This window comes from Equus asinus, chromosome 2, assembly GCF_041296235.1.
Source record: "Equus asinus isolate D_3611 breed Donkey chromosome 2, EquAss-T2T_v2, whole genome shotgun sequence".
NCBI classification, from domain to species: domain Eukaryota; kingdom Metazoa; phylum Chordata; class Mammalia; order Perissodactyla; family Equidae; genus Equus; species Equus asinus.
In genome coordinates, this window is record NC_091791.1 from 174677381 (window position 1) to 174965738 (window position 288358).

The 288358-nt window shown below is 35.9% G+C and overlaps 1 long non-coding RNA gene across 1 annotated transcript; it reads right to left on the reverse strand.

Moving 5' to 3' along the window:
• Nucleotides 1-15522: 15522 nt before the first annotated feature.
• LOC139046368 (uncharacterized) lies at nucleotides 15523-216682 on the reverse strand. Its single transcript, XR_011506338.1, has 4 exons — nucleotides 216467-216682; nucleotides 151110-151236; nucleotides 75503-75593; nucleotides 15523-18694 (listed from the first exon to the last, which is right to left on the reverse strand). It is a non-coding gene; the product is annotated as an uncharacterized lncRNA (long non-coding RNA).
• Nucleotides 216683-288358: the final 71676 nt, after the last annotated feature.

Sequence of the window (288358 nt, forward strand, 5' to 3'; positions counted from 1 at the left end):
TTAGTAGTGGAGAAGGCCAAGTGGAAGCTTCTGAAACATTTCATGCCCTCCAACCCTCCCCACTAGGACAGTAAATTAAGAACATTATCATACTCTGGGGGAGATAGTAGAGATTATGCTGCAATTAAAGACCTAAAGGAATAAAGTGTGGTTGCTCCTATCAATATTTATTTAATTTACAGGTTGACCCTTATAGAAACCAGATGGGTGCTGGAGAATGACTATAGATCTCAACTGTAGGTATTATGTTGGAGTTGGTATCATTGTTAGAACAGATGAATAATGCCTTAAGTACATGGCTTGTGGCTAAAAGTTTAGCAAATGCATTCTTTCTTATTCTAATTTGCAAAGAAAATCATACGTAATTTTCATTCCTGTGTTATAGATAACAATATTGATTTGTTGTCCCAGTGCTACATTAATTCTCCCATCCACTGTCATAATGTAGTCCAAAAATATCTGAACTGCCTGGACATCTCACAGAACATCATGCTGATAAATTACATAGTGACATCATGCTGATTGGTCGGGATAAACAAGAGATAACTAATAACAGGATACTTTGGTAAGACACTTATTTTCCAGAGGGTGTGATATAAACCCCATGAAGATTTAGGGATCATGTCAGTGAAGATTTTAGGTGTAGAGTGGTCAGGTGCATGCCACAATTCCCCTCCAAGGAGAATGGCAAATTCTTGAATCTTTCGCCCCTACCACAAGTAGGAAGCATATCACCTAGTGACCTCTTTGGCTCTGTAGGCAATAGATTCCACATGTGGGGATACTTTTCTGGTCTACATATTTCGTGGCATGAAGGCTGCCCACTTTGAGTGGAATCTAGAGCATTGAAGGGCTATATAGTGGGTCCAAACTGTGATACAAGCTACTCTGCTGCTTGTGTCATATGATCTTGCAGACAGACCCTATGATTTTGGAGGTGTTATTGATGAGATAAAGAGTGAAGTTTATCAAAAGTCCCAGTGGAAAAACCCCACTGCAGCCCCTGGTATGTGGACGAGATCTTGTCATTCGCAATGGAAAATTATGTGCCTTTTGAGAAATATCTCCTATCATCTTACTGGGTCCTGGTGGAAATAGAACACTTGACCATGGGGAATTAGGTGACTATGCACCTGAAATTGCCCTTTGTGAGTTGAGTTCCATTGGACCTGTCAAGTTGTAAAACTGCAGCCAAACTACTCAGGTCACATGACTTCAGCAGCTTCTGCCTTTTGCTTGGCGGGCTCACTCCCTCTTCCATTTTGTTTTAGAGACTTTACTTTTTTATTGCAGCTTCAGGTTCACAGCAAAATCGAGTGGAAAGTACAGAGACATTCCATATACCCCCTGCCACTACAAATTCATAGCCTTTCTCCAATCCCTTATCAGAGTGGTACATTTATTTTACAATTGATGAACCTACATCAATCCATCAATATCACTCAAATTCCATAATTTACATTAGAGTTCACTCTTGATATTGTATATTCTATGGATTTAAACAAACGTATAATGATATGTATCCACCATTATAGTATCACACACAGTATTTTCACTACCCTAAAAATCCTCAGTGCTCCACCCGTTCATCCCCCCTCTCTCCTCTAACCTTGAGCAACCACTCATCTTGTTACTGTCTCCATAGTTCTGCCTTTTCCAGAATGTAATAAAGTTGGAATCATATAGTATGTAGCCTTTTCAGATTGGCTTCTTTCACTTAGCAATATACATTTACGTTTCTCCCATGCTTTTCATAGCTTGACAGCTCATATCTTTTTAGTGCTGAATAATATTGCATTGTCTGGATGTACCCTCTTCATTTTTTAAAAGTTGTTTTATCAATATGTGTGTATTCCTATTGTTTGGTTTTTCTTGCACTGAGTTTTATAAGAGTGAAATAATTATCTACATCATCTTCTGCTCCTTGTTTTCTTCTTTTTTTGGCTGAGGAAGAATTGCCCTGAGCTAATATCTGTTACCAATTTTCCTCTTTTGTACATGAGCAGCTGCCACAGCATGGCCACTGACAGATGCGTGATGTAAGTCTGTGCCTGGGACCCACACCCAGGCCACCGAAGCAGAGCATGCTGAACTTAACCTCTAGGCCACTGGAGCTAGCCCTTCTTGCTTTTTTTTTTAATTCAACAGTATCTTATTAGAAATAATTTATGTTGATTTGTGTAGTTGTTCATTTATTTTCACTTCTCTGTAATATTCTATTAAGTGAATCTAACACAATTTATCCACACTCTTGTTAACAGACATCTGGGGGATTCATAATTTTTATGAATTTTGGAGGTCTCAGATACTGTCTTTGCAAAATTGCCTCTCATCTATTCTCTCTCTTTTTCTAAGATTTCAATTAATTATTTGATATAGTCTAATTCAACCCTCTATATTTGGAACCTATCATTCATATTTTTCATCTTCTTGTTCTCTGTACTGCATTCTGGATAATTTCTTCCGATCCATCTTCCCACTCACTAATTCCCACTTCAGCTCAATCAAATCTGCTATTAAACATGCCCTTTTGGTTTTTAGCTTAAAACTTATAATTTTATTTCTAAAATTTGAATTTGGCCTCCTTTCAAATCTCTGCTCATGTTTTTGTTACTCTTTTGTATTTTTGTGATTGCATCTTCTATTTTCTTAAACATTTCATTTGTAGAAATTTTATATTTTGATCCTCAGAATGTCAATATCTGAAATCCTTGGGAATAAATCTGTTGTTTGTTGTTTCTACTGATTCACACATGATGGCTTGTTTTATTGCATGCTTGGGGATCTTTGATTAAGAGCTTGTATTTGATCTTAATTTGTGAGAATCTTGGATACCTCTAAGCAACCATAACATGTTGTGAGTGTTCAGCTTCTCCTTTTAGAGCAAACTGTATTTCTCTTTTTTACTGTTGAAGCTTGAGTTTCTTCACAAAAAGTTTCTACCAACCCTGTCTTCTTTCCTTCATTAAATAAGCATTTAATTATTTAGGAGGGGATTATCAACCTGAGATCACTTCAGTTTTTTTCTAGAGTCCCTTTCTAATACAAGAGTCTAAGTTTCAAGTCTCTTTCCTTGGAGTTAGCTCCTGATGACAAGGAGACTATCAACCTGAAACCATTTAAGCTCCTTTCTAGAGCCACTGGCTAATGCAAGAGCCTGAGGTTCAGCTCTCCTTCCCTGAGGCTTGCTCAAGGCTTCCTAATGGCAGTGCTAATATTGGCGTTTACTTTCAGGGAAGCCTCATAGTTCTCATTGGCTTGCTGCTTGCTGACTCCACTCCAAGTTCAACAAACAGATATTTCCGCCATAGGGGTTGCCGTTTGTAAATTCCCTTATTGCCTGTGACCTCAGTAATGCATAGAAAATGCAGTTCTAGCAAGTATTTGGTTGTTTTGTAGCAGAAGGGTCCTTTGAACCATTTTGGCTCATAATGCAGTACATGGACTTAGCGCATTTTTAACAAGGTCTTCCCCATATATTACCTACGTACACCAAAGTAAGAGAATCAGCGTTATATGAAAATGAATGGCACATACTAGCAATGGTGAGAGTTCCAGTCTAGCTGAGCACCAGACTGTGTAAGAAAGCACATTAAACTGCAAATGTTGTTTAGATTCAGAGGCTTTAATGACTTTAAGTATAGTTCTAAAGAGTTTGGAAGTTTTTCTGGCTATGGAAAGTAATGAAAGTGTTTTAAACACTTATATTTAAAAATCTGTGTACTACAAAGATAAATTAGTATTATGAAAGAGGCTCAAAGAAGATAGAGACCAGAGGCAGAGAGGCCACTTAGAACAGTGTTTCTCAACTTTGGCTACATGTTAGAATTACTTTGGGAAATTTTAAAAAATACTGATGTGTGGGCATACCACTGAATCAATGAGTCTATTGTACTGTGAACGTTGTGAACCACTTAGCTAAAAGGCTTTAGTCTATGTGAGATTTCATAAGGAAAGTGGCAGTGAGAATCAAGAGGAGAAGCTAACTGAGGAACATTGATAGGACTTGGTGACTCATTACACACGAGAGCTGCAGAAGTCAAAGATGATTCGAAGGTTATACACAAAACTATTTTCGAGGTACTTTTCTAGTTGGCCTACATTTAACATTTCATTTGCCATGATTTGATTATATTGGGAAGAATTTTGTAATCCTCTCCCTTTCTCTGTTTGTCTCTCTTCTGTCTCTCTCTCCCTCCCCCCATCTCTCTCTCTATGTGTATATCAATATTTCTATCTCTATTTATTTCTATGCAATGAGTTTTTCAAGTTCAAAGCACCTGAGATAGTCATCATATTCCTGACAAGTTCTGGAATAGGATCACTTTTACATTCACTTTCTCAGCCACCATAGGAATCCTTATAAACATACATAGTCAGGTTCATATCTATTTTTTAAAGAGCATTTTTAAGCTTACAGAAAAGTTGCACAGAAAGTATTACAGTCCCATATATCCCAGCATCCCTGCCCAAGCCCCACCTCCAGGTTCCTCTTAACATCTTTCGTTTGTGTAGCACACTTGTTAAAACTGAGGAACCAATATCAATACGTTATTATTGACTAAAATCCATAGTGTGCATTAGGGTTTACTCTTTGTGTCTTACAGTTGTATGGATTTTAAAAATGCATAATGTCATGTATCTACCATTATAGTTTCATACAGAATAGTTTCATTGCCCTAAGAAATGTTCTGTGCTTGACTCATTCGTTCTTCCCTACCTTCATCTGGTCCTCTAGCAACCACTGATCCTTTTACTGTCTCCATAGGTTTACCTTTTCCAAAATGTCATATATCTGAAGCCATGTATGTAGGCTTTTCAGATTGGTTTCTTTCTCTTAGCTATATACATTTAAGTTTCTTCCATGTGTGTTTATGAATTGATAGCTAATTTCTTTTCCTTGCTGATTACTGTTTCACTGTATGGATGGATCATAGTTTATTCATTTACCTATTGAAGGACATATTGGTTGCTTCCAATTTTTTTCAATTATGAATAAATCATATATATATATATTTGATGTAGCTTTTTTGTAGATATAAGATTTCAACTCATTTGGAAGTGTGATTGCTGGATCATATGGTAAGACTGTTTAATTTTATAAGAAACTACGGAACTGTCTTCTAAAGTGGCTTCCACTAGGAATAAATATGAGTTGATTGCTCCATATCCTCACCAGCATTTGGTGTTGTCCGTGTTTTGAATTTTAGCCATTCTATTAGGTGTGTAGTGGTATCTTGTTGTTTTAATTTATAATTCCCTAAAGACATATGATATTGAACATCATTTCATATGTTTATTTGCTCACTGTATATCTTTATTGGTTAAGTGTCTGTCCAGATCTTTTGACTATTTTATTGAGTTGTTTATTTTCTTATTGCTTAGATTTAAGTATTCTTTGTATATTTTGGATACAAGTTATTTAACAGATATGTGATTTGCAAAGAATTTTTCTCCTGGTCTGTGGCTTGGCTTTTTATTTTCTTAGCAGTGTCCTTTGCAGAACAGAAGTTTTTAATGTTAATTAAATACAGCTTATCATTTTTTTTCAGGGATCATGCTTTTGGTTTTGTATCTAACAAGTTATTATCAAATCCAAATCACCTCTATTTTGTCCTGCATTTTCTTCTAGGAGTTTTATAGTTTTGCATTTTACATTTGTATCTATGACACATTTTGAGTCAATTTTTATGAAAAGTCTGAGTCTAATTCATTTTTTAAAAAATATGAATATATAGTTATTCCAGCACCATTTATCGAATACAGCAACCTTTCTCAACCGAATTGCCTTTGCTACTTTGACAAATATGAATTGACAAATTTTGCATGGGTCTATTTCTGTGCTTTCTTTTGTGTTACACTGATCTATTTGTCTTTCATAAATACTGTGTTGTCTTGATCACTGTAGCTTTATAGTAAGTCTTGAAGTCAGATAGTGTCAATCATCTGACTTTATTCTTCAGTATTGGATTGGCTATTCTATGTCTGTTGCTTTTCCATTAAAAACTTTAGAAATAGTTGTGGATATCCACAAAATAATTGGCTAGATTTGGATTGGGATTGTGTTGAATTTATAGATCAAGTTGGGAAGAACTGATATCTTGACAATATTGAATCTTCCTATCCACGAAGATGGAATATCTCTCAATTAATTTATGTCTTTTTATTTCCTTCAACAACACTTTGAAGTTTTCCTCATATAGAACTTATACCTTTTTTTTTTAGTTTTATACCTAAGTGTTTTATTTATTTATTTTTGATGTTAATAAACATGATGTGTCTTTATTTTTAAATTCCAATTGGTCATTGCTGATATATGGGAAGGCAACCGACTTTTTTATATTAACTTTTCATCCTGCAACTTTGCTATAATCTCTGATTAGTACCAGGTGGGTTTTTTTGGTTGTTGATTCTTTGGAATTCCTACATAGACAGTCATGTCATCTATGAAAAAAGACAGTTTTATTTCTTCCTTCCCAATGTATATACCTTTTATTTTCTTTCCTTGTTTAATTGCATTAGCTAGGAAATTTCTATTATGATAAGGAGGAGTGGTGAGAGGGGACATCCTTGTCGTGTTCTTCATCTTTGGAAGAAAGCAACTAGTTTCTTACCATTAAGTATAGTGTTAACTGTAGTTGTTTTAGTTTTGTATACATTCTTTATCAAGCTGAGGAAGTTACTATCTATTCCTAGTTTGCTAAGAGGGTTTATCATAAATGAGTGTTGGTTTCTTCAAATGCTTTGCATGAATTGATATGATCATATGGTTTTTCTTCTTTAGCCTGTAGATGTGGTGGATTATGTGAATTGATTTTTGAATGTTGAACCAGCCTTGCAAACCTGGAATAAATCTCTCTTGGTTGTGGTATACAATTCTTTTAATACATTGTTGAATTTGACTTGCTAATATTTGGGGATTTTTGTACCTATGTTCACGAGAGATATTGGTCTGTAATTTTGCTTTCTTGTAATGTTTTTGTCTGACTTTGGCATTATGGTAATGTTGGTCTCATAGAATGAGTTAAAAAGTTTCCTCTGCTTATAGTTTCTGGAAGAGATTTCAGATGCTTGGTATCATTCCTTTGAAATCATCTGAGCCTGGTGTCTTCTCTTTTGCAAGATTATTAATTGTTGATTCAATTTCTTTAGCAGCTATAGGCCTATTCAGTTTACCTATTTTTCCTTGCGTATGTTTTAGTAGATTTTGCCTTTTGAAGAAATGGTCCATTTCATCTAAGTTATTGAAATTGTGGGCTTAGAATTACTCATAATATTCCTTTATTCTCTTTTCAGTGTCCATGGGTTTGGAAGTGATGGCCTGTCTTTCATTTCTGATATTAGTAATTTGTGTTTTCTTTCCTTTTTCTTGGTTATCATGGCTAGAGGTTTATCCATATTTTTCAAAGAACCAGCTTTTATTTCATTGATTTTCTGTATTAATTTCCTGTTTTCAATTTCATTGTTCTATCCTCTAATTTTCATCTACCTGCTTTGGATTTAATTTGCTCTTCTTTTCTAGTTTCCATAGGTGGAAGCTTAGATTATTGATTTTAGATTTTTCTTTTCTTGTAATGCATGCACTGAGTGCTACACATTTACCTCTAAGCATTGCTTTGGCTGAATTCCACAAATTTTGCCAAGATGTATTTTCATTTTAAATTTAAATTTAATTTTACTATACTCATATGTGTTGAAAAATGTCGAGTCTTTTTAAAAAATGTTTCTATTTCTAGATCTGATATAAGTTTTCTGTGTGGTCCAATCTTTGCTGGGTGTTGAAACGAAATTTAAAAATATTACATTTTATTCAAATCTGTGAGCTTAATCTATTTCAATAATTTAATTAGGTGCTTTAAGTCTGTACTTTATTTATGATTTGTTGGATCAGATAAATGCTTATTTTTTACTGAGATCTTAGAGATGAACTTTCCTCCTAATGGAGCCTACGAATACTAGAACTGGCATAGCAAGGCTCTTCTGACTTGGACTTCTCTGCATCTTCTCTGGTCCAGCTGGGAATGGTTAGTCTAAGCTTTACTCTGGACTAGGCCTGCAGAGTTCAGCTGGTACCATTTCGGGCATTCCTTCAGCCCAAGTCACTGAATTCAGCCATTACTATAACTCATGATCTGGTCTCTTTGCTTGATCAGGACCCACTATTTCTCCCTGGCTGAACCAAGTTCCACCTCACCTTTTGCCGTGTTGTAGACCTCTCCGATTATGTGTCACATCCTCCATTCAGTTCCTGGTCTATTATGCCCACATGGTAGCCAGTGTTGTGGGGTTATTCTGAATATCTCTACATAGGTCCACTTATAGGCATCTACCTATCAATTCAACTTTTTCCTTTTTCCCTATCAAAAAGTTATAGAAAATCCTGAGTACTTTTCATGTTATTCAGCAGCTGAGAATGATTCTGAGGCCACTTCTCTATCTCCGTGCTGTTCTATGAAGTTTTGTTCTTCTTGTGGCCATCTCCATATTGGCATGAGGACAGCCTTTAATTCCATTTCTTCCCAAATAGGATGCTTGGCAGAAGCTCCAGAGAGTTTGAATGACTGACAACATCCATAGAACATATATTCCAGTAGTTTGTATCCTTATATTACAGAGGGTATAATATTATTAAACAAATTTTTAATGTGCTTTTCTCAGTTCATTTAATACTTGGACTCTTGCCCAAAGAAAAAGAAGACGTATGTTTGACTATCTCCTTCGTCTTGCTTTATCTTTCTTCTTCATTCCACAATCCACTCTTTCCAGAAGGGGCAGATTTATCCATAGTCCTCTTGTCCCTTACATTAAACACTGTGGCCAAACTGGCACTGCTTTCCCTTGAAAAGTCAAGGGATAAAATAGAAAAATTAAGAAAAATATTCTCTTTCCTTTAAAGTCATTGTTTCAAACCTACTTTAAAACTTAAAATATTAATTTTCAAAAATATTTTGGAATTAAAAATTTTATTTGTATTTTCATAGCTGAAAACTTTTCTCTATGCATTTCTGTTATTATAGTTATTATTTATTATTCCTCTTTATCTATCATTCCCCTTCCATCCTCCTTGCAGATGGTTTCCTTGGTTCTACTGGAAAGATCATCTGCAGAAAAGTACAAAACAGAAGAACATATTAACATACTTAAAAAAAATGTTAACCCCTGTAGTTTATTTACTTTTTTATTGGTGAGGAAGATTGTTCCTGAACTAACATTTGTGCCAATCTTCCTCTTTTTTGTATGTGGGGCTCTGCTGCAGTATGGCTTCATCAGTGGTATGTAGCTCTGCACCCAGGATCTCTGAACCCGTGTACCTGGGCTACAAAAGTGGAGCACACAAACTCAACCACTATGCCACCAAGCCAACCCCAAGTCCTATAATTTAAATAATTGAAAGTACTAAAATTTATATTCCATGGATGTTATTAGTTCTCCAGTGTATATAGCTAGAGATACAGGAAAAAGAAGTTTTGGCCATGTCACCATATATTTCTAAGTCTGAAGACTAACAATTTTTATTTCCTTGAATAGGTTTAGATCATCTCACTGTGACCCATTGTGCTTTGGGTAAAGAAAATCAACAACTTTCTCTAATAATTAGTGATATTGAACATCTTTTATTTGCCTGTTGGTCATCTGTATATCTTCTTTGGAAAAATGTCTGTTCAGATCCTCTGCTCATTTTTAAATTGTTTGTTTGTTTTTTTGTTGTTGAGTTGTGTGTGTTCTTTATATATTTTGGATATTAACCCTTCATCAGCTGTATAATTTGCAAATATCTTCTCCCAATTCTTAGGTTGTCTTTTCATTTTTTGATGACTTCCTTTGCTGTGCAGAAGCTTTTTAGTTTGATGTAGTCCAAATTACTTATTTTTCTTTTGTTTCCCTTGCCTGAGGAGATATATTCAAAATGATACCGCTAAGACCAATGTCCAAGAACATACTGCTTATGTTTTCTTCTGGGAGTTTTATGATTTCAGGTCTTACATTCAAGTCTTTAATCCATTTTGAGTTAATTTTTGTGTATGATGTAAGATAGTGGTCTAGTTTCATTCTTTTTCATGTGGCTGTCCAGGTTTCCCAACACCATTTATTGAAGAGACATTCCTTTCTCCATTAAAAAAAACCCCACAACAACAACAACAAAAAATACGTAGGTACAGAGAACAGATTGATGGTTACTAGAGGCGAAGAAGGGGAGGGGAGGGCGAAATGGGTAATGGGGGTTATTTGTACAGTAACATATGGAAACTAGACTTTTGGTGGTGAACAAGATGCAATGTATACAGAAGTTGGATTATAATTATGTACACCTGAAATCTATATAAAGTTATAAACCAAAGTTACCTCAATGAAAAAAAATCTTTCTCTCTTTAAGAAACATCTCTGAAGGGGAGGAAAGTCATTTATCAATCAATTCATATAGAATGAGAAAGCAGATTTAATGTGTATAAGCACATTCTGGAGACAGGTTTGTGGTTGAATCCTACTTCTGCCACTCACAAGATGTGTGACCTCAGACAAGTTATTTGAACTATGTGTAACAGTTTTCTCATCTGAAAAATGGGGATAATTTAAGAGGATTGAATGAGTTTGAGTCAATCTGTGTGAAGTACTTAGAACAAAGTCTGGCACATAATAAGTGTATATATATATATGTATATATATGCTATGATTATTGCTAGTGCTATTGTACAAAGGATTTGAGAAAAGATTGCTAATTGTGAAAATATGCTAAAACAAGCTAAAAGGATCTTGAAAAGTGACCCTTTTTAGGATTATGAGATATCTTTTTAATCTTTTGATGGATGTTTGATTTATTTTAACTAATAGGAAAAAGTTAAATTATAAGCCCTGTTGGGATACGGCTTATCTTTTCTTTAAGTATTTAACACATCCTGATCAATCACACCACTGTGTACTAAATAATAGCATTATTTAAAGAATAGAGCACAAAGATTCAGTACTGGCTCTGCAGTTTGCAGGCTTGAGTTTGAATTTCACTTCAATTCTACTTTTAGGTAATTTGGGGTAAGTTTCTTAATTTCACTAGGATCCATGTTTTTCATCTCTAGAATAGTAATAGTAATAGAATCTACTTCCTAGAGTATTTATAGTGATTAATAGATATATGTGAAACTCCAAGCAAATACCTGTGCTTGTTAACTACCACACTAATTCTGCTAATGACAAACATTGTAACAGAGTTTATCAAGAAAACCTGTGAAATCTACTTTAAAAAATTTCCCTCTAAACTCAGTTGGAATAAATCTACAGAAAATGGAATGAAAAATTATTAGACCCATATCTACAGATCCAGTAAAAGTGCTGCCATACAATTATTTGGTTTATTCACGTGATGTAGTCTTTACATGGACCATTTTACCTGTACTTTAAAGAGACCAGATCAAGTTTTCATATTTAGCTTCCTAAAGCCGGAACCTAGTCAAGCTGGCATTCTGGGACTCCTTCCATCTTTGGTTTGACTTTATGATTCAGTGAAGTACATGCTGTTTTGCATCAGAAGTAGCAGTGTTAATTCCTTTATGCCAAATACTTTCACAGGAGCTCAGGCTGAATTCCCTGGAGGATTGCTTATTGCAGAGTCATTGAAGCAGCTGGTGGAAAAGTCCACGTTGATCCCTTTGAGACCTGTGCCTTTGGAAAACACTCTAGGTTGTTCTGCATTTTGGAGGAGCAAGTAACATAACACAAAACTACCAGAGAATCTCCATTCATTCTGTCTTGTAGGAACTCCATGGACAGTTCTTTAGCATCCTAGACTTAAGTTTATTGTGAAAATTTTCATCCAAGGGACACTTTTGAGAGTGAAAGGAGAGTATAGTTAATAATTAAGTTGGGGCTCCAGGTATAAGATGGGACTGTTCTGAGTAAACTGGGTTGTGTTGTCACTCTACTAGAATCTACAATCCCTGATCCTGTTATTCTTTTTTATTTCATTTCCAAATCTGAATAGCCTTGTTCGTCTGCCTGTTGTGTACTTAGGAGAATGTTCCAGAACAGCCTTTGACCAGTTTTTGTTTTCCTTCTCCAGCATTACTTTTGCTACTGCAAGAGAGGATTAATATTTCTTCTTGCTTCTCATCAGCTAGTCTAAAACTTGCCTCATTTCAAAGACAATGATGCAGATATCTTCTAATAGCCATTCTAATCATTTATTCATTCCACAAGTGTTGATTGAGTGCTTGTTTTGAAGCACGAGCTGTTCTAAGTGCAGGGAAGCAATAATGCACATGACTGATAAAGTGCCTGCCTTATTGAACTTACATTCTACTAGATAGACTCAATACCCAATAAATAATAAGACACATATTTTAGATAGTGAAAGTTATACCGAAGAAACTAAAACAGCGATGGTGTCTGAATGAATGGAGATCATTTTAGATAGGCTGGACTCTGAAGGCCTCTGAGACCTGAAAGATCAGGAGCCAGATATATGGAGGTAATCATCTAGAGGGAAGAGTGTCGTAGAAAGGACAAAGAGTAAGCGTAAACACACTCAAGTAGGAATGATATTAAGGTGCTACAGAAATAGGAAGTGAGTCAATGTAGAGAGAATAAGTGGAAGAGTGCTGAGGGGTCAGATCACGCATGACTATAGAAATGTGCCGTGTTACAAGATCTGAGGGTTTTAATACTAATTGCAGTAGAAAGCTCTTCAACAGTTTTAAACATGCAAGGGGCATAATATGATTTATATATTTTTAAAGATCACTCTGATTTTCAGGAGAAACTACATTGTGAGGGACAAAAGTTGAGGGTGATCAGGTAAAATACTATTGTAGTGACCCTGACAAGAGATGTTGGAGGTTTGAACTAGGGTGGTAGTAGTGGAGATGGTAGCAAATGGCCAAATTCGATAAGTATTTTGTGTGTAATGCCTATAGGAATTGCTGCTGATTAGATGCGAGCGTTGGGTAAGGAAGGAAAGATGATCCTACATTTTTAGTTTGGGTGAATGGGGTTAACTAAGTTAGAGTTAACTAAGACAGAAAAATGTGTGTGTGCGTGCACATGTGTGCATACTAGAAGGAAGTCCAGTCCTCATGCTAGAGGAGATACACCCATTCTACTCTCTATTAGAAAACTTGCTATATATATAAAAAAGAAGCTACTATCCCTGTGTATTTTCCCTCTGAAGCTTCTTTGCCTTCTTCTTGTTTCATAGATTTGTGATCTCCATGTTTTACACTTACACCACAGTCTTTGTGACTTAAACAACTGAATGATTGTTAACTAAATGCAAATCTAGGTTCTCTGTTTCTCTCTCACACACACACACAAACACACACACTTACACAATCCTTCGACTCTTTTATAGTTTTCATTAACAAATGTTGAGGATTATTTCCTCAGGTCACTTTTTAGGTTAACCTTTTCCAGAGTCTATCTATCTACAACAATTTGAATTGAAGATATCTCAGCTCTTTAATTCAACATTCTAAAAATAATCTTGTTTCCAATCCTTTCTTTTTTGGAAAAAACTTATTTTACATACAATTGTTAACAATCTCTGTCAATTATTGTTTTCATAATGCTTCTTCAGCACTTTCTTGCTCACTTTCAGTGCTTTCTAAATAAGAATGTCTCAACTGTACTCTGGTAGACACTACTGGCTGTCTATCCCATATTCAAACTCACGTTCTTTAATACACAACTCTGATTTGTTGAGAGTGGCAACAACTATAAGAGCAGCCTCCCGTGTAGTTATGGGCACGGTATGGTTCAAAGAAACATAACTGGGAGTCATAGGATTAATCCTTCATGAAAGCTCCTCAAAAGGGCAAGGGAAAATGGCACTGTCACCTCTTGCTCTCTTTCTTTTGGCCTGGAAGACAGTCCCAATACTTCTTGGCTGAAGATGTATTGTGATTATGAGTTCTAGAATTTCACACTGTGAATCACAGAGTGGAAATAAAGAAGGAACCCAGGACACTGATGACATTTGGAGTTTCTGATTCATAAGCTCTCAGGACTGAAACCGTTTCTAGCTGATGCATATGTTTTCAAGACCATCTGTCAACTGATGACCCAATCCTGCTCTTCTCATTAACTAATTAGTTTTTATTCTTCTATATGAAATCTTTACCGCAGGCAAACAAAAGTCTCTCCATTCTCTGAAAATTTTTTGTATGTTTCCAAGCCTTGGCATGTGCCATTGTTCTTTGCCTCTATGCCTCCATCACTAGACAGAGAGATCATGAGGGCAGGCACAGTGCTTGAGTCTTGTGCATATCAACCAAGTTCTTGCACAAAGAAGGCATTCAATATTTGTTGAATGACATTTAATTCTCTTCTGATGAGCTTATTTAGCCCCTCTCCTTCCCATTAAATATTTCTTAATTACTTCAAAACCTGGCTTAAAACTAATTTCTCTGAAAAGTTTTTCATGATTAATCCCACCTGATTGTGATTATGCCTCCATTTGGCATTTTCTTGGTAGTTAGGTAACTCTGGCTAATAAAAGTGTCCGTCTAAGTCTTCTTGATGTATGTCCTAATTTTCCAATATATACTAAAATTCTGTGTGGAAGGAATCCTGCAATCCACTGTTCTTTTTGGACTATTCCTATATAAAACCTGATATAGTGTTCTGTTATGATGTAAGTGCCTAATAAATATTGTTGACTAAAACTTGGAAATTCACTTGGGCCAATCTCCTCCCTGATGTTATAATTGCTCCCCCCAAAGGAATAGCTTCCTGTAAGAAGAATCAATTAGTCAGATAACCATATTTTAAATTTCCAAACAAATAGCCCAACAAAAATGACAATCTATGATTTGGGAATAAAGGAGCAGTTTCATTCTAAGTGCCGCATCTATGGTATTATTATTGGTTATAATGAGATAAATGTATATGTATACCCTATGTAAATATTTATTATTCTCTTGTTATTTTAGTTATAAAATCCCCTAGGATACATCACCTACACTGATGACACCTATGTTAATTGGAATGAATATACTTTGCCTGAAGACTAACATAAACTGAATTGAATCATATGTTTGATATTCAGGAATAAAAGAATTACAAAGAAATATTAGTGAATGAATGAGAACAAGCTGAAAAAGCACAAATCATTAATTTTTGTCAGTGCAGACACTAATATGCTATGGCCTGAAATATTCTTCATTCACAGACAATTGATCATTAACTTACTTTAACTTTCTGAAGTTACTTGAGCCAATGGCGGTTGTGGATTGCAGTATATTACAATATGTACCTAATTCACTGGTTTGAACATTTTTGAGTGAAGAAGGTATAGTATAAGGCAGAATAAAAGAAATTTAGAGAACAAAGCATAATTTCCACTTAACAAAAACCTAAAGGTTAAATGGATGAGAACTAAAGATTTGCATTCATTTCCCAGAACAGTGCTTTATTACCAAAATAAACTTGAGACCACCACTTAACTGCAAAAAGAAGTCAACAAAGACATTAGTCATTAATCATCCTAAATAAATAGTACTTTTAAAGTATCTGATTGACATTGTTGGCATAAATTTTGTCCTTAGGAATATGCCTCAGATTTCTATCATATACCTACACAACTTAATTCAACGCTGAATCACTCCAGGATTTAATATTTGAGAGCAGAAGTTGGTAAGAAAATTTCTAAATCTAAGAAGAAACCAAAGTAGCCGTGAATATTTTGAAGCCATTCTTCATTTTAATGCGAAAAATTTTGTTCTTTTGTTCATTAAAAGGGTCTTAGAAATTTGGTTGTTTTTAACTGACTAAAGCTACACATAGGTGGTTTCAAAGTTCGTATTAACAAAGTATGTCAGTCTTAGTCTCTTTCTTGGTATATTTTTCCATGGTAAATACAAGGTGCTGCTGTTTACTTACTCCAATCACACAACCACAGAATCAAAACTTTATATTTTTTAACATGCAATTTCTAATGAATGATATGGGTTGATTAGTATTTTCTCATGAATCTGTAGCAATCATGCCTTTTATAGCACTTGTCTTATATTTATTTTCATATTTGCTAATGTTTTACAGGGTTCTATATTTTACAGACTTACCAAAAAATAAAAAGTCAGTTCTTGGAATTTTATCTTTTTCTCTCCTAAAATACCTAATCTCCTTTTATTTATTGGAGTAATGCCACATCCAAATACAGCATGCCACACATGGTTTTGTGTTCTACATGTTATTCCTATTCACCTCATTTCCAATTAGAAGGCACAATAAATATAGTCTGTGCAACAATTTGTAATTGCAATGTATTGATCTGAAAAACTGATAAACATCACTGCCGTAAGTAACAAGAATTGGTATGATCTGTTAAGATACCATATATTTGTAACTTATGTCTTGAGAGCCTCAGTTTATTCAATTTAATGAATATTTACTGAACACCACATACATGTTTAATGTTGGCTAAGAGTTAAATGAGACATTTATCCTGTCTTCAGGATCTTACAAGGTAGCCAGTAAAACATAGATCTCCACATCTGTGTTGACCAGCCCTGGAAATCATAATCCCTTGACATGAAATTTTAGATGTGATCTAAACTCTAAAGAGTATTGAGTTCTAATTTTGACTTAGCCATTAATTTTTTCTCCGTGGAGTAATCCTCAATGTTCTTTTATGTGATAAAAATCATATTTGTTCTCAGTAACATTAAAAATTTAATTAGGACGTCTGGTACTCAAGGTATTGAATGTTGAAGGATACAGTTCAACATCAAATAACAGGCGTTGAGCTCTTTGGAAAAACATGCTATTGATATACAAATTATTCATATCATTATGTGTGCAAGTCATTATTATGTACCTACTATTTAAATACACAAAAGTTAAGTAATATATGCAATAATAAGTCAAATCATTGCTATCCACAATAGAAGGGTAAAATACTGTCTAACATTTAGCAGAAGTCATTTTCATTGAATCAAGGTAGTAGGAAAACCTCACTGAAATGTTGACAAATGCTTTAGCTTCTAAAAAAATAGAGACGGAACTAATTGGGCTGCCATTATGCAAATGAGACATGATAGGAAGCACAGGGCATGAAAAAACAACAGGGAATGCAACTTTGTCAACTAACTTATCTATGATATATTCTTTTTAATGAATAATATGCGCTTTTATTGTATGAACAAAATTGGGTGCAAATTTTGTAGCTATTCAGTAAAAATAAGTGGCTGCCATTGCAACATATGCATCGCACGGCACATGTGTTACTCCTCAATTAAAAGTGCCATCCATAAGGCACTTACACTACCTACATTATTTTAAGGGGACACATGTTTGGAGGAGATGACCGTTTTAACAATTACTTTGTTCCTGTCATGTCATGCAAATATCTTTTTTTTAAACTTTATTTTAAATCTCAAAGTTGAATTTGCTGATGGAAAACAGGAAGCAAAAGGTTCTGTTTGTGGAAATAGAAAGGAGTGTATATGAGGGGCAGAGTGTGTTTTGCTTGGCAGTTCTTTTGCTACAATTTTGTTTTTGTTTTTAGTGCTGGAGGGCAGCAAATTGGCAGGTGTAAATAAGGCTCTAGCTAGTTTCATACTGTATTTACAATCAGTTATTGTGGGTTCAAATGTCTGTAGTGCATAGGGAATTAGGCACACAACTTCTGCTAAGAATAATGGAGCTTAATGTCTAATTTGAAACATCACATGAATATACTTCTTCAGTCTAATCCTGCAATAATTTCCACCAACACTTAAAGTGTACACAAACAGATTATTAGGGATCCTCCTTTTTGTGTGTTATTTTATACTTGCATAATGTTTGAAATTTTGAATATTTTTGTATCTAAAATTCTAATGTAGCATATAATTTGCCATAATAACAAAAACTGTTAGATAAGGATTAAATATTCCTCTACAACTAACTTAAGAGAGAGAGATTCCTCAATTTAAAAGATTATTTTATGGTATTCATAAAGCATATTATCATAACTTTTAATTTTTGAAAATAGCAAATAGCTATTTGCCTGTCTAACTTGATGTGAAACAGAATCATTTTATGATATAGTTTGCACTTTTCTAGGATTTGCATGTACCACATGTCAAATCATGTCCCAGAGACACAGCAACCACTAGAAGAGAAAGTCTAATGTCACATGATTACAGAGAACACAAAGGTTATAATGCTTGTGCAGATACTGCTTTTTCTTAAGGAATTTCCATTTCAAGGAAAAGAAAGTAAGAATAGTTTTATAAAAAATTCAGAGTGGACAACATTTCCACAATACACTGATCTGTAACAACTTTTGTGAAAGCTCCTGAAAACATGAACTCCCTATGTCTCTATATTTGCACTGTGCATTCAGACAAAGAGCCAAGATAATCTTGACTTTGAGGAGGAACAGTGGAAAAAGATGACAGGAGAGGGTATGAAATAAATAATAAATAAATAAGCGACTGTTGAATAAAGCAATTAGTTTTGCCCCAGGCTTCTGCAATAGCTTATGAATTCTTACCAGCATTAGTTTACAGCTGTAACTTCAGGATATAATAGGAGATTGAATCTTATACAGGCAATGAAACAGATGATCAAATTCACAAGGGATTGTGTCAAGCTTTTTCCAGTACTAAAGAAACATATTAATCTTTGTCACTGTTTTCAGAAATGCTGTGACAGAAATAAACCTGTACTGTAACTTGGCCCTTTTAATGAGCTTCTGGAGTGTGGGCTTTCCACTCAGCACCTGAAAAACACAACAAAACACCTTTTATATTAAAGATGTGAGGTTTGCTGCTGGCTAAATTTGTACACAGAAGTCTATAAACCAGGGCTCAGCCAGCTGGGAAGCAAGAAAGCAAATTCAGATTCTGCCATGAACTTCACAGACCAATTATCTACTTGGAATCATGGGAGTTTAACAAACAAATACCAGCCCCTGCTGAGCCTTTTCAGACCAGCAGCTTATGGGTGATTCAGTTGCGTCCGAGGCTTTTAGACTGATCAATTCTTAATCACAAAGCGCAAAAATTATTCTCAGACTCATGTCAGTTTCTTTGGACACGTTTGTTAACAATCTGCTTCAAATCATTTTTTTAAAAGAAACTGCAGACACTGTTTTTATTGACTCCCCACTTGTAAAATGTTTATAGCTTGTTAATTTATATTTACCCCTTTACTTTTGCCTGCAAATCAACATCACTTAGCACAGTTTGGTTACACTTTGTCCAAAGGAAATTACAGAAGCCTGCTATGGGGCTAAAATGAAGGAAAGCTGCGGAAAATCAATACACTGCTGATTAAACAGATCGTAGCAAATTCACGGCTGCATGCTACAGCATAGAGACATCAGTGCGATGCCTATCTAGCAGTTAATGTGCTTCCAGTCAGGTGAAGGAAATTTCAGAATAAGGCAAAATCACCCAGAAAAAACAAGAGCCACCTTACCAAAGAATGTATGTGCTTATATGAAATCTACATTTTGTGTGAGGTAGTATTTCACTTAGAGAATAAATAGGACGCATTTATTTTATGAAATAAAGCAGCGCAATATCCTTATTATGACATTTACCCTTTGTATTATGAAAGGAACTAATGACATTGCAAGATACCGCCTATTTGCTGCCACAGGTCAAGTTTTTCTTTCTTTCTTTTTTTTTTTTACAGAATATTAGGTTTATCAAAATTTTCTTGTATAATTTCATTTTGGCAATAATCAAAATGACTGAAAGGTAGATTATTTGTAGAGGACGTCCAAAAGTAATAGTGATATCCAATGGCACATTCTAAACAATTCAGAAAGAATGATTTAATTTCCAGTTTTAAGAGTAGAAGAATGTACATGAAATAAATCCGGTAGAAAAGGAAATGCAGTTCATACATAATTTTCTTTAACGTAGTGGGGAATGGATAATATTAACACAGCCCAGTTGTAAAGATCAACATTTGTTTGTAAATCATAGAGGAAGGCAGCTTTGGGTTACAGGAAAGATTTGTGGTATCCTGACTAAAGCAAAGAGACTCTGAGTTAAAACATGAACTCTCATTTTCATGCTACCCACTTCCTGGGCTTTGCAAATCAAATACTTTGAGCACTGTAGGAAACTATGCATGTCCTAAAGACTGGTTAAGAGGTGGTACTTCGTTTAATACAACTTGGAGAATTGCACTGCACCGTATTGCATGTGAATTAAGGAAATCAGAAAGAAACAAAAGTTCAAATGTAATCTTTTTGGAAAAGTGTAGTTGAAGAAATTTTGTTTCAACATTTTGTAAAGCATTTTATTGAACATATACATTTATCTATTTAGACTACCATACTGGTATACCATGAATTTTTTTTTTAACTTGATACACCAGGGTAAAGTTTGTGGCTCTACTTACAATCGTTCCTTTAGGATAACTGTAGCTTTGATGTTATAGTATTCTGGCAGATAAATTTCAGTAGTAAATTCTTATACTAAAAAATATACTTGAGAAAATTATGCTCTATACACAAAAGCCAAGTTAAGTTTCAATCTCTGTTGTTTTTAATTCTCTCTTTTTCAAAATATCAAAGTCTTTCAAATGGTAACATGGTTAAGTTCTTTGCCAAATCCCATGTGTTAAAATGAAGGTGTTTTTGAGTCATCAAAGCTTATAAAAAGACCTTTAACAAGTAAACAGCTTTTCTCTTTTTTTTTAAACTGGAAGATGTGGTATAAGAAAACACATTCATGGACACCATATGTGAACCAAGTTTCATCCCAAGATTTTGAGATTTTTGAGAATTCCTAGAAAATGAGGGTTTTAAATTTATATTCTGAAGAGGCTCACTCAGTGACACTATTTTCATACTGATATGTATACACTTATATATATATATATATATATATAAAACTCAAGGTGCTATAGTTTGGTTATTCTATTTAAAAAATCTTTGAGAATCTTGTTTAGAAATAAAAGGTCTTCAATATTTTAGGAGTATGAAAAAATAATCATTATTTCAGTATCTCTTTTAGTGTAAATATTAACTTTGCTTTCTTGTTTTGTGGTAAACTATCAACTTTGTTCATATATAACTTTTAAAAATGAGATCATTTTTACTTTATTAAAAATGATTTTGCGATGTTAGGAGAGCAGAGCAGTGGATATCAATAGAAAGAACAAGTATTATGGAAAAATATCTGTGTTTGAAATACTTATTGGTTTGCTAGGTTAATTTGCTTTTGAGTATGTGTTTTAAGATATTTCTTTCTTTGCCGCATTGAAAGAAAACTAAATTGAAGTGACGGCTTAGAATAGAAGGAGATAATGGAAGAAAGAAAGATCGAGTAAAGCATATATAAACTTCTGAGCGAAATCATTTTCTAAGTTTCACAACTTATGTATATATTTTCACATTTCATAGTTCCAAAAAGTTAACAATGGTTGTTTGTAAACATGCTTTACTTTATTTAAAATGCGTATACTGCATAAATCTGAGAGTTGGCAGGGCTTTGAATACCCTTTGGTAGAAACCAACTTTTTCTTATTAATACATGGTAATTTATCACAATTAAGTATATGATCCCTCTAGAAAAAAATTGATGCACATTGCTCACCAGACTGTAATTTCAGTGTTCATGATATTAATCTTTAATTAAATTATAGTTATTTTAGAAATGTATATCCTTAATTAAATTATACCATGCACATAAGGAAGAAATGACTATGGCATGATTAAAACATGTTTAAAAATGTACTACTGGATTTTGAACGCTGTCTGTCATCTCCAAAGTATGACTAGGCTTTAGAAATGACTAGAAAGTCAACTGAAAAATTGCCAAGTAAAACTGTTTGGCTCTTTAAAGAACTGTGCCTTAAAATTTTGGATAGTTTCTCTATTAAATCTAAATATACTTCTTATAGTATATACAGTATTACATTTCTAAATTAATTGCCATACTCCCATTTGTTAAAGAATTTCACCCCGTGTGAAAAGCAAAGTCTCAGTAGATGTGAATTTTACACTGCGCTCGATCAATCCCAATACCAGTAAATGGATATTATTAAACAGCATGGGGTAGTGCAAACTGGGAAAGAAAACTTGTAGTGTGCTGCCTTTGAGCAGACCTGGCTTGCATGCTGTGACAGGGCAATTGTCGACATGCTTTTTCATGCCAATCTGCAGCTTTTTCAACTCTAGATGCTATGGCAACCAGGGTTTAACAGACTAAGCAGCTAACAAGCTTCCCTGATGGAATTGTCTGGTTGTGTGATTGCCTTGTCTTAGGGAAAATATAAAACAGAATGAAGACGCTTGTGGACATTTGTCAAACTGATTATAATTTGGACAGTTGAATCATAATTGTCTGTTGTGTACTGTACAGTAGTGACATATGTTATTTTCCACGTTCCTTGCAGAGCACACCATTGCATTCCCGCATAGGCTACGCTTCCCTTGGGAACAATGGGTCCTGGTGGCTGTGGGTTTGGTGTAACATGGCCCTCCATGTCTCACACCAGATCATCTGGGAAAGAAAAGAACAGGGAACGATTCTAATATTTTTTCTGTTTGAAAAGGCTTGTGTTTGATTTGAACTATATTTGTGTGAAACATAATGAACGCAAGTTGATGTGGAAAGGTATTTCTCTTTTATAAAATGTTCGTGTTCATAGGGAAAGTTGCAGATCAAAATATGCAGGTGAATTAATTTGTTATTTATGATTGGGCATAATTTTAGTTCTTTGGGAATATTGATTTTTTAAATTTGCAACCACTTAAACATGTATTTGTGTCACCAATCATATGCATAATTTAAAACATTGAGGAAATAATCAAGCTTCTCTGATGGAATGGTCTTGCTTTAAGACTGCCTTGTCCTACTGCAAATGAATAGAAGATACTCTCTTTATTGTTTTAAATGATTAAAAGCCTACTAATAAAATTTCGGCCTCTTTAAACAGTCAAAGACATTGTATTTTCAAGATCATTTCATATCAAATCTTCATTTTTCCTTGAAAGGGATGCATCCTTTTAAAAATTAAAATTATTAGAATGAATATTTCAGATGAAATGTGAATTATCATAAAATGAAATCTAGGTTTCCGTTTTATAGATAGGCAAATAAAGTGAACTATTTTGCAAGAAAACCTCTCCAATTGTTGTATAGAACATTGTGAAATCGATTATTTTGTACTTTAAAAAATTTCAGTGTTACGTCTTGAAGATAAAATTTGATGATATTTTCAGTAGGCTCTGGACTAGTTGCGATTTGTTAAGTATAAGCTGATGGTAAGATTTTAGCGAGTTCACAGAAAGGGTGCAAATGATTACGTTAGCACACTCATTTTGGCTACATCTCACCAACCACAGAGTTCTGCTGTTTTTCTGTTTTCTTATTTAAATTTCGAAATACTTCAAATTGATGTTCTTGGTTTCAGACACCAAGGCCTTCAGAAAAAGCAGAGTTCTTCCCTCCTCTTCATTTCAGTAGAACCGGGGGGCAATACATGTTGTCTTTTAAAAAAACCTTCAAAGTCTCATACAGTGACTCATGTCTGGATGGTGCGTTCCTAGAACGGGTCCACTGCCAGTCTGAGACACTTATTCTTCCTCTTCAATAGAAAGATCTTGGAGTGAGAACACCTTCTTCTACAATGAGTGGTGCACACAAGAAGGGTGAGAAATGAGACTGGGAACATTTTGCTTTCTTCATAAAGAACCTTTCCAGACTAAGATGTAAAAAATATTTCTTGCAGAGTTATAGTGTAAGAAAATTAATAAGCTAAGAATTCTTGTCATAAAAGCTTCATTTTATATGAGCATTAATCATTTTTAACATGCAAAAGCTTTTATTCATTGGGCTGTTAGGTCTTCCCCTCTAATTCTATCTTACTTTTGAAATTAGCCTCCTTTATTAGGCACCTCTGTGCCTGTCACTTTCCTCTTGTCTGCTAGTGTTGCACTAGAGAGACCTCTCTTCCATTTATTTCCCTGAAGAATGCAATGTGGGTTGGCCTTGTGGCATAGTGGTTAAAGTTCGTGTGCTCTGCTTCAGTGGCCTGGGGTTTGCAGGGTTGGATCCTGGGCACCGACCTACACACTGCTTATCAAGCCATGCTGTGGTGGCATGCCACATACAAAATAGAGGAAGATTGGCACAGATGTTAGCTCAGGGGCACTCTTCCTCAAGCAAAAAGAGGAAGACTGGCCATTGATGTTAGCTCAGGGTCAATCTTCCTCACCAAAAAAGAACAAACAAAAGAATATAATTTCTTCCCTAACAGGGAGCTTACTTGACCCACATGGTAAATTAATATCATTTGAAATTAAGGAAGATCATATATTTTCAGTGGAATGTGTATTTTGACTCTACTTTTTCTTTTGAATATCAAAGATTCAGATTTGATAGTTTTTACTTTTGAATTCATAGAAACTCCTCCTTATGCAATAGATTCAAACTTAGAAAATGATAGGTAGTACCTTGTTTGGAGTTTAAAGAACTATGCCTGAAGGCAAAGCAATTCTGTCTGTTGCCACAGAGCAGAGGTGAGTGTCAGGGTGCTTTATATTAGTTAAAGAACAATTTTCCAGAGGATAAGAAAATTATAGTTCAAGGTGCAAGTATTTTCCTTCCTGTTTAGGAGCTAAAGGCATATAAGAAAATAGTATTTATTCAATTACTAAGTTCCAGCAAAATCAAGAGGTCAACCTTCCTTTGTGAAACATCTTATATTTATAAAATGTGCTTTCTACTCATATTTGGAGTTATTACTATCTATTATTTAAAGTAGGCAAATACTGATAAGCCCACCTTAAAGCTTAGGATAGAATGAAAATCTTGTTTATGGACTCACTCAAAAGTTACTAAAAGAGGGAAAGATGAGCCTTCACTTCTCTCTTTTTTTTTAATTTTCTTTTTTCTTTGCCAAGAACTATAAAACTTCATTGGTTCTGTAACAAGGTCACTTCTCCATTTTGAAAGGCACTAAAGTTTACACCATCCATTCAATCTCTTACAGCGGCTTTTTGGTGAAAATTCTCATGATTCTTCTATTAAACCAAGGCATAAATTACTTTATTTACAATGAAAATATTATATGGAAAGCATTAACATTTTAGTACATATTAGTTTAAGGCATTATCATCTTGGTAATATTACCAAAGTTCCATTTGGAGTTTGGCAAAGGGCTTTCTCTGAATGCCCTGTCAGCTAAGACTTCTGTGCAAATTCACATCTGACTGGTGGGGGCATGGAGGACAAAGGCAGCAATAATGTTGGTGTGCCGTCTCAAGCAGTTTACGAGGACCTGACTTCTGTGAATTGAGCAGAGATTAAAAACAGAAGTAAAACTTGTTCCTGGAAACAAGTGAAGCTCCTCCTTGAAAATGTCACAAGGGAAGATTTGAGGAAGATGAAGTGTGCAATAAAATGTATGCACTAAGACCCAGCAACAATTTAAGTATTTTTGTAAATGTGACCATTCTCATAGTCACAGGCAGCTGAAGTCATATTTAGGTTTTGACTAATCTTTCCCGTAAGGTATAGTTGCACTGGGCTGGTATTCACTTAGATTAATAGACCTCTGTTGACCAGGAAAGGCTACCACTATGCTGTAGAAAGTCATGACTTTAAAAATTTTCCTGCTTTAAATTCCATATTTCTCTGGTAATAAATGACCGTATATTTTAAGCTGATTTTTGTTTTTGTGTAAAATTCTCATTTGAACAAAACTTTCTGAAAAATAGTGAAGTAGAAAAATTAGCATTATTTTCCCAGAGTTTTGAGTAAGCTTTCTTGACTGCACAGTGCTGCTTAGCTCCCTGGCAACTTCTTTCAAATCTAGGGTTTCATATATCACTGAAATAAGGAACGGGATAAAGAATCTTGCGAGAATCCTGGTCAGTAATTGGCACATTTGGAGTGATATTGGAAGAGACTGCAGGGAGATGGGGAACACTGAGGACAGAGGGCTGGAGAGGCAGGGAGCATGATGGCTCTGGGACACCACCACAGAAGTAGCTATTGGCCTTTCATTTTCCCTCAGGGCTTTTTGTTCAGATTGTCCTCAAATGGATTAACAGTTACACATCTTTGTCCAGATTCAGACACTCTGAAACAGGTTTTGACATTTCTAACTCTGAAATTGACCTACGTATAACATTTGGCCTCTTTCTCAGACTCTTCTCCTTTTCAAGTTACTAGGGGTTAAGAATACACTCTTTCCTTATTACTCCTAAAATAATTCATCAAAAAACCACAAAGGAAATTGTTTAAAAATATCACCTAGAACTAATAGTGGTATTTTTTGTTTTACTTTCAAAACTCTTTTTCCCTCCAAAGAAAAAAAGCAAAATGAATATAATAATAATAATAGTAATAATCACAATCATGTTAATGAAAATAGCTAACATTTATTTAGTGCTTACTATATTCCAGGTGTTCATTTAATTAATATGTTAGCTAATTTAATTCTCCTAATACCCCTAAGAGGAAGGTACTATTATTTCTATTATATGGATGCTGAAACTGAGGCACAGAGAAGTTACTGATTTGCCCGATGTAACACACCTAATAAGTATGCAATCAGCATTTTAACCCAGGTTATCCGACTTCAGTATCAGAACTCTTCACTCTCAGAAATCTTCCCTTGGTAGTTCAAAAGATGTAGGTTAATCCTAGGTACTGATAAATAGATTTTATTAGTTCCATTTATTACCAACATTATACTTGATGAAGATGGCAAAATTTGTCTCCTGAAATCATCTGATTGTATGTCCTTCATGCTTATACTTATGTACGACACTTTGCAGAGTTCTAAACAGAATGAGCGTTAGGAGGTTCAGTCCTAGAACTGTATCAATATAATTACATTTATGTAGCATGGAGTGATAATAGCATTTTTTGAGTACCCACTGAGTATTTGATATTATGCCAGGTGCTTTAGTGATACTCACACCAATACCATGAAGGAGGCATGAGTATCCCTATTTGCATATAGGAAGACTGAGGCATAAAGAAACTTTCTCACAAAACTAATAACTAGAAATGAGATTCCAACCAAGGCGTATCTGAATCTGCATCTTTCTCCAAAGGTTTATTATTATTAAGCCCAAGGTTCTTTACATTGCAGAATTCAAGAATTGTGGAAATGAGAATTTAAGCCTTTCTCCAATCTTATTTGTGGTAATGATAAAAGAAGAAGACATGCCATTAGTGACTTCATAGAGGTAGTATAGATTCGGTCTTTTAAAAAGTTATTTGAGAATGTATATGGTCTTTTTCAGCACCTTGGCTCACAATAATCTACCTTTACCCTATAGCAGGGGTGACAATTTGCACATAACATATATAAAAATGTAGTTTCCTTTATTATGTGCTGATCTTACTTTGGAGCTTAAGCCCTGTTGGTGAAAGAAATAAATTTTAGTTTAATAATTATAGGTCGCTCATCTCCTTCAGTTTGAAACAGCTGTCATTATTTTAAAATATGCCCACATATTCTTTGATACTTCTCCCTTCAATAGGCAGATCTCCCCTTGGATGTGGGCTTCCTCAGTGACTTGCTTCTAAAGAAAAGAACATGGTGGAATTGACAATGTGTAACTTCTGAGATTAGGACATAAAGGCATTGTAGTTTTTTCTTTGCTCTTTCTTTGATGTCACTCACTCTGAGGGAAGCCAAGTGTCATGTCATGAGGACACTTAAAAAGCCCATAGGGAGATCCATGTGGCAAGGAAATGAGGCCTCAAGCCAATAGCTAGTGAGGAAGTGAGGCTTCCTGCCAACTGCTGTGTCAATCGGCTTGGAAGCAGACCCTGAAGCCCCCATCAAGATTTCAGATGACAGAAGCCCTGGATGACATTCTGTTTGCAATCTTACGTGAGACCCAGAGCCAGAGCTACCCTGCTAAGCCATTCCTGGATTACTGAGCCATAGATAAGTTGAGATAATAAATATTTGTTGTTTTAAGCCACTAAGTTTCAGGGTAATCTGTTATACAGCAATATATAATTAATACAATACTTTCTGTAAAGGAACATTCAATGCATTTTACATTCAAACTCCCTGATAGGATTAGCTCTCCTCAAATTCCTTAGAGTCTCTCCTTCCCCACCTCCCTTCCAAGTTTTCCTTTGGAAAGCTTATGATGGAAGTGTTTTATACCATTCCCTGGGCCTTACTCCCTCTGCGGAGAGGACCCTCATTCTATCTGGACAGCTGTTTTTTTTCAATGGAGTCCATTAAGGGACTGGTCCCATTTGCACATCATTCTGGAATCTACTTCTGATTGTGCACTTGGTCATTGTTTCTAGTCATGAAATGCTTGCACCTTAGTCTTTGCCATGGCCCTGGTCCTCATTTGATCTACTTGTATTTTCAGTAATTGAGCATGTGGAAACCTTGAATGCCCTACATATCAGATATGAGCTGCAAGGAACCTGAAGGTCCAACACCACAGATTGTTCCTAATCTGTAACTCTCGTGGCACCATACTTTCAGTGCCCTGTTTGATATGGAGTTTGTCTAAGATTCTTGAAGTTTTCCTAGGCTATCTCCTGATGATATAGGAACAAATTCTTTCATTGGGAATCTCTTAAAATTTTCTTTATTATACTTATAAAATATTGGAAACAGCCTAAATGCCCATACATAGGAACGTAGCTGACTAAACTATGGTACATCTGCACAATGGAGTGCTATGCATCTGTAAATAAGAATGAGAAAGGTCTTTTCAAGATATACTGTTCTAGGGCTGGCCCAATGGCCCAGCGGTTGGGTGCGCACTTTCTGCTTCTCGGTGGCCCAGGGTTCGCTGTTTCGGATCCCGGCTGGGGACATGGCACCGTTTGGCAAAAGCTATGTTATGGTAGGCATCCCACGTATAAAGTGGAGGAAGACGGGCATGGATGTTAGCTCAGGGCCAGTCTTCCTCAGCAAAAAGAGGAAGATTGGCAGTAGTTAGCTCAGGACTAATCTTCCTCAAAATAAATAAATAAAATAAAATAAAATAAAATAAAGCTATAAAGAAAAGATATACTGCTCTGTGAAAAAAGAAAAGTTCAAAAAGTACCTATAGTATGTGACCATCTAAGCAAGAAGGAAGCATAAGAAATTATACATGTGTCTGCTCATTTGTGGAAAAGACATACAGGAAGGATAAAACAGAAACTAAAGAGATTGGTTACATACAGGGGTGAGCGGGAAAGCTTAGAAATGAGGAGGCAATGGGAATATAGTACAGGGTTGAGGAAGAAGCAACACTTCTGTGAATATACATTTTTTATAGTTGCTATCCATAATATTGTTTCACATACCTCTCAAATAAATAGATCATTAAATAAACCAGGGTGTGAGAAGAACCCAAAATGCAACCATAAGAAGTGAACCTAATTGTATTATAAATGAATAAAACAACTGCACTAGTTGGGGGGGAGGTAAAAGAAAGCAGTATTTTGACTAAATGCTGTAAGTCTAAAGACCAATAAAGCAAATAAAAAACCAAGCTTTCCACAAATGTTGTACTCTGTTTAGTAAATTTGTTTTGGAGATGGGCAGAAGTTAGCAATTCTGAAACTATTTTGTGTTCACACAAGGTTTGAACGAATAAGCAAATATGCTGATAATAACAAGAGCCATGTTGTGCACTGTCAGAGAAAGAGGTTACAAATGAAAATGAGGAAAGACTAAAACCTCATTTAAAAGACTAAAACCAATTTAACCTGTCATGTTAAGCCGGAATAAAAGGTATCAATGTGAACGCATAGTTTTTAATATTTATACAGATGGATAGATACAGAAGTAAACAAGTGTGTATAATCATGTGTTCTTACACACATATATATTTCCTAGCACTGTTGTCTGAGAAGGTTTAGAAAAATTGACACTCCAGTAGCAGTAAGAATACTTAGTTTTAGGTCTTGGAATCTAAATATTATTTTCCAATGAAAGGAAAGGGCTCCCTGGAGAAATGGTTGATGCCAGGAAAGACAAGGGCAGAGAAAATATAAGATGAGACAGGAACATCTTAAGGTAACAGAAAGTATAGAGGTACTCACAAAATGATGGAGCTACCTAAACAAAAAAGCAACAACCCACAAAAACCAAGTTTAAAGGGCTCCCAGAGGCCAAAGTTGGGCCAATTAGATAACAACCTAACTAATGTTATATTTGAATTATAATTGTTAAGTTAAAATTATTATCAATGACTGAATAAAGATATAAATATATAAATGGAAAAGTAAATAAATAGAAGAGAGTACTCTCCTTTACAATAGAATATATATTAATAAATCTAACAGGAATAAGGGAAATAGAAAGTCACTGTTAAACAAATACCATAGGATCTATCCACCTGTATACAATTGTTGAAACCGTCAATGTAAGAGCTTGCCTGGTGGTGTAGTGGCTAAATTTGCGTGCTCTGCTTCCGCTGCCTGGGGTTCACAGATTTGTATCCTGGGAGTGGACCTGCACATCCTTCATCAAGCCATGCTGTGGTGGCATCCCACATACAAAATAGAGGAAGACTGGCACAGATGTTAGCTCAGGGACAATCTTCCTCAAGCAAAAAGAGGAGGATTGGCAACTGATGTTAGCTCAGGGCCAATCTTCCTCACCCTCCTCCCCCCCCCAAAAATCAATGTACGATAAAATTAATGAATGATGAGAAATAAGATATTTGCGTAGTTTTAAACTATTTCCTCACAATATACTTATTAATTTTAAAGGGAAAATATTAACATTACAATAGATAAGGCTGGCAGACACCATTTAGCCATGTGATCAGAGTTAACATTACCAGTAAGAAGATATAATGCCATCATTACCACACTATATGATATACTGAGAAGGATATATCACTTCTATTTTATTTTTGCCAAAAAAGCATAACGTCAATCTAATTATGAGAAAGCATCAGACAAACACAAATTGAGGGGCATTCTAAAAAATAACTGGCATGTACTCATGAAAAGTATCAAGAACGTGAAATACTGTAGAACTGTCACAGACTGAAGGACCCTAAAGAGACATGAGAACTAAATGCAATATGGGGCCTTGGATAGGATCTTGAAGCAGAAAAAAGGATATTAGTGGAAAAACTGGCAATATTCTAATAAAGTCTGTATATTAGTTAATGATATAGTATCGTTGTTAATTTATTGGTTTTAATAATTGAACTATGGTTATATAAGATGTTAACCTTATGAGGAGCTGGGTGGAGGATATATAAGAATTCTTTGTACTATTCGTGCAACTCTTCTGTAAGTCTAAATTTATATTTTTTAAATGTTAAAAAAAACTTGGCAGAAGTCAAACCCTAGTGAATTTGCCTCATCTAAGATAATCCAAGTATTCTGAGAGAATACTTTCAATCTCCATTAAAATTAGTTCCAATGGCCTGAAAAACAATATCATAACAATCGAAGTCAACAAAAATTTCAGACTACCACAACATAAAATAGTGTTCTGGCCAAATTGAAATAAATATTATATGAGACTCACGTACACACACACACACACACACACACACACACACATGCACTGTTATGTACCATTCCTAACTCTCCTAATGGATGAGGAAATGTTAAGAAGGGATGCTTTTGGTTGACTTCAGGCCTTTTCCTTCATTCTTCTTCCCCATCAAGGGAAGACCTTTTTATTTTCCTATTCCTTTTCTCCCTATTTGGACAAAGCAGCAAAAGAGTTGCCGGGAAAGAAATTCGGATATCAGTACCTCTTAAGATGAACTGAGGGGTACTTAAAATTATTACCTCTGGCACACTTACAGACTGCTTTGTGCACTTTAATACCTAATTATCCTTCCAAGTTAGTGCCCCAAGGTTTAACTTTATCTTCCTGGTTACATTGCAATGTTCTTAAGGGCCAGGTTAATATCTTACACATCATTTGTATTCACATAGCATGTAACAAACACCAACTAGTCAGTGCATATTGTATGTTGTTGATTGTTTGAAGCAGATGAACCATAGATCACTTTGAGTATAGTATTAAAGATGTGTGGAGGAGGGATCTATGAAGAGCAAAGTCCATCACTGTCTCTCCTGCTTGTTTTTGAAAGGTTTGTCAACACTATGGGAGAGTTTGCCCATAGTCCACCTTAAGTTTGCCACTTTGCCGTTCTGTGCCATAAATGTCCACAGCTATGGAAAATCATCATACGTACCTTCTACTTAAAGATCATACGTATTACAAATAACTTCAGGATCTTTTAGGAGAAAATGACAAAACATATTCCAGTTTGAAGGCATATGATTGAAACAGCTATTCTTGGTTTGAACCTCCATGCTTCAAGAAATTCTTGGAGAAAACACTATTTCTATCACAAGCATCCTAGCTACATTCTTTGAAATTTGAGAAGTTTAAAGAAATTTTCGTTTAAATCTAAGATGGGATCAAGACTTGAGTGTAGGCAAATGGAGCAATATGTGTGAAGATTTAATAGCAGAATATAACTCAGACAATATTAGAGTTAGTTGAGAAATCAAAGCCTTAGAGCCAAATATATAGGCATTTTGAAGGTAAAGGAAAGAGAGAATTCTGAAAATGTTGTTTACTTTGAAAATATCATGATTTAATTTTCTAATTTTTATGTGCATTTAACCACAACTTTTAAACTGCGATTTTTCAGTCTATGCTAAGAAGCTAAGAATGGACTTGTAGATTTTTTTAAAAGATTGTATTTTTCAATATTATTGAAATCCCATTACTGAACAAAATAATAAATTAATTAAATTCATCAGAAGAAAAGAACATCTCATCTTGAAGGTATCTGTTGCTTTTACATGCTTTCTTGAATACATTGCTATTTTTTAATAAAAACTTTTCTGTCTTTTTTTTCAAGATTACATTATAGGCGATGAATAGTGATTTTTTCCCCCAATTTTACTTACTTTGGAGTTGAGCTTACTGTAAAAATACAATTTTTGGACAATTTAATTTCTGGTAAATAGTTGCAGTTTGGATATTTATTATATCTTAAGAGACAAAATAATTGTTGATTCTTGTGAAATTCTCTTGCCTAATTATGGGTGATTATGCTTAAGAAAAATAACAAAAACAACGTATTTTGGCATTACAGGATATTGTCTATGTATGAAGATAGCAATGTCGATCCCAGAACCATTATTAGATGTTCTTTCAATTGAGAAACACAGTTTCTCTATCTTATATCTCTGGTAGCCAACTGAATGCTCACTGAATAATTATTTTTAATGTTAAGTGTTACAGTAGCAACATTTACATTATAAACATTATTACTTATAATGAAGAAAAACATTTGCTATTACTATGTTTACAGACTTAAACATAGGAAGAGATAGATTGTTATCCATCATGTTGCAGTAACAATATATAGTAGAGTTATGATTAAACTAAAAAGGGACATATTTGGGTGAGAGCAGAGTCTGAAATTAACCAATTATTCAACATATTCCCAGTAGGCAAAGCAAGTGTACCTTTGAATCACTTGATCAAGAAGTTCATACTCAAGATGGAAACAAATCATGAAAAAATAACATTTTTTATATAACGATGATGACAAGTGATAGCTAACATATACTAAGGGCTTACTATGTGCTAGACAGTATGCTAAGCCCTTTTCATACATTATCTTATCTAATATTTTATATAGTACTTATGTAACACGAAAGCTTCTTTCAAAGAGTTGCCTGAAATAAATTCATTTGATTCCATGATTTTTTTCACTGCTCATATAAGCAGGCATAAGTATGTTTTTTCAGTGTATTCTTTTATATGGTATTTTTTCAAGTTATCCACTCTGTATTTGAAAATTAGCTTTAGATCTTTAACGAATCTGCTCCAGATTAAATATATCCTTGTACTTTTAAAAATTGATTTTTCTAAAATGATAATATCAGCATAAACACTAATGATTGCAATGTCTTTAACATTCAAGAAATAAATAAAAAAAATGCTGAATTTTCTATTAGATCAAAATTTGGAGAAAAAAATTACAAGAAATTACATGCTCAAAGTAAATAAGTCCCCAAAATAAGCTCTATCCAGCTTGTAAAAAATTAAGTCAAAGTTTAATGGATAAACCAGAAATAATAGCCTCAATATCTTAATTTTGAATAATAGCAAGAAAAGTAGAAATGCGCTTTATGCTCTTGAAACCCCTTTAATTTCAAAAGGTTTAGTCATCCTGCCTCAAATCTTAAGAATTTGTAGACTTCCTTCAATTATGATTTTCATATAAGCTTTCATTTGATATTATACTATACATTTTATATTATATACTATATAAATGTATATACAATTGTAAGCAACCATGATTGGTTTTAATTTTCAGGGTCTTCTGAGGTAAGATATGCAACCGAACAATTTATAATTTGAAGGTTTTTTTGTGATATTACAGATAGTAAAATTCTCCTTTCAAACAAGATTATTTCACTGCACTATCTACTCAACTCAGTGTATTATTTCCTAGTTAGTTTGTGAGGATTAACTCAGTAGTTGCGCTGAGTTGAATGGATTTCTGATTTACTCTAGCAAAGAAGGTACTAAAAAGGTTGGAGATGATGAAGCCAAACATGTTAAAAATGAAAACTCACTTGTATTTCAGTGCTTAATATATGCCAGGCACTCTTCGAAACACATTGTATGGATTTTATCAGTTAAATCTAATCTTTGGCAAGTAATTAATATCACCATTATCATCCCCATTTTATAAATAAGGAAAGGTGTTTAGAGAGGTCAAGCAATTTTCCCAAGGAGACACATAGTAAAAATGCTAGAGCAGGATTTAAATCCAAGCATCCTAGCTCTAGAGCGCCTGCTGAAATATTGATACCTTATAGAATATATGCAAGATAAAGTCCTTCTAGGGCTCAGATGAGACACACTCATTAAGCGATCGTCTGCAGAATGTCTCGGCTTGTGTTGCTGTGGTATGAGGGGCGACTTAAAGCTACGGATAGAGTCTAACAGGGTTGGTCATTTATATCTAAAAAGTTGCATTCATACCAAATAAAGATGCTTTTTTCATAAGTAGATGATAGCTTTAGGGTAGCTGTTGAAATTGGCAGTTTCAGTGAAATGGGTCTGGAGAGGCTGGGCGGAGTGACTCTTAGCAAACTCCAGTGGTGTGGGATCATGTTGACCTCAGTGTATAGCAGATCCCAGAAATCAGAATAGTCTGCATTCTCCTCAGATTTGGATCCATCTGCTTTAGACAAGGCCAATCAAAACAAGGGGAAGTCTTAGGAGGATGTTTCAGATATTCTGGATCAATTTCCTGGAAATAGTATGGTATCTAGAGTTGTATTTACAATGTATAGCATCAAGATAGTATCTCCCTTAAGAAATTTCCCTGTTCAAATTGCTGTATTTTGCTCTTCAGGGTTTCTTGCCTGAAACCAGTTGATGTGCATCTGAACAATGCCAGTAATTTGAAAATGTAATTTGTTTACATTAGTAATTCGTGCAATGCAGGTATGTATGAGAAGTTAGAAGAAAAACTAAGGTAACAACAAGTTTTCAGGTTTAGAAATTCAATAACATAATAAATACTCATTGGAAGTTCTTAGTCATATGCTTAAAAATGTACAGTAGAATCCTCCAGTGGGGTAATCTAATCTCCAGGTACTGGGTCCAGGTTTAATGGAAAATATAAATTCTGGTTCATTGCTCTGCAAGCCAAATGTCTGATCTCTTTTGAGAGTAGGATTTATCCGAGAGTCTTCACATTTGGTTAAACATAGATTCTAGTGATGGAGCATGGCCATGTAACGTGTGAAGAGGAAAGTGGAAACTGACTCAAGATCTATTCGGGAAGGAGATATTACAAACACACTTCAGAGATTGCATTCTGGAGTGTCTGAAATATCTCAAAGCTCAGTAATAAAAGATGATGGAAAGTCTGAGGCTGCTTTCTTGTTCGGAGCTTGCCAAATTCCACCCCCGCTTCTGTGGCATTCCCCCTATATAAATAAGTTTTTCTTTAATTAGGATTTCATTGTCAGTGTCATTAAATACATTTTTGCTAAAAATTGGGGAGATGGACTTGTATTTTGAGATTGAGATTCAAAAATGATTGAATTTAATGACACTTTAAAATTGCAACTTTAACGTGTTAGTCTCTCGGTACCAAGAATTTATGTTTTTATTCAGTTATGTTGTATAAAACCCATTATACTCAATACTAGTTAATAATAAACATGTTAGCAAAGGCCATAGTAAATAAATATTTGATAATTTAAATAGGCCTGTTATTTTGATCATATATGAGGGCAAAAGGAAAGAAGTACCTAATATTACCTTAATTCTCTATATTTTCATTGCAGATATAAGTTAGCTTTATATTATTAATATGTCATTTTATTAAAGATACCGTTAAGTTTTAAGTCACATGCAAGTACGTGACAGGATAGCTTTTTAATAGACGGATTTTATATTTCTCAATTAATGTTTGGCAAGAAGTGGCTGTTTCACTTTACAAGTTAGAGCCAAATGAATTCTTTTTGAGACTTATTTTCTATACGCACACTGAGAAAAACACTTGAAATTTAAAATGTAAGTAAAAAATAGGTGAGCCAGCCCTGGTGGGCTAGTAGTTAGAGTTTGGCACTCACTGCATCAGTGGCCAGGGTTCGTTTCCCAGTCACGGAACTGTACCACCTGTCTGTCAGTTGCCACACTGTGGCAGTGGCTCACACAGAAAAACTAGGAGGACTTACAACTAGAATATACAACCATGTGCTGGGGCTTTGGAGAGGGAGAAAAAAGAGGAAGATGGGCAACAGATGTTAGCTCAGGGTGAATCCTTCCTTGTGAAAAAAAAAAAAAGCTAATGTAGGATTGAAATAGTTAATCCCTATTGAATCAGACCAATTCAGTCACTCAGTCAGTCAGCAAACATCTACAGTGTATACACTATGTTCCAGGCACAGTGTGATGATTAGGAATGGAACAGTCTGTGAGAGACATGGTCCCTACCTCAGTGGAGCTGGCAACACTGACTGGCTATTTAATCTATTTTACCACATGTATTCCTTTTAGAAGGAGTAAAATAAGGATTTGTATGTCTTATAATACACAACTGTTTAATAAATAGGATATATTGCATACTGAAAAAATATTTGAGACTTTCTGAATTGTACTTTTCTTTAGGTATATTGGTGCCACGAATAGAGTTGAAATTATGCAAACTTCTTATTTTATATTTTTGAGAGAACGGCAGTATTAAAATGCACAGGTAATATTCTATCAAAAATTAAATGTGTGAATATAAGTTACATCATCTGAAAACTCAACTTGTACTCGATTTTCTGGGGTAGCTGGTGTACCCTGAGCCCATGTGATATCAATATGCTCAGAGATAGTGAAGAAGATTGTAATTGCATACTAAGGGAATTTGAGTCGTCTTTTGATGATGTGGTCAATTACTTGGACTTCGGAAACATTCATAGAATAATTGGTTTTATGTAATAAGTCCATTTATGAAAATAGCCGCTATTGCACATTGGTGCTTATCAAAAGCATTTTTTCCTTGAAGAGATTGCACATGTAAAAGCATCAAACTACCAATTAATGTAATTTGTTTAGAGCTATTTTTCTTTCTGTATCATCAAGGCATTAGCTATCAAAGGTGAATGGTAAAATATCCAGCCAAAAATGGGTTGTGTGGCTACTCCAACAACTTAAACAAAGGAAGTAAGAGAGAACACATGTATTACATTGACCCAGATTTTTTCTTAAACTGAAGCTTTTAAACTAAGATTGATAGAAAACAGTGTTTAGGAAGAAATAATGCAGACTGATTTATATAAAATGCTATTCGCTGTATTTTTCTTTATGTATTAGCTTTAATGAATAGATATGCCTTTTTATTTTGTGGTACCCTACCATTAAATGATACCATCATTTTTTTTCTGCCTAAATAAATTCAAATTCTTGTCATCTACTATCTGTACAGGAAGATTTGAGACATTATTCCTAATTGAGATTTTTTACTGAATATCTTTTAAAGATAAATTTGTTTTATTCTTTCACCCACTATTTAAAAGGATTTTCACATTTTTATCTTCTAAAGGAATTGTCAATGAGAAACTAAAACTGTGTAGACTATACATTAAAATCACTTTAGTTTTTAAGCTGTCATGAACTGTTTCAAAAAATGCTAAGTTGCTATTGTTTAATGTCTGTCATTTTATAATGCTTTAGAAGTTATCTATCCTGTAAAATTATTAACTGATGCCAAAATTGCCTTGTAAGTATTAGGACAATAGCAATTTTGTAACAGCTGGGACACTGCCAATGTAAGATAAGTACATTTTGCTCTGTAGATTCATAAAGTGCTTTGAAATGGTTTGTAACTGATGGATGGATGCATTTTCTAAGTGTAGAAAGCAATATTTTGCAGAAGGAAATGGCTTGAAAGCTGACACATGCATGCAAATGCCATTCTCTTCAGTAAGTAATTTGCTTTTTCTTTCAAAAGCATAAATGGCATAGTTAGACACATTATTTTGTATATTGCACATAACAATACAAGATGCACAAAAACAGCAAGTACAAAACATTTCATATTGATAGAAGAACCCATGGCTGTGGTATATGATTAGCATAAATGTATACACACTGAAGTAATGCCTTCAGGATTAAAAAGTGAAACTGAAAAAAACAGGAAAGTTCTACTAAACTTCAGGAAATGGTAATATTTACTATGCTTTCCCCCTTTCAAGTTAATTCTGCTATTTAATTGGAATGCTGTATCATTGTAAATGGCTGTGTTTTCCTTAAACCATTTTATATTATTCACGCTGCCAGTGCAAGGTTACACACTTATCATATTGTTCTGCATCCCTGCTTAGGATGGCTAACACATTTCGGCTTTTTAGAAATAAAAGTCAATAATACCTTTTCCTGTATGACAGGTGTTCATATGGGACTAGTTTTTGTCAAGTTAAAATTGTTCTGTGACCTGAAATGGATGTTTAAAAATTTTTTTGAATTTAATTGCTGTTGTACACCGAGTACCTAAAATGAACCGGCAGAGAGTATGTAACCAGTAAATACTTGTATTAGGAATTTCTGAAAACATATTGAAGGAAGACCAAGTTTGAATTGAATCATCTTTCAGAAACACTTGATTTAAAATCACTCTTAGCAACTCTGTGTTTGTTAAAGAACACGAGCTTTGGAACCAAGTTGGTTGAGTTTGAGTCCTGGTATCAATATTATTCGCTGTGTGAACTGAGGCCAGCCTTTTAACTTTGCTAAGCTTCAGATTCCTACTATATAAAGTGAAAAAAGTAACATCTACCTCTCAGGGTTGGTATGAGGAGTAAATCTATATAAAGTGCTTTTGCACAGTGTCAGACACTTAGTCCTTGATAAGTTATTGCTTTTGCATATGATTATTGTCACAACTCCATCACTATCCACATTATTATTTTGTTCATTGTATCAATATAGAATTGCCTCAGTTCTTTAAAATGGCCTCAGTTTCCTCATTGATTTGTACAATTTATATGAAAATCACTTACATTAATGCCATTCATTGATGGGAGATGGGTGCAATGAGAGAGAAAACCGTATGCTCACTCTTTAACATGTTTTTACTTTTATTTTACTGAAGCAAAATTTTTTCCTCTTTGATACACATTTCACTAAACATGTTCAAAGGAAATGTAGAAATTAATAAAACTTACTAGTTTGGTGAGTATTTTGGATGACAGTAAGGCAAAACTTCCAATTTATACTTTGGAACATGCCCTTTTTCGGATATTTTTCTGAAAGATAACATATTAGGGCATCCAGGCATCTTGGATCCATCGGTCAGTAGAAGATGTTATACAGCATGGATTAATTCATTAATAGACCTGCAGTTTATTGAAATTCTCTCCCTTCTCAAAAGGCACGTTCATTACTTACCTGGAAGATTTTGTCACAGATATGCCGGAGGAATGCTTTTTAGACCACAGGTGTTTACATCTGAATTATTTCCAGTTGAGGACATCTCTGATGGGACTGCTTAACTGGCAAGACTCCCGTGATAAGATTTGAAACAAACATTGGTCTTTTGATTGAAAATATTATAGGCAACTTTTGAAGACTTCTAAATTTATGGATTTTGTGAACCATGAAGCTTATTAAATAGTTACAATATTTCATGTTTAAAAAACTTTGCTATGCCTTTTACTTTGTTATGGCTTTAACTCTTGGTGGGGATGTCTGTGTTTATACACACATTTTTGGTTAGAGCTGTGCCACTTGGTGTTTATGATATAACATATATTCATTATGATAGCTCTCCCCCAAATCCTCTGTGGGTAAGGATGACAAGAGAGCATTTTCCTAACTTCTTATCAGATGGGGGTCATACAAATTTCACTACCATAAGCCCAAAGCTCCTCAGGAAGAAATACCTGAGGCGTTGGTGACATCCCTGATTAGGGTCCTAGAGATGGGGCCTCATCCTACCTTTTCTCTCCTTGGTGTGGATCCACATTGAGGAATAAGCTGCTTTTCTATTGGCCATCTTCTTCTCTCTTTAGCAAATTCATTCAACAGAGAAAGATTACATTCCCCTCACAGTAGCTTTTTAGATTTTTCACCTCAAAAGTCTGCCACTTATAGCCTGGATTCCTCAGTACTTATATATTATAACCAGTCATAGGCAAACTTTTGGCACAGTTGTCTTCTTATTGATGCCTCTAATACTCTGTCATCTTGTGGATAAATCTACTTGAACAACATAAGTTTGTGCACACTTTTTCTGTACCTTTGAGTCCTTGAACTGGAAGTGTCTTTGGGATAACCTATAAGAATGTGACATAAACTGCTAGCTATTAACGCTTATGTAAAACCTTTTACTGCCATGTGAGTAAGTGTTGGCAAGAAGCTTAATGGCAGGTGTTCCAGTGGCAGAAACCAGTTTTGTGTTCTGCCATCTCTTGTCTTTAATTTATATCATATGACTTAATGCCATTTTTGTTTGAGTTGGATAAATGATTCCCTACTATGAAGGACAGGAAGATAAACATTCTTCTCATGCTGTCCATAAGATCTTAATTATCAAAAATTTGCAGAGCTCTGACTTACAAACTGAACCTACTCTGTATTTATTTCCAGAAAAAAAAATAGCTTTAAGAAATACAGTGCCACCGACTTGCTTTTTACTCAAAAGTATATCTTGAAAAATTTGTATTAGTGCACGTGGTTCTACTTCATTCATTTTGACTGCTGCACGGTGTTTCATAGTGTGGATAGGTGATAATTTATTTGCCATGCCTCTGTTGATAGACATTTAGGCTACTTGCAATTTTGCACTACATTGTTTAACGCTTCAATGAACATCCTTATATATGTCTTCTTGTGTATATGTGTGGCTTTCTATTTAGGGTGGATAAAAATAGTTCACTAATTCATATAGATTCTGTCGAATTGACCTTCCAATTTATGCTCTCGTATTTGGTATAACATAGTACTCATTCTCCCACTTATTAGACATACTGGATATCATCAAATTTTTAATGCTTTCTAACCTATGATAGGTTAAAATAGCTTCTCTTTATGGTTTTAACTTATATCTCTCTATTTACCAATTCATTTGATCATCTTACATATGTTTATTCGATACTCATGTTTACTCTTTGGTGACTGCCCCATTCATATTGTTTGCATGTTTTTCTGTGTTGATTATCTTCTTCTCGTCCATTTGTAGGGTGGCCTATTATTCAATTGTATATCTTTATTGTTTGATTATATGTCTTTTCAATTTTGATAACATTTGGTGTCCTGTTAAACCATGTGTACTGCCTTTAATTTGTAGGGTAGAATTGAATTTCAAAACTTATTTAAAGCTTGGTTTTGTGATAAAGTATGTTTGGTAACTTAGGGTTAAATACTTAACCCCTTCCATCTCTTATAGACACTTTGGATCATGACATTCCTTCAGGGATATTTCTTTGTGGGTGTAGCCTGCTGGCTACTGTGACCTGAATTGATGGCAATAATTTTAAAAAACAAGAGTCCTATAAAAGGTATCACTTTGATAGTTACTTAATAATTATTGTTGTCATTGTGACATCTGTAGAAAAATTATGGCTGTTGTTCATTCGGTCATACTCTTTCAAGTTTATGATCACCAACAGGAAAACTGTTTCTCAAATTTTGTTATCAGAAATAAGTATACGTTTTGTGACAATTGCTTTTTAAAAAGTGCCCACTGTATAGTTTGCTTCTTTCTTTACATTAGCTCCAGACAGCTAAGAGTAAAATTTGTAGGCCATCAGAAGATAGGTCAAAGCAATTATTAACACATCAAATGTATTTTATAAAGTTCTGTATACTTTGTTGTTTTTTACACTTTTTTCCCTGTGCCTTAATTTCCTTCCTTGCTTTTAAAAAAGTTTGTTGCATATATAATTGTGAAGTATGTAAACTTCTTGCAAATGAATTTTATATATGTAGATAGATACAATCTGCTTTTAAGCAGATGTTATAGTGAAATTCATATTCTATTCAAATTCATGTTCTTTAAAGTTTTGGCTCATGTTTAAGTTTTATAAGATATAAAAGAAGGAAATATCATAAATTATTAAATATAAAAATTATTAGATAAATGGTGGTTATATTATTCACATACTTAGTATGTTTACCTTTTAATGATATGTTAGTAACGGATTAAAAAAGTGCACAAGGTTTGTGGTCATTGATGTTATGAAACATGACTAAAAAATCATTTTGCCATGGAGCTATTTTCTTTCATAAACACATTGGCCCAGTTATTTTTTTAAAAAATTGGTATTTTATGAATAAAACTATGAAAATCAACTTAATAATGTTTAAAGTAATGATTCACAGTGATAGGAAATAGGTTTCAGGACTAAGTGCTATAGGTGGTCATTGCGGATTGAATTGTCTTTCCTTAAAACATATGTTCATGTCTTGAACCACAGTACTCAAGGATGTGACCTTATTTGGAAATACCGTAATTGCAGATGTAATCAAGTTAGGATGAAGTCATAATGGGTTGGGCCCTGATCCAATGACTGGAGTCCTTATAAGAACAGGGAAATTTGGACACAGATGCAGGGAGAAAGCCGTGTGACTACAAAAGTAGAGATAGGAGTGACACCTCCCCAAGCCAAAGAATGCCAAGGATTGCAACCAGCAGCAGTTAGGCAGAGGCAAGGAAGGATGCTCTTCTAGAAACTTGGAGAGAGCATGGCCCTGTCAACGCCTTGAATTTGGACTTGTAGCTTCTAGAACTGTGAGACAATAAAGATCATTACCCTTGGGGCCAGCCCCATGCCTGAGTGGTTAAGTTCAGGGGGTTTCACCAGTTTGGATCCTGGGCACGGACATGGCGCTGCTCATCAGGCCATGTTGAGGTGGCATCCCACATGCCACAACTAGAAGGACCCACAACCAACATATACAACTATGTACTGGGGGATTTGGGGAGAAAAAGCAATATAAAAAATAAAATATCACAACCCTGGGTGTCTAAGTTTGTGACAATTTTTTATGGCAGTCCTAGAAAATTAATACAACGGTCATTATTTGTGGATAGAATTACATTACAGTCCACTGCCTAAGAGAACATATCAGGGACCAGTAACAGTTTGTGTTCTCCATTTTGTTTCTATGTCAGTGAGATCATAAAAAATGCGTGTTTGTGAATAATCAGATGACAATGTTGAATTTTGATACACACAAATGTCAATTATGCTGGAAATTTAGAATTAAGGAAGTTTGAAGAAAAAAATTTATTCCAGGAGTAGATGTCAAAAGAGCTTCAATATTCAAACTGTAAGGATACTTTAGGAAAAATCTGTAAGTGTACGGCAGGAAAGTATCTGATCCCTAGAAATGAAGGTTAATTGTCATATTTTTAAAAAGTGAGTAAGTCCTAATGCTAATAATGATTTTGCCCACATTGTGGCAAAAATATACCTTATTTGTCTGTAATTTGTAGCTCTGTATTGACATTTTAAAAATCACTGAAGCTGCTCTTTACTTTCAATTGACTGTTTTAAGTTACTATATTTTTCACTGAATCATTAAGGTCCAAACAGCTGTCATGGGCCATTCTTTAATTAAATGTCATAAATGCTGTTTACTAATGCTGTCTTCTGTTACTTAAGTAAAACTGCATTGTCTTATGACTGGCAATGTCAATATTTGAATGACCCTAACTACTTTTGAAAGATTGATGCTATTGGGCTTGTAAAGAAACCAATTTAGAGAAGCATCAGTCTCTCACTGGTTACTAGAGTATCTTAGCAGCTATTAGCAGGAAAATAAGCAGTAGAGAATTTAATAGTTATTTATTTTCAGAGTATAGAAAATACTGCAGTCTTTCATGATTGTATATTGCCACTTTAGATAGATGATCTTGTCACTTTGTAATTATGGAATTTTCATGTTCAGGATTGTTTCTATTTCCCTAAATTTCATGTGAGATGCACCACAGTTGTACTTTGCCTCAGGTACTTTTAACTTCTTCACAATGGATCTCAGCCGTAAAACTCATTAATCAAATTAGATGGGAGAAGACAAGTTTCCCATGGCTTGATCTTAACTAGTATGCATGATGATTAATCATTGCACAACACGGGTGAGGTCACTGGAAACATATCATTCTCATAGCTCACCGTTTAAGTTCAAAGAGAGGAGTAATAGCAGAGTAATGGTCTTGGTCTAGCAAGAAGACCATTAAAAATGATTCAATGGTAAGAAGCCCCCAAATTTTCTTTAATATGTATCAGTATATAACAGTTTTCTTCCTTCCTTGAGATTTTCAGGAAGAATTTCTTTTTTTATTTTTTTCTATTGAGATATTTATCACTTTTAGATGCTTTCATAAAAATTTTACATACATATATCCAGTTTATTAGCACAGTGTTTGCATAATTTCATAGGAGGGAAGTTTATTACAAAAGAGATTCAGGTACATGTTATCTTACATTAGTATCTTAGGGTATGTAGCACTTACAGATTTCAAAATATTGATCACTCTATTTCCAAATTTGATTATTATTATTATTTTTTTATTTTGTGGAGAGGTCTGAGAGTGGGATTCATAATGGAGAAATAATTTTGAGATAGACATTAGATCAATCACAGTCTGAATTACTTAACATTTTGGACATCATAAGATAAATAATGTCAAAAGCTACAGATGGTACATTTAACATCAATGCATGTGCAAATTTAACCTCAATTTCAGTAAATCTACACAGGAAGATTTGCCAATTCTCTATTCTTACCAAAAATTTGGTATGAAGGAGGAGGGATTAAAATTTCCAAATATTATCACTTATTACATAGTCCCATCAAACACTTTACAAATGGTGGTCTGATTTCCTTGCAGTGTATGTCATTTTGAAATAATAAATTTTCAGTTTTGTCATCTGTAAAATGGGAGTAATAATAGTACCTACTTCATATAATTATTATATTGAATGAGAAAATATAAATAAGATGCTTAGAATAGTGCCTGGCGCTTGTTAATTGCTTTGTAAGTGTTAGTTATGCTTATTATCACATTTTCTCCTTAGAATATTTTCTCTCATGCCATGGCTTTAATATTTCATACTGATTATAAACAAATTTATATTTATTATAAACATTGCACATGGATTTCCAAGAAGTATTTTTAGCTGCCAATTTGGTATTTCCACTTGTATGTCTAAAAGGCATGTCAAACTTTACATGTACAAAATGGAAATCTTGATATATTTCTTTCAAACCAATTTCACTCCTGTTTTGACACCACCATCAGTTTGATTGCTCAAGTGAAAAATCTTGGAGTAAGTCTTCATTCTTTCCTTTCTCTTACTTCCACATTCATTCCACCAGCAACTCTTATTTGTTCTATCCTAGTCAATAGTTTAAAGTCACTCATTTCTCTGAAGCTGCATTGCAATCAGCCTAGTCAAAGCAAACATCACTTCTTCCCTGGCGTCTGTACTAGCAAGTACTCCTGCTTCCTCTCTGGCTCTTTTGCTCTGCTGCTCTAATCATCCTTCTGAAACATAGATTATATCATGTAACTGTGTGTAACTTTTTACTGAGCACATGATAGCTGTTCAATAAATATTTGTTGAATGAATGATTTGATGTGTTATTGAGTGGCATAGAATTTTATTGGCTTAGAAAAAGCCATTATTGTCTTAAGTTTAACAGCTTACCGTGAATTAAAAGAAGAGAGTATTATGAGAGAGAATAACTAGGAAGTGGTAGATATACTTAAAACAAGATGGCTAAGGAAGTTACTCTGAGTAGGTATATTTTAAATAGACACTTGTAGATTGAGAAGGAACTACTCTGGTGAAGACTGTGGACAAAGAATTCCAGGCAGAGGGTCTCTGAGAGGGGAAAGCTGTTGCCTGTTTCACAAACTCAGATGGTCAATGTGCTTACAACTATGTAAGGGAGAGAAATAAGTTTTGAAATTAGGCAGGAAACAGTCCTTGCTGGATTTTAGTCTGGTTGGTGTTTAGTCTTGCTGGATTTTAGTCTGTTGGTGATTTTAATTAGCTACGACCAGACCACTAAGCAGGGGCGTTACACAATTCAATTTACATTTGTAGAAGATAAGGACTGGCTTCTTTGTGGAAGGACTGAGGAAATGAGTGAAGACAAAAATTATATTGAAGGCCAGAAGAGAGGATAGTTGCAGTGGAGACATATTTTGGAGATAAAATCAGGTATCAAGATGACTGACTGATGCAGGGCCACGGAGAATGGGGGGCAGGAAACAATTAAGGATGATTGCCAGGCCTCTGGCTTGAGCTTATGGGTAGATATTGATTCCAGTTAATGAACTGCGTGGTGAGAAGTTATATATTTGACTGTGGAGTTCAAAAGAGAGATTTGCGTTAGAGATATAAATTTGAAAATAATCAACATTTAGATGGCATTTAGGAACAAGGGAATAAGTGAAATGTCCTAGTAAGAAAGTATCAAGAAAGCAGAGGGGAGGAACTGTAGTTTTTAAAGCTTGGTAGAAAGGAGCTATCAAGGATGTCACCACATTTGCCATATTACTTTTCTGCATCTTTTTCTTGCAGAGTAACAGCTCCATAATCTGCTTGGCAAAATCTTATTCATCTACTGCTACCCCTACTTTGAATTGTGATCATTATTTAACCAACATTTATCAAGTGATTATTAAATGCCGAATGAACTTTAATATATGTGTTGAATGCATTATCTCATTTAACCCTCATCACAATGACTCTGTGAGATAGATATTATACTAGTTTACAGATGAGAAACCTTGAATAACTTGCAACTGGTTACCAATGGAACTGGGAGTTGAGTCTGGATTGTTAGCAGTTAAATCCCATGGATGTAATTTCTACACTATGTTGTTTCATACATATCTAGTATGTTACTTTCACAGTATACTTAGACATATAAGTGTAAATATAACAAATAAAACTAAACATGTATCTAAATAGAAATTTAAATTATATTTATTTTTTCTTTGTCTTTCTCTCTTACTATAAATTGAGCAAGATGAAGGTAGAACTCATGGATTACTAAATTTTGTAGCTTCCAGGCCACCATGGTGTCTGAAGCATAGAAGACACTAAACAAATACTTGTTGTATCAAATGAATATAGATCTTCGATTTCAAGAGCAAATTCTTATAAACTTTTAAGTTCTTCTGCTTAATCTCTTGTTTGCATATCTATACGTTCAGTTGATCTGTGTGAGAGGTGGAATCCAGTTTTCGTAAATGGAATTTTGACTCTAAGCTCTCAGTAAGTTTATTAGATATAAGCTTTGCTGTGTGTGTATTCTCCCTACCAAAATTACTTTTTCCAAGATTACATCACCAAAATATCATGCTGCTTGTTTATTAAATTATTTTATGTAATTTGTTCTAAGTTGTTATTTCATGCAATTTGTTCAAGCGTATCTTTTTTTTCTGGATTCCCCACCATTTTGAAGTAGTCTTCTATTACTAAGAATTTAATTTCATGCTGCTCTCAAGTATCTTGAATGGAGACCAAAATGTGTGTGACTTCTGGAATGGTAAAATACTAATTTTGTATAATTCACCAAAGATAACTGTGCTAAATGTTCTTTGCCGTGAAATGCAATAGAAAAAAATAAAGAAATATTCTTTTTAAGTAATATTAATTCAGCAAACTACCTTTTATTGTTAGAATTATGAAAGAATATAGCTTAAAATGGACTAGAATTGTTACTGAGTTAAAAGATAAATTGTCTCTGTTTTAACAATGAATGGGTTCTGCTTCAGCAAAGTCGACATCATTAAAATGTTTCACTTTGTCAGGCAATTTCAAGTTTGTGTTATTAAGAAGCTTTCATTGCTTTGACACACTTTCCAAAATGCATTCTAACTGTTTTCCCATATAATTAAAATCAAGACATTCCAAAACAAAATGTTTCCATGCAATAGAATATTACGCAATCGCAAGGCTGTATTTATTATTTCAAATGTACATAGCAACAACTTTTTCTATTTTATTTGTGGAACAGTTTTGCTTTCATACCCTCTCCGAGGTATACTAAGTAAGCTGGGGTTCACAGTTAGCAGGCTATTTTTGGATCCAAGGAGAAATCATTGAAGGCAATTTTATACTCCTGCAAATGGGCTTTGGTTTAGAAATAAATTTTAAGTTGAACGATCTCCTTACTTTTACCTAGTCTTTGTTTTGACACCTGAGAATGTCTACTTGGCAGTCAAACTTCCAAATAATCATTCACCCAAAAAATGAATCAACACATCCACCATAACTTAAACATTTTCTAAGGACAGCTTTCACCTGGCAGGAGGAAAGTCACTACAGATATTATATATCCTCTAAATAACTACACCCCAGCCATTTCTATTATCAGGTATATTGTAAGTTAATAAGTGATTTCATATTTCGTGGTTTAATGTGATTAACTTTTTATCCCACTCTGTTGACCCTTTGGTTACCTTTAAACTAGCTCTCCTATGCAGAGCACAGAAGGACCAATGGTTTCACATTTTCTAATTTATTACTCACTATCCCAACTCCTTCATTTCGTTTACTTTTGTGGAACCTACCTTTTATCCTCACTGTAAACTTCAGCCTCCCCATTTGTGCAATCTATTGCTCTACTTTTGCTTAAGTGGAATCTTTATCATAATCAACATTCAATGAAACTCGTAACATATAGAATCTATTATTTCTTTGACCTACGTAATACCTCCAGAACTATTATTATCACAACGTTACTTCAAATAATCTCCACCTTCCATGTGTTATACTCTGTACCCAAGCTGGACAGCTGTATTTAAGAACATTATCAACTATGTGTATAAAGTCCACTATAAATGCGTGTTAGCTATCTTCATCTTGATCTACATCAGAACAATTATATTTTTATTTCTCAGAAACCTTTTTATTCCCCACTAAATTTTCCATGACAGTGAGTTCAGAAATTTCCATAACCTGAAAAACCCAAACTTTTATTTGTTCTTATCATACATAGATAACAAAGTATCTCATCTATTTTTAAAACCACATACATTTGAAGTATATTCTGCCCTATTTTAGCTTCCGTTTATTAAAAGGTATCTGTGTCTTTAACCGTGATTTCTGCTTCATATTCTTTCTCAGAAGAAAACGTCCTCTTTCTCCTGTATGAGCTTAACCATCTCCCTGTGCTCTTGTTCTGTCCTCTTACCTTCCTTGTGAATTATTACCTTTCATTGCATCATCAGTCTCTCTCCATGGGATCACCTTCCTTTGTCTACAAAGAGACTGAGAAAACTTCTAGCCTTAAAAAGACTCCCATTTCTTCTATTTTCCGCTCCCTTTTTCCTACCAAAATACCAAGGAGACTACTTTCCACTTATAGCTTTCTCCTTTCCACACACAATTGCCTTTCTTTTCCCAACACTCTTCAGAATCTGCTTTCTTGAAAGTAACTAATGACCTCTTTTGACAACCTGTCCTTCAAGCTACATCTTTTCTTGGCTCTCTAATACCATATCCTTCAATCTCTCTGATAATTATTTTTGTGTCTTCTTTTTTGTATTTTTTTCTATTCTTGTCTTTTAAAATAGATATTTACCATGAATCTTTTCTCAACCCTCCTTTCTTTTCCTTCAACGCTTTCTTCCTTCTCCATGTATTATCTCTCGCTATACCTATCTTTTTAATTCGCGTAATTTTCAAATCACTACCTCCAGGTCTAAATGCCAGATGTGACTCTATTTGCTGAATATATTACGTATTTTCTTAGAAGCCTTTAACTTGTTAAAGCATTTAAGACCTTCCAATATCTGCCTATAACTTGAATGTTATTCACGTTGCACAGCAAGTAGCCCCTTCACACATTTGACACTTCTAGCTAAATTTAACAATTTTGCCTTTTCCTAAGCATATCTTTTTCTTTACTTTCTTTTTCCTCCTGCATCTCCTCTCTGTGTACACTTTAGTGCTCTGGGTTCTTCGTGGGTGAGCTCATGTGCCTCCTACCTTCAATATTTCCTGAGCAGGATACAATATTTCTTTCCTCTGAACTCTCAATGTTTTCTTAGCTTTTTCATATTTACGTTTCATATTTAAGTTTAAGTGAAGTTATTGGTTTCCCTTGTTGATTCTACTGGTATTTTAGCTATTTCTGTTCAAACTGAGCCTCTGGGCCAGTGATTCCTAGAGTTTAGAAAAGAAGCTTTCTTACCCAAGTTTATAACCCTCCAAAGCATCTGGCATAATGTTTTTTCATCTCCTATAGAGACATTTAATATAAATATGCATAATACATAAATATTCAGTTTGCTACACATGAACTTTTTAGCATTTAGATTAGAAAAACTGAATGTGTTTTCTCTCTCCTCATTTCCACTCCATGCTCATCTTTCTTTGTGTTCCTCAAATTTGCTGCTCTGTCTCTATTCTTTCTTTTCCCTCTTATCAATGGGAATGCTGTCAAAAACACATCAACACCTATTATCCTTTCCATTAAAAATCCCTGGTTATAAATATGCAGTTAATTGATTGTGTTATACAATTTTTTAATGGGAAAAAATCTCAAAATACATTTTAAATTAATTGGTTATCACTGACTGAGTTCTGGAAAGGTACAGGCTCCCTCTGTACTCTGCCCAGTAGAACACTATGTGGATGGAGACACTATTTTTTAGGTAAGTGTGGGATCACAAGGTTTAATTTGAAAATTTTAAGGGTTTTGGTGAATGATACCTTTAAATGAATAAACACATTGAGAAATGTGGAGCTGCCAGTATAGGCTACAGTAGCAATGAGACAATAGGAAAACGACTATCAGAGAATGATAATCCTAAAGTTTATCAGAGGCTTCAAAGAAAGTAATGAGGTAAAGGGTCTAACGAAGTGAAAAGATAGTAAATTCTGGTCAAAACAGCAAATTCTCAGGCTATGAATATTTAGGTCTCATACTGACAGGAATACGTCTCCAAAGAAAGTATGTGGAGGTGCTTTACAATTGTGACAAATACTCTAGAAGGTACCTTACACATTTCTGTAGGTTACATGAGAGGAAACACCAAATAACCTGGTATATACATCAAGAACAAATGATGAAACGGTTTTAATCTTAAACAGATAAGTCATAAAGAACAACTGATTTCTGTGAACTTACTTTTGTATTTATGAGTGAGTATGAGTACTGCAATTACTACACACTTTATTTGGAATAATTCCTGGAGTCACGTATTTGTCATTGATTAAGTCACTAAAATAAAATTCAGTGTACCTTTGCTGTGACAAAAACAAATCATTCTTTACTTTTCCAATTAGGTAATTTTTAGGAACTTGGTTATGTTTCCTAATTTAAAAATGTTCCTAGGGTTCATTTCTTTCTCCAACCATCACTCTTAACATTTAAGGACACTCTAACTCTTGGTATTTTGTAGAGAATAATAGGGGTCCAGTATGGCACATTTAAGTAAAGTCATATGTCAAAGGGGTTTCAATGTCTCTTCCCCAGGTTGGAGGGTTTTAATGGAATGATTCAGAGTTACTTCCACTTACCATTTTGCCTTATTTGTGTAGATAAGGCCTATGTAGATAGGTATCCTAAAACACCATCCCAGGGCAGTAATGAAGTGGGATAAGACTGTGTGGCTCAATCTCGGCTCTGTCACCTACTAGCTGTTTGGCCTTGAAAATGTTCCTTAACCTCTTCGCGTTTCACTTTTCTTATCTGTACATTTGTGGTAATGATATCTATCTCATGGTGTGGTTGTGAGGACTGGATGAGTTATTAAATATGTCTGGTATATTCTAGCCACTTTATATGTGTTAACTGTTTGTTATAAGCAAGGGAGAAGTTAATGAAATATTTTATTAACTCAGTAATTCAAGGAATATTGATTGTTATTCTTGTTAATATTGGATACTGTTTTAGACACTGTCCTTGCTCTCAATAAGCTCATAGTTTGCAAGGAAAAATGTCCAAGATAAAGAGTTATAACATGGTACAATTAAGTGTGAAATAAAAGTTGCTCAGGATATTATGGCAGAACACAGGAAATCTGACTACAAAAGAACTTACATTAATATCAAGAGGAAATGGACTATAAGGTCAGAATTTGGCACAACTGACATAAATAAATGGAAAAAAGTTACCCAAAACATTTTTGAAAGGAATAGTTTTGACAGCTTATGCATATTTTCTTGTGGGGAAACAGAATAAGGGACTGAAAGTCTATAGCTTAAGTAATAATGGCTCTGATTATAATTATTTTTGTAATCTCTATGTTTTCTTTAATGGGAAGAAGATTTTTTAAAAATTTTATAAATAGTAGGCAAGGCTTTGAGATTCAAATCAATATACACCATATGCATCTCCTATACATATAGCTTTGCATACTGTGGCAGGTGGATAAAGATTATTCTACTGAGATCCTACCTATGCATACATGGCATTATAATTCAGATTTGCTCTTATTTATTTTAAACATCCTCAGATCCCACAGGGCAGAGCAAAATTTTCAGAGGTAATTATTGTATTTGCTTTATAACCACTACCACCCACACTCTTTATTTAAAGAAGTGCCAATAAAAAGACAATACATAAATATCGGAGTAATTAAATATTTTATATTTTTAATAATTTATATTCAATTCTCCTTCCTCAGAAAAAGAAATAATATGCTTGCTGTTTCTTAAGATCCTGAATGCCAGTTGTTCCATGGTACATATACATGCTGAAATGGTCCAAAACTTGGAACTGAGCCTGAATAGCTACAGTCTTCATTAAACCTGTTAAAAGAGTTTAGTGCAAAGATTCCCTTCAAATATGACATTGAGGATACAACCTAATTACACCTCAGTCCAAAATGAGATTCATAATTTTTGTTTTCTGGTTTATAAGTGTGCAAAATGATCCCAAATTTTGCTCCCCAAAACAGAGGCCAGACTTTGTTCAAGATCCCACTGGTTACTTGCTGTATGGCTTAGTTTTTTAAACTTAATTTTGACTTCAAATTGATTTCAACAAACACATTTTTCAAAATATAATTAAATTTTCTGAGAAGAATCTTCTCAAAAGGCTCAGGAGGTAGATGTCATGACATTTTATAAAATTTAAAACTTTGAGAATCTAAGTAACTCAGTTCTGAGTTTTCATAGTAACATTTTTGGGACCAAAAATAGAACCTAAGACGTGTTTAAGTTCAAGTTTTTAGAACAAAACTCACTGCCTAACACATTCTAGAGATTCACTCATCACATATTCAATTTTCTGTTATTGTTTTTTTTAAGCATTGCACTCGGCATTTACAATGAAAACATACAAGGAACTTACGTTATTCATATTTAACTATGAATATATGGCTGACCTGACTTAGCAAAACCTTGTTAGAATCAGAGTGGTGATTCTACTTTATTAAGATGGGAGGCAGATTACTCCAATAAAAAATCAACATTGTGTTGGAAGCTGAGATCCTTGGACAGCCACTAAAATTTTACTAGCTGAAAAAAACTTGCTTTATGTGTATTAGCTTCCTTATTTGTACAAGTAATAAACCTACATATTCTTTTATCTTTGGACTTGGCTTTAGAATAAAAGTCTATGTTTCGTGAGAGAACATAGAATAAAAATATTAGCACATATGTACGATAACTGGAAACAAATTTAAAAAATGAAACAAGATGAAGATCTAGCCAACAGTTTACAACACCACGATATCTATAAGAAAATCTGCTGTTGGTGAATATGATCATAATCACAACTTAAATAGAGATGTAGTTAGAAATTATTGCAGAGATTAAATATTAGTTATTAGTAACAAGAACCCGGGATAGTCCATCAAATTTAAACAGGAAACTTTACATCAATTTTAATAATTAGAATCAAGATGTTTGACAATGGTTTCTCTGTTTAATTTCTAGGAGAGCTTGTGGGTTGATGAGAATAGTCTTTCAGTTATAATTTTTTTTCAGCAAGTGCTACGTAAATGGAATTCATTGCATTTATTTTTAAAATTTGGGTAAAAGGCAATTGAAAATTAGACATTAAAAAACTTCAATGAAGAATTTCAGTCCTCTTTAGCTCTGACAAACATTAAATTGAATATGTAGTGGGATTTAGGAATAAGACATCAATATCATCAGTCATTTGCTACCATTACTGCTACAAAAGTAAAATATTGCTTTATATATTCTTAAAGCAATAAGCAATAAATGATATTCCAGAAAAATCTCAGTGTCTGACAGTGCAGGTTTCTTTCTCCTAAGTGGCCTCCACCATACAACGAATACTTAAAATGCCTAAATCAAGGAACACCACAACCCAACTTCAGAAAACTAACTGTAACAATCAGAAAGTTTGAAAAAAAACCCTGAAGTCAACTACAAATCATTACTGTACCATAATGGGTAAGACGAAGATTCCAGTACCCTGTAGAAGTGACTTTCAAAGATGGCTTCTACAACATCCCTTGAACAAGAAAACAAATGATCACAGCTATGGTGATAACCATTGTCTTAAAAAAAATTAAAAGAATAATTGCAACCCCTCCAAATAAAAGTGACATTCTGAATAATTTTGTTAAATTCATATATTCTACGTGGTAAAAATAAAATGTGTAGAACAAAACTAATTCAGTAGTGTGAAATCGGTGGTAATTTCAGCTCCAAGAGGATCCCATATTATCGTAAAATAACAGTTGACAGCAATTTTAGAGACAACAGTGAAACTAAAAAATAATAACTTTCTTAAGAAGTATAAAGGATAGTAATTTAATAATAATACTAATAGTGAAAATGAAAACTTTCTTGAAATGAAACTCTGTAGATCAGGGAACAGCAAACTTCTGAAGGGGCCAGATGGCAAATCTGTTAGACTAGGCAAGTCATGTAGTTTTTGTCGTAAGTTCTTAACTGCCATTATAGCATGAAAGTAACTATAGACTCCATATAAAGAAATGCCTAAGTGAGCATAGCTGGGCTCCAACAAACGTTGTTATAAAAACAAGCATACGCTGGCTTTGGGCTCAGGCTATACAGTTTGTGCACCCTTCCTGTAGACAACTATTTGTCAAACTTTTTAGGTTTAAAAACAATACTAGTAATGTTTATAAGTCACCAAAAAACAAAGGCGAAATCGTTGTACAGATACGAAAGATAAATTGTGTTTTCAATTCTTACTCTTTAACTTTGGATAAAAGTATATCATAAGAGAAAATATTAAAGTTAAGAGAATTGGCCCTAGGGAACACAAAACAGTACCCAGGAATATCAATTTTTCTTACTGAATTTAGAAGGAAAATCAATTTGACAATTTGACATGAAAGTCCCACAGCTTAAATAACAATACCAAACAATAGCTATGATAGAAGTGACATAAATATATCAATTATCCTACTAAATATAAACAGACAGTTCTCTTGGAAGAGAAAAGTGATTGGCTGAATTGTAAACAAATTCAGCAATCTTTTGTTTTTAAGGGATACTATTAAACCAAATGGGCAGAATACTTTAGAATCATCTAAGGTATTTTAGGCATAAAAATAGAAAAGAGATGAGATTGCTATAATGCTATATGGTATGGTAGGTTTTATTGTTTTGAATATTAAAAGAAATCAACAAGTTGACCATATAATAAAATACCAAATAATTAAAACTGAGCAATATGGAACTATATGTTGCAGTTTACCGTAACAAAAAACAAAATTAAAAAGGCAAAATCTACTAAAGAAAGCAGAAATATAATTTTTGAGATCTTTAATACAAAATCAGAATAGCAGTTTATATTGATATAAACATCAGTAAAAACATTATAGAGGGCAGCAAACAAGAAAAATAGAAGCAAATAATGGAGAATAAACCAAAACATTATGGTAAGAAACCAGAGCATTTCTAAGGAAGATCTATATTGTTAAAAGACTATTTGATGACAATAAAAATGCTAATTGTTAAATTTAAAGAATTTAGCCTGGAACACTAAAGAGGAAAATGGAAATAGAATAATTAAATAAGGCACAAAACAAGAAGGGATGGTGAGGAGGAGGAAGAAGTGGAGAAGAGAAAAAAGGAGGAAGAGGAAGAGAGAAAGAAGAGACATAAACTTGTTAACACTAACAGGTTCTCGTCTGGATGGCAAAATTGATGAACTAGTTTATTTAGTGACAATAAAGGTGAAATACGGTGTAAATGGTTAAGAGTTGGTTCACATTTGGCAACTTGCTTATCCTCTCCATGCTTAAGTTTTCTGATCCCTGAAAAAAATGTATGATAATGATGCCATCTCTATCAAAATCCCCAAAAATGTTTTTTCTCTGCAGAAAAAGAAAAGTCTATCCTAAAATTCATGTGGAATCTTAAAGGAGCCCTCATAGCCAAAATAATCTTGAAAGAGAATAACAAAGTTAAAGGTCTCACACTTTCTGATTTCAAAACATATTGCTAAGTCATAGTAATCAAAACAGTGTGATACTGGCATTAAGGCAGACATAAAGACCAATGGAATATATTGAAGAACCCCCAAATAAACTTTTGCATATATAGTCAAGTGACTTTCTACAAGGATGCAAAATCATTGGATGGGGAAAAGATAATCTTTTCAACAAATGCCAAGAGAATGAGTTGGACCATTACCTTTTACCATATGCAAAAATTAACTCAAAATGAAATAAAAAATGTAAGACTAAAATTATAAAATGCTTAGAAGAAAACATAGGAGAAAAGCTTTGTAACATTGGAATTGGCAATTATTTCTTGGACATAACACCATAAGCTCAGCTACAAGAGAAAACATAGATAAGTTGGACTACATCAAAATTAAAAATTTTGTGCATGAAAGGAGACTATCAACAGAGTGAAAAGGTAATCCACAAAATAGGAGAAAATATTTATACATTATATCTGATAAGGAGTTAATACCCAGAATATGTAGTGAACTCCTAAAACTTAACAAAAAAACAACCTGATCCAAAAGGGATCAAAGAACTGAAACAGACATTTCTCCAAAGAAGATATACAAATGGCCAAAAAGTACTAATCACTAGAGAAATGAAAATCAAAACCACAATGAGGTACTACTTTACACCCATTAGAACCACCATAATCAAAACAAAGAAAACGACAAGTGTTGCCAAGGATGTGCAGAAAATGGAACCCTTGTGTAATGCTGGTGGGAATGTAAAAAGTGCAGCTCTATGAAAAACAGTATGGTGGCTCCTCAAAAAATTAAAAATGGAATTATCATACTATCCAGCAATTCCACTTCTGGGTATATTTACAAAAGAATTAAAGTAGACACTAGGAAAAAACCATACACAAAAATTATGTCCATTTCATCATGTTGCTGTGAGAAAGAAATGAAACAATTGAATACAAAACGTCTGGCACATAGAAAATGCTTTATAATAGCCAAATTTATAATAGTCCTTGAAATATCTAGTCCAATATATACAGTTTGTAGATGAAAAGATTTTAATTAATTGAATAGCTAATAGTTTGCATTATCAAGAATAGTTCTATGATTATTGATGAGCTATTTCCATAAAATAATACATCTCACCTATATATTAATCTGAAAAGCAAGACACAATTTTTGAAAATTTCTCATGTTCAATCAGAACTTACTGAGGTCTTTCTACTTCAGATTCTTTTTCTTTTTAATTGAAGTATAGTTGACAAAATATTGTGTTCATTTCAGGTGTGCAACATCATGATTCAACACTTATTTACATTATAAAAATGATTACCCTGGTAAGACTAACAACCATCTGTCATCATGCAAAGTTAGTACAATATTGTTTTCTGTATTCCCTATGCTATACATTACATCCCCATGACTTAATTAATTAATTTTTTGTTGAGGAAGATTCACCCTGAGCTAACATCTGTTATCAATCTTCCTCCTTTTGCTTGAGTAAGATTTTACCCTGAGCCAACAGCTGTGCCAATCTTCCTCTATTTTGTATGTGGGTTTCCACCACAGCATGGCCGCCAACAAGTGGTGTAGGTCCGCAACTGGGAACCCAGACCTGGGCACCAAAGTGGAACATGCTGGAGTTAACCATTAGGCCCTAGGGCCAGTCCATCCATGACTTATTTATTTTATGATTGGAAGATTGTATCTCTTATTCCTTTCCCCCCAGCCCCCCTCCCCACTGGCAACCACCAATTTGTCCTTTGTATCTATGAGTCTGTTTTTGTTTTGTTTTGTTTTTTCCCTTTTTTTCATTTTTTTTTTTCAGATTCCACATGTAAGTGAAATCACACAGTATTCTTTATCTGTCTGGCTTACATAGCAATCTGGCTTAGCATAGTATCCTTTAGATCCATCCCTGTTGTCACAAATGGGAGGATTTCATTCTTTTTTGTGGCCAAGTAATTTCATTGCGTATATATATGCCACATCTTCTTTATCTAGTCATCTGTTAATGGACACTTAGGTTGCTTTTATGTCTTGGTTATTGTAAATAATACTGCAATGAACATAGGGACACATATATTTTTTAATTAGTGTTTTTGTTTTTTTCAGATAAATACCCCAAAGTGGTATTTCTGGATTGTATGATAGTTCTATTCTTAATTTTTTGGAGAAACTCCATAATGTTTTCTAGAATGGTTGCACCAATTTACATCTCAACCAACAGTGCACAAGGGGTGCCTTTTCCCCACATCCTTGTTGCCACTTGTTATTTGTTGTCTTTTTGATAATAGTTATTCTGACATGTATGAGTTGATATCTCATTGTGGTTTTGATTTGCATATCTCTGATGATTAGTGATATAGCGCCCCTTTTCATGTACCTGTTCGTCATCTGTATGTGTTCTTTGGAAAAATATCTTCAGGTCTTCTGCCTAGTTTTTAATCAGATTTTTGTTTTTTTGATATTGAGTTGCATGAGTTCTTCACATATTTTGAGTATTAACCCCTTATCAGATATATTATTTGAAAATATATTCTCCTATTCGGTAGGTTGTCTTTTTGCTTTGTTGATGATTTCCTTCACTGTGCAAGAGCTTTTTAGTTTGATGTAGTCTCATTTGTCTATTTTTCTTTTTGTTCCCTTTGCCTAAGGAAACATTTCCAAAAATATATTGCTAAGACCAATGTCAAAGAGTGTGGCACCTATGTTTTCTTCTAGAACTTCTATGGTTTCCAGTCTTACATTCAAGTCTTTAATCCATTTTGAGTTTATTTTTGTATACAGTTTGGGAAAGTGGTCCGGCTTCATTCTTTTGTATTTATCTGTCCAGTTTTCCCAACACCATGTATTGAAGAGACTTTTTCCCATTGAATATCTTGCCTCCTTTGTCATAGATCAATTGACCACATAGGCATCTTATTTGGAAAGGAAGAAGTAAAATTTTCACTATTTGCAGATGACATCATATTTTATATAGAAAATGGTAAAGACTCCACCAAAAAACTATTAGAATAAACAAATTCAGTAAAGTTGCAGGATACAAAATATATAGTTGTATTTGCATACATTAACAGTGAACTATCAGAAATAAAGAAAACAATCCCATTTACAATTCCTCAAAAAGAATAAAATACCTAGGAATAAATTTAACTAAAGTGAAAGACCTGTACACTGAAAACTATAAGACACTGATGAAAGAAATTAAAGACGATACAAATAAATGGAAAGATATATCGTGCTCATGGATTGGGAGAATTAATGTTATTAAAACGTGCACTGCCCAAAGCAAGCTACAGATTCAATTCAATTCCTATTAAAATACCAATGGCCTTTTTCACAGAGCTAGAACAAATAATCCTAAAATTTATATGGAGCCACACAGGACCCTGAATAGCCAAAGCGATCTTGAGAAAGAAGAACCAAGCTGGAGGTATCACACTCCTTGATTTCAAACTATCCTACAAAGCTATAGTAATAAAAACAGTGTGCTACTGGTAGAAAAACAGACACAGATCAATGGATCAGAATAGAAAGTCCAGAAATAAATCTATTTCAGATTCTTACCATATGTCATTCCTTCTCCTAGAATGCCCTATTCACAATGTTTCTCCAGTGTCCCATCTCTGGACAAATTTCTACTCACTTTTCAGGTTTCAATATTAAAGCAGACTCAGTTTTTCTTCATATACCACACTATGCTTTTCTTCCACAGCATTTGGTACAAACTTGATTACAGAAATTATTTGCCAAATTATTTGTTTAAGGTCTGTCTCACCCATAGATTGTAAGGCCCATAAAGATATTTATGGTAGCAGTCTGTGTAACATAAGAAGCTCTGAATAAATGCCGTCTAAATAAATGGCTTTGGGCATAATATAAATAGATAAACAAGTCATCTTGGATTCTTTTTGGAATGAAATAAAACAAACAACGGAAAATGAATTTCTTCATCCACATGAAATGCTCTTCTTCCCTTCTACCTTTCTATTCCAGCCACCCTGCTCCTTTAAATCTTTGAATGCATCATCTTAATGCATTTGAGCACAGAGTTTTCTCCATCTATAACCTTCAACACCCTTCCAGATCTGCTAAGTCCCATTCGTCTGAACGTAGACATTGTTTGACGACCCAGACTAGGTTAAGGGTCCTTCCTATCACCCCATATTTTTTTATTTGCACATCCTCACAAATGTACGTACTTATTGAGTGTCTATTTCCCCACTAGACTGTAAGCCCAAAGGGGTTGGGAACCAAATACATCTTATTCAGCGACTGCTATATTCCTAATGCTCTGTATGCTGCTTGGCACAGTTTCTAAGGCATCTGTTTATCTAGCTGTTGAATGAAAGAATACATAAGAAGACAGGAAAATCACCAGCTCTCAATAAAGTACATCCCCATAAAAATTTGTAGCAAGAGGAATTTAGAGATGTTACAGACAAAACCGTTACAGTCTAAAGAGGTTAAGAGACTAGCGCCAAGCAGCTATCAGTTGTCAGTTAGTGACAAAGGCTGGATTGGTCCTCAGTGAACCCAGTTCTCTTAGCCACTAGACTGCTGGACACAGGAACCACAGAAGCTATCCGTTCAATGCACATTTCTGGCTCCTACACCTGAAGAGTCTGATTCAATATGCAGGGCCAACGTACCTATTAACAACAGTAGGGTCAGGGCCTAGGGCCCACACACTTTTAGGGGCCTATGAAAATGTTTTAATTCTTTTAAAAATAAGAAGAAAAAAACAAAAACTTTTAAGTCAAAGAAAAAATTTTAAATATAAAATATTGAAATACTTGTCTTTGTACTAACACATATGTGAGACATAGTTTTTAATATTTTCTTGTGGAGAAAGGAGCCCACAAAGGCAAAAGTATCTAAGGCCCACAAAAGTCACAAAGTGGCCCTGTCAGTAAGTCTGAGTTGGACATTTTTAAGAATCTCCTGAAGTGATTTTGAAGAAGGTGGCCCTGAGGACCACTTTTAAGAGACTGCACTAGACTCTTCTGCTTTAATCTTGACTCAAATAAGTTTATTGAAGAATTGTTATCTAATTTTCCAAAGAAAAAAAAATCTCTTTGTAAATAACATTGTTTCTTTATATAGAAAATAATTCTAGAAAGGATATATAACTTACCTTTATTTAAAATAATGCATAGAAAGGATATATAACTTACCTTTGTCACATTTAGGAATAAAAATATTAAATTACATAGGAAGACCAAACCAAAAAAAGTGACAGGCAACTTCACTGTAAATAGTTATTGAAATTATAAATAACACTTTAACTCACTTCAAAGAGTAAAAAATTAAATTAAAACATATATTTCCATTATGACTGAGTAGGATTTAGCACAGTCAAGAAATTCTGGTATAACACAGGAGAGATTATTAATATAATTCATTATATTATTAAGAAAGATAGTAAAAAATCATATAATTATCTCAATACATGATGAGAAGAAATGCTAAAATTCTACATCTATTGTTGATTAAAACAATAAAAATTATGTTTGGAGTATTTCTTTCTTAGCACAATAAAGGGTACATATTTAAAACCTGGAGCTAACATTATCCTCAATGGAAAAACATTACGGTTATTCTCTTTAAAAACAGGAATAAGACTAACTCTTATTTAATAACATACCAGAGCATACCGAGCCATAGCTATTCAAAAAGGAAAATAATTGCGATACAAATGTAGAAAAATATAAAAAATATATAGAAACGCAACTTTCTGCAAATAAAATTATCAAGTAACTAAACATGAGAAAATCAACCAAAAATTATCCAACAAAATTTCTATAACAGCTAAATATCATGGTATACATGAAAACTAACAGACGTTGGGGCAGAAATACTGGAAATTGGTAGCTGATGTTGAGAAAACATTGGTTTTCTCCACTATATTAGAGTGATGTCTGCCAGGGGAAAATGTGTTTAGCCCACAGTCTTTCAGACTGAATTGTAGTGAAAGAAAGTGTTGCAAAATGGTAGTGAAGTTAATAAGCAAAAATCTGGAGGAGCAATTCTTTGAAGGGATAGGGAAGAAGGAATTAAATGTAAGATCATAGTACAAGAAGTAGCATTGGAAGTATTTAATATGTGGAGAAAATAAATGAAGAGGAATTCAAAGATGCTGTGGAGGTACTAAAAAAAGGAAAACTACAGTTCTTCAAATAATGAGGAAAATTTGATAAAGTTGTTAGTTAACTGTTGAGGTTGTAGAGACAGCAGGGTATTCAAAATCAATATTATCAAAAAGAGTAAGGTATATTTTGATGCAGTGTAAAAAGCTCTAGACCTTGATTCAGAAGATTTCAGTTTGCTGTAGAACCTTTCACAACCCATTTAACTTGAGCAGCAATTTTCTCAAGTGTAAAATGGAGAAATAATTCTTCCTTATCTAAGAGGGTTGTTATGGATCACAAATAATATAATATAGGTAAAATAATTTTAATTGTGAAAGTTCTTCAATGAGAGAAATGAATTATGGTCCTTCTATATATTTCCATAATTAGATATTTACTACCTATTTCCCCTACTGGATATTGAGGCTATGGTTATGTCTCTTAACAACTTGCCTAAAACCTAGAAACAAACATAAATATTTCTCAAATGAATAAACAAATGATTATAAAATGAAAAATAAGTTAAAAATGAATGTTGACTCATATCTACAAGAAATAAGGAAAACATAATAAAATAATTAGATACATGGATAGATAGATAAATAAGTAATTTTTATTACACATTAATTAGATACATGGATAGATAGATAAATAAGTAATTTTTATTACACATATGCTTCTTTTTTTGTCTTTGGTTTTATATTTTTCTTCCATACATCCAGCGTAACACTTTGCTTAACTTAAGACTCTTGATTATCAGGTTTATTCATGGTGGAATTAGTTTTTACCCCAAGTGCAGTAGTATTAGACTAATAAGAATGTTGTGGGATCTGTTTATTACCCTGGCCTGCTCATTAATGAGACTCATGTGGGTTTCAGTGTATAATTACCCACCTTAAGGGAATGATGTGGTTTCCTGCCTGGGAGACAATCTGGCTACCAGAATGAAGAGTAGCATTATTTCACTCCAGCAGTTCAATTCTATTTGGAGATAATAATATAAATGACATAATACCATTCTCATAATTCTCAGTGTATTTTATTAGCATTAAATGATTTGTATTTAACAACATTGTTTGCTGATCTGGTATCCAGTTACTAAGGTGATTCTGAAAAAGGTGAAAATTGATAACAATAGCTAGATAAGTTAGGGGACTACACTGGAATTAAAAACTGGATGAGGACTAGTGTAAACTATCCATGATGCTGTCATGTTTAAAGGAAACATAAAAAATTATTGGTAGTTTTTGAATTGCAATAGAGCTCTGTTCTAAAATTGTGATTATTAGTCATTTTTTAGGAACCCAGTATTAATTTTCTTGGGAAATTTACTGAAAATGCTATTTAGGTCCTAAGGTCCACAAAATCACATTTACTGTTTTTGTTTTAATTGAAGTATAATTAACATACAATATCCTATTTCAGGTGTATGTCATAATGATTCAATATTTATGTACAGTCTGAAATGATCACTACAATAAGTCCAGTTACCATCTGTCACCATACAAGTTATTATAGTATTATTGACTAAATTCTCTATGCTGTACATTACATCCTCAGGACTTATTTATTTTATAACTGGAGGTTTGTATCTCTTAATCCCCTTCATCTATTTTACCCCCTTCCAATCCCTCCCCATCCTGGTAACCACTAGTTTGTTTCCAGTATCTATGAATCTGCTTCTGTTTTGTTTTGTTTGTCTATTTTGTTTTTTAGATTCCACATATAAGTGAAATCACATGGTATTTGTCTTTCTCTGTCTGACTTATTTCATTTAGCATAAAACCCTCTAGGTCCATCCATGTTGTCCCAAATGGCAAGATTTCATCCTTTTTTTAAAATTTTTTTTAAAGATTTTATTTTTTCCTTTTTCTCCCCAAAGCCCCCCGGTACATAGTTGTGTATTCTTCGTTGCGGGTTCTTCTAGTTGTGGCATGTGGGACGCTGCCCCAGCATGGTCTGATGAGCAGTGCCATGTCCGCGCCCAGGATTCGAACTAACGAAACACTGGGCCGCCTGCTGCGGAGTGCGCGAACTTAACCACTTGGCCACGGGGCCAGCCCCAAGATTTCATCCTTTTTATGGCTGAGTAATATTCCAGTGTGCATACACACACACACACATATATATATACACATACATATATATACACACACACACACATATATATACCACATCTTAGTTATCCATTCATCTAATGATGGATACTTAGGTTGCTTCCATATCTTGGATATTATAAATAATGATTCAGTGAACATAGGGGTGCATATATCTCTTCTAATTTTTCCAAAGAAGACATACAGATGGTCAATAGGCACATGAAAAGATGCTCAACGTCACTAATCATCAGGGAAATGCAAATCAAAGCCACCTTTACTATTTAATGGACTGGGACTATAGGTAACAATACAAATATTTCATACAAACTAATCACAGTTATTTTATAGGAAAATATATTCCAAATTTCCATTGTGATGTCAGAAATATATGGCGTTGAGAAAAGCAATCCATCCCATACCAACTTAAGTCCCATCCAGAGAGTAGAAATCAATTTCCTTCTGGTCCCTGGAGAGTAGTAACAGCTCTAGTTAGAAGGCCATAGTGTTAAATACTCTGAGGCACAGGTTGGCAAACTTTTTACGTAAGAGGCCAGACAGCAAATATCTTAGCTTTATGGGCCAAGAGGCAAAATCAAAGCTATTGTGTAGGTACTTATAAACAAGAGAGAAAACAAACTTCCACATTTTTATTGACAAATTAAAAATATAATAATAATAATTGAGTACTTTATTGTAATTCAGGTCTACTAATAAGAATAATAGAATTCTATTTTAGGATAATGTTTTGCTTAATTTTGGTTCAGTTAGTATTTCCTATCACCAAAATCAATTGCAAACATTCATCTGTTAAAGCCGATCTGAAAGGAGATTTTACATATTTCATCTTTAATAATATCTTTTCACACAGATAGGTATTGCTAAATATTCATAGCAGTCCTTGAGTCATGACCCAAAATTAAACATCTTTTTCACTTAGAGAGCATTTATAGAGTTCTATTAGATTATTCTCTTGACACTTGCCATTTACCACGTCATGATTGTGCATATTAGTCAGTTCCAATAGAAAGTTAGGTGGAAGTTCCTCAACTGCACAATTAAATGGATTTTAAAATACAGAAATTTCTTTGGCACTTGCACTGAGGTCTGAAAAACGATACTGAAACTGTAGTTTGAGTTCATAAAATATAACCACTAAAATGTTTTGTGGAAATAGGTATCTCATATCTTGTTTTAACTTTTCATATTGTGAAAAGTGTATAAAGCAGCTTGATTTACCTGTAATCCAAATAATGTTAGTTGTCCTCAAATTAGCCTTACCATATTACATGTTTCTCGTGTAAAAGCAGTGTTTGCCTTGTAATTTTGGGTTGAATTCATTAATAAATATTACCAATTCTGCAGCAAAAGCTAATTTCCAAAGTTACTCGGTATTCAATAATAGTGGTTGAGGGTGGTTCTTCTCACTCAGAAAAATTTCAGTCTTGACCCTGAGCTAAAAAACAAACAAAAAAACGCAACAAAACTTTACCAATGCTAAGCCGTGAAATTGCTTAAACATTCATTTACAAGTATTTGTGTGGACCTAAGTTTACAAAGTACTTCATAAATACTTAGGAGTGCCTATTCTGAGTTGTGTGGGAAGTTCATGCTTAATTTATAAGAAACTACCAAACTGCCTTCTAAAGTGACTACACTGTTCTTCTTTCTCTCCACAAATGAATGAGAGTGCCTATTGCTCCACATCCTAGTCAGCATTTGCTATTGTCAATTTTTGGGATTTTAGCCATTCTAATAGTATACAGTGGTATCTTACTGTGGTTTTGAGTTGCATTTCTATAATGACGTGATGTTGTGAATCTTTTCATGTGTTTATTTGCTATCCATGTATTATTTTCAGCGAAGTGTCTGTTCAGATATTTTTATTTTTGAATTAGTATTTTTATTGTTGAATTTTAGAAGTTCTGTATATATTCTGGATGAAAGTCATTTATTAGATATATCATTCTCAAGTATTTTCTCTCAGTCTATGATTTGTCTTTTCATTCTCTTATCAGTCTTTCACACAGCAAAAGTATTTAAACCTGATAAAGTCCAAGATTTTTTCAATTTAATCAATTATTTTTCTTTCCTGGATTGTACCTTTGGTATTGTATCTAAAAATCCATCACCAAACTCAGGGTCATGATGATTTTCTCCTATATCTTCTTCTAGAAATGTTATAGTTTGATGTTTTAATTTAGATCTATGACCTACTTTGAGATGACTTTTCTTTAAGGTGCTATGTGTCTGTGTTCATTGTTTTGACATATTCACATTCAATTTTCTCAGCAACATGTGTTGAAAAACTGTCCTTTCTCCATTGAATTATCTTTCACCCTTTGCCAAAAATAATTGACTATATTTGTGTGGGCTCTTTATTCTGTTCCGTTGATCTATGTGTCTTTCCTTTACCCAGTACCATGCTGTTTACATTACTGTAGCTTTATAATAAATCTTGAAATCAGGTTATGTAAGTATTCCCATTTTGTTCTTCTTTTCCAGCATTATCTTGGCCATTTTAGTTCCTTGACTTTCAGTAAGAGTTTTAGAATCACCTTGTTGCTACCAACGAAAAAGCTTGCTGATATTTTGATTGGAGTGCATTGAATTTACAGACAAAATTAGGGAAAATGGACATCTTAAAAACATTGAGCCTTTCAATCTGTGCACATGGAATATCTCTCCTTTTATTTAGACATTCTGCAGCTTCTTTTGTCAGTGTTTTGTAGGAGCAGCACATCATCTGTGTAGTAGATTTATCCCCAAGTATTTCATTTTGGGGGAGTGCAATTTAAAAGGGTTGTTGGTTTTTAAATTTCAGATTCTAATTGTTCCTTGCTAGCATATAAAAACAAAATTGACCTTTCATGTTGATCTTTATTCTGTGACCTTGCTAAATTCACTTATTAGTTTCAGAAGATTTTTATAGCTTCTATGAGATTTTCTATGTAGACAATGATATCATCTGTAAATAAGGACCATATATTCCTTCCTTTCCAATTTGCATGCCTTTTCTTGCTTTTTCTCACATCTTATTCTTCCTAGGACTTCTAGTATGATGTCCATGCCTGTTTTTTAACTTCTTATTTGTTGATCTAACTCAATAAAATAATCCACACTCTACTGTGTCTTAAAAATACAACTTAAGAAGTCCACTTTCTCATCTTTTTCTGTTTCAACATAACACGTATACACTGATAATAAATATAATAGTAAAAGGTCACAGGATAGAGATACGTGTGGCTCTTGAAACACTGCAGATTTATAACTGTGCCACTGTGGTTGGTAGTGTCCTGAGCAGTAGTGTGAAGCAATGAGAGAGCCACATGTGGTCTCTGTAGTAACTACTTCATTCTGCTGTTGTAGCCCAAACAGCCTTAGATAATATGAGATAAATAAGAATGGCTGAGTTCCAACAAAACTCTATTGGACTCTGTCCATAAGGACAGTGAAACATGAATTTCATACAATTTTCACGTATCTTGAAATATTATTCTCCTTTTGATTTTTTCCAACCATTTAAAAACATAAACACCAGTCTTAGCTCTCAGACCACATGAAAACAGGTGGCAGACTGCAGGTTGAGGTTTGCTGACTCCTGATCTAGCGCCATGGAAAACTAGAGATGGTGGAGGGGAGGAATGAATGTTTCATGTAAAGACATAAATCTAGGGCTAGGCCAATACTCGGCCTTATGCTTTTCTGAGAGAGGGCAAGACTGTGTATACATGTGTGTATTTGTGTGTGTGTGTGAGTGTATATGCGTATGTGTTTAAGTGCGGGCAAATGTGTGCACATGTGTTTATGTGACTGTGTGTATTGATATGTGCATATGTGTGAGTGTGTATATGCGTTTTTTTGTACATTTGTGTGTTTATGTGCAATTGACTAAGGACTCAGGAACAAATTTTGCCTTTTTCTCACAAGGTATATGAACGAATGCTTGTGTGTTGATAATTTAGAGATGGCATCTACTAGCTATATCTTGACTTCAGGATCGAATTTTAAATGATCCTTTGTTACCCTATTACAGGAGCCTAGATAAGTCTCTTTCGATAACATTACTCTTTTTACAAGCTAATCAGAAACTAATTGCTGCATAACTATTCAGACAATTACACTGCATGTAGTGGCAAAATTTAAATGTCCATCCATCGAAGGCATTTCTTTATTTACTCCTAATCTTGTTTAAAATCTCATATTAAAAGATAGTGTTCTTCCTGGGAGTTAGGTGACTTAATTTGCCTTGTAGTTTCAATTTTATTTTCTCTTTTGAACATATTATTTAACTTTCCGAAGTGTTTGGAGGCACTGTGGATAAACGGAGAAAATATCAAGTGTAAAGTTCTTCACATCCCATATGACTACATGCAGGGGGTGGGTGGGAGGGTGCACAGGTCAGCACACATTTTCTTGCCAGTTCCATATGTGAAATTCATGGGATACTCAGAAAATAGTGTGCGCCTCAATCTACTCAGCTGGAAAGTTGGATTTTAAAAAATGGCGTGCAGAGAGAATGTGGAAGGTATGGTGCCTGGCAATTGAAGTGGACTGTAGGAGATTCCCAACACATTACATGTCTCAAATGATGAGCACTCCAAGTAATATAACAAGGAGAGAAAGATTATTATCAAACACTGCCTTAGTCAACAAGAGGGTTTCCTGCTGTCTGTGGACACAGAGGGATGAGAAAACATGAAGCCACTGTAAGTACTGTTTGCTTCAAGATGTTTAGAAGTAATTTTATCATAAAATTCACTTTTATCCTGGAAGCTGCCAGAAATCTATGAAAGGAAACAAAGCTTTGCGCAAAGGAACAGTCCCTGGATCCATCATGTCTAAATCCCTTCTAATGTACACTTTTCATTTATTCGGTGTCTAATTATTTCATGTCTGTAGGCTGGCTTTTGGGGGAAAAACTTTGACTTCTGTTTACATAAAAATATTTTATTCTTTTATTTCCAAAAAAATACCCTAATGAATGCTTTTCACCCTTTTTTGAAATCATAGCATTTTCTCTTATGTTATGCTTCTAGCAATACATAAGAAAATAGGAAATCAACTTGATAAATAATGTATCAAAACTTTTACCTTTCACAAGTATTTTGCCTAGCTCAAAGAGGACAGATTTCTACCTATATTAAATATTAAAGAAACTGCCGTCTCCCAAAAATATGCACAAGCCAGTCCCCCACAAAGACAGGAAAAGGAAGCCAGCCTTATATAAATTAAAATAAGAGTGACTATATCAATCATTATTTGTAACTGTAAATACATACAGAGGACATAGAATATTAGATATTACATGAGAAAGATGGAAAATATCTTGCAGTTATGATGTTGGTGAACTGTGTTTAAATCCACAATTTATGCTGACTAGAATTGCTTCTATGCTAAAACGACAAGCAATATGGGTCTTCAGAATCTGTTGAAAATAGATTCTGAATTGCAATTGAAGATGGATGTTTACTTCCATTCCTGTTTAGATCAGAAAGCCAATTCTATTACAGGTCAGGTCTGGAAAGTTAAATAAAGTTAATATATGCTTCCCCCAACCAAATTGCTCAAATGTCTGTGATTTTGTGTACGTTGGTATTATATGAAGATTGTACAACTCCAAGTTTTTGACATCCTTAGGAAGAAAAGAAGTGAAAGTAGGAGATCCAGACAAAATCTACACTACATAATTAGCTCCTAGATTGATCAGATATTTGATCTCTTGAGCAAACTGTGGGTGACTTATCCCGCCCATCCCCAGACCGGATCTTTGTAATCAGCCACTATTTCAGAAATGTACATGATCCATGACTGCATCTCTGCCTGTCTCTTTAAATATCTCAGTCTGACTTTGAAAAGAATTAGAGATTACAACAAAAATTAAATCAATATATAAATATTTAATACTTGATCTTAGTTGAACCTAATTATGAGTTTTCTTTCTGTTTACAGATAAGGATGTTTTCTCCTAAACTGTTGGATTTTATCATCTGTATAACATACATCTTTTCATCTCTATACTATGAAAACATCCATATGGATATGCATCACTACTTTTCAGGTGTCAAAATTTGTTGATAAATATATAGTTTATTAGAAGCATATAAGTGGCAAGTAACCAACTGTGACTATTAAACTAACATGAAATTCAAATGAAAATGTATATGTAGTCAAATAAAGAAAGCTAATGGCCCAGGTTCACATTAGGAATGAATTAGTTCTGTTGGTGAAGTCATTTTAGCTAGCTCTGCCTATAAGACAATTAAAAAAAACAGCAAGAACTTATTGAAAATTATAAGCTATGTTTGGTTTCTTGATAAATCAGACATCTTTCGTACAGAAATGATCTCTATTTCCAACACTTGATTGTTTCCAGTTTATGTCGTGTTCAGGAAGGGTGGATTTTCATCACACGGAATGGTTTAATTTGGTTAATTGTGTTTCTTTCTCAATCTACCATCTGTTTGAGTCAAGGTTATATTGAAGATAACTGAGACTACTCTATTTTAAGGAGAAAAGAATTTAAAACAGAAATTAAGTTTGTACAAACTTATTGGAAAGCCTGGAGGGCAGGCTCCAATAGCTAAGATGTAACCCACCAAGAGAACCTCCACCTCTGTTAATGGAGGGCACTGTCTTTGCAACCATTGGTTTCACGAATATATTGTTTTATCCGTTGCAATCCATAGATTGGAAACCTATGTACTATCGCCTCCAGAGCTGCATTACACCTATATATTGGCACACGCAAAAATGGATGCGCTGAGCCCTCTCAATATGCACAAATTAATTATGGGCCACTGGGATATCCGCAAATGTTGTTGCAGAAAAATCCAGGGCATCTATGACTGTGATGACCAACAGAAATGGTAGACCTGTGGCATCCACATTACTCCCCCTTCCAAATACTTCATGAATGTGACTAACTGTCCCAATCTAAACCATATTCTGAGCCCCATCTGAAAGGGACTTAGAAATAAATGTAGATTTTATCTTCTCAACCTCAGAATTGTAGGAAAGCACCCTAGAAAGAGGGTGAGTGGATATTGAGCAACAGTGCATGATAACTCCTACTGTCCATCTGTCTGTTCCCTGACCATTCACACTTCTGTGCCCAAATATAAATTTCCAGACAACAGTAGCAGTAACAACTGATTTAAACCCAATACAATGCAACTCTTCCCTCATAAAACACGAAAACATCCTTACTCTGTCCCCAAGTGAAGAAACCCAAACTTCTTACATAGAATCCTCCTAGAGGCAACGTTCCTTCCTCTTCTAGTTCACTAACCTTTCCATCCACAGATCCTACAAAGTTATCGAAGAACAATATACAATGGAGTAAACAGAGTAGGAAAAAAGATATCTTTAGAGGCTGGCCAGGTGGCACAGTAGTTAAGTTTGCATGTTCCACTTCAGCGGCCCAGGGTTCGCCACTTTGGATCCTGGGTATGGACTTATGGCGGCTTGTTGAGCCATGCTGTGGGAGGTGTCCCACATTTAAAGTACAGGAAGATGGGCAGGGATGTTAGCTCAGGGCCAGTCTTCCTCAGCAAAAAGAGGAGGATTGGTGACAGATGTTAGCTCAGGGCTAATCTTCCTCAAAAAATAAAATATGTTTACATAAAAATAAATACATGAAGATCAAGAGGCTACTCCAGCCTTTCTTTTTCCAAATGTCATCAGGCCATATTTGTTCTTATAGCATCCTTTTTCTTATGAATACCATGCTTCCATTGCCTTCAGCTGCTTAGGGTTAAATGGTGGGTGAACTAAAGCAAACCCTCATTCCTGATCCATTGGTGATCATATCTGTCATGCTTTGCTGGAAGGGTACATGAACTTTTACCTCAGGGCATGGTCATATGACATACCCTAAAATATCTCCTTCATTCCAGAGACGTATATACTCCTCCTTGACATGCATTTTGATAGCAGCTCTATGTTCCCTTAAAATCAACGTCAATCTTCCTACTCAACAGAGAAACTTCTTTTTTTCTTCCATTACTTTAAGGTCATAAGGAGGCCCCAAATGGACTTGTGGCAGTCTCAACTTCCAATTCTAAGAACTAGTGGGTCATCTGATGGAAGTATTGCTTTCTTGGATAGCACAGCCTCTAAACCAGGAGAGGTTAAAATTGTGAGAAGAACGACAATTTTTGCAAGAGAACTCACCCTCAAGTTCCAGATTATATATTCTCATTACAGGATAAAATGCACCAAAATGAGTGCCCTACACTTTACTTTTCAAGATCTATGAAGTTGATGACTCAACACTGGTACCTCTGCTGGTGCTGCCATAGGAAAGTCCAATGTTGCCATGATTGTGCTTACCAGCAAAAAAGAGCAGAAACAGCGGAAGCATAGCTCCACCTTGCTTCTGCCTCCAGATCTCATTTGAGTGCTTCTGACTGTTTCAACCCAGATCATATCTAAATCCTAGCTGCAAGGGAGTCTGGAATTAGAACACATTAGAAAGAAGGTGGAATGGATGTTGAATGCCAATCCATCCTTTCCACCACACCTTCTAATTTTACCACTGCAACAATCTTCTTAATTCAGGTCATTCAATTCTGAAAGCCAAAAATGATGAGCTGTTTTTCTGCTTTTCATTCAAAATGGCATAAAATCCTTCTTTTCCCCCAGTTCGTTCCCCAATTATTCAACTGCCTTTATTTCTTGTTTTACTCTAGATCTTAATTTTGCTCCTGCTGGACAAGCCTTTCTGTCATATTTGAATTTCTACATTTGACAACCAAGATTTTAATATTATTATGTCTGCAATGAGTCACCTCAAGTTATCATGCCCCATGGCCCCTGCTTGTGTCTCCTCATTGTTCTTTGCTAAAAGCTGTGCTTGTCTCTCTTTTAATAACTTTCCAAATGAAGTTTTCCTATACCCACTCTCTGAGAGTCTGGCTACCTAACTCAATGGACAGCCCTTTGTATTGCTAAGTATCTTTAACTAAATGTTGTACATATTTTTGGTTCTAATTGATATAAATTATTAAATACTCTTGAGTATTTCATTTATATTAATCACATCTCCTTCACATAAGTATAATAACCTTTCCCCTTTTTTTGTTCAACAAATATTTACTCAGTGCTATCATGTGCATAGTGAATTAATTGGACCCATGGGGATAGGAAAATATATAGCCTGATAAATATAGAATGGTACTCTATACATAAATGTTCTCAGAGTGCTTATAATTTATTATATTACAAAAAAAGGTGCAGTTGAATGTTGGCCACAAATACGCTAATCATATACATCTAACTCATACATTTAAAAAGTTATGCATCACACACAGATTGAAATTTAAATGTAAAGAAATGAAGTGAGGCTTCACGGGTTCAAATATTTTTTACTTTGCCATACAAGTATTCAACTTCATAAATGGAAATAAACGTCAAACAGGCAGGTATTTAAAAAAAAAATTTCCAGCTACTAAGATTATACTTTATGTTGCCAGTTTCATTGTTTAGTTCTTTTGAATTCAAGGATTATTCCACAAGAGAAAAATTAGTTTTTCAAAGATTTTTTATAATATTTAGGCAGTAATTGATTCTTTTATTTCTCCTTCCTGCTTAGTGGGCTTCAGGAAGTCAAATTCCTTCATAAAAGGGAGAGAAAAATATATCATAATATTACCTCTTTCCTAACACTGCTTCTAAAATATCTAGTAATATTTATTCCAGAATAATTTGAGTGAAAATTTTTCTCTGCACATAACTATTTTCTTCATGTCTTGGTTGGTATTTGGGGCCAATTTGGCTCAAGATTTTAAGAAAGAAACTGTTAGTAGTCCATATAAGATTATACGATCCATAAAATGATGTAAAATGATCAATGTGACTATATATAATATAATATTTATATATCTATATAGCCACACATATGCAGATAAAAAATGATCAATGTATGACTACATATAATGTCATATTATATTCATATACCTATATACTATATAGCATACATACATATGTAGATATATTATATTTCTAAATTTATATAGCCACACATATATGCAGTTAAAATGTGCAGTTTATTTGGAGAAAATGCTTTAGAACGTACCAGTCCATTCCTTAATTGCTACCCACATCTGTCCAGTTCCTAAAAGGAGAAATCACCAATAACTTTCCTTCTCCCAGAAATTGAATGAATAATTATTCACCTACTAAACTGATTTTTCTCCTTTATCAGCTATATTTGTCTATTTAATTTATCCAGACTATAAGAAAATTTATTTTAACTTCTGCAAGGAGACACATTTAACCTATACCTAAATATTCTTTATGTTTTAAGACAACTAAAATAGTAGCTGCAGATTTTCAAACTCTACTTTAAAATATTTTAGGTCATAAGCAGTAAGCATTCAAGTTCAATCTCATTAGAAATCCTAAAACAAAATCAAGATTGTACCAGCATATTTACACACAAATCAATTAACAAAAAGAGGACTCTGGACCCACACATACCTTTATGTCTCTGCAATTGTCAATTACTGATACAGGTAACAGGGTATAATTGGACCATTTTGTGGTGTGTTCTTTTTTTAGGTCCTTGTACCTGTAAATCACAACAGGTAATACATCTTAAAACTGAGGTGACAGGATTGACACATGCATTCACACACACTTGGTGTAAGTCTTCATACTACGTCTATAGAGTGCTATAATATTTGTCAATTAATATTACTTATACTTAAAACCTTTAAACATATTTAACCTTCTCAAAATTACTTTAAAAAGCTTAGAGTCACAGAGAAGAGTCACTTCTTGAGAGTCTTGGTCCATCCCTGAGTTTTAAAACTTGTTTCAGATAGGCCTAAGTAACTTAGTAGATGGAGAAGGGACAGGTCTTTTACGAGAATTCTTCGGAACCGTATGCTTCCCTTCACGTCCAGAGACTCTGGTTCTCACCTTGGGACTGCGTACCTTTCTGTAGATATTCCTATCAGCCTGTTCTGATCATTGAGCAATATGATCAAACTATAGTTTAGTCTCATAAGGAGATGAACAAATTATGATTCATTATTATATCCTCATAAAATGGACTTATTCCAGTAAAAACCCTTTATAGAGTTTCAGCATCTTTCTCAATGTGTGGAGCATTAATCATCTGCATTGGCATTACACGACTCATTGGTAAAATGTAACTCCTGGACCTTACCCACAGACCTGTGTATCAGAACTTCTGGCAGTGGAGCTTGGTGATTCTTTCATACTCCACAGTTTGATAATTACTAACAGAAAGATGAGAGGTGGTTAGTGTTTACATAAAAGAGTGCTTTTAGATAGTGGGTGGAGATCAGTTTGAAGTTGCAAAGTTTGATTGTTAAATTCTCTTGGATCCGAGCTCTTGGCCCAACTAGTATTCATCAGTGACACAGTGCTCTTTGGTTTTCCCTGTCCGGGAGTTATGGAGCAACCCAGGGATCACTCACACAATGGGAGCTTGAACAAGCAAGTCCTATGGTGATACAGACTCCAATATCTGATAGTAGGGCTGTATTATTGAATTAAGATTAGCGTCAGACAAAAGATAAACAGTATGCTGACTAGCCATGTTTGCAAAGAAAGTAGAAGCCAAAATAATGAGTAGAGTTGTAGCAACAGTGAATGTATTGAATTTTATGCTTTTAATAGGTGATCATAACATGGGGATAAATTAGAGGGGACTTAATTTTAAGAACACCTCTAAGTCATATTGAAAAATTGCTGGAGAAGATAATTTGTACTTGGTTAGATAGAGAATAGAATTAACTAAATGTATTCCAGTGAGAAAAAGATAACGCTCCTCCCCAAAAGCAAACTATTTTCTCTCTCCACTTATCAAGATTCAATTAATGATGAAATTCTGATTCTTGTTAGATGCTAGAGTGCAAATTTCTAACTAATTTTTTTAAAACGTGAAAATACTTTAGTATCTATATTAATTAGATAATTCTAAAAAATAATTAATAAACTAATTTATAGAAAAGGTCCTTAAAGTGTAAATGGACTTCTGTTTGGTAGATAAATTGCTAAGTGTGGGTGTCACTTTGAGACATTTATGCCCTGAATATAGAATTACAATGGCATTTTATTTTAATGCTGTGGTAATTAATGCTAAGTTATGATGATAAAAGTACAAATAGAAATGAATAGCAAATGAGCTAACAATAAATAGCAAATGAATAAATCCTGACGGAGAACTTATCAGACTGATAAAGTTACAATTTTCTTTAGTTACTTTGAGGTACTCTTTGAATTTTAACATTTTTACTACAAGCTGTAGCCTTTGGGTTGGTTTGCAATATAATTGTTATTTATTTTGAAGGGCTTATATTTTGTAGTATATTTTTGAGAGACACATTCTTAGGCCAATCAAGATCTATCTTACTGGTTGATTTTTCTTTTTCTTTTTTTTAGTGGCACAAATATTTTGCCCTTATTGAATTTACCTCCTTGGTTCTCAGTCTTTCAGAGTGCAGAGAATAGATTACAGTCATTGTTAATCTGCTCACAGGATTAAAAAGAGCATTATGCCACATTCATTTTCATAGCCAATTCTATATTTGCGTCTGGTTTTAAAACTATGCTTCCCTTTATTTCTACGTACACAGATCATATTATTTTCTTCTTGCCTTATTTTCTTATGACCTAAATTATCTTTTATTCAATCTCTTCAGTTTTTATTTGAAAAACATTTTCTTCAAGCATCCTATTTGTTGAAATTATAGTTTTCTTCTCAGATTGGGCCCTCGTTTTCATTCATTTATTTTTCGTGTAGCATTTATGAACTTAGTAGTCACCTTATATATGCCAGGTCAGTACTAAGAACTAGAAATGTAAAGTTGTCTAGGCTCGTAGTTCCTTAAGTAATGTTTGCTTGATTCTTCTTTCTACTCAGGTACAACCTGAGATAGGTGCTGATCTTTTGCTGTAGACTCAAAAATAGAGCATTTAATTTAAAACATATCGTACGTAGCATTTTTATGGAAATGGAAGTCCTGTTGGTTACTCCTTTTTTTTTCTGTGGAACTTTTGCCCTTTTGCTTCATATGACACTTGCAGACAGCTATGACAGATTTCTTCTCTATCACAAAGTATGTGTTTGAGTCACTGAAAATTCCTCAGGCCCTAGTCAAGTGCCCACCACATATTCTGGCAACGCCCCCGAGACAGCCCTCTGCTATAATCACAACTCCCTACAGAGGGCTCTGCCACCCTGAGAGCTACATGCCTTTGTTGGTTCCTTTCTGTCATCCCAGGAAGAGCCAGCTAGGACCAAGCTGAGGAACCACTGAACTAGCTTGAGGTGGGGAGGGCCCATGTGGAGGAAATAAAAGGCTAATGAGGGGTACGACCTTTCCTCTTGCCTGTGATTGGCGTTCATAAAGCCACCAGGTAGACACTGGAAATCATGCCTTTCAGGCGCAGAGGTCTGCTAGGATAACTAAGTGGAATCACTTTGCCAAACTATGGGAGCGGGCAGGGACTGAGATCTAACGGGTAACCTTAAAAGAACTGGAGGGTGGAGAAACCAGGAAGACCAACAGAGAGAAATAGTGGGACAGAGAAATGGGAGACAGCGTAAAATGAATTCTGGTACCAAAAATTGGAGTGCCTTCTTACACAGTCCTTATGTGGCCTTCTAGTGTGCGCTAGGCTTACTAAAAGACTAGTTTTTTAAGGGCCATGGCCATTTTACTCATTTCATTGGAGTCCCTAACACAACTTTAAACATTTCATATTCTGCTGTTAGTTATTGATTAATAAAATTTGGTTCAATTTTCTCCCTTTCTAATCTCTCTCTTGACAGCAAAAAGTTTGCATAGGCAATTAGCAAGAAAAATTCTAGCTGACAAAGGCATATATTGATTCAGTATATTTCAATATGGAGATTTCCATGCTCTTTCCATATTACAGAGCATTTTGTTATAGTTACATGAGTGGGAAGTACAAAATTGCAAAAAGCTCCAAATTGGTAAGACATTTCCACTTTTATTATCAACATTTTCATTAAAGGAAAATATTAAATGCCTACTCCTTTTTGAATAGTTCATATTCATTTTGTATTATTAAACTTTTGCTTCTCAGATCGATCCTCATTCACGAAAGCAAATTTATGTAATGGCTTGGTTAGTGATATATAGTAATTTCAAAACCACTTTTCACAAGACTTTAAAAAGAGTTAACCAACTTCCCTTTCAAAATATATTTCTCCAAGTGTAGACTATGTTGACAGTAAATGAACATGATAGGGCAGTTTTTCATGTAATATAGTACTACTAGACAAAACAATGTTTTATGTTATTAGTGCTATATATTAATAACTGCTCCTCACGATGTATCCTTTCATTATTAGTGTCATTGCAAGAGCAGTTTAGACAAGGCTAAAAATCCACAAGATGACATCACTTAATACAGTGAAGACAGCTGAAAATGTAGAGTATTCATACAGGAGACAATTCATTGTAATGGAGATTTCCATTTCATCTCTCAGCAGAGAACAACCACTGTCTTTTGTGTTTCGATAGACATATGGATATACGAAAAATTATAGAATAGGATAGAGGACGTGGTAATCTAATGAGTGTTCTGACCGAATGTTCTAACCTATGAAATTATCAGTCCATAACTACATGTTCAGAACTTACGAGCAGCATTATCCTGCATTATATCAGTAAGCACATTAAAGGAAATAGGTGGAAGAATAAAATTAAGAAAAGAAAAAATGATTTTTACTTAAAAAGCTTCTTTTCAGGAATGGTAGGAGTTTCTCCTCAAGCCACCTTAATTTTAAAGTGGCTACAAGAACCCAGAGAGTGGTTCTAAAAGTAACTAAAAGTCTTTTAAGAGGTACTCACTTTTTGAAGCTATTGCTGAGATTCATGTTAAATGTATGCAAAGAAAAATGTGCAGAGAAGTATTTTAATAATTTTGACTGCTTGCTCTGATTTGGACCTTTTAGATTTCTTCTTTTCTCTCCCTAAGTCTGCATTAATGAAATATTAAATATTAAATTAAGAAACATTAAAAGGAACATATATTTCACTGAATATAACTTTCACTCTCATTAAGAAAAGCATTAAGTCCTACTATATACTGTAACAGTTAATATTCTCTTTCAGCTTTTTGGTAGCATAGCTAGGGTAAAATTAGAATCTACTTATATTTTAGGGGCTTAGAGAAGAATGTCACACCCTTGGTTTCTGGATAGTGGACAGAACATTAGTTATTCAATGGTGTTTGCAACCTTCAGCATATTGATGAGTATGTAATTGTGCTGCATCACATTCACAAATTTATTACTGGTGGATGATCTGTCCAACTCATCTGGACAGAGGGAACGTTACCAGAAACACATGGGTGTAAAATTAGTGGGTGGAAATTATGCAAATTAAAACCAGTATCATTTTACAAATATCTTTTAATCCTTTTGATTCTCTATCAACTCAAAGCACAGATAAGCCAGATTTATCTAATGCTTTAGAATAACCACCCACGTGACTGACAACAAAGATGAAATATTTTCTACACATCTGAATACCCAAATTGGAAGCTTATACTTCTCTAACTCCTGTGGAAGGCTTAACCTACAAAGGGCATGATTTCTTTTTCTCTCTTTTGCACATTTGCTTTCAAGCTTTGCCATTCTTTTAGTTATGCATCGATTCATTCAATCAGCAGATGTTTCTTAAGCTCTATAAGCCAGGCATAGGGCAAGAGTGTCAGGCAGGTTCCTTTGCCACCAGAACTTCTGTTCTGATAGGACAAGGAAGGTAAAACAAAAGTAAGTAACTAAACAAGACACTTGCAGGCAGCCATGGTGCTAAGGAGAAAAAATATAAGCCAGACACAGAAAGAAAAATATTGAATGATCTCACTTGTATGTAGAACCTAAAAAAGTCAAATTCATAGAAGCAGAGAGTAGAACAATGGTTAAAAGAGGTGGGAAGGGTGGGGGAAATGGGGAGATGTTAGTCAGAGGGTACAAAATTGGAATTATGTAGGAGGAATAGGTTCTAGAGATCTAAGGTACAGCATGGTGAGTACAGTTAATAATACTGTATTGTAAACTGAAAGAGATCTCAAGTGCTCTCATCACACACACAAAAAAATGGTAACTACGTGAGGAGATGGATATGTTAATTAGTTTGACTGTAGTAGTCATTTAATTACATATATGTATATCATAACGTGTTGTACAGCTAAATATATGCAATTTTTATTTAAAAAGCAGTAAGGTATAAGTGATTGACGCATTGTTTTTGAGAATAGACTTTGATAAGATATTGGAGACTAAAGAAAAACATAGATTTGTAAGTCTTGAAATAATGGACTTGTGTGCTGAGATAACTGCTACTGTATTTACTCCTATGTTTTAACATGCAGTGAGTATATCAAGATTGTCCCAATAAAACCGTAGTTCTGGATGGATTTTAAAAAATGATAAGCTTGATCCAGGCCTGATTGCCTAGTGGTTAAAGTTCAGCACGCTCCATTTCAGAGGCCCAGGTTTGGTTCCGAGCATGGAACCACACCAACTCAACTGTCAGTAGCCATGCTGAGGTGGCAGCTCACATAGAAGAACTGGAAGGACTTACAGCTAGAATATATAACTATGTACTGGGACTTTGGGGTGAAAAAAAGAGAGGAAGATTGGCAATAGACGTTAGCTCATGGCGAATCTTTCCCAGTCAAAAAATAAAAATAAGACAAGCTTTATGTGGTAGAAAATGCTTGTTTTAGGCGGAGGGGAATGGTGGGAGCTTCTTAGATAAGATGGTAAGAGAAGGGCTTTCTTAAGAGGTGACATCTGAGCTGAGAACTGAATGATGACAAAAGGCTGATGAGGAGAAAATCAAGGGGAAGGATGCTCTGGGCAGAGGGAACTGCAGGTGCAAAGGCACAAGGCAGCGATGAAGAGGGCCCATTCACGGAAGTGAAATAGGTCAGTGAGGTTGGAGTGCTGAGGGGAAAGAAGTATAAAAAGGAAAGAGACGTAGGCAGGTGACAGACCATCTGCAGTTTTGTGGGCTATGGTAAAGCTTTGGATTCTATTTTAAAGTAATGAGAAGCTATCATATAGTTATAAGCAGGCGAGTGAGGTGGTCTGAATTATGAGAATTTCTATTAATGTTTATAAAGTGTGGGGCTGAGTTGGGGAGGTATGTAGATGGTCTGAGAAGTAAAGGCTGCAAAATGGCTGTTTAAAACTGTGGAAAGTGGGGGCCAGCCCGGGGGCGCAGCGGTTAAGTTTGCACATTCTGCTTCGGCAGCCTGGGGATTTTGGGTTCGGATCCCATCAAGCCATGCTGTGGTAGGCGTCCCACATATAGAGTAGAGGAAGATGGGCACGGATGTTAGCTGAGGGCCAACTTTCCTCAGCAGAAAGAGGAGAATTGGCAGCTGATGTTAGCTCAGGGCTAATCTTCCTCAAAAAAAAAAAAAAAATTGTGGAAAGCAAACATGTGCCAGCAATACTGAGGCCTGGTTGAGATTTACAGGTGCAGGACCAAATCACCGTCATTTTATGTAGACTATGAATTAGATTGTAAAGAATAATTGTCTTTATCACTCCGCCGATTCCTATTTTCTGTATCAAAAACTTGTAAAACTTTACATTAAAGTCTTTTGATGTATTCAACTATTTCTCTCCAATTTTTATAAGTTCCTTGAGGACAAAGATGATGTCTTGTACATCATCATATTCTCCACTGTCCCTAACAATGTCTTTAAAAAAAATCAGGCACTGGATAACTATTTTTGAGAAGGACTTATAGTCCAACTGACCTAGGCTCTGTCTATAACATGTTGCATCTAAGAAATGAACAAGATCAGTGCCAAAATACAAATTTCTCTTAGTGCCACCTGCAATATTTTCCTAAAGAAATTGATGAATATGTATGCACAGATTGGAATGCTGGTCTTCAGCTGAGTATTTGTCACTACATTTTCAAATGAATTCATAACAAATTGATTTCAGAAGGATGTCCCTCTTTGACAAACCCTAGCTTAATAATACATGTTTTGTATTCAAACCGGAAGCTTTAAAACTCCATCTATATCCTTCAAGACATTTATTTTACCCCTTTCCGATTTTGAATCTGACCAATTACTGGACAGAAGAGATGTTGACTAACACAAGATCAGAGAGCATGTGTAGCTCCTGCAGATTCTTGAATTCATGTTTTAACTTCAACACCTTTTCCCCCCTTCCATATTTCACTCAGAGAAGGAGGAAAAGGAAAGGGCAAGTTGTCTTTGTGTTTGAGAGTAATCATAGTTTCCTTCAATTGTCAGCCATTATTGACACGATGTTGCTCTTTCAGAGAGTGCAGCCAACCATTTTCCTGGAGAGTATTCTAGCAAAACTTGATATGATGTCAGAGCATCATTGAAAACTTAGGGCAGAAAGGGCCCCCGTTAAATCATCTGTGTGCGTCAGCCCCTGCTAAATGTTGAAGGATTCCAGCAGGTGTAGAATAGATCCAATTAGTCTGAAAAAGTGCAAACTGAAAATCTGAAATGTATCTTTCCTTCCACATATATCGAAATTCTTGTATTCTGCAGTTGACCTTTCTGTTAAAGCATTTTCTACCATGTAAACTAGTGTTCTCCAAAGACTTAAATCCAATATTTCTAATTATATCATTGTCAGAGAAGAAAAATAATTTCTCTATCTGAGAAGCATTATTTTATATGTTTTATGATAAAGTTACATCCATCACTCTTCCTCTTCAAATTATCTGGGCTGCATATTCAGTTGCCGTGCCTTCTTATATTCTATTTCCTTTCTCTCTGTCATCTTCTTTGTTTACTGATTGGGTTATACAGCTGCACCTATTAGCATTCTGGGCCCAATTATGACTTTAATTTCATAATACTCTGTTGCTTTAGCAGGAAAATAAAATCACTGGCTTCTGATATCACATTAGTACTTGTGTGGCATGCTTCTTCCCAACAATTTCACATCTGCCATCTTTGTAAATCCCAAACACATTCCTGGTATAGCATGATTTTTTTTCCCTCCTCAACCCTACTCCTCCTATACTATCATAGATGGATAACAAGAGAAATGAAAAGGAAAGTTAAGTTGATGGATGATCTGAAAATAGCCTCCCAACCCTAGGACAGCCACTTATGGAGTAGCGGTCACGAGGGTGAACTCTGGAGATGACAGATTTGAATCTGACCTCTGGTTCTGCTACTTACTTCTTCTGAAACCTTGGCAAGTGAGTAAACTTTCAAGATATCAATTTTATTTAAAAAATGTCTGTCCACTGACTATAATTTAACATGAAGACTCTTTTCAAAGGCTTGTAATATCTCCCAAGCATCTGATGTCTCTTTGCCAGCCCAGGTTCACCTGTGTCTCCTGTCTTCTTCCTTATGTTCCGTAATACTTAACTTTTTGAAGAGCCTGGTACACACAGTGCTATTTGATGCTTCCATGTATTACTTCATCCACTTCCTCTGCCTGGTTTCCTCTTCCATCTTTTTTTGTCTATGTCTTACTCCTCCTTTGAGACTCAAGTCAGACATCATGTCTTGGAAGGAAGACACCTTCCTTCTCTGATGCCTCCCTAATTGTTTCCTTTCATGTTCCCATTGCACCGAATGCATCTCTTTATAATTGCACTTAACAGATAGCATTGGAATTCCAGGCCAAACTCTGCTCATCTTTGTATCCCTAGTGCCAAGCTTAAAAGTGACCTCTACCATTTTTGCTGACATTAGGGAAATTGGTGGAAACCACCTCCTATTGAGTGGCAAAAAGATTAGCATCAAACCCTTCAGAGATATCCTAAGTATTTTTCCCTTTTAAAGTGAAGGATAACTCTGCCCTCCACCCCCATCCACTTGTGTTGCACTACAAGGCGATATTCTGAAGGAACTGGTGGAGAAAGTATTGGGGGATGTAGGTAACTGCTCGTTCTTGCTGGAAGGTACACCCCTCTTTGCTCATTCTTTCAATTCTATTCAAAACCTACTCACTCTTTATTCTCATTTACCACCCCTGACTAGCTGCTCCCTACTCTTTGCTTCCAAGATGACTTTATTCACGTCTCTATTTTAGCCTTTACCACGTTGCATTGTAAGGATTTATATATGTCTCTCTCCTCCTCTGGAGTGTGTTTCCTAAGAGCGGAGGGGGCATGTCTTCCTCATTTACACTTTGAAACTGTTACCATGCCAGGCACATCATAAGCACTCAGTAAATATTGAATAAATGATCCAAGTCAGCCAAGGATAGTGTTTGGGTCAGGTGACTCAATATTACCCGCTGGTCAGGAGGAATAAGAGTGTATCAAGATGTATTTTAAAGAGCAAAGACAAGACAAGCTCTTCACTATGCTGAGTGTATTTTCAGTGCCTCCTTAAATGTCAAAGGGTGAATCAAGTTCAACATTTTCCTGAGACTATAAGGTAGTAAAAAAGAAAAATGCTGTGCACGCCTTAGATATGCCAGGGCTCTTATTTTTCCTAATTTGAATGTAATTTTTTTTCTACGGTAAACAGACTCCACTCATCTAGATATACAACAATTTTCTGAATATACCGGACCCTCCAGCTGCTGGTGGTGATTCTCTTCTGACTGTTGTGCTTGCTTTCAGGTTCTTCCTGTTCTCACTTGCATTTTTTTAAAGTAGAATTCACCTGAAGCCAGTTTTCACACTGCAGAGCTAATTTCTAATTTCTATGCAAAAGTGAATGATGCCTCACATTAAATATTCCTTAGAGCAAAAGCCGACATTGAATGTATAATTTTAAGCAGCTCAAGCAGTATTCACTAAAGAGTTGCTACAGAACAGGGATCACAGGAAGATGTAGGTGAGAAGAGAAACGATGGGCACGCTAAGGTTTTTCCCAACCCCTCAGTGCCATCATATCCTGTTGTCTTGCTTTTTACATGGAGCTCAATTTTTACTTCTAAAAACTGAGTCGGATCCCTTAGGAAAAGCTAAACTTTTGCACAAAGATTAGGGATATTGAAATTCATTAACTCTTTGAGGCCACTAGGTAGATGATGTTGTAAAAGGGGCAGTAACACAGTTTATGAAATGGTATCTTAATTGTCTGAAATCCAAACGAGAGTTTTTAATTACAGAGGTTTAAGTTTCAAAGTAACCACTTTGTGCTAAAGGTAAAGTTTGTATTTGTAATTCCTAAGTACACATGTTCATGAAGAGACATATTTCATGCAGTGGACTCTCAGGCCCGCAGAGTTCACGAGTGAGTAATTGTAAGTATGTAGAATTGGAGGAATTCCACATTTGATGGCATAAAAGGGTTAAATAACCTGTACCCAGGACAATTTTGGATTTAGTTCAGGCAAAGTCATTATTTATTTAAAAAATAATTTGAGACTGTTGTTAAGCATATTCACTGAAGAGGAGAGTGCGCATTGGCTAATTTCTCATGTGGCGAGTTATGTAAATGCACAGTGGAATGCAAAGGAAACCATGAATACTTTTAAATTCATACGTAGCACAATATATACATATAGATTGTCCTTTAGATTTGAAGGTGATGCTGCCGTTATTGTCTCTGCTATTTTCTGTGTGTTCAGATCTGGCTGTTTGATTGGCAATTCCTACTGTGTACAGTCTGCATATGTGTCAACTAGCAACTGCAGCCATTGCCTGGAGGGCTTGATTGCTGGGTTGTTCAATATTTATTAAGCATCCGGGAAGTGCTAGGTGCTGCATTGAACAGTGCAAGTGTAAGACTGCTGCTGTCCTCTAAAAATTCTATTCCAAGGTGACTAGCGGAATGCAGATGCTTTTTATTTTTTATGCAGGTTGACTGAAACTACATGATTAGAAAAGGGAACACCAGTTACCAGATGTTGTTCCTCTGTAATATGGAAGGTAGGTGGCTGATGTCTTTCCCATTCATTTAGAAGTGTTCGAGTTAGAAGGCCATGATTGAATGAATCTGTTATAATGGCCTAGTATATGTGAAGGCTGAAGAAGGATCATGTGAAAATCTGATATCAGGGCAGAAGACGACGCAAAAACAACTCTGGGTCAGGGGAACTTTGTTTAAAGAAAATGGAGAGAAAAGAATCCAGTAATATTTTCAAGGTTTGTTCTTGGTAAGATTTGGGGTCAAATTGAGCAACACCATCTTTGGCGACTGCTTACAATGAATTCTGATATACTTTCTCCACATTTTAATGATGGTATTTATGTTGCTAATGACACTGTATAAGATAATAATGGAAACCAGTAGGCTCAAATGATAATATTTGTTTTTCAAGTTTAGGTGCATTCTGTTATATTTCTTAAAGTATTTGACATCAGTCATAGAGTTTCCTCTTAGTGACTATAGGACTTTAAAATAATTGAAATCAGGAACTAAAGAACAAGATAGAGGTTTAAGAAATTGGCTGAAGACTTATGCAGTGGTATTTACAGTCAGTGTTAACCTAAGCATATCATCGTTAAAAATAATAAATTATTCCAACATATAAATAAAATCACTATACATACTCTTAAATGTACTTCCCTAACTCGAACCCAAGAACTTGTTTTTTCTTCATTTTTTTGCTGAGGAAGAGTCACCCTGAGCTAACATCTGCTACCAATCCTCTTTTTGTATGTGAACCACCATCACAGCATGGCCACTGACAGATGAGTGGTGTAGGTCCCTACCCAGGAACCAAACCCGGGCTACTCAAGCAGAGCACAATAAACTTAACCACCAGGCCACCGAACCTGAGAGTTTTTATCCTCAACTGAGTTATATACAAGTAAAATAGCCAAAATATTAGACTTTGAAGTATTTTTGTAGAAAACATGGTGAAGATTTTGTGTATATTAAAAAATAATATAACAGCGTGTTGCATTTTCATTGCAGTTGAATAAAAGAGCATATTTAAGTTTAAAGTTTAGGAATTTTTGTTTTGGTACTTTTCAAATGACAAAGATGTCATCTATATAATCAAAATAACTCTTATTTTTACATTCAAACAATTTTAAGACATTTAGTTCAAAATACTCTTAATAAGCTCTGATAAAGAGAGTGCTAATGCAGTGTCTTCTCTTTAGTCCTAATTATAAGAGTGAATGTTACACAAAGAAGAGTTGGTCAGGACATGAGTAATAATGTAGTATTGACAGTCAAACTGCTCTCTCTTTTGATGCTTTTAATTTTCTGGGATTTCAGTAGAGAAGTGTAAGAATGCCAACACCCACTTTGCTACTACTCATCTAATAGCTTCTTATCTAATGGGCTATGCATTAATTCTTTTAACTGACTTAAACGTTATCCAAATTTTAGTATAATTACATGGCTACAATTTACTCTATAGCTATGTGGGCAAAGTTAAGAAAAAGTCAACTGTAGGTTTGCAGAAAATCCAGAAACCAATTAGAGCTTTGATACATGAGCTGGAAAGTTCCAAAGGTAAAACTGAAGAAAGTGAGGGCGGGAGGAAGAAGAGGGGGTGACTTGACGGGAAGTGAGCCAGCAGAGAGGCAGAAGATGGTATGGAGGAACTGGCAAAAAATGACATATTAAAATTTTGAATAGAGAATGCAATAACTTAAAATGTTGTCCCTTCAGATGGATCTGCGTTATGAGGCTATATGAATAATATACTACTGTCTTCAAGGATGACTATTTTGTTTCTTTCAGGCAACAGTCATGAATGCAAGAATCAGTCTTACTTCAGAGATGCATGGGGAATATCCATGTTAAAAACCTATTGTCAGAGAATAATGTATTTTTTCTGTCTCCTTTTCTTTCTTTCATCAATAAAGGATTTGATGAAAATGCAGTGCCTATACTGAAATAACCAAAGAGGTCGTGGGCCCTGACTCTAGTAACCATTGTAAACACTATCTCTATTCAGTATATCTCTTGGATATGAAGAAATAGATTATATGAAGTTTTCAAAAATACGTAGGCAATAAAGAAGGAACCAGAGCTAGAATCCACGAACCCAGGTCTTTTAATCATTAGCATGGAGAGCTTTCTGTCACTCAGCCTTCTTTTGAATTGAATTCTTTAAAAATAAGAATGCATGACTAGAGATATTTATTGTTTGGTGTCACCCAACAAATTGAAATATATTGAACTCAGGATTCAATAATTTTGTTTTGTACTTACATTTAGGTTGAGAAGAAAAAAGTGGAGATACTGAATTTTGAATTTCTACCATGCATTCTATAGTTTAATATGCTTTGAAATTATCATTCCACTAAAACAGTACACATGAAAAAGCTGAATGAGAAGTTATTTATTTGAATCATACCAAGTATCCAGCTGTTAGCATCATGGAAAGGAATGTTTTTAAGCTGGGATCAACAGAGCTGTGGGGCTGTTGGACTCCCTTTAGGACCAGCCAGGCTGGAACAGATGAGGGTAGGTAAGTGGGAGGGAGGGTAGTGTTCTGCACGCGCCTCAATTCCACGGGAGCAACTCAACTTTGATTTGTTTAACATGATGGAGATTCCCTGGTCTTACTTTTTTGAAGAAAGAGTAGCAGGACTAAACAAATGGGTAGAAAGTATTTAGGTAATTTTTTGCAAGTTTCTGCATATCTGAAACGGAACCAATACCTCACACAGTGTATCTAGAAGTTAAATATTGTTAAGATTTCATGGGTTCCGTTTTGCAGAGGAGAAAACAGTAGCACTGAGAAATTAAGTCTCTTTTCCAAAGTCTCTTTAGGAGTCAGAGATGCAGCTGAACAAAATTTTCAAGGCCAGGCATTTCTAGTTCAACACTCTATCCGCTAGACAACACTACTTCTTTGCTTTCACAGTTGTTTATATTTGGTTTAACAGCAGTTTTCATTAATGCCTCCTAAATGATTGAAATATAGTTTTAAAAACCTGAATTGTTGCAACTGCATTGTTACCTTTGTCTTTATTAGTAAAACAATCTTTTTTCTTGTTTACTCTAAGTGCTAATGTAAATAACAGCTTTTATTTAGCACATTTCTGCTGACTGTTTTTACACTTTTTTGCTACCTCTAGCCTAACCATATTTGTCTCATTCTTTTGCAAATCTTCTAATTCTAAATTAAATGAAGCTAGGATCTATTCTAAAAGGAATTGTACATCAGTGTTCCTATTTTTCAATTCTAATTAAAGCCTTCAACTCCTGTGAACTTAAACTTTCTTGAATGCCATTGCTGCTGCACAAATGCTATTGCAGCTTACACAGGAGTAATCTTAATATAATTAAAATGATCTAATATTTCAATTGTTTGCTGAGAAACTAGGTGTATTCTCTTCAGACACTCATCAGTTTAACTTCTATATATCAAAGAAAATATGTCATCTTTATAATCTCATGGCTCCGAAAGAGTAGTTTATTTTTATTCTTGATATGATCATTTAAGTATTTTTTTCCCCAGCACTTCCTGATTGCTTGTTTAAAATTACAATTCTGGCCTTAATAAGCTGTATCATTTTAAGAAATGTCACTTAATCCCCTCAAGGCTTTTGTTTTTCCAAAGGAAGTTTTTCCAAAGAAAAGCACTCCCTGCCTCCCTTGTAGTATAGGGTTCTCAGAGGAAGTGAAGAGGGCCTCACCCTGACCAACTCTCTCCATCTGGGTTACAGAGGGTGAGAGTCTTTAGCTTTTTCAAGGTAGAGCTTTCGCACAGGCCAAGTTAGTCCTGGAGTGGAGGTGCTTGTGTAGTTGTTTCAGCTCACTCAGTGATCCAAGAAAAGTAAGTGTACAGTGGTGAACACCCAGTTGTTGCACCCTTCTGCTTTGGGCATAAGCTTTGGTGTCCATATCTTGGGGCCAATGGCCACTAGGGGCCAAAAAAGACCTTCATCTGCCCTATGGATAATAAAGTCTTTAAGTAATCTCAGTTCCAGAATAACTGAAAGGTGGATGTGTAAGTTCCTGACAATGTGACTGCTTTGTTTTCTGCAATAACATAAAAAAGAAGCTACCAGATTATTAACCTGAAGTAATAGCTACAAAGAGCAAAGGCGAGCCAAAGAGAAAGTGTGAAAGTCATTGTTCTCCTAGTCCATCAAAACATCACACAGGGATTGCTTTAGGTCTGATTTCCCAGCTCCCGCTCTGGGCCTACTATCTTGGACCACTCACAGGATACCTCTCCCAGGATGGGTGCTGGGGATCTGTGGGCTTCTCTGTCTTCTCCTAAGCCAGGCTTATGAACACCCAGGCTTTCTGTCATTGCGTAGGACAACATCCCTTCCCTAGTAAGAGCTTTATTGGCATTCTTCTTCTTCTTCGGCACCTGTCACTTATTCATTTACTCACAAGAACAGTTAAAAACAAGAGAAACAGATGTTGTTGAGCTCATCAAACTGTGTACATTTCTTCAGTTGAATCTCACCTAGCTTCAGATGGGAACAAGATGTTTTTTCTGCAATGGATGTTCTTCTTCTGCTAGTTTCTAACTCCTATGATTTTCCCAGGTCTCAGTTCAATGGTATTAAAAGGCATAAAATCTCCAGTAAACAATGTCTATATGAGGGCTACACCTTCCTTTCATGAAGTAAAAGAGCCTTTTGGAATAGATGTTTGTTCCTTAACAGCAATTCAGACTTCTCCAGAAACAAAAATAATGATAGAAACAAGAATCTTATAGTAGGAGAGAATCAGTAATTTTCAAACATTTTTTTCCATGAACCTCATTTTTCCAACAACTGCTGTACAGTGTAATTTGATGGGTACTATCATCCTTTACTTTCTTGCTGGCCTCAAAGTATTTCATATAGTCATTCTGGTCTTCCTATTATTTGCAGGTTTGCTAGCCAGAGGAGATTATTATCCCCAAAACATGAAAATTTTAGAGGAAGCACTCTAGGGTCCTCTTTCTCATTGTTAATTCAGTGACATCATGAGAATTCAAATCTAATATAATAATCTAAGGAATAATAGGAATGACTATTTAAAAAAGCATATTTAAGAACTTATGAGCCAGTCCTGATGTACTAGGAGTTCAAGTTCAGCACACTCGGCTTCGGCAGCCTGGAGTCAGTTCCTGGGCATGGAACCACACCACTTGTCTGTCAGTAGCCATGCTGTGGCAGTGCCTCACATAGAACTAGAAGGACTTACAACTGTAATATACAACTATGTAATGGGGCTTTGGCGAGGGCAAAAACAAGAGAGGAAGATTGGCAACAGATGTTAGCTTAGAGCAAATCTTTCCCAGCAAAAAAAAGGACCTTATAATCATAGTAATCATTTATTTAACACCAGCTCTGTGCAGATTCTGGATTAGAAACACTCATTCAACAAATACATATGGAAAACATACTATTCACAAGGCGTCGTTATAAAATCTTGGGATATAACAGTGGACAAAACAGACAAAATTCCCTACTAGGGTGGTGTGGTAGGCAGCCTCTAAGATGGCCCCCAATGATCCCCACCCACTTCTTGGCATTCACCTACTTGTGTAAAACCTTTCTCTTGAATGTGGGCTGGACCTAGTGACTTACTTTTACTAGTGTATGGCAAATGTGTCACTTCAGAGATAGGTTACAAACACACTGAAGCTTCCATCTTGGAATTACTCCTTCACTCTTGCTTGCTGTCTCTGAGGAAAGCCAGCTGCCGTGTCGTAAGCTGCTTTATGGAAAGGTGTATGTGGCAAAGAACTGAGGGAGGACTCTGGCCAACAGCCAGCAAAAAACTGAGGCCTTTGATCCAACACTCCACAAGGAACTGAATCCTGCTAATAACTGCGTGAGTAAACTTGAAAATGTGTTCCACCTTGAGCAAACCTTCAGACAAAGCCACAACCACAGACAGCCCTGAGTTTGACTGAAATCTCACGAGACTTTGAACCACAGGCAGCTACTCCAGCCCTCTTGACCGACAGAAAATGTGACAAAATAAATGTCTGTTGTTTTAAGTCAATATGTTTTGGGGTAATTTCATATGATACACAATAAGGGACAATTAAAGAAGAGAGAAAAGAAGATACGCAAACAAGAGAAATAGGTAGTTCTGGGAGGGTGGAGTGAGGAGCAGATGGGAAATTTAAACAGCACGGTCACAAAAGGACTCACTCAGATAGTAACATTTAAGCAAAAACCTGAAGGAAGTGAGGGGGTAAACCATCATGATATCTGGGGCAAGAAGTTTTCAGGAAGGGAAGAACAAGTTCAAACGCCCTAAGGCAAAAGTAATTCTGTAAGACTAAAGAATGCGAGGATGGCAGTGTGGCTAAAAAGGAACTAGTGGGAGAGAGAAATGATCAAGAAACAAGATCTTCAATACAAACAAAAGCCTTGTGTGCGTGCACACGCATGTGCTTGCATCTGTCTGTCTATCTATCAGTCTGTTATTTTTTTGAGGAGAGGTAGGTAGAAATTTCAATGCTGGTAGTTCATTGTAAACACTCTGGATTTTTAAAAAAGGAAGATTGGAAATCTTCTTATGGATTTTAGTAAAGACTATACCAGATGGGGTAGCCAATCGAAAGCCTAGTTAGGCAAGGAGATACAATGCATATCAAACATAATTTAATTTACTCCTTAGAATAACCTGAGAAGCAGATATCACTAATGATACTTTAGTTGCAAGGAAACAATTCAGAATAACGAAGTGACATGCCTAAGGCCATGCAGCTAATTAAAGTGAGAATCAGAATTTCAACTCATGTTCTTCTGTCTCAAAATTGGAATCTATTTCAGAGTAATATCTGGCATCATCTACCCACCTCCCCAATCTATATGTAAAATACTGAGAGATATACAAACTGGAAAAAAAAGAGAAAGCACAAGTAAGAAGCAGGGTGACATGAATAGGGGAGGTGATCTAATTATTTTGCACAACAGAAATAGTTGAGAAGTACTGTTTTGACCTCTTTTAAAGCAGGAAACATTATATGTGAAGAGCACAGCCTTCACAGTGGGCTCTATTTCCCCTCCTCAAACATCTAATCATCAATGATGTAAACCCAGTTCATATCTGGCCATTGAGCAGAGGAACTGTAGTAATTTTCCAGAGAAGGCTCATCAGGAAAAGCCAAACTGAAACTAAGTTTTCTAAGACTTCAATTTTTTTGGAAGATGGCCGACTCCCATTATAAAAATACCTACCCAGGGATTGTATGAGATGTTAATAGATTATGTTGTTACTCAATTATGTGGCTTGAAAATTAATCTAAGAGAACAATCAAAGGGGCTACATTAATAGAAAATATAAAAATAATATTTAGAGATCAAGGACAGCTTATAGGAGCAAACCTTGATGTAAATGAGAAACAGACAGATATCCTGAGGAAAGAACAGCTACGGGAGACAATGTCCTTCTTGGAAAGCAGGACCTGGGTAGAAGGGAAGTCTTGCTATATTGTGGGAATCACAATTATGTGATTAAGGAAAAGTCTAATCTTTGTTTATACTAAAGTAGTAGAGATTTTAAAAAGTCATTTCCATAGAAAAAATATTATTTTAAGGTGCTGGTATACTATGATATAACCATTATGCACAATCTTTTTCTAAAGCTAATTTTAGAGAACATCTTATAAGTAGAGACAACTTCTCTGCAAAGGAAACTGCAGGGAAATAAATGTTTAATTCTTCCAAATCTACAGAAAACCATCTTCTGTTCTTTCTCCTCTATGTCTGAGGAAGTGGTATTTCTCCTTTCCAGGCTTTTTCCACTTGTGCTCTTGGTTCCATTTCTTCTCAACATCTCTGGGGCCTCGCTCCATCAATTGCCCCTTCTCTCTGTGTGTGATCTTCAATTTCATCTTTTCTACCCCTTCCTTTCTCTTGACCTACATGCATGCTCTGGTTTTCTTACTCTCAAATTAAAATAAACAAACAGAAAGACTTTTTCTTGATCCTTTGACTTCTTTGAGCTCTATTTCTCTTCCTCTGCTCCGTAGTTAAACTTCTCAATAGTGTACACTTGCCGTTTTGCATTTTGGCTCCCATCCCACTTCATTTTGCATCTGTCCTTTCTCGCAATTGAAGCTACATTCTAAGCAGGGGTTCATAACCTGTTAGTCTCAATCTTAATTGATGGTGTTGGTTTGTCGTCTTCAAAAGTTGTTACCATTTAAGAAAATTTTATTTTATCATTACTAGGATTCGACCTACTGTGCTGGTATTATTGTTACCATTATTTTTAAAATCAAAACAAGGTTAATCAACCCAAATATAATGGCTCAATGGTTAGCCATGACCTTTTCCACATGCTATTTTCTCTTCAAAGACCTCTTGGCATCCCCAAAGTGATCTTGCATTCTAGTCTGAGACAGTCTTGACTACCTGGCTTCCCTCTGGGAAAGGGTGATGGAATAAATAGTAAATTCCCCAAGATTTTTTATGTTATTTTTAAAAATTAAAAAAAACTGGGGGCTGACCCCATAGCCAAGTGGTTAAAGTTCCATGCGCTCTGCTTCAGAGGCCCGGGGCTCAAGGGTACAGATCTTGGGCATGGACCTGCTCCACTCATCAGCCATGCTGTGGAGGCATCCTACATACAAAACAGAGGAAGAGTGGCACAGATGTTAGCCCAGGGTGAATCTTCCTCACCACAATAAAATAAAATAAAATAAAATAAATTAATTCATTAAAGAATTAGCTTTATTTATAGGGCCCAGGGCAGTGACTAATATATAGAAGAGGCTCAAAAACTGTTTGCTGAATGAGGAAATGGAATAATCATTTAATGAAAACAAAAATGTGTATTTGCTAGGAATCAAGGTTCTGTTTTCTTTGTGAAAATTTCCTCCAAAGACAGTAAGCTCAACCTCCCATTGCTGAGGAAAAATAAGAGAAAGGTAATGCTTTTTCGCATCCTAAGACATCCATCATCTACATTAAGGTATTTGATAACTTTTAAGAAGATTGTTTAATTTGTCTGAGATTATGATATCATTTCAATCTGTATAATCAATGCCAGAATTCCTTTTACAAAGTCCTGTATCACTAGGTCTGAAAAAAATCTGTCTGTCTATCTATCTGTCTATCTATCTATCATCATTTAATTTTGGCCCATGAAGGCAATTCTTTAAAATAATCCCTATAATTATTAGTTTAAGAGGAAGTTAAATAGTTTGAGATCATTTTTAGAACCAATTTAAGATGGTCAAAATCTTTTTGTACATGTAATAAATGAAAAAGGAGACTATCTTTTATGGAATTGACATACTTCAAAACAAGTGTTTTAGAATCTCTTTCTTTATATACATATATAAATTAATATATAAAACATATATAAATTGATATATAAGACATATAAATTTATATATAAAACTCCTGTAATATATATTACATATGTATGTTATATATTGCATATATGTATTAACATATATTTTGTAATGGAAAACTCTGGAGGGGAATATAGATACAGTCTTGTGTCACTTAACAATGGGGATATATCCTGAGAAATGCATTGTTAGGTGATTTCATCGTTGTGCGAACAGAATGGAGTGAACTTACACAAACCTAGATGGTATAGCCTACTACACACCTAGGCTATAAGCTACTAATCTCAAGGGACCATCCATAGTTACATGCATTCCATCGTTGACCAAAACGTTGTTATAGGTGCATGGCTGTATATTTATGTATATATTTTATATATAACATTCATATTTATAATTATACAAATATAAATATATAATATAATAAATGTACATTATATTTTTATAAATTTATACTTATATATAATAATTTAAATATAAATTTATATATAAATATATATATATATATTCCCCTCCCTATGTTCTTCATTACCTAGCTCCTGTAATTTAATTATCCTCTAAATACCACCTAGTTGGGAATCATCCCAAAAAGAAGTGCAAGAAGCCTTATTTTTTCAAGCAGTCAGAAAGCTTGCTAGCTTACTCCTTTCACTATTCACTCCCATGGAGCTGATGTTAAATCAATGTCAAAAGAGACAAGACAACACTAGAAACTTCTCCTTCTATCCCTTATGGGGATGAGCATACACTTATTCATTCATAAATGTTTACTTAGCACCTACTATGTTCCAGGCCTTGTTATAGGTGTTAGTTGTAAGTTGTCTTATTATACCATTACTCATAAAGTTATCTAAAATCTCCTTACCACCAATACCCCCCATCCTTGACATTTATTGACAGCAGGGTAAAATTGGGAGGAGAGAACGCAATTTTGGCTTATTAAAATCTTTAAGGGGCTGGCCCTGTGGCTAAGTGGTTAAAATTCTGCGCACTCTCCTTCAGCACACCCTGGGGTTCACCGGTTTGGATCCCTGGTGCAAACCTACTCCACTCATCAGCCATGTTCTGTAGGCATCCCACATACTAGGTAGAGGAAGAATGGCACAGATGTTAGCTCAGGACGAATCTTCCTCAAGCAAAAAAAGAGGAGGATTGGCAATGGATGTTAGCTCAAGATAAATCTTCCTCACACACACACACACAAAATCTTTAACATCTCTTTCTCTGAATTGGGCTTGACTTAAGCCCATTTTAGATTCACACAATATGTTGTGAACCGTGTGCAAAAATATCTCCTGAAATTCTGGTAATTAATAGTTACTTCCTTCCTTTACATTTTCTCAGAAACTAAGGGGGAATGACTTCTGGGGTGCTGAGTTCTGGAAAATTAATTCTCCTGACTTTTGTATACTTTTCCCCCAAGTTTCTTCTTTGTCTATGGTATTCCTTAGATTGATTCTCACTTAGCTGTGGACAATAATCAATCTCTCTTTTTTGTTTACTTCTTCTCAAGGTTCGTTTTCTGAGAAGAGCAGTCCGTAAAGCCAATGAACCCTACCATCAGAAGAAAATGCATCCTTAAAGTAGATTCTATCTTGAATGAGCAAGGCTTAACCCAACTGCCACCACACTGGTTACACGGCAATTGTGGAAGACCAGCATACAAAGTCCTGAAAGGCACATTTAGAGTAATGTAGTACAAGGAGGGTAGAATTAATTCTGTTCCCTGAAAAGACTTTGTAAGAATTATTCCTTCTACCTGAAACTGTTCTATTCCACGTCCACCTGGTGACATCATTCAATGTTCAGTTCATATCCGTTGCTTTTGCAGCCTCTCCTGGCCCTCCTTCAGACTCAGTTAATAACCGTTGTCTCCTCTGTGCAATCATTTTTCTTTGTATATATATATTATTTATGTATCTGTTATCCCTGAATGACTGTGAACATTCCATTGAAAGAACCGTATGTTATTCAACTTTGTCCAACAGATGCTTGTGAAAGCAAGTGTGAGAAGAGTGGGAAGGAGGAGGCACAGAATAAGAAAGAGAGGAAGAAGGGAAAGAAGAAGGAATGAAAGAAAGAAAGAAGGAAGGGAGGAAGAAAAATATATATTAGGTGTTGGGTTTGAACACCGTGTCACCTGTTTGCTCAGAGCTTTGGCACATGTTTTTATGTGGTTTCTCTCTGTAGCCACAACAACTAATTAATCTTTGAAGAACATATATTTCAAAAAGTCCACCTATTCTCACTGATTCTTTTCACTGATTAAGAATTATTAGAGCTCAAGCAAACAAACCAAAAATATAATTTCTCCTTTTTTTAAATTCTATGATCATCTTTATATTATGATGGGTATTGCCAGCACTGAAAAATGTTAGGTAAATTTAAACAAAGTCTGTTTCATTAAAAATTCACGACAACAAATTTGAAAGGTAAAAAATAGCTTAACACATTTGGTTGGAATAAAAATGATGCCTTATGTATCTATACTGGAAATTTACATTGTAAAGTTTATTCTCCCTATTTGGATAGGAATAAAACATTTTGACCTACTAGACATGACTTATCAAATAGTGGGTATGATGACCAAAGCACTAATTACTGGTACAGTCACAGGGAGCATGAATCCTCATTCTCCTGTGTATCTGCTCATCCACTTATTTGGAATAGATTGAATGCATTAATGGATTCTCTCCTGCTTAGGTATCATCATTTTGTTTCAATCTCAGAGTCTGCTTGAGCTTTTAAGTCAGGTTTTTCTCTGTTCCAGCTCACTAGGTTGCATCCCCAATCCAGTTCCAGACCAATTTATAATCCAACGAGAATGTTCTTCATCGAAAGCCTGAACACTATACTGTAGTGTATGTTCTGAAGTGTCTTCCATTTAAGACAGTCACAATCTTTTTAATGCCTGTACGAACTTTTCTACTAATAATTTGCTTTTATTGTAAAATCACATTCTATTTATCTTTTTATTTATCCACTATATCATTCCTATATTTACTTTTCTTCAAACAAGAATGTGTTCTAATCTATTGCTACTTTCTATTTCTCTTTCTATTTTCTATTTCTATTTCTTAATATGTGGCAACAGTACAGAATGCATCGCCAGGTAAACTTGGCAGTTATCCAGACTATTTGACTACTCTGGGATGTTGGTCTGTATAATTCAATCACCACAGTTTTCTTTTTTTGAACTTGATTTATATGGTTCAATCATCTGCTAATTGTTAAGCAGATAATCATCCTTTGTTTTAAAGCAACTGAGGTCTTCAAAGCACTGGGTTTCATTTTTATGAGGATAAAATGTGATAGTTTATAATGTTTGAACAGTGACAAAATCATTGAAGGTGTCGTGAAGGAATCAAAGCCCTGGGGAAGCTACTAACAATTTGGCTTTTCCAATATGTGTGAGAATACTAATCCTACTTTCCAAAGATAATTTTATAGATGTGTTTAATAACATGAAAATATCTCAGTTGCTGGTAGGCATTTCAACTGTGTGTTGTTGACCCTAACATCTGACACTGTTAACACAAGCACAGGTCTTTCACAAGGTCTCAAGTAGTTTGTTATATCAGCCAATTTGTACAGAAGTTGATTGCTTTAACTAATGAAAACAAAATGAGTAGACAAAGTTAATGCAGAGTCCCATGGAAGAGCAAATCCTTAAATCACTTAATGATTCTGAGAGAGAAAAAAATGATTTAAGTTCTAGTTTTGGAAACTTATCTGTTACACTTAAAAAAAATCTTTGATTTTGGACAGGACATTTCACCGTGCTATGACTGCATTGTGCTATAAAATTTTTAAAATTCCTTCTGGGTCTAAAATTATTTGTTATATTATAATATATTGTATTAAGTAATATCATATCATATTATATTGACAATCCACTCATTCAGGAAGTGATGAGGTTGTCCTGAACTGTAAATGACTATACTTAAGCAAATTTTGAAATTTTATGTAAGAACATCAATAGCAAACATGAATTCAACAGTATTTAAATAAGCTGCCTTGCCAAAACCTTTCCAGAATCATCTGATCTGAGGAGCCATGATTTGAATTCTGGTCTCAGACTTTAAAGTCTTTACACGGCTTCATGGAGCACAAAGTATTGTTCTCACAGTCAGTTCCTGAAGCCCACTGTTTCAAGATGCACCAACCAGGCTGTCATCATTGTGAAGGTTGGTAGAGCCATCCTTTCCACAGAGGGGATCTATTCTATCATCAACCTTTGTCTGGCTTCACGGTATTGAAATACTCTTTGCTTGTGCAGCCAAAGAGGCCAGACCACAGAGCAGCAGTTCCTTCCAGGTTTCAGAAGTGACAAGGCTTTGAGTTAGCAGATGCAGAATCTGACTTTAGTGCTCTGACTATGGTGAAGAAAACGTCAAAGTAAAAACATTGTTGCCCCTGTGGATAGTTTTTCAAGTTTGCATTCTCTCTTTCAGAGATTTTCCTCTAAAAGCCTAAAATTATAGGTAATTTCCACTTTCAAATACCAGCACCTTCATTCTTTGATTGTCTTGGAAATGTTACACAGCTAATATTTTTACCTCCTTTGAATTAATGATCCGTCTCCAAAATATTTTCTTTCTGGGATTTTGGGTTGGAGTTAAGTCACGGAGTCTGTAAATTACAATTGGAGACGGGGGATTAAAGCTCAGAATTAAATGAAGAAAAACATCACAAAATTTCTCATTTTGCGTGTTTTCTGTTTTCTGTTAAACAAATTGAGGACTGTATATCGATGATCTAAATATACATATAATTACTGCTTTAATTATACATGTGATTTCTGCTTAACTTTATAATACATTGTTACCATGGAGCTGAGAGATTTTAATTGTAAAAGAATTTTTTTTATTAATTTCCCTTCATTTTATGGATTTTTTTTAAAACTACATGTTTAAGGGAAAAAATGCCACCTCTATTGTGGCATTTATGTATTTGTATATATAATGATCATTTAGATTCTATTTAGTGTTCTTGCAGTACTGAAGTAAGTTTTCAGCTGCTTCAAGAACTGTAATTTCCAAGCTAGGTTTAATATTTATCTTGCCTTTCTGACATAAATATTGAGAAATGGCTCTGCAGAGTCGTATTTCTTTTTCTGTACCATAATGAAAAAGTCTAACGTTCAGAAATGCATTCATGCTCAGATGAACTGATATATGACACATAATTAGTTATATTTTCCAACAAGATAGTATTATTTATGAAGGATGACTTGCCATTGGACGTATTTCTTACTGTCACATTTTTAAAATAAAAAGCTCCTTTAGAAGTATGTATCTCCCCCATCCACCATCTTCTTTTCCCACTTCATAAGAATGAGATATCTTGTAGAACTTGTTCCTTTAATGGACCTATACAAATATAAATAATCCTTTATAAATAATCCTTTGAAATAATTCATCTTTTTTTTTTTTTTGAGGAAGATTAGCCCTGAACTAACATCTGTTGCCAGTCCTCCTCTTTTTGTTAAGGAAGATTGGCCCTGAGCTAACATCCATCCCCATCTTCCCCTACTTTATATGTGGGACCCCTGCCATAGCATGGCTTGATAAGTGGTGCATAGGTTCACACCTGAGATCCGAGCCAGCGAACCCGGGCTGATGAAGCAGAACATGAGAACGTAACCCCTGGGCCACCAGGCTGGCCCTCATCCTTTTTTAAAAATAGCTAGTTTTTCCCCCTCAATAATAGAAACTAAATTATTGGCCAAACTTCCAAGGTCAAAAGCAAGCAAAGAGCTCAGCTACCTGGTAAGAGCTTGTAGAAGCGTGACACAGATACTACCACGGAACAAGACCATTGTGGTTCCTGCATTCGGCTCTGCCCCATGGCTTAAAGCCTTTAAGTGATTTCTTTTCTCTATTTTACTTCACATATGCGGTGTAAACATAAGGCTACAATTGGATGTTGTTACCTTGTCTGCTAGTCACAGGAGGGAGACTTCCCTCTCTGACTGTAATGGAAAGATTGAGGCTCTAATCATTGTTTCTGTTATCCTTATTCTATAAAATTTACATTTTTCTCCCCCATTCCTGACTGTTGGTATCTTACTCTCTCTAGGAATACAGTGCTGTCCTTCCTGCTTCTGCCTTTGGCTGCTTTCCCAATAAGAGAAGATAGAATTAGCACATACTCCCTGAGGAGGGTGGGAGGGGACTCAGCAGGGTGCTTCCTTAGTCCCTTCAACCACTGGCAGGGAGTATTCACAAAGGCACCCCTGGAACCAGCTAACATTGCATTTTGTGATGAGTAGTACCAGTGCTTCTGTATTCATGTATAGCCAGCCCAAGGGAAATAATACACAAATATTAATTATTTGGAGATAATAATATGTGTACAGCTCTTGATCTGTGTGTACAACTCCCATTGATAGTCCATTAAGAAAACAAAAACACATTCACAGTCAGTGTTTGCCCAACTTATTTTTAAAGAAGCGTGGGTGTCTTCTAAGGGGAAAGGTATAAAGAATCACTGCTTAATAAAATCACATGCCTGTGTATAATGTTAATAGTTGAAGTTACATTACAGCCTTAAGTCTTTTGCATGCTATTAATGGGAAAGAATGCTAAACTACTACTTTTTCTATGTGAGCAAAATCTTCAAATTAAATGAGTGAATTTGATGAAGCTTTGCTTATATATTCTGGATCTGCAGAACAATCAAGAAGTAAGAAAATGAGTTATGAGATAATTATCCATATTAGTACAGGTCAAAATGAATGAAGAATGTTGAATGAACTTTTTCCAAGGGCGTGGGGGTGGCTGTGTTTTCTAATTGATGTAGCTTATTTTTCATCTCTTCTAGCTTTACTTTGTGGGGTAGTCAATGGGATTTCTAAATATAGTGGTGTCATGGTTTGCCTCTCTGTTAGCACTAGTAGATTTTTCTCCAGACCTTCTCACTAGATAGATATGTAATAGTTCCTTTTCACATCTCTGCTTCAGTACAATTCCATGCTGACATGTCTTTTCTCTGGAGAAAAGAGTGTGGCCTGGTGATAGCAGCACACATTCTAAGTGCCAAGAATCACTGAGTTCTAATCTCAACACCAAGTTCCTCAGTGACTTAGGCAAGTCACTTCCTTATCCCTTAGGTTCCAAATCTGTAAAGAACTGGCAACACCATGCTGGTGTGAGCAGTAATTAATGTTGGTAGAGTGTTACAGTAATTCTAAATATTATTATCATTACTTCGACACAGTTGGTTCATTTGAGCAACCTGCCATGAATTCAAACACACTGGTTGATTAAACTATAAATACGCATGGTATGTATTTTCTGCAGTCAGGTATATGCCAATAGTCTTACAAACTTATAAACAGACCATATTTTAAAAATTTTTTGCATGGTGACTTATTTTTAATCTGGAATATATTTTCCTACAGAAACAGTGTCAATAGTCACCTAGGCAAGCCTACAATGTTCTATCCATTTCGTGATATGCATTTGCAATAAAAATATTGAGAAATGGTAAGGGTTTATTGTGAAGAAAAGATGATAAATTATCTTTACATTTCATTTTTAATAAGAAAACAGCAAAAGAAACATGAAGGTTTTCAAGAAGCTACCTGATGACACTGGTTTAGAAATCATTCATTCAACATTTATTCCTTCATTTATTATTTAGGAAATAATACTTGAGTATATCTCTGTGTCCAACGTTATTTTAGGTGCTGAGAACATAGCAGTGAACCAAAAACCCTCACTATTCTTGAAGTGGGGGCAAGATGATAAGCAAACACATATATCATATTTCAGATGGACATAAAGTGCTATGAAAAATAACAAAGCAGGGTCAGCGTTGTGTTATTGAGAGTAGGGGGTGGTGTTTTCCGTGGAGTACTCACAGAAGATCTGCAATTAAGTGACATTTAATCATAAACTTGAATGGAGTTGGAAAGCCAAGCGTGTGAGTACCTGAAGGTAGAACATTCCAGGCAGAGGGAAGAATGAGTGCAAAAGCCCTGAGATGAAAGCATATTTGGCATATTTGAGGAAGAGCAAAGAGGGCGATGTGGCTGGAAGAGTTAATGAAGGATCTGTGGGTTAGATAATGTTGGAGAAACTAGAGAATGTCAGATCATACAGGGCCTTTAGACTCTGGTAAACTCTTCACATTTCGTGCTGTGTAAAATGTTAAGCAAATGGGAGATTTGGAGCCTAGGATTGAACGTCATCTGTTTTTTTCATTCCGGCAGTTCTCTGGGGAATTGATTGTAAGGGGGTATGGTAGGCTAAATAATGGTGCCCCCAAAAGATGCCCACGTCCTGATTTCTAGAACCTGTGAATGTAACTTGTCATAAATGGCAAAACAGACTTTTCAGATGTGATTAAACTAAGGATTTTGAAGTGGGGAGATGATCCTGGATTATCGTGATGGGCTGCTGTGAGCACCACAGTCCTCATAAGAGGAAGGCAGGAGATCAGAGTGAGTAGTAGGTGATGTGACCAAGGAAACAAGAAGTTGGAGTGACGTAAGGAAGGGGTCATGAGCCAAGGAACGCAGGTGACCTTTAGAAGCCATAAAAGGCAAGGAAACAGATTCTCCCTCCAGAGCCTCCAGAAGGAACCACCCTGCCAACACGTTAACCCGGTGAGAGTGATTTTGGACTTCTGAGCCTGAAGAACTGTAAGAGAATAAATTTATACTGCTTTAAACCCCTAAATTTGTTCTCATTTGTTATAGCAGCCACAGGAAACGAATACAGGGAGCAGGGTACAATCTGGAAGGCTGGCTCAGAGGCTGGAGTCTGGGGATGAGGATGGCTTCCACTAGAGTGATGCTGGTGGAGGTGGTAAGAAATGGTAAGATTAGAAACTTGTTTTGAAGGTCGTGCTGAGAGGATTGGCTGATGAATTGAATACGGAGTGTGCCAGCAAGAGACGAATCAGGGATGACTTTAAAGATTTGGGCCTGAGCAACTGGTAGGATGAAATTTTCATTTGCTGAGTTGGCAAAGACTGTGGAAGTCAAGAACACATATTTTTGAGTGCCTACTAAATTCCAACCATCATTCTAGGGATGCAGAGGTAAAGACATCCAGGCCGTCCCAAAATTTACAATCCGCTGGAGAGTTTCTCAAGTGTGACCTCTGGAACACCTGCATCAGAATCATTGGGGCGGAGTGTGATGACTAATAATACAAATATTTAGACCTTAACCGGAGAATAAGTTAGATTCACTTGGACTGGGGCTCAAGAACATGCTTCATAACAATCTCCTGAGAGCTGCTCATGTTCACTGAGGTTTGTGGAATGCTGACCTAGTGGTGCTTTATTATTCTAATCTTATCTTAGAACATGTGGTTTGCCTTTATTAGGATGCAGGTATGTTATTAGCTTTTAAATTATAAAGTTGCTGTTTAGTTCACAAATGCAATCGAGCTTATGTTTTGTTTTTTGTGTGTTGGGGCCATCGAAGAAGGAAGGGAAATTAAATGATAAACAACTATCGCATAAATGATATTGCTCAGGATAGAATTATCAGAAATATGATCAAGGCAGCAAATGTGTGTTTTCTTTGGAGGGAAAGTGATGGCGACGCTACAGAAGACTTAAGTGGCACAGAATTGCTTTCATGTGGAGTGAAAAAGGGAGAAGTACAATGTTTAGGTGATACGTGTAACCTAAATATGTATAAATCTGAGTGTTGTTTTTATTTATTCAGATCCAATGCACTTTTAGTTGATTGCTGAACTGTGTACTGGAAAATGTGCCTTAGCGGATTTTTCTCCCCACATTAACAACCTGACAGGTAGGTGGGTAAGTGGTAGTAGTGACAACTAAGTGGTGGGGATGAAATGGGATTGAGATCATAGGATTACTTATTACTCTTATTTTACAGACAAGAACATTAAAGCTAAAGAGAGATGATACAAAACATTTGTAACATTGCCATCACTTAAAAAAGTTAAGCTAACATCCTGGTTTAGTATAATGTACACAAAACCTACCCATCTTTTTTTATTTTATTTAATGTAATGGATGTCTTTTTTTAAAGATTGGCACCTGAGCTAACATCTGTTGCCAATATATACTTTTTCTTCTTCTCCCAAAAGCCCTCCCATACATAGTTGTATATTCTAGTTGTGAGTGCCTCTGGTTGTGCTATAAGGGACGCTACCTCAGCATGGCCTGATGAGCGGCACCATGTCCGCGCCCGGGATCCAAACCAGTGAAACCCTGGGCTGCCAAAGCGGAGTGCGTGAACTTAACCACTCGGCCATGGGGCCGGTCCCAAAAACCTACCTTTCTTAAGATGACATATTGCACTTTGTGCTTCTCTAGATTGAGGGTATCTTAATATTTTTCTGTGGCTTTTTTATTGGACAAGAGTATGAAGTGGCATGGAAAACTTGAAATTCAAATTTGACATATTATGTAATGATTTACTCTGGGACATCATGAAAAGTTTTTATCTGCAGCCAATAAAACAAATGGTTTAAACAGCCATTAGAAAAAAATACATAATATTTAGGTATCACTTCCCAGTGAAAAAGGATAAAAACTACGCATTAAATGAGCGATTGATTTAAATATATGTGGTAAGAGCACTACAAACAAGCTTGGTGCCTAATGTGATGGAAAAAAATCCAATTCTATCTCTTTTCATTGATACTCCCAACTCTAAACCTGGTTCACAAACTAGATTATTCTTTAAAGTTTATTGAATCCTTACTATATGCTAAACACCATGTTAAGCCATTTAGGTGGAATGGCTCACTTAATCCTCATAAAAATTTCACAGTTATAATATGACCACTTTACTTACTATTGCTACAGAATTCATAGCACTTGTGTCAGTAAATAGTCTCACAAAATTCTCTAGATAATTAGTTTCACGGAACATAAATGCATTGACATTAACTAATTAATGAGTTTAATTAATATGAATAAACATTCATTCAGTGATTCTATACGGAGTCTAAACTCCCCCACTTTAACTCTATAATGTTGAATTCCCAATTTTATGTTTTCAATTGGTTCTCAAAGGTCAAATATATGGAGAATCTCTGCATTTCACCTACTTAATTCCAACTTGGGTTCCCTGCCATTTCTATGCTTCCTGCTCTTCCACTATGTGGGACATAGAAGAGTGTTTCCACCCCTGCAGTGTAGTTATCTATTCTGAAATTTGTAACTTATATCTTGCAAAAAAAGGTCGCTGGGAAGGTGGTCCTTATTTCCTTCCATTGTTTTCTTCAGTCGTCTGTCACCCCTCCCCTCTTGTCACCCACCAATGTAGTTTTCTGTTTTTCTGCTTTCTATCATGTAATGTAGTCATCTCATACTGATATGCAGGTATATTTTCAGACAGGGCCTCTCACAATGCTACTGAGGTAGGACAGTTATTCTGTTTAACCTGCCATTGCATTGTCTGCACACATTCCTACAGCATAGAAATTTAAAACCCTGTACAGTATCTCTGAAATCGAACGTACTGCTTAACCTATATACTCTGATATTAGAAGTGTAATCAACCTCAAAGAGGGTTATTTTTTGCAATTGCAGTTTTACATTTATAATTCTATATTCATTGCAAAACTCTTTATAAAGATATCACAAAGAGAGTGAGACTTGATACTACCTAGAAGAGTTTATATGAGCATACGGGCTTGGCTGCTGTAAAAAGTAATTCCAAAAGAATATGACTTAAACACGATAGAAGTTTATTTCTCTCTCTCTAGGTAACTAGTCAGGAAAGGTATGACAGTTCGATGGTATCAGGGATTCTTGCTCTTTCCTTCTTCTTGCTCCACAATTGCTAGACTCTGTTCTAGTACATGTGACACAAAGGACTTCCCAAAGTGTCTGTAGGTCAGTGTGATGAAAGAAGAGAGAGGAGGAAGACATGTTTCTTCCCCTTAGGAGTACATCCCAGAAGTTGCGCATATCATTCCTCTCACAGTTCGTAGATGAGAGGTTACACCTAAAGGTGAAAGAGGCTACACAGTGAATTCTTTAGATAGATTAACCTATGCTCAACTAAGGCTTCTACAGGCACGCCTCAGAGATATTGTGGGTTCGATTCTAGATCACTGCAATAAAGTGAATATCTCAATAAAGCAAGTCACTCAAATTTTTTGGTTTCCCAGTGCATATAAAAGTTATGTTTAGGGGCTGGCCGGGTGGTGCAGTGGTTAAGTTCGCAAGTTCCGCTTCTCGGCGGCCTAGGGTTCTCCAGTTCGGATCCTGGGTGCAGATGTGGCACCGCTTGGCAAAAGCCATGCTGTGGTAGGCATCCCACATATAAAGTAGAGGAAGATGGGCACAGATGTTAGCTCAGGACCAGTCTTCCTCAGCAAAAAGAGGAGGATTGGCAGTAGTTAGCTCAGGACTAATCTTCCTCAAAAAAAAAAAGTTGTGTTTATACTATACTGTACGCTACTTAAATGTGCAATAGCATTACATCTAAAAAACAATGTACATACCTAATTAAAAATACTTTGTTGCTAATAAATGTTAACCATCTCTGAGCCTTCAGTGAATCCTAATCTTTTTGCTGGTGGGTAATCTTGCCTCGAGGTTGATGGCTGCTGACTAATCAGGGTGGTGGTTGCTGAAGGATGAGGTGGTTGTGGCAATTTCTTAAAATAAGACAACAGGGCTGGCCCTGTGGCCGAGTGGTTAAGTTCGCGCACTCCACTGCAGGCGGCCCAGTGCTTTGTCGGTTCGAATCCTGGGAGCGGACATGGCAGTGCTCATCCAGCCACACTGAGGCAGCGTCCCACATGTCACAACTAGAAGGACCCACAACAAAGAACTTACAGCTATGGACCGGGGGGCTTTGGGGAGAAAAAGGAAAAAAATAAACAAATCCTTAAAAAAAGAAAAAGACAACAATAAAATTTGCCACATTGATTGACTTTCCCTTTCATGAATGATTTCTCTGTAGTACGTGATGCTGTTTGAGAGGGTCTTACCCACAGTAGAACAGTAGAACTTCTTTCAGAATGGGAGTCAATCCTCTGAAACCTTGCTGCTGCTTTGTCAACTAAGTTTATGTAATATTCTAAATTCTCTCCACTTTCTTTGCTTATCCATAAGAAGCAAATCCTCATCCACTAAAGATTTAGCATGAGATGGCAGCAATTCAGTCACATCTTCAGGTTCCACTTCGAATTCTAGTTCTCTTGCTGTTTCCACCACAGCTGCAGTAACTTCCTCCATTGAAGTCTTGAACCCCTCAAAGCCATCCATGAGAGGTGGAATCAATTTCTTCCAAACTTCTGTTAATGTTGATATTTTGACTCTTCCACGAATCACAAATATTCTTTATGGCAACTAGAATGGCGAATCCTTTCTGGAAGGTTTTCAATTTACTTTGCCCAGACCCACAGAGGAATCCCTATCTATGGCAGCTATCGCCTGATGAAATTACTCTTTGATCCATGGGCTGCAGAATGAGTGCTATGTTAGCAGACATGAAAACAACAGTAATCTCATTGTACATTTCCATCAGAGCTCTTGGGCGACCAGGTGCATTGTCAATGAGCAGTAATATTTTGAAAGGAATCTTTTTTTCTGAGCAGTAGGTCTCAACAGTGGGTTTAAAATATTCAGTACCCATGTTGTAACTAGACGTGCTGTCATCCAGGCTTTGTTGTTCCATTTAGAGAACACAGGCACAGTAGATTTAGCATAATTTTTAAGGGTCCTAGGGTTTTCACAATGGTAAATGAGCATTGGCTTCAACTTAAAGTCACCAGCAGCATTAGCCCCTAACAAGAGAGTCAGCCTGTCCTTTGAAGCTTTGAAGCCAGGCGTTGACTTCTCCTCTCTAGCTGTGAAAATCCTAAATAGCATCTGCTTCCAATATAAGGCTGTTCTGTCTACATTGAAAATCTGTTGTGTAGCGTAGCCATCTTCAGTAATGATCTTAGCTGGAACTTCTGGATAGCTTGCCTCAGCTTCTCCCTCAGCACTTGCTGCTTCACTTTGCGCTTTTATATTATGGAGATGACTTCTTTCCTTAAACCTCATGAACCAACCTCTGCCAGCTTCAAACTTTTCTTCTGCAGCTTCCTCATCTTTCTCAGCCTTCATAGAATTGAAGAGAGTTAGGGCCTCGCCCTGGATTAGGTTTTGGCTTAAGGGAATGTTGCGGCTTGTTTAATCTTCTACCCAGACCGCTAAAACTTTCCCCATATCAGCAATAAGGCTCTCACTTTCTTATCATTCGTGTGTTCACTGGAATAGCACTTTTAATTTCCTTCATGAACTTTTCCTTTGCATTCACAACTTGGCTGTTTGGTACAAGAGGCCCGGCTTTTGGCCTGTCTCAGCTTTCCACATGCGTTCCTCACTAAACTTAATCATTTCTAGCTTTTGATTTAAAGTGAGAGACATGTGACTCTTCCTTTCACTTAAACACTTAGAGGCCACTGTAGGGTTATTAATTGGCCTAATTTCAATATTGTTGTGTCTCAGGGAACAGGGATGCCCAAAGAGAAAGAGAGAGATGAGGGAAAGGCCAGTTGGTGGAGCAGTCAGAACATACACAGCATTTATCAGGTAGGTTTGTTGTTTCATATGGACATACTTCGTAGCACCTCAAAACAAGTATGATAGAAACATCAAAGATCATGGATCACCATAACAAATATAATAATAATTTAAAGGTTTTGAATATTTGAGAATTAGCAAAATGTGACACAGAGACACAAAGTAAGCAAATGCTGTTGGAAAAATGGTGCCAACAGCCTTGATAGACGCAGGCTTGCCACAAATCTCCAATTTGTAAAAAATGCAATACCTGCTCAGTGTGATAGAGTGAACCACAATAAAACAAGGTATGTCTTTCTTACTATAGAAAAAGAGGAGAATAGATGTTGGCAGAGTAGTAGCCTTGACCACAAGGAAAATGGTGAACATTTCTACATGGCATACCATGAGGGTTTTTGGCCTTTGTGTTCTCACTCTTTCCCTTACCTGTAATGTCCTTTACTCACAATTCCATTTGTGAAAATTTCACTCAATCTTTAAGGCTCAGCTTACATGTATCTCCTTTCGAAGCATTTTGTGGTAGAGACAGTAATATTTACCAAACATTAAATCTATTTGTCCATATTTCCCAGCAGTGTGCAGTGGAGTGAAGGATGGGGGGTGGAGGGAGTGGGAAAATTTTGACTAGTTCTGGCCAATGGACTGTGAGCTGAAGTAAAATGGGCTCCCTGACCTAGTCCCTTGTCAAGGTCAATGTGGAGATTTGTGTTGAGGTGAGGGACCTAGAAGATGGTGGAAACTTCTTGTCTGGCCCTGACCCAACTTCCTTGGTCCTTCCCAGTCAGATTTGATTGCTCTCTCCTTTCTGTGTAATACAGATACACATGTGTATAATACATGTGTAATACAAATGTATATACACACATTTTTTTTTTGTATATATACGGGTTTTGCATTGTCACATTATGTTTTTTTGGCTGAGTGTTTCTGGTTTCCTTGGAAAATCAGTGAGGTCCTCAATAGTGTCTGGTATACAGTATGAGCTCAATAAAGGGTAATTGTCTAGATAATTTTTTAAAACTGAAAGAGGAAACAAGCAGCAGGGAGGTATCAGAAAAGATGAGACTTGGATTGGAAATAGGAGAATGTTATGCAGCAGTTATCACATGATGTAATAAATTGGAAGCCTATATTTGGCTATAAGATAACATTCCTGCTTATTGGCCTTTATGTGTCTTTTTGAAAACTTGCTGACAAGCTTACCTTTCCACTATTTCTCATCTATAAAATATCTACTTTTTAATGCAAGATTTGCTTTTTTCCCTACAAATTTCAAAATTGCTTTTGTGTTGAAGGATTGTTGTAAAATTTATCAGCTTATTTTGTACTATATGGATATACTACCAAACATATTCTAAAATGATAAAGTTATTCTAATAAGAAGACCAGAGCACATGATATAGTATTCCAAATAATAATACTACACTTTGTGTATTATCTCCCCTACTACGCACCACAATCCAATGATTTAGGGGTTATCATCATACCCACTTCACAGATCAGGAAATTGAGTGTATTTTAATGCTGTGAACTAAATATATATATTATTATGGAACCATTCAATATTTTGTGCAATTGCTTATTTCAGGCAACAATACATAATCTACTGTAATATAAATTCCAAAATTTGAGATATGCTTTTAATTTTCCCTGAGTACTGAATATACTTCAATCATTCGTCTACTTTCTCCTTTATCAAATAATAAAAATTAAATTTCTCTGCTTTGATTTATCATTTAAATTTGAAATCTGAGCTACTTTCTAAAAGAGGCTCAACATATACAATGAAAAGTGCAGGACCAGTGTCTGAAAGGGTTATGCTAAATTGTTTATCACATTGAAGCAGTTACTCAAGGGTAGCCAGAAGAGTTGAAAGAAGTAACCCAAGAAGTTAAAATGATCTTTGTCACAGACATTTAAAGAGCAGAGAACTGTAGATTAGATCAAAACCTGCCTGAGTTTATCCACTCCCTGTACGTAAGTGGATTTTGTAACTTGTATTTACTTAGATAATGTAGTAGGAAACCCACAGTTTAAGTTGATGTTTTATCAGCAACAACACAGTTGTTTAAGGCTAAAATTAAATGAAAGGATTTGGAGCCGCTTTTCAAGTCAGAGTCAAAGAAAACATTTTAAGCAACTGAGATGTAATTATTTAAACATAAGCTTGCATAAAAAAGAGAGAAATCAGTCATTTCATCTGGTTTCTTTTTCACATTCATTTTATGTGACATGAGAATTGGCCTTCATCATTATTTACATCTATCCTTTCTATTCTGTGAACATATTATAGGGTGTTGAAAAATTACTGTTTGTAGCCTTTCCTCAGAGAAAGAAAAGGGAGAATGTTCTACTCAGTATAAGATTTATGCTTGCTGAAGGCAGCAAGAATTGCTTGGGCATATTTTAGAGAAGAATTTGGCTCCTTGCCACAAAAGTTCAAGTGACCACTTAAGATTTCTCAGTGAGAACTACTGTATGCAAACACATGAGCTGTGGATTGATTCTTGGTTAATCGCTAGACCACCAACTTTGCCAGAGCCATTAGCTGCAATACAATCTTGGACAATGTGTGAAACCATCATGATTTTTCCTTCTGATCTCTCTGGTATGTTTCAGACCATCTATGGAAGGCTCAAAATTAGCACATATAATTTCACACTTATGTGTCAGATTGATGGAAAAAGTGGGCATGCTGCCATGCTTTCAGAGTTACAATTCAAGTGAGAAACTCAACTGCATATTAAATTCATGGATGAACAATGGAAACTTGAAAGCCATAATTTCAAGTTTTGTTTCTGCAGGTATTGGCATATGACACCAAATTTTTAAATATAGCACAATATAAAAGTGAACACATGAGAGATTTACATAGGAATAGGAGAGCATTGTGGAGTTTGGAAATGTGAAAAACTGTAGAATTCTTTCATAATAGCAAATTTTATGAAACATAAACTGAACAATAGTTTTCAAATACAACCCCCACCTAATCTCTATAACTCATCTATATGTAACCCTCACATAAATGTGCAAGAAAGTATTGCAATGAAGAAATAATGTGAGGTAGACACTTGCTAGCTTTGGTTGCTTATGCATATGGATAGTTAATAATCCGACACAAAATATATCCTTATTTCCTTAGGGAAATATATCCTTAGGGAAAAAATGTAGTTGACAAAGACGTTAAGTCATAGATCATGGATCAGAAGACTCAATACTGCTAACATGGTAATATTTCCCAAACTGATCTACACCAGTTTTAGTGCAATCGCTATCAAAATCCCAGATGGCTTATTTGTAGCAACTGACATGCTGATTCTAAAATTCAGCTGGAATTGCAAGAGATCCAGAGTAGCCAAAACAATCCAGGAAAAGAACAAAGTACATGGGCTCACACTTCATACTTCACAGTTTCAAAACTTACTACAAAGCGATTGTAATGAAGAAGGGGTAGTGCTGGCACACGGATAGATATATAAATCAATAGAATGAAATTAAGAGTTTAAAAATAAACCCATATATGTATGGTCAGCTGATTTTGGACAAGGGTACCAAGGCCATTCGATCAGGAAAGAATAGTCTTTTCAACAACAGTGTTGGGACAGCCATATATCCACATGTAAAAGAATGAAGTTGGATCCTTACCTCATACCATATAAAAAAATCAACTCAAAATGAATCAAAAACCTAAATAAAAGAGCTAAAATTATAAAACTTTTAGAAGAAATCACAGAAGTAAATCTTCAATACTTTGGATTTGGCAAAGGATTCTTATATATGACACCAAAAGTGTGAACCACAAAAGGAACAAAGATAAATTGAATTTCACCAAAGTTGAAAACTTTTGTGCTTCAAAGGACACCATCAAGCAAGTGAAAAAAACATTCTACAGAATGGGGGGAAATATTTACAAAACATATATTTGATCAGGGACTTATATCTAGAATATGTAGAAAACACTTACAATTCAGTAATAAAAAGACAGACACTTCTCCAAAGAAGATATAAAAATGGCCAACAAACACACGGAAGATGCTCAACATCATTAGCAAGCAAGGGAATGCAAATCAAAACCCCAATAAGAAACTACTTCATGCCCACTAGGACAGCTAGAACCAAAAGTCAAACTATTGCTGGTGAGAATATGAGAAAATTGGAGCCCTCATACTCTACTGCTAGGAATGTAAAATGGTGCAGCTGCTTTGGATACGTCTGTCAGTTCCTCAAAGAATTAAACATAGAGTTACTATATGATCCAGCAAGATATATATCCAAGAGAAATGGAAACATATATCTGCACTAAAACTGACATATGAACGTTTATAGCAGCATTATTCATAATAGCCAAAAGTTGGAACCAATCCAAACGTCCATCGATAGATGAATGTGTAAAGCAAATGTGATATATCCATGCAGCGGAATATTTCTTACCCGTAGAAAGGAATGAAATACTGATACATTTGCCAACTTGGATGAAGCTTGAGAACATTACACTAAGTGAAAGACACCAGTCACAAAACACACTATATGATTCCTTTCATATGAAAGTCCAGAATAATGGAATCTATAGACACAGAAAGTAGATTAGGGATTGCCTAGTATTGGGAGTGGGGAGTGAATGAGGAGCGGATTCTGGGGCATAGCGGGTAATACCTAAAGGGTATACAGTTTCTTTTTGGGGAGATGAAAATATTCTAAAATTGAATGGGGTAAAGGTCACATATATCTGTGAATATACTAAAATCCGTTGGATTGTATACTTTAAATGGGAGAATGTAGCAAGTGAATTACATCTCAATAAAGCTGTTTTTTAAAAATAAAGAAACATTGGTAAGTTTGTTAACTCGTGCTGTGCATTTAACTCTAAGGCTAGATGGCAACTACACAACAGATGAATAATATGAATTCTGGATAAAAAAACATATGGTGATGTGTCAGTCCCACAGAAGTGAATATTCAGTTCTTATAGATGAATAAGAATACAAAATATTCAGCTTCTTTTATATGGAAGCAAATTAGTTGCCAATGTTAAATAAATGAGGTAGGAATACGAACAGCCAAGGATTAGATTTCTATTAAGGAAAGTAATTAGAAGCTGGAGACTCTCATGAATTCTTCTTACACTAAAATTCAAGAGAGCTATCAGAGATGGCCTTTGAAACATTTCTTTCAGGAAAAATTATCTAAAGAAAGAAAAGAAAGCCAAAAAATGAAAGACGAGACCAGAGGTAGCCTCAAGATAGAAAAGAAAGAAAAGGTGATTGGGATATATGTAGTATGTAATCCTGAGATAATTAATTCAGGAGGGTGTGGTCGATTGTTCTAGGCAAAGCAGACCAGAAGATCAAGCACATGTACTGTAACTGAGGAAGAGAAATGGGAAAATTAAAGCTTTCCAAGTCAATACATAAGCACGAAAATAAAGAGATAGAGTCAACACCATCAGGTTGCAAAGCAGCAAAAGTCACCTGTTGCCTAAAAATTTTAAGTTTCTTGGTCAAGGTCACCCAGAGGAATGACTGAGGCACTGCTAGGTGGGGTGTTGGGTATTTTAGGAGGAGATTCTAGTCCTCTTTGGAGGATGGGACTTTATTACTAGGATGGAGATGAGCCTCTATTTTAAAAATGTGCTTCTCAGAAGCAGGATTTACAGCTCTTTATGATAAAACAGAGAACTTTGAAATATTATTATATTTTGGGTAATAATCCAAGTTTATGTTGGAAAATAGTTTTATCTAGAGTGATATGAAGAAAAATGGAAATAGAAAACAGCTTACAGTTTTCATTATAGAACTGGCGTCTATATATATGTATATAATAAAAGAGAATTGATGAAGGTTACATTTAATGGAGTGAAGAGAGGTAAAAAGTCTATGAAATTTAGTATAAAGTAGTATAAAGAGAAGGACCAAGGTAGGAAGGAAAGCCAATATATGACTTTAAAAGCATTGCCCCACTATAATTTATGTGTATTGATTTTCTTAAGAATTTAACCTAATCCTAATTTAAATTGAGGCTGGCTAGGTGCTCAATAAATATAAATTAAATGAATGAACTTCAGTTAATATACTAGAGACATACTGTTTATCAGAATTCCTCCCTTCCAGAGTATTTCTCATTCCTTATCATCTCTCTCTGAAACAGCAGGTAACAGAAAGTGTGCTTGCTTTGCATCAGACAGGCCTGGATTTAAATTTCAACACTCTGACTTACTAGCTCTGTGATCTTAAAGATCTCAGTGAGTAATTATTTTAGCATGGTTATGGCAGAGGTAGAGATGAGATGAGGATCAAGAACAAAACGGCCCAGAAAAGATGACAGGTTGGATGGATTGGAGGGAAGAGTAAGACATGAGCCTTGGTTAACTAAGAGTACTGCTATTTAGAGGGGCCCAGCTAATTCAAGTCTTCTGCAGTGGTCTATGCTGACTCATGCCCACGACTCCTAGTTCTGGTGGTCTATTCAGGCCTTTCCTTTCTTGCCATCTCCACACAGGAGCCCCACCTTCTTTGTTGGAACGCTCTCCTTTCTTCTTTCCATTCACAGACACTTCTGGCTCACCTTTATAAATAACGTAATATGCTAGGCCGCTGTGTTAATGATGAGAAAGCGAAAGGCTATCTCTCCCCACTACTGTTATATGAGATACCTTAACAGTGGACATCTAGAGGCAAGACACATGCCTTTTCTCTCTATGTTAGGAACTGATTCCACAATTTCAGATTAGGGTGGTGGCAGGGTGGTGGGGGATGGGACAGCTATTCTGCTGCTGATGGGGACTTTGCTGGTATCACAGAATCACATCATTTAGGGGCTGCACTCCTCTGATTCTTTCCAGGAGACTATAACACAGATGATATGTCTATTACAGGATAACCAGGGACACGCAAATACCAAACTTCTTGCTTGGACTTACAAAAATTTCTGTTCAATCCTCCCCAGGTCAGAGACCACATGAAAATAAGAAACGTTGAAACCCACTGGAATGTGAGCAGGCACCTGTGAAAGTCCTGTGAATTATTTCTCCAATTTCTCTAATCAAAACATTGTTTGGTAAGAGCTAGTTGACAGTCAAGTAGCCTTTTAAATGATATTACTTAAATCAAGGAAGTTGACTTGGAAAGCCTGTATTATTACACTATTGAGATGATTAAGAGTGTTATATACCTGTTCTATCAAAATTCACTTCTGAGACAAAGTGATATTCTTGTGGTGTCTCTTTTCATTTTCGACAAAGTGCTTTAACACAGAAAACGCAGAGTTCCAACCTCACGTCACATTTTTGTACAGTGTGATTTTTTTTGGTTGGGCTTTCAGTTTCCATTATTAGTAGAAGGTAAAATCTCAGTATAATTGTGCATATAATCTTAAATTGAAAGTTTCTTGAAATTATGAGTTCTTTCTAAGTAAAGAAATAAAAGGAAAATGAGTTATTCTGGTATCAATGATAAAGCAAAATTCTGATAGTATTCATACAATACCTGAAATTAGAACAAAATTATATCTTTTAATGAAATTCCATTAGAAATGTGTGTATTTGTACGATATAATTCAACCAATTTTAAGAGACTTTAACAGATTTTTCCCAGCTCTGTTTAGGGTTGCCGGGTTAAATACAAAAGGCGAGTTAAATTAGAATCTCAGATAAATAACATATTTTTTTGGCCTCAGTATATTACATGGCCAATATGTGTCCTCTGTTGCATGGGCTATACTAATACTGAAAAAAAAAAATCATTGTTTATCTCACATTCAAATTAAATTGAGTGCCCTTTATTTTATTTGGAAGCTAGTAAGTCCAAAAACCTTTTTCTCTCCTTCTCCAATTCAATCTATGAATAAAAAACAAATCCTAAAATAAAATTTCTGCTCTAGTTTAAATAGGTGCTTCTCTCTCCACTAAATATCGTATAAATATTTCTGCCTTTATGCGTATGTCCTCTTTCTTCTTTCCTTTATGCTTTCCACCTTCTTCCCTCTTTCCCTCCCTCCCTCCTCCTCTTTCCCTTCTATCACTTGCCTACTGAGAATGATTTCATTATCTCCTCCACTCATAAAACCTACCCTTCTTTCACAGATAATTAGTTTCAGACACACTTCCTCTATAGTTTCTTCCATTCGTTTCTCACCTTTATTATGAATTCACTAATCACTGAGAAATGTTGAGCCTATTAAACTTTACCATAAATTTCATTATAGAAAGGAACCCACTGTAAGATGTAAAGAAAATAAAGTATTTTTTGGTGAATGAAAAAAACCCAAACATTTATTTTAAAACCCTACCTTAAAGAAGATAACGTTAGAAACCAAATAGATACAGCTTCTGTCAACTTATAAAATGATAATAACAGATAGCAAAAAAGAGATAGTCAATTTTCCTTTTATAAAAGAATATTTATTCTTAAGAAGGAAATGGATGATTATCAACTGTAAGCTTGGATTCAACCCTGTTCTTCAGCTGATTTCGTGCAGTACAAAATAAGTTCTCTCGATACGTTCTCAAAGCTCAGGAAAGTGCAGTTCATACCGCTGAGACTTACTGCCATTACGCTTCCTCCGTTGCTTTTGCTTGAGTGAGACTCCAATCCACCTTAAGTATTTAAGGAGACTCTCATCCTTGTGGTTGTTTCTGTCTGCAACTTCACAATTACTGTGAACATCTAACTCTTCTTTTCTCCCTTACTTTCAAACTTAAGGTGACAGCACACTTCGAACAACAAATGTGGATACAAACACATTATGAATTCAAGCAGTCCCCTTTAATTATCCTATCTACCCCATAACGGGTAGGAGGAGCAAAAGCAGACCAAGAGAACAAACACTGACTGCATCTATGTACGATGAATACAAATTGCTCCTGTTCAGCCTCATACTTCTAGGACGGCATCCAGATTTGACCTGCAAGATTACTTTCTATAGACTACCCAGTTGACTTTGAATATAGGTTTTCATGATCAATTTACCTGTAGCTACCAATTATCTGTATTAGGTATATGACCTAATAGATTATAAATGAATGAACTTATCCATATTCACCATCAATATTATTTTTAGCTGCCATAGAATTGCATTTTAAAGGTTAAGGTTTTCTTTTGATTGCCTGGAGAGTATTGCACGAGAAGTAATTCTTGCTACCATGCCTGACGTTAGAGTTGACCCATTTTAGTAACTTTGGAGCGCAAATATATTAGAGGCTTCTGTATGAGAGCAAAAGATTCTTCAAGAAGGTCATATAGGGGCCAGCCTGGTGGCATAGTGGTTAAGTTTGCGTGCTACACTTCGGTGGCATGGGGATTCCCGGTTTGGATCTTGGGAGCCAACCTACTGCACTGCTTATAAAACCATGCTGAAGTGGCATCCCACACAGAAGAGCTAGAAGGATGTACAACTAGAATATACAACTAGGTACTGTGGCTTTGGGGAGAACAAAAAAGAGGAAGATAGACAACAGATGTTAGCTCAGGGCCAATCTCCCTCACCAAAAAGCGTACCTCAAAAAAAAAAGAAACTCATATAAATAAATATCATAGAGTATGAGAATGAAAAGATTTGAGAGTTATTTAAAAACTATTAAGAATTTAAGAGGAATGTATACTATAAATTAGGAGACTAAGGAGCACATATATTTTAATTTTAAGAAATTAGACTTTAAAATTGTTTATGTATTATGATACTATTCTGACATAATTCAATATTTAGGCCTCTCCTATTTGAATTTTCAGCTAGAGTCACATGAGGTAAGGAACTGATGGTGATTGAGGACAATGTTTGTGTTAAGCTATTTACATAGTTCCTCCTAATAACTCTGTGAGATGACTTTTGATGTCCACTCTATAGATAAATTGAGGCCAAGAAAGTTTGGGTAACTTCTCCAGAGTCTTAGGGCTATTAAACAGCAAAGCTGGATGTGAATTCAGATTAGGCATGTGCTTTTTCTGATATAAAATGAAACTTCCGAATTTCAGAAAGGGAGTGGAGGAAAGATAGGATAAGGAAGAAGCAATTTCCATTGCCATATCCAAAAATTTCTTAAGCTATTGCTGGGATTTTTCAGAAACTGGATTTTTTGTGAATGTGTCTGTATGAGATACCTGGTAACTTTTTTAGTATAAGCACTAAATTAAAGAGAGAGAGAAAGATAAAAAGAGAAGAAAAGAGAAAGAAGACAAGGAAAGACAGAAATAGAGAAATGACATATAGAGAAAATATCATTATTACTTTTTAGTATGATTTAATAAATGTCAAGGATGATGGTAGAGGGAATATAAAAACCCTGAGAGGGGCCGGCTCGGTGGCACAGCAGTTAAGTTAGCACGTTTCGCTTCTCGGCAGCCTGGGGTTCACTGGTTCGGATCCCGGGTGCGGACATGGCACTGTTTGGCAAAAGCCATGCTGTGGTAGGCATCCCACATATAAAGTAGAGGAAGACGGGCATGGATCTTAGCTCAGAGCCAGTCTTCCTCAGCAAAAAGAGGAGGATTGGCAGCAGTTAGCTCAGGGTTAATCGTCCTCAAAACAAAAAACCAACAAAAACCTGAGAACCTGCATATTCTAGGTTTATTCTTGTGGTTGTATGACTTAGAGACTGAACTTTCCTAGTGTTACACTAAATAATAAGGAGAAAGCAGTAATTGTGACTAGTTTCCTCTACCTGATGGGCAAGCAGACTGTAGCTAGCCAGTTAGGAGTGTCAAGAGGGTAACAAACCCCCAAGAGAAAGGCAAAGGGAGCTCCTTGAAGACATAATGGGGTACTCCTGCTAAGAGTCTCTGAACACAAGGAAATCTTTTCCCCGTCTGGGAGCAAGACTGCGTCTCTTACTCTGTAGAAGTCTGTTGGCATTGTTCTATCAAACTCATCATTGCCCTGGTGTGACAACTGCACAGGACAAGGTCAAAGCTAATGAATCAAGAAAGAAACTCTAAATGTAAGAAATCATTCAATAGTGGGCTCAACTGTTAGCTACCTCACTCTCAGAGGTCGTCTATAATCCTCTCACTATCAAATCAACAGATTTTGTTTTTCCCCATTCTTCCTATCTGTAACATTTGATATTCTTCCTTGAAAACTATTTTCCCATGTTTCTGTATACAATGCTGTCCTCATTCCCCATCTATGTCTCTAAAGCCTTCTGCTTCATTTTATACTCATTTTGTACTTCATTTTATACTATGGATGTTTTCCAAGAATAAGTCTTTGGCCCTTTGCTCTTTTCTTTTTATGAACTTAACAAAACATTCACTCTGGGGGCTTTTACTGTTCCTGCTCTGTGCTAAAACTAAATTCACATTTCCTTTTCTGACCCTTCTCACAAGTCCACTAGAAGGTCTCCACATACTTATTACTCACTTCCTCCCCGTCATCTCACTTTTACTTCTGTCTACATTTCTAAAACCAAAATTAATATATGCCCCAATCAAAAAAATCTCAAGACACAAACAGAAAATGCAGAAAATGAAAAAGAAAAATGACTAACAAGCATAAAATGTTCAAAATCACTAGTTATCAAAGGAATGCAAATCAAAACAAAAAAGGCATACCATTTACAACCTATCAAGTTGTCAAAGACTATTTACAAAATTATAATACAGAGTATTGGCAAGAGTGTAAGAAAATGGTGACTCTTACATACTGTTGACAGAAGAGTAACTTGACAAAACTTTTCTGAAATGAAATTTGGCGATATGTATCAAAAGCCTTAAAATGGTGCAGTAAATATAACCTAGTGATTTCCTTTCTCAGAATATATTTTGGGGTAAAAATGTATGATTGATGTAATAAACATATATATTTCACAGCATTGTTTATACAAATGAAAATTGGAAATAATATAACTATGCAACAGAAGGAGATTGCTTAATAATTATGGTATATCCACACAATAAAATATTACACAGCCAAATAAATGCAGTTACAGAAGAATTGTGATGTGAAAAGATGTTCTTGATACATTTATGGTCAACGTAACTTCATGTTAAGTTTATATTATGTTAAAGGAAAAATGTAGGCAATGAAACAGTACATAGAATGTAACATCACATTTGTAAAAACATGTGTATGTGTTTGCTTACATATGTAGATATAGATTTACACATGGAGGGAGAGAGAGAGAAAGAAAAGATCTAGGAAAGTATATACCATAGGATAAAGAATAATTTTTGGCAACTTTTCTATTTTCTCTTTATTGTACTTTCTATTTATTTTCATAGGAGTTGTTTTTGGTTTTATCATAAGAAAATAATATTTTAAAAAGCAAATACATTTATTTCCCCTCCAAAATTTGACCTTTTTCTGAATTTCTAATAATGTCAATGGCATCCTCATTCTTGTTCATCCATACTCAAAACCATTTTATATTCCTCTGCTTGATCTTTATATAACTTTATCCAAATATCAAGTTTTGCCAATTTGTTTCTATTCTGCACCCATTGACAGATTCATCTTTATTAAATCTTATTTTTGCAAATAAATTTCCATGCTTAAAACCTGCCCCATGCAAAAGAGAGATTCTGGGGTTCTGATTTGCATGGGTTTAGACAGTAGAGGTATCTTTATTTGCGAAAATTTATCAAGTTGTATACCTATGATTTGTGCTGTACCAAGTGTATGTTATGCTTTGATAAAAAGTAAACAAACAAATCAAAACAAAAATATGCCCATTACCTATAAGATAAAGTTCAAAATACTTAACTAAGCATTGCATCTTTCTATAATCTAATCTCAATCTTTCTTAACCAGGATCATCTCCGATATTCCTCATAATAAAACCTGCTAATAACGTTGGTTATGTAGTTTCTGCAAGAAATTGTTAAGCACTTTATATAATTTGTCTCATTTGACTATCCCAACCCTTTGGAATATGTGGTTATTATTCCCATTAAACTGATGAAAATATGGAAACTTAGTCACAGTTGTAGAAATTTATTTGTTTTGTCAGCCAGCACTAATCCACTCATCTTCTGGTAATAGCTCCCCAATTTCAAAGCCTGGAAGGTCTGTCACTCAAGGTGATTTGCCCTCTTCAGACAAAGGATGCAGCAAGACTTCAGATACTCTTCCTGGATGCATATTTTGAGAGTAATAATAAAGAGATTGACGATGGCAGCATAAGAAGAGAATGTTTATTAGTTCCTCCTACAAACTCACCAGAGATTCCAAGTTCCTGCCATTGGAGTAAGATTCCATTTCAATTCCTTAGTTAACCCATATCTGGGGAGGAATTCACTCCTTCCCTTCCCTTCCCTTCTCCTCTCCTCCCTTTCCTCCTTCATTTCTTCTTCCCTCCTTTCCTTCTCCCTCTCTCATTTCTTCCATCCCTCCTTCCTTTCTCCTTCCTTCTCTCTGTTTTCTTTTGCATAAATCTGCCAAAGTACTTGTCTGTTGTCTGTAACTTAAGAAATTTATTGCGACACTTGCTTGAAATTATTCAGCTAGAGCATGTGCTGATGTTGAAATTTGAACTCAAGTTTAGACGACTCCAAAGTTTGTGTCCTTAACCATTATGTTTTAGAGTGTGACTGCATGCTCAAGCCCACCTCTGGTTGCTTAAGTACGTGCTTGTTCACTTTCATCAAATTTTACATAAGCCACTTTTCCTCTAAGATATCCTTCCTTTGCATTTCTTTTTCTCCCAATTCTATTGAAATCCTCCCATTGATCATCATAATACTCACTTCCTCCAAAATACTTATTAAGATCTTTAACCATAGAGATACCTTCTTCATAACACTTACTATTTACTGGTGGAGTTTGAGAGCAAAGGATCAAAGCCAAGAATAACTCTTCAGCTTGAAAAACGATTATTGGTTCCCTATGACTTACAAGATAAAATCTAAACCTCAGAAATTTCACATGCATGGTATTTTTTAGCCTGGTCCAAATCTAAATCCCTAGTTACGTCCTCTGCTACTTGCTCCTTTTCTCCTTCTCCCCAGCACATCCTCCCCTCCCCGGTCCTTCATCCTTCTTCTCCAGTCACACAGATCAGCTCCTCTTCTCCCAATCAGGTGAAAATTTGCCAGCAGTTTACACATAATGCCCAAACAAATTTTATTGTGTTCATATGGGTAGCATTCATCTGTTGTAAAACTTCCTTGTGACAATTTTTTTCACTGTCTTCCATTTTTTAAGATTTCCTTTTATGTTTGGTGTAGGGGAAAACACATTGCTCAGACTGTAAAAAGACTGAGTTTACCTCTTCTATCTGAAGCGTTGAGATAGTTTATTATTCTCAACTATCCATCCAGCTAGGAATCCTTATTTATTTATTTGTTGATATGTGGAAATGTCTGGGGAGAATGGCTAACATGATAAATCTGAGTTACACTCAAAGGAATATTTATGAATACTACAAAGAAATTGCAGTATATCATTGCTTAAATCTGTGAACAAATATTGTAACAGAAAAAATATAGAAATTTATTTGTTGTTTTTGACATTTTCTTGAAACGATGCAGGACTTCATGTCATTATTACTAATATTTTGCCTCAAGGGTCTTTTCAATCTTTGAAAACAAAATCATGTTGTAGAAAATAAGATGGAATATTTTTCCTGTATATTAGAAGGAGCATATTGTACACTGCTGGAAATAAATCATCTGAGAAGGAATATTTTAGGAGATACAAAATGGCTTTTTTATGCTTATAAGGAAAGATGACAACAGATTCCTAGAGTTTAACATTAAAGGCTTATATGTTAAACGCAATACTTCAACTTGGAAAAAGCACAATGACTTTTGACATGAAATTTCAACAGTCAGTCATAGCCTCTTTTCTCTATCTTAAGAAAAGTTGAAACAAGTTTTCGTAGTTTGGTACTGATTAAAATAAATATGGATGTATTTTAGGTTTCTAGATTATTTTGGGCATGGGAGTTGAACACGGGACTTCTTTGTAACAACATCCCCAGATGTTAGGACTTTTTCACTCTGCATAGAAATGTGAATATATTTATATATTGGAGTGACACTTTTACAGGAAGCCTAGAGACCTATCTGTTTACTACATGTCACCAAAGTGAAGTGTAAGTGTGGGTAAATTTCACTGCTTGTTTAGACCTTACGAATATAATTACTCAGTGTTACACAATAAGAAATGGAAAACACTTAAGTGGCTTTCTTATACCTGAATCTGTTGATTTTGTTTTGTCAATGAGGGCTTTCATTAAGAGCCACTGAAGGTTAGTCTCTCTCAATTGATGCAGTGGTAACAATTTACTCTCTCCTGCCATAGTAAAGATAGAATGAAAAGAACCTGTCCTTCAATCTGTTTGTGGTAGAGATTTTTTTTTTTTTTAAGTATAAACATTGAATTCCTCTGCTTACTTGGAGATGGAAGGTCATTAACAGGGCACTTGAGCAGATTGGAATTACAGTCAATTGAGACGTTGAAACATCCTAAATGGCCTAATGCAGCGACTAAGTGCTTCTTAAATTCCCAAACTTTTACTTGAGCACAGCAATCATGAATTTCCACTGCCTTTGGTAAACGAGGTTATTTTGTAGTTTTGTGTGAGGGAGCAACACAAATTTGAATTACTGTGTTTATATTCTGTACTTAGAAACATTAATTTGTCAAAATGTAAATGTAAAATTTGACTGAATTACATTTGGTTAAATATTAAGATCAATAGGACAATTAGAGAAAAGTAAGGTTGGTGGTACAGCTAATGCCAATGCAATTTATTATCACTGTTTTAGATTCTATATTAATTTGTGCTACTATAGTCATATATGTGCAAAATGGCCATTTGTAGGCATCAGTCAAGTCAAAGATAAGATGCACTCTCTCTCTCTATATATATACATATATGTGTGTATATATACACACACAAATCTTGCAGTCTCTTAAATTCTGGTTTAACCCCTAGGAAGAGAAACTCACACAGATTTCCAGAACACATAGATACAAAGATTTTTGTGGTTCAAGGTAGAGAATGGATTACAGAATGGAAAGAAAGAAACCCCAACTTAATACATTCAAACATGAACAGGTCACAGATATCTGATTTCTAATTGCTGAACAAACACTAGAAAATGTGCCACAGATATCCCAAAGAGCCATTGAGAGAAGGATCTGAAGCCAAAGGACAAATAAAAGATTTAGTCTTGCATTAACAAGAACGTCCTTCCCCACTTTTTTCTTCAAATGATGTGCTTGATTTTTATTCCTGTTTTTCACTTTCTGATGATTTCCAAGTATATTTAAAAATATTTGTTATGCATTTTTTCTTCATTGCACATTTGATCTCATCGTCTCTTCCCCATGCCATGAGAGGCAAGGAAAATTTAAGGGAGGGGGGATTCCAGACCCAAGAAAGTATTGTGGAAGTGTCATCAGCAATCAAATTTATCTTAGGCCATACAAAATACCATATATGAAAATAATACATATCTGAAGTTTTGTAATAAATAACTATAGCAGATACAACAATGAAGCACTGAGAAGAGCTGGATTTTAGTCCTGGTATTGTCACTCACCAATAGTAGGATCAAGGTCACTTGATTTTTTTGCCTTACCTTTCCACAGCTGCTAAATGAAAGGATCTCATTAGATGACCTGTGAGGTTACGTATAACTGTAAAATTCTATGATGTTAGGTGGACTTACAAATTGCTTAAATTACTTTTTGTCACTTAGTCAATGAATCTAATTACTAATAAAAATAAGTTAATAGAAAATTTCAATAATTTTTACAGTGTGAATTAGGGAATGCCGGCTCCATTTAAAGCAATGGAAGAATAAGTGAGACAAGGAGAAGGGCAGATTGTGAGGAAGGCATATTCAGTCTCATAAAACAAACTCAGAAATTGAAGAGATACATGATCACAGGCACTCTATTGGTAATTAGTTCAGTGCTGTGAGATCTTGAAAGGCTGAACTTGACGAGATGGAAACTGTGAACCCGGAAATAGGATGCCAGCGGTACAGGTGTAGACATCTTTCTGAGATCAGAGTTAAAGGAGAGGCAGGAAATGAGGTGGCAATTAAGTAATCAACTGCTGTCAAGATTAGATTTTTTTTTTTCAAGAAGACAGTCTAGGGCAAGGTCAAAGGTAAACGTAGGGTTGAAGAAAATAAGAGTCAGGTTTTTTCATTTCCTTGATAAATATATCTGAAAAAACTTCTATAGAGTTTATACTGGCCTGGAAATGCATATTTTGTAAACACAAAAATTCTCAAACCTCATACTAGCAAATAATATGTTTGAGACTCACTTGCAAATACCTGGCATGACCCCAGAAAAGTACTGAGAAAACAACACCTCTTTTATCATGCATGGTACAAAGTCTACCAAATAATAGTATGCATTTTTTGAAATGACTAAATATATACTTACATAGTGGACTATTCAAAGCCATTATAGACTAGTAAGCAAGTAATAAATGTTCAAAAGTCCATAACTACACAGTCCTGTAATACACGGCTGTCACCTTCAATAGATTAAATAATGCAACTTCTCAACCACAGTCCTTTAACCAATATCTGTAACAGCTTAAATAGATATTTTTTAAACCTAATCTTGAACATATATAGAGAAAATCTTTACCTTTCTCATGTAGAAGTTGTTGCAATTAATACTTAGCTGTTGTTTGTAAAACATTTCGATTTTGAATATTATTGCTGTAAATCATTCTTTCATTGCAATTAAAATATTCAATTTAATGATTAAATTGATTATAAAATAAATTATTGAAGGACATAGGAAAATCATCACTTTAAATGTGTGGATATTCGTTGGGGATTTATTTAAAACAAAATTGTTCTTGCTGAGGATGTGAACTTTACCCACTACCTACCAGAAGGTATAAAACAAGAACTTACTTTTCAACAGAGCAAAAGATATCAGGGTGGCTATCATCTCCAAGAATTCAAGAGGATGCATTGCTAACACAATTTTCATGGGTGATAACGTATTTAAATCTTAGAATATTTTAAATCATATGTAAGAAATGCATTTTATCACTTCACTCTAGGAATTTGTGAATAACCCTGATTACTCATATTTCATGAAATAAAGTCAAAAGATCAAGCTCTTTTTGTAATTTTAAGTCTCCATTATGGCCCAGTAGACAGTTCAACATTTCTTAGTACTCTCTTGAAGGTAAAATAGTTGTATTTATTGCATTATCTTATCTGAAATTCTGTGTAGTAAGAGGTGACATGAAAAGGATAAAAAGCTATAAGCCATTTTCAATGTCCTCTTCACCATTCTGTCCTTTTGTCTTACTACCATTTTAGGCATAACCCGTGGTTATTCTTCTAGGTTGTGGCCTGGCAGTACATGACTTATGCATGTTATAAATACAATAAACCCCAGCATTTATAGAGCAATAAAGCATACCTGCCTGATGCATCACTATAGTTTATATAATTATATAATTTAACCCCACATATAAAAACACAGGAAAAGTTGGCTATTAAATTAGAAAATGCTTTTAATTTGTGATAACCAGAAACCTTTCCCAATACCAATATTATACAGCTAAAGACTTTGTTTCTATTTCAGGGAGGAAATTAAAGCCATTGGGAATTGCTTATCTAAACCACCCATCCACTCTGAACATCTGCTTTCTTTCTCCTCCTCTCTTAGCCTCTCTCTCTCTCATGGTTCCTTCCCCTCAGTCTAAAATCTTTTCCAGTTCTCTTGCACTAAAATTATTTTCCTTCGTCCTGTATCTTCTGGCAAAGTGTTTTCTCTTTTCCTCCCCTGCACACCTACTAAACAGTTGTTTTTATCTCAGATGTCTATTACCTCATCCCACATTCATCCTTCAACCCCCTGCAACCTAGCTTCTGTCTCCATCACTCTGCAGAGACAATTTTTGCTTAGGTCATTAGTGAGCAAACCCAATGAACAGTTCAGTCTTTGTCTTATCAGACACTTCTTATTCAGTGAATATTAATGATCGTTTCTCTGAAAACTTTTCTATTCCCTTTTCTTCCATGACACTATACTTACTTGATTCTTCTTGTTCCTCTTTTTCTTTTTTTTTGCCTCTCACTTGGTTTGGCCCTTATGTCGATGCTATCAAGCATTACATTGCTTCCTGTGAGATTTCACCCACGATCATGATTTCAAGCACACCCAACTTAAATGGATGATTTCCAAGTCTCTATCCCAGCCTAGACTTTCATCCGCACTTTAGACTCTATATTTCCAGCTGCAAATATCCCACAAGAGCATCAAACTCAACAAGCCTGAGTGAAACTTACCATTTTTACCCCAAATGAGCTCATATCTTATATTTTCTGCCTAATTTGCCCAGATCAATTTCTATTCCATCACTTGAACTAGAAGCCTAATTCTTGACTTCTCTCATTTTCTTTTCCTCTCCACTCTTGAAACCACTAAGTACTGTATTTCATCAATTATAGATGCAGATTTTAAATTTTAACATCTCCGAAGTCAGGATACATTTGCAACAAGCAACAACCAATGTATTGTTATATAGTTTGATTAGCAGAGATTTTATTCCCTCTTGTGGAGCAAAAAGAAATGTGTCTTACGATCCAGTCCATGGTGAATTACATTAGATGAAATACAGTACTACGTACATCCATCTTAGTATCTCCACTTCACTACTACCCCTACAATTTGAGCGTCTTCCTCTCTTCTCCTGACCATTTTTATTCGTCACGCTCAATACTACAAGAGTCTTGCATTTGCAATACAATCTGATTATGGAATTGTCTTGCTTCAATCTTTCAGTTACCCCCCATCACCTACGGAATGAAGCCCAATGGTATTGCGTGGGCTTCAAGGCTACCCATGCTCTAATCCCTAACTTCCCACATCAGTCTCTAAACTCATCCCTTCCAGGCTTGAACTTCCAGCATTACTGAGGTGCCTCATTCTCTCCTCAAGACCTTTTCTCTTGTGCTCCCTCTCTCTGAAGTCTTCCCCTCACACACACAACCAGCATCCCTCTTTAAGACTCAACATCTAGAAAAGGAGACACTTTATCTTTCTAAGTAGGGCTAGATGCCCCACAATACCCTATGCACGTCTCCATCATTGTGCTTACCACAGGTACCATAAATTTATTAACCTAACTCTTTCCCCCACCCTTGACAGGGCTTTTTTTTTTTTTTTTTTTTTTTTTTGAGGGCAGAGCCTTTATTAAGTAATTCTTGTATCCTTAGTACTGAATATATACCTGGAACCTAGAAGGATTCTAACTATTTATTGAATGAATGTGGAATGGGATGTATCAGTGGACAAATGATAGTTAAAACATTGTTGAAGGATGTGACTCAGGAATACCATATAGAAGGAGAAAAAAGAAGACTGAGGACAGAATTCCAAAGAACACCAATATTTAGGGGATATACAGAGGAAGATGTGCCTGGCAAAGGAGACTACGAAATAGAGTTTAGAGCTCTACAACTTTGAACAGTGGTGATGTTGAAGCTTGTGTTGTTCCCTCAGTCATGGCTGGCACTTCCCCTCCCAAACTCCCATAATCACCCCCTCCCCATTCCTCATCTACCTGCCCTGATGAGGTGATGCCTGAACCAAGATCTGAAGGATGTTAGTTAGATTCAGAACAAAAGGAAGAGTATTTCAGGCAAACAATCTTGTATGTGCAAAGTCCCTGTGGTGCAAGAGAGCATAAAAAATGACTAGCACGTGGTTAAAGCAGGAAGGTGTGGGTAAGTATAAGATGAGGCTGGTGAGTAATATTGGGGCCAGAGCATGAAAGGCCTCATGGACCATGTTATGGAGCTTTCCCTTTAACTTCAAGGCAATGGAAAGCCAGAGAAAAGTTTTATATCCTGGGCACATTGGTGTTTGACCAATGCATATGATGAGATATGCATTTGCTAAAAGTCATTCTATCTTGATTGGAGGGGAAGTAGAGTGGACATAGGAAAACGGTTATTTTTTTTGCACAAATTAGGGAAAATGATAGGGTAGAGAGAAAGAATATGGAATTTATAGCTGAGCAGGCCTGATATAGACCTAGATTCCAGCATTTCTATGACATTGTGAGGATTAAATGAGAGAATTTGTGAAAAGCTTGACAAACATTAGTTCCACCTCCCCCAAACCAGGTTCTCATTAAACATGTGTCAAAGAACTATATGTTATGCACAGAGCACATCCACTTTCAAATTTTAAAATCTACCTGAGGCTTATATTTATGATTTCTATTCTTATTATTTCATTCTGAATAGCTATATTATTAGCACCTACCTTTAAACTTTTTACTCTTGACTTCTTGCTATCTATTTAATAAAAAAGTAAATTCTAGTCTTATCAATAAAAACAAAAAAAGTTCAAAACTTGCTATATAGAGTTAATAAGTAGGTTGAGGTAAGCAGAGAAGATTACAATTTGGGTCAACCAGCATCAACTCTAACCCCTTAAACTATGCCTTCTTTTATGTACTACACTTCAAATGGGTATCAGAGTAGAACTGTGTAATGACAGCCCTAATAGCTACCAGTCATAAAGAAACAACAGAAGAACAAATGTTGAGACTTGAAAGTTGGAAGGATCAATAGCTAGATAGCATTTGTTATATGAGAGCTGAAATTAGATCTTCAAAGCCATGCTGCTGAGAGCAAAATAAATTAGGTAATTTAGTATGTTCAAAAAACAACTTATTTTAAAGTTTGAATCCTAGCACACACTATATATTTCTGTCACTGCTCATCTGGTTTAAAGGATTTATCCAATCCAACTTTTGTTTATCCTCTGGCTATTTTACAGTCCAGGCTACCCTATCTGGCATAATTTTTATAAAATACCCACTTTTTTCAGAGTGTCTATGAGTTTTATCTTCTGTGGATAAGTTTCCTAAAGTCAGATATAATTTATCTTTTTATCTCTAGCATCTGGGAAATCATGAAATATGGTGAATCCTAAAAATATTGTTGGTCAGGTAAACACATGAATTAATGTGGAGGGGTCTCTGCTCAAATACTAACTCCTCAGAGAGCCTTTACTGTCTCTTTTCATTTTTCCCCTACTTTATGTTTCTTCATGACACTTATTGCTATCTACATTTATGTTCTTTGTACACTTATTTGTTGTCTGTCTCCCTCACTGGAACATACTGTGTGGGCGTGGGGTAGGGGAGAAGGGACTTTATCTTTCTTTCTACTGTATCCCCAGGGGCAGAAGGAGAGTCTAGAACACAATGGATGCTCAAATATATTTGATACATGAGTGAATAATCAGTATTTTTAGAGTCTCCTCTTTATGGTTGTCTGTATTTCATAGGATAACAATATTATGCTGGGAAATTGCTATTCTGTAATTGTTGGGATATATTAGTTAAACTCTCCAGAGAAACAGAATAAATAGTGTGTATGTATGGTGTGTGTGTGTATGTGTGTATAGAGAGAGAGAGACTTATTTTAAGGAATTGGCATACACTTGTGGGGGCTGGAAAGTCTGAAATTTGCAGGGCAGGCCAGCAGGCTGGAAATTCTAACAAAAGTTGACATTGCAGTCTTGAGTCAGAAGGCAGTTTTCAGGCAGAATTCCTTCCTTGTTGGGGGAATTTAGTCTTTTCTCCTAAGGCTCTCAACTGATTGGATGAGGCCCACCCACATTATGGAGAGTAATCTGCTTTACTCAAAGCCTACTGTTTTAAAGGCTAATCACATCTAAAAAATACCTTCACAGGAATACCTACATTGGTATTTGACCAAAAATTGGGTACTATGGCCTAGTTAAGTTAACATATAAAACTAACCATCGCTGAGAAAAGAAGACCTTTCTTTTACCCTGATCCTTAAATCTTGTTTCTCTCTTATGGATTGCCAACAGGGAGTAACTGCCTATCAACTGCCTGCAGCTGCTGCCAGCAGAGGGCACCCTCAGGCACTGGTTTTGAGGGTCTCATGTCCCTGCCTGATCTATTCAAATGTGGTGTGCAAACCTCCAGCATCCACACCACCTGGGAGCTTGGAACATCAGGCCCTGTACTCAATCTACTGAATTAGAAGCTGCATGTTAGCAAGATCGCCAGGGAATTCCTACGCACATATAGCAGCTCCAATGTTCTTCCCAGGGAATTTGGACAAAGACGTCTTCTTGCTCCACACCCTCCAGTTTTCAGATCCTCCTTTTCTGCACTTTTTATTTGCATTATGTCTGGTCATATAACTTGTTTGAAGGTAGAAAAAAGACTTGTGCTTGTTGTCTTTTTCTGCTTTTCTCTATTTAGAAAAAACATTGGGGCCTAATAAAGATCAGTATTATGTTAGAAGCTCCACAAAATATGAGAAATAGCGTTCAGTTTAATACAAGCCTCCAAGGCAGCATGGCAGAAGGTGGACTGTACTGCCTGTTGGGAGACAAGGTTCTTGATGTAAGTGTAACAGTTTCTAGCCATGTGACCTTGAAAAATGCTTTACCCATGGCTGTAGTTTCCTATCTATATATGGGAAATTGGCATTAGTTCCTAATCTTTGAGCTGACTCATGTCTCCAATATTCTGCTATCAAATGAGATAATATACATGAAAATACTCATAATCTGTGAAAGAATTTGGTGAGAGGTAAGGTAATGATGAAGAGGACTATTTACTATAGCATATCAGAGTCTTCTCATGAAACAGATAAATCACCAAATCATGGAATTCCATTTTTGAAGATTATGAAAACTTCAGCCTTTTTTTGTCTATATGAATAATTAAATAAGAGGCTGTCTTTATCTGGGTACAAAACTGAGAAAGAATGTACATTCTTCAAATCAGATGGGAGAGAAATGGGAATTTTTGGCAGGGATAGAGTGGCCCATAATTAGATTTATAGGACTCCTAAATCATGATTTACCTAGCACAATCCATGCACATAGTTCTATTTAAAGAAGGAGCCAATCCAGAGTGTGGGGTTGAGTGGTTTGGAGAAGCCAAGGTACAAAATTCTGCTGTATGGTGAGCAAGCATCGGTCTTTAGAGCCCCAGGTTTAACTAAATCCAAATTCTTATGTCATCTTAGGTCTTATTTGGATTGGAAACACTAGGATCTTATGTAGAATTGTTCTATTTAAATCTAAAAAAGAAAGCTTCCAGAATGACTGGACTGAGGATTTGATTGGTCATGAGTTGAAGAAGCATTATTCATACATTCACCCAGGTACCTTGACTCCGGTGAGGGATTTTTTACTTTCCCTCACTAACCACATACGCTCAATTAGCAAGTCCTCTACTCCCAAATTTACTTTGACTCTCTCGATGTTTCTCCATGTATTGGGCTCCATTGATGAGGGGTCGGGCTGCCATCATCTCTTACCTGGATGACTACAATCACCTCCAAACCTGTCTCCATGCTCACTCCTGCTGCTTTGCAGTCCACTTCCATATAGCAGCAAACCCGATCTTATTACAGTTAATCTTATCACATCCCTCCATTTTTAAACTTTCCACTGAACTTAGAATTATAATTAAACTTCTTTCTGTGGCATATCCTCTCTCCAACATCACTTATTTCAGTTCCCTAATCATTCAACATCTTTCAGACACACTGACCTCTATCATTTCCCATATACCCGATCTTCTCTGCTCAAGAGTCTTCCCACAAGCTAGTGTCTGCCCAACACATTCTCTGTCTTTCTCCACATGATGAGCTGCTTCTCATCCTTCAGTTTCAGAGAGGCCACCTTAGAGCAATCTGGGTCCAATCATGATAGAAAACATACAGCAGATTACATAGGGGAGCTTTAACATAAAGAGCTATTAACTGTGGTAAAAGAATAACTTTAAGATACAGGAAACTCTATATGGCCCCCCAGGGCTGGAGAAGATACTCAATAAAGGCAACACTTGGAAGTGGTTTAGACCTCATTGGAGGAAGCATGATTTGGCCACCGGATAACAGAGAAGTTTGCTAGTGTAACCAGACCAGAGCTGGTGTGCACTTGCTGAGTGAACAAAAGGCAACTCTCTGGAATATGGGAGGAGAGCAGGTGATCAGCAATGGGTGGCCGAACACACAATAGTTTGGCAGGCAGCAGTGACAGAAGGCCTTCAGAGCCTGCGTGCCATGAGGAGTTGGGAGAAGGTTTGAAGAAGGAATGACAGCTAGGTGTGTGACACTTTGGTGTATGAAAACTATTTAACAGGAAAGCAACCATTATGATGTTCAGCCTCATGGGGGCTCTGTTCCAGGGAGCTGAGGAAAGGGTAAAACCAGCCAAGGCAGCAAGTCACAGAGAGACAGCTTTCTGGGCCCTTAACTGGGACAACCTCTATGGGATGACCTCAAGTTCTCACCACCAGCCACCTGTCCCTTGCCCCTGGCCCCCTCCTCCACTTGAAATAAGCAGAAGCCTCTTCTTTCTGTGGTATCTCCACTGAGATACCCTCCACTGAGAAAGCTTAATATCATGCTTACTTTAAAGTACAACTTCTTAAAGGAATTCTGTCATTTGGCACAGAGCATCTACTGAAGTGTTCATTCAGAGCTAAGAAGCAATAAATTGATAACTGACACACTGCCTTTGTGGCCCAACCTTAAGTGGTCCTGCTCTTAACTCATTGTTCTTGATCTGATCCCTCTGGTTTTTCAGAAGCACTAACTATAATTTTCACCTTAATTTTATTTGGTTATTTTTATTTCTTTGATTCTCTCGTGAGAAGGTAAGCAAATTAAAACAGGGACAATACTTGTTCTGTTCATTGTATTCCTAGAGCCAGGAAAGGTGCTTAAAATGATTATTGAATGAATTTCCAGAATTGGCCCTGAAGAGATTTCTCTTAGACTAGAATAAGATGATATTTCCATCTCCAAGTTTGACAGGAAGATAGGAATGGGAGAAGAAATGAGAAGAACTCAGATGGACCTTGCAGGCCAGCTTCAGTTTATTGTCTCTAGCATTTCCCTCTCTTTTTTATAAGAAGAGAAAAAGGAAGACACCATTATAATACTAATGCTTTCGGATACAATTAGCCCCTCAGTACGGTGTTGATATTCCTATTCAACTATACCAATTGTGCTTCAAGGTGTCAAAACAACCTATTTCTAGAAAGCATTTAAGCTGACCATCCAATATATTTTGAGTACACAGTAAGGTAATCATTTGATTTCAAATTTTCTCAATATCTCCCCCCTCATTTATTTGGTTATCTGTGAAATATGGTTCCCAAAGTCTTCCTTTTCATGCACTCATTTCAATCATGAAAGCTGAAAATCACTACGTTTTTACATTGTATATTCTCATATACTGAGGCTGCTATGTTCTCAAAGCAAACAGTTTACAAAATCCAGGAACGCATGTAAACTATTTAATAGAGAAAGAGAGTATTAAGATGGTTACTCAACTGGCTGGATTTTTTGTGCTCTAAACATCTCTAATGACTTTTCTAAAATTGCTCCCCCCACCCCCTCCCCAAATAGAGTAAGTGCTGTGAAGGAAAAGAATGGGGGAATGGGCATGGTAGGAGGAACCCGATTTACGTTGGCTTCAAGGAAAGCCTTTCGGAGTGACATTTAAGTTCGACCTAATGTTTGAAAAGGAGTCAGCTAAGATAAAAGAAAAGAGAAGGATGTCTCATGCAGAGGAGGAGCACACCTGAAGATCCATTTTCTGGGAGCTGAGAGAAGGTGATGTGGCTGAAAGACAGAAAACACGGGGATGAGGAGTGAGAGCTAGTGGGAGATGAGACCAGGCAGGAGTAGATCCTGGACTGCTGCAGAGGCCATGCTGGGAAGTTTAGATTTTATTTCAGCTACCCAGGTAAACCGCTGGAAGAGTTAGGCAGCAAGCAGCACAATCCTATTTACTTTTTAAGACTCTCACTAGATATATTCATTATTCTATGCAGATATAAATATATAAATGAACTTGCTCTGGCCTTTCATAATATAATTAATAACATTAGATATGAAAACGCCTGATAATTAAAATTTCCTTCTTGATTTTTAGTGAAGATTATCTTTTCATCAAAAAAGCAATCCATGAAAAAAGTTTGGGAAAATAAAGAAGAAAATAGTGTCTACATGCTCAACACATTAGATAAAACCATCTTTGCAGTCATTATAGCACCTATCCTTCCAGCCTGTGTCTGTTTCCTGATTTTTTTTGCTAACATTTTAATCTAGTAATTTCCCTGTGTTAAAAAAAATCCTCCTTTCAACTAAAGCAGTGCATAATAATTTATTGTGTGGCTAAATCATACTTTACTGTAAATACTACCTTATAAGTGGACATTTAGGTTATTTCTTCTTAATTATTTTGATTTAAAATATTTAATGAGTGTGGCTGGCCCCGTGGCCGAGTGGTTAAGTTCGCGCGCTCCACTGCAGGCGGCCCAGTGTTTCGTTGGTTCGAATCCTGGGCGCGGACATGGCACTGCTCATCAGACCACGCTGAGGCAGCGTCCCACATGCCACAACTAGAAGGACCCACAATGAAGAATATACAACTATGTACGGGGGGCTTTGGGGAGAAAAAGGAAAAAATAAAATCTTAAAAAAAAATATTTAATGAGTAATGTATTTGCAAATACGTGTTTGAATTATGTTTCTAATTTTTTTTTAGTTTAGATTCCTGGAAGTGGAATTATTGGGTCAAATACAATAGATGCTTTTAAAGATTTCGTTACTCTTGTGTTTCAGCATGACGGTGTTACTATCCCACTGCAAGCTATGAACATTATATCTATTTAAATATTCACAATTAAATAGGTAGTTTTGGGGTGGCTTATATGTATCTCATAGTTGTTTTAATTTACATTTCTTCACTACTAGAGAAATTAAATGTTTTACGTTTCTTAGCGATTTTTACTCCCTCCTTTCTAAATTATTTACTTATGCCCTTTTACCATTCCAATATAGGGGCGTAATGTTTTATTTGATAATTTACAAATTTATTACAAATATTTTAAAGTTCTTTTGGGCTTGTTAATTTTGTTTATAGAGTTTTGTAAACTTCAGACACATATTTTACATTTGAATGTAATAAAATCTATAATTTTCCTTTATGATATCTATTGCTGTTAGGTTTATAAAGTTTTCCTCCATCGAAAGACTTGACAAGTATTTGGGGGGCTCGCCCAGTGGCACAGCGGTGAAGTTCGCAAGTTCTGCTTCTGGGGCCTGGGTTCCCCAGTTTGGATCCCAGGTGCGGACCTGTGCACCACTTGGCAAGCCATGCTGTGGCAGGCGTCCCACATATAAAGTAGAGGAAGATGGGCATGGATGTTAGCTCAGGGCCAGTCTTCCTCAGCAAAAAGAGGAGGATTGGTGGCAGATATTAGCTCAGGGCTAGTCTTCCTCAAAAAAAAAAAATTTAAAAAAAGGCGATAAACGTTCGTTCCTAGTTTCTTGGAGTTTAACTATACGATTTATCTAAATTTAATCGTAGGTATGGTGTGATGGGAGGATCAAAATGAACTTTTCTAAACCAGTTTCATTCAGCAGATACGTGATGACCACCTACCTGTGAAGACAATCTTCTGGGCACAGAACGAAACAGTGATGAACTAAATAAAATCTTGCCTTTGTGGATCTTATATTCTAGTGGGGATGAAATCTCATCACTGTTTATTAAATAATCTTCGCCTTTCTTATTTATTTTTTTATATCACTTTTACTATACTTTTCATATATAAAACGATTTGTTTTTAGAACATTTCTTGTTTTCCTGTGTCCATTCTTTTTTCCAGTAGTGCATTCCTTTGTATTGCTGTGTCATACATATTCATACAAGGTAGACCAAGTCTCCATTATTATTATTCTTTTACAAAAATATTTTATTTATTCTAACTGGCTTATTTTCCAAAAACGACTTCATGCTTTTGTTTTCAGTTTCAAAACACTCCGTGGGAGTTTTGATTAACATTTAATTGTACCTATGAATTCATTTGGAAACACTAAACATGTTTATAAGTGCAATATTTCTGTCCATGAATAGGCCATTCCTTTCCATTTATTAAAAACTCTATATTTCTCAGTCAAATTGTGCTAGTTTTCTTCCCTTAGATTTTAGCATCTGTTGTTAAAATTTTTTTTAAAGATTTTTAAGATTTTGTTAATATTTCTCTTAGATTTGGTGTTTTTATCCTGTTGTAAGTAAATTTTTTCCCATTACATCCTCTAACTTACTAAAGATGCTTCCGTAGAAAAGCTCCTATTGTGTATTTGTCACATGTCCATTAATTTTACTACATTTCCATAACTGCAATACTTTTGGTTGTTTCTCAAAGTTTCATAAATATACAATGATACTGTGTGCAAACTGTCTTCTTTTATAGTAACAGCTTTGTTTCATTCATTATTGAATATTGGAACATTTGAAACATTATTAAATAAAGGTTATAGGGGGAAAATCTTTTATTTATTTTGAACAATATGTTTCTTCCAAATCTGATCTAAATGAACAGGAAAAAATACCTCCCTGGAATCTATAAACTATAAACAGCATACAGTCAAACAGCATATAGATCATCAAATTGTGAGTGAAGTCTGAGCTAATAGTGTTAAGACAACCTATTAAACAATTTGTAGTAATTTCATGTACAATTATGCTCATTTTTAAAAAGAAACAAAGTCCAAACTCCTCAAATTGTAGACATTAAATATGTGCAGTTTTTGTATATCAATTATGCCATAATAAAGCTGTTAAAAAATAAGAAAAATCCAGTGAAACTAGAAATTATTCTCTATTATAAGATTTAAATAAATCTTAATTTGGAGAAAATAGTCTTTATATTTCCACAGGGCATGATGGTTACTGGATTCTAATTACTTTACTGTTTCATAGAATCATAAAATTAGAGATCTTTCAGTGACAATAAAAAAAAGCCCGTACAACAATGAACCGATATGCATGTTTGAAGGAACATAGTTGAAATATTTTTCACAGTTCTGAGGACTAGAACCACTTATATATAAAAATATGAAAGACATTCTGTTCTTATAATACCTGACTGTGCGGCAGATGAAAAACAGGGAAATATCCACTCTTTTCAGGTCTGAAGTTTTTTTTCTGCACTCACCAGCAATATTTGACAATACCACCCATCTTTTGGTGATTCTATTTTTCCTAGAGGTATGGTGCTTTGCTGAGCCAGAACAGTCAGTGGTTATCTATAGGTTACAGATCTTCCCTCTGCAAGGATATCCATGGGAAGGTGAGGGAGCAAGATCTCCAAAGGGCAAAAGGGTAGGCAAAGAACAAGACCTGCAGGACTGAGCCTTGGATAATACTCAACAAGGCTGGATCAAGATAACGGGTCCATGAAAGCGATAAAGAAGGAGTAGCAAGAAGAATGAAAATAGAGAAAATATGATGCCATAACACAAGGAGAGAGATTTTCGAGGATGAGAATGTAATCAGCAGAGTCATATTGATGGTCTCGGATGACATACTTATCATATAATCAAATAAGACAGTGTCTGCCTTCACGGTGGGATAAGCTAAGAAAGGAGATTACATTTGTGTTAAAAGAAAGGTTATATTTCATGTTCCCTTAAATAAAATACTTAAGTTGACTTTCAATACTGAAAGGAATTAGTGTGGGAGGAAGTTGAGTGGCGTTTCAAAGGAAAAATGATTTATCCAAATGTGTGTATATACCTAGAATGGAAAATAGATTAGACACAGAACTACACAAGCTCTGCGAGTGGACTATAATTTTAATTTCAAACTTCCTTAAAATGGTCTACAAAAGAAGGAAGTGTTCTGCAGACTGCAAATATGTGACATATGAGCATTTACATATTTATCTTCCTTCACTTATTAGAACAAGAAGGCATTTTTAGAAGGAAGAGAATAACAATCATCCCTTTTTTTCCTGATGGAATAACTCACTACTGAACAGTAACCGGTGTTTCTGAGATTTCTCTATTGTTTCTGGAGTCCACTACCTGTACGCTCTCCCCAGGACAGAAAGTACCTTTTACTCGATGTGTTGTGTTGTACCAAGAATTCTGCTCTTGTTCAGTGAATATAAAATAATAATTATAGCAACAATTATTCTGGCACCCTAAATGAGACATATATGGCAATGGATATATGCAAAGAAAGAATAAAGTCAAGGCACTTATAGTACCTTCCATTTATTGATATCAGACACCTGTTATCTTAATTCTCGGGATGTCTTTTAAAGATTTTTTTATTCTCATCTACATTCTAGAGGAAGTAACTGAAGGACAGAGGGGCAAAACAATTGTCTCCTAGTTGAATGGCAAGTTAGATGAGAATGCAATATCTACAATTTATTAGATCTCAACAATGTATTAACCTCATATTTTATTAGCTATTTACACATACATATGATAGAGCTTTCTTTCAAATAAAAGGAAATATAACCAAGAATAAACAAAATAAATATCATTGTTTTTAAAGAGTCATCAATTTAAATTAAAAATCTTTAAATAAAATATCTTAGTGTACCTGTTAAGTAGTGTAAAAAACTAAAGAATAATTTGGTAGTCTAAGAATTAGAAAGGGAGATAAAATAATCCTGGGATGATTCCAGTACCTTTTGTTTACCCATGGGTGGATTATCTGCTTTGTGAATTATTCATGACTAACTTTGAATCTTAGAGCTGTATTGCCCCACTGCCTGGTTAGCTCTGAGGCCCTTTCCTCCCACTACCCAGCTGGTGTGTGCTCAGGGAAGACAAACTTTTTAATATGAATCCAAGCAAAACACAATTAGGAAAGCAAATGTGCTGGAAAAATAATAATATCATGGATTACAAAGCCAAATATGAAAGATTTGAACGTCATCTACCCTTTTGAAGTGTCCAACTATTGTTTCTATGTGACACTTAAGTAATTGAGTTGAACCATTCATACCACAAAGAGACCTTTAATCTGTAAGAGAAGTCCCCGTCATTTGATTTGATCAGAATAATTGAATTGTAGAGTTTGACTATGTCCACAGTAGCTGCAAGCCTGATTCCTTTCCAATGGCCTGCAGTTTCTCTCAGAAGAAACAGAACCACCTACCAGGAAGAACCATGGCCATAATTTGAAACCACATTTCTCTTCCATGTTCATAATACCCACAGCTAAAAAGGACCTCATGCTTCTCTGAAAGGCTGCAGAGCTCCCAACCACCTCACAGCCCATCCCATCTCCCCAACACATGCATGCATCCATACACACACATGCCTCATGACTTCTGACACCTAAAAGATTTCACTACAGATTTTATGGCTTGAGTGGTTTAGTTAGTACACAAAAATACTATCATTCTTTTAAATAAATCTAATTCTATCGTATTTGTGGACATTATACCCATTTCCAAAAGACAGAAATCTTTTAGCAGAGTTGTATCCAAATGACTCACTTTCTTAAAAATTAATGACTTTCACACACAGGTGCGTGAATAAAATATAAATTTCCATAAGATTTTCCTTTTGTAAGAGGACCAATACTTAAAATGCTTTTTAAAAATTAGGACATTACATGCTCATTGCTAAAAATTAAACTTAACTCTATTGTAATCTGATTAATTTCTAAATTCACTACATCATTTTTCTAAATAAATTGACTCGGTTGAAAATACTTAAAAAAACCATTGTTAATTTTAGAATATATTTAAACAAGTAATCACTCTTTATATTACAAGACTTTACAAGCCTTACAAGGCTTTGCAATACCACTTAGTGTTCATATTTAAGTTAATGTTTGTTAACAAATTATCATTAGCTGTTACAAATAGAGTTTCATTAAATTACTCTCATAATGTAAGGGATTTGAATTAAAGCATGTACTGTACTTCTTTATGTATTTTCTTTCTTCTTTTGCAATAATATGCCTAAAGATTAGCATAATTTATTTGCAAGAAATTAATGTTCTTCTTCAGAATAATAATTATTCTCATTTTGACCTGTTGAACTAGCTTCATATTTACAAAAAATAATTAAGTGTTGATCAGAAGGTGACGTCTTCTGAGGCTTTCTAATCACCAGCTCTACCAATCCAGGTCAATTCTTTGCTGACCCAACGTAAATATAGTTAACTAATGAGATATGGACCTTCAGGAGTCTTCTCTTTCTGCCCTAAACTCTCCAAAGAATTACTTCAAATATCTTTTCTTCATTTCATGGATGCACTTTCTTCTTATTCTATCTCAATCTTTGATTCTGCTCATTGCTGAAGGGAACTATCTGGTACTTTTAAAAAAAAATTTCGAATTAACAATCAAAAATTGTAACAGAACTCCATTAAGAGTACGGAGGCGTGCCCACTTCATTTACCTTAATTAGAAAATTTCTGTTCTAATTGTAATTTTCTAACAGGAAATATTTCTTTATATCGCTCTGCAAAATTTCATGTCATCTTTAACAGTATCAAAGCATAGAACGTAAGAAATGGATAGGGACTCAAGATATCATAAAAGTTAACCCCATCTTATTTATAGATATGTTGATCAAGGCCCAGAGAAGTGAAGAAATATGCATAAAGTCACACAGCTAGTTAGTATCAGATGGTACACTATTTTTATGCAGGTTTAAAAATATATTTCTCATAGTTGTTAATCACTTTAAAGTTATTTGTATATATACACATATTTATCTGTCAACTAAAAATGGCTGTTATCTCAATGCGATGTTGTATCCTGGATGTGATTCTAGAACAGAAAGAAGAAATTAACGGAAAAATAGGTGAAGTCTGGAAGTCTAGAAGTTAGTTAATAGTTATATACCAACGTTTATTTCTTAGTTTTGGCAATGGTACCAAGGTAACATAAGATATTAACACTTCAGGTGTTAAAAATAAGACAACATGCCCAAAATGGAGTTGCTTGTACTAAGCCCCATGTCACCAGACTGAGGCTTAATTACAGTTTCAGCTCTCCCAGAAATGGAATCTTAAGCCAATCAGCCGCCACCTGATCAGCAGTAGGTAGGTCATCTGCCTGGTAGACTCCTCCCACCTCCTAAAGGAAAGTAACTTTTTGATAACCAACCCACCGTCTTGTCTAGTATAACTGCCTTGTTCCCGCTCACCTTCTGCCTATAAAAGTCTTTCATTTTGCCCAGCTCCTGGGCTTCCTTTCCATCGGCTAGATTGGATAGTGCCCGATTCACATTGATTTTTGCCCAAGTAAACTCAAAATTGTTAATTCGCCTTAGTTTATATTTTAACAGAGGAAATAGTGAAAAGCATCTATGAATTCTGCACTATTTTTGCAATTTCTCTGGAAAACTAAAATAATTCCAATAATTATTTAATGTATAATTTTATATTAAAATTGTTATTTATGATAATTCAGAATTATTAGGCCACATATCTTAGACATTTTAAGAAAGAATAAGAATTCAGATTTTCTTTATGCACAAACTACCCTTTCATTATAAGTTGCAATTCTATTTGGGGCCTTATGGATGTCATAAATTAGTTTCCTCGGGAAACCAACTCTGAGTCAGAGACTTACCTGCAAGAGGTTCACTGGGAGAGCTCTGAAGAACAGTTTCTGTTAGGTAGCAAGGGAAACAGGACTGGGCAGAGGGAAGAGTTAAAACACAAGGAAATTGAGACAGAGGCCTCAGCAGATCCAGTGGGGAACTTCTAAGCTAGGATAGGAATTCAAAGATGTCCCACACAGAGGCAAGACGTTTGTACCCACCACATTCGCAAGTCATTGGAAGGGGGCCACCTTGGAGAAGGGCACACTTTGGGTATGCTGCACTCTCCCCTGGACTGAAATTCCTGAGGAGGGTCTCAGTTGTGATCTCTGAGCAGGACACATCCCTGGCGGCTGGAGGAATGTACACCTTGGTCCTAAAAAGAGGATCTGGGTGTTGCACCACATCAGCCATTCAATGAAGCTAACTTTTCAACACAATAATTGGTCACAAGATGAATGTGAAATTAGGAAAGGAGGAAATTTTGCTAGGCACAGGTAGTTAAAGCCAGGTGAGTTTTGTTGAAATTTTTCTTGTTCCAAGAATTTTTTTCTTTAATCTTTCTTCATGTTTGTACCAGTGATTGTTTACACATTTAATAACATCTATCCCCAGATGTCAGCTATCGAAACTGGAAAGAAAATTTAGAATAAGTTAAAAGGTATACTTTTTTGGATCTTTAAGGGATGTGATTTTACGTGTGGGAAATAAGTAAAGAAAGTCCATTGAATTTGCCTGTTCAAGGGCATAGTAAACCCTCACCCCAGCCCTAACTTCCACATTTTCAGAGGACATGGCTAAGTTGTGTTGTGGTGACAAACCAATCGCCAAATCTCAATGGCTTAACACGTCAAATCTTACGTGTCCAATATCGGTTAGCAAGGGTCCACAGAAGGCTCTGTTGTCTTGTAGTGGCCTCAGCTAGAACACATAAACTTTAAGGTCACTGTTGAAGAAGTAGAGAAGAATGGAGGAGACATGCCTGCTCTTAAATGCCTAGAACCAGAGTGATATTTCTGCTGACAGCTCATTGCCTAACACTTTTACATGGCTCCAACCTAACCGCCTGTGAAACAGGGAAATGTGTGGAATGCATGGAGTACTAATAGACTTTGCCAAAACTGGCTAGTGAACCTTCTGGAATATTCTTACACATATCTTCAACTCAGTAAAAAAAGACTCAATTTATATGTCGACCTCCTTTATTTCATTACTGGCTAGAGTCTTATCCATCAGTATAAGACTTTGCTCCATCTGAGGAAAGAATAAGGTCAGTCTTTGTGCCATATATATTCTTACATCAGCCATATTGGTTGTGAAGCAACAACTTGAACATTCAGACAGTTGACATTTTTAAGGACACACATAAAAGTGCTCTGGTGAGTTGCATAATCATGGGAGATAGAAATTTCATTTAAAAAATCTTTTGAATTTGTTATGGAAATTGGCTCTACAATGATAAAGTTCTAGACTTAAAATATCTAGGTGGGCATCATTTATGTTCTGGTTGTTTTGTAAGAAGCCATAATGTATTAGGACAATTAGGATCTGCAAAAGTTGTCAGTAAATATCCCATCAGGACAGTAGTAAACAGCACCAGAGGGGAAACTAATACAAAAGCATGGATTGCCTTACCATATGGTCCAAGTTTTTCAGTTAAAATGTTTCCTTTTCTGAAAAAATTGCCTCTCTTCCCTGTTAATAGTACAGCAGACCCCTTTGTAAGTTAGAATTACCATTTGTCATGAATACTGGTCACAGGAATATAAGCCATTTTTTTCCTGATGTATAAAGTCATGGCTGAAAACTGGGCCCTGAAGTCAGGCTGCCTGGGTGCAGTTCTGGGTTCTCAGTTAACCTCCTTTTGGCTCAGTATCTTCATCTGTAAAATTGACATAGTATACTACATACCTAACAAGGCTGATGTGAGAACAAAAGGCTTCCTATTTGTAAAATGTTTAGTACAGTGCCTGGCACATAGTAAACTCTGTGTTTGTTGTTGTTGTCACTACTGTTCAGCCACTTATAAAAGGAGTTTTACAGGAGAGGAAGCCTTTATAATGAAGAAGTTAAGTCCAATATAAAACTTATGAAATGATGGTGCCAATATAAAAATTAATATGCTCAAATACATTTTGCCAACATTATTCATTCTTTCATTTTCTTGTTCCATGACTTTCCCCAATCAGAAATTCAGTTCTGAGGGAAAATATGTCAGCATGTTCTGTTTATTAACTAACATGTTTTCTCATGTGATATCACTTCAAGAAAGCAATTAAGGAATAAAAAAGGAAAAGAAGATCTTTCCTCTTTCTGTATACTGAATTCTGCATGACTTGCCCCACTCCCATATACACACTAGCATGCCCACAGTTCTATAGCAATACACTGGTTGGCACTCTGGCCAGGAAGAGAAAGGCAAAGCATCATGGAAAGAAGGAGCTAGAAAAAAGAGCTAAAGGGTGTGGAGAATTTCATGCTCAGAGACTTTCTGTGGTCAATGGGAAATGTAGGATTAGAATTAAAGCTATAAACAACTAATACAAACTTCTGCCCACCCCTCACATGTGCTACAGTGTTGTCCTCTAGCAGGGAGAGGAAGAGATGTGATCAAAGCATTTAGAGGTTTAGAGTCTTCCAAATGAACTTCCCTTTCACTGGTATCCATGAATAGGACTGCTGTTGGTCCTATGTGTCAACAGGAGACTCCCACATCTGATTGCTGCAGAAGATGCCAAGATCTTGGAATCTGAAAGCTGTAATTGTTCTCATTCCAGAACACATATGTTATTGGTTGAATTGTGTCCTCCCTCCTAACTCATATGTTGCAGCCCTAGTACCCTAGAATATAACTACATTTGGAGTTAGGGCCTTTAAAGGTGATTAAGTTAAAACGAACCCCCTAGGGTTCATTAGGATGGGCTCGAGTCCAATATGACTGGTGTTCTTATAAGAAGAAATTTGGACACAAAAAGAGCCACCAGGGATGCACGTGCACAAAGGAAAACCCACGTGAGGACACAGCGAGAAGACTGCCATCTACAAGCCAAAGAGAGAGGCCTCCGAAGACATGAACATTGATCTTGGACTTCCAGCCTCCAGAACTGTGAGAAAATAAATGTCTGTTGTTTAAGCCCCCCAGTTTGTGGCATTTTGTTGTGGCAATCCTGGTACACTAATACAACATATTTTGGGATTCCATAAAGCCAACCTATCTGCTTCCTATCCACCCTCTGCCAGGCAATCTTATCATATGTAATATGTCTTGTCTCATTTAACAGTAGTTCCCGTGTTGGAGAAAATAAACTAAGTGAAAAATTACATACTTTACTGGTTTACTTCAGAAAAAAATTCTCGCTCTGAAACTTTGGAGTGGTGATAAACAGTTACATTTATGTTATTTAAACTCTATCACACATTTATCCGTAATAATTTTTAATTTTGGAAGAAGTGATGTCGAAATTGTATTCAAGTTATCATTCTTTGCCCCCTCTATTTTACTCCCCTGAGCTAAGTTTATTAATATCAAGGATTTCTATTCATTCTATGTAAATTTACTAAAGTCTGTTAAATCTCCTGATTGCTGACATTTTCAAGTTTTATACACTTTTTGTCTCTCTTTTGACAAATCACACACATATCTTCAGGGACTTTTATTACAGAGCTAAGTACATTGTCTGACAAAAGCTGAAGAATTTTAATAGATAAATGACAAATTTGAACAAAGAGCTCTACTGAGTTAATTTCTGAAATCATTTACTGTATGTATAGAAAACCGGCAGAAGTAATTTGATGAAGTGCAGGTTTTCTATACATAATAAAAAAAAAGAGAACATTATGAGCAGATATATTGGATAAGATCCATCTATTTGATGGATAACCACAAAAATAATCTACCAATACAAGTAAGTCTTCTTGCTTTCTTTTTAGGTTCTTTTTTCACTGGACTAAAAGAACAGTGTCATCAGTTTTTAGTATCTACCATTTCCATCATTTAGATTGCTGCCTGGGTAGGATTTAGAATGAATCCAGAAAGGTCAAGTTCAAGTGAGAAAAGGAAGCAATTCTACTCCTGCAAATTCAATGACATCTTAGATTTCAAAAAGAAACAAGAAAAGCTTTCTAACTTAAATATGTACCTCTGGGTCCTTACGCTTTTCTTTGAATACTTAGTTTACATTGTATAAAGTGTGGGTGTGCATGTGCGTGTGGTGTGTGGGTGAAGGAATGCGCTTGACGGGATCACGGCATGACCTGTTCTCTGCAGGTGCTAGGAAAGGTCAAACAGAGAGAAGAATTATCACAGAGTGAAGGGATTTTCTCCTTTATAAGCTCCTGATGGAAACAGACTGATGAACACAACCCCATCCTGACTCACTCGCGTGACATCAGACACAATCACAGCTAAATCTTTCTATCTGTCAAGCCCGGAGAGTCACCACCAGATTACTGCCTGATTGGCAGAGAACCCAAATGGCATTTCCTTGGTTTTCGTTAGTCAGTGCTTATTTTGCCAGATTTCTGGACTCCGCAGGGGCGGGACAAAGGTAGTGAGCGCTGAGTCAAGGTGAGAGTGTAGTCAGCTCAGAAAACGAGCAGGCTGTGTTGGTAATTGAGCAGCAACGTTACATTGAACATTTGTTGACCAAGGAGCAAAGAAGTAAATAAATAAATAAATGACATTTATTTTAAAATCAGAAATAATGTATCACCTTTTTTTTTGGGAAGAGAAGTTTTGTAAGCATGTGGCACTTAATCTTTGTTTGTAATTTATGCTCACATTCAAGACATTTTTTAAAATCCATTTTCTTACAGGCTCTAATTTTGCTGCTGCACTTACTGCCAGTTAAGCGGCAGCTTTTAGTATACGGAGGCCTCACTGCAAATTCACCTTCTGAGTTTTCCTACCCTAGACATTTAAGTCAGAATCTGGACCCAATCTGCCACATGAGAGCTAGCAGCAAGTGAGGGGGACTCAAAGATACCAGCAAACATGCTCCTTGTGGGAGCAGCCAAATAGTTTGCAAGTTTGGATTCTTTCTTTTAAGAAAAAAGAAGCAATCCCTGGGTAACGAATGTTCCAGAGTATCTTGAAAAAGCTTTCAATACTTTCTGGGAATGATATATAATTATTTTTAATTAAAAATGAAAGTGTGGAATGATGCAATATGTAAAATTTACCAAAAAAAATAAGATCACAAAGGAATGAGAGGTAAAGTTTTTACAGCTTAGGATAGTATTTTCTTCTAATTAGATCTTAACCTTGAACAATCTCTTATTATGGATAAGAACTATGAGCACTAAGGCAGACTCCTGTATTTAAGATGTGGACAAATAAGCCGGAAAATTTCAGCAGCTGAGTTCCAGGCCACTCCAAACAGGGGCCAAATCTTTGTTTAGGTGTCAATATCACTAACTAAACACTAAAATATGGGCAGCAAGAAAAAGTGCAATGATACCCATCATATGCAAATGTGAATGATCAGAGTATCATACTTGTTATCTGCTACTACAAACAAAATAGACTAGCAATATTTTTTTCTTCTATCCTCTTACTGCTAAGTAAGAATTTACCCAACATATTTGAAGGAACATCGTACTATACTATCATAATCAAAGGTTACATCAGATACAATGGATATCTTTCAAAAATTCTTTCAAGGTAGCTTTCTTACTTCATAGATTTTCGCCTAATACCAAGCTGCATCAGTTTCCCAGAGTCAAAGCAGTTTTCAGCAGTCTGAACTTTTGATTGATCTGAGCCATGTTTAGCTTTAATCTATCCTTGCACATGACTAGAGAGAGAGACGTTCTATCAGATTCTGTCCTTGTAGCTTCAAATCTTTCTCTGTGTGCAGCTAGAGTGGGAAAAGTTTTCAAATCCAAGTAGGCTCAGGATTTAACCCTTATTTGGATTTTATTGTGACTGATTGAAGGAGAACTTGTAATCTCCACAAAAGAATGGGTCAAGACCTAGGGGAATATACTGAGGGTTTACGTGGGGTTGTGACTCTTGACTTGAGCGAATACAGAGTTAATGGCTTGGAAATGGATTTCAACTTACTCTGATATGAAACTCAGCGCTGAGTCACAGAAGAACCAAAGCTGACAGCTCCAAACAAGGATGGGTTGGGAGCAGGGCAGAAATGAAGTCAATGCTAAGTGGAGAACAGCAGGAGCTTGAGGCAGGGCTGGAAGAGATAGACGGAGTGTGTTATGAGTTGAGAGAAGAGCAGATGGGGTGTGACTGCCCGCCTACTGGCTAATTAGAAAATACTGTTTGTTAAACCTGAGCTCTAAGAGAAAAGTCCTTAATGTCCATAATCTGGCAGAAAGGACAATTGATTAGTTTTTTTCATGTGAATTCTGAATTATTCCATAATACTACTTTTATTTATGAACTATTTGTTTCCACGACTTGAAATGACAAGAAATGTCATTTCCTCTAAGCAAGGAAAATCCTTCCAGAAAATTTTCAAAATAAATTACCAACCAGAATTTTTAATGAGGTGTAATACCTCAAAATATTATACAAGGGTATTATTTCTTAATGCTATATTAAACAAATATAATTCAGAATCACATTGTAATTGTTATTGATCTGAAAATAAACCTTGGTTTGTTTAGAAAAAATAGTTTATAAGCTAAAAGCAAACCACCATATTTGGAAAAAGGGGTCCATAAAATCACTTTAATGGGTTATCTTTCTGATTTATCAGGAAGATAACCCGTTTTACATTAAACACACAACTTGGGGGCTGGCCCTGTGGACTAGTAGTTAAATTCAGTGTATTCCACTTAGGCAGCCTGGGTTCAGTTCCCAGGCACAGACCTACACCACTCATCAGTGGCCATGCTGTGACAGCAACCCACATACAAAATAGAAAAAGGTTCACACAGATGTTAGCTCAGGATAGTCTTCCTCAAGCGAAAAGAGGAATATTGGCAACAGATGTTAGCTCAGAGTCAATCTTCCAGAGCAAAAACCAAAAAGCAAAAAACATACAACTTGAATTCCAATCAGGCCCTATTTTAGTTTCCTGGACCCAGTTCCAACATGTGTTGGGGGCGCTTCCCACACAACACCAAGCAATTCTAGTGTTTGAGAATTCAATTCAATTCAACTCAATTCTGACACTATCTACCCAGAAATAGCATCAGATCCCACATGTTAAGGGTTCAGTCCTATGAGGCTGTCCCCCTGCCCAAACACATGCACACATTTCAGAGGCCAGTCTCAAGCCCAGGTTATCACCTATGCTTCTGACAGACTGGCTATAGATTGGAGGTTCCAATGACTTCTCCTTAAAATTCAGATGCCGGTTGCAAGTCCAAGTTGCTACCTGTACTTCTGACTGACTGGCTATAAATCAGAGGTTCCCAAGACACTTTCCTCAGATTTGATTAATTTGCTAGAGCAGCTCACGGAACTCAGAGAAACATGTTATTTACTAGATCACCAGTTTATTGTAAGAGGATATAACTCAGGAACAGCCAGAAAGAAGAGATGCATAGGGCGGGGTATGGGGAAAGGGCACAGGGCTTCCATGCCCTCTCCAGGTGCACCATTCTCCCTAAATCGCCATATGTTCACCAACACAAAAGTTCTCCGAACCCTCTCCTTTGGGGGTTTTATGGAGGCTTCATTACATAGGCATGATTGATTAAATCATTGGCCATTGCTGATCAATCACCAGCCCTGCTCCCCTCCCCAGAGGTTGTGGGGTGGGACTGAAAGTTCCAACCCCCTAATCACTTGGTCGGTTCTTCTGGTGACCAACCCTCATTCTTAGGCGCTTCCATAAGTCGCCTCATTCACATGACAAAAGACACCTTATTGCTGTCTTAGAAAATTCCAAGGGTTTTAACTCTGTGCTAGAAATTGGAAGAAGACCAAATATATGTTTCTTATTATAAATCACGATATCACAGGATCTCTCCAAGCAGCATAATTCAATCTGCTTTATAGAAACAGGGGTTTAATGTTGAAAGATCTGGGGCCACATGCACCAGGGTTAAATGTCTGACTAAAGTACTGCTTGGCCATTGACATTTTACTCTGTTGAAAGGTAGACCAAATCCAACAGATCACTCTAGCCTGATCTACTCGTTATTATTATCATTATTACTACGACTAGCAGTGCTAATAGTAGAAGAGTAGAAGTGTTGCTTGAATGGCCAGAGTTGTTAAATTTTTAGTACTTAGTATACGGAAGACATAACCTAAACAGGAGGTTTTCATTCTGTTCTTTCCATGGGAAGTAATTCACTGACTTGAGTGTTCATATTGCCAAGATAGGAATACCTTCTATACATTTAAAATGTCTAATTGTTGAAACCATTGCTTATTTTGGATCAGAAATAAAAGCATCCTATTAACTCCTCTTAGGCTATATTAATATATTTTAAATTTTCTTGCAATGCTGCCAATTGTTACATTTTTCTGCAGAGGTGGCTTAAGATAGTAGTTTTCTGAAAAGAATGTATTAAGAAAATATTGAGCATCAGGAAATGAAAATATTTCCCTATTAATGGCAACAAATCCAAAATAACAGCCTAAAAATATCGGCATAATCTAACAGGTAATAATGTTACATGACCTGTGAAATTATGAAATTAGTTCTGGGGAGAAACAGCTAATGTCCAATGTTTCTCTCTCATTTTTAATTGCAAAGGAAGGTAATGAAATGAACAAGGAATCTAGCATTTGTCAAAATGGCAGATATAAAAAGAGCTCAAACTCATGATAAAAATATGAAAAAATGTTTAGACAGAAGGGATTTCAGATTATTTGGATCAATTTCTGCATTTTATTAACGAGGAAACTGAGACTCCAATTTAATGTCTTGCTTTCATCACTTCTTTACTTCCCATTCTTTCTTCATCCTTTCCAGTCAGGCTTTTGTCCATGCTATTCCACTAAAACTTTGTCAAGGACATCATTGACACCTATCATTTGCCAAATCCAATGATCTATTCTCAGTCCTCTTCATACTTGATCTCTTTGCAGAATGTGACAGAGTTGTCCACTGCCTCATTATTGACATACTCTCTTTACTTAGCTTATGAGACAACACATTGTTTCTTTTCCTCCTTCCATATGATTGTTCTCCATTTATTTTGCAGTCTCCTCTTCTTCATGTTAGAAAGCCCTAACTCAGTTCTTGATATTCTCTTTTCTATCCACTGTCAACCTCTATACGGTCTCTTCTAGTTCCATCACCTTAAATATAGCATCTAAATGCTGATGACGTCTAAATCTTTTCCATCAGTACAGACCTCTCCCCTGGGCTCTAGATTTTTATATTCAATTATCTACTCAACATTATCTTTCTGTTCTCTAATACACACCACAAACTTAATCTAAATTAGAACTTTTTTCCTCATCTTCCCCCACCCCTCTCTGCAATCTGTTCCTCTCTAGTTTTCTTCACCTCAGCAAATAATGCCACTGTTCATCAATTTGCTCAGACCAGAATCCTTGGAGTCATTTAAAAATTTAAACAAGTTTCATATCTCTCCTCCTCAGAGATATCGCTAATCGTTTCTCATCAACTTCAGAATAAAAAGTCAAACCCATTGCCATGGCTTATGAAAGCCTGTATGAACTGGACTTTGCCTAATCTTCTATTATGATTTCCATTCATTCTCTGCTTAGCTATTACTCTGGCAACAGTGACTTTCTTGTTTTAATGCTAGAAACCAGACTTATTTTAACTTTAGATACTTTGTATTTGCTATTCTCTTTCCTGGAAATTCTTTGTAAGATCTTTACATGGTTCACTCCCTAACATTTCTGTTCATATTCCACCTCCTTAGATCGACCTTTCACTGATCACCCAATAGGAAATAGTGTCCACATCCCCCACCACATGTTGTCAGTATCTATCCCATTTTTATCTTCCTTTATGTTTCCTAATAGCATTTGTCACTGATTGAAATTTAGTATGTATTTACTTGTTTATGATATGTCTCCTAACTAGATTGTAAGCTTCATGAGGCCCAGGTCTTCATCTTGTTCAGTGCTATATCTACCCACAGCATTACCACAGCGTCTTGAACACAGGCTGTTCTCAATAAATATTTGTAGGAAGCATGACCCAATGAATGAAAGAAGTATATTGCTTGAATTTTCTACTTGACTCACTTCAGCTGCTAGCTTTGGAAGCACAGGTGTTTTCCAGACAGTGTGGGGAATTTGTGGTCATTGTCCTGGTAATCATCACTCTTTAGGAGATGGCTCATCACTTTTGCCACTATTTCCTCCTCCCTCCTCCTTACAGACCCTCCGATGCACACGCCGTCAGTATAATTCCTGCTTCTTGTCACCAACACTCTAGTCCTGCTTCTTTAGCTATGTAAATGTACGGGAGAGGAGAATAAACTTGTTCTTGTTTAGCTGTGAGAGGCGGTGGCATTACAGGCTGGATGGAAGGACTTTAGCTCAGAACTCTGTAGTCCATGTCCTACAGGATAGATTTTGTTGGCCCACCTACGGAGTGTTTCTAAACTTCTCTGTGCCTGACCAAAACAAGTGCCGCATCTCAGTTTATGTGAGTTCACCCTCCCTTCCTTCCTTTCCAAAGTTTCTGATTTTTTTGCCACTGCCACTGCTGCACGTTTCTTTAAAAAACTCGTGACAGAAAATGGAGTTCCCAAACAAAATCCCATACCATATGTAAAAGAGCATGTCCCTCTCTCAACTGGAGGTGTATTTTGAAATAAGAAAGTAACAGCTCAGCAGTCATTTGCCATAGCTTGCTGAGTAAGCTGGGCTCAGGTTAAAAGGAGGTTATAGGCTGCCAGCCAAAACACTGACGGCATTGCTGAATTCAGACATTCAGAAACTCTATATGTCCCAACGATTCTGTGTGGATGCCATTAATTACACTCCCTTCTGCTCTATCATTGAGAGTATCTCGATTCAGTTCCCTCATGTGGATCAAAACAGATACAAATTTTAACCTTAGAACTTGTTAACTTCTATTTTAAAAAAATATCCAGTATTAACAAAAAGATGATGGAAAAATATTGCCATCAGTAAGAAACAAAATCAGAAATGAACATAATCATGTGTTTTGCATCAACTCTCTCATCGATTTGGATGAAAGATGATTTATACAGACAGTGTGGGTTATAATTGACCCAGTAGTAACTCTTGATGTCAGAGATGCAGTTATTAGGAGTAATAACAATAAAAGTAAAAGAAATCAAAGGAAAATAATTTTCAGTGTATATATTGTCTACGTGACAAAGTCACTAAGTATGGTCAACACAAGGGACTTAAATTGTTATTTTTTACTTCATCAATTTTTATATAAGTTCTTGCAACTGATAAGGAGTTCTTGAGGGCTCCATGATTCCAAGCATGCATTTAGATCAGTCTGTGCTACTCGTAGTAATGATGCCTTTCATTGTCATGTGTGATTCTGTTAGTAAAGTGCTTTGCTTTTGAAAGCATCCTACGTATTTCTTGTAAAACTTTTGATGACAAGAATTCTGCAGGTTTTTTCCCCAATAATATACCAATGCAGTAAACTTTGACAGGTTTGAAAGTGCAGTTTCCTTTTGCAGGAGCTTTTAAGCTGTCTCTAATCTGTAACATGGAGGTATTTCAATCAGCGTTTACATTTTAAAAATTCTTAGATCCTAAGAAAATATTTTGCCTTCACGTATTTAAAGAGTACCCAGATATAGAGTTATTTTCTATTAGAACCAACATTTAAAAGGATAATTGAGAAGAAAGTTTGCCTTGTGAATCAACACTTACTTTTGTGATCTTTATCTAAGATATTTAAAAAGTAAATGTTCAATTTATCATTATAATCGAGTAGACAATTTTTTTCCACAAGGTTACATCTGTTTACGCTATTTGATTATCCGATGAATGGTATGATATGAAGTCTCTTTATTGCAGTTTAGCTGAAGAAGTACCGTGCCTGTGATGGAGCTGTCAATCAGCATTTAGTCATACAGTATCTATTTCTATCCCTGTTCTTCTTAGCACAGAAGGGCTATTATAGTCTACATTACGGCATAGCTACTTTGGATATAGATATCCTTGAGGGGCAGGATTTATTTTGAAAGAAGATACTCAACATAACATGACACATCATTTAGACATCTTTAAAAGTACACATGCAGGTATTTCAAAGCAAAATACGGCAAAGGCTAATTTTAAACATTTAATTTAACATTTTGTGAATACATTTCCTTTTCTTCCTTACTTTAATAGCACTGAAAAAGACCAAATGGGGTCATGTGACTCTCTTGTAATTGAAAATGTCTACTTAAAGCAATCCCTGTGCAAACTGTCATTGCGTTGTCACCTACGAAGGGCTAGCTTTTGTAAGATATTATGCACATCAAAATTAGCAAGAAAGAACCAGGCAAGGCCAAAGAGAAAGAAAAATAGTGCTGAAATGCATTTATAAGCACCTGAAAAGTGGAACTTTGCCAGATGTCCAATAATATATATTTCCAAGTCCACCAGTATATGTGGAATATGACTAAAAATTAACGAGACTGATTACAAACCACAAACATGAAAATCAGTCATGCAGCTGTATACCACACTGGATGTGCTTCCAGATGTGATGATAAAAATGGATACAACCTTTTAAAGCATGAGCTTTGGATATGCTGTGCATGTGGCACTCATTAGCTAAGCAAATGGATGTTAATCTTTATGACAGTCGATTGCTGTGCTGCATTCCTACGGAGAGCTTATCAGCTGGTCTGACCCGATCATCAAGAACATCATGACTTAATTTACAGGAAAATTATTTTCCTTTCCTCTGCAATTCCATGAATTTAAAATGCACATGAAAGTTTTTCAAAAGAAATGGCTGAAGCATTTAAACTTCCCCATTCCTCATAGCTTTGCAGCAAATAGGTAATGGCATAAAAAGATTTAGATTCACAGATTCCATTAGGAATTCAGCAAGACTGAGTATCTAATTTCCCGTGTTCAGGACTGAGAAATTAACCTCGTTTTCCCAACTGATTTGGTTTCCATTGAATAGCTAAAGATGCTCATATAAGAAAAGATTTAGTCTTTTAAGAGAATAGGCATATTCAATCCAGAGCATATAAATGGAATCTTCAGTAGATAAATATTTGGAAGAGAAATGTCATGTCATAGCCCAGGAAAAATCAGAAGCATCTCTAGTGTCCTAACAAACATTACTTCTCTTAGAAAGTTATCACGTTACCATATTTGCCTACAAACGAATGGTATTACCATCAGGAAGCTTGTTGCTTTGAGCTACCTTGAGTTAATCGTGAAAGAAGGGATAGAATAGCAGGTCTACCCCAACGAATCTGAGAGCTTGACATGCTAGACATAATGCAGGAAGAGGCAATTCAAACTTCTCACGTAACTCTGCCAGCACACATCACCCTATTCGACAGCAACGTCTGTTTCTTAGGTAATTTTAGCTGGAGACAACCATTGTGCCAATATTTTCTCTTTGTGATGTGCTTCATTGTCCCCCAGGGGTGGCAGATACCAATAAGCTGCATTTGTATTCTAATAATAACAGATAGAAACTGATGTTGGTCTCTCCAGAAAGAGACTGAATCATCTCTATTTCTGGTAAAAGCCTTGAGTATCATGAGCACTTAATTAATGAGCTCGTGAAAGTAAGTAAATCACTTCCTTCCAGAGTTTTAGACACTTTGGGAGTAGGTTTAACTCATTCAGTTCAGTATGGAGCTATTTAATGTCCTGAAATTGATACTATACTTGTTCGGTGGCCTGGATTAAGAACTTTTTCAAAATGTCTGACACTTTCATGGGCAGTCACGAATAATATTCAGATCATTAAATATTAATGGAAAAATCCTGAATTTCAAAAATAGTAAGGGATTACTCTTTTAATTTACCTATGAAGAAAATTCAATCCAAAATTGTGAAGTATTCACTGAATATTTTTGAGTAGAGTGGATCACGATAGGCACCACAGAAAAATAAAAGACGGACGAGACAGATTGTTCTCTCCTAAGAAATTAAAATATTTTGAATGGACTGTGATGCACGTTAGAGTAAAAACCTTGGAGGACAAAAGCGAGAAGGTTGGTCCTGTTGAATAGGAGCAGGGAGGAGCAACTTTAGCAACTGGAGCACAGCTTTTGCCAAAGTGTATTCCACAGAATACTTGACTAAATACTAGATTCTTTTTTTTTTAAAGATTGACACCTGAGCTAACATCTGTTGCCAATCTTCTTTTTTTCTTCTTCTCCCCAAAGCGCCCCCCGCCCCAGTTTATAGTTGTATATTCTAGTTGTGAGTGCTTCTGGTTGTGCTATGTGAGATGCAGCCTCAGCACGGCCTGATGAGCAGTGCCATGTTCGTATCCAGGATCCAAACCGGCAAAAGCCTGGGCCTCCGAAGCAGAGCACTCAAATTTAACCACTCAGCCATGAGGTCGGCCCCTAAATACTCGATTCTAAAGACATTACTTCTTAGGGCACTTCATGTGTTAGTAGTCATTATGATTCTTTGCACACAGGCTCTAAGATGTAGCATTACTCAAATATTTTTGACCCCTTGAATTTTTTTCCTCAAGGAACATTTCCTGATATGTTGTTAGGGCCATCAAGCTGGTTCCCATTCCTAGTGACCCTGTGAACAGTAGAGTGGAACCCTGCCCAGTATTTTTTGTGCCACTCTCTTGTCTTCTGGTGCTATATCAGACAATGCTCCGCTCCTATTCATAGGGTTTTCATGATCATTTTCTTCAGAATTAGGTGGCCACATTCTTCTTCCTAGTCTGCCTTAGTCTGGAAGCTCCGCTGAAACCTGTCCACCACGGGTGACCCCGCTGGTATTTGAAATACCAGGCGCATAGCTTTCCGCATCACAGCAACACACAGCCGCCGCAGTATGAAAAGTGACAGGCGAGTGGTGTGGTTCCCTGACTAGGAAATGAACTCAGCGAGAGCACCAAATCTTATCACTAGACCACCAGGATTGGCTTTCTTTTTTCTTTTCTTTTCTTTTTTTTTTTTTTGAGGAAGACTGGCCCTGAGCTAACATCTGTGCCCATCTTCCTCTACTTTATATGTGGGACATCTACCACAGCATGGCTTTCTAAGTGGTGCCACGTCCGTACCTGGGATTCAAACAGCAAACCCCAGGCCACCAAAGCAGAACGTGCGCGCTTAACTGCTGTGCCACGGGGCTGGCCCCCAGGGTTGGCTTTCTTGATATGAGTCTCTATAAAAAATTCACTTTGGGAAATGAAGTTCCACTGACAGTTTGGAGATTAAAGGCTGAAGGCAAGAAAAATAAATAAGTAACTTTTACGTTAGATTACATAAGAGATATTTGAGACCTGAGCTAAAGTAGGGACACTGGGAAAAAATGATAAAGATTCTAGAGATATTTTAAGGGGTAAAATGAATAGACTTTGGTGATTAATTAGTAGACATTCATATGGCAGTTTTTAGCAGGCAGAAAGAGGTGCAGGGCCATAAGTGAAACTTGGGAATCATTCACACAGAAATAAATACATGATGTTGCCAGGGTTGATGAGATTGCAGACAGAGTCTGTGTAGGGTGAGAAGAGAAGGGAATTCTGTCTTCAACGTTGGAGGTCTGCCTACTTGGAAGGACCAGACAAAGGGAAAAGAGCTTTCCTAGTAAACTAAATAGTGGACAGAGTAAAATAGGCGTATAAGGAAAAAGTAGGGCAATGGGAATTACCATTAGGGGAGAATTTCAAGAGACACTTCGGTGAGTATGGGATAGGAGAAAGACTAAAAAGATATCATGAGTTTAGGAGGTTTGGCATTAACATTGTTGGAAACAGAATCTGGTTGGCAAATCTTAAGGAGTGAAAAAGAGAGAATGAATGCAGACTATTACTTTTTCAGATTAGATGAAAAAATCCTAAGGAGAATACTGGGTGAAAAATTAAGGTTTTATTGGTGGTGGTGTTGTTGTTTTGTTGTTATCTCTGTTTCTATTTAGGACATAAGATTTTACTCCGTTTCCATATTAAGAAGAGGCTTTGTGAGAGAGAGAGACATTGGGATACAGAAGACATAGAGTAGCTGTAAAAAAACATTGTTAAAATTCTGATTGGGGATTGATTATAATATCTATGTTTAGTGAACATAGACAACTTATATTTGGAAATTAACACTAATTATGGTATTGGATTGGATATCTAGTACATGCAAGGAAACAGAGAAAGTAGCTTTGAAAACAAGTTTCTTTACTTATAGATTAACTAAGCTCTTTCTAATTTCTGGATGTTTTAATGGCCAATCAATATAACTTATTTATCCACAGTATGAAAATATAATACTATGTTGTCTAATCACAGTTAATTATTACAAAACAAGAGATTTTAAAAGCTCCATGGCAGGAGAAAGACAGTAGCTCTTATGGAAGATACCACAAACTTCCATCTATTTAGTCAATTAGCTATTATTTTTGAGCATTTATTATGTGTAAGTACTCTGCTACAAGATGTGAAAGACACAAAGTTATGAAACAGGATCCGTATTCAAAGATCTTATAATTAAAATGGTGAGACAAATCAGGTCAAAATATATACATATATTATCATCATGCATCTGGCACTTAGAAGAATGCCAGCCTCTATTTTTTGGAACATAGCTTTGAATCTCGTGGTCTAGTGATTAGGATTTGATGGTCTCACTGCCACAGGCTGGGTTCATTTCCTGATAAGGGAACCACACCACCCATCTGTTGGCTGTCATACTGTGGTGGCTGCATGTTGCTGTGATGCTGAAAGCTGTGCCACCGGTATTTCAAATATCAGCAGGTCACCCTTGGTGGACAGGTTCCAGCTATCAGACTCAGACTAGGAAGAAGGAATCAACCACCCACTTTCGAAAAATTGGCCATGACAGCCCTATGAATAGCAGTGAAGCGCTATCTGACATAAAGCCTGGAGAAAAGAGGATGACGCAAAATGACTGGGCAGGACTCCACTTGGCTGTACACAGCATTGCTGGGAGTCAGAATCCATCCTAGTGACAACAAAGCTTTGAATCAACAGGTGGTAAAATTAAAAAAAAAATCGTGTGTAAGAAAAATAACTGCAACAAAGCCCAAGTACTTTACTTTATAAGAAAGCATATTGGACCTTGTTAATTTTATCATTTATTACTATTACCAAGAAGTTTATGTAATTAGACTTCTTTATCTGAGTGCATAAAATTTAGAATTTTACAATCTTCTTTATGGATTTTATTATTATGAAATTTCTGTCTTTCTGTCTAGCAATACTACTTGTCTTTAAAGTCTTTGTTTGAAGAAAATATAGTTATAACAGCTGTCCTTTTTTCGGTGTTTACATGGTATATCTTTTTTATATCCTTTCTCTTCAACTTTTCTGTAACCTTCTATTTAATGTCTTTTGTAAGCATCATATAGTTTTTTTAATCCAGTTTTGTAATTGCTGTATTTTAATGGAATATTTAGTTCACTTAAATTTAATATAACTACTGATATATTTGGGTTTAATCTATTACCTGACTATTTGTTTTCTATATGTCCCAACTGTTCTGGGTTCCTTTTCTTTTTTCCTGCCTCTCCTTTTTTTGGATAATTCAAATACTTTTTAGTTTGCAATTTCTGCCATGCTATTACTTCATTTCTTTCTACTCTTTTAATGGTTATTCTAGAGATTACAATATTCATCTTGACTTCTTAAAGTCTAATGTAAATTGATAATTTTACGTTCCAGAGAGTGCAAGGAGCTTAGAATATTTAAAACATTTTAATGCCATTTATCCTTTTCCTGCTTTTTTTTTGCTCTTGCTATCATGAAATTCCACACATATTTTAGTCTTTAAAAAAATTTTATTGTAACTTGTATGATAACATAAAAGTGCTTTTTGTAAAAAGTTCCATCACTAAGGAAATATACAACATTGAAAGTGTTTCCTTGAGCATGTCTTATGGTGGCATGTGGAATAGATGGAGCAGGAAAATTATTACTCTCTCCCTGACCACCTGTGCCTTGAGTAGTTCGTTCCAGCCTGATCTTGTCTGCCTCTCTTTCTTCTACAAGCTCTAATTTTGGGGTTGTAGGCATGAAGAGATGATTTATTCCTTCATGCGTTCAATAATACTTCATTGAGTTTTGTTCCAGGGCCAAAACCAAGGCCAATGGAAAGCGCAACCAATCCTGTTTATGTATTCGTGTCACTCACAGTCTGGGAGAACTTGCCTTTGTCCCTGATTCCCTAGACACCCAGTAGTCAGGATCTACATCCTTACCTCTCAGTGCCTCACTTGTTCCATCTGTAAAGTGGGTAAAATGATATCTCCCCCCCTCTTTATTACTCATAAGTGCCTTCCAGTTTTATGATGGTTTGTATGTCTGCGCATATGCATGTTCATACCTATGTATGTGTATACATGCATCTATCACTCTAGCTATTTATCTACAATCTATATGTCAATACGTGTATGTTTATCTCTTTTGGTGGACATCAGCACTCATTTTCTGTTGGGTATACACGTAGGCATGGAATCATTGAATAATAGACTAGTTGCGTGTTTAGTTCTCATAGACACTACCAAATAGATTTCAAAAGTGTTTGTAGCAATTTATAGTCCCATCAACGATGTGTTAATTTACAATTGATCCATATTTGTGAAGTTCATGCGGAGTTCTTTTGCCCATTTTAAATTTGAGTTGCACGTCTTTTTTTGATTGGAATCCCAAATATGTTATGAACTTGAGTCCTTTGTTGGACATAGACGTTACAAATCTGGTTTCCTAGTTTCTGACTTGCCTTTCACTCTCTTAATGGTATATTTTAATGAAAAGATGCTATAGATTCTAATGGAATCTAATTTATCTATTTTTTACTTAATGGTTGTTTTCATATCTTGTGTAAGAAACATTTGCCTAATGCAAAGTCTTAAATATAATTCCCTCTGTTTCCTTCTAGAAGATTTAGACTTTTAATTATCACATTTCTCTATGATCCACCCACCTTGAACTAATCTTTGTACGTGGTGTAAAAGCAAGGAAGAATTTGTGTTTTCCATGCAGATATCCAGTTAATTCACCACCACTTATTTGGAAAGTTTATACTTCCCCCTGGAATTGTAGCCGTGCCTTTGTGACAATACGGCACTGTCTAATTACTGTAACTGCATAGCAAGTCTTGATATCTGGTTGTATATTCTCTAGCTTTATTCTTCTTCTTCAAGGTTGCTTTGATTGTTTTAGATTCTATGCATTTCCATAGAAACATTAGAATCAGTTTTTAAATTTCCATACAAAAAAACTGGGATTTTGATTGGGATTCTATTGAATTTTACCTCACTTTTGAGTAACAATTGACATGACAATAGTGAATCTTCTAATTGGTAAAGATGGCATAATTCCTCCATTTAATTCTTTAATTTCTTTCAGTACTGTTTTGTAATTTTTAGTGTTGAGGCCTTACATCTTGTGTTAGATAAATAAATTTTTAAACCCTGTAAGATTTGAGCATTATTGGTTTAGATAATCAACGTTTATTTGGATTTACCCATATTTTTATGCTTTTTGTTTTATATTTTTTCATGCATACTCTTGCTTCTGTCTTTCTGAAGACCTTCCTGAGATATTTCTTTAATATGGATCTGCTCGGTTTATGAAACTGTTTCTACTTAGCCTTTATCTCCGAGGAATATTTTCTGTGTTTATAGAATCTAAATTGGCCATTGAAAAAAATGTCGTTTCATTGTGCTCTAGCTTTCATTGCAACTATTGGGAATAAGTTATTACTCTTACCATTCCTGTCTTGCATATAATATGTCAGAATCTCTAGATGCTTTCAAAATGTTTTCTCTGCCTTTGATTTTCAGCAGTGAGACTATGATATAATTACAATGTGTTTTTCTTTGCATTTATTCCTCTCGATGTTGATATAATATATTCTTTTGTGTCTCAGCGTCATTGTTTAGTTTTGGACAATTCTCTTTTATTGACTTTTTGAATATTTCTTTTGTTTATTCTCATTCTTCTCTTTTTCTGATGCTCCACAGACACATGCTTTGCACATTTCATCACATCCTATCTGGCTATAATATTGTTTTCTGTATTTTACATCCTTTATTCTCTCTATGCCTGAATTTGAATATTTTCTCCTGACCTAAATTTCTCTTTACCGATCCTCTATTTTGCAGAAGTTTTGTCCTGCTTCAGAAATTTTTGCCTAACTCACTAGTCTTTCACTCTGCAAAGAGTAAAATAGTTAAAAGAAGTTTATCTGCTATAAAACTCATTTCTTGAGTTCTGAATTACTTGTTATTTTTCAGCTTTAGCAGATCCATTTGCTTATTTCATACAGACTAGTCTTCTGCCAAAAATTTTAACGTCTCTTACTTTCTTGAAAATGTTATTTGCACTTCTTTAAAAGCTTGTTTGATAACTCCAGTATCTGGGTCACTTGTGGGTCAAATTGCATTGTCTATCTTTTCTCTCAGTATTGGGCACTTTGGTTTTGCGTCCTGGTATGCCCGACAACTTCTTGTTAATGTCAGACATTGTGTATGGAAAACTGTAGAGACAATTTGTGGTTTGGGCTTTGACTGATGTACTCTTTCCCCAACGAGTATTTACTTCTAATTCTGGCAGGGAGTCAGGCTAGGGGCAGATTGCCCTAATCCAAACCAATCATTGATCCCTCAACCTGTGAGGCTGCTTCTTGATCTAAGGCAAGGAGAAGAACCTGAGACTCCAATTAGGATTTAGCGCATTTGCAGCTGGGTTTTAGTTTTGTGAGAGTTAGTTTATTTTTGGTGTCTCCTTAATTCTTGAGTATAAACCTTCAAAGTTTCAACTCGAAGACTAGAGGTAAGCGTCCTTCTTCCTTGGTAAGCTTTAAACTCCAATCCTTACCACCTATACCACCAAATACCCTACCACCTATACCACCAAAAAGTCCCAAATTATAAGGATATAAAGAAAACGTATTTAAGTGGATTAGTCTGTTCTCTGAAAGCAGTAGATGAAGGAGTTATTAGAAGAAAGTTTGCACCCGACAGCATGTGATTGTGGAAAATAGGTGACAGGGACAGGAATTTGAGTCACGTTAACGTATGAAAAGAAGAAAATACTGTAAGTGTGAAGATTCAGGAAGAGTTCTAAAGGGAAGATGACCACTGATATGTGGTATAAAGTCTAGTAGAAGTTGGACAAGTAAGAAAAATAGGAAATTTATACTTGCTTGAAAGACTTTATTTTTCTAAAAAGAAAAGAATCATTTCAATATTTCAAAACATCATGTCTCTAAGAGTTTGAGGTTTAAATTATTACAAAGCAGTTAAGCTTAAACTCTTAGTCTTTATCTTTTTCAATGATCAGTCAAATTTGGCACTTTCTTTAATTTTCATTTCTGTTCTGACTTGAATGTAAGACTGGCATACTGAATTTAATTGCGCCCAGTTTAATTGCTTCTTGATTTTGACTCAAAATGTTACAAGTGGGCAAGAGTTCTGATAAGTGAAACTTTGGAAGCACGTCTCCTGGCTATGATGCTGAGTTGGAGAGTCAGAATTAACTCAGGTCAAATATGACTCTACATATTTTCACATATTTGGAAAGACATATGAAAATTTAGTATCTATTTTTCTTGAATCTTTTCTCTCAATGTTTATCACAGAGGGGCAAACATCTTTTATCATACAGACATCTGACCAGAGGTAAACATGCGGGTGCTGATGGAGAGTTTGCCCCATCATACATAAAGATACATAAAGATGTATCTGTTACTAAAGAATATGAACAAAACTTCCAAACCTCTGATCAGTTTCTAGACTTTGTCTTGTGTCTATGTTCATAAATTAGAAGAAAACAAGACAACAGATTTATAATTATGTGATAAATAAGATAACTGAATTTTCAGTATAACTGCAAAAGAACTGAAGGACAACTTAAGGCAACTAATTAATATAACTTGTTGCTGTAGGCAGAACAACAATCAGTTAATCTTCACATCCAATGGGAACAAATTATTGGATGGGAATCAAATATTGTTTAAAAATTAGAATAATTATTAAAAGTACCTCTTGATGAAGAAATCTGTAACACTTGAAAAATTATCTATAAATTTATCTGGAACTACTTAGGATAGTTTGCTAGGATCTGGTGGAATGAATTAAAGGATTGCCTTAGTGAAACTTGTGAAACGGTGTGCCAGCCTAAAAGAAATGTAACATCCACATATTTTAAATCATTTTTCTCTGTGTGAACCCTCAAATATTTTTGAAGACACGTGATTGTGTCTGTGTTTTAGCTGATTCAGATGGGGAGCAGTTGGGCAAGATTAAAAGTTTACATGAAACCAAGATTTTCATTGATAAATAAGAGACTGCAAATGCACAAATTTGGAGTAGCTTTTCGCAAATCACCTCTAATAATTAATGAGAATATTTTGTTGATTTTACTATTGTTATTGTTATGAATTAATACCTATGATACCAAGTCAGCCAAGTTCTAATATCTTCCTGCTCTTGTTATGTTTTAGCCCATAGAATAGAATTAACTTTTTCTTTCCTTTTGAAATACTTATCTTTAGATTGGTCATGCCTATCACATGAAGCATTGTTCATATGGGAATCATGGTGTCAGTTCTCTTCAAAAACCTCCCTTTTATCCTACTGGCAGTGGATAACACAGTATAGAATCTGTGCAAATAAAAAGTCTAGAAACCAAAATCTCCCGAATGCTAACAATGCTTCCCCTGGGCATACTGAGAAGGGTCTCAATTCACCTCGTCTCCATGTTCTAACTAGACACAGGAAGCCCTTTAGCCACCAGCAATGGACTTTCATTAAAGCCACTTCACTTCAGGTGTAACACAGCTCCTTCCAGGAAGCAAACCAGAAACTCTAGTCAGATTGTAGAATTTCCCAAACATTGAGGTCCCTGCTTTTACACAGCACAAAATTGTGTAATGGCTCCAGAGGCTCCTCAACAAGCTAAAAACCCTATAAAGCAAGTATAAATTTTAGCTAAAAGTCATGGAGTTTCTGATTGAAGCTGAAATTGAATTGCCACCTCAATTCTTCCCTCAAGAAAATTATCCAATTAATCTGCATGGATCTTTTTGGAAAAAATTCCTGTTATTCAAATGATTGCTAGGGAGGATGAATGGAGCTTTTTTTTTTTTTTTAATTACTAAACTTGACTTTTTTTAAAACTTTCATTTCTCAAGCCCATCAGGGCTGGAAATCCCTGGAAGGGGTATTTCTCAGGCTTTTTCTTAATACTTAACTGATGTTCAAGTAAAGCCAAATAGAATCCCTTAGAGCCAGTAAAACCTGAGGAATAATTATTAAGGAAATCACAGAAGTCAGAGATCTGCCCCCAATAGGCCTTCTTTCTCTCAATCAGTCTTTAAAGTCAGTTCCGCTGTAGAGACTGTCAGGGTAGATTTCATTTATCTAAAATTCCCTATTTCTTGTCAAGTTCCCTCCAGGAAGGGCAGGGGCTCAGTGATAACCAGCATGACTTAAGTCAGGAGCGCTGATACCTTCTGAAGATTAGGGACTAAGAATAGTCATATAAGCAAGGAAGCCAGCCAGTACTTCACCTTTATTAATACAAAAAGAAAGAAGAAGAGACAGATCAGATGACAGCAGCACTTTACCGGGGGAACTTTTACAGCACATTGCAAAACATCTAATATCCTTGCGCCTCCCCTTCAGCTCTTTCGTGTATAGAGAGACCATTTACCTCCCCTTCCCAGGGAGCCAAGTACTTAGTTGGTATCAGTTCCTCACCCCTCCTTATAATGTTTGCTTGGGTCAGACTGCAATGTATGTTTGGTTTTTTCAAATTTTTAGGTAACGTAAGAAAAGTAAAAATATTATCATACAGAGGATATATATATGAATCGTAGGTTGCTTTAGCACATAAAAATAACATGGATCTTAATCTAAAATTTCATATGCAGCTGACATAATACCTACTCCATGCTCCTGTTTAGCTTTTCTTCCTCATTCAGTTTGTACTCAACATCTGAAAATCAATACTAACATTTTGGAAAAAATAGCCCCCTACTTTTGACTTCTAGGACCTGTTCCACTTGCAAGACTTTTGTATTCAACTCTGAGATGTGTGCTCATGTAGAGTGTTGTAGTAATGAAAGGACATATTGTTAAGTATATATTAAGACATTTGCAGTTATTCATAATGTTATGAAAATTAAATTCTAGTGGAATATCCAGTTGTGCAATTACATACAGAATTTCAGTTATGGTATCGACAATCTACATACTTATACAATGAATAAAAGGCAAAAGCCATTTCTAAAGTATTTTAGTAGAAGCTACTTCTATTCTTGAGAAGATGTGTTAAATCATAAAAAATTTCATTAACGGGAATTTAGAAAATAAGTTAAAAAGAAAAAATATATAATTTAATATACTACATATTATGTCTTTTTTATTGTAAAGAGCACATAGTCAATAATCACACCATTCTACCTGAGAAAGTAAAAGAGATGGTGCATTCTATTTGGAGAAACTAAGGCAATAAAATGCAACAGATTTGCTTAAGATGATGCGCTTCACCCAGAGTGGTGAACTGTTTTTGCGTTGCTGCTCCAATAAAGAAAGAAAACCTATCTGCTTTCTATGTGTGACATACCTGTGTCTGTCAGTGCCCTTCTCCTGGACACCTGCCATATAAATCAAAAGTCCTGGTCAACTAAAATTTGTGTGTTGGTATCTGATGACTTTAGAGCAGTTGGAAGATAAACAACTGATTACAACCATTCTTTTCTAATGATATCAAAAGGCAAAGATATTAGAGATGGTTTTTCATATTAAGAGTCTTCTTTTTTTCTGGATCAGATACAGTAAACAAGAATCAAACACATGCAGAAATATGTAATTTAAAATTTTATGTTGCATTTCGTTGAAATGTTAGCTGAATAATATTGCTTTGGCACATATGTTATATTCATGTCAATATGTTTCATATGCTAAAAAGATCTGTGCAAAAGTGCCTAGCCTTCCCTGTTTACAAAAGAACTAAACAGCTGTGTAAGTTCATAGAAGAAGAGAAGAAGTGAATTAAGAAAGTTCTAGGATCAGTTCAAATTATTCAACCACACTTTTCTGATGAATCTTGTGGCTCAACATAGAAAATACAATATAATAAACTTATGAGGATAATTTTCACTGGATGTTCCAGTTGAGAAAGAAGAACCAATTAATTAAATTCAAGGTCAGAGGGCTCTTTCCCTTTCTTTCTTTTCTTTTTGTTAAGCTATCTTAAATTTCTTTCATTTGAGTTCTTTTTCAGACTCCATTTTGTCAACAGATTAAACATATAATCATATTGAACATATAAAATACTGGGGCCAGCTCCGTGGCTGAGTGGTTAAGTTCGCGCACTCCGCTGTGGCGGCTCAGGGTTCAGATCCTGGGCGCGGACATGGCACGGCTCGTCAGGCCACGTTGAGGCGGCATCCCACATCCCACAACTAGAAGGACCTGCAACTAAGATATACAACTGTGTACCGGGGGGTGTTGGGGAGATAAGGCAGGAAAAAACAAAACAGATTGGCAACAGTTGTTAGCTCAGGTGCCAATGCTTAAAAATAAAAACATATAAAATACATATATACTCACTAAGTTACAGTGGAAGTTCTGAAATGAATATTAGTGTATAGCATTTGACTATAGGAAGAATCCTGAGGCCTTCTATAATGCTATATTCCAGCCCGGATTCTCAAATTAATTACTAGACTGAAGACTATATGAACAGCCACAACAATGGAGGAAAAATCAGCTAGGAATATTGTAACATAATACCCTGATAACTTATTATAGAAGTGACTCTTTTGAATAGTTCCAGATCCAAGTTTGGCAGTATAACATCTTAAATTTTCCATTGCCATATTTGCCTAATTTGACCAGTACACCTTTTCCTTCTCATCCTCTCTCTTAGAAAATTAATTCTCTGTTAATTTCTTGGCAAAAAGATCCACAGTAGAGAGGACAGCTCAGCCACAAGTCATCCAGAGAGGTCTGGAATTTCTCTCCATCAAATTGGCCTCCATATGGCTGGGGTACTTCTTGTCACTTATAATAACCCATCGAATATTTTATTACAAAGATTTTTAAAAAGTCTTCTATGCTATCAGGAAGAAGACATTGAATTACATTGGCTTGTGCCCAAATATTGCAAAGATAAAATTGTTTCCTTTGTAAATCATGTGAGTTTTTCAGCAATCTACCTCAAATATGTGAATGAAATAAAGTTTATACTGTAGCCATATTATAAGCATTATTTGTTTGTTTCCTGAATAGTCAAAGAAATGTTTGATAATTACCTTTTTCATAAGTGTTCTTGAATATGCAAAATATATACTGCTATGTGAGGAGTGTCTTTATAAATAAAACCTATTCAGACATATTGGAGGGAAAGAGCAGTAACCCGTATCTTTTAATCTGAATAGCCATTTCTTTTTGTGGTCCTATAGGATAGGATTTCCTGGCTGTTAAGTGCCTTTTTATTTCTCTGAGGTGAACTTGGAAATGGAGTGTTTGAGATTTTTAGTTTATCTTGCTACAAGCCAACTCATTCCTACTTAGAATACTTTGGTTTTATACCTGAGAGCATAATTAGTAGGTCCTTGAATAGAAGTTGTGCTATCAAATTCTAAAAAATGATGACAAGATAATTCTAAATGGGAATTTATTTGATCTTAGTATCTGTGAATCCCAGAAATTGCTCACATTACTAGAAAGTTTGGATCGAGGGAAATAAAAATTTAAGACTTTACTGAATGATATTAATGGGTTATGTACACTCTTCATCATTTTTTGTCATCATCAAATATTGAGAAATGAATATGTTGATAGCATTATGATATGCATATGTGGGTAATAATTTATATGTTTATGATTGTAAATATCATTCTAAATATGAAACGTATAGTTTATATTTCTAATTTTTAAAACATGAATTGGTAATACACAGATACATTTTGTTTGTATTTGCAGTAAAGAATTTCATTCTATAAATATAACTGATAGAAAACAATCTATCACTTTAAACACATGGATGAAAATGCTGCCACATACAGTGTTTGAGACTTATTCTGAAAATAAATTACTTCAGTGATGGGGAAGAAAGCCCCAATGAGGAAATCATGAGGTGGAAACACACAGCATTCCTATACAACAATGAGAAATCTTTTAGGCATGAATAAACTGTAATATATGTGGCACTTGTAGGTACCTCAAGATAAAACATCCAGGAGCCAGTAAATTTTTTCATGCTGTCAGAGTATTCAACGGTGCAGATGAGCTGTCGTACTTCAGTCATCAACATCCAAAAAAGCTTAGCATTTTAGAAAGCAACTTTCCAATAGAAACAATTCAACTTCCTACTAACAGGCATATGGATACTAACAGATTAAGTAAAATAGCAGTTGTCAGTCTCTGAATCTTTACTATCTTTCTTCTACCTCCTTTTTGACCAGAGCCCTGTAACATGTAGTATCAACATCCTTCTTTTCTTTTTACTAAGACCAAGAGAGGGAAAAAGAGAAGGAAGGGAAAGAGAGAGAGAGAGAATGAATCAGAAAAGTCAGGAAGTGCTAAAGGGCTACAGGGTGTGTGGTTCTTAGAATTCTTTGTGATTATATTGGCTTCTATTAGCATTGGGATTTTCTATGGGTGTATCTGAGTAAAGAAAAGAAGAAAAAGAAAATATTGAGAAAGTGTGTGTACTCATCACGTTCCCATGTTATGCCTTAATTTACAGGACATTCTCGAAGAAGCTTTCACATAAAACATGAATACAGATGTCATCTTCTGCATGTAAAGTCAGAACAACTTAGGAATTTATTAAATTAGAAAAACAAGGCTCTATCAGCTCCTTTAAACCCCAACAAAAAAGTTCTGATATGTAGATTTTGGTTTCCCTAACGCTTAAAATAGAGTTAATTCTGCTTTGCAATTCTAAATTTAAAACTAGGAAAAACATTACATTGGTTGACTTACATTTATTAATTCTATAATATTTTATATTTTATAAGAATCCATTCAATTTTCTTAAAATATAATGGCATATACAACTAAAAATGATCAATGCATCAGCATTTTACCAATTATATCTTCCTTCTCTCTAAGACTTCTCATATTTATTATTTACTTTTCATTGCAGTGTACCTTTTACAACACCAGCATTTAGGGATAAGGCACTCAGGTATGATTCCTCCAGAGGAATTCAAATACCACTGCTTTAAAACCAGAACCATGTTTTGGATTTATATATATACATTTAAACCTAACATGTTTGATATATTTTATATTACATATGAATACATTTGGTTTTGGAGTTCTCTTTCTGCATTTATAGAAAACCAACACTGTATTCTCCAAGGGGACAGAGAATGATTAGACTATTTATGTAACAAATACATCATTTAAATATATTATATTTACTATGTGTTACTGTGTACCCAGAGATAAGCAAACCACAGTTCTTGTCTTCAGGGAACATATAGTTTATAAAGAAGAGAGACAAGAAATTTAATTACTTACTATTCAAAATGTGGTCTAAAGATGGGCATCCTTTGGCAACTTGTTAAAACTGCAGAATCTCAGGCCATCCCCCAGACTTACTGATGCAGATCGTGCATTTTCACAAAGTCCCCAAGTGATTTGTACACACCTTAGAGTTTAAAAAATCTCTAGTATGAACCTGAGTAAGCTTACTGTCATGAAACCTAGAGCAAACAAAGAATTCGAGAAGTTTGAAGATGGGAAGGTAGCATGACGGGATGGAGAGATCCTGGTACCAGCACGTTGTTCTTCAAACAGAGGAGAGGTCACCAGCCAGGCACCTTCTACTAGCATAAAAATAAATGTTTTTCAAGGAATTTGTTTTTGAATGTTTTTGGTTTACAAATCATTTGGAAAAAGAGTCATATTACTGTTGACAATATGTCAGTTTGGCAGAAATATAATTATATAAATCCACATCAAAAAGAAGTTTTACTTTTTATTTTATCCATCTCATGGTTTGCAGAGGAATGAGTGACCATGGTGGCTTCTAAGCATGGCTTTGTCAGTTACCGCAGTTCTTCAGTTATGAGTGCAGCGACAACATAAGAAACTTCTCTGCCTCAGGCTCTCAACCCAGACCACATTAGTAGAAGCAGTTCACATAGAGATGATCACTTGGAAACGGAGGCGTTGAAAATCATTTTCATGCTGTTTGCAAGGCTTCAAATACATATGGGAACTAAGAAGGTCACAGCAACGTATTGTGATCAGGTCTATTTGTGCACGTCAATGCCTCAGCCACTCTCCATCTGCCTCTTCCCATTGCCTTCTCCATTCAGGACACTGGGAACATGTTGATTGTAGCCAAGAGAATCATACAGGGAATCGAGCCTATTCTCTACCATGCCTTTCCATGTTATATTGATGTGTTTGAATGTTCTCTCTTCCACATGAAAGACCAAATAAGGGATACCTCCTGAAATACTTTTCTGAATATGGCTATTTGTATATATAATATATTATATATATATAATATATATTATAAAATTCCTGAGAAATGTATATATATAAATTACCTGTAAGAATCATATATAAGGGCTGACAAAAATGTATGGCACATGAATCCATAATTCTATGGCTAACACACAGACTCAAAAGTAAAAATAAAGCCTTTACTTTGCAGGTCACGTGGGGGTATTAAATTATTTTAAATAATTCTTGTTAACATGCCATATTTACTTGTGGTATACCTCAAGAGGCAGATCTTTTGTGATATAATAGTTATTATCTGGAGTCAAATTAAGAAAATAACAAATAGCTACAAAGGAAAAAATCCAATTCTGGCACTTGATCCAGTTATTTTATTAATAATTAATTGATTTAATTAGGCACAGTCATTTTTAGCTTTTGCATGTCTTTTTTATTCTTTATATATCAGGTTTCAGCTCTAATTATAGTTAGATTATAATTCATGGCCATTGCTTATGTTTTATAACAGTTCAATGGAGTTTTTCCTCCAAGGACAAAAAAATTTAGGGGGAAATGCTTGGACACAAAAACCGACTTTACAAATTAGAAAAGGTGGATAAGTTTTTACATACCATATAAGACTATCTTACAAAGGACTTGATATTTTTTCCTAATAAGTTAATTTCTTTTTAGATTTTTTTTATTTTTCCTTTTTCTCCCCAAAGCCCCCCAGTACATAGTTGTGTATTTTTAGTTGTGGGTCCCTACAGCTGTGTCATGTGGGATGCCGGCTCAGCGTGGCCTGACGAGCAGTGCCATGTCTGTACACAGGATCCAAACCGGCAAAACCCTGGGCCACAGAAGCAGAGCATGTGAACCAAACCACTCGGCCATGGGGTCAGCCCAGTTTTTTCCTAATAAGTTTTAAATGGCCTAAGTATTTTTAAATATCCAGTTCAGTTAATCCTCTCGTGAATTGTGATCCCATTACTAGGAACTTTTGTAGGATTATTTCAAACAGTAACTTTTGTTATAAATATGATTTATAATTAATCTAGATTTATTCAGATTATACAACAGCCTTCATAAATCCTCTTCTGCAAGTGCCACTGATAAATTTGTTAAACTTAAAATCTTCCTATTTATATTTAGCTAAGAATTGATGCTTGTTCAACTGGAGTCTATTCAGCATAACATAACCCACTTCAATAGTTTGCAAGAAAGGGAATTAAATGCAGAGAATTAATTGCACAGGTGATGGAATAGCTGAGAACACTAACTGGTAACAATAGAAATAGAGTCCCTTACAGATTAACACCATCAAGAATCCATTAACATCCTTAGACTGCAGAATCAAAGGGAGGAAATGGGAGGACCAGAGCCCGGGATGTGTGTGCCTCTCAGGTTGGATGATAGAATCATGGTGGGCCTGGAGGGTGGCAGTTGGAGTCACAGAAGAGACAAGTGGCTACCAGTGAAACTGCTTGAGGAGGGGATGTTCTAGCTGCCTCTCTCATCCTGCTCTCCATCTCTGATTTTCACCTCCCTTGACTGATCCATGCTGGAAGTCAGTCAGCATGGAGGCCTGGAAAATCAGCCTTCAAGGGTCAGAAGAATGAGGAATAGATCTGCAGGCAAACAGGCCCAAGACCTGCAAAAGAATCTTCTGGGTTTTTATAAGCAAAAGTAAAAACTAAAGTTTTAAAAGTAATTTGTGACAGTAAAGTGGGGAATGCACACGTTGCCCTCAAACTTAGCCCTCCTGAGAAATTTAGCACTGCATTTTTCCCTCATCGAAGAGGGCAGTGAATAGCCAAAGAAATCATAGCAGAAACCAAATTATATTAATCAAAGCAATTTCTGGTGAAAGGAGGCATGGAAATCTCCAAGCAAGTCATAAAATGAAAGCTACACTCTTCAAACCACTGAACTGAAAACAAAGCTTCAGATGATAACTATACGATTTGACAAAGATACCTCAAATTGCTCAGGAAAATCTCTTCCTTTACAGTAACGTTTCAGGCTATTTAAAACAGAATCCCAGTCGAGGAACTAAACAAAGATGCTAGGATTGGACACAGAAGACAGATGAGTTTGGCTGTTATCCACGTAAGAATAGAAGCCAAAATTATGCTGACTAAAATTGGAGCCAAGCAATGTCATATAGATTTGAAAACCATGTTGTGCCAAGGAAGATGTTAATGTTTTCCAATTTTGAGGTTTAGTAAGGATCATAAGTTGTTTGATTTCTTAATCTAGTTTACATATCCTAAATATCTCCGCAACTTTGCAAGGCCCTATTTATTTTTTTAATTCTACATTTGACAGTTTGGTCTAGATTCCAAGCTTGATTAGATGGGCGGTATATTCCAGTGTTTTGGTTCATTTAGGCACATCTTATTAATTTGTATTGCATGACGTATCAGAGGCTATTAATTCAGTGGAGTAAAGATATTTTAGAATTATTTCTAGCTCTTGCTTATACTGGCAATTGAGTCAGTCATCACCCTGAAGGAAATATGCTGGGACTTTACTGGAGGGGCAGAGATCAAGGGACGCTTCCTGCTTTCTCTTCTTTGTGCCCTGGAACTGAGAGGAAGAACAAGGATCATCTTTGCTTGGAATGGCATAGAACAACTAGACCAAAGAAATATGTGGCAAAATCATTTGCAAGGGTGAAATTTGTGAGCATATTTGAGAACGTGTTCAAAAGCACGTGTGCATATGTATATTTACACACTTGGGGCCTGTTAACATTTCCTAATATTTTAAATCTCTGGAGTGATTATTATAACATTTGGTTTCCTCAGACAAGAAATGAAGTTTAACTGGAGAAGGAATATTTTGTAAACCCTTTCAAGGTTGCCATTATTTTCTTTGTAATTCTATGGATGATAGTTAAATAATCAAATTCTTCTAGAAGATCAACCCCACAAACTTGAATGGCATTTGTATATTTGTACCGTGATTTTGTTCCAAAAAGGATTTCCAGAGAGTTGTAAAAGTATATAAAATGGAACAAAGTAGCACAAGCCAAAAAGTAGCACAACGAAAATTGAGTGGGTATGTGTGAGTATATACTGTGCTTTGTTTTTATTGTCAACAGCATGCAAAACAACCCCAAGTAGTACCATTAAATGTTCAAGTTATATAAGACAGTGATAATGATAATAATATATGCCAACATATTTTGTAAATATTATAGAATAATACATATGTGAGATATTATTATAATTATCTCACTTGAACCTAAAAACACCCGAAAGAAAGAAAAACATGTTTGACTCTACAATTTGTTTTCAGTGGTTTTAAAACCAGAAAATCTGTGGGCTGGCCTGGTGGCATAGTGGTTAAGTTCACACACTCTACTTCAGTGGCCCAGGGTTCATGGGTTTGGATCCTGAGTGTGGAGCTAAACAGTGCTCATCAAGCCATGCTGTGGTAGCATCCCACATGGAAAATAGAGGAAAATTGGCACAGATCTTAGCTCAGGGGCAATATTTCTCAAGCAAAATGAGGAATATTGGCAACAGATGTAACCTCAGGGCCAATTTTCCACACCAAAAAAAAAATAAATAAAATCAGAAGATCTGTAATATTCTTCTTAAAATATACCCCTAAACCTTATCTTCCTCTTCCCTGACTCCCAGTTGTTGATGTGACTTTCTTACTATATTACACTTTTATAGAATTAAAGACATTTCTCTGTGGTTCGGTCCCCCAATTTAGGAACCTGAAATGCAACTCAAAATCTTAAGTCACCGTTTGAACCATATCTCCTAATCTCTGCTCCTTACCAACTCTTAGGTGTATAAATTTTATCAGTCTGCATCCCTGGATCCCTTACACAGTCTACTTTTTCTGCTTCTGCTTCTAGACCTCAGAATATTGTCAGTAAGGTCTATGGCCCTAGCTTCTTCTCTCCTGCCCTGAACATCATCTACACATCTCCCAGCCCCCGCTTGCTGCAGCTTCCTTTCTGGCTGACTTCTGTTTTGGATTGACTGTGTGAATACACGACTCTTTACAAGAACCCCTTCACTCTCTGATGCCCCATCTGGCGGAGCTGCTCTAATTTCTCCCTCACTTTTGTCCTCATGCCCCCAGGTCCTCTCAGGATTTTAATACATACTCCCTCTTATCTCCCTTGTCATCACCTTCTGGTTAGGATATTCTATTTGAGTTCCTCTTCCTTCTTCTCCCATCATAGTCCTCCATCAGCAACTTTCAAACTACGGGAATAGCCTAAAGCATCTTCAAAAACAAGCACTTTGCTCATTCATTCATTTTCTCTGTTCCGTAAACACAGCCACTGCCTTGTGGAGCTCACAGTCCAGCAGAGTGAGAAATGAGGAATTAGTTATGAAATGATGTAGTACGTTTTATAATGGAAGAATGTCTCAAATACCAGTAGAGCCTAGAGGAATCTGGAGGAGGGTGGTGAGAATAGTAACTTTGCCAAGAAAATGTGACATTTCAACCACATCTTGAGGGCTAAACAAGAAAATGTGGCAAAGGGCCTTAGAGGAGAGGGAACAGCAGGGGTATACAGGCTTGGAAAGCATGAGAAACTTGATATAGAGAGGAGTGTCAAAAACCTAGATGTGACCAGAGTGCTAAGATTAGAAGACAAGTGGTAGGAAATGGCACTGGTCCTGCAGGCTGGGGTTTCTTACAGAACCCAGGTACATCTAAATCTAAAGCTGGTACTCTTACTGCTCTACATTACTCTCTGAGGAAGGCCTCGTAAATTCCATCTATAAATAAATCCATAATCTAGTTCAGAAGTTAGTTTACTCAAAGACACAGGACTCTGCACTACTGGATGTTATAATGCAGGCTTTGCAAACTCAACTATCTACAACGATCAGACAGTAACATCAATCACTACGATACTCTGTGATTCAGTAGCCTTATGATAAATATGGTGCTCTGCGAAATCTGGAGAATGGGTGTACCATTTAAACATAACTGCATCTTCTTAGGTCTACAGGTTGATGTCAGGGAAATGCCAACCTAGCATTGCCTGGTATCCTTTTCCAGAAATCCTGGAAATCTAGACATTAGCCAATAACTAATTTAAACTTTTAAAAGTGGGACAATACATTGGGAACCAAACAAACAGATCTGTAGTTCATATGTGGCTCCCCAGAGGCTGTTTACAGCCTCTGGTAGAAGACCAGAAGTCTTTCCTTTTCTGAGGCTAGCCAAAGAGCTTAGTTAGAAATGGAAATGTGTTAAAAACATCAGAAAAGGGGGCCGGCCCGGTGGCATAGTGGTTAAGTTCCCACATTTCACTTTGGTGGCCCTGGGTTCACAGGTTCAGATCCCAGGCGTTGACCTACATACTGCTCATCAAGCCGTGCTGCGGTGGCATCCCACATACAAAATAGAGGAAGATTGACACAGATGTTAGCTCAGCGATGATCTTCCTCAAGCAAAAAGGGGAAGATTGGCAACAGATGTTTACTCAGGGCAAATCTTCCTCACAAAAGAAGAAAAAGAAAGGAGAAAAAAACCCAGTAGCCTGCTTAAAATCTTCAGTGGCTTGAATTCTGGTTGGTGTGAAATCCAATAGTCTTCATAGCCAGCAAGGTCCCGCATGATCTGGCAACTTTCCAAATCTGCAGCTACTTTTCTCTTTGCTTACCACAGTAATCCAAGTAATCCACCCACAACATCTTCTAGTTGCTGGGAAGTGCTAAGCTCCTCCTCCTCAGATATTTGCAGGTGTTGTTGTCTCAGCTTAGAATGCCTTTCCTCCTCTTTTCAACTGATAAATTCTTTTTTATTTATTTTTTTAATTGCAGTAACATTGGATTATAACATTATATAGCTTTTGGATGTACATCTTAATATATTTTGAATTCTGTAGATTACATCATGTTCACCACCCAAAAACTAATTATAGTGCATCCCCTCACATGTGCCTAATCACCCCTTTTGCCCTCCCCCACCTTCCCCTGTGGTAACCACCAATCCAATCGCCATTGCTATGTGTTTGTTTGTTGTTGTTTTTGTCTTCTACTTATGAGTGAGATCATACAGTATTTGACTTTCTGCCTCTAATTTCTCTCAGCATAATACCCTCAAGGACCTTCCATGTTGTCACAAATGGCCGTATTTCATCATTTCTTATAGCTGAGTAGTATTCCATTGTGTATAAATACCACATCTTCTTTATCCATTCGTCCAATGATGGGCACCTAGGTTGCTTCCAAGTCTTGGCTGTTGTGTATAATGCTGAAATGAACACAGGGGTGCATGTATCTTTATGCCTTTGCATTTTCAAGTTCTTTGGATAAATACCCAGCAGTGGGATAGCTGGATCATATGGTAGGTCTATTCTTAATTTTCTGAATATGATCTAAACTGCTTTCTACAGTGGCTGCACCAGTTTGCACTCCCACCAGCAGTGTACAAGGGTTCCCTTCTCTCCACATCCTCTCCAACACTTGCTGTTTCCTGTCTTGTTAATTATAGCCATTCTGACTGGAGTGAGATGATACCTTATTGTCGTTTTGATTTGCATTTCCCTGATAGCTAATGATGTTGAGCATCTTCTCATAAGCCTGTTGGCCATCCGTATATCTTCTTTGGAGAAATCTCTGTGCATATCTTTTGCCCATTTTTTAATTGGATTGTTGGTTTTTTCCTTGTTGAGCTGTATAGGTTCTTTGTATAGTTTGGATATTAACCCCTTATCTGATATATGGTTTGCAAATAACTTCTCCCAATTGTTAGGTTGTCTTTTCGTTTTGTTGATGGTTTCCTTTGCTGTGCAGAAGCTTTTTAGTTTGATGTAGTCCTATTTGTTTATTTTTTCTTTTGTTTCCCTTGCCCGGTCAGACATGGGACTTGAAAATATGCTGCTCAGACCAATGTCATAGAGCGTACTGCCTATGTTTTCTTCTAGAAGTCTCATGGTTTCGGGTCTTGCATTCAAGTCTTTAATCCATTTTGAGTTGATTTTTGTGCATGGTATAAGGGAATGGTCTACTTTCCTTCTTTTGCATGTGGCTGTCCAGTTTGACCATCATCATTTATTGAAGAGACTCTCCTTTCTCCACTGTATGCTCTTGGCTCCCTTATTGAATATTAGCTGTCCATAAATGTGTGGGTTTATTTCTGGTCTCTTGATTCTGTTCCATTGATCTGTGTGTCTGTTTTTGTGCCAGTACCATGCTGTTTTGGGTACTATCGCTTTGTAGTATATTTTGAAATCAAGGAGTGTGATACCTCCAGCTGTGTTCTTTTTTTCTCAGGAGTCCTTTGGCTATTCGGGGTCTTTTGTTGTTCCATATAAATTTTAGGATTCCTTGTTCTATTTCTGTGAAAAATCTTGTTGGAACTTTGATAGGGATTGCATTGAATCTATAGATTGCTTTAGGAAGTAGGGACATTTTAAGCATGTTAATTCTTCCAATCCAAGAGCACAGAATATCTTTTCATTTCTTTGTATCTTCTTTGATTTCTTTCAACAATGTTTTATAATTTTCGGTGTACAGATCTTTCACCTCTTTAGTTAAGTTTATTCCTAGGTATTTTATTCTTTTTGTTGCAATTGTAAATGGGATTGTATTCTTAATTTCTTTCTGCTACTTCATTTTTAGTGTATAGAAACACAATCGATTTTTGTACGTTGATTTTGAATCCCACAACTTGACCGTATTCCTTTATTGTTTCTAAAAGTTTTTTAGTGGATTCTTTAGGGTTTTCCATATATAAAATCATGTCGTCTGCAAAGAGTGACAGTTTCACTTCTTCTTTTCCAGTGTGGATCCCTTTTATTTCTTTTTCTTGCCTGATTGCTCTGGCTAGGACTTCCAATACTATGTTGAATAAGAGTGGTGACAGTGGGCATCCTTATCTGGTTCCTGTTCTTAGGGGATAGCTTTCAGTTTTTCTCCATTGAGAATGATATTTGCTGTGGGTTTGTCATATATGGCCTTTATCATGTTGAGGTATTTTCCTTCTATATCCATTTTATTTAGAGTTTTTATCATAAATGGATGCTGTATCTTGTCAAATGCTTTCTATGCATCTATTGAGATGATCATGTGATTTTTATTCTTCATTCACTTAATGTGGTGTATCGCGTTGATAGATTTGCAGATGTTGAACCATCCCTGCATCCCTGGAATGAAACCCACTTGATCATGATGTATGATCTTTTTAATGTATTGTTGTATTCAATTTGCTGGTATTTTGTTGAGGATTTTTGCATCGATGTTCATCAGTGATATTGGCCTATAATTTTCTTTTTTTGTGTTGTCCTTGTCTGGTTTTGATATCAGGATAATGTTGGCTTCATAGAAGGAGTTAGGAAGCCTCCCCTCCTCTTCAATTTTTTGGAGGAGTTTGAGAAGGATACATATTAAATCTTCTTTGAATATTTGGTAGAATTCAACAGGGAAGCCGTGTGGTCCTGGACTTTTATTTTTTGGAAGGTTTTTGATTGCTGTTTCGATCTCCTTACTGTTGATTGGTCTATTCAAATTCTGTATTTCTTCTTGGTCCAGTTTTGGAAGGTTATATGTTTCTAAGAATTTATCCATTTCTTCTAGATTATCCAATTTGTTGGCATATAGCTTTTCATAGTATTCTCTTATTATCTTTGTATTTCTGAGGAGTCCATTGTAATCTCTCCTCTTTCACTTCTGATTTTATTTATTTGAGCCTTCTCTCTTTTTTTCTTGGTGAGTCTAGCTAAGGCTTTGTCAATTTTGTTTATCTTTTCAAAGAACCAGCTCTTGGTTTCATTAATTTTGTCCTTTTTTTGTCTCTATTTTGTTTATTTCTGCTCCGATTTTTATTATTTCCTTCCTTCTGCTGATTTTGGGCTTTGTTTGTTGTTCTTTTTCCAGTACCTTTAGATGCACTTTTAGATTGTTTATTTGGGATTTTTCTTCTTTGTTGAGGTAGGCCTGAATTGCTATAAACTTCCCTCTTAGAACCGCTTTTGCTGTATCCCACGGATTTTGGCATGTTGTATTTTCATTTTCAGTTGTCTCCAAGAATTTTTTGATTTCTCCTTTGATTTCTTCATTGACCCAATCGTTTTTCAGTAGCATTTTGTATAATCTCCACATTTTTGTGGCTTTTCTGGGTTTCTTCCTGTAGCTGATTTCTAGTTTCATATCTTTGTGGTCCAAAAAGATGCATGGTATTATTCTGGCTTGGGGAGCCTCAGCACCGTTGGTTACAAAGTCTATCAGCATACTCCTATTTCAGTTTTCCTCTTAATGGGGTTGTTACCCAGTGTAACTGGTTGCTAGGCTCAAGGGCTTACAGTTGCTATAGGCCTCAGGCCTACAAGGCTGTTGTCAGTTCTCTTAGGAGTGCAGCTGAGTGGGGCTGGCCCTAGGCATGGGAGCACCCAATTGTTTCAGGCTTTGGAAGGTGGGGCTGATCCTGTTTATGGCTATTTGTGAAGCACAGCCTTCTGCCACTGAGAAGCCACAGGACCACACACACCATTAACACAGTCCTGGTCCGTGCACACTTTTCAATTCCCTGGAGTTTACCCCACCACTGCACTGCAGAGGCCGGCCCCCACCTCTGCACCAATGCGCCCCACAGTTCACCTGGTCCTCACAGAGGCCCTGCCCCACAGCGGCAGACACCCTTGCCTCCCTGTAGAGGATCAAGGCACCCAGTCAATGCAGGCTGAAAAGTAGCCTTAGGGCTTGCTGTTAGGTGGGGCCGGTCCCTGGGACAGCTGCCTGCCCTGGCTGAACTGTATTAAATCTGTGCTCTAGTGCATGTGGCAGACCCCTGGGCTAAAAGGCCAAGGGAAGAACCTCAATGGCACCCACCAGGGTCTGTGTCAGCGCGCCCGGACCAGGTCAGAACAATGGCCCCCACCAATGCCTCAGGCTCTGGAGAGGTCCCTCCTCTCACCAAGATGCCCCCAGAGCCCCCCAGGTGAGTCTCGTTTCAGCAAAGGACTATCAGCCTTCTCTCTGGTGATTTTAAGTTGCTGCAATGAGTGAGTTTGTGCGTGGGCCCTTTAAGACCTGGGTCTTTTCAGCTTTCGGCCCATAGCTATTCTGGGGTATCCCTGCTGCAATTAATAGCCAGCAAAGCCAGATAGTAAGACCCCCGTCTCTGTTGGGCTGAGTCTGAAGTATGCTTATAGCAGTATTGCTCCCGCTCCAGACCTCACTCCTCCAGGGAGGGCTGTGTGCCTTAGGGTGTCTCTCGCCTGGCCAGCTGAGAAGCTCCTCTGCTCCCAAAGGTGGCTTTTTTCCTCTCCAGCAGGAATTTCTGCCTCTTCCGCCTTAGTCAGGACTGTCCCTTGTTTTGGGGGTTCTTTTTATCCAGTTTTCAGTTTTCTATCCAGGGTATTTTTTCCAAAAATAGTTGTAGCCTGGTTGTGTTCATGGGAGGAGATGAGCTCAGAGTCTGCTTATGCCACCATCTTGATGAGATCTCAACTGATAAATTCTTATCCATCTTTTTCATCTCAGGTTACCATGCCACTTTGTCAGGGAAATGACCTCCACAGATGACATTCAGTCCCCTCTTAAACTTCTGCCTCATGTCACTCTGCCTTTTCTTTTAGAACTTTTTGCTATTACAGTTAAATATCTGTTTGAATTTTGGATTTATTTTATATCTATCTGTCCTACTATTCTGTAGCTCCATGAGGGCAGGGTAGAGTGCCTTTCACATAGTAGGTACTTATTATTAGTTGAATAAATAGATGAAGGATTTGTCTGTTCATAAATCCAGTATCACATTTAGCACTTCTTGTGAGATTTAAATAAGTTAATCCATGCAATATGTTTAGCACAGCACTAGGAAGATAGTAGTTGCTCAATTAAGTGTTAGATATTCTTAGATATATATTTTCATTTCCATGGCTAGAAACAGAAAAGAAAAAGATAACACTGAAGCACAACTTACATTTTTCTAACACAATTTCCCCAGGTGTCTTATATTGGGTTTCCCATAAAAGCAGACCCTGAGGCAAGACTTGGGTGCAAGGTTCTAACTTTGGAGGTAAACCAGGAAAGCAGGTAGTGGAGAGGGAAGGAGGGGCAAGGAAGGAAGGAGAGCCAATAAAGAGCTTGTTAATTAGCAAATCACCGCTGGACTCAGTCCTGCTGGCGACCCTCTGAAAGGCTGTGTTAAACATAATCTCAAGGTTGTCCCACCAATCGGCAAGACAGCTGGCTGATTGCTATACAAATTTCTGTCCCTCATTAGCCGAGAGTTGCTCCTGTGAGCAACTCCAGCCACTAAGAAACATTGAAAGAAAATCCTGAGGCTTTTTTAAATGGTTGATTTTGCCCTGTTTTTTCCCTGATCTCGGAAGGTCTTCTTTTTGAGAATCACATGTGCTTTCTTCTTAATAAGTGTTTGTTTTGCTAGCGTTATCTTAAATTGGTACAATATTTTTGTAAGGAAATTTGGTGATGTGTATTGAACAAATTCATGCCCTTTGACATACATAAGTCTACCTCAAGATGCTTTTCCTAAGGCAATAATTATGAATGTGTGCTAATGCTTTTCTTCTTTTACAGATATATTTATTTTCGTAGAAATTTAGAAAATGCTTAAAAATATGTAGAAAATAAAAGTTAATAGCAATGTCCCAACACAGACATAAATACTATTTATATTAAATATAAAATATATATTTTTTGAAAAAAACGAAGTTACACTACAGTACTCATGGTGGAATTTTCTATATCTTTTTTATGATGAGCATTTGTTCATGGTTTTAAAATTTTTTCATAAGGCTCATTTGTAATAATGGTGTTAATCCTAAAACATTTTGAAGCATATTTAAACAGAACATACCAATTTTTAAACAATTACTTAACAGTTCCATAATATTCTGTCGAAGGATAGATATACAGTAAGTACCAAATAAATGAAAAAAAATAATGATAATTAAAAAAGAAAGAAGTTAATATAAAACCAAAATATTTATTTCCCTAATGAACAACGCAGGTTAACTATACATATTTGTGTTACAACGTTGTTGGTACCAAGCATGCCCCATAATATCCAGTGGTTTTATTATGATGTACTTCCCAACCCTCCTCCTCTTCCTTTCCCATACTCTTTTTTTGTGTGTCCCCTGCGCATCAGTGCTGAGGTGACAACTCAGCATTGGGTCCAGAGACATGTTGTGTTATTTCATGCCTTCCAGTCTTCACATTTCCAACCTCCACTCTTCTCGCCCTTCCATCTAAGGCTAATTCTTTCATCTTTGCTCTGGTTCCCTTCCTTTTCTGCTTCCATAGGAACAATGATGCTCTCCAATCGGCATTTAAACTGGCTAAGTCTCTTCCATCTTAAAATGAAAGAAAACAAATTTCTCTCCTTGTGTTCAAGGTGTCTAATTACTGACCCATCATGTTTCTGTTCACAGCATGTTTTGGAAAGGAAGACTTCTTTTACTGTCCTCAATCCTCGTCTCTCATTCACTCCTCAACCCTCTGTAATCTGTTTGCTCCAGTGACCTATTCTCAGCAAGGCCACTAGCCACTCCTTTGTTTCACAATTGAGTCATAGTTGACAGCATTTTTTATCCCTCTTGGCTGCCATGATATCACAATTATTGTCTTTTGTTTGCTTGCTTGCCTTATTTTGTTTGATTTTATTTGTTTTTGTTTTCTGCATAGCGTGGCTTCTAAGTTTCCTCTGTGGCCTCTCGATCTTCCTATTTTTTGTGGTTTCTTCCTCTGCCTGCCCCTTAAATCTTGCTGGCCCTGAGGAATCTGGGCAAGGCCACTCTAAGTCTCATTCTACTTTGCTATGGTTCCCAAACATCAACTCTTATTTATTTGTTAATGACTACAAAAGTCTATAACTATTCCACTTGGTTCTCCTGAGCTTGATAAACATCTATTAATTCATTAAAAAAATTATTTAATGAGTGCCTGGCATGTATTAAGCAACTTGCTACGTGCTGAGAACAAAACAATGCACAAGGAACAGGAGTTTAAATAGACAACAAATGAGCAAATAAATTTTAAAAAGCAATTTCTATAGTTACAAAGGCTAAAAAGAGACTAAGAAACTGATGTGATCAAATAACCAGGGAGATGGTGGTTAGTTTGGAGAAAATAGTCTTGAAGCTGAGAAGAGATGAAATCAGGCAAAAATGCCTGTTGGAGAGAGTTCCATGCGGGAACAGTGAGTACAAATGCTTTGAGGCAGGAAAGACGTTGATGATTTGAGGAACTAAACACAGATCAGTAAGTCTGGATATAGAAATCAGGGAAGAAATGATGTGACGTGAGGGTGAAGAAGTATATGGGAGCCGCCAAAGGTCTTTGTGGCCCAGAATCTAGAGTTTAGATTTTATTTCAAAGTCAGTGAGACACCCCGGAAGCATTTTTAGCAAGAGAGAAATACATTAATTAAAAAACTCATCTTTTGTAAGTAAAGTATAGCTAGAGACAACTACAGATACCATGAGCACATAGCTCGCTAAAATTTTATAAATTGAACACATCCATGTAACTGGTATCTAGGCTTAAAAATAAAACATTACTCCTATTCCAGATGTCCCCTCAGGTCCTCTTCCAGTCACTCCTGTCCCTGGCCCAGAGTAACCACAATCCTGACTTCTAACATAGATTCATTCCCTCTTTTTTTGTACTTTACACAAATGTAGTCATACAGTGTGTGATATTTTGTATCTGGCTTCTTTCACTTTGCATTTACATCTGTGAACTTCTTCCATGTCATTATGTCTAGTGGTATTTTCTTCATTCCCATGCCAAAAAGTATTCTATTATGTGAAGACTCCACAATTTATTTATCCATTCAACTGATAATGGACATTTGCATGGTTCTGTTTTGGAAAATTGTAAACAGTACTCCTGTGGACAATCTAGAACGTGCCTTTTGGTGAACATATGTATATATTCGATTAGAATATATCTAACAGTGAATTCGAAGGTAATAATTTACGCCTATGTCCAGTTTTATTAGGTTATACCAGTTTTGGGAAGTGATTTTAATATATGTTTGTATTTGTGTGTATATATATGCACATATATATGCATGTTATATTTCACTTTTTATTTGGAAAATATTTCAAATATCCAGAAGAATTGCAAGAGCATTTTAAAATACTCCTTTATTTAGAATCAAATATTGTTAATATTTTCCCCAATCTTCTTTGTCATTTGCTCTCCATATATACATGCATATTACATTTTCTATGCCATTTGAAAGTAAGTTACATACATGATGGCTTTTATTTCTAAATACTTTACGGAGCATTCCCTAAAATTAAGGATTTTGTTTTACATAATCATTGCATAGTTATCTATTTTAGTAAATTTAACATTGATACATAATATTTTTACTAATCTATTGTCGGCATTCTAGTTTTATCAACTTACCTAACAATGTCCCTCATAGCATTTCTTTATACCAATACAGGGTCACATAATCCATTAGTTTTCATGTCTTTCAGTCCCCTTTATACTAAGTTCCTCCGCCCTTTTAGTCCTTTATGACACTGAAATTTTTGAAGGACACAGTCTGACTTTTTATGAGACTGTGAAATGAGAAAGTGAGAATGCTCCTCACTTTTGAGTTTTCTGATAATTATTCATGATTAGTTTCAGTTTATGCACTCCTGTCTGGAACACAACATAAACTATGTTGTACCCTTCTCAGATTATCATTCCTGGAGGCACACAATATCTATTTGTCCTAGTGAAGGTTGTCTGATTTCATCATCATTATAGTTACTAATTTTTCCTGTGCTACTAAAAAATGTGCAGATACATTTTAAGACTATGCAAATATCTGGCTGCTCATCAAAATTCACTTCCTCTAAATTTAGCCTAAATTGATAATTCCTGCCTGAACCAATGTGAGGGTGTGCACGATGATGGTTTTTAAAACCCCAGCACTCCTTTTAAATCTATTAGTCACTACTTAGCATTCTACTGTAAGCAAAAGCCCTTCCTTTGCCTTATTTATTTATGATTGTATGATATGCTTTTAAATAATAATGTTGGTTGCTGTTTAGAGTATAGTTTAAGTGGGGCAAGAGTGGAAGGAAGGGGGGTCTGGGTATGATAAAAGTTAAGGGAAAAGATAATAAGATCTTGAATAAGCTGGGGATAAATAGATGAGTTTGAGACATGATTGGAGTTCAAATAAACAAGATTTATTTAGATATAAGGTATGAGAGGTAAGGAATCTCCCAGGTTTCAATCTTGAACAACTGGATGGAGTTGTCATTGGGGAAAGACAGGAGAAAAACAGGATTGGGCAAAGAGGGGATTAGTTTCAGATCTGCTAAATTTAAGGGGCCTATGACACATTGAAGTGGAGAGGTTAAAGAGCAGTTGCAGAAAGCAGATTGTGACTCAGGATTTTGACCTAGATCAGAGATATATATTTAGAATCCAAGATCCCATAGAAGATATCTAATCATCGAGAGTGCGCTTGGGAGTAGAAAAGATAGGAGGGTCTAGGATTGACCCTGAGCACATTAGAGTAGGGTAGCGAAGAGGAAGCCAGCAAAGAAATCTTATAGGAGCATCCACGAGGTAGAGAAAACCAGTAGAGTGGTCTCTTATGGAAATACAGAGGAAAGAATGTTTTAAGAATAAGGCAATAGCCAATTGGGTGAAATATATTGAGTTCTGCTGAGAGCTGTTGAACTATGCAGTTGGCTATATAGATATGGCCCCCTGGACGTCCCACAACAATCTCCCCAAAATTCGAGTCATCCTTGAGTCTTCTCTACACCTGCACTCAATCTATCAGGAAATTCTTTTGACTCTACTTTTGAAATGTATACTGAATTCAACCACTTCCCACCACTTCCACTGCTAATCTTCCTATCTAAGTCACCGCTATTGCTCAACTGGCTAATTGCAATAGTTTTGTAAATGGTCTCCAACTTTACACCCTATCTCCTTTTGGTTATGCTCAACATAGAATGATCCAGTAAAAAGATTATTCGGCTTATGCCATTCATCAGCTCTCACACAGAATAAAAGCCACACTAATTCACTGACTTCATTTCCTACTACTTTACTTAAAAAAAATGATCTTTGATACAGATGGCAAATAAGCACATGAAAAGATGTAGCTCACTAGCCATTAAGGCATTACAAATTGAACCACAGTAAGACATCCCTACACCCCTATAGAATGGTTAAATAAATTATTGTGACAATATCAAATACTGACAAGGATGCAGAAAACTGGATCCCTCATGCATAGCTGGTGGGAATGTAAAATGGTACAGACACTCTGGAAAAACAGTTTGACAGCTTTTTAAAAAAATTTATTTTATAAAATTATACATTGAATCCATGTTGTACAGTTATATTTCTCTCTTCAGCATTAATTCCAGAGAAACAAAAACTTGTGTTCACACAAGAACTGGCACATGAATATTCATAGCTGCTTTATTGATGGGGTGAATTGTTACATGTACTGTGGTATATCCATATCACAGACTATTACTCAGAAATACAAAAAAGCAAATTATTGATAAATGCAACCATTTGGGTTAATCTCAGAAAATTATGCTGAGTGAAAAATGCCTATCCCAAAAGGTTATACACTGTGTACTTCCATTTATATAACATTTTTAAATGACAAAATTGTAAAGATGGAGAACAGATTAGTGATTTAAAAAGGGTTTGAATAGAAGAGATGGCAGGAGGGAGAGGGGTGTGGTTATGAAAAGGAAGCACAAGGGATCCTTGTGATGGAACTGTTCTGTATCTTCACTGTGGAGGGTGTTTATACTTACATGTGATAAAATTGCATAGAATTAATTACACACACACCCAAGCACATGTAAAACTGGGGAACTCTAAATAAGCTAGTGCATTGTACTAGTGTCAATTTCCTAGTTATGGTAATGCACTATACTTTTACAAGATGTTATCGGGGGGATTGGGTAAAGGGTATATGGATCTTTCTATATTATTTCTTACAACTTCGTGTGAATCTACAATTATTTCAAAAATCCTAAAAAGTTATAAAAAACTACAAAAGCCTTTATAATTGTGAAATATAATTATATACAGAGTACATGAATTATAAATGCACAGCTAATTATACAGTAAACACTCACATGACCACCACCTAATTGAAGAAACAGAACATTTTCAACAACACAGAAGGCCCTCATGTTACCCTTTACAAACCACCTCTTCCTTCTCTCCTAAAAGTAACTACTATCTGGATTTTTGTAGTAATTATTCCACTTAAATATGAATCCCTAAACACCAGAGTGTAGTTTTCCTGTTTTGAACTTAATCAGTATAACATTTTGCAGATTCAGCAATAGTTGTTATGTGAGCTATAGTTTGTTTTTTTATCGCTATGTATTATTCAAATATATGTTTACCACAATTAACCTATTCTGATTGCAACAGATGTTTGTTTTTCTTCCACTTTTTACTAATATTAATCTTTTTAATAAATAATCTTGCACCTATATTTTAAAGTACATCAGGACATCTCAACTTCGGCACTAGCAACATTCGGGGCTGAATAATTCTTTCTTGTTGGGAGAGTGTCCAATACATTGTAGGATGGTGAGCAGCGTCACCGGGCTCTACCCGTTCAACTTCAGTAGCCCTGTCTTTCCAAGTTGTGAAAACAAAATTTGCCCCAGATGTTGCTAAATGTCCTCTGAAGGGTGGGGGAGATTACCACTGGTTGAGAACTACTGATGCGTATATGCGCACACTTCCTCAAGGATGGATAACTGGAGTGGAATTGCTCTGAACTATCACCTTTAAATCCAGAGAGAAGGCTAAAATATTTACTAAAATGATTTTTTTCCATTTGTATGCCCACCCCCATGTATAAAAGTTCTCATTTTTATTTTTTCAAATCCTTGTTGTCATTAGGTCTTATCAGGCTTTTAAATTTTAGCCATTCTGGTACATTGACAGTGAAATTTAATTATCATTTTAATTTACGTTTCTCTCAATACTAGTTGGATTGTCTTTTTTTCATATTAGTCACTTAAATTTACTCTTTATGAAGTGACTGCAAATCCTTTACCATGTTTCCACTTGAATGTATATCTTTTAAAAATTGATTTGTAGGAGTTCTTTTTTAACTATTATAATACATGCTGCATATAAGCCCCCTTTATGCTGTGTATATATGTACACACACACATACACAAATATCTTCTCCAACTCAATGGTTTACTTGATCATATGATTCTATAATAGGAAAATACAAAGGTCCAATACAGCCAGTACACTCCTGAAAAAGAACAAGATGGAAAAACCTGTTCTGGATATCAAAACCTACTAACGTCACATTAAGACAATCTGGTATTGGGGCCACCGTGGTGGCATAGCAGTTAAATTCACACACTCCACTTCGGCAGCCCTGGGCTCACAGATTCAGATCCCAGGGGCGGGCCTGCACACCCTTTATCAAGCCATGCTGTGGCAGCATCCAACATACAAAATAGAGGAAAATTGGTGCAGATGTTAGCTTGGGGCCAATCTTCCTCACCAAGAAGAAAACAAAAGGACAGTCTGATATTGGTTCAGTTATAGATAAACAGACCAATAGAATTGAATAGAAAGCCCAACAACAAACTCACACATATTCATATGCTTGATTTAAGGGGAAGATAGCATTACAGAGCAGTGGAGAAGGCTCATATTTCAATAAATGAAGCTGAGAAATTAGTGTACATTAGGGAGATAAAAAGTAAGTTAGGAAGATAAAAAATAATTCCTATCTGATACCAATTATAAAACTCAATTCCCAGTAATTTATAGACTTAATCTTTAAGGGGAAACAGTAAAGCATTTAGAAGACAATATTAGAAAATAGTTTAATAACCTTGGTTTTGTAAACTAAATAAGAAGCACATTTTAAGATGTATTTATCAAAGCCTTGTTCTTGCTGTTCCCTCTCTGGAATGCTGTTCCCTTACTGATGCACATGGCTCACTCTTTCACCTCCTTTACTCAGCTTTCACCCTCTCAGTGAAGCTTTGCCTGGCCACCCTATGCAAAACTGTCATGCCGCCTCCTCACTACTGGTCACATTCCTCATCTTCCTATCCTGCTTCTTTTTTCCTCCATAGCACCCAACACCATTTAAGATTGTGAAGCTCGTTGAGGGCAGAAAATTTTGTCTTTTTTATTTTAATGTATACTCCCAGTACCCAGTCCAGTACTACATGGCAAATAGTAGGCACTAGATAAATACGAGTTGAATGGATAAACCTTCCTCTTCTGAGCTTTGGCTCTTGTTTTTTCTTTTTCAAATCCTCTGTGCTCAAACAGAAACTCATATGCCATGTGAGGTGATCTTCCCACGTGGACCACACACACAACCAAGTCCTAAATATGTCTCGAGTGTGTTTTCGTCTACATCCACTGATAAACCGTTGATCAGATCAGGGTGCCGTCATCTCTGATCTATACTACTGCAGCCACCTTTTGCCTGGTCTCATTCCATTTTTTTCCCTCATATGTTATGATCCTTTCACTGCAGCCTGAGTGACATTTCTTAATATTGATTAAGGAAGCATCTTTATTTCAGTGTCTCCCACTTGTCCTCAAGATGAAAGAAAGTTCTTTCATGGTTCCCAAAGCCTTCATTTCTTCACTCTTTGGCCTCATCTCTAGCCTGTTCCTTTAAAGTTCCCTACCCTTCTTCTCCCTCCCCACCCCAGTATGTTTTTCTTCATCTCTTATCTTTGCTCTTGGCTCATTTTTACTCTTCCTTCAGGTCTCAACTTGAATACTTCCTCCAGACGGGCTTCTCATTCCCCTTGATGTCCTGGTTGACCTCTTCCCTCTCTCCCTGATATGCTGCCATAGCAACCTAGACTTCCACCATGCCTCTTTATCACACAATATTTGATTGCCTGGATACTAGCCTGTGTGTGTCCCCCACAAGACGCAAAGATGATGGTGAGGACCATGACTCTCTTGGCCTTGACCCTAGCAGGATCTCTAGCACTTCATGGTATTGCAATATGGTATTTAGAAGCTGAGTATACATATGTTGAATGAATAGTGCCCTCTCTATTCCACAGAAAACTCGGAGTTTATAATGGAGATGATCAACTGATAATAGAGTGTGAAATTTAAAAACTAGAGTACTATCGTCAGAGCGTGTGTCTTTGTGTAGATAACTGCATGAACATATGCAGTCAGCATACCATTGTGAATACTTTCTAGAAATCATTCGCAACTTTAAAAAGTTAAAATTCTTATTGTGATTATTATTATTAAAAGAGGATAGCATTGCAACAAATTGATAGGGCTATTATTCTTCTATGTTTCCTCAGTATTCTTATTACCTCAACACCTGAGAATAGATACAAACGTAGACATAAATGTTAATGATCATGAAATTTCCGTTTCAAGACATTCAGATTTCGTCTATTCCTGAAAAAAATTATTTTGAATTTATGCCAAAGTTTAACCTATTTGAAATAGATCTCACATTAACCTATTCAAAACAATGCCTAAATGTGAAGTAGAGTTGCTACTTCTGATTTTTGTTAACTCTGATAAACAAAATCTGCAATTGTTTGCAAAGAGATGACCACTCCAAAACATCGAGGTAAGCTGCTTTCAATATTTGTCCTTCTTTCTTCTAATTCATGATTCCAGAAAATACGAGAAGAAATTAACTCAGCGCAATTCATAACTGCTGCTAAGAAGGGATGTATTAAGTCAAGGCCCTTTCCAAAATGATATTCCTCCTAAAAAGTGGCATATTTCTCCTAAACCGAATATGGCAGCAAAATTAAAGGCAAAATTTAAGCTGTGTATTTCTGAATATGGAATAAAACTGTTCTATACCCAGAGATCACCCTATACAGTCAGTGGCTCCTAACATCTCATAATATCGGGGAAATGTTTGATAACGGTCCTGACAATCACTGAGGAGGATGCAGGGAAAAGGGTACACTTACGCACATATGGTGGGAACTGCCCCCTATTCAGGGCTTCTGGAAATTGATATGCTCCCAGATTGACAAAATTGCAGGGTGCGATCTCGCTCTGGAATCCAGGGAGTTTCCTCTGGGAGAGCCTGGCGCTAGGACATATGTGTCAAGACACTCTCAGAGGAGAGGCTGAATGGGCGAGAATGATACAAGTTGTCTCATGGTCACAGAAAGGGAGACATTCTTCATCTTTCAACGGGTCGAGGGCAATCTGCACACAGAAACATTAGCACTCATGTCAGTGTAAATGGTCACCGAGAGCATTGGCATCCCCGGGACAAGAGTCTGAGTCAGTAAAACTGTTAGAAACCATGTCTTCACTCCCACTGATGGCTCGAAGCTGTACACTGACATGTTAAAAGAGAATTTTCAGAATAGTATTGAGGGGATGTGGATTGAAATAAACTAAAGCATGTTTATAAAGGACTATATTTTTTCAATGTTCACTATCATTCTCAAAAGGAAATTCTGAAAGTAAAAATAGTACTATTCAAGATTCCTCAAGGAAAATTTCAACCGTTTCTACAACAAAATGGCAGTTGTTATTTTGGCAACCAAGCAGTGTTAAATTTAAAAGAAAGTTATGCATGTTTTTGTATGTGTTTATATATGATTCTTGTATTACACGTGGAACAAGGGCTGCTACAAGACATTCCACAGAAATCCAAATTTTTTATTGTCGCTGAAATTCTGTGGGAATGACAGTACTTCCAGGGCCATCTCATTCCCAGCAGAAAGGGGTAATGGACCAACTAACAGAGCCAGAAAAACGAAATGTCAAAAGGAACAAATACACAAAAATGTAACTAAAGGGAAGTATTATCCAAACCTGAGACATATAGAAATTACTGTCAATGAAGCAAACATTGCAGTTATGCTTTACTATATTTCACAATATGATAAAAGCTGGACTTTCATTTTTTGCTTCATTTCCCACTACCTCAATCACAATAGAGTCTTATAACATTTTAACTATAAATATATATGTATGTACATGAGTATATAACATATACGTGTGTATATGCATGTATACACATAAATATATACATACATATATTTTTTAAATATAGAATCTCACTGTTTTGATTTACAAAATATTAAAATTCATTTTCTCGGAATGGTTGGAACATAAGCTACTCTGATTAAGTGCATGCTATATTCCGCTTAACTGAGATTTATGATATATAATGTGTGATGTATCAAATTTCAAAGACTGTGAATATGATAAATAAACACAAAACATTCATATGCTAAATATCTTTAATCTTTTCTTTTTGGATGATTTAGAATATGCTTGTATGCCATCCAGTAAATATAAGTTATTATAATAATTAATATTTTAAATTAGAGTATCATTAATAACATTAAGTCAGAATGCAATTTTGAGTTTAAAATACTAATTAACAAAATGAAAATATTTCCTTATTTGATGCATGGTTGTGTAATTCATGTTTTTATTTGAAATTGGCCTATATTCACATTTTGGCTGTCCAGGAGGTGATCACCTGACCTCAGATTATTCAGATTCCAGTCCTTAATACTTTAATTTTTCTTTCTGCCTTTGACTATTTATTGCTTCATCACAACTTGATTACAGAAGGGTCAGGACAATTCTAAAAAGGGAAACAAAACAGAAAACACTATTTACAATATATAATGTGTTTTGGGTCTACTATATTCTCCATTTTGCGGACAAGAAAACTTGGTTCTGAGGGTTTTAAATGACTTGTCCAGAGGCACAAAGCTAGCAAGTAGTAGACTCCTAAAACATCAAGACTGACTGAAAAGACGATTATTTTGTCCTGTAAAATGGGTCAATAAACAATTTTTTTTTTCCTGAAGAAGATTCACCCTGAGCTAACATCCTTGCCAGTCTTCCTCTGTTTTGTATATGGGTTGCTGCCACAGCATGGTTGCCAATGAGTGATGTAGGTCTGCACCCAGGAACTGAACCCAGGCCACAGAAGTGGAGTGTGTCAAACTTAACCACTAGACCACGGGGCCGGCCCTGCCAACAAACAATTTTATACTAATTTGGAAGCTTAAAGTCAGAAAATTTACTGCTGGGTTTAAATAAAATGGAATTCTCTAAGCAGTAATGAAATGTTTCTGGAACAGGGACATTTCCAGAGACTTTGCATTCCCAGCAGGAACAGACAAGGGCCCAACCAACAAAGCGCAGATTCAATGACCACAAAGGTGGCTGAGTGAGGCAGGATTTGAACTTAGGCTCTCTGGCACCAGAGTTCGCACTTGGAAGCACTGTTCTACGATGCTCTACCACTAGTCAGTTTCACCAATTACTAGAAACAGTGCTGAAGTGGTTGGTAAAAAATTCTTTACCCTATTGATTAAAATTATATTTGTGAACTTTCCTTGCACTAAAAAAATTCCCGTTCCTTTCATACCACAGACTATTGCCAATCAGCTATAATTTTATCCAAGCAGATGAGGCAAATTAGTTATATAACATGAACAACCTCCTAATCCCGTCAAATGAAGTATTGGTACATGTGACACTTCTATAAATAGAAATATCCTATATAATTTGTTCAGGAATGAAGATTTTTTAAAAAATAAAGACATACAGTTTTGAGGCAGTGATTTCGACTGGCTCAATATTAGCTAATGGATAAGAATGAGTTCAAATTATATTAATTGGCTGAATGTAAATAGTAATTGTAAAGGTCATAAAAGTGGTTTATTCTCTTAATTAGATAAACATTTTCCTAAAAATATTAATTATATTATGAATTTTCCCTACAAGCTTGTTTAAGATAATTCATATACAGGGAGCCCAAGCTTACTGTATTATGAATTATTTTAAGTTCCACGTAATAAGAATTCAAATTAGCATTTTCTTTTAGGTAACAACATAAATATGCATATAATACAGATTGAGAAAGATTTACAATTCTTTAGCTCTTCAAAGAAAGAAACTCAATCAAACATAGTATAATGATGCCCCTGGATAATTATAATGAAGTAATAACTGACCTTAGCCGTGTACTAAACTGTGACATCTCGAATTCAGTTGCCAATATAAACTACAATTACCGAATCACTTGGTGGTTTAGAAAATCAAACCATATTCTTTCCAGCTATTCTTCCGGCTTGGCATTACCTTCTAAATTTCAGGCTTACCCAGGTCTGCTACGGTGTAGCAACTGCCTACATTTATTGACAAGCAAACATTTTCTGATCTGTTGCCACATAGAAAGGATCACCCAAACTGAGAGGCCAGATTAAAAATTGAAATCCTGTCAAATGTCCAATTCTCAGCATGACTTATTATTTCGTATTGTCATTTTCTGTACCCACAGAGTTAAGTCTTGTTAATTTTAGCACATTTAAAATAATCCTAAATCATGGGTTTAAAACTAATGGGGCTGAACAGACATTTATTTATCCTGCGAAGCAGGCCAATAAACAATTTTATGTTTCCAAATGCTAATTTGGAAGTTTGAGAGTCAAAGAATGTATTGCTAATTTTAAGTAAAATGGATTACTTCAAGTAGGCAGAAAAACAAACATACACATGCTGAAAAAATATTCTTGCGTGATGCCTCTGATGCCCACTTTGATGACAAGATGTAACAGAAAACAGAGAGCTTCAGCTCTTCAGTCGCCAGTTAAGATGCAAAGTCTTGGGGAGGGTGAGAAAAAGGCATAGACCTGTTTGCTTTGCCCTGGTTCTTTAGGTCTGAAACAAAATCCACATCTAAAAACATTAATTACAGTTAATGGCGCAAGGGTTTGTCATGAGTCACCTAACACAGTGAACTCGCTTGCTGATTACACTTGAATCTTTTTCCTTTTCTTTTCTAGTGTTCATTTCAGTCATTGGCATGTTCAAGTTAAAACAATAAAAAGGGAAAGTGATTCCCTTAAATGATGTTCTCAGAAAGTTGAGAATTTACCAAGTTGGGCACATTTTCAGTCTTCATAAGGAAAGCTTTAATTTACAATCACTGTGAAACCCCATGATACACTGAAATAGTACATTGTCAAAAGTACCAAACTATTGGGAAAAAGATGTTAATGTGATGATATTTCTAATTTTAGTTTATCCCTACATTACAATCCTATAACACCTTTCCTCCAAGGAGATCAGGATGCTTTATATTTAGAAAAAGACGGAAATGCAAATCAAAGCGAAATATCCCCCAGAATTATGTTGAAAAAATTAAGAGTCATAGAAAAAGAGATAAAGGGCATTATAAAAAAAATAGAAGCATGAGCAATAGGAATCCATACAGGTCCTGGCAAGTTGTCTGACTTAAGTGTTATGTTTTTGCTGCTATCTTGTCTAAATTTAACAGCAAAGATAGAGAACAGATGCTGTCCAAGGTAGACCTCTGTTTGGTCCCATCTAGATGTCTCCATGTAGCATCATAATTTGACCATTTATATAATTCCCCGTCATCAGTAAGGCTAAGTTCATAATTTTTCTTGGAGAATTATAAAATATCCAGGCTTTTTTAATGAGTTTTATTTTGCACATGTGATTTTTGCACCTGATGACAGCGGGAGGGAAGGTCACTTAGAGAGAAATTTGCAGCTATTCCAGACATCTTTAGGATATCTTTATTCAGCTATTTCTCAGGATTTATGAGCTTTACACCAGTTTTTTCCTTCTATTTCAGTATGGTAAATGTTTTGTGATGTCAAAAGCTGCCAATGAAAAACTTCCAATAATTCAGAAACACTTAAACATAAATTTGATTTGCACTTATCTAATGGTATCTATATAGAGGCATGGAATCTGAATTAAGATGGCTTATGTTCAAATCATGCTACATTGACATCTACTAATTGCTGCCTGAAGTACCTTGGGCAAGTTATTTAACCTCTTTGTGCCCCAGTTTCCTCCACTGTTCAAATGGGCATGAAACATTTCCTCACAGGTTCTTGGGAAGATTATTATGTGGCATGTAGAAATAGCTCAGTGCATTTATCTATTAAATGCATTGGAGACATTTTTTGTTCATCTACTAACAACAGTGAAGAAATTTGATTCATTGCTCTTTGAAAACACTCTATGCCCTGTCTCCAGGGGCTAGCAGCTCATAGTCTGAGAACCATGACTCTACTCTAGGACACTCCTTAGGGAGTTTTGGGATAAATCCTGACACAAGTAAGAGTTTATATGGGCGTTTTGAGAGATAATAAAAGGAGATAAGCTGTTACGTTGGATAGATCTTGCGTACTGCAGAGTTGCTTTGTTTAACATAGACCTACATAGGCTAGTGCACAAATACAGTAAAGAAATATATAAAAAGAGTAACAGTGCTCATTTCTATCTTCTACTCAGCAACTTTTTGCCGTCCTCTGAAGTAAGGCATAGATTCATCTGACTGTCACAAAAAAACCAACGGAGCTTGTGTTATGCTTCTTCAGAGGACTGCAAAAAAAATGCTAAGGAGAAACTACATACATTAAAATGGTGAGAATTATATCAGTTTGGTTCCTTAGGATAACTAGAAAATGTGGATCAAATTTCTTAAAAGAGCTGGACAACACTGCCATGAATGCCCCCTAGAAGCAGGGCTGAGAGCGCTGGACAGTCTAACTCAGTCTAGGGGCCCTGGGAGCCGAGAAGGCACTAGTATTTGGGGCCTGGTCCTAGATTCTACACCAAGCTACCACAAAGCTGATCTCAGGCAGGACAAAAATATCAACAGAGCCTCCAACTCATACCCAACGCAGTAAATCTTCTATTTTGGATTCTTACTGTAAGTAATAAGCAAAATCATGAGACATGAAGATTTATCTTTCCATTTCTTAACTATGCTGATTCCAAGAAGTAGACTTGAGCTAATTCACAGAATATACTCCACCGGAAGATATCAAATTTGTTCAAACAGGTGAAGAACACTTATGAACATCCAAGTATCCACTTACCTTCCACAAATCTCTAGAGAACTGCAAGGTTTATGGGTAACAACAATTCTTAAGCAGTATTTCTAAACATACACCGTACACCTTCTGTTGGAAAATAAAAATAACTTAACTGTTATCTTTACTATCTGGTCAGATGCTGTGATTTAAAACCTGGACAACTCTGCTTCCTAGTTCAAATTTTTCTCATTCTATTCATTTGTACCCTCATATCAAAGATTTTCCCAAGATTAAATGAACGTCCAAATCCTCTGAGAGGTGCTACCAGTCTGGCTGCCCTCCCAGGTGCGGAGTCAGCACTTGGAGACCCAGCACTTCTCTTCATTGATTGATAAGTGACACCTCTTTCCTTGGTTTGTAGGCAGAGACATAGGAACAGACAGTCCGGCTACAACATGGAGCTTTACACACACAACTGAAATTAGACTTCTTTTTTGAAGTAGGAAAGCAATCTAACAAAAAATATAAAGCTATAAAATACTCTACATATACAACAGTTTCACAAACACAGGAACAACTGAGTTTTTCTACCCTTGATTCTAGCAGCTTGCACTCAGTCATTCATTCATTCACATAGTCAGTCAACAAACTTGACTGTTTATCCGGCACTGGGCTCTGTGGATGCTCTAAGAGCTCCAAGTCCAATGGGGGACTTCTTAAAAAGGCCAATAAAACATGCTGTGTGTTAAACAAAGTGCTTGGAGTGCAGATGTCTGAACAATTAACTTCATCTGGGGAAACCCCTGAAAGCTTCCTAAAAGAAATGATATTTGTGCTAAGTCTTAAGAGATTAACATAAGTTAGCCAGACAAAGGTACAGCACGCACAGAGACACCGAGTTAGCAAAGTCCTTGTTGTGTCTGTAGTGTGGGGGCTGGACACTGGCAGGAAAGGGTGGTGAGTAGCCTAAGTGGTTGGAGCAAGACCAGAAAGGCACACGGAGGCTGATTTTGCATATCCTATATGTAAAACTACATTATTTAGATAATATGCTACAGATATCTTGAAACCATGGAAGATTTTAAAATTTGGGAATGGCAAGCTTACCTTCGATGTTTTAAAGGCAATAATTCTGAGTGTTCTGTGGAGAAGGGATTGGAGTGGAGGGTGAGTCTCTGGAGACCGGTTCCAACATTAAATGAGATCCAGAAGGAAAAGCTTAGAGCCCCCACACAAGACAATGGCAGAGAAAGTTTGGTCACGTATGGAATATTTTAAAGATAATAATTCGTATGACTATTGATTACCATTATAAAGAGATTTACCACTTTGTAGAAATTAAAGATGTGGGTATAAATAGTTAATTGAGTTTATCTATTTTTTATTTCAACTTTACTGCCTCATTTTGAAAGGCAATTTATTCTTGCTTTCTCTGTAACATTACCTTTCATTTATTTCCAAACACACAGCAATTAGATTTCTGTGTACAGGGTTATATTTTAACTATTTCAGGAATTGTCTAATCCGGTGGGTGCTTTATAGGCCTTTTCCATACTTTACTGTGGCATTTGATATGGTTGACAATTTCCTCTTCAGGAAACCTGTCTTCCTTTGGCTTCCACGTCATTGTTCTTTCAAGGTTATTATTCTACTTCTCCAACCACCTTTTCTCAAGGCTGCATGTTGCCTTCTCCTCATTATCTCCCTCCTTAAATGCTGGTTTTCCCATGGTTCTGTGTTTCTGCCTGGTCTCTTCCCAATCGGCCACGCCATCTCATCCATTTCTGGGTTGTTAATCACCACCTATCTGCTGGTGACTCAAATTAAACATTTATCATCAAGCGTTTTTTAAGAACCTACCTTGTGCCAGGCCCTACACAGTATGTTGGGATTTTGTCATAAATAAATCTAGTCCCTTTTCTCAAGGAGTAAGTTGCCATTCACTTGAAAGAGAAGTGAGAGAACCTCAACACGGCAGGATGTTATGGGAAGACAGAGGAAAATTATAAACATGTTTCGTGAGGCGTAGAGGATGAGCAGAAGGTAGTTAGGGAAAGGGATACATTTCTGGCAGAGGAGATATGGAAAAAGTGGAACCACTCTATGCCTTCAATTTCATCTTCTATCAGGATTCAGGATAGAGAGTGCCAAGTGATGAGGTTGTAAAGAAGGCAGGGTTCAGATGAAGGAGGGCCTTGTGTGACTTGTTAAAAAGCTTAGATTTTATTTTATAGGTCATGGGGAACTTCGAAGTACCAATCACTCCAGCAGGTATGATTAGAAGGGCACAAGGCTAGAGTCAGGGATGGTTAGGATGCTGCTGCTTGGTGGTTAACATGAAAGACAATAAAAACCTGATTTAACAGTTCAGTGGTAGTGAGATGGAGAGAAAGGGGAAGTTTCAAGAAGCATATAGGAGATAAGGTCCACAGAATTTAATAGTTGATTTTATGAGACACGCGGGAAAGAGACTCACCTATGGAGTCTGCTCGATCTCCTTAATAGTCCTCGATAGCCATCAATAGAGGAATGAAAGTTTGTTTATAGATCATTGAGAAGGGAAGCAAGAAAGATAATGAGTCAAGTTTTGGACATGACCCATTTTAGAAGCTGGCAAGACATTCATATAGACAAAATCCAGCAGTTCAGTCATTTGAACCTAGAAATTCTAGAAAGTCTGATGTGGACACAGAATTTACTATGTGATCTAAGTGCTCTGTGTATATTAGCTCAACTTGTCCTTCCCTACTATCTTATGAGATAAGTACCATTATTATTGTAATTTTACAATAACTTGCCAAAAACTTCATAGATTGTAAGTACTGGCACCAAGATTTGAACTCCTAGTTCGAGCATTCACATTCTTTACTAGTCTTCCATACTGGTCCACATGTATTTGTAGTAAATGAGTCCGTGAGAGGTGATGACTTCAGCTGTGTGAAGTGATAAAACCAGCAGGTCAAGGGCAGAGCCCTGGAAACAGTCCAGTATATTTTTGAGTGGAGGTAGAAAGGAGGAGTCTGGGAAGAAGATAGAGATAGACTAGAAGGGCCAAAGACTCCAGGAACCTGGAGATTGCAGTGTCATGGAAGGGAGTATGTGGTTTCCAAAGGAAGCCTCAGCACTGATGCCCAAACTGTGTCTCTAGGTGATTCTGTATCATCAGCTCCAAATACACAATTAACGTCCCTCAGGACCTCTCCACTTTGACGTTTCTCAGGCATCTCAAACTCAACCACCTCTAGGTATCGCGCCATTACATCCTGTACTCCAGATCAGGGTTTCCTAACCCCTGCACTATTGACATTTTGGGCTAGATAATTCTTTTTGTTGTGTGCAACTGTCCTGTGTATTGTAGGATGTTTAGCAACAGCCCAGGCCTCTGCCCAGTATAGGTTCATAGAACACTTCCCCCAAGTTGTGACAGCCCCAAACGTCATCAGATATTGTCAATTATCCCCTGGGGGTAAATAACCCCCGGTTAAGAACCTCTGCTCCAGACCCATCCAGATAACTTGTGGTTCTCTGAAAAATATGGTTTTGCACATGCTGTTCTCTGGAGTGGTCTTCTCCCCACTTTCCTGCCAAGATGCTTCCTGCTCATCCATGAGTACCCAGATTGAGTGTCATCCTGCCTGTGAAACTCTCATTTGTGCCACTACAGTACCTTGTATATACTGCTTTTATTTCACATTTTATTGTAGTCATTTCTGTGAAATTGTTTTCCACAAATGGACTCTTGCATGTTCTTCCAGACCTGGCACATAGAAGTTGTTCAATAAAATTTGTTTAAATAGATGAATGAAAGGAACTATTTCTTTGTTTTTTGACAGATAGAATATTAATATTTTCTATTAAAGTTTTACTACTAGAGGTTCTCTTTTGGAAGCCAAGAAAGTATTTCTGGCTGATTCTTTCTTGTGTTATTTATTTTTAGTCTGTACTTTATTTTTCTGTGTCAATTTATTTCTGATTGAGCCAATATCAATAACTATCCTTATTAGTCATGCATGGCTTCATGACAGAGATATGTTCTGAGAAATGCATCGTTAACGATTCCATCGTTGTGTAAATATCATAGAGTGTACTTACTCAAACCTAATTGGTATAGCCTACTACACACCTAGGTTATAAGGTACCAATCTTATGGAATCACCAATGTATATGCAGTCTGTCATTGACCGAAACATCGTTATGTGGTGCACGACTGTATTCTAATGTCTTATTCAACTTATTAGCAATCACTAATTATATTAATAATGATTTATTATAATAATCACAATTATATTAAATTTAGTAATATAAACTTAGTATTTTTCATTTCCAGTATTGTATTCTTCATTTCTGATTGGTTATTTTTTATATTTTCCAATTCTTTGTTGACGATCTCACTGTGTTCATCCAGTCCTCTCCCAATATCTGTGAGCATCCTTATGAGCTTTGTTTGAACTCTTTGTCAGGTAAGTTGCTTATTTCTGTTTCATTTGGTTCTTTTTCTGGGGTTTTGTCCTTTTCCCTTGTTTGGAATATATTCCTTTGTCTCCTCATTATGCCTCAGTGCTTATATCTATGTATTAGGTGACTTGGCTATGTTTCCTGATCTTGGAGAAGTGGCCTTCTGTAATAGATGTCTTTTGAGGCCCAGTAGCGTGCTTCCCTCTGGTCATCAGTCCAAATGATCCAGGGGTGACCCCTTTGTGGGCTACTTGTGTCCTTCTGCTGTGGAAGGGTTGCTCTTAATGCAGGTACCCAGGAAGACTAGTCTCTCCTTCCCTGAACAGCTGTTCGTAAATCCACTTTTGGGAGCCTCAGCACCGTTGGCTACAATGTCTACAAGCATACTCCTATTGCAGTTTTCCTCTTAATTGGGTTGTTACCCAGTGTAACTGGTTGCTAGGCTCAGGGGCGTACAGTTGCTATAGGCCTGAGGCCTACAGGGCTGTTGTCAGTTCTCTTAGGAGTGCAGCTGAGTGGGGCTGGCCCTAGGCCTGGGAGCACCCAATTGTTTCAGGCTTTGGAAGGTGGACCTGAACCTTTTTATGGCTATTTGTGAAGCACAGGCTTTGTGCTGCTGATAGACCCCTCCCACCACAGGTCAACACACACCGTCAACACAATCCTGGTCCGTCCACACTTCCCAACCCCTTGGAGCATACCCCAACGTCCCAATGAGGTTCTCCACCAATCTCCACCAATGCCCCCCACGGTTCACCTGGTCCTCACACAGTCCCTACCCCACAGAGGCAGACACACTAGCCTGCCTGTAGAGGATCAAGGCACCCAGGCAATGCAGGTGGACAAGTAGCCTGAGGGCTTGCTGTTGGGTGGGGCCAGTCCCTAGGGCAGACTTCCTGCCTTGGCAGAACTGGATTAAATCTGCACTCTATGGGTGTGGCAGACCCCTGGGCTAACAGGTCAGGGGAAAAACTTCAATGGCGTCTGCCAGGGTCTGTGTCAGCACACTTGTACTAGGTCACAGCAGCGGCCACCACCAATGTCTCAGTCTCTGGAGAGGTCTCTCCTCTCACTGAGATGCACTCAGAGCCTACCAGGGGAGTCTCTTTTCACCAAAGGACTGTCAGCCTTCTTTCCGGTGATTTTCAGTTTCTCTCTGAGACAGGTGAGTTTGTGCTTGGGCCCTTTAAGACCAGGTTTTTTCACCTTTCATCCAATAGCTTTCCCGGGGATACTCCCCCGATGCAGCTAATAGCCAGCAAAGCCAGATAGTAAGCCCCTCATCTCAGTTGTGCTAAGTCTGAAGGATGCTTATAGTGGTAATGTGCCCCTGCTGAGATCCCCACATCTCCAGGGAAAGGCTGTGTACTGTAGGGTGGCTCCCGCCTGGCCGGTTAAGAAACTCCACTGTTGGTGAAGGTAGCTTTTTTTCTCTCCAGAAGGAGTCTCTGCCTCTTTCGCCTCAGTCAGGACTGTCCTTTGTTGTGGGGGTTCTCTTTGTCCATTTTTCAGTTTTCTATCCAGGGTAATTTTTCCAAAAATAGTTGTAACCTGGTTGGGTTCATGGGAGAAGGTGAGTTCAGAGTCTGCCTATGCTGCCATCTTGATGCGATCTCCCTAAACTTAATATTTTAATTGCTTTCAAAATTATCAATTATTTTAACGGGATATTTTATATTTAATTTACTATTTTAGAGGATGCGTATAGAAAACATGCGCAGGATTTTCATGTGATAGTTTCAGTGCTCTTAGCAATATAATAATGTTTTCCATCTACATATCATCTTTTATCACGGGAGCACAAAACCGTTTCAGTTGGCAAATCCCTACATATCTTAGTTAAGAAGGTAAATTTGGTCATTTGCATTTTGTATTTAAATAAATAAAATGCAATATTTTTTCCTAGAAAATTCTTGACACTTCTGAGATTAACATGAGGAGCACCTATCACCAGACTTGCTCCCATGATGCAAAGCTGTTTGAAGTGTTAGCGGGAATAACTAGCGTTGGTGGACTGGATTTCAAGCCTATGAGAACACGTGGAGAAGGACTACACGTGGAACTTGTTCTCAGAGAATTTCATCAGCTCTGAAATTCATACTGAGCTCATGTAAGACTTCCTTCCTCTAATGGTCTCAATGCTTTCTTTACGTCTGTAATCATTATACGATTTCATTAGGATTTGTGGTAAAACTTAGAAAACCTCAAATGCTCTTAAAAGAAAGTTACTAGTGTGTGTGTTTCTTTAAACAAACACATGAAAGGGTTTCTTATTAATAAGATACCACTACTTCTTCATAATCCCTTTTACAGTTTTAAATCTGGGAGTGTAATTCACCACTAGGGGATTACTATAGTAGCATTGAGTTTTAAGTCCTAAATTACAAAATTCTCAATAAATAAATTTCAATCTACTGCCAATTACAGGAATACAGCAGCAAATAGTACTTGGCATGCACTGCATGACATGCAGATTGAGGCCAAATCTTTGGTTCAACTTCACTTGTAGACTGGGGAATGAAGGTACCCATTAAATTAGCAAAATTTTTAAAGATAAAGAACGTTCAGATTGTGGGGACAATAAACCATTGGAATCCTTTCTAGGACAGTAAGTTCGTTATTGTGAAATTAAGAAAAGAATATAATCTAATTTAGTCTTTTAGGTTCCTGGACCCAGTTCCAACATGTATGTTGTGGGGCCCCAGGGGGCACTTCCCACCAATACCAAGAAATTCTCAGACACCAGCAGGGAGTCTGAGAATTCAACTCAATTCTGACACTATCTACCCAGAGATAGCATCAGACTCCACAGGATGAGGGCTCAGTCCCGTAAGATTGCCCCCACTCTCCCCACTTCAGACGTCAGTCACAAGCCTGGGCTGTTACCTGTGCTTCTGACCAATTGGCTACAAACCGGAGTTTCCAACAACCTCCTCCAACTCAGAATGCCAATCACAGGTCCAGGTTGTTACCTGTGCTTCTGGCTGAATGGCCAGGTTCCACCGACCCCCTCATCGGGTCTGATTAATTTGCTAGAGTGGCTCACAGAACTCAAAGAAACATTTTATTTACTAAATCATCTATTTATTATAAAAGGATATAATTCAGGAACATTCAGATAGAAGAGATGAATAGAGCAAGGTATGGAGAAAGGACACAGAGCTTCCATGCCCTCTCCAGGCCACTACTCCCCTTCAATCTCCACATGTTCACCAAGCTAGAAGCTCTTCGAAACTTATCCTTTCGGGTTTTTATGGAAATTCCAGTACATGGCATGATTGATTGAATCACTGACCTTTGGTGATTGATTCAACCTCCAGCCCCTCTCTCCTCAGAGATCCTTCCAAAAGCCATTGACATTAACCTTATTAACATAACAAAAGATGTCTTTATAGCTCTTAGCATATTAAATTCCAAGGATTTTAGAAGCTCTGTGCCAGGAATGGGTTGAAGGCCAAATATATATTTCTTATTATAAATCATAATATCACACCCAGCAATCTGACTAGTAACTTGTGATAGAAAGATGAGAAATCATTCTCACAGAAACAAATCACCAGTATATACGGATCTACAGACAATGATGTTTAGCACAGCATTTTATCTTATAATAGCAAAAGTTGGAAACAATCTGGATGGTCATCCATGGGGAATAATTGAATAAATTATGGCTTTTATACCATATACCATATATATATATACCATGTATACATATATATATACCAAATTATAATATTATGCAGTTATTAAAAGAATAAAAGAATAAGTTAGGTATGTGTACTGATCTGGAATGTGTTCAAGTTTTATTACTAAGAGAAAAAAGTGAAATTGCCAACCAATGTGTATATGTGATTTATTCTCTAAAAAAAGAAAAAAGAAAAAATCTCACACATACACATATTTGTATACACATATGTATGTGTGTGTATACACATATGCATATATGTATAAATATTTACATACATTTGTATGAGCACAGTGACGTGTGGGGGAGGAATCATAATTATTTCCACTTTTATTGAGAGTAAGAAAAGTAGCCTTAAAGGGGAAAATGGCTAAGGGGAGGCTAAGAAGCTATGTGTATACACACACACACACACACACACACACACACACAGATATAGTTTGACCTGTTATAATAAGTGGATATTACTTTTAGAATTTGAGAAATTCTGTTTAATAAATATAAAGTATTTTTTTTTTAAAGTAGAAGCAACATCAAAAACTACCTTCATCTCTGAGATTAACTAACACACACATATATATATAAAAAGGACTAGGGGCCAGCCTGGTGGAATAGTAGTTAAGTTCACATGCTTCACAGCAGCAGCCTGGGGTTCACAGGTTCGCATCCCAGGCCTGTACCTACACAGCGTTTATCAAGCCATGCTGTGGCAGCATCCCACATACAAAACAGGAAGATTAGCACAGATGTTAGCTCAGCAACAATCTTCCTCGCACACACAAAAAAGGATTAAAATTGTGTATGAAAGAAATTTAGAAGTAGCAGGAAAACAATAAAAATTCAACCAGGGGATATCAGGAACCTCAGAGGTGAGGCAGGAGAAATTCTGTCTGAGCTTTTGCGACAGCATATCAGGACAATCTAAAAGAGAATCAAGAGACTGAATACTTAACCTGGCTCAGGTTGTTCTTTTCAAATGTTCTTTGACCAAATTTCATATTCCATTAAGCAAATACAATTTGAAAAACTAAACTGAAGTTAAATCACAGAAGTCAGACTTTGGGCTGAAAACCTATCAGCTTACAGGCACTCACCACACAGCAATTGAGCTATCTGAGCATATGGGGGAGAGCAGAGTACGAGTCTTGATCCTCTTAGTTAAGGAGCTGGTTATTTAGATAGGATTCACAAAGGAAATAATTCTTAAGTGACACAGGACAGCAAGTATTCAAGTGCCAAATGTTGTCTTATAGACTTTTAACGTAATGTCAGAATGTAGAAAGCCAATGGAAATGGTTCCAGAAAGTAACCTGGAGGAAGGAGAGGAGAGGTAGTATAGATAGGATGTGGGAGCCAACAGGGCATCATAGACAAAAGAAATGGGATGAGTGACTGCAACAACAGGAAGTGAAGGAGGCTGGAGGAGTAAGTAGGGTGAAGTCTGAAAAAAGAGGAAGACCAATACCAAGGAATAGAGAGAAATGTGTTTGGAGGAGAGAAACAGGTGGGCTAAAAGAAAATAATGGGCCTGGAATGCCCGGTGCAAAAGATCTGGGAGCCTCTAAGATTTTTTGAGGAGAAGAGCAACACGCTGTGGAAGGAGGAGTTGTCTGGCTATGTGCACAGTGGAAGAGAGGATGAGGAAGATGTGCCGATGAAGCATTCCTGGAAGAGAAAGTAAAGGCTCAGCCTAGGCATGTGCTGTCTCATAGTGATATCATAACAACCATATTGTAAGCCCCTTGGGATTCCCCATTCCTTTGCATTCCTGCAGCCTAGAATTGTACTATACGTAGAGGAGGATACAATAAATGCATGCTGATGAGGAAAAGAAAAGGAAACGTGGGAAATGAGAGGCATTTTTAAGGAATAATTGAATGGAACCTCACTAACGGATATAAGGAATGACAGAAAAGCTCTAATCAAACATGACTCCACGATTTCAAGCTGCGATGATGAAATAATAATAGCAGTGTCCTCGAATAAGACAAAGAGGACGTAGAAAGAAAATAGTTTTGAGAAAAATCCATTTAATTTTTATTTTATAAGTCCATTTTTTCTACGCAGCAATGATCTATTGAAACACCATAGCCTCTTCATTGGACTTTGAAAACTAAGGGAAGATGTAGCTCTTTGAATAAAAGCAGAAGAGCCACCAGCTGCACACACACTTCCGAAATATTGATTCATCAATTCAACAAACGTGAATTGAGAATGACTGTGAACCAGAGACTATCTAGGTGCTTGGGACAGAAAGAGAAACAAGACGACATACTTACCCTCAGGGTGCTCACTGTCCCAAGCATGAGACACATCATTTTGTAGAGTGACTTTCCTTTTGCAAGTGTTCTGAAAAGTGCTATGAGTTTCAATGGTGACGTCAGGAAACTGCTGGCATTGGAGGGAAGTGGAGAAAACATCTCAGAGATGTTATTTGAGCCTGATATCAAAGACACAGAATAAATAGACAACTGGGGAAGAAAAAGGAGAAAAAGAGCAGTTACAGATGTGCAGTGCTCCCACGGTATCACCTGCCAGCAGTGTTTTCTAAAAAGAGCCACTTCCCCATGTCTACCTAACCCAAGGTAGACTAAAGAATTCTCCAGGCATTTGAACTTGGAACTTTTTTAGTCGTCTGGAGCGAAGCATAGAAAATTTGGGGGTTACAGTAAGTCATGTCCTGCCATTTAAACAGAACCACAGAAGCATCCAGCACACAGTAAGGGAAAATACTAAATAGATGTGCCCAGAAGACAGAAATGTGAGGTGAAGAAAATGATCCTCAGTGTGTTTAAGCGCCGAACGGAATGTATTCCTGAGGCCAAAGCTCATTCTTACCCTTGGCTTCCACTAGCCACTCCCTTTTACTTATAATTTGCTTCTTTTCTTTTCTTTTCTTCTTCTTCCCTTTTTTGTTTCATTTTAACTCAAATTTTGTTACATGTAAGGAAAGTCAAACTATGTAAATGGCTAATATATTCAGGCAATTCTATTAAGTGAGCTTGGGTAAATTACTTCACGGAATTCTCAATATTCCTAAGTGGAAGTTATTATCCCCACTTTACAGGTGAAGAAATTAAGGATCAGATTCATGCAGGGCTCTTAGCAACTCATAAGTGGTAGACCTGGAATTCTGGCCCAGCTCTTGTTCCAAGGCTATCTTTTCTTCACTATATTATACCACATTCCAAAAAGAGAAGCACATGCGCAAAAGCTCCCAGAGGCAAGAAAGGGCCGTGCATGTCTGAGGCCCTGTACCCCTTCTGTGTAGCTGGGGAAGGAGCTCACAGGAGAAAGCTTTAGAAAAAGAAGCTTGAGAGTAGGTTAGGGTGAGCTCATGAAGGACCTGTTATCCTAGGGAATTTGAACCTGATTTAGTTACAATGGAGAATATTAGCTCTCTTTTCCTGTTAAGCTCTTTTAAAGCCAAAGGAGAGACGGTATCAGATTTTGTTTAAGAAACGCAATAAGGGGAGTATTAAGGATAGATTAGAGAAGAAAAAGACTGTTGAGAAACTCCTGCGATAACCTATGGGAGAGATGGTAAGGGCCTGATCTAAGGTGGTGATGGCAGGAGAGAGAAGTTAAATCTCAGACATATTTCAAATACAATGTCCAGGACAGAGGACCACTTGACAGATGGAAGAGATGGAAGAATTGAGGCTGATTCCATGGTTGGACACCTGATGTAATGGATAACAGGGCAACTTTGAGATCAAGAAGGTGGCAAAATTGGTAAATCTTGGAGCTCTTGATCATATTTTAAAAATGGACTCTTTGTGCTGCTCTCTGAATTATGCTGCATTAGATTCTGTCTCATTGGGTTTAAGCTCTCTCCCTAAGCTTCAACAAAAGATAAATACAGGACATGTTATTTTCAACATTTCCCACTTATCAAATTTATTGAGCTATGGGTAGATACTATTTTAAGTCTAAATCTAATATTGATCACTAACATTTACCTTTCTTCTTGGCTGATTGCTTTGGATCTGGGTTCTTCGGAATAATGAAAGAGTTCTGTTTGGGAAACAAAAGCTGTTTAGAACTGAAATGGGGGGTGAAGAAATCCTCTCCTTTTTGAATCCTGATGTATTATTCCCCAAGGCAGTCTCCTGAATGAATCTTTTTCCTTTGTTGTATAAGAGCCTTCAACAGCAGTGAAGAACATTCATTTTTCTACTTGATTTTGTTACTTTGCCAGGAATAGCACAGGGGTCCCTTTAGCGAGTGAGACTAAGGGCACTAAAATGGTTGGAAATCACTGAAAACAGTAGCAGGTTTATTTGAGCAAAATCGGCAGGGTGGTGTAATATACATTTTTAAAAATGCATTTTCATTAAAATTAAAAATGAGCTTCCAAACAAACTCTGGAAAGGGCTCCAAATACAGCCTTACAAACCCAAAATGAAATCAATAAAAAGAAACCAGCCAAGCAGCAAGTTGAGAAAACACCAATTAGAGATTTTAACAAACAGAGAAGCTCACTGTGGGGTACAGTTTTTAAATCAGACAAGAGAAATTTGGGCTTTTTTCTCCACCTCAGCACTGCTCTACTGTGCTCTGCCTGGAACTGAAATTGCTGGGATTCAGAATGCACCCCAGGAGGAAACCACAAACAAGTGGGCGCTCTCGGCATTATATCCGAGCAGATGAAAGCAAATATTATTCCGATAGCTTTTCATTTTGCCCTCCAAGGAGCTTTGCATTATTATCCATGACTAGGGATTTTAATAGTCAAACCACCACAAATTTGTCAAACACTCAATTTCCGCCTGGTTTCAGAGTGCAGCTTCCACTCACGGAGGTTAACTCAGGTCTCTCTAGCCAATGAATTTTTTGAAGCAAATCACACTCTGATAGCCTGTCTGAGCCAGCGTGCCTCCACAGACGGCAGGTAGGTGAGGTTCATCTTCAGCCCCACCTCCCACCGCAGCTGTCAGGCCTGGCCAGGCACTCTTGGATGCGGTCCTGTGCCTGGCAGCGCCCACTCTTCTGCCTTTCCCTGGCTGGCTCTCCTTGGAGTTTAATTGCCCATCTCCTGTTAAAACTGCCCTACATTGTTCTTAGACCCCCTGGAATAAGCTTTGTGCTTCTTCCCAGGTGAGGCAGTACAGCTTGCCGGGGAAAATCACCCGTCAGTGCTCAGGAGTCCAGCGTTTTTGTTTCATCAATTCCACTTTACAAAGAGGCACTCACACAATTTGAGGAGTAATAAAGCAATTTTTATGTGTGGATTATTTCGTTTATTTGATTATTTCTACTTGATATATATTTATATATGTGTATATATGTGCGTGCAGCTATGTGTGTAAACGTGTGTGCGTGTGTATGTGTGAATACGTATACATATGTACACACACACATATGCGTACATATACACACACCTCTTTTTTCTCCAACCCTAAGGCTATTTTGTCTGAGGATGTAGTTTTAGGTTCCTATACAATAAATACCTATTTATTAAAGGAACATCTGCCACTTTAATTATGTTTCCTTTTAGCCATGAGTTTTAAGTCAAAGCTCATAATTCTTGGTGATATGGTGGGTGATAGAGTTGTTTATATTACACAAGGCCCACCAGTATAAGAATGAAACTCCTGAAATATATTCAGAATCCCACCATTTTCACTGCCTCCACTGGGACCACCCTCACTACCAAGCCACCATCTTTTCTCTGCTAATCATTTTTCTTGCTTCTACACTTGTCTCTCTGTTCTCAACACAGCACATGGAATTATCTTTTTAAAATGTAGCTCGCATCACATTATTCAGACATTCCAGTGGTTCCTCATTTCCCTCAGGTTAAAAAGAAGTCTTTGAATTGCCCACTGGACTCTAAACGATCTTGTCCTCCTCATCTCTTTGTCCTACCATCCAGCTACTCTCCCTTAGCTCACTCACTCCATCACCACTGAGCTCCTTTTGACACTCTTCCCCCTAAAGCCTTCCCTCTGCCTGGAATGTTCTTTCCTTAGACATAAGCTTGGTTAACTTCCTCACCTTCAGTCTTTGCTTAGTAAGGCTTATTTTGACCATCCTACTTAACATTGAACTTGCCCCCCAACCAACATCAGCCCCTCTCCCGGTTTTCCCAATTATCCAATTTTACTTTTTTTCTATAACACTTCCTACTTTGCATACAATCTAATTTAGTTATTTCTTATTTCTGTTTTTATTGTCTGTCTCCCTTTCCAAAAGGTAAGTTCTCTGAGGGTGAGGATCTTTGTGTAACTTTGCTCATCACTCCCTAAATAGGAGCTTGTGCATAGTAGATGATCAATAAATATTTATGGAAAGAATGAACACTGTCCAATTACATTCAAAATTGTGGATTGTATTTTACATTTTTAATAAGTGATGCAAATGCATATATGCAGATACTCATATCATTTTAATTATGAGCTTCCTATTTGAGCATGTGAGGAAATGGATGATTTTATTTTTTGGTGGAATATGGTTAAGAAAATGTTAGGATGTTTAAAAAGAGGTGTCGATTGGTTGCACGCTTAGGTTTGGTGAACAACATTGAACGAGCACCTGCCTTCTTTGGAATATTTGAGGTATAAAGTTGAACAAGTCATGTCTCAGAAATATTAGTGTTGGGTGGAGAAGACTTAGATGGAAACAAAAGAACACAAAATAGATTGATAAGTGAAATACTAGAATCATCCTAGGGGAGCAGCAGTGACAAGCAAGAGAGTGACTCAAGAAAAACATAGACACTGCTGAGGTTAGAACATGATCCAGGTACCTTCAAAGTGACTCTTTAGAGCAGGAAACATATATGAGGGCTTGGGATTCTGTCTATTTTATCCTGTAGAGAAGACCTGAATGCCGGGGCTCCTCCACGACTCTGTTCTCTGAGTGTTCTGGCTTCATTTAAGCCAGGCTATGGACTAAAGCACATGAACAGCTCGGGCTAACACACATGTCAGGATAGAGGACCACAGGGGATGGGGCAGAGGAAGAAAAACAAGAGGAAAACAACTCTCTTACCTTTGTAGGGAGGTCCTATGATGTCGTATTGAGACTCCACAGTGTAGACACCAGCACCAACTAGAATGCCATGACCTTCCTCTAATCTAGGAGTAAAACACAGAGTGAGGCCCCATCTCCAGATTCAGGAGTTAGGGAGAAAATGCTCATTCTTGCTTGAGGATTAGAGGGCTCTAGCTCCCTGCTCACAGGGTGGAGAAAACCAGAACAATAGAGTCCATCATCTACACATCAATGTGACCAAAAGATAAGCATAAATTGTGTCTATTTATTTACAGGTCAAGTTTTCTGCTTGAGTTAAGTTTCTATGGAAATTCTTACTCCATGCTGTTATGAAGAGAAAACTCTGTTTCAACAGGCTTTGGATTCCGGTCCAGGCTCCAGCCTGTCTCTGAATCCAAACAGAATCCTAAAATCTGTTCCTGCTTCTCCCAGAACTTGCTGTATTTTCTTTGCCTCCTGCCACCACACAGTTGGATGGACACCAAGTATAGAAAATTTCAGGCTCAAAGGAACATTTTAAGAAAGTTATGAGCCAGATTCAATTATTTGTATAATAAGAATCATCTCTCAAATAATATTATTGTAATACATCTTTGAGCACCACTTAAAACAACTACAAGTTTAAGCTCCAGAGGCAGATGGACGTGGGTTGGAATGCCAATTTTGCCACTTATTAGCTATTTTACTTTGTGCCTTGGTTTTCCCATCTGTAAAATGGGGGTAATAATTGAAATGACATCATAGAGCTATCGAAAGAACTACTGAGAAAATGTATATACAGTGTTGAGCACAGTGCCTGACTCCTAAGCAATGTTCAACAGATCAGTTAGAATTGTTGTCATAGTGACTATAATTTTCATTATCAACCCTTAGTATAGATGTCTGTGAGTCTTCCAACCCTAAACTGGCATCTGAGTACCTTTTTAATTTTTCACGCTCAAAATGAATCCAGTCGTTACCACTTTCTCTGTTGCATGGGTATCCTCTATCCCTGGAGGGGAGAGCAGTAGATAAAAGTGACAATGACAATTATTTTAGCAAAATTTTCCTTAACAAAATGGTAAAAGTGAAATGTTTGTTAATACATTTCAGACTCATGGTAAGAATGCTATCAGCAGAAGTTGATTAAAAAGCAAAGTTTTGCTAATTTTAAAAAGTAAATCCTTGAAGATTCTTTATGCTATGTTATAGTATAGGCAGTACATAGATTTAGGAATAACAGTTTTATTTACTAATGCCAGAATCCATTCACTTTGTACACACTGCACCCCATTCCTTTCCCCCTCATTAATAGATTTAGAACTGACAGTGCTTTCACTTCTGAGTATAAAGAATAATTTTCCTCTGAACATAGAGACAACTATGAAATCAAAGTTTAAAATATAGCCCTCTTCTCACAGCGCTTCAGATTTCCATTAAACCTCCTCCCACCCTCTCAAATTAAAGTTTGAAAAGCAGAGCTCAGAAATAACCTGACAGGCACTAGTGCCTCGTTCATTTCCAGCAAGGAAGCACCAATTTGATTCCTACCATAACAGTTTTTGCTGTTGCCAGTGCATCAAATTTTTTTAACACAGCTTCTCAAGTGATAGAAATCATCCCGTCACTTTGTTTCATAAAATTGACACCCTGGGGAAATGCAAAATAGAGTAAGAACCTGAGTGAGGCTGCTCCTCCAACCCCTGCTAGGTATTCCTGAAATTCTCTTTTCCTCTTCAACTAATGTCATCAAGTCCCAGTTGCTTGTTGTTCTTTTCTCCTTGTTCTGCTCCGTGTGCTACAGCATGCCTCGGCTTCCCTCAGCACAGGAGTTGGTGTTTTTAAAAGTGTTACTCATAGATCGGGCTTCTACTGCTGGCTGATTGGAATGCAGTGACAAAGAAAAAAAAAAGGGAACTTGTTGAAATTATTTCACACACAGAGCAATAAACATATGGAATAAATTACTACAGAAGATGATTCAAAGAGTTTAAGAAACACCTGGATTTGTTTCCGGAGGCAGTGGATGAGGGAGTTGAGTGAGAAGCAGGCGGTGAAATGAAGCATGCTCCCAAAGTCAAGTGTGAAGGCTCCAACCTCTTATTGAAACCGCACCTCTTGCATTTATCAGGAGCACCAGCTACACACAAGTCTATTTTAAGGGAGAAGTTTCTCAAATAACCTGGGAACAAGTCAGACTGGATCACAGGTGCTCCTTTCCTAATGGGGTTGGCCTCTGGCTTTCAGAAAAGTGAATGATGGAAGGTTCTTCTCAATCCAGAAGAGGGGAAGATATCTGAAAAGGCAAGGACTCAAATTTAGCAGTTGATTTGATCTCTGAGCCAGGCCTAACGTGTTAGCCACATCTCTGAGCTCCTTACATCGCCTGCCCTCCCCACTCCCCAGACACCTGGTGACCCTTCAGAAAGTGCCATGCTCCTCCCAGTCTGTGTGTTTGTTGCTGTTTCTTTTCCTAACTCTTACCCTCATTCTTCAGTCCAGAAGTCACCCTTTCTGTGATGTCTCAGTTTATTGTCACGTCTCCCTCTGTGTTCCCATACCACGTGCAAAATGTCTTTATGCATGTATTTTATTAATATTTTTCTCCTCCACATTTCACAAAGTGCCTGGCTCTTTGGAGATGTTTAGTATTTTTAAAATTTATCTTGCCTCACTTCGTTCCAGAGAGGATTTAAAGTGCTTGATAAAAATAATGGCTAATATCATTGAGCCTGTAACATGTGCCAGGCATGTTCCAAGTGCTTCACATGTTTTAACTCATTTAATCCTCATAACAGCGCTGTGGATGCCTGAGTTTGTGATGTAGGTATCAATATTATCCTTATTTTGCAGGCAAGGAAATGGAGGTGCAGAAATGTTAACCAACTTGCCCAAGGTCAGCCAGCTGGTAAGAGCAAAGCTGGATTTGGCCCCAGCCAGCCGGTTCCAGAGCCGGTGCCCTTGGCCGTGACTCTGACTACCTGAAGGCCTAACAGAGCAAGGAAACAAAAGGAGGAGAAAGTGATAAGAAATAAACAGCTGAGGTCATAAAATGGAGCTGTTAATTAGGCTAATTAAAATGCATCTAAAAAAGACCTACATGCATTTTACGCTGTTTTTCAGCAGCCTATTAAAAAAGGCAAACTTCACCAATTAATCAATCAAACAAAGGCAAATCCATTACTCAGGACGATATCCCTGATATTAAAACTCGAAATAAATTTCTCCTGTGGAGTTCATGAAAGAGAATAGTGTGCTAACTCAATCCTGCATTCACCATCTGAATGTGTATACCCATCCACTAGTAGATCTAGGCATTCAAACAGAAAGACTGGTTACTGACAAACATTTTGTAAACTTTGCATGACTATTCAAAGTGATGTGCGCTCATTTTACATATCCAAACGGACTACAGACATCTGCTCATTCAACAAATATGTGTCAGGCCTCTACCTTCTGTCACATGCTGTTCTGGGCCCTAATGACTCAATCGTGAACCAGGACCCTCACACACACAAAAAGAGAGAATTAGAAAAAGAATTAGCTACCTCAGAGGTGAAGAATATGACACCTATTTCAAAAATATTTGTTCAACTTGGTTTTCAAATAACAAGAGAGATGTTTTGGGGCCTGGTCACTAAGAAGTATGCCAATAAGATAGTCCAGCTTTGGGAGATGTAATATTTTGATCGTATGGTACAGGTTATTATATTCAATTTACAAAACCATATAGAAACTGTGGAACTTTGTGTGTATTACACACACCAATGTTTTTCACTTCATACTTGAGTATGGACTGTAAGTTTGACCAGTGGATAAAGCTAAAACAATGTTAATAAGTTATTAATGCATGTGTTTGCAATATGTAGTCTAGATTAATCCTCCTTTTCAGAAGAGTCACTCATTCTTTTTTTATTTCCTCCCACCTTGTACTTTGTCGAGCAATCAGCTGTCTATTTTCTAACACTGCACACTAAGACGAGGAACTTCTTCCTATATTATGACTCAGTGACTGTCAGATAGCAGATTAATGTGAAGAAAATGAAGTTTTAGTCTTTAAATAGTTACTTTCTCCCCATAGACTTTCTCCCCTATATCTTACAAGTTTGCGTGTTATTTGGGACCACTCTAAGTGAAAATAGCTCTAAAACGCATCTCATTATTTAGGGGAAAAAGGATGCTGGGGTACATTTTCAGGTGCCGGTACCTTGACCTTCTGTCTTTTTGATATTAGCAGCTTTCCTGTTCAACGTGAATTGCAAACAGAATGCCCTGTAGTGAAAGGTAACAAAAGGCATAGTAATTTATCTTCTTCACAATGATAATGCCCTATGGGCTTTTGTCTTTGGAAGGATCAGGGTCTTAGGTATTAAAATGCTCTTAGATAAACAATACAAATGGAATAAAAAGCAGAGGGGATGAAAGCCTCCAAGGCTGACAACCCGGACTAAAACTGGAGGGACTCAGTGCGTGTCTATTTCTCTGCTAAGATACATACTAGAACCTTGACCGTTTCTTTGCAAAGTTAGCGCATGTGCTTAATTTAGACTCACTGTTTCAGGATCCAAGCAGCGACCATATATGGGTGGGGTAATGAGACAAATCAGGTGTTGGAATCCTATGATGTCCCATAGACCCCAGCATAGCAAAGAGACCGGAGCTCTGTGAGTGCACTTGCTTATGTACTATATAGTGCTTTTCTTATTTATAAAGCTGGAGCATACATTCTATTACTCTTGTTCTTAGATTTTCAGACAGCCATAATTTCTGGTCTTTTGTTTGAAATGAAGGCCTGCCTGGAAAAATTGAGGGTGCTGCCAGACTTACTAAAAGACATTTTTTGTAGCACACTATATTCTTTACTCCACCAGCCCCGCTACCCCCAACTCTTGGGTGGAAGGGGAGAGACACAAGATTTGAGAAAGAGATGCAAATTATGAAACTGAAAGCACATTAAAGCAATTTATGGACAGAATCTTGTCAAACGTTCTCTTAGCCGGAAAAACACTGACATGTACTAGTGTCTAGTAACGTGCATCTAAGCATACCTCAAAGACTGTGTTCCCAGAGGGAAATTATTTGTGAAATGCAAGTTATATTGGATTCTTCATAGAGAAGGAAACAGAAGTTAAAATTCAGGTTACATATCCAGAAAACTGAAGTAGGCAATCAAAATCAAACTTTTACATCAGATTCATTTGACATGATTTCAAAATACACTAAGTTCAGTAAACCTGTTGGCAAAGTATCATCCGTCAAGCGATTAACAGAGACACAATCTGTAATTACGAATTGCCGAAAGCAGGTCACTAATGAGAGAATGACTCACTCACGTTTTGGGGTGAAGGAGGAGGGGTCTCTCAGAAAATGTAATTTGATTTACAAAACTCTAAATAGCTAATGGCAGGTAACTCTTGCCAACTAACCAGCCAACTCTTGCAAGCTCATTAACAGAACTCCATGGTCTCACTGAAGGATAAACCATATGGAGGTGTCACTAAAAGCTGGAGATGAGAGACTGCAATTCATGTTCAGTCCTTCTGCGAGTCGGTCATATGGGCATTGATTTGAGCCTTTGTTTATCTGACATGACCTGTTCTTAAGAAAGAAAAGAAAATAGATTTTTAGGGGTTGTTGGGGTTTTCTTCCTCCAGTCACTTTATACTGCAATGTTCAACTACTTATTAAAGTTCTTTATTCTGTGCTTGTTTCACCAGCTTCCTTTATCTTTGTCACATTTTAGTTCCAGCAAAACAATTGAATAATAGCATTACACAAGTGCCTAATTCACTGTTTGCTTGAGCGCTGATCTTAGAGGGTTGTTAAGTTGCTATTCTCTTATTTCCCCAGTGATTGCAAACCTGTGGCTCTAAGATCATTTTTAACTCTTTGCTCACCTGCGCCTTGAGGGAACAATGTGTGGCAACACACCTTCATAAGGCATCATTTTGTAAGGGGCTCTGTTTACTCAGTCCCCCTAAAGGGCTCTGTATATTTAGTCCCTCTAACCTGGGTACCATTGTAGTGGATACTGCAACTTTCACTTGATGTCCATCTGGTCCAGGAATCTCTGAAAAAAGTATCAGAATAACACATGAACATAGTTTAAAAAATAGTACAGAAGGCTATTTAACGATAAGCAAGTCTCCTAGTCTATTTTTCTATAACCTCACTCCTATTCCCAAGAGACAATTTTAACCATTTATGTGTAGAATCTTTCACAGCTCTAAATAGTAAGCGTTAATTACCAGTTCTTGATTTATTAAATTGAGATATTAGCTAGTGCTTCTGGACGTGATGAGTGAAGATTTAACTTACTTATAATGCCTTTTCCCCTCACTCTCTCCAAGTTCTATTTTAAATCTATTTAGTATTTTAAAATTTTTAAATTATATAATCAAATATTTCTTTGTTATATACTATATATATAAAATAAATATATCTTATTTATGTAATATCAAATATTATTTCATCAATTTTAGACCATAATTATCACCTCTCCAATTTGAAAAATGGGAATATTAGAACATGATTTTACCCCATTTTTCTTTCCTCTTCCATCTCTAACATTTTATCAGCTGTACTCTTAATTTTCTATCACCAAGATCAATGACGTTTGCATTCGGTCGATAACCATAATTAAGATTTACTTACTTTTTCTATAGGTCAATACCAAAAGTTGATAATCAGTGTTGACATCATATGGCTTAGTTAATATTGCTTACGTGTGTGATTTTGTGCCATTTCCTTTCTTACAGGTTTGATGATACGGCTCTACCACTCAAAATAGAATGTTCCTAGAGTCACACATAATAGTCTTTTCTTTGCTTACTCCAACTGTTCAATCTCAAATCTTCTTTTGTTTGCTCCATATTTGTACCGCAAGTCTTTTATTCTGTTTTCTCAGAGTTTCTAATTGAATATGTCTAGTACCATCCAGCTCCATAATCAATCTATCCGTTTACTATTCCTTTCGACATCATTGTTCTTGGACTCCATCTGAGATCCTTACGTGTATGGATTAATTTGTTTTCTAGACCTGGTACAGAGGTCAGTTCCATTCCTTCTTGTATTAAGTGTTTTCTGCTTTGTTGTTTTTCTTCTCCAAATGGATACATACAAATGAAGTTTGAAGTTTCCGTGGATCTGAAAATGGTTTAATTTTGCTTTAATATTGGTTGCCAGTTTGGTTGGGTAGAAAACCTAAGATTAAGAACAATTTTCTCTAAACTTTGAAGGTTTGAACATCTATTACCAGGCGATGTTGTCATGAGAAGCTTGATACCAGCCTAAAACCATTAATCCTTTGTAGGTAATCTGTAACCCTCTCCACCTCCTACCTTGAGTTTAAATATTTCTATTTATCTTTAGGGTTCCAGACTTTAATAATATTGTGTCTTGGCATGAGGGTTTTTTGTTTATTTTTTATTTAAATCTGTGTGTGTGCACATGTGCGCTTGCCCATGTGAATGCTGACCCTTGTTTTGTCTACACTGAGAAGGATTTTAAACAATGGTTGTAGTCGTCTCATCCTTGTTTTTTCCTCACTTTACTAAATATGACGTTTGTGTTTTCACCATTCATCACAATTTTAATTGTTGAATTTAGTTATATATGCATTTTCATAATTTTTCTGCAAAACTGTTCTCGTAAAAAAATTTTAGGATCAAAATCCAAATGCCTTTTTGTGATATATTAAGGTGATCCTATTACATCTTCTTTGATGTATTGAAAAATATTATTAATGTATTTGCTAGTATTGAATTGCAGTTGTACACTAACACTTTCTGGTAATGAAGTAATTTTTTGAATAGCATTGGGTTTAATTTGATATTAACTTGATATTACTGCATATTCATGGATGATTTTAGAAGGTAGTTTTCTTTGTACTGGTACTGACTTTGATATAGTGGTATGCTAGTTTCAGTTCATTTAGAAAGATTTGCAAACGTCATGTGTTGTGAAACGTTTTATAGGGAGACAGGTCAATCATCTCATCTTTGAAAAAGAGAAAGGTGAAGAATTCGCCCATAAAATTATCTATGTCCTGTACCTTTGAAAAGGAGACAATACCTTTGATGGCTTCTACGGTTATTGACTTCTTCAGATTTTCTACATTCATAAGTTTTAGTATATCATATTTTTCTCGATGATTTCATCTACATACTATTATAGGATTTTACTTAGTATATGAATCCTCTCTGTGGCTGTGAATATATCATCTCATTTAAATTTTTTGAATTTGTTGTCTCTTTAACCTTTCTTGCTTTGCCTAACTAAAGTTGTTCTATGTTGTTTATAGATCAATTCTTAAATATACTTGGCAAGTCTGTTTATTAGTTTATTTCTGTTTTTATCTTTATTAAACTTCAACTGACTATTCCTATCAACATGTTTTGATATCTAAAATCTTGAAATAAAATTTTAACTTATTCGTATCTTTTTGCCTAACAAAGAAAGGATTTAAGGCTATGAATTTGCGTCTGCTTATAGCTTTGGTTGTATTTAATTTGTTCTAATGTGTAGTTTCCTCATTGCCCTTATTTTTGAAATATTCACTTTGCAATTTTAATTTATCATTTGATTCAAGGATTACAACAATGTTTGCTGATTAGCAAGTTGATCTTATTTTAATTAGCCTTTTGTTATTACTTTGCATTTTTATTTTATTTCTTAAAATTGTGGCCATTTATCATCTACCTTTTTAATGTATTAAAATTATCTTTATGACGATCCATGATTATTTCGATAAATAACTAGAGCTCCATGAAAAAGGTGTATTTTTCTCTGTTATAGCAAATTACATATATTCATATATAACTGATGTTCTATAGACTTTGTCTTATTTATCTAAGATACACGTGTGTGCATACTTATATCTTCTGAAGACGTCTTCCCATATATTGATACCTTTTTTAAAACATTTTGTTGATATATAATTTAGAATGCAAATATTAGTGTAGTTATATATTTATGGTAGATTATACCTTTAGAAACTTTAATTGTCCCATTTAATTCTTTTTTCCTTAATTATTAAATTATTATTTTTCCCAATACTAATACAACTTCACTTTCTTTGTATTTTTCTTGATTTTAAATATTCTTGCTCATCAATTAGTTTTAATTTTACTATATCACCTTGTTTTAGGTGTAGATTTCATGTCTAGTTAGAGTTTATTTTTTAATCTAACCTAAGAGTCTCAACCATTTTGTGGAGAATGTTACTTTATATTTAAATTGTAGTACATCGCGAGTAATCCATAATGGCAAGTAGTCTGCTTGACAGTGGAGGGCATACAAAGGACCTTCTTGGTGGAGGGAGTTGTAAGAGAAGGTTTCTTGGGGCGGTGACATCTAAGCTAGTACTCAGGAATGAGTAAAAATCTGAGGACACAGGGCAGAGGAAGCTTTGGGTTAAGAAGCAAGAAAATTACGTTCAAAGGTCCAGAGGCCAGAACACATACTATTTTGGAGAATTAAAATAATCCAGAAAGAAAGGTAGCGTTCAAGACGTAGGGGAGTGGGAATGGGACAGAGGCTGAAGAATTTCATATTCAGTCCTATTGATATTCGAGGATGTGTGTGTGTGTGTGTGTGCGTGCACATGCTAGTGCTGTGGCTCTGGAAAGACATCTAGATTTCTATACATGAGACAGTTGTAACTGTGTACATATTATTCACCCAGAATGTGGGGAGCAAGAAGAGATCAGATCCTAGGAGAGGACACCAAGATTGAAGGGACAGGCAGTAAGTTAAGAATGATCAAAGAAGATTGATTAGGATGACACCAAACCAGAAAAGTGTGGTGTCATGGATACCACCATGATAGCTTTTTCAAAAGAGTGGAGGGATCAGTAGTTTCAACTGTTTCTACATGGAAAGTATCTTATTTGACAGACAGTTGTAAGTTGAGATACTTATCTAGCTTCCTATTTGCCTCAAACTCCACACAAATTACAAAGTATGGCTGCACTTGTCCTGCTTCCTGGCAAAAAATCCTGCTATATCAGACAAAATTCTCCCACACTGCAGGCTTTTCTCTATTTCTCCTCTGTGAGAACCCCTGAGACTATCCTGTGTGGATGTTTGAATATTTTGGTCTGCAGTTGTGAAAGGTATAATTTTTTAGCACTGCTCAGTCTATCAGTGATCTGTCCTTGTCCTCAGCCCCTACTTTTCTTATTAGGGGGTCACTTCAAGTCTTTGCCTGAGTTGCATCTTAACTGATGCTCTACTGCTTTCTTAGGTGATAGAGCTGAAGGTTGTTAGTCTCTCATCTCTTCCTTAGAGTGGCTTGCTGTATTAGAAGAAATTCATCAGAATTTCTAGGATGTAGTCTACCCATTTTCAATAATGGTACACATTTAAAAAATTCATTACCTAGTTTCTTTCCATGAATATCTGGAAAAGGAATTATTAGAACTGGTGTTGCTATTTTACCTGGAACTTCAACTATTTTATTATATCAAAACCTGACAGGTTCAATTTAGGACTCCAAAAGTCAACAAAATTACCTAATTAACACTGTGGGGAAAAACTGAAATATATTTACTACAAATTAATACAAGCAAAACAGTGTTCTAGAATTAAATTTAAGTTTCTCCTCACTTAGCCAGATTAAATGATAGGAATGGCTCTTAATCTCTTTCAGACCCATTCTTCCCTTTATTATTATACTTTTGGGTCTTTGTCTGTTCCTCTTCTGTGTTTCACATAATTCCTGTACGGGCCTCGATATATCACATTTGGGGAAGTTCTTCTGTTTTTTTGTTTTATTTTCCGGGGCATGTCTGCAGTACTTTTTTCCTTTTTTATTGAGATATAATTTACACATATCATTATTTTAGTTTCAGGTGTACAACATAATGATTCACATTTGCTTTCTATATTAGTTGTAAAAGTATTTTAATCTCTCCAATTGCAGATGCTTGATTCACAATTAAGCTTACAAGGATTTTAAATTATACTTACAAGGATTTTTATTCTTCTCCAGTATATGACCTTGAAAGACACTGGCTAAAAGCTCCTCATCTCTCTGATTTGTGATATGACCATAGCATTTTGCAGAAAACTTACAGATTCTGGGTTAAGAACAACTTTTAAAATCTCCACCAATAAGTCTATGAAACTCCCTCTCTCAGGTTATTAAACATCCTCCCTACTGATGTTAATCCAGTGTTTTATTGCTAACCAGGTAGGTGGAATTACTTTACTTCCAACGGTCTCAATGTCACCTCCTCAGGAAAGCTTTCCTTGGCCACCATATCTGAGTAAGCACCCTCTTATTTTCTTGTTTATCATTCCACAGTGTTTATTTTATTCATAGAACTTCGTATTTTTTGTAATTATTAATTGCTTTATTTTGCCTATCTTTTTTCCCTCACAAGTCTTTAAGTTTTGTGGGTATAAAAATAGTATCTTTTTGGATCTCCACTGCATTCTACATAATGCATTAGTAGAATATCTTGATGTTTAATATATATTTGTTCAGTAAATAAACGCATAAATAAATGCATAGAGTAGAATGGCATACATTGGAGATGAACGTCTAGCTACACATTCCTCTAATTTTCAATAAATCAATTTAAAAATATATTAAGCAACTATATCTGTATATGATATTTAGCCAGATACTATCAAAAGAAAAAATACGTATGGAATAAAACAAGATAAACACATTAAGAGTTAAATGCCTTAGTTGGGAAATAAGTGGGAATCTTATGTTTAGTTTTAGATGAAATTAATTGAGCAATAATTTGATAGGAACCTTTTCAGTTTGAGTATATAGGTGTGTCAGTTCACCCACTAAGATTCTCATACAGTTTAAAATCTGAGGGGGCCGGCCCCATGGCCAAGTGGTTAAGTTCGAGTGCTCCGCTGCAGGCGCCCCAGTGTTTCGTGGCTTCCAATCCTGGGAGCAGACATGGCACTGCTCATCGAGCCACGCTGAGGCGGCGTCCCACATGCCACAGCTAGAGGGACTCACAACTAGAATATACAACTGTGTACCGGGGGACTTTGGGGAGAAAAGGGAAAAAATAAAATCTTTAAAAAAAAATTAAGGAAATCTGAATAAGGAACGGATTTTAAAATCTGATTAAAAATGTACTCCTCATAATTTAATTAGCTTTTTAGATAGGTAATGTCACCAATATACTCATACTCATTAATGAGGAGAGAATTATGAGAAAAACAATGTGGTGCAGTAAAAAGGGCCAAGATTTGAAGCTAGATATTTATTCATCCCTCTATCCATCTATCCATCAACCCTCCACTCATCTTTCTATCCATTCAACAAACAGACCAACTATTTACCAAATATAGTCGTACTGACAATGTATGCTCCTGGATTTGAACAGAGAAAATACTACATGCTAGTGATGTGCACTGGGCAATACTGCTTCATATCCTCAATATTCTCAGCTACGAGGTTATTATTCCGGATTGTAAGGAAGAGATAATATCATTAAAGCATAGTGTCTGACACTCAGAAAGTCTACCAGAATCTGGGAACTATTATTAATTTTAAATAAAGACTCTTATTCTCTGATTACATAGTGGAATCTACATATGAAGCATTTCAAAACTGAAACAACATTGGTTGACTTTAAAAAAAAAATTATCTACAAAACCAGTATTTACAAACCAACAATACCAGAATTTGATGACTAGAGAACTGAAAGTTTATTATTCTGATGAAAATTCACATCAGGAGCCTTAAATATTACTTGTGGGCCATCTGTCTTAGCTGCCATTTTTGATATAAAAGCAAAAATTAAAACAATATTGAATAAGAAATGTACAGGACAAACAACAGGTTTTCTCCATCTCTGGTTGGACTTCCAGGGAGTGGAAGAATTTTCTTTGTCAGAGAGAGTTTTGCCTTTTGCTTCCTCTTTCCAAGCTGTCTGCTTTTCCTATTGCTTAAAATTTGGTTAAAATTTGCTTATCATTTCCAGCATCTTATAAAAGTTATCTGGAAAGGGTAAGTAATCCTGATGAAGGCACTGTAGAAAGTTTCTCAAAAAAATACGAATAGCTCCTTTCAAGCATATCAATAATTAAAATGAATCACATATTTTTGCTATTCAAAATAATATATTTTTTCCCTTTAGAGTAGCCCAATGGTCCTGTTAAAAAATTTTTAATTTCATTCTGAAATATTTCAAACAAAAAGAAAAAGGGCTGAAAGTTACCCAACAGATATCTATATTAACATTTTGCAATGTTTGGGATATTTACTTTAGCACTTTTTTTAAAAAAAAAAAAGAAACTAAAGGGACACATAAAGTTATAGCCCCATCTCTCCCATTCTATCCCCTTCCCTCTCTTCCAAGAGACAAATATTGTCTTAAAACTGATATCACTCCAAAACATGTTTTAAAAATACTTTCTGTATGCATATGTATTTCTAAACCATATATTGTATTGTCTATTTACATTGCATTTTTGAGGTGTACTCGTGTTCCTGTGTGTAGATAAAGTTCATTCATCTAAACTTCTAGATTCTACTATTTCATTGAATGCGTAAATCCAGGACAACAAAACTCCTTCTATTCTATCACTTTACAAACAGGGCTGCAATGAGCACCACTGGGTTTATCTTTCTGTTTGTGTGTGAGAATTTCTCAAGAGCAGACACCTAGTATTGGTTTTGGGTCTAGGGTATGAATAGAATTGACTATGCTGATTTACCACTCCATCAGTATGTATAAGAGATCCATTTTCCCCATATCTTCCCAACGGTTCATGTGATGGGATATTAATTGTCAGTGGTCTCCTACTGTCATCTGATTTATCGCTTTCCCAAATACTACTGAGGCTTAGCAAATTTTCATGTTTTTACCATATTCTATTCTGTCTCTGTAAATTTCCTGATGTCTATTTTTCAATTGGGTTGTTCTTTTTAATTTGTGAGAATTTTCCTTTACGTAGAATATAAGGTTGTTCAGTTATGTGTTAACTTTCAGTTTGTGGCTGGGCTTTTCACTTGTATTATGATGGCCTTTGTCATGTATAAAAGTTCATTTAATTTAATTAATTATTTTATTTCATTTTTTGCTGAGGAAGATTGGCCCTGGGCTAATACCTGTTACCAATCTTCATCTTCTTGCTGAGGAAGATTAGCCTTGAGCTAACATCTGTGTCCATCTTCCTCTATTTTGTATGTGGGGCACCACCACAGCATGGCTTCATGAAAGGTGCGTAGATCTATGCCCAGGATCTGAACCAGCAAACCCTGGGCCACCGAAGCAGAGCACATGAACTTAACCACTACACCACCAGGCTGGCCCCTATTTAATTTTAACGTAAAATTGTTTCTTTTATGGTTTTTGATTTGGGCATATTTTAGAAAATCTTTGCCAATCCCAAGATTCAAAATAAAATAGTCTATTTTTTTTTCCTGAAAGTAATGCAGTTTTTGCTTTTACATTTAGATCTTTAATCCATCTGGATTTAATTTTGAGTGAGGTATGATATTTCTTTTTCCAAATGGATAGCCAGTTGTTCTGGCGCCATTTATTGACTGATCCATTCTTTGTCACTGATTTGTAATGCCACCTCTGTTTTTACTATCACAGTTTTATAGTCATCTCTCTATATTTCTAGATAGTCTTTTGTTATATTTGCCTCCTGGATTCCTTATACTTTGGTATCTATTAAAATTAGTATCCATCCTCCCCACCTGGAATGCCTCATAAAATTTTCAAACATACCAAAAAGTTGAAAGAATAGTACAGTGAACACTGCATACTCACCAACTAGATTGCACAGTTAAATTGTACTATACTTACCATATCATATATCCATCTATTCATATCTCTATCCATCCATCAACTTTCTCATTTTTCCATGAATCTCAAAGTAAATTGCACCTCTAAAACTTCAGTATGCACATCAAGTGGTGTTCAATATTTATTTTCGGTTCTTTTTTCAAGATGACATTTACACACATTGAAATGCAAAAATTGTACCATTCTATGAGTTTTGACCAATGTACACACCTACGAACCCAAATCCCTATCAGTATATGAAATATTATCGGCCCAGAATGTTCTCTCCTGTCCCTTTTCAGCCAATCCTCCAAAGACAATCATTCTTCTGATTTTTTTTCACCATGGGTTATTTCAGTATTTTCTAGAATTTCGTGTAAATGGAATCACACAGTATGTATTCTTAGGCATGACTTAATTTACTCAGCATAATGTTTTGAGATTCAACCATGTTTTTAACGTATCTGAAGCCTGTCCCTTTTTCCTGCTGAGTAGTAGTACACTGTATGATTACGCCACTGTTTCTTTATCCGTTATCCACTTGATGGACATCTGGGTTGTTTTCAATTTTTTGCTATCATGAATACAGCTGCAGTAACATTCATGTACAACTCTCTTTGTGGATGTATATTTTCAATTCTTCTGAGTTATACCTAAGAGTGGAATTGTTGGATTAAGAGGGAAGTGTTTAACTTTCTATGAAACTCTCAAACTTTATGAAACATTTGCATAGTTTTACATGCCTATGAAGAAAAAAAAAGCGAGTCCTGGTTGCTCCATATCCTCTACAACATTTGATGTTGTCATTCTTTTTAATTTTTGCCATTCCAGTGGGTGTGCATTGCTATCTCATTGTGGTTTAATAAATATTTTCTTGATGGCTGCTAGTTTGGGGTCTGTTTTTATGTACTCATTAGCCATTTGTATATCTTCCTTTGAAAACAATGTGTTCACATCTTTTGCTTATATTTTTATTGCATAGTTTGTCTTTTTATTATCGAATTGTGAGAATTATTTTTATACCCTGTATATAAACCTTTGTTAGGTACTTCTGCAAATATTTCCCCTAATTTGTGAGTTGTCTATTAATTTTCTCAAATGGTGGATTTTAAATTAATAGTTGTTTATTAATTTTCTTAAATGGATTTTGGCAAGAAGAAGGTTTTTTGTTTTGGTTTGGTTTTTTTGCTGAGGAAGATTCGTCCTGAGCTAACATCTGTACCAATCTTCCTCTGTTTTGTATGTGGGTCACCACCACAGTATGACTGCTGACAAGTGGTGTAGGTCCACACTCAGGAACCAAACCCAGGCTGCTGGAGTGGAGCGCACAGAACTTAACCACTAGGCCACAGAGCCAGCCTCAAGCAGAAGTTTTTAATTTCAAGAAGTCTAACGTGTTAAACTAGTTTTCCAGGTTTCTCTGGTTTCTCAAGGCTGCGATAACAAAGTACCACAAACTGGGCAGCTAAAATAACAGGAGTTTATTATTTCACAGTTTGAAGGCTAAAAGTCCAAAGTCAGGGAATGGCCCCATGGCCAAGTGGTTAAGATTCCACATGCTTCACTCTGGCAGCCTGGGATCGTGGGTTCAGATGCAGGGTGTGGACCTACTGAACTCATCAGTCATGCTGTGGAGGCATCCCACATACGAAATAGAGGAAGATTGGCATGGATGTTAGCTCAGGGTGAAGCTTCCTCACCAAAAAAAATTAAATAAGTAAGCAAATAAATAAAAGTCCAAAATCAAGATGTCAGCAGGGTTCATTCATTCTGAGGGCTCTGAAGGAGAATGTTTCATGCCCTTCTCCTAGCTTCTTGTGACTGCCAGCAATCCTTTGTTTGCCAGCAAGCAATTCTTTGGCTTGTAAATACATCACTCCAATGTCTGCCTCCTTCTTTGTATGGCATTCTCTCTGTGTGTGGATTTGAGGCCTGTTCTATTTCAGTATGACCTCATCTTAACTAACTATATCTGCAATGACATTATTTCCAAATAAGGTTACATTCTGAGGTAGTGGGGGTTAGGACTTCAATGTATCTTTTTCAGAAGGGCACAATTCAACCTATAATGTCCTACTTGTCTACTGTTTTTCTTTTATGATCATTGCCATCTGTGTGCTATGTCAGAAAACATTGTTTCCCCCAAGTTAGGAAGATATTTCCCTATGTTTTCTCCTAGAAGCTTTTCTGGTTTAGCTTTTATTTTTCAGAAGCTACCTCAAATTATTTTTATGTGTGGTATAAAATAATTGTTGAGGTTCATTTTTTCCATGTTGATACCTAATTTTTCCAGCACTTTTATTGAAAAGACTTCTCTTTCTTCTTTGCATTGCTTTGGTACCTTGGTGAAAAATCAATTTGTCATAGAAATGTAGGTTTACTTTGAGGCTCTCTGTGCTGTTTAATTGATCTATTTGTCTATTCTGTGCTCGTACTGTACTTGAAGGGAGTGTGCCTGTGATACACAGGGAGACTGCCATGTGAAGATGGAGGCAATGATTGGAGCGATGCATTTATAAGCCAAAGAATGCCAAGGATTGCCGTCAGTCACAAGAGGCTAGAGAGAGGCATGGAATATTTTCCTTCAGAGCCCTCATAAGGAGACAACCATGCTGACATCTTGATTTTGGATTTTTAGCCTTCAAACTGTGAAATAATAAATTCCTGTTATTTCAGTCACTCAATTTTTGGTCTTACTCCTAGAATTCACATCTTTATGGTGTCTGTCCAAAATGAAGTGAGTTGCCAGGAACTCTTTCTTGCCCCACGGATGCTCTCTCAGCACCAGTGTCTTTCCTCTACACCTCTTGAGGCAACAAAAACTGTTGTTCAGGCTCTAAGCTGCTGCCTCCTCAATGAGCAAATTCTCTTAGAGGAAAAGAAACCACCAACACTGGGCTCATCTCCCCTAGTCTCTGTCCATTTTCCTACTCCTTTATGGCCTGGAAATTCTTTACTCTCTTATTACCTACCTCTCCAAATACCTTCCAACAGAATTTACTATATTTACTTCAGCTTTCTTAGTTGCCCTAACTGTGAGAGCTGGTTAAAGATATCTGTCTATGAACGCCAGAAGCAGGAGTCCCCTAATATTGCTCCTTGGTCCATTTATTGGGTCATTCTAGCCAGAGATATGTCTACTTTGATGTCCTTTAAGTACACAGATTTTAGTTTTGTTGAACCTGTATGTTTTGGGTTTTTATATAATAAACATATTTCATATTCTTCCATCTACTTACATTGGATTATTTTTTAGTGGATACTCTTAACTTTTACTGAATTCTTGAATCGAGAAGTCTGAAGTTAATATTTATACCCTTATCTCAACAACAATATAAACTTACATTTAAACCGCAACCCCTTCTTTCCTTTTCTGCAAGTTTTTATTGTCCTATATTTTAGTTCTACTTTATTTCATGCCCCCTAAATTGAGCATTGTTATTATTATTATTTAATAAAGTTAATACTCACTTAAATTTCCCTGCATGATAAATTTTTTACTCTTGCTTTTTACATTCTGATTCCTCCTTCTAGGTCCACTTTCACTCTTGAATTATTGTTTAAAAGTTCATACAGCAACAGTCACTTAGTAGCAAACTATTTGCTTGCTGTCATTGCTGTTCTCATAGCAATTTAAAGATTTGGAGTTTTTTGCAATTATCTTTTACCCTATAGCTATTTCTTTTTATTGGCAAGTCTATTTTTTGTGTGATGGTCTTTACTTTGTAAGCAATCTGCCTTCTACATCTGATTGCTTTTAAGGCTTGTCTTTTATCTTTGACATCTTAGATATCTCTATTTTCGAATTTAGAAAAGACAAACATGTTGTTAATTTATCCTACTGGAGACTTTCTGTCCTTCCTGAGGATTCCTGTCTTTTATCACATCTGAAGAATTCTCAGTCATTATCTCTTGGTTATTTCTCTCTCTTCTTTCTATTGGTCCTTCTAGATCTTTATATATCTATATGTTAAATCTTTTTCTTCCATGATCCATGTCTCTTAACTTCTCTTTCACACTTTCTATAACCTCATCTATCTCTGTTGCATTTGGGTAATTTCTTCAGAAACATTTTCCAGTTCACTTATTAACTCTTCAACCATGTCAAATATTTTCTATAATATCTTTTTACAATTTGCATTTTAATTGCTATATTTTTTATTTCTCAAAGTACTCTTCTTTCTTTTTCAAATGATCCTGTTCTTTTTTCAGAGTGTCTTGTTCTTTTATGAAGGTTTCTATTCCTTTTTAAAATCTTTCATAATTGCAAAAATCTTATTTTGTGATCTTCATCAGATTGCTCGAGCATATGAAGTTCTTGGTCTCTGATCCCATGGAGTGTATATATGTGCTTGACCTTGCTCCTTACTCAGGGTGGACGGTTTTCCAGTTGTTTCTCACTTTTTATGTGAGACTTCCTCATAGGCTGAGTTGTGAGTGTTGATCTGGAATCTTGCATTTGTGTTTCCTTCTGATAAACTCCCCAAGGTACCACTGAACTTTTTCTTTTTTAAATGATTCTTTAAAGTTTTGGGTTTTGGGGATCATATCGGGTCTCATTTGAAGGCAAATCTCTCCAGAAAAATTTTGAGTAGTTGTCGGCTAAATCCTTTGCATTTGCTGTTTAATTCTCACATAATCTCAACAAGCCTGTTCGTAGATACTATTATTTTTATTTCCAGACTGGATATGGGGAAATTAAGGATCAGAATATTAATTAAAATATTTGAAGCTGCACATCTACTAAATGGATATGTGGAACTCAAACCAAGGTTATATTCATTTCAAACCTATATTCCTAATCACTGCACTATGCTTTGCTAGTCAAACAGTCCAGCACCTCAAATAACCCATCATCAGTCATCCTTGCATATCCACTAGATTATAAATAAACAGTTGAGGAATACGCTGAGGAAGGCCATAGTATGGAGTAAAATTTTTCACACATTGATTTAGCCAGAAGCTGAAAAGGGGTGATTATTCCCAAACAACTATTAAGTTTGATATTTGTTTTTCCACTAAAGCCATTTCATTATATATAATAAGTATTTTGTATATATGTAAAATTTTTTAAGGTCTTTGTGTTACAAAATGAAAATGGATCTGCAGGCTCTGGATGAACCTACTCAATGTTAGTAGTGATGGACTGTTCTAGGCTTATTTCATGCCATTCTTAATCACCTCTTGTTCCAGCATGATATCCCAGTGCTATCACACATCTTCTACTGCAAGGAGCAGCTAGCCTATGTCTCATTCTAAACATCACTGCCTTCATTCTCATTTCAATTCTTAGCTGAATATATGTTTCTTCATTTGATTATACTGTTTAAATTTTATTTCTCTCTTCTGTTTTTCCATTATCTAATAATTGTCTTGAATTATTTACAGTTAGAAATAAGCACTTAGAAATAAGGTGCTTTAAAATAATTTTTATGAAAGATTCAATATAAAATAAAATTGTCCTATTTTCAATGACACTAAGTAAAGTATAACCATTTGCTTCTGGACTCCATCCAAGTTTTCTTGAATTTTATATGTAAATATTCTAAAGGCAATTCAGCTATATTAATGACTATATCATAAAGCATTGCTTCATTAAGATTTAATAGGTGTTTGTAGAGTAATAAAGGACTTTTGTTGACATTTTTTACCATGTATGTAAAAAATCTGGCAATTCCAGACATTTCAGAGTGTATCTAAAGAGTTTACCTTGAGCAAAGCAAAACATTTACGAAATATTTTAATTAGGCTTTGGAAAGTGTGGTGCCCAGGAGAATGACAAACTGAATAGAACACATGTATCAGAGCTCCTCAAATGTCCCCAAATAACCTAATTATTTATTACTCCGATGGGACTAGCCATCCCTCTTTGGAGAACTACAAAATGAAATTTATAACTGATCATTTGTTAAGTGTGTAGATCTTTTGGGTTCCTGGATCCAATACCAAAATCTGTATATGTGCGTGGTGTGGGGACTACCCTCACAACACCCAGCAATTTTTAGACACTAGAAGTGTGTGCAAGAATTCAACTCAATTCTGACACTATCTACACGGAGATAGCGTCAGATTCCATAGGTTAAGCACTCAGTCCCACAAGACTGACCCGCTACACACATTTCAGACACATACCTGTGCTTCTGACCGATTGGCTGTAGATCAGAGTTTCCCACCACCTCCTCCTTGGTTTGATTAATTTGCTAGAGTAGCTCACAGAACTCAGAGAAGCATTTTAATTACTAGATCACCAGTTTAGTAGAAAGATATAACTTAGGAACAGCCAGATGGAAGAGATGCACAGAGCAAGGTATGTGGAAAGGGTGTGGTGCTTCCATGCGCTCTCTAGGTGCTCTACTCCCCCGGCACCTCCACATGGTCACCAACCTGGAAGCTCTGCCTCCAGGTTTTTTGTGGGTTTTACAGAAGCTTCTGTACATAGTTGTGATTGATTAAACCATTGGTAATTGGAAATTGATTCTTTCCTTTTTTCTAAAAGAATTTTACTTTTTTTCTCTTTATTGTGGCAATATTGATTTATAACATTATGTAAATTTCAGGTGTACATCATTATATTTTGATATCTGTGTTGATTACATCATGTTCACCACCCAAACATTAGTTACAATCCATCACCACACACGTGTACCTAATCACCCTTTCCCCCTCCTCCCTCCCCCCTTCCCTTTTGGTAACCATCAATCCCATCTCTGTCTCTATGTGATTGTTTGTTGTTGTTTTTATCTTCTACTTATGAGTGAGATCACATGGTATTTGACTTTCTCCCTCTGACTTATTTCACTTAGCATAATACCCTCAAGGTCCATCCATGTTGTCACAAATGGCCAGATTTCATTGTTTATTTGGCTAACTAATATTCCATTGTGTATATATACCACATCTTTTTTATCCATCCATTCCTTGATGGGCACCTAGGTTGTATCTATGTCTTGACTATTTTGAATAATGCTGCAATGAACATAGGGGTCCATATATTTTTACGTATTCAGGTTTTCATGTTCTTTGGATAAATCCCCAGCAGTGGAATAGCTGGATCACATGGTAGTTTCATTCTTAATTTTTTGAGGAATCTCTATACTATTTTCCATAGTGTCTGCACCACTTTGCATTCCCACCAGCAGTGTATGAGAGTTCTCTTTTCTCCACATCCTCTCCAACACTTATTGTTTCCTGTCTTGTTAAGTATAGCCATTCTTAGAAGCATGCAGTGGTATTTCATTGTAGTTTTGATTTGCATTTCTCCTACAATTAGTGATGGTGAACATCTTTTCATGTAGCTGTTGGCCATCTGTATACCTTCTTTGGAAAAATGTCTGTTCAGATATTTTGCCCATTTTTTAATTGGGTTGTTAGGTTTCTCGTTGTTGAGATGTATGAGTTCTTTGTATATTTTGGATATTAACTCCTTACCATATATATGATTTGCAAATATCTTCTCTCAATTGTTAGGTTTCCTTTTCATTTTGTTGATGGTTTCTTTTCCAACACCATTTATTGAAGAGACTTTTCTTTCACCATTCTGTGTTCTTGGCTCTTTTGTCAAAAATTGGCTGTCCATAGATGTGTGGGTTTATTTCTGGGCCCTAGATTCTGTTTCATTGATCTCTGTGTCTGTTTTTGTGCAGGACCGTGTTGTTTTGACGACTATAGCTTTGTAGTATATTTTGAAGTTAGGCAGTGTGATACCTCCAGCTTTGTTCTTTTTTCTCAGGATTCCTTTGGCTATTCAGAGTCTTTGTTGTTCCATATACATTTTAGGATTCTTTGTCCTATTTCTGTGAAAAAAGTCTTTGGAACTTTGATGTGGATTGCATTGAATCTGTTGGTTTCTTTAGGAAGTATGGATATTTTTAACTATGTTAATTCTTCCACTCCAAGAGCACATAACATCTTTCTATTTCTTTGTGTCTTCTTCTATTTCTTTGGGCAATGTTTTATAGTTTTCAGTGTACAGGTCTTTTACCTCTCTGGTTAAAGTTATTCCTTGTATTTTATTCTTTTTGTTGCAATTGTAATGGGATTGTAGTCTTAATTTCTCTTTCTGCTACTTCATTGTCAGTGTATAGTAACACAACTGATTTTTGTATGTTGATTCTGTACCCTGAAACTTTACCGTATTCATTTATTATTTGTAAAAGATTTTTAGTGGATTTGCAGATGTTGAACCATCCTTGCGTCCCGGGAATAAATCCCACTTGATCATGGTGTATGAGCTTTTTAATGTATTGTTGTATGCAATTTGCTAGTATTTTGCTGAGGATTTTTGCATCAATGTTCATCAATGATATTGGCCTGTAATTTTCTTTTTGTTTCTGTTGTCCTTATCTGGTTTTGGTATCAGGGTAATGTTGGCTTCACAGAATGAGTTAGGAAACTTTCCCTCCTCTTAGTTTTTTGGAAGAGTTTGAGAAGAATAGGTATTGTCTTCTTTGAATGATTGGTAGAATTCACCAGGGAAGCAGTCTAGTCCTGGACTTTTATTTTTGGGAGGTTTTTAATTACTGCTTTGATCTCCTTACTGGTGATCGGCCTATTCAAATTTTCTATTTCCTCTTGATTCAGTTTTGGAAGGTTGTCTGATTCTATGAATTTATTCATGTCTTCTAGATTATCTAATTTGTTGGAACATAGCTTTTTGTAGTATTCTTCTACAATCTTTTGTATTTCTGAGGTGTCCATTGTAATTTCTCCTCTTTCATTTCTCATTTTATTTATTTGAGCCTTCTCTCTTTTTGCTTGGTGAGTCTAGCTAAAGGCTTGTCAATTTTGTTTATCTTTTCAAAGAATCAGCTTAATTTCATTGATTTTTTCTATTGTTTTTTAGTCTCTGTTTCAATTATTTCTGCTATGATTTTTATTATTTCCTTCTTTCTGCTGATTTTGGGCTTTGTTTATTCTTCTTTTTCCAATTCCTTTAGGTGTATTGTTAGATTGTTTATTGGAGATTTTTCTTGTTTATTGAGGTAGGCCTGTATTGCTATAAATGTCCTTGTTAGAACCACTTTTCCTGTATCTCATAAGTTTTGGCATGCTGTATTTTCTTTTTCATTTGTTTCCAGGTACTTTTTGACTTCTCCTTTGATTTCTTCATTGACCCAAGTGTTGTTCAGTAGCATTTTGTTTAATCTCCACATATATGTGGTTTTTCCCAATTTTCTTCCTGTAGTTGATTTCTAGTTTCATATCTTCGTGGTCAGAAAAGATGGTTGGTATTATTTCAGTCTTCTTAAGTTTATTGCAACTTGTTTTGTGGCCTAATATGTGATCTATCCTGGAGAATGTTCCATGTGCATTTGCAAAGAATGTGTATTCTGTGGTTTTTGGATGGAATGTCCTGTATATATCTACTAGATCCAACTGGTTTAATGTATCATTTAAGGCCAATGTTTGGTGATTCATTTGACCTCCAGGCCACCTCCCCTTCCTGGGAGTGTAGGGTGGGGAGTGATTGGGAGTAACAGCTCTAATCCTCCAATCAGATGATTGATTCTACTGTCAACCAGCCCCCATCCTTAAGTGGGATCTAACAGCCAATTCATTAACATAAGAAAGACACCTTTCTAGCTCTTATCACAGGAAATTCCAAGGATTTTAAGAGCTGTGAACCAGGAACCTCAGACAAAGACCAAATAGATATGAAAACTATAGTTCTTATAAATTAGAATATTGCAGTAGAGATAGAGTAGGTGATCTTAGTGTGAGGATATAAGAAATTACTTCTCTAATATTCTAATACATATTATTATTGTAACAATATTGCTGTTCTTATTGTTGTTCTCATACATATTGTTAAAAACAAGACAACAGGTCCAAAATAGAGTCACTTATGCTGAACTCCACATCACCAAACCGAGACTTAACTTAATTGCAGTTCCGGCCTTCCCAGAGCTGGAATCTTAACCAAGCAGAAATCACCCTATCTGCACTAGTTAAGTCATCTGCCTGATAGAACTCTGCCATTCCCTAAAGGAAAGTAACCCTGTAATAACCAACCTGCTTTTTTTGTCTACTATCACTTCCTTGTTCTTGCTCCCTTCTGCCTATCAAAGTCTTTTCATTTTGTACAACTCCTTGGAGATCCTATCTGTCTGCTAAATTGGATGCCACTTGATTCATGAATCATTGAATAAAGCCAATGAGATCTTTAAAATTTACTAAGTTGAATTTTGGGTTTTAACGATATTATCCATTCTTGAAAAGCCATTTAGAGCAGTCTAGAGATATAAGAATTTTTCTCTTAAATTTGAGATTTATAATTTTACCAATGATAAATTTGTTTAAAGTATGTGATTTATCCCAAATAAGGAAGTCCAGGAAACTCACTTTCTGCTGGGGCTCTTTTTCTTTTTTAAATCTATTGTGGTATATCTTACTTTTTTGAATGAGATATGATGACCACTAAGATTAACTCTTATTATAGTTGTAAATACAGTGGCAAAATGTCTAATGATCTATTAAAATATTTTCTGAAACTTAGCAATGAAGCGATACGTTTACTAGGTATTATTTACATTGTTAAACTCTAACAGTTCTTCAACATTTGAATAACTAAATAATGATACGGTTTGCCATATGTTTCCATTTAATGAAGCCTTGTATTGATACTTAAATGCTTCATTAAGCCGCAAGCTGCCAAAATAAGTAGTTTTTCTCTTGTCATAAATGTGACATGGTTTAACTAAAAAGTCTTGTCATTTTAAAAATTAAGAATGCTTTTATTCTGTGCATATTATAAGCAACATCTCTCTCAATATTTCAGGTTTAGATACAAAATCATTTTAGGAGGCTGACATTGTAGTTTGGGAATTATTTTGTGCAATTTTCTTGTCAGTAGAAGGTTGTATGAGTTGTTATAACTATCATCTCATCATAAACTAAACAAAGTTTATATGTAATTTTGCAAAGCTTCTTGAGGCGACACCTGTTTCATTAATAATAATAATAAGCTAAAAAAAAGTCCTAGTCTGAGCTGTAAACACCAAATAAGAAACGGTAATTTCACCAAAACCATATTTTTTCAAGGGAGTAAGTTACCTTGAAAATGACAATTTCAAAAAATTCTGAAAAACGCATGTGGTTGGAACAATAATATAGATTTTGCCTTTCTACTTTTATAATGAAATACCTAAAACCGTCTTTATGACACAATCTTAAGATCTAATTGGTCCATAAGTTCTGATGTTTATTTTGAGCAAAAAAAAAAAGCTTTTAGATCTTGATGTATTGTTTTCTGGTTGATTAGTTTGGATGGGAGAAAGTTCAGGCATGAATAAGTGATTATTTCAAGGTTAGTTCGTTAAATCTCACTACTCTTAAAGAAAATTAACTGATCGTATATAACAGTTGACAAAACAGTATATTTTTGAAAACCTTGATTTGCAGAGGAAGTGAGGTACTGCCATGTTTCAGTATTGGAATTTTAATACATTTATAGTACAACAAACACATTTGAATATGTAGGAAATGTTACTTGAAATTTAAAAAATATAGGATTTGTAAAAATTACTCAGGACTCTGATGCTTGATTATTTCCTTTTAAAATGTAATTTATGTAGTTTATTTTAATTTAGATCCAAAAAAGGTTTTAATAAATATAGAACTAAATATTTGTTGTTAACCTATAGAATTACATTTACCTTTATTGTTCATTTCTTCATTACTATAAATTATCTCTTAGTCTTGCTAATATGATAAGAAAATGCAGTGTTTACTTTCAGAAAAATAGAAATTTACGTATCTTTATTATATGTATATGTATATATATACACACACGTGTATGTATGTATATGGAATAAAAACTTAAATGCCTATAGGATAGTCAGTAACATAAATATGTGATTAAGATGAGAAAGTGTAGTAGGATCTGTGGCTGAAGCATGCTCTGCCTAAACATATTCAAATCCAAATAGCATATCAAATGAACGATACAACCACCACAACATCTCAACTAAAAAAAATACTTGCAGTTTAAATTTGGGTCTAAAGCCCACCAATTTTTAACCCCTGCCATAAAGGGCTTCCAATTAATAAACACTAGGAAGTAATAAATAATTTATCATTATAATTCCATATCCAGTGCTCTTTTCAATGCAGTGTTCATTTAAGCTATATTAAATAATCATCATTTTTCCTACTTTTTATCCCTTTTTGAGTTTCCTCTCTTTCCATTCCACAGTGTCTAAAACCCACGAAGTATAAAAATAAACAGCAAAACACAGGGTGGAGGAAAGCAACATCTTTTTGAATCGACACTAATGTGTTTCTCAGTAAAAGTCGTATAGCATTCTTATGAAAAGATCCCAGAATAGTATCTCAAGTACTTAACAATGGTATGGTATAATGTGTTCAGTTTTATGTTACATTTGTAAGAATTTGAAGGAGGTTTGTGAGTGAAGCCACTGAAGACAGTGTATCCTGAATCTAGTTGCCCAATAGAATCACCCTGGTACTATTTAAAACTGTGGACCCACCCTGGTTGATTCCAGTTCGGTAGGTAGGATGTAATTCCTAGAATATGTAGTTTAGGACATTTTTCATGTGGTTCTAATTTAAAACCATTGGTCTAAGGCCTTGATTATTCAAAATGTGATCCACACACTAGCAGCAGGGACCCACTTGGGAGCTTCTTAGACATGCAGAATCTGAGGCCTCACTGTAGATTGACTGAATCAGAATCTGCACGTTCACAAGGTCGCCAGTTGATTCCTATGAACATTGAAGTGTCAGATACTCTGGATTAAGGAATGACCCCCTTGAAGGTAGATAGCTCCTCACTGGGACTGTAAATAAAACTTGCTCTTGATAGATTTCAAATGTGACCAGCCATTGAGTAAAGCTATCTAAAATAGGCCCAAGTCTGGAGATGGACATTGACCCCAGAATGCCATAGCATTTGTTTACAATGAGAAATGACACCTGTCTAGACTACAGTATTCAAATCAATAGAGTTAGCATCTTCTCTTCCAGTGGAAACAACTGTTTGAGAAGGCAAATTATGATCAGAAAAAATTTGGAAGATCTTACCCAAATGAAGATAGCTAAAGGACATTTCTAATGTAGTCACCGGATGAGAGTAACTCTTTTGATCAAGATTCTTTCTCCTATTTGTGTTTGTTGTTAGTGCGGATGAGTCCTAGTGACCCTGTGTATAGCAGTCTGGAATTCTGCCTGGTACACTCTGGCTATATCAGACAATGCTCCACTGCTTTCTGTAAGGTTTTCATGGCCAATTCTTTTGGAAGTGGGTGGCCGGTCCTTCATCCTAGTCTGGATACTCTGCTGAGACTTGTCCACCATGGATGACCCTGCTGGCATTTGAAATACCAGTGGTAAAGCATTCCGCAACACAGCAACACACAGCCACCACGGTATGACAACCAACAGACAGGTGGTGTGGTTCCCTGACCTGGAAAGGAATCCAGGCTGCTGTGGTGTGAGCATTGAATCTTAACCGCTAGACCACTCTTGTCTGTGTGCTCTTCTGTTTATCTTCTGTGGATATCTTCATTTCCATCTCTTTACCCATATAATTTAATACTCTTGTCTGGACCACAACCTTAATACTGATGCCTTGCCTGTTAAAGATGCTTACAATTTACTGCTTCTTAATTGTCAGGAGTTATTTCATTTAACATTATCATTCCCAGTTTTTGGATGAGAAAAACTGCAAAATAGGTAAGTAAATTGCTCCTTGTTCCACAGCTCGTAAGTGATGGAGCTCAGGATTCAAGCACAGGCTTTTCTGATCCCAAGCCCATAGAGCGTAGCTTGGGGCAAGGTCTTGTATTACCAAGTGTAGAACTACTCCAGATGATCTGATTGAGAGAAACTTATTTTGCATTATACTCTTTTAACTCAGCACTTTTGGGGCTCGTCATAGTCCACCTAGGCCTTCTTTTTAAGGTTCAAAACATTTTTCATCATTCCAACATTTGGGGGAAATTCTTCAGTGTAATTCTCAAGTAGCAACAATTATTATCTTTTCCAAGATTATTAAATGCTTACAAAATATTTATTTAATAATGCTTTAGAATGGATGAAGACACAGTTAAAGAATCTCAGTAATTGGGCAAAATTAATAGAATGCGATTAAGTTACTTCATACTTATTTTTATTAATTTCTCCCTTGTGCTGTTGAGTTTAGCAATGAGGAATTTTAAAGAAGAGATCAGCAATGGATAATTAACTATTCTCTATTTTCTTGATTCTGGGGTTTAAAAAATATGTTCTCAGCAACACAAATATTAATTAGATGCTAATTAATAATTTCACCCATGAAACATTTACAAAACAAATATGCAAATCCTCATAAACCAACTTGCACTGTAGTGATGATTAGGCCATCATTATATTCAGGAGCAATTCTGATGAATGCATAAGATTTTAAGAGGATGACCTAATGCTAATGTAGTGAAAACTTAAAACTTTTTTTCGATTTTGTTTCTCTCTGTATTTCATAAGGATGAGAATACATTTCTAAGACTCATATTTAAACAACCTTTATACTTTACTGTTTCATTTAATCTTTGTAATTGCAGTTACCCATTTGATCCAGATCAATGGTTCTGAACAGTTGTGGTTCATGAACTGCTTTGAGACTATAATGAAAGCTTCAAGACAGTAAGAATGAAAGTTGAAAGTAAGCAATGTACTGTCCAAGTAAACACAATTTTCCACACAATATAGTTAGTTCAGAAGCTTCATTAAACTCATACATGGATTTCACATGGACGGTCTCTGAGATAGGTGGAAATTAGGAGATCAGTCATCTAGCCCTAGTTTTACCACTAATGAGATATGTAATCATCAACAATTTACTTTCACTCTTAGGGTATACAATTCTTGATCCATAAAATTAGAGATTTGATTGTTAAGGTACTCTCCAGCTCTGAGAAAATGAATAGTAAATTTAACTCTTAAATGTGGAGATGAATGATTGCCTTTTTAAAAAAGTAAATATATCAGGGGCCAACGCTGTGGCTGAGTTGTTAAGGTTCTGCGTGCTCTGCTTCCGTGGCCCAGGTTCACGGGTTTGGATCCCAGGCACAGACCTAGTTCAGTCATCAGCCACGTTGTGATGGCATCCCACATAAAAAGTAGAAGAAGATTGGCACAGATGTTAGCTCAGGGAAAATCTTCTTTGAGCAAAAAAAGAGGAAGATTGGCAATGGATGTTAGCTCAGGGAGAATCTTCCTCAGAAAAAGAAAAAATAAAATAAATACATCAACTTATATTTCAGATGAATATTGTCTTTTAAAGTGTTCACCTCGGGAGGCCATCTGATTACTCTGAGGATGAGGCAACATCACTCAACAGAGAAAACATTGCTCAAAATATTTTAAGAGTTATCTTTTGTAATTGCCAGTCACAGAAGCTTTTCACTGCCTAGCATCATGAAAACGCTTTATGGAGGGATTGCTGAACAATTGTTGAGATTCTCTGAATCACCAACAAAAACCAGGAAGCGTCAGAAGACTGACACTGGGCAAGAGTACCAAGATTTTTTCAAGAACAAAGGTGGTGTGAGTGACAGAATATGGACCCATGAATTTGATATCAACCACAAGTAAGATCTGGATTGTGTTATTCAGCAGAGAGTTTCTAAACAATCGTGTACTAGAAGAAGTTAACAAAGTAAATTATGTCAAACAAATTCTATTTCCTTTCCTGATAGGGTTACTACATTAATTGATGGAAGCTGCATTTCCACAAGGTGTTGGACAGACTTTGCTGTACCGGCCTTGATAAAGAGATAGAGAAATTTGGGGAAAATGGTAATGAAATAAGTGAATTCATAACTGGAAACAAGTATCTTCTTAAGCATCTTATTGGGCTCTATATTTGGGCCTTCCTTAGCCCTGATATATATTTATGAGTTCAATGACAATACAGATAATAACTCTGCAGAAGAGCAAATCCAACAAATGATAGAAACAGTACATCTAAACACTTTAATAGAAGGAAAAATTGACTGATTTTAACATAGTATATATATTTTAAAGAATTATTGGCACTTGATGTTTAAATCTAGATAATCAATGGCATGCATATAAATTCCAGATAGCCATCAAATATTTATTGAGTAGTTACTATATGTCAAGACTTAAGTCCCACGCTGCGTGATGTCTTGGTACTCCCAGCATGGGATACAACACTTGGCATATAGTATTGCCCCTCAGGAAGCTCAAAGTTTAAGATTGGAGGCCAAATAATAAACAAACAGCAATAATGAAAAAATAGTAAGAGCCATTAATAATAGCATGCACACAGTTCTAGGTGAATAAAGAGCAAGGGCATTCTAACTCTGACTTAGTGGGTGAGTCAGAGAATGCTTTCATAGAGCTCTGTTAAATAAAAGTTTGCCAAATGGATAAGGAGAGGAGGAGGTAGGGGAGTCTAGTGGGGATAGCATCCCAGGCAGAGAAGACAACACCTACCAAGATGTGGAAGCATGGGTCTTTAGGGGAACTGCAAGTTGTTCCAAATAAATTCAAGGGCGTAAAAAAAGTTTAAGCTGGAATGGGCAGATGACCATCATGTAATGGAAGGACTTTGTATATCATGTTAAAAACTGTTGACTTTTTAAGTGGAGAAAGGAGTAGAAGAGAACTAAATTTTATTTAACTCCTACACTATGGTAGACATTCAACCAGATGCTTTTCACTCATTTAACTCAATCCACTATAGCCATTATTAATGGGAAAACCTCATATTAATGGGGAATTATTATTATTCCCAACTTGCAGATAGGAAAACTGAAGCTCAAAAAGATTAAATAACTTGCTAAGGTTTAGTTTTGTTGTTTTGAAGATCAATATAGAGAATACTTGGAGAAGAGGCATCTTGTGTGGAAAGAGGGGAGAAGAAAATTAGAGGCCTGGTTTGGACATGCTGTTAAGATATCCAAACATTTCCAACTAACTACTGTGTCTTATGTGGGATGTGCTGACATACATGACTGTGGTGGCTATTGGTTTTGTCTGGTCAAACCCCTTCTCCCTCTCCTAGTAACAAATCCTTTGTCTCTGCTTATTGGGTAACAACACAATGAAATTAAATAATCAAAAGATCACGTTTCCACCCCCTAAAATTGGTTCAAAAATGGACATTGATCTAAGCAGACCTGATTAGTGTCCGTCCCCACTCATTTTTCGGCTATAGCCAATAGGGAAGCATTCCCTTTCCCTATTATATCATTGAAGCAATAAAGCCACCACCACAAAACTGCCTATAGCCATGTCTCCACTCCATGGAAAAAGTCAGGACATGCAGATGACTAGCATAGAGGCCCCACTGTAAATTGCAGAAATCCCCAGAGTTGACCTGGTTCTAGAATCTATTCCTTTGAATCTTTGATGTGCTGCAGTTTGCTTTCCAAGAAATTTCCTTTGCTGTTTAAGTCAATTTATGCTCTGCTTCTGTCACTTGCAATCAAGAGTCTCATAACTAAACACTGAAACTCTAGAGTTCCTTCCATTCTTCCAAGTGGACGTTAGCTAGATGATTTCCAAGGACACATTGGCTACTTGCCTTCAGCTGACTTTGCTCTAAGTGATTTTGTTGTTTCCAAAATCCAAGCCCACCCTCAATGGAAATAATTTGACACTAACTAGCTATGCCAGGAAAGAAGCGATCTTTATTTAAAAACAAAACCCTGACAATGTAACTGGAATAATTACAGTTTCCCAGCTGACTACATTCAAAGTGGTAGCATTCATTTTATATTCTGGTCGATTGGTTATCCTGTTGATTAAATTCTATTTAAAACTGAGAAAAATAAAACATACATGATATAACACACTAGTTGTATTTTAGATTTTACTCTCTTTCATCCCTCTTCCCTCTGTGTGTATATGTATGTGAATGTATGTATGTGGATTTATATGTATGTATGTATATAATTTATACCTTTATACTTACTCTGGGTTTCCACTCTTTCATTTTAAGTTTGTAAATATTTAAACTTTAAGCATCTTTCTGGAAGATGCTTAAGTCACTAAACTAAAATTAACTAGCCCTATTGAAATATTTTCAATTTCTTAAAAAACCAATTATCTCTAGATTGAAAACAATTTTCTAAGTTCTTCTCTTTAGTTACTGAAAACTTCTCATTCTGTCGTATATAGTGAACTTTGGAACAGCATTTGCTTTAATTGTAATATAAGTTTAACATTGTCAGGTTCATCACTCATTTAATAAAAATGCCCTTTCAGTTTTCACACTTCTAAAATTTCCCTTAATATGCTTTAACTTCATTACAAGACTCTTCCGTCATCAACTCTATTCATGACCTCTCTATCTTAAATACTAACTATACTCAACTCATTCTAATTATCCTTGTTAACACTTTTTGCTCTTTCCAGGGATACGGCCATAATATGGGTGGAGTGCATTTTGCTTACTGTACATCTCAAACTTTCAGATTGCCATACATGTTGTATTTACACATCTATTCATCTCCTATTTCTTTATTTGAATTATATATGGAAGTCATTTGAAAAACTCAAGGCATTATATATAAAATACTTTTTTTCTCACTATGGGCATTAAACCACTTCCGTAGCACAAACAGAAAATTATTGGATGGGATTTAGTTAAAAGGGATCGAGAGTGAGAATCAATAAACACACAGGAACTAACAGTGAAGTGAAAAATAAAAATAAAGAGGAGTAACAGTATTCTTAGAAGCATATTATCTAGCCTAGACCTCTGCTTTTTGAAATAAAAAATAACTCAGAGGCCCCTTAAAACCTGCCCAACAAAGTCAAAATTTTGAGATATTTTGTCACTGACAGGAGCTTCCTTTCCAGTTCAATCTCCCACTGAACCTAGTTTCAGTCAGACTCCCTGAACGTGCTTATGCCTTCTTACCCATTTATCTTTGTTAATGCTGTTCCTTTTCCCACAAAAATTTCACTCTGCCAGACTGTCAGAGTTTTATTTCAGAAATATCTACAAGTCTATCTTCATAGCATTTTGATACTTTCTCTATATCCAAACATGTTTTTCGTAGATTAAAAAACAGATCAAATGGAGAGTAAGCAGCAGAAGTGAAATTTCAATGCTAGTAATGCTTGATGACTTTCTTACAATACAAGGCGCATTCTGCTTTGTGGTAGAAATTGGTAAATAAGCCTTATAAGCCTTATATCGTATCACAGGGTTTATTCATTTTCTGTCTTTCTTCTTTTCGAAGAGATTTCAGGTAACTTTAAAAATAACTTTTATTTTCTTTTACTTCGAGCTCTTTTATTTTTTCTCTAAGAAGTGAGAGCACTTCAGGGGATGACAGTGATGAAGGCACCAGTCTTATCCCTCCTTTTCCATTGAAGTTATCCACAGAGTGCTAGCATGGGAGAAAGCCTATGATAAGGATTGGAAACTAGGGAAGGTGCTGTCTATATGACCCAGATAATCCAAAGGAAGTCTTTCAGATCTAATACACATGGTTCGAGTTGTAATGTGATTACCAAGGACATTTCAAAGCTCTCCTTTCTAAAATTTATCTGATTCCGTAGGCAAACAGGAAAGGCTGCCTTGGGAAAAAGAAAATCAAATCTACAGATGAGGAGGACCAAGGATTGGGGACAATGGTGGGCTCTTCCATTTGGATTCTTCTTTGCTTCTTCAAATAAGCTCTTAGGAAGCCAGCAGTAAGGTACACCTGAGTTCACACAGCAGCTAGCTGAATCACCAAGACAGCAAAGGGACTAATGCACTAGCGGACCTCTAGCTTATTGTGATGTATAAAGGTAGGGCTAGAGGTGAGAGAGAGCAATGAGGCAGAAGGAGGTAACACTGTTTAGGTAATAATTTTTTTGTTGGTATATGTCTGTAGCATGTCAAAGGCTTTATTCAATATCCCAGAGGAGAAAGCATAAAGTATGGTGAGTAGCAAAAACAAGAAGGATCCTGTGGAAAGCCATTTAGTGGGACTGTTTTGGAGGGCGAGGCCAAATAGAAACATGGAGAGAAATATGGCTATGCAGTGGATTCATCATCAGCAAGACAAACCAGAAGAGACACAATGAAGAACCCTGTTGGTAATGTCCACTTTCACACCACTTCATTGCCGTAAGTTGCCTTCTGGGTGGTCAAAAAGAGATGAAAACACAAAAAGGAACCTCCAATCCATGTAGATATCTCTTTCTAAACTCCCTTGCCCAATTCACCACAGGATCTGTGTCCCAGGCTTGCCTCTATGTTGTTAGGAATATTCTCATCACAGACATTGGCCCAAAATCTGTTCTCACACTGCCAGTTGCAAGTCTCAGCCCCACTCTCACTTTTTATTTCAATCCAGGAAATCAGTTAACAGTAATTTCAATACCTGAAGAAATCTACTCTTTAGCATTCATTTATTATTCATTCATTCAATCATCAAGCAGTTTATATTTTTATTGTTCAATCTTGCATTTCAAAAATCGTATTTTATCTTCCTCTGCCTTCTTTTGGCCTAGCTAATAACTCAATTGATTACTTTTCCCCAAACAGTAAATATGGCCTTACCAAATAGGTATATTTGGACTTAGATCTTTAAAAATAACCCATTTACATGCACGCCTGCACACACGCATGTATACACACACAGACACACACACACAACGTGCAATTCTAATTAGATTTTCTTTACTGAGCTCAAAGTTACCAGGAGAATTCTTTGTCATGGCTCATGTTCAAAACACCTCTGCTTTTACAGTCTTCCAAGATAGTACATAAGTTTTAAAAAAAAATCCCAAACCTATTTGGAATCCTACTCTGCTTTGGCACTGTAACCCAAAGAAGATATTTCCTCCCTTCCCTAATAAACCACAGCAGTAAAGGCTCTTCTTTTTCATTCATTATAAAGAATTCAAAAAAAGCTCAAGATATTTCAAGTATTTTCGTCAAAATAAATAATGCTAGGATGAAGATATTATTTTATTCTCGTCATTGATAATTACAGAACATTGTTTTAAGTTTGTAGTTGTAGAACTGCTAGGAAAAAGGATGTATAATTTTCACTAGAGAAAACAAAGGAAACTTGATCCTTATTAGCAAACACAGAAACATCAAGAAACCGTTGTAAACAAAAAGCACAGGATAAAATGACTAATACCAAACACATCAGCTATAACAGCCAAAAAACAAAGACTTTCATATAGGGTAAAAATTAAAATCCAACTTTAGGCTGCCGGTGTTCATTATACTAATATTTGGTAATAGCATTAAAAAGAAACTTGAGAAGAATAAGTTGTGTCAATTGGGGAATGATGACCTGAAGTACAATGCATCCAGATTATAAAACATGAAGCAGTTAAAATGAGTGCTCTTCAAGACACGGCAAGTTAAAAAATCAAATTATAAGATAACATCCAAGACATAATCTCATTTAAAACAAACCAAAACTTTATATTTCATGTATACAGAAATACGTGTAGGTAAATGACCAGACAGAGTTCTGAGATGACACATCCCATTCAAATGACAGGGGTTACCTCTAAAAAGCAGACTAGAACTAAGTGGGATTCAAGGTGGCTTTCACTGGCTATGTATCGTTTTTATTTTTTACAGTGAGAATTTATTTACGTGTTATATTTAAACTTGCAAGCACATTTAAAAATTTTTAAATAGGAGCAATAATGCCTATTATTGCTTGAATTAGAAGACTCATTTTAAAATGCTATTTCTCTTCCAAATTAATTTATAAATTAATGTAATTCAAATTAAAATAGTAATAGGATTTTTTGTTTTACATTTAGATTGTTTCTACTTTTTCTCAGTTAAAAACATCTGTAAATTATTCTCATTGACCCTTGACTCTGGAGAGAGGACTTAGAGATGAGTTTTCTAATATGGAACCTCAGGTTTAATATTACCCTAATAGGAAATATTCCTTTGATGCTCAAAATAATATTTTCCCATATGACTGACTGGGTGAGGTAGCTTTTTACAAACTATCTATTATTAGAGATGGAATCTGGCCTCCACTGTGCCCGAGAGCATCTTCATCTCTAGGATGCAAATCCTGTGCCTTTCACCAGTACGTGGTTTGTTTTCTTTTTAATTCTGTCTTTATTGTTCTCAACAATTCAAGGGGTATGTTATCTCTTCCCACATCAATTTTCATCCCATATTTTCATTTAGAGGCAAAGGAATCTCTCTCTTAGTACTTTTAAGAAATATAGGCAACATATTTGAATCAAAAGAGACTTGGGGGAACAAGCAGTAGCTCTTACCTTTATATTACGTGGGAAGTAGAATGACCCTTTGACGGATGAATTGGGGAGAATTTGTCACCCACTGAGTCAATGTACTCGGGGAATGTACTGCTCCATTAAGAGGTCACCATGGGTTCTGGTCCAAGATGGCAATGTAGGAAGATCCTAAACTCACCTCCTCTCACAGACACACCTACAACTACATATGGAACAATTTCCTCTGAAAACACCTAAAAACTAATGAAGCAGACTCCCTCTCTCCAAGAAGCAAACGAGAATAAGCACATCTGAGACCGAAGGAGAGGCTGAGAGACAATCTCGCCATAAACATCTCTCCTTCTGCCGTAAACATCTCCTTCTCCTTGAGAATGGAACTCAAAACCCAGAGCTTCTCCCTGAGAGGAGAAGGGTTCTTACCCCACATCAGGCATCTGACTTTTAAGACCTGCACCTGGGGGATCAGCCCCCAAAACATTTAGCTTTGTAAAACAACAAGGCTTGCTCCCCACAGACAGGATGGTCTGAAGCACTGAGGAACGGCTCTTGAGGGGGCCAAGCACAGATTCACAGGCCCCAGGGCCCTGCACAGAAGAAGCCCTTTGAAAAGTGCCCAGCCTTTGTGTGAAAGATGTTCATTTGCTCATTTTACGGCATTGGACTGAGGAGCAGCTGCCTGCTGGGAAAGTCTCCAGATGGAGTCTGGTGGTTGCCACCTTTGAGCTCACCCTCCGCTTTGCTGAAGTCCGTGAGCACGATGGGTTTTTTTTGTTTTTTTTAGCAGGTGCCGACTTTGCACTCCCCATCTGCCTTGCTCCAGCTGGAAGGAGCCATTTTCAAGCTCTCCCTCTCCCTCTACCTCACTACAGCTCACCAGTATCTCCGAAAAAGGAGCTTATGCATCCATCTGGAGCCCCAATTTTTGCAACTGCCGCCCAAGGGACACCTCCAGATTACCTGATTCTGGTGGTCAGTGGGGCTTACACTTAGGACTCTATATATTTGCATTCTTTAGAGCTGTTGTCTGAGAGTCTGACTTCCAATCAGCCTGAATCTAGGTACTGACTGAGATCCTCTCCTTTGGGACACTAACAGGTCTTGGCATACCCTCTACTACTGGGAGCCTTTAAAAATAAAATAGGCTATTTCGACAATGATGAAGCCTTGAGAGGCAACAAAAACTGAGGGCGAGGTTGAATGGTAAGGTTCATCTGCTACATGAGACCACTTCTTCAAGACTGGGAGAGGTGGTTCTTTCATTTCATGCATAGAAACCAATAAAGAGACTTGAGCAAATAAAGAAACAAAAGAACAAGATAAAATCTCAGAAAAAAACCTTAGTGAAACAGAAATAAGTGATTTACCTGATAAAGAGGTTCTCTCGTGCTATTGCAGTCAAGTGTTGGTTGGAACTTCAGTCATCTGAAAGGCTGAACTGGTTTCAAAGTCCAAAATGGCCAACTTATATGGTAGTTGATGCTGGCTATTGGCAGGAAGGTCAGCTGGACTAGTAACAGGAACCTCTACACGACCCTCTCTAGTATGACAGTCTCAGAGTAACTGAAATTCTTCCATAGTGACTCAGGGCTCCAAGCACAGTTGTTCCACAGCCAAGGTGAAAGCTTCATCACCTCTTCTGACGTAGCCTTGGAAGTCATGCAGCATCACTTGTGCTATAATAGTGCAGATATACACCTATCTAGATTTAATGGAAGGGGACAAAGATTACACCTCTTGATGGGAAAAGTGTCAATGTTACATTGTAGAAGAGCTTGTATAACAGGAGATAGTGTTAGTCATCTTTGGAAAGTATGATCTATCATAGGCCATCATCTGGCCACAAGTCACATATGTCCCACATGTCGTATGTGAATAAAGACAGTTCTGCTTCTTCCTTTCCCGTCTTTATCTGATAGATAGCCATTATCAGGTGGAAGAAATTTCTTTCTATTCCAAGTTTGTTGAGAGGTTTTGTTCTTGTCATTTTTAATCAGGAATGGATGATGGATTTTTATCAAATCCTTTTTCTGCTTCTCTTAAGATAGATTATCATATGATTTTGCTTTTTTTAAACATGTTAATATGGTGAATTACATTAATTGATTTTCAAATCAATTAAATCAACCTGATGTTCCTGAACTAAACCCCACTAGGAGTATATGTATAATCCTTTATGTATATTGCTGGATTCCATTTGCTAAGATTTTGTAAAGAGTCGTCGTGTCTGTATTCATGAAGACTGTTGGAATGTAGTCTTTTTCTTGTAATGTATTTCTCCACTTTTGGCATAAGCATAATTCTGGCCTGTAGAATGAGTTGGGAATTATTTCTTCCTCTTCAATTTTCTGAAACAGTTTGTGTAGAATTGGTTTTATTTCTTCCTTGGTAGAATTAAAAAGTAAAGCCATTTGGGCCTGGGCTGCCTTTTTTTTTTTTTTTTGGAAGGATTTTACCTACAAATTTAATTTTTTAAAAAATAGATACAAGACTATTTGGGTGATCCATTTCTTGAAAGAACTTTGATAATGTGTCTTTAAAGCGATTTATCCATTTCATACAAGTTTTAAAATTTTTTGGCATAAAGTTGTTCACAATATTCTCTTATTATCCTTTTAATATCTGTAATGATATCTGTCACTTTTCTCTTTCCTGATATGGGTAATTTCTGTTTTCTTTCTTCCTGATTGGCTGTTTTTCCTGATATTTAGAGGTTTGTGATTTTATTGATCATCTTAAAGAAGGAGCTTTTGATCTTATGAATTTCTCTTTATGTCTTTTTCTATTTCATTGACTTCATGTCTTATTTTCTTATATTCTTATCTTCTTTCTTCTACTTATTTGGAGTTTAATTTGCTCTCCTTTTTCTAGTATTAGAAGGCAGAATTTAGGTCATTGTTTTTAGACCATTCTTCTTTCCCTCTGAGAATTTATTTACCTCCATCCCACCATTTTTGACAGGCTTTTTTTTTTTTTTAGTTCCAAACATTTTATATTCTTTTTTGGCCAATGGGTTATTTAGAAGTGTTTTATTTAGTTTCCAAGGATTTGAGGATATCAACACATCTTTCTCTTATTGATTTCTAATTTCACGGCATTGTGGTTACAGAACGTTCTTGGAATGACTTGACTCCTCTTAAGTGTAATGAGACGTATTTTGTTGCCCACAATACGACCATAGTAAATACTCCATATGTATTTGAAACATTCTTCCAATGTTGCCTGGAGTGTTCTGTATATGCCAGTTAGTTCTGGTTGGTTGACAGTTCAAGTCCTCCTTACACTCGTTGATTTTCCTTCTACTGATATCAATTCTTGAGGGAGAATTGTTAGATTTCTGACCATAATTGTGGATCTGATTATTTCTTTTTCCAATTCTGCTAATTTTGGCTTCATGAATTTTGAAACTCAGTTATTAGGTACATAGACTAAGAATTGTTATGGTGGCTAAATGAATTAATCACTTTATCATTATTATTCTCTTTATCCTTGCTCGTATCCATCCATTTTTTGACATCTACCTTGGCTATGTTAATATAGCTGTTCCAGCTTTCTTTCATTTAGTTGTAGCATGGTATGTATACTTTTAGTCTATGTGTGTCTTCAAACTTAAAGTCAGTTTCTTGGTAGGTAGCATATATTTGGGTCTTGCTTTTTTATTTGCTCTGACAATGTTTACCTTTTGATTGATATGTTTAAACTATTTACATTTAATGTGATCATTGATATTCTTGGCTTAGATTTACCATCTTGCCAAGTGTTTTCTATTTGTCCCATCTCTTCTTTATTTTATTTTCCTCTTTTATGTTTTCTTTTAGATTAACAATTATTTATTATTCCATTTTTCAAGTGGTTACTGGGCCTTCAAGGATGAGTAAGATTTTGATGGCCAGAGAAGATATAAGCACTGTCAGTGAAAAGGAGTTTTGTGAAAACAAAAGAAGATATTTTTGTGTGTAGAATAGTTAGGCTGGATGAGCAAGAACATCTGGAGTAGTAAGAAATTCAGCTAGAAAAGGAGGTGAGCATTTAATTTGAGAGAATATTTTAAAATAGGCTAAGGAGTATACTTTATATTTTAATGGATAGCCAGGGGAGAATCATAGAAAATAAAATTGATGAAATAAAACTTTTTAAAGTTTAATTTGATAACTGATGCAGATTGGACTGGAGGAGAAAAGAACTGAGGCAGGAAAAAACAACTTAGAATTGCCAAATATCACAAAGGTCATATAGTTCAAGATTTTTTATTTAGGGACGAAGAAACTGAAGTCAAGAAAAGTCACAGAGCTTGTGTGATCCAGCTTCAGTAGAATTCGGGTCTCCTGCCTCCTAGTCTAGTGCTTTATCTGCAGATCTGTTCTATTGTTAAAATGCTATAGTGTCAAGCTAAACTTGAGGTGATAACACTCTAGAGAATGATAGCCATAGGACTGAAGAAAATAAACCTAAGTGTGAAAGTAGAGAATGACAGCAGCATTGGGGGAAGTATTATTTATATAAGATACTCTTAGAAGACCTTCCTTAGGTGATATACTTGAACAGAATCATGACATCAGTGAAGTGGAATCTTGTGAAATCTAGAGGAGGAAAGTTCCAAGAAGAATATACAGCAGGTACAACTGCCTGGGACAGAAATTAGTAAGAGAATTTCTGAGACAGAAATGAGCAAAAAAGCCATAATACCGTTAGTTGACAAGCAAGGGTAGAGTGGTACAAGGTGATGTCCTTAGGCAGAGGCCAGATCATGGAGGATCTTGTAGGGCCTTGTAGGCCATATGAAAGAGTTTGGATTTTATTTTAAGTGCAACGGAAAGTCACCAGAAGGCTTTGACTAGGATGGGCAATGAAAGATATACCTTTTTAAAATATTACTCTGATTATCTGTGGAGAATTCACTATGGAGAGGCCCAGATTGAAGGAAGATCAATAGCCTACAGGTTATTGGAATAAACTATAGAATAAAAGGCCAGAGGTTGGGCTAGAGTGATGATAGCAGAGCCACAAGAAGTGGTTCTAGATATGTTTTACAATTAACACAAATGGTGGTACCATTTACTGACATGAGCATGGTATGGGGATAAATTAGGAAGAAAGAATTCTGTATGGTCTTGATAATTTGGAGACAACTATAGGTCCATAATCCCTGATCTGAAACTCTTGAGACCACATGTGTATAGGAATCTGATTTTTTTTTAGAATTTAGAAAAATAATAGCATTCATATAATTCATATCACATAACATCCCTAACAGAGTCTTGGACAGTATCTCTTAATTCCTCTATCAAACACAGAACCACTGTCTCACGTACTCTAAGGATCTGCCAGTATACCCTTTGTGATTTGCAGACCAAATATTGTAGTTCTCTTCATATTTCTTTTCTTTCGGTAATCTCTTTCTTGCAAAAATCAACCAGAGATAGTTCTTCTAAAAGCTATGAATCTTACCTCTCAAAAGAGGAAAAAGATCATTTTCTTTTCCTGAGGACGCAGACCTTCAGCATCATATTTTTACATTTTTTTAAGCCAGAGATTGAAGCAGAATTTTCTTTTAATATTAATTTAAATGTTTCCTTCCATCTAACCCCTCAATTCCCATACATTCTTCTTCCCTCTGCTGTTATTTGGCCTTAAGGGAAACTGAAGAAGAAAAGAAAAAAGATTTGAAGGAAGCAGATCTGAAGCGGTCTGTTTAGCAGGTGGCAGAGAGTAGAATTAAAGAGACCAAAATTACCAGACCAGATCCTTCTGTATTTTTGCCCCCGACCCTCTACTCCCCAATTCTGTCTCATTGTAAAGTCTAGCACATTAAAACAAAGGTGGAGAGCTTCGGTCTTTAGGTTTGATGGGACAATGTATTCAGGTTTTCAAATTAACAGCTAAGCTCATGGTCCTAGAGGTTTTTAAAAATTATTAAATCATGCTTTTTTAGAAATACTGTAAAATTATTTAAATCTCTGTGTGTGCTGTGTGATATTTCTGGTTCTCTTTCACACTTAAAGCTCTCATTGAGAATAAAACCATTTTCTGCATTCAACTGTAACATGATTTGGCATTTATATATCCTCTAAGAGAGAGTGAAACATTACCTGCTTTAAATTGTGATTTCTAGGAGGATTTCTGGATATAGTAAAGCCTCAGATACCAAAAAAGTGAAATAAAGATTTTGAAATTAGCTTGCCAAGGCTAAGATTCATATGTCTATTTTTACTCAACATCAAATTAAAGTACCATTTCTAATCATAGAATTTCACTCTGCCGATTTCCATCATTTTGACACTTTCCACAGACGTTCCCTGTTTTACTTAATGTATTTTTTCTAGTTTTTCTTAATGTGATATCTGAGAATTTTATTGCTAAGTATTGATTAAAAAATTTTAAATTATGGTTGACTTGTGGCCATCTTGCCCATCGTCAAAGGTGCATTTACTGTTTCCAAACCTTTATTGTACTTGCTGGCTTTGATTCAGAAAATAAATAATCTAAATAAAACTTCAAGTAGGGCAATTCAGAAGATTTTTTAAAATTGTAGAATGAAGTAAAGCTCTGAATGAAGCATTAAACAGAACTTTCCAACACTACAAGAGATTTCCATTGCTCTCCATACGTAGCTGGATAAAGCATAGTTTTGGCTAAAAGCTTTCACTTTCCCTTAGCTATAAGATGCTGAAGGGTAGTATGCTAAGTGCTAAGTTTATCTAATTATTTTGATATATTTTGTACACTATAAGTCAACTCTAAATTAATTTAATTCATCCCATTGTGTATTCAACCATATAAGTCATACAATGTCTTTCATAATTATTTTGCAGTCATATGTCACTGCTTTCAAAGATCACTTACTTGGTTCCAAAACAGAAAATATGGTTACAGGTACATGATGACTATGAAAACAAGGTTTTAAAATATTTGATTTCACAGTTCATGAGAAGGCAAATAGGTTTTCTTTTTCATTTTGTTTTGGTTTTCTGTTAGCTTCATTTTAATTTTCCCAAATTATGCCAAAAATATTTTCTGATATTAAAATAAATGTCATTTGTGACATTTTAGTAATATCTGTGGTCCAGTCTTTACTTTACCCTACATTTTTTTCATGAAATGTAACCAAGAGGAATTCTCACTTTATATGTAACATACACTTTACCCAGTGAAAGACTCAACTGAAGGATGCTCTGAAGCCAATAGCTTTGAAAGTTCAGGAGAAAATGATTAGAAACTGATATGAGCAAAACTTACAAAATCAAGGTAATAAATTAGGATAAAATAACCAGATTTATCCATGCTGCTTCTGCAGAACATAATCTCCTAACAATTGTAAAAACATCCATGCTCTATTCTTGGATTAAGTGACATGTCTGCATTTTGCCACTAGTTTAGAATGGCTCATTGGTTATATCATTTTCCCAGTATGATTAGATTAAAAAAATAGAACAGTCCTGTTACTTCTATATATCTCGTAATCCTAAAAGGAAGCATAGAGGTAAAGGTTACAAAAGTGTTTTCCCTGCCACACCATGAAATCTGTCCTACTTGCAAGTGAAAGGCTCCTGTAGAACCCTTTCTTGCCATCAAGAATCCAAATTAGCAACAGCTTGCAATGATAATCAGTTCATTTCAGTGTACTCAAAATGGGCTCATTATTATTAATTTTTGCCAACTCCCAAGCAATTCATGAACCATTTTTAGATTTTCAAAAAGCAGTTCATGAATCAGACAAAAAAAAATTTAAAAGGAACCCATCCCACAATGAGATGATGACTCAGAGTCCTTTGCTGTAGCTGTGTCAACTGCCGAGCATCTGAAATCTGATGAGGACGGGGTTGATGGAGAAAAGGCCATGATGAGCATGAAACAATGTGTTGAATTTACATGTTAAAACTTCTTGTTGGTTTTGGCAATTTTTGCTGAGGATTATTGAGAAATCCACAACATCTGGATGTGGGGGAGAAGCTCCACTAAGATGATGAAGTTTATATTGGTCGACAAGACTATAAATGGAAAAGAAAGTAGTTTCTTAACACAGCTGTTTCCAATTTTGTTAACATTTTAGGCCAAATTCATTTGGAAAAAAAAAAGAAATAACATAAAACTCTAATGTTTGAGATATACTTTACAAGTCTGACTTAATGTACACATACTGAAGACATTCTTGACTCAAAATAATATATCCAAAGGATGGACAAAAGAGTCACTGGCCTGAGTGTAGGTCCTAACCTCTCTTTGAAATGGACACTAGCATAAGCCATTTAGCCAAGAAATTTGGATTTCAAAGTCAAATAATCCCTTTAGGTTAATTTGTTTTTAAGTGAAATAAAACCATCAGATTCCTGGCACTACCTTATGTTTCAGGACATATCATATTTTTCATGTCTTAGAAAATAATTTAATTTAATGGAGAAATGATTGAATTTCAAAAGAACTAGATATTCTCCATTCTTCCTGCTGACTAGGTGTCTTCTTACTCATCACTTATTCTTTCTGCACTTTATCTTCTCCCTCTGTAAGATGAGAATTATGCAAGAAGACAAAGAAAATATATGTAAACAGATTTTCTTGTGCTCCTCAAAGGAACACTGAATAAATCAAATACATTAATATATGTATATATATGCACAAATGTATATATACACACACATAAAGAGATATTTAAATCAATGTCACCTTGGCTTCCAATTTCTCGTTTTCCTATTATTAGTTTCCTGACATCTCTTTTCTAATATTTTAGCAAGAAAACTATGGCAAGTGTTTAAAAACTCTCTATTGCATTTTCTCTCTGCCTCTTCTTTCCTTCTTTTCACATTTCCTCTGTTGCAGCCTTCAAACACCTCTCTGTTTTCTTACACGAAGAACAAAGGCAAAATAAGAAGCTCAAAGATACACAGACTTCCCCATCACTTTCATTTTATGAACCTCTGAAGTCATTATGCACCCGAATAAAATGGGAGCATCTTTGTAAAACGTTCTATTAGCTTGTTGATGCTTTTTGGCTAGAGATGACTCTTAAATATTGATGACAATTACAATTTACTTCCTATGCTTTCATTTTCAGAATTCAAGATTTGGTAAAGGCATGAACATACCAGTATTGGATAGATTTGTTAATTCTCTTTGACATAAGTAAAGTCTGGGACAGCAAGATGTTTTAAAGATCACCAACAATATGATCAATACAGATTGCCAAAATCAATTCTGGAGTCTGACTCTGCCTGCTGTGAGCAGTTGTCACAATGTTCTTTGAGAAAATTGGCAAGAAATGATAAGGATTCTGTCAACAGACACCCATCAATAGAAAATAATCCCCCTGCAGACATATTGCACTCCTTTTGCCTTTTCCTTGCAAATGGGTTATAAATAAGGAAAGCCTGGCTGAACTTTGTAATTAATCAAGTTAATATAAGAGATCTTATATAAGATCTCTCTGTTACAAATAGATTAAAAACACTGCATAAGAAAACACATTTCTCAATTTACAGAGTACCTCAGAACTCAGAAGTAATACGTACTGTATGAAATTTATTTGAAGTATCTATAAGCAATTTTTGAATTCGGTGAAATCCTTTTCATATGTACAAAATTTGGCACTTTGGGTAGCTTATTGATTGACTTTGGTGTGGATCATTCTTTCTCCCTAAGTTTACCAATCTAAAAGAAGCTGGATATTTGACTGATTATAGCTTTCCTGGTTTTACAGATTTCCTAAATGTTTTACTGGAGACATAAGGACCTTTGGAATTTATGAGCATCTTCAAGGTGCCTATGAATTTCCTAAAATTGAATAAAAATATTTGTGTGCATTTGCACACATTTGTATTGTTTATAGAGATAGGAATCCTAACAATTGTCTGATTTACCAAGGTATCTGTGGAAAATTTTGTCAAAAGAATGGGAGGCAGGAAAGAAGGATATGAAAAAATTACCCAGAACAAAATGATTTTTAAAAAATTAGATAACTTAACCCTACCTAGGTGTTCATTTATTTAAAAACATAAATGCTCATTGAGTGCCTCTTATGTGCCGTCGTCAAATACAGCAACAAAAACAAAAAGTTCTACCCTTAAAGATTTTATATTCAAGTGACAGGAGAAAGACATTAAAGTATATCAAATTTCATGTGATGCAAACCTAACCTGTAACTCTCCAATAACTTTATCCATTTTGCAACTATGATATTAGGAAACAGTATAAAATTGCTATACACATAAAAAGGTTTTTGGGTTTTTTTAGTGAATATTTTCTAATATTCTCTAACAATTCCTAAACAATAGAATCAATGCCTTGTTTTAAAGAGTTGTCCCTTATCCTGGGCACTGATGACATGTGAGTCAGATAGTTCTCTTTTATGAGAAGCTGTCCTATGTGTTTGTTTAGCAGCAATCCTGTCCTCTACCTACTAGATGCCACTAATGCCCTCATCCCCAGTCGTTATAACTAAAAATTTCTCTAGAAATTGACAAATGTCCCCTAAGGGGCAAAAATCACTCTTATTGAGGACCACTACTGTGAAGGATGCATCTGTCAAGAGTTCAAGCCAATGGCAAGGCATGTACTGATGAATGCAATATTCTCATTGTCATGGAGAAATTCACGTGTCTTGGAGAGAACTCAGTCCTGAGGGAATCATATTTGGAATTCATCAGTCAACAAAACACCTACTAAAAAACCATACCTTGTCCTTGAAGGAAGTTTTCCTTTCTCCTTCCTCCTCTCCTTCCCATTTTATTTTACTTCATATTTGCTTACTTACGTTTTGCCTGTTTTTCTTTCACATCGAAGCTAATAGAGGCCCATTGTCATAAGCATTCTCTTATTTAAACAAAGTTGGCTTTGTAATAACAAAATCTAGCTGTTTAAAAAGTAACTAATATTGGAGATACTTTCCTAAAGGAAGGATCTGTAAATAGTATCTAGAAATAGAAAAAAAATAGCTAAAGGAGTAAAAGTTAAAGAAATAAAGATGGATATAGATTTGTTGATATTTTTCCTTATTGAAGATAAAAATTTCCAGTTATTTCTTAAATTCTGAATTCAGCAGTAGTAAAAGTAATAGTAATAGCCTCTTTTGACTCTCTGTCACTAACATCCCTGAAATGGAAACAACTCACCTTCAGTTCCAGGAAAAAAAGCAGACAAAGGATGATTAAAATGAGTAGAGGAATATGAAGAGAATCAATTAAATTAGAAAGCACAGAGGCAAGGAAAAGGAAGAACGTAGGCAAACAAGACAGGAGAGAAAAACTAGATGTAAAATAGGAATAGAGAATTCAAGAAGAAAGTAAATGCAAATTATTTTTTAAAAAAGAAAGAATAAATGGAAACCTGGGATTATATAGGAAAAGAATAGAAAACTGTATTTACAGAAAAGAAAAATGCTGGACCAGCCCCATGGCTGAGTGGTTAAGTTCACGTGCTCCACTTCAGTGGCCTGGGGAGTTCGTGGGTTTGGATCCCGGGTGTGGACCTACACACTGCTCATCAAGCCATGCTGTGGTGGCATCCCACATACAAAATAGACGAAGATTGGAGTGGATGTTAGCTCAGGGACGATCTTTCTCAAGCAAAAGGAGGAAGACTGGCAACAGCTGTTAGCTCAGGGCTAATAATAAAAAAAAAGAAAGACAAATGAGTTTCTAAAGTAGTGAGCTACATAAATAAATTTGCTGCCTGTTTCCCTGTTGATTTGCACATATGACATGTTTAGAGATTGGCCCTAGAAGGACACTGAGAACACATATAAGACTGACATAGGCAGGGCCATGATTCTTTTCTTCTCCAGGCAAAGACTCTCCAGCTCCTCAAACGAAATGACAGTCCTCCTAGCCTCTTCTACATATACTCTAATTTACCAATACCTTCCCACACACGGTCAAATACCTTCTCAGCTCTGTTTGCCATCCAGAAAAATTGATTCACCCTCTTTTTAAAGTTCTGTTATTGTTCCTCAAGGTTAAATTCACTATTTTGTGCAGCCACATGGTATTTTTTACTCATGTGTTCTTATTTCAGGTTAATAACCCAGGTCTTTTCCCTGTATGTATATTTTATATACCACTTGCATCTTGACCAAACAAAATTAGAATTAGGTCTCAAATGCAGGTTTACAATTGGCTATGTTGGATTGAGTCCATTACTCAAGACTATTTAGTTGTTTTGTCCAGAATTTGTTATTCAAGGACTTGCAATTTATCCTGAGTTCATATAATCAGCAAATTTGTATAGATGGCCGGCAGCACTGTCTTTTGCCCAACAGCGCTTCTGCCTTCTTGCTATAACTGTATGTCTCCCAATATACAGGCTGAAACACAAATATTCACTTCTCCAGCTTTCTTTGTGGTAGGTCATAGGCTTGTAATTTAATCGCAGCCAATGGAATTTGACTATCAGGTGGCTCTTAAGGGCTTTGTGGGAAGGTTTTGCTCCATAAAATTCAATGGGCATGGTTGTACCTGCATAACATAGCTGGAACAGCTACAGCTGTCTTACAACCAGGAGGGAAGACAACACTGAAAGACTGAAGTTGGCAGAGTGGAAAGATGAAAGGCCTCTGGTTCTTTGGTGATATCATTAAGCCACAAATTAACTTAAAAACAGTTTCCCCCTAGATATTTTGTTATATGAGATTACATGCATCTTCACATTTAATTCAATTTGGATTGTGAATTTGGTTACTTATGGCTCAAAGAATTCCAATTGATACAATAAATATGTCTTCTATATCTTCATTCATGCTTTCTTTGTATTCATTTTTTAATGTATTAATTTGGACTTAGGGATGCAAGGACTTTTAGAACCTGCTCTTTTGAAGAGTTTACTCATCACAAAATTCAGTCCCCTCTACTTTTTCAATTCATTCCATCACTTTTTATTTATGACTTATCTTGGAGCTATAGAGTTTAGGCAAAGTGAGTAAAATATGCCAAGAAATCATATTTGAAAGCCAGCTGTATGGATAGTGTATGGAGATAGTATATGGAAAGCCAAGATTGAGAGCTCTGGAAATCTCTGTTTTTATTGGGAGTAGAAAAAATTAAACAGCGAAGCAGACTAAGGAGGAAGCATCGGAGAGGAAGAGGGACAGAAAAGTTAATATGTTAACAGGAAGTAGGCAACTGTCAGAAAGAAGATTTAATAGATTCTTGGATTGGATCTTTCAACGTCCATTTCACCCTCATTCTATTCAGAAAGACTAGGGATTTAACATCTCTATTTCTTAAATTCCCTGGCAACTAGGTTTCCGGATGTGACCTGTGTTCTGTCGGTTAAATGCTCTCATACAATTACTAAAGTACAGAAAAGAGGCAGAGGTCATCTTCCCATGACTGGTGGCTGATCAGCAGCGGGCAGACCTCAAGCTCCGTCTGGTAGCCAGCTTGTGGGTGTGAGGTCTTCACAGTAGTTCGATGGTAGGAGCAGCAGTAGCAGCTTCAGCGTCCTGACGTCTCCATCAAAGCAGCAGTGGGATGACTTTGAAACCGATGATGCAGAGGCAATTTCCTGAATTCTACTCCAACAATATTGAAGCATTTAATTCAAAAGAAGAAGTCCTCTTCAGCTTGAAATATCTAAAGTGACAGAGAAACATAGGCAACATGGTCAAATGACACTGAGAGGTTAAGATCATGACTATTAAGAGAACCTTGAATGGCAATTAAAATATCCAGAGAGTAATTTCAGCAGACTAATGAGAGCACAGACCCAGTTATCAGGATTTAAAGAATATAATTGAGAAAAACGTTGATGACCAGATAGAGAAAACAAACTCAAACCTGCATTTAAAAAAAAAGGTGTGCTGCACCTGGGTTGAGGCATCTCCTAACCAAGGGATGTGAATAGGTTCAATAAATCACTTTCCCTCCCTTCACCTGAACTCTTGGCTCTACTTATCTCTGATGATTTCTTTCTCTCTCTGAAGATGGGTGAGCGGCTTCTGACAACCCTAACTCACAATACCCCACCATCTATAAATCAGTTCCCCGGAAAAACACACTCTGATTCACCCTGCTTGGTTTACATGCCCACTCTTGGATTAATCTCTGTTTCCAGAAGGTGTTTGTGTGTTATTTTTCAGGTTGTATCAGGAACTCCCCTTTGATTGGTAGCTTAACCAAAACAACATGAACAGGGGAGCAAATTTCTACAAAGAGAGGGAAATACTATTACCACATGAATGAGGGAAAGGATGCTGGAATAAAAACCAATAGAATTCTTGTACAAGGAATAAAGAAGTAGGGAAAAAAGGAGATGCTAATGTCCTAAGTGAGATTAAGGCCAATGTAGTATGTCTACGATATTAGAAACCTGATGGGTGTATTGGCTGGGAGAAAAAGCACCTCAGAGTAAGAAATATCGTTTTTAATGAGAGGAAGCAGAAATATTTGCTCAGTCTCCAAACAGTTGGGGTGGAAAGAACTAATCTGAAAAATAAAGGAGAGAGCTTGTTCATCTAATATAGATCATCATATATATATGTGTATATATATATATAAATGTTCTAGAAACACTTGAAGTAGAGAGGGAAGAAGCTGAAAGATTTTTTTATGATTATTCTCAAAAGAAAACAAGATCATTTGCTGATATTTAGGTTTTCATCAGGCAGATTGGAACCTCAAGGAAAGAGGAAGAGGTTTGGCCTTTAACTTCATTTTACATACTTTGGTATGTTTCGAATTTCTATGATGATCATATAGTGCATTTATTAAAAAACAAATAATGAGAGCTGGATTAGAAAGTGGAGCATTTCTGAGCAAGGATAAGAAACAAAGGATGTTTGTTTCAGTGAAAATCACGTGTCACATAAGTTACATGACGGCTGAAGGGAGTTACCCCCAGGGCTGCCTTTAGGAGTCAGGAGGACTCGAAGAAGTAGGGGCCGTTGGAAATGTGAAGTAGTGTTGTTGGAGAAAAAGCCCAGGTTTCAGCTGGGAAAAGGAGGCTGAAGGGGCAAGTGAGAAAACTCAAGGATAGAAATACTACGTTAAATCAGGGGTACAAATTGGTGGCTAAGTCAGGCCAGCAGACAGGACTTGTGTTGTCCACGTGGTGCATGCTCATTTTGCTGCTTTTATCCTGGGTTTGCATTCTCTATTGATCACAATTTCCACCACTTACTCTATTTCTTCCCTCAGTTCTGCTACCTACATGGTCTCTGAATGCACTGTAGAGTTCTTGTGCAGTTTTCATATTCATTATCTCCTTTATGCTCACAATAATTTTGTGCTTATCATAGATTTTCAGTTGAGCATTGCTGGACAGGGGAATGGGCCTAGTAAACAAAATAGTTGTCCAAGATTCTTTGACATTGTCTCCTATTTCTGGACCTTTCATACAGAACCCATGCTGTGTGGAAGGGGAAGGGACATAAGATTTGAGCTGGAAATTTCTCTCTAATATTTCTCTCTGTTCTAGTTAATCTTCTCCAGAATCTAATTTATGATGTCAACAAATTCTGGACTTGGATTCTATTCTTGGGAATTTATGCTAAAAATCATGAAAAATAAAGCAAGCTTTATGAGTAAAGGCAATCAAAGCAACATTATGCATAATGGAACAGAATTAGAAGAAATTAAATTTCCAAGCATAAGAGAATGGATAAGCAAACAGTGATAAGAACGCCTCATGGAGCCATTAGAAATATTTATGAAGGCACAAAAAATTAAGTAATATTATGTTAATTGAATAAAGCAAGATGTTACATACAAAATATAATGTTTAATGAACAGTACATAAATAGATGCACTTATTTAAAATGAAATTAAAATGAGGACAACACTTTTGTTTAGGTTATGGTACAATGTGTTCTGTTTCCTCTTTCAACTTTTCTATATTTTCAAGATTTTAAAAACAAAAATAATTGAATACAAGTAATGGTCGTTGAAGAAAAATAATTCTCAGAGTTTAGGAGAATGTCAACTGCCAGAAAAAGTACCAAGGGCCTAATAGAAGCTTTTAAAAATGAGCTAGGTGAAGGAGAGAGATCAAAAGCTATTAGAAAAAAAATATGTTCAAATCTCTTAAAATGGAGTTAATAGGTACTGAGAAGATTAATGGGGTCAGTTAGAAAAAGGGACAAAAATGAGTGTGTTTTTCAGAGGAAACAAATATATTTTACTCTAGATATTTCTTTTGTATTCAAATTTAACATTTTACTACTAGATGTTAAATACCTTATTCTCCCTACAGATAGAAAACAAATTATCCAAAAAGAGACATCAAAGGATTTGAGTTTTCTTTCTCTCCTTCACTCAGGTTGGCTATTGCCGTTGCCCTGACTTCCAGAGAGATGCACACTGCAAGGAAGATATTATAACTTTATGAATTAAGATTAAATAAGCTAATGTTTATAAAGTTTCTAGAAAATAGTCTGGCACAGAATAAGCGCTATTTAAGCACTTGTTATACAAATATCTTACTTTTGAGTAGCCTGACATTGCATAAAAAGTCTTTAAAAAACAACTCCTTGAACCCCAAGTATGAGAAAGTAACTTGGAAACATTATACATATTTTTTTATCAATGCATTAGAACAACCAAAAAAACTAAAAAGGTACAAAGCAACTTTTTATTTTGTTTCATTGGACTCAAAAGAATGAAAATGGGTATATTCCAATTTGAATTTTAAAAAAGTACGAACAGGTACATTATCTTTGAAGCTACTGTATATTACCAGCTTAATAAACTGCAGAGAATGTGTGTAGCTATTCATTCTTCTGTTAGGTAAAAAAATGCATAGTTACCATGGCAACCACCAAATCTCATAGCATGTGCTACATCTATGATACGATCACTTTTTGTAATAAAGTCATGAGTAATATATCATCTGGGCTCTGGTATTAAATGTTTTGAAATGCTTTGAAACACATACATTGCTGATATAAATATTCATTATTTATGACTCCCTTAGCTCTCTGACATTAAATACACTTTAAATTTTAACATTTTCCTGCCTCAGATATATTCTGAACGCGTAACTATGTATATCAAACCTCAGAATTGTAGACTTGGAGTCAACACTCCAAATTTATCAATGACTTGTAATTGGCTTTCCATGAGCACTACAGAAATGGATAAAAGGAAGTTTTTTCCTAAAGAATTTAAAACAGAGTTCCATTTTTTTTAAATTGACTCATATGAAAAAAATACTCTCTCTGTTTTCCTAAAACAAAGATAAGTAACAATTTGTCTTAGAAATTGACCAAGATACTGTTTTCCAAGACTCTACGCTCCTGTTACATTGAATGCAGGGTCCATTTATGAGACACCTAGAATAGAATATAGAAATGCAACATTTGTTCACAGCTCTTATTAGACAAAATGATATGAACCCCTAAAGTAAACTTGTGCCTTAGAAAATCTTGGGAACATGAACCCGAGTCTCACTAGCTGATTTAGCTGAAACTTGATAAAGCATTAACTCATGTTTTGTCATGTGTCCATGGCTTCCCGTGGAAAAACTCAAGGGGAGGTTATTCCCTCTGAAAATCTCACCAGGTAAACAAGAGGGCTTGGACCCCAGGGTTACTACTGGGATCCTTCCATAGAAATTTGACTTAACTGAAATATGGTTAACCTCCTTGCTCTCTTCCCCAAACAGTTAAGCAGGAGCTATAATGAGTCAAATAAAATGGGAATGTGACAAATTACAAGGTGATTTTACTCATCATAGATACCCAATGGTTTTTGAGTTGTACTACCCTTTTGACTTTTTGGCCTTCCCACAGAGAAGGATGGGCTTTATCACATTTAACTTTTAATGTAACTGAACTAAAAGTAAATGTTGTTACAAAAATTTAACGTCACACCTTAAGATAATTGTGTATAGCTTTCATTGTTGCAAAACCAAGGTAAGGAATCAGTATTATTAAGAAGATATTTGGACGTTATGCCAAATTTTCTCATTTTCTTCCATGCCAATTTAGCGCAATGCCTATTTATCTCACTTTGCCACTGAAAAAATGTCCCTTTTGTTCTTGTACTAGTAATGTGTGTGTGTGTGTGTGTGTGTGTGTGTGTGTGTCTGGAGAGGGGTCTACATGCCACTTGCAAAATCTTCTTCTTATTAAGTTTGCATTTTTCTGTAGTTATATTTTTTGCAGATACCTAAATTTTGGGAAAAAAGAAAACAGTCACCTAAAACATAGAAAGTTCTGTAACAAGGTTGCTTAATTCTACTTTTCTAGCAGCTTTTGCTCTCTTGGAATTCCGTAAAGGTATTTTTCTTGCATTTATTTGACAACTTAGAGTTTACATACTGCTTCCATAGACATGATTCCTTGTTCTCCTTACGACATCTCCATGAGGGAACAGGGTTCATAAGACTCATTTTTTATTTCTGTTTACCAAGACTTAAACAGGTTACAATAAGGCGATAGAGATGAGAATAGAATCAGAGATGATGGATAAGTATAGGAAAAAGTAATAAAATTGAAAAGAAGAAAGGTGAATAAAACTAGGTGGAAAAATATCCCACAGACTCTAAACAAGTGGATATAGACAAACCACTAACAGCCACAAGGCATGGCGGTGGGATAAGCAGAGAAAGCAACTGGGTATCTGAGAGCAGGAGAACCTCAAAACAGCCATCAGGTCTTCACTGGAAAGCCAGGTGAGAAGAGCAGTTAGAAATAGGAGAGCTTCTGCCTTTTCCAGGACCAGGTGAATGCAGGAGGCAGCACGAAGAGGGTGTGAGAGGCAGAGGAGGATAGCTTCTGTGAACTATCAAACTGACCTAGCAGGGCTCCATTTCAGGACAGGGCCCAACACTGGGGAGAACGTTAAGGAAACGGAATAAGTGTTGAGGAGGAATAGGGACAAGAGACACAGACGAGGAAAGGATGTCTATATCTGTGTTTTTCAAAAAAGTAGCTAAGAGCCCAATAGCTCAATGGCTATTGAACACTTTGAGGCTAGTCTGAATTGAGATGCAAGTGTAAAATACATACTAGATATTGAAGACTGACGATAAAAGACATAAATTATCTTTTTAACAATTTAAAAGGATTTGATTACACGTTAAAAGGATAATGTTTTGGATAAATTGGGTTACAAAAATATGGAGTTTTCACTTTTTTCCATTTTTTTCAATGTAACTATTACAAATTACAAATTACAAATGTATCTCATATTTGTGGTTCTCATTATATGTCTATCGGACAATTGGACCAGAGGTAAGCAGACTATGGCCTGTGGGCCAAATCCAACCTGCCATTTGTTTTGTAAATAACACCGTATGAGAACAGAGCTCTGCTCATTTGTTCAGGTATTGTCTGTGGAGTTGAGTAGTTGTGACAGAGACTGTTTAGTCTCAAAGCCTAAAATGTTTACTATTTGACCTTTTACAGAAAAAAAGTTTACCAATGCCTGGTCTAGACCAAGTGGAGGAAGAAAACATGGTCATGTGACTAAATTCTGCCCAATGAGATGTGAGCAAAAGAAACCTGTGTGACTTCTTAGCGATGGCCTCTGAAGAAGCATCTTGCTCTGCAATTTCTCCTTCACCCTTACCAAAGACTAGAGCCTGGAGCAGGTAGGACCTAAGAGGATGATAGAAAGGTAAGATAAATGATCTTATGGAGGCATCCTACTTCATTGGACCACCTGCAAGTTCAAATTTTTCAATGAGAAAGTAATAAATATTCTCTTATATCAATTACTATTATTTTGGTCTCTATTGAAGCTGCTAAACAAATATCCTAGCTAATATACTACTGCTCTTTTCTTTATCTGATTAAGGCCTAGCACACGGGCTATAAGAGATTATGGAATGACGGCAAGAACCAGTTGCACCTGAATCAAATTACACCGAGCCAAATGACAACCCACCAGGACAGCCAAACTCTTAGCAGAATGGTGCAGAGGAATGGAATTGAGTAAACACCAATCAAAAATATTTAAGAGAAAACTCTTAGATGTGCCAGAAATTCTCTCTGGAGAGAAAAGACAATAGAGCTGAAGTATGGGTTTCTTAGACTTTGCATATCGTGCTACTAGGAATAAGATCATTCACTAAGGATTCATTCCTTATTTCTGTGTGTTTAAGTGGGAGCCCCCACAATCCATACACTCACCTTTTGTGAAAGGAAGAGGAAGAAGAGAGTGGCATATGATACCACCCTAAGCTGAAGGATAGATCCAAAATGGCTTATCAACTGGCTACTATGTCAATATAAAGTAGTGGTTAGGAATGTAAGTGAACTCAATTTGCCTGAGATTGAATCAATAGTGTGACTGTCAACAAGTTATGTGACCTCCTCATGCATCAGTTTCCTCATCTGTAAAATGAATAATAGTACTTACCTCATTGATTTGTTGTTCATTAAATAAGTTTATACATGCATAGCACTCAAATTACTACCTGTCACATAGTAAATACTCAATAAATCTTAGCTAATATTATTTTCTCAGATAACCTAGTGAGGGGAAAAAACCTCAGACATCTTAGGGATGATGCCCAAAACTACAGAATGGAGATTGGGTATTGCTATAAAATATTGCAATTGCAGTAGTGGACATCTCTGAAATAGTTGACTACTGGACATAATCCAGTATTCTGTTGTGAATCAGATGCAGTTTATAAACTGCACTCAGAGTTCAAAGAAAAGCTCATCATGGTGGAGAGAGGACCTGCTAAGACTCAAGACAGTAAGCCCCAAGTCGGTGTTTGTTAGAGGTGAGACAAAGCCAGTAGGTTAAGGAGACAGACGTTAGCAGGAAATAAAGGCAGGGCACATGAATGTGAAAATTGATCATGGCACAATAACTTTTAAGTTAATTAGAACCTGATGAATATCACAAATAATGATTAGGATTGAGGAAGATGTAATAACTTAAAACAAGGGAAAATTTGACTTTTCTCAGAAGGATTGAGATATCTCCTAATATTGAGTTAATTTTATCGAAAAGGACTCATCTGGGTGGGGGACAATTCCAATGAGTAGAGTGATGTGGATATAGACACCCAACTTGTCCTTACAACTGAAGGTCTTAAAAGGGAGCAGCATCTCCCTTTAAGAGGATTTGAGCTTGTAATAGGGAGTCCGTGTGCATGCTAGTTTTTCTCTCCAAGCCTTCACTTCTTATCTCTTTCCTGGAGTCTGGTGCCTTCTCACGCTAGAGTCAAGGAAGAGGGTCTTTTGGACTATATTTCAAAGAGGTAATATTCTAGAATAATGAAGTATAGGAGATATACTGGTAGGGTATTAAAATTTAACATGTGAAAGATCTGATTGTCAAATATTGCAAATTGATATCATACTACCATAAAGACTAAAATGACCTACTTCTAACTCTTCATCTAGCCTCCCCTGCCCCCATCCAGTAGTGGAAACTAACAGAGCATACGTTGACTGCCAGTCACGCCAACATCCACATTCAAGGGATGTCAAGGTGGGTGTGGGGGGCTGGGTGAATAGGAGGGAGATGAAATATTTATCAAGACAAGGGATATTGGAAGATCCAGAGAAGGGCAAGGAGAGCACAAGGAAAAGGACTGTGCTACTGGGTTGACTTCTCTCTGTTTAAGGCAATCTCAATTTTCAATATTTCTTTAAATTTGACATTTATAATTGAATACAAAACTTGAGACGAACTCTGAAAAGTACAGAGCACAACATACTATCAATTTTTGTAATCTGGACATTAAACTTTTAACAGAATTTTAGAGTTAGAAGATATTTTAGAAAAAAAATTTTAAAAATCCAATTCAATCCTTACTCTCCAATCCTCATTTTACAGGCTAATATACAGAAAGCCAGAGTCAAGTAACTTGCGTAAAGTCCGCTGTGTATAATACAGTGGTGATGAGAATCTGGGTCCCCAAATCACACAACCGCCCCCTTCATTAATTCTAAGATCATGTTAATTTCTCCCACAATTGCAGGACTCAAATAGAGTTTATGGCTAACTAAAATCCATTTTTTCTTTCAGTTTAAATTTTACCATTTATTTGCCAAATAACTACTGTTAGTTACTGGCTCCTATGTTTACTTAAATGAAAATATATTTTTAGAGTAAAAAACACACTGGATTATATTAAGTGCTGATCTCCTATCTTTACAAAGCTTTACGAATGCAGTTGTACTGCAAGGTAACACCTAGGATAAATATGGTTTTTTGTATTCATAAATTCGGCAAAGGTTACACAGCATTGTATTTGGTGCTGTCATGCCATTCCTGGGACAGCAAATGTGCCTCCATCACTATCTGAAAATATAGAAAAACACCCACATCTAAAATTTATCCTTACCTAACTATCTAGATACATAGCATTTTAAACCCACGCTTTCCAGTTCATACAGAGCACCCACAAATATCAAACATTTAAGCCTCGTGAATCCTTGTATCATTAGCCTCGTTTTTCACACTTGGAAACATTATTTTTGGTAAGTGTATGCAGTCAGTTAACTGTGAACTAGAACTCATTCCTCTGATGACAAATAAATCTTCATGTGCTCTTTAAAAAATTAAATGTTATAAAATTTATGAAATATATAATAAATGATATAATAATATAATGTAAATCCATATAACCCCTGCCAATCTTTGTGAAGTCTGAAAATATTGCTGTATTTGCTTCAGTTCATTCTTTCTTTTCTGTATAACTCATAGATACATTTGAAGTGCCTTGCATATACTTTTCCAATCAAATTCTCTCCCATTCCTCCCCAAAGGTAATCATTCTCCTAGTTTGGTGTTTATTATTTGCAGGTATATTTGTATACATTCACACAGTAATTTTAAAACATAAATCACATAAGTGCATGTTTTAAAAATGTATATGCATAGTATCATACTTTACATACCCTTCTTCAGACTTCATTATTATGATTTATCTAGGCTGAGATATGCAAGACAAGTTCTACTTTATCTAGCTAAAATTTTTCTTTTGCCTGTGACATCAAAAGCACAAGCAAAAAAAAAAAAAATCAACAAATGGGACTACACCAAACTATAAAAGTTTCTGCACAGCAAAAGAAACAATCAACAAAATGAAAAGGCAACCTACAGAGTGGGAGAAAATATTTGTAAACCATCTATCTGTTAAGGGGCTGTTACCCAAAATATATAAGAAACTCATATAATTCCATAGCAAAAAAACAAATGATCTGATTAAAAATGGGCAAAGGGCGTGAATAGACATTTTTCCAAAGAAGACGTGCAACAGCCGAAGAAGTAAATGAAAAGGTGCTCAACAGCACTAATCATCAGAGAAATGCAAATCAAAATCACAATGAGACATCACCTCACATCTGTTAGAATGGCCATTGTAAAAAGACAAGAGATGAGTGCTGGTGAGGATGTCAAGAAAAGGGAACCCTTGTGGACTGTTGGTGGGAATGTAAATTGGTGCTGCCACTTCAGAAAGCAGTATGGAGGTTCCTTAAGAAATTAAAAGCAGAACCACCATATGATCCAGCCATCCCTTTACTGGGCATATATCTGAAGGAAATGAATTTACTATATTGAAGAGATATCTGCATTCCCATGTTCATGGCAGCATTATTCGCAATAGCCAAGACATAAAAACAACCTAAGCATCCATTGATGGATGAATATAAAAGAAAATGTGATACATATACAGCACATATAATTTAATATGTATAATATATATGTAATGGAATATTATTCAGCCATAAAAAAGGAAATCCTGCCATTTGCAACAATTATAGATGAACTTTGTGGGTATTATGCTAAGTGAAATAAGTCAGACAGATCTAATGTATAGCATTGTGACTATAGTTGACAACATGGTATTGTACATTGGAAAGTTGCTAGAGGGTAGATCTTAAATATTCTCACCACACATACAGAAAAACGGTTATTATGTGAGGTGATGATGTGTTAACTAACCTTATTGTGGTAATCATTTTGCAATACACATGTGTATTAAATCATCACATTGCTCAGCTTAAACTTGCACAATGTTTGACATCAATTATATCTCAATAAAGTTAGAAAAATAATTAAGATTTTTCCAGGTTGAACCATAAAACACAAGTTCATTCACTTTACCTGCTGCATAATATTCCATTGACCAAATTTGTTATTTATATTTCTTTCAATGGGCATTTAGATGCTGAGAATGTTTCGCCGTTATACACAAGGCTACAAATGAATACTCCTCTACACAATTTCTGATATACTACTGTAGCTGTTTCTGTATGTTATGTTTATACGTCCAGATTTGAACTTTCTGCATCACAGGGCACAGGCAAATTCATTTTCTCTAGAAATTGTTAATTTCTCTCTTATTTGGCTTTACGATATAACACTCAACTCTTCTCTTTCTTTCTTTACACTATGTTTCAGACCATGATATGATTTATAGCATAATTCAAAGATGTATATCATTCCATCTTAACAATACATGACATTATATGAACTAACCTTTAAGGAACCCTTGCAAACCAGTGCTTACTTCTTACCAACAGAGGACAAAGATATGGACGACAGATTAAGACAAGTCTTAGAATTTACAAACTATCAGGGTTGGAAGAGAATAGAAAGGGTACCACAAATCTATATTTTCTGGGTACACTTGGAGGAGCAGTAAAACCAAACTACTTCTCTTCTACAATCATATTATTTTTACTCTTCTTGTCTTTCAGTTGTTTTGTATATTTTTTGCATGATGAAGGACAATTCAAAAATACAATATAATATATAAAAACATGCTTTGTATTCAACTCTACATAAAGCTTCTATATATTAAAGCACTCTTAAATCATTAAAACATATTTGTGTTTAGTCTCCACTTAATATTCAACTCTGTAACCAAAAGCAAAGTTGGCAAAAATTTTATCTTCATATATAAAACTTAATTGTGATTTTTTTCTCCCATGTTTCTCTTTTTGATGATGTTTTTCAAAATGAGTACTTGAGGAATAAAGATGTACACCACATAGGCACGTCTTTCTGCTTAGCAGAGACCCAATTAGGAAATGAGAAAGGCACAGACCAAGATAAGGAGTTTTCACAAGTGCTTTGAATAAAGCATAAGATGTTTCAGCACGCGTACGCTGCATAAAGCTATCACATTAACTCAATATTCTAGAAAAGTTTTCTCCTAAACAATTTTTTCTACCTTACCATGCTAACTGCTCCAAGACCTATAGGCACAATTTTTCTCTATATTATCTATTCTATTCAGATACCATGATTCAAGTATCTTGAAATGATTGCAGTAATAAATTGCTGACTTTTAAAAGCTAAAACAACAATAGCTTTAGTAGTGTACTGTCATTACGTTAGACTTTAGACACTGACGAAGAACTCAGATATTTAGAACATAGAACTATTGCTTCCTGTTATTGACTTTCTTAGCATTTAATATAAATAGTTCATTCAAGAAAGCACATCATCTCTTATTTTTTATGTATGTAAGGTATAGCTTTAAGTGTTTTTGCCTTTTTGTTTTGCCAAAAATAATTGTTCTTAACTAACAACAGAAATAAACTCATCGAGTCTCTTACCATCTTGGTAGATCCCTGAAATTAGCTACTGTCCTCTAGTTTTTTGTTTTATTATAAAATCACGAAGGAAAGATTGATCTTGACCTCTCCTCCATTCAGAGCACAGGTGCTATTTATCCTATGTCAGATGCACAGAATTATTGCAACATTTTTAAATAATATTAAAACAAGAAAAAAATAAATGTCTTAAACGCATTGAAAGATTCAATGACATGACAGAGGAATGTGATAAAAAAAAAAGTAATTCTAAACTGGGAATACGTTTGTAAGGAACATTAACAGGGACCATAGTCTCTTGAGATGGTGTAGCAATAGTTTGTGGAGTGGATGAAATTTTTGTCTTTCATTTCTCTGGTTAAAATGATAATATTAATATAAACATGACAAAGTTTGAATATTTTCTTCCAATTTTCATTTTTTCTATATTTATATTAATCCTGTGCTATTTAGACTGTTTCAATTATCAACACGAAGAAATACTCAATAATTGCTTGAGTCAAAATTTTCACGATAAAAGTTGAAAGTAAATGGAGAGCCCATCTCTGTAACTCAGACGTCTTTAGTTATAAATATTTCTAACTTTTGGCATTGGATGTGAAATGAACAACTCATTTTGTAAGTAGTTAACTTCAGATGGCAGGCAAGTTACTACAATTAACAATTGTAAAACTATTTCTTGTTTGGAAAGATCATTCCATCATTTATTTAACATGGGGTAGTTTATCAATTATTTGTTCTTTTAGGAGTGTGAAATAAGATTCTAGCGAGCCTAGGGTGCCAGTTCTAGTTCTATCACTAACAGTGTATTTTAGGAAATGACTTAGTGTCTCTACTTTAAAATGTATAAACATTGCCAAATGTAGACTTCAGATTTGAAAATTCTGAATAGGTCTTTGGCACAGTCATAATTACACTTGTTGGTAGGAGAAGGAGAGATGCTAAAAAGGTTGAAGGAGTGGGAGGACACAATCCAATAACTCATCATGTCCTAGCCTGTATATGCACTAGCCTTCTAATCTTGACCTTCAGACCATTTTGCCAGGTTCCAGGCTAATCGCAGTAAAAATGTCCCCTTTTTAGTCTTCACATAAGATCAATATGAAATAAAATGTGTTTTTAACGAATCAGATCTGTTTTGAGCTGACGTGAGAAAAGCATGTTCATATAAAACACTTTCTGTGGAAGTGAAAAGCAGATAATGATAATAAAATTTCCTTTTATATAATGCCAAATATGGTAATAGGAACATATCTTCATCAATACCTAAAGCACTCAGATGGCCATATGACATAGCTTCTTCTCTTTTTCCATCACGCTAAGTTCATTCTCCAGTTTTATAGTCTTCACACAAATTTATGCAACTAAGTGTTGCTGTGATGATGATACCATTTGGTTGTGGCCAATATGGCACAATACTGTACATCCTGTCTTCACTACTGTTGCCTTTTTATCTCCTTCAAAGGAATCATACGAATGACATTCTCCCACTTTTTGCTTTACAATTTACTCCTAAACTGAGTGTATTCATTTTATAACGTCTTTTAATCGTATGAACACATATCTTTGTAAATATCTTATTTCCCCTTTCTTCCCCAGGTCTTGCATACTCACCTAAGAAAAATCTCTTTCCCTTTTCTCCTCAGCCTTCACTTCTTTTTCTTTTCCTCTAACCAAACAAATCTAACCTAGTCTAATCATGCATGAGGTTTCCAGCGTCAAGGAAATAGAAATCCGAAGTTCTTCATCACAATTAGACAAAACAGAGAATCAGTGCCATTGGTTTCAGTGACCTTGAGAATACCCAGAACTCTCTATGCTTCAGGTGTCTTTCTATCCTGCATGCAATTATTCAATCTCCACCCGTCACTTAGTAAATGTTTCTTGAGCACTATGCACTTACACTGTGTTCCTCAGTGGAAATGTGATTATAAGGAAGGTACAGTTCCTGACCAAAAGATAGAAAAACAAATTATATAAGTGCTCACTTTTCAATTTGCTTATTTAATAATATTTATTGTAACATTGTTTAATTAGTTTTTCAGGGCAAATAAAGTTTATTGAATTTATATCATGGGTTAAATAGGTTGTGTGATAACTGGCACTGTTTACATCAAAAAATTATTTCTATTAGCATTTGTTTCATAGCAAAAAAAATCTGGATTCCAACCCATTGCTTACAAACATAGTTTTGGAATACAACTCGTTTATATGTAGCCTGCTCATTATATTATCCTGTAGTACTTTAAATTGCACCTTTTTCTCAGAAGGACTCAAAATATCTCCATGTGTAATATCTGGATCTTGTTTGTTTATACTCTGCCTTCTTTCACAAATGATTTGAAACAGTTTACACATACAACAGAATAATAGTGCAATACAAACAAGGGAAAGAAGTAGGACTTGGAAAAAATATAAACAAAAGCAGAAATCCAAGCCTGGAAAGGGAGTGGGTGGGGCGGGTGGGCCAGCACACATGTGTAGGCAATGACTGGAGGCAGAGTTGCGGGAGGTGACGGTGAAAAGACATGGGGCATTTGCACTAAAGCCTCTCCTTGGGATCTCTTCTGAGTTGCTACCTAAGAGTGAATCTACAGGCTTCAGAAACTTGACGACTAGATGGAAAAGTTGTCATCCTTTTAGGAAAACTTAGAAGCCTCTTGAAAATGATCTCAAAAACATGCAAAAGTCAAATCTCTACCTAGAAATGGGTTTCAGAGTGACCTACAGAAAAGTTCAAGACGTTCCCTCTAGTACATAATTTATTGGTTTCTTTAGTGCTCCAAATTTTATCTTGCAAAGCTGACTGTAATGATTTGAGTCTGGAAGATTTTCAAAGCAGATATTTTCAGGTGCTAACACATGAATAAAAATACAAATTGTAAAGATATGAAATGCTCAATTTTGGGTAATACATTGCTTGCTGAACCTTCCATAAAGAATTAATTTCTAAAAGTGTTAATGAATAGCTTAAAATACAGATTGTTATGTAAGCCTATTGGAAATAAAATGCCTAAACTTAGGAAGTAATCTGCAAAAATATGGTTTCGTTTTTGAATAGTTTAAGTCATTTTTTCCAACAAAGAGAGTGGGGGCAGTTGCCTTTATGTCTATTTTAGTAAGTGACAATGTGGTCATATTATCAGCAAATAATATTATGTTATTTAGTCTTAAAATAAATACTCGTGAATTAGACATGTATCACTTCATTATTTCTATTTTATGAAGACAAAATTGAAGTGGTAACGACAAAACTGTAGTGAAAGTTAAGCCAGGGATTGAGAATGTTGTATTGGGCATGTGTTATGCATGCACTTCATATTTGCTGATTAGCTGTTTGTTTTATATCTATATGTGTGAGAACTAAATCAAAATGGCCAATAGCTTTAAACAACTCAGCTTTTTAATATTTTTTATGGATAACCACAAATCACATAGTGACAGAAATTTAGATTATTGGTCGTTTCCATTTTCTTAGCTGTCCTAATATAGTGGCACTGGACCCTACATAGCCGTCAATCAGAAAGCCTTAATGAATTTTCAGTGTAAAATTGGAGACATCAAGTTTATAAATTGTCACATGTGCAGACATTACTTCCCTTGGCACTTTGTGAGTCATATTAGAATTTGTTTCACCCAAATTATCTACTTATTAGAAGATGGACTTTTCTAATATGTATAATGTTCTTTGCTTTTAAAATTTATTTCACAATGTAGCAAATAAAGTCATTTAACCCAATCGTATTTTTGAAATATGACCCAAAGATTGTTATGAAAAACTTTTTTTGACAAACTAAAAATTTAATTTTCTAAACGTTTTACTCTTGCTCAAATATAATAGGGTTCATTATGAAATATTATATCCATATAAAATTTAATAAATTCTCAAGTGTATGTTAAAATGCCTGTCAATTCCTTCCTTTTCCGATTTTCCTCAACAAACTTATAAAAGTGAAAATTAATTACACTGATTAAAAAAACCCTATAATTGAATTGTAGAAAGCTATATAATCAACATCCCCCCTCAAAAATACAAAACCAGCAGAATTATAAGATTTAATACTTTCTGAGTAATCAGTAAAAATGTGTTCAAATAAAACAATCTTTGGAGTTAGAGAAAATATTAAAGATCTTTTTTAACATAAGCAGCTTTTCTTTTTAAAATTTTCATGCAAAATAGTGTAAACACAAATGTTTTTACTGGAAGTGGATTATAGACTATTGACTAACACTGTATTGTAACTGGATATTTGTGTTATATAATTAAAAGATCTAAATCTTAATTTGAGGAACAATTCATTGTGGGTGTAATCGGTCAACCAATATTTATTGACCATCTGTTATTCTTAACGTCGAACCAGTGACTTTTTGATTTGGTGATGAAGAGATGCTGAGGAAGTATAGGATATGGAGTCTGCTTTAAAGAAATTAAAATTTAGATTGCTATTTGCAACCCTATGTAAACTGATACTCAACTCTTTAAAATCGTTTTCAAGAAAACACAATCCCTCTCAAAGTAAAGGAGAAACCAGAAAGAGTTCGAACACCACAAGATTTAGGAAATGTTCTAAATAGTTAATAAATATTATGATCTGACTGAGATGTGATTAAAACCAAGTGTAGGAGTGTCTATATTCATTGAAGTGGTAGCTGTCACATTGCCATTTCTGCCACAAATGCTGTTTTACCCTTGAAAACAAGTCTCTCCATTAGGAAAGGTATAAGTCAGCTGCTTGGATACGGTTATGCAACTCTTTCTTTCAATGCTAAAAGCAGAATCAGAGTTCTTGTTTTTCTTTTCCACGAAAGGAGGTGAAAATCTGACAGCTCAAAATGAAGCAAAAATCCGAGATAAAACAGACACCATTTTGTGCCCACTCAGTCTTCTCTCCAGGGTCATACATGTGTAAGTAGCTGTTTGTTTATAGTCAAGACCTTCTGTGGGTAAATCTGGCAGGGTATCAAAGACATTTAGCATAGATATTTCATTTTCAATGCATGTGTCTATTTTTTTCCCTGTTGATGAACCAAATATAACACATGCAGATGATTTTTAGGAATTTATTTTAAATTGTAAGTTATTCTCTTTTTCTTTTTCTGAATGTTCACAGTAGCTGGGAGAGAAGTATCTGCTAGCTACTACCCTCCCATCGTAGTACTGAATGGTGGGGTAGAACAGAACACGAAATTGCAGACTGTGTTTCCCTCCTTTACTATCTCTATGTATCTATGAATCTATTCATTAGTAATCTACCTATCAATCTATCTATTGTCTATTAATTGTCTATCTATTTGTATAGCCTATGGCACAGTGTTTAAGAATATGGGCTTGGATTCAGTTCAGCCTGGATTTGAAGGCAGGGTCTACCTGTTATTTCCTGGATAGCCTTAGTTAAATCACTTAACCTTTCTAAGCCTAACTGGCTTATCAATTAAAAGTAGACAATAAAAATATTTATTTCATTAGACATGTGAAGATTAAATGAGATAACTCAAAGGGCTTAGCACATTGCTTGACATATAGTAAACATTCAATAAAATTTAAGGATTATTCTTATTTTTAACAATAATAATCACTTTTAGAATGCTAGATCATGAACATGAGGGAGAGAGCATCCAAAGACTTTAGTTTAATATCTTTAGTAGTATTCATTCATACTGAGAGGTAGTAGAATTTTCCTTAGTTCTTCGGTTTTCCATTTCTAATATTTTCATAACAATGATACTGTTTTTCTCTATTCCTAATCCGAATAACATGTTTTCCCATTGTTCTTCCCTTTTAGCAGCAAAATATTTGATTTATAAGACTTTAAATCAATACATCACCTCCCTGTAATATAGTTTGCCGGGGTCTATTTTGTTTTCGTTTTGAAATGGTCTCTTGACCCAATTTGAAGCCCTGGCCAGCGGACAGTTAGTTCCCCTCCAGCAGCTGATTCAGTTCATGGTTTAACCACTTCCCTTTTGGGATTCTCACACACCAGGTCTACTATGCACCCGCCTTAATTGCCCCGGGCCAGGTACCAGATAACTAGAGACAGCTGCTATGCTCCAGAGTCCCGGAAATTACTCAGATTAGCCGATCCAGAGGGAATCTGAGGAACCCAGCTAACTCCACCTCACTTGCCACACATAAACTGCCCCCTACATACAGGTCCAGCCTGTGGGACATTTTCCAGGTGCAACCCGCTCTGTGGCCCTGAGTGGCAGCCTTCTCTCTTTCAAAGTTGTAAGTAACAGAGTTCTTCTGCTCATCTATTGAATGTCTTTGTCTTGTGTCCTCCCACCAAAAGTCTTTAAATCTTATAAAACACTCCCTCAACCTAATTTTTGTTCAAAGCTTTTGTATTCTATTATCAGATATGAGCATTATATTGTATGTTAAAGGACATTTTATTTTAAATATGTATTTTATGATTACTTTCAGAAGTAACATATGGTCATGTTAGAACTTAAAAATACTAAAAAATTTCTAAAGAAAAAAATCCACTCACAAACTCATACATAGCTAATATTAAAGTTTAGTTATAATTTCTAATGGTTTTTACCTGTATGCACATATATATCAATTATATTTGTATTAACACATACATACCCCTACATGTAGAGATACAGTCTTCGCTATATATTCATAACATATTTATTTATATCTATATAGCTAGACTGACATAGGTATATATCTTTCCTATTTGTACAAATAGAAACCACTCTAAACAAATCAGAATTCATAAATTTCCCTCAAACTTCATATCACAATTACAATTAAATAATTATTTATATAATTACCTATTGAAGGTTTAGTACCACTTCTAAATTATAAACACCACGAGAGGAAGGTTGTGACTGCTATATACATTTTGCCTAACTCAGTCCCTGACAACTAGATGATTCATGAATATTTGTTGAAGGAATGAAAATAATTATATAAATGCTGCTACATAACCTGCTTTATTTTTTAATTCACTTAATCTTTTTCTGTATATCCTTCAATTTCATACTATTTCATATGACATTTGTTAAAGGAATATAAAACATCAGCAATCATTAGGTCATCTGTATCATACCCCCAAAATACACTGTGGCCAGTTTTCCACTCTACCTATGAAGGAGACTAGCCCAGTCAGGTTCACTTCATTTGGTCTGATGGGTAGAGGGGGATGTAAGCTCCTGTGCAGTGAAGCTGTGACGCTACCTGCAGAAAAATGAGTTTATAATCACGTAAAAAACAAGGAAATGTCGACAATTATTTACTCATCTGAACTAGACAATTTAGGAATAAAATGTCTTGTTATGTTTATTTGAGAAACTGGTTCTGTAGATAAAATTAAGAGGGTAAGTACCAAAGTTGTGTACTTGGCACAAGAGAAATAGAGAGAGAGAGAAAAGAGACAGACAGACACAGAGAGAAAAAATTGTAGCTGCATGCAATTGAGAGAGATGACATAACCTTGCAAGAATTATACATATATATGCAGAGAGAGAGAGAGAGAAAAGGTGTTATTTGACTTGTGGAGTTTTTTTCTTGTTCAAGAAAAGAGGGGTAGGAGTGGATTCTGCATGGAGGTAATAACATGAATAAGGACAGGGGTGTGAAAATGTACAGCAGAGGGTATATATCTGGATGGAGTAGTGGGAGACAAAGCTAGATAGGGAGCTTGAGTCCATACATGGGTTTATAAATTGGGCTTGTTTGTTTCTACTTTATTCTCTACATAGATCAGTGGTTCTCAACCAGAGCAATTTTGTCCCTCACAGGACATTTGTCAATGTCTAGAGACAAATATCTTAGGGATGGGGTACCACTAGCATCTAGTGAGAAGGATGCTGCTAAACATCTTATGATGACTAGGACGGCACTGTCCACACCAAAAAGAATTTTCCAGCTCAAAATGTTAATACGACAAATTTGAGAAACCCTGGGCTACACCAATGGTCTCCAAAATGGGATGTTTGAAACTGATGGGTGATAAAAGTACATTAGGGCACAGAAATAAAATATTAAAAATTTGAAGTTATTTTATCTCATTTTTAAAATTTTGTTTTAGACAGCATGTTTTGTAGCATAGAAAGTATATGTTTGTGGTACATGTATACAATTTGTAAATATCTATACATACATTTGTAGTGCCTACTCAACCATTTTGTTTTTGTTTTTGTTTTTGAGGAAGATTAGCCCTGAGCTAACATTTGCTGCCAATCCTCCTCTTTTTGCTGAGGAAGACTTCCCCTGAGCTAACATCCGTGCCCATCTTCCTCTACTTTATATATGGGATGCCTACCACAGCATGGCTTGCCAAGTGGTGCCATGTCCGAACCCGGGATCTGAACCGGCAAACCCCGGGCTGCTGAAGCAGAGCATGCGAACTTAACCGCTGCACCACTAGGCTGGCCCTACTCAACCATTTTTACTAATTGGGTACACAGTTAAAAAATTTGTAGAACTCTGCTTTAGAAAATAGGTAGTCGTGAAAAATGTGGGTTGGTAGGTTATAGACAAGCAAGCTGGTAATGTGGGAAAAGGATGAGAAATAAAGGAGACTCTGGAGGCATGGAAAAGAGTCAGGCATCTATTGCAATATTACAGGCAAGAAATGGAGAGGACATAATTTAAGATATTGTCATTAGAAATGAAATAGATTAATTTAGGACACATTTTTTGAAGTAGATTCAACAAGAATTCTCAGGTGACAGATTAGGTTTGGGAATTGAGTTAAGGAAGAGATGTCGAGGAATAACTCTAAGGTTTCCAGCTTAGACATGCTCATGGTTCTTGCTGCTTCATATTTTATTTGATAGTCTACAGGCCTCTCTGATTTTTTTTAAAGGCAAAGCTTTATACAGTTTTAATTATCTTGGAGGGTGGTGGATGGCGGAGAAACTTAAGATGATTCTAACATGTAACTTCTGGATAGTGAAGGTACCATCAGAGATGAGAATGCGAGAGGAAATACAGTGGGTATCTTTGATTTGAGAGGCGTATAATAAGTTTCTTTGGATCATTTTGATTTCGATGACCCTCTGAGCATTCAGGTAAAGATATCAGATAAAGGTCTGGAGATGACTTTATCTGCTTAGGTAAAGCCGAAAGGATAGATTTGAGAAGGTGACTAAAAACACCAGTGATTTTAGTAATAATAATTTTGGATGCTACGAGTTATTTATGTAGTTTTCTTTGATTCCTACACGGTAACCAAAAAAAGAAAGAGTTGGACTAATGCAGAGCTAGGGTTGAGAAGATTGGTAGGGGGAAGAATAAAAGGCTTAGAAATTAAGATTGCAGCAGAAGGACTAACAGACGTGATTTCAGGCTGCAGCAGCAAGGAAGAAAGTAGAGAGAAGACTTTTATGAAATAAAGAGAATGTGAAAGGATGTGGACAAGATTCTCAATGACGGTGAAAGTAGGTCCAGCTGGAGTAATTGAATGGGAAGAATGGAAAAATTAAGGGTTGTGGTCCAGGAGTACA